At 41.8% G+C, this 288,358-nt stretch overlaps 1 protein-coding gene, 1 non-coding gene and 5 pseudogenes across 6 annotated transcripts; 2 read left to right on the forward strand and 5 right to left on the reverse strand.

Moving 5' to 3' along the window:
• Positions 1-40,893: 40,893 nt before the first annotated feature.
• NKX2-2 (NK2 homeobox 2) lies at positions 40,894-204,705 on the reverse strand. 5 transcript variants are annotated; one of them, XM_071211590.1, is made up of 6 exons: positions 203,697-203,843; positions 195,401-196,115; positions 194,163-194,474; positions 102,235-102,285; positions 98,352-98,439; positions 40,894-44,840 (listed from the first exon to the last, which is right to left on the reverse strand). In XM_071211590.1, the coding sequence occupies exons 2-5, from the start codon at positions 195,657-195,659 to the stop codon at positions 98,357-98,359; spliced, it is 705 nt and encodes a 234-aa protein (XP_071067691.1). In that variant the 5' UTR covers positions 195,660-196,115; positions 203,697-203,843; the 3' UTR covers positions 40,894-44,840; positions 98,352-98,356. The 5 variants fall into 5 exon arrangements, with proteins under 5 accessions (XP_071067691.1, XP_071067690.1, XP_058142757.1 ...); XM_071211589.1 differs by lacking the exon at positions 203,697-203,843 and adding an exon at positions 197,606-197,733; XM_058286774.2 differs by lacking the exons at positions 40,894-44,840; positions 98,352-98,439; positions 102,235-102,285; positions 203,697-203,843 and adding an exon at positions 204,537-204,705 and having other exon boundaries at positions 192,989-194,474.
• Positions 60,664-60,738, forward strand: LOC111764869 (small nucleolar RNA U13; annotated as a pseudogene).
• Positions 82,301-83,859, reverse strand: LOC101429656 (ubiquitin-conjugating enzyme E2 E1-like; annotated as a pseudogene).
• On the reverse strand, positions 126,749-127,530 carry LOC101433907 (protein LZIC pseudogene; annotated as a pseudogene).
• On the forward strand, positions 174,812-188,005 carry LOC101434337 (craniofacial development protein 1 pseudogene; annotated as a pseudogene).
• Positions 204,706-244,715: 40,010 nt separating the features above from the next.
• Positions 244,716-245,111, reverse strand: LOC101430547 (neuromedin-B pseudogene; annotated as a pseudogene).
• A 22,322-nt stretch (positions 245,112-267,433) lies between these two features.
• LOC131275903 (U1 spliceosomal RNA) lies at positions 267,434-267,596 on the reverse strand. The gene has a single exon (XR_009183380.1). It is a non-coding gene; the product is annotated as a U1 spliceosomal RNA (small nuclear RNA).
• Positions 267,597-288,358: the final 20,762 nt, after the last annotated feature.

The raw sequence follows: 288,358 nt of genomic DNA on the forward strand, positions 1-288,358 counted from the left end.
TTGGATTTGGCATCATGAAGGTCACTGGTGACCACGTCATACTTGTTCTAAGACAAAAGCCTCTCAGATTCTGTACCTTGAGCCACACGGGTCCAAGCCAATCTGAGTCCCATGTGCTGGGATCTACTATCCCTTCACCATGTAATATTATTTTTTTAAGGAGGTACCAGGAATTGACCCCAAGACCTCATGCATGGGAAACAGGCACTCAACCACTGAGCTACATCTGCTCCCCAGTATTATGATTTGAAAGAAGGAATTGTGAATCCTTCAACTTTGTTCTTATTTTTCATGGCAGTTTTGACTATTTATGGCCCCTTATAAGTCCACATGAATTTGAAGATCACTTTTTCCATTTCTGTATAAAGATTGTTGGAATGTTTATAAAGATTGCCTTGAATTTGTAAGTTCTAGTAACTTTAGTGTGGATGCTTTGTGAAATTCTATATATAGGATCATGTCATCTGCAAATATGGATAATTTGACTTTTTTCCTTTCCAATTTGAAAGCCTTTTATTTCTTTCTCTTGCCTGATTGCTCTGGTAAAACTTCTAGCACAATTTGAATAACAGTTGTGACAGATGATATCCTTATCTTGTTCCTAATAATCCAATGCAAACTGGATTTCAGTTTGGTGTGCACAAATCCATTTTCTGTCCAAATTATGTACTGCATCTTCAGCATCATGAACATCCTCAAATTGAACATAAGCAAATCCTCTTGGATGGTGAGTATAGAAATCAAGTGGAACATGAACATCAACTATAGGGTCATAACGACCACATTCAAAACATAAATCTTCAGACTTGGTGTCATCAGCCATGTTCCTCATGAACAGAGATGTGTTGGAGAGGCGCAGATAGTGGGACGTGACAGTGGCGTAGATTCTCGGCCATAGGAACTAATGGCCTCAGCAAGCCATCTTCAGATCCTGTGGCAGATCCTCAGACACACAGCCAAAAGCTCCCCAGTCTGTACCTTTTAGTAGGGAAGAGTAATTCATTGGCATTTAAGATAATAACTAAGAAAGAAGGATTTTACTTCTTCCCTTTAGCTATTTGTTCTCTGTGTATCTTGCCTGTTTTGTTCCTTAATTATTCCATTATTGTTTTTTGTATTTGGTTGCTTTTTTTGTACTGTACTATTTGATTTCCTTCTCTTTTTTTCCCTATGTTGTAGTATTTTCTTAATTGATACCTTTATAATTACAATGAACATCTTAAATTAATAATCTAGTTCAACTATTAACAATCTAGTTTCAGTAGAATACAAACTGTCCTCTGCTGTATCTGCATTCCTCCCCCTTTATATTGTTAGCCTAAGATTACATCTTTGTACATCTTATTCCATTAGCTTAGATTTAAATTCTATTTTACACATTTGCCTTAAAGTTACATATGGGGAAAATAGTTACAAATAAAAAGTACAATATTGCAAGATTTTATATTTACCTATATAGTTACCTTTATTAAGGTTCTTTATTTCTTCTTATGGTTTGGGGTTACTATATAGTATCCTTTTATTTCAGCCTGAAGGACTCCCTTTAGCATTTCTTGTAGTGCAGCACTTCTGGTAATGAACTCTTTCAACTTTTATTTATCTGTAAATGTCTTCATTTCTCCTTCATTTTTGAAAGATAATTTTGCTAGATAGAGAATTCCTGGTTGACTGTTTTTTTCTTCAAGGACTTTAATAGGCCATTTCACTATCTTCTGGCTTCCATGGTTTCTGAGGAGAAATCTGCTGCTAACTTTATTGGGGATCCTTTGTATGTGATAATTTGCTACTCTCTTGCTGCTTTCTTATTGTCTTTGACAATTTCATGATAATATATCTTGGTGTAGATTTCTTAGGGGTCTGTACTGCTTGGAGTTCTTTGAGCTTCTTGGATGTGTATATTCATAACTTTCATCAGATTGGAGGAGTATTCAGTCACTTTTTCTTTAATTATTTTTTCTGCCCCTTTCTGTTTCTCTTGTCTTCTGGTACTCCATTTTTCTTTACTATATTTTTTCCCTGCTCCTCACAGTGGATAATTTCAATCTTATATTAAAATTAATTGTTCCTTCTTTTTGCTTGTTCAAATCTGCTGTTGAATATATCTAATGAAATTTTCATTTCAATTACTGAATTTTGGAGCTCTGAAATTTGTTTAGTTCTTTTTTTATAATTACTTTCTCTTTATTTTGTTCAGAGAATTTTTTCCTAATTTTCTTTAGTTTTTTGTATATAGAATTCTTTAGATTATTGGGCATATTTTTGTTGAAAACTGTATATTCTTAGTGTTATGTTGTTATTACTCTGAAAATCTAGTTTTCCCGCCCTTCTGAGATTGCTTTTCCTTTTGAGGGCCAGAGCCATCAATTTGTGACTTTTTAAACTATTTTTGCTCTCAAACGGAATGGAAAGAGAAAAGAATACAAAGAAAGGTATTGCCTCTTTAAAATTCTTCTGCCACTTTTTCCTGAGGGTATTGGAACAATGATTTCTCTCAGTGCTGTTTCCCCCCCCCCCCCCACCGCCAGTGATCTGAAATAGCTGATGAAAAGCAGTGATCAGCTCTCAGACCTCACACTCCCAGACTTTGAAGGACTAGGTATTTTTTTTAAAGATTTATTTATTTATTTATCCCCCCCCCCCCCCCATTGTCTGATCTTTGTGTCCATTCACTGTGAGTTCTTCTGTGTCTGCTTGTTTTCTCCTTAGGCAGCACTAGGAACCAATCCTGGGACCTGCTGGAGTGGGAGAGAGGTGCTCAATGTCTTGTGCCACTTCAGCTCCCTGATCTACTGCATCTCTTATTATCTTTTCTCTTTGTCTCTTTTTGTTGCATAATCTTGCTGTGCCAGCTCTCCACTTGGGCCAGTTCACTGCACTGGCCAGCTTGCTTTCACCAGGATGCCCCAGGAATCGAACCTTGGATGTTCCATATGGTAGATGTGAACCCAATCACTTGAGCCACATCTACTTTCCAGGACTAGGTCTTAAAGCCCATCCTGGCACCAGAAAAGGCATAAGGAGCCCAGGACATAGTACCCTTTGCTGCCTACCATGTGATGGGAGGTTAGGGGATGGTAGCCATTGTACTTAAATGAAATTCACTGATGTTTATTGTTATTGTTATATTGTTATGTTATATTGTTATTATGAAAATAACTATTGAACTCTTCCCTAGATGCTGCACAGTGTCCCACTAGACTATAGAGTTTCCAAGTAGGTGGTTCAGGCAGTTTCTGCCTATTCAATAGTTATTTTCATGGAGGGACTGATTCCTGGATCTTCCTACTCCACCATATTCCCACAAACCTTAGTATAGCTTTCAAATGTTACCTGGCTAAACTTTTTAGATATTATCTCCTTTGCTAGGTAAAACTTTGGTGGATTTTTTTTTTTCAGGTTTGACTATCAGATTGTAAGTGCAGTTTCTGATACAAAGCATCTGTTAGACTTGAAGAATGCTGAAAAGTAATTTGGTCAAAAGTAACTTCCACAGTTTTTAAATCTATTTTGCATATATTACAGAACTGAAAATGAGTAAATGTGTTGAATTTGTTGGGGCAAAGTTGTCACTGTGAAAAAAGGAATCTAAAAATATAAAACAGGAGAAAGTAAGAAAGAATGCTGCAGGAATGAACTGGAATTGGAATTATTGGTATAAACTCATGAATTCTGAAATATGTTTATGTGTATGTGCATGCTTATGTGCATAAGTAAATATATAAATATGTATATATGTGAGTGTGTATGCATATGTTAGAAAGATGCATATATTTTCTAGCTCTTTCTTCTACAAGGATGAGATAGCAAAGACATCTCTGTAGCAGTGAGTACACATAGAGCCCAATCTAAGTTTCTAATACCCCACTAAAAGAAACCAGGGCTCGTAAGAGAAATTACTGATTCCAGAGATAGTGATGAGGAAGTGCAAGATGAGCCTGGAACATCTCATTATGTCAGAGTGTAAGTACTCAAATAAATAATCTGACATGTCACAGGGTCACAGATTTGGATCCATCTGAGACAATTTAAGCACCAAAATAATTAAGTATGGTAATAAATTACAAACCACTGAAAATATAGGGATTCATGAGTCTACTCATAATAAGGTGGATGAATCAATAAGTAGAGAAGAAGGAACTTTTCTTTATTGCAGTTGAATGCTGAGTGCCAACTGGTAAATGTAAAGTGAGTGCTGGAATTGGAAAATCATCATTTTTCAATAACCATGGTAAATATGGAATCAGGCAAGAATCATTAATAGATGCAAAATCTAGGGGATATTTTGATGAGCCACATATACTTTTATGATCTTAAAGTCTCTTATCACAGGCTCTTTATTAGCTGCAAAGAGAAAATATCCAGTAATTATTGAATGGAGAAATTGAGCAACACCTTTCCCGGGTGACCAAAATTAACAGTGCCAGAGAATGTACATTCTTCTCAAATGCACATAGATAATTCTCCAGGATAGACCAAAGTTAGGTTACACAACAAGTATCAATACATTTTTTTTTTAATTTTTTAAAAGATTTACTTATTTGTTTCTCCCCCCCCCCATCCCCATCCCCTGTTGTCTGCTCTCTGTGTCCATTCACTGTGTGTTCTGTGTCTGCTTGTATTCTCATTAGGCTGCTCCAGGAACCAATCTTGGGACCTTCCAGAGTGGGAAAGAAGCGACCATTCTCTTGCGCCACCTCAGCTCCCTGTTCTGCTATGTCTTTTGTCTCTCTTCTGTGTCTCTTGTTGTGTCATCTTGCTGTGCCAGTTCTCCGTGTTGGCCAGCACTCCTGTGTGGGGTGCACTCCGCATGGGCCAGCTCAGCACATGGGCCAGGTTGCCTTCACCAGGAGGCCTTGGGCATCAAACCCTGGACCTCCTATATGGTAAATGGGAGTCCAGCTGCTTGAACCACATCCATTTCCCTCAATTCATTTTAAAAGACTGAAATATATGAAGTATCTTCTCTGACTACGGTGTAATTAGCTAGAAGTCAATACCAGAAGAAACTGGAAAGTGCACAAATATGTGGAAATTAAACAATACACTCTTAAAACACCAATGGGTCAAAAAAGAAAAACCAAGGGAGAATGTATTTAATAGTGTTGATATGTGGCTCTTATTGTGGTTGAAAAGAAAAGTTTAGAGACATGTATGCCACAAGAAGGAAAGCTAGAGAATGAAATATGGGACTGTTTAGTATAGTGAACCCTGTTTTAGATGATGAGTGTGGTCAATAGTACAAGTATAAGCATGTTCTTAGGAAGCTGATGTGGTTCAGCTGATAGAGCATCTTCCTTCCATATGGGAGGTCGAGGGCTCAAACCCAGGGCCTCCTGACCCATGTGGTGAACTGGCCCACACACAGTGCTGATGTGTGCAAGGAGTGCCGTGCCACGCAGGGGTATCCCCTGCGCAGGGGAGTCCCATGTGCAAGGAGTGCGCCCCACGTGGAGAACCGCCCTGTATGAAAAAAAGCACAGCCTTCCCAGGAGTGACACCACACAAGGAGAGCTGATGCCACAATAAAAAGAGACACAGATTCCCGGTGCCACTGACAAGAATGCAAGTGGACACAGAAGAACACACAGCGAATGGACACAGAGAACAGTCGGGGGGGGGGGGGGAGGGGGAACTGAGGGGGGGCGGGGGAAGGAAGGGGAGAGAAATAAATAAATAATCTTTAAAAAAGTGTTCTTACATGAATTAGAACAGATGTACAATAATATCACAAACTGTTGATAATAGGATGGGATGTGGGCAAAAATTCAACTAAAGCAAACTATGAACTGTAGTGAGTAATATATTAATATTTTCCCATCAACTGTAAAACAAAACATTAAGCTAAGTGAAAGAAACCAGACACATAGTACTATGTATTGTTTGACTCCATTTTTATAAAATATAAATACAAATAAATGTACAGGGACAGAAGTAGATTAGCAGTTATGTACAATAGAAGGTTAGAGGGATTGAGAGGTGATGGCTAAGGGGTAGTGGGTTTTTCTTTATGGAGCAATAATGCAAATGTTCTAAAATTGGTTGAGATGATGAATCCACAACCCTGTGACTATAGCAAAAGCCACTGAATTTTATACTTTAGATTGACTGTATGTATGTGACTGTATCTCAATAATATTGCCTAAAAAATATACAAGGGAAATTGGAAAATTCCTAGAGATAAATGAAGATGGAAACAAAACATACCAAAATTTATGGGATGCAGCAAAGGAAGTGGTCAGAGGGAAATTATAGGTATAAATGCCGTCATTTAAAAAGAAGATCTCAAAACAATAACCTAACTTCATACCTTGAGGAATTAGAAAAAGGAGCAAAAACATAATCCAAATTGAGCAGAAGTAAGGAAATAATACCAGAGAGAAATGAACTAGAGAATAGCAAAGCAGTAGGGAGAATCAGTGAAGTCAAAGTTGGTTCCTTGAAAAGAATAATAAAATTGACAAACTTTTAGGTGGACTGACAGAGAGGATGCAAATTGCTAAAATCAGAAATGAAACGAGGACACTACTACCAACCTTACAGGAATAAAAAGGATTATAAGAGCATAATATGAACAATTGTATGCCAACAAACTATATAATCTAGATAAAATGGACAAATTCATACAAACTACTGAAAATATTCAAGAAGAGTTAGAAAACCTCCAACAAGACCAATAACTAGTAAAAAGATTGAATTACTGGAAGTGGATGTGGCTCAAGCAATTGTGCAGGAGTGGCAGCCCATGTGGAGAGCTGGTGCAGCAAGATGACACAACAAAAAGAGACACAGCAGAGAGACAAAAAGAGATGCAGCAGACCAGAGAGCTGAGGTGATGCAAGAGAATAATTGCCTCTCCCTCACTCCAGAAGGTCCCAGAGCCACCTAATGAGAGTACAAGCAGACAAAGAAGAGCACACAGTGAATGGACACGGAGAGCTGACAATGGAGGGAGGGGGTAGAAGTAAATAAATAAATAAATCTTTTTTAAAAATAGATTGAATTACTAATCTAAAACCTCCAACAAAGAAAAGTCCAGGATCAGATGACTTCACTGGTAAATTTTACCAAACATTCAAGTAAGTATTAAAACCAATCCTTCTCAGACTCTTCAAGATAATTGAACAAAGGAAACACTTCCTGATATATATTATGAGGCCAACATTACTATGACACCAAAGTCAAATAAAGATGTCACAGGAAAGAAATTTACAGACCAATATCCTATATGAATATAGATGTGAAAATCCCCAACAAAATACTAGCAAAACCTATTCAAGCACATATTAAAAGGATTATACACCTAGACCATTTCTTCTTTTTTAATGAAGAAATGCAAAAGTGTCTGAACATGATTCACTTCATCCTTTCTTCATAAAAGCTAGGAATGGATGGGAACTTCCTCAACATGGTAATGAGCCTGTATAAAAACCCCCTGCTAACATCATACTCAGCAGTTAAAGATGGAAACCTTTATCCCCTAAAGTTGGAACAAGACAAGGAGCTTGCTTTCACTACTGCAATGCAACATTTTACTGGAAGTTCTAACTATATCAATTAGGCAAGAAAAAGTCATCCAAATTGGAAATGAAGAAGTAAAACTTTCCCCTTTTGCAGAAAACAAAAACTTTACATATATAAAATCCTGAGAAATCCACAACAAAGCTACTAGAACTAATATACAAATTCAGCAAAGTGGCAGCATACAAGATCAAGACTCAAGTATCGGTTTCTATATACCATCAATGAACAAACTAAAAGGGAAATGAAGAAAATTTCATTTATAATATCTAAAAAGAATAAAATACCTAGGAATAAATTTGTTCAAGGATGTCAAAGACCTGTACCCAGGAAACTATAAAATTTTAATGAAGAAATTAAAGAATACCTAAATAATAAATGGGAAATGTTCACAGATTTGCTGACTTAATATTAAGATGTCAATACTACCAAAAGCAGTCTGCAGATTTAACACGATTTGAATCAAATGTCCAGCTGACTTTTGTGCGGAAATGGAAAATTCAACCCTCAAATTCATAGGGAATTATAAGAGGGCCCAAATAGCCAAATCAATTTTGAGAAAAGAACAACAACAACAACAACAAAATTGAAGGACTCACACTTCCCAATTTCAAAACTTACTACAAAGCTACAGTAATCAAACCAGTTTGGTACTGGTATAAGATGGACATAGAGAATAATAACTGAGAGTCCAGAGATAAATCATCACTCCTACAGCCAAATTACTTTTAATAAGGGGATGCCAAGTCCAGTCAGTGGAGAAAAAATAGTCTCTTCAACAATTGGTGCTGAGAAAATTGGATATCCTCATGTAAAAGAATGAAATTGGACCCCTGCTTTATACTACCATACAAAGATTAACTCAAAATGTATAAACAACATAATATTAGAGTCAAAACCATTAAAAAAAACATAGGGGAAAATTTTCAAGACCTTGTATTTGGCAATGGATTCTTAGACATTATCCCAAAAGAACAAGCAACAAAAGAAGAAATAGATAAATGGACTTTATTAAAATTAAAAAATTTTTGCATCAAAAGGCAATATAAAGAAAATAAAAAGATAGGTTTCAGGACAGGAGAAAATATTTTGAAACAGTATATCTGATAATGGTTTAATAACTAGATATATAAAGAACTTCTACAGGTCAACAACAAAAAGACAACCCAATTTAAAAATAGGCAAAGGATTTGAATAGACTTTCTCCTAAAAAGGTATACACTTAGGGAAGCGGATGTGGCTCAAGTGATAGAGCTTCTGCCTACCATGTAGGAGGACCCAGTTTTGATCCCTGGGGCCTCCTGGTAAAAAAAGAAAAAGTGAAAGAGAAAGTGTGGCTGCTCAGTGAGCCAGTGCCTGCACAGTGAGCCAGTGCCCATGCAAGTGAGTCATGCAGCAAGATGATGATGCAACAAAATAGAGAGAGACAAAGGGCAGAGTCAAGGTGAAGCACAGCAGAAACCAGGAACTGAAGTGGCACAGCTGACAGAGAATCTCTCCCCACATCAGGGTCCCCAGGATCAAATCCTAGTGGATTCTAGAGGAGAAAAAAACAAGAAGAGAAGACAAAAAAAGAAGAATATACAGAAGATCACACAGCAAATGGACACAGACAGTAAAAACAGCAGGGTGGGGGGAGGGGTGGAGGAGGGAAAAGGTATACACTTGGCCAATAAGCACATGAAGAAATGTTCGACACCCTTAGTCATTAGGAAAATGTAAACAAAAAGCACAATGAGATGCTACTTGAAACCCCTAGAGTGGATATTATTTTTTTGATAAAGAAAAGAAATTAATAAGTGTTGGCAAGGATGTAGATATATTGTAACCCTTGTACATTGCTGAGGGGAATGTAAAATGGGACAGTCATTGTGGAAAACAATTTGGTGGTTTGTCAAAAAATTAAGCGTAGGGTTACCATATCAACTGGCAATTCCACTCCTAATACATACTCCATCCAACAACTTGAAAGCAGGAACTCAAATAGACACTTACACAGCAATGATGATCACAGCAACATTATTCACAAAAAAACATGGAAGCAACCCATGAGTCCGTTTATAGATGAATGAATAAACAAATTGTGGTTTATACATACAGAGGAATGAAGTTCTCATACATGGATAAACCTTGAAAACATTATGCTAAATGGAATAAGCCATATACAAAAGGACAAAAACTGTCCTTTTGAAGAGTTATTGCTTAATGGGTAGAGATTCTGTTTGAGTGATGAAAAATTTATGGCAAATGGATGTGTGGTAATAGTAGCAAAACATTGTTAATGTAATTACGGAACTGAATTGTAATTTTAAAAATGGTTAAAATGACTACATTTTTTATCGACAATTTAAAAATAGCACCATTGTGGTATGTAGCGATATTATGTAACTCTAAATGTGACACTCTGAAAAGACATGACATTACCTATGCAATATTCTGGCTGAGAATGCTTTGTCTCCCTCTAATCATAAGTAACCATCAGATAAACACAAAATGAGGAAAATTTTATTTAAAAAGCAGAGGAAGGTGCGCTGGGTTCTTTAAAAATGTCAATATCATAGAACACAAAGAAAGGAGTGTAAATGTTCCAGACATGAAGAGACTAAAGAGACATAACAAGTAAATGTAAAACCTGACCCCAGACTAGGTAACCTGTACTGGAGGAAAAAATAAATGCCCTAAAGAACATTATTAGATTAACTAACAGAACTGGAATATAGATGGTAGATTAGATCAAAATATTAGGCTAATGTAAATCTATGATGTTGACAGCTCCCTTGTGGTAATGATGTAAAGGAATATTCCTATTCTTAGGAAATATATACTGCAGTATTTAGAGGTAAAGGGCCCTGATGTATGCTACCCTCCAATGATTCATAAAAAATTATGCTCACACATGGAATGGGTGTAGCTCAGTGGTTGAACACCTGCCTCACATTTATGAATTCCCTGGTTCAATCCCTGGTACCTTCTTAAAAAACAATTATACACAGACTCATGCATGGAAAGAGAGAGAATGAGAACACAAATAATAAAGCAAATGGGTAAAGTGTTAACAGTATGCAAATCTGGGTACAAGTGTGCCTTGCGCTATTTTTATTTTTGTGACTTTTGTAAATTTAAAATATTTTAAAAGGTTGTATTTTTTTAAAGACTTATTTTTATTTATTTCTCTCCCCTTCCCCCTGCCCCAAGTTGTCTGTTCTCTGTGTCCATTTGCTGCATGTTCTTGTTTTTGTCTGCTTCTTTTGTTGTCAGTGGCACCGGAATCTGTGTTTCTTTTTGTTGCATCATCTTGCTGCGTCAACTTTCCATGTGTATGGCGCCATTCCTGGGCAGGCTGCACTCTCTTCTGGGCTGGGCGGCTCTCCTTATGGGATGCACTCCTTGAGCGTGGGGCTCCCCTACGCGGGGACACCCCTGCGTGGCAGGGCACTCGTGTGCATCAGCTCTGCACATGGCCCAGCTGCACATGGGTCAAGGAGGCCCGGGGTTTGAACCGCAGACCTCCCATGTGGTAGACGGACGCCTATCCACTGGGCCAAGTCAGCTTCCCTGTTGTTTTTATTGTCAAGTACCGCCCTTAGAAGCTTCTTGTGACATTTAGAAGTAGCCCCTTTGGGGAAAGACATTATTCTGAAAAGTGGTTGTTGAAATGCACAGGTGTGATTCTGAAAGAGATAATACACATGATCCTTTATCAATCTATATTCATTGTCATTTGGGTACTGAACTTGGAGTAGGGGACCTTCTATAAGTCTATAGAACAGGAGGTGGAATTGGGAATGACGAGAACATGGGAGAAACATTTATGGTAGGAAGAGACTGATACTGTGTTTGGGAATGCACAGAGAGAGGGTATGGTCTGATCAGGATGAGGACATGGGAATAGAAGAGAGGATACAAACTGAAGATTGAGTGCATAGGTTTCATAGTTTTACCTGGGCAGCTCCTACTCTCCCATCTCAGAAGGACTCTTTTTCTTCCATTACTGATACAGCCCTTTTGAGAGCTGATTGAATTCCTCTTTTAGAATCTGCTGATCACAATGGCAACCTTGCCTCTAAGTACAACCCTTCCCATTTTTCCTCATCACCTGAAAATTGAGCTTTGTGTGTGTGTGTGTGTTTCTTTAGGAGGCACCAGGAACTGAACCCAGGATCTCCCATATGGGAGGTGGGTTCTCAACTGCTTGAGCCACATCCGTTTCCTGATAACTGAACTTTTTGACTCTTCCTTATCCTGTTTTCCCAGCTGGTTGGCTTCTGTAGTTACACTTCTTAACTTTTCACAGGTTTTTGGGAGGCTGTGGATGTGCAGTAGACAATATTCATGTATCAAATAAAATAAATGCACATATTAGTAACTAGCTTATGTATGTATTATTCATTTTCAGTGTGATGCTTACTGGATACGGATTTAGGAGGGAGGTTTCATTCATTTATTCATTCACTCATTTAAATGTTGAGCATCTATGTGGTACATCCTCTGTTAGTTGATAAAATCGGACATAGACTTATAGCAGAAACTGTTGGTACCCATTCCATATCTCCTAAGTGCTAGCCATTCCTGTGTATGCTGACCCTATGACTTCTAACCTCCAGCACCTTTGACTTTCTAAAGGTTTTATTTAGCCTCAGGGTGCAAATACTGAGAAATAATGTCTGCCCACACCCCCAGCAACCCTGAAGCTATGCCAGTCTCCCATCCCTCAAGGATACAACTCTAAAACTCCCAGAGTTTCCCAGCAGGACTGAACCTCAGTGGCCTATCATACTGGTAACCTGTTCAATAATGCATCTTTATTGGTTCCCTTCTTTTCTCTCTCACTTCCCCTATTGGTGCTGCCTGGGATCACCTCCCAAATAAATCACTTGTATGCAGATCCCTGCCTTGGGGTCTACTTCTGGAAGATCCCAAACCAAAGCATCTGTATTTAAAGGCACTTACTCTCTCATGAAGGAGACAAATCGTCCCGCTAGTAGGTGTATGATTAAGATCGTTTTAGGCATCACTAAGCTTCTATTTGTAAATATATTACTTTTTTTAGGTCCTGGGCAAAACATTTTCATTTAGAAATGGCTCATGTACTGTTTAGACGATTCTTTTTTTTTTTTAAGAAAGGACTTAGCACATGCCAAAATAAGTAGAAAGAATATTTACATGAGCTTCAGGAAGGTTGTATTTCCGAAATGAAATCATTCCTGCCTGCTTTGATTTTTTGCATTCTAAAAAAGACAGAACACTATGAGGTGCAGAGGTGCCCAAAGATGTACTTACCAAATCCAATGGATGTGTCATGATGATGGGAACGAGTGTTGTTGGGGGGGGGAGAGGGGGGGTGGGGGGGGGGGGTTGAATGGGACCTCACATATATATTTTTAATGTAATATTATTACAAAGTCAATTAAAAAAAATAAATAAATAAAAAATAAAAAATAAAAAAGACAGAACAAATACACACATTAAGGAGGTTTGAATAACATATTTTGTGGATTTCTTTCTAATCACTGCTTTCTGTTTGTTATGCTTTTATGCTCAGAAAACACTTGAAAATGGTAGTTGCTTGTACAATCAGACGCTTGACAATAATCCCAGGAAAATTATCCTTATCTTTCTTTTATAATGAATCCCAGGAACAATCAGGTCAATGGAGAATCTTAGGTGCTGCTGAGAACTACCAATTTTGTGACAATCATTGAAATTGTGCTGCATTACAGCTTCTTTGAGGAAATACAAACAAACCAGGATGTAAATAACCCTCTTTCTTTTTCTCATTTCAGCTTTGTTTTTTTCCCCATGTTAATCAAACCCAATGTTACTGAAGGCAATATGGCATGAAAAAATATATCTGATTTTTCTCCAGGTGATTATTATTTTACAATTATCTGGCAAAATAAAGACCAATATTTAGTCAGTTCCCATATGTAAAACAATGTCCTGAATTATTTACAATACATGAAAACCTACTTAGAACACATGGAGAAATATAATACATTCAGCAATCAAAATTTTGAACATGACTGCCTGGTATTAAATAAGATGAGCTAGGGGTGTGAAATGTGCTTTTATGGGGAGGCTGTTTCATAATCATGAGTGATGATGTATAATGCTTTCTTCACAGAGGCAGCATAAAATGGGAAAAATAGTGGACTCAAAAGGCTCTACCACCTGCCTAGATGTCTGCTTACTTCTCTTAGCTTCAATTTTTATCCTTTGCAACTTGAAAGGTTTCTACTAGATGCTCTTTGAGGTCTTACTAGGTTCTCAGAGTCAATGTCTGTCTGGCTTCCAGGGTTGCATCTGATGTCCAGCACAGCTTGCCTGGCAGGGGCTAGAGAATAGGGCCAAAGAACCGGATAAAACCTTTTGAAGAGGATGGTTGCCCACCCATCTTTCCAAGTCAAGGTATAGCTCCATCTTGTCCTGAAAGTGAGATTCCAGAGAAAAAGGCAGGAAAGAAGATAGAATACCAGGACAGTGCAAGATGCCCGATCGAATTCAGGGTAAGGTGGGGTAGCTGTAAGAACCAAAGCCAAGGCCTTGTGCATAGAATCTAAAATGAACAGTAGAGTCATTGATATGGAGATGGTGGTCATGGGAGTTGCTGAGGGCTGGGAGAGGGAGAAAGAGGTGTGATATGGGGCATTTTCAGGACTTGGAATTGTCCTGAATGATAATTGCAGGGACAGATGCAGGACATTGTATATCTTGCCATAACCCACTGGATGTACTGTTGGCGAGTGTGAACTACAATGTAAACTATGGTCCATGCGTTGTGGCAGTGCTCCAGGGTGTATTCACCAAATGCAATGAATGTGCCTTACTGATAAAAGGGATATTGATGTGGGAGGAGTGGGGTGGGGAGTGGGGAGTGGGGTATATGGGAACCTCTTATGTTTTTTAATGTAACATTTTGTGTGATCTATTTATCTTGAAAAAAAAAAAAAAAAGACAAAAAACAAAAAATAAAATAAAATGAGCAGTAGAGAAAGAAGTGAAGACCTGAACTGGGCTCCCAACAGAGACACTTTGAAATAAGATTAAGCAGGTTAGAAATGTCTCAGAGCAGCCAGAACAACTGCAACATACAGACTTTGAAGTCCATTTAAACATTTGTTGATAGCCTACCATGTGCTTTGGAGTTGCTGGAAATCAAAAAATGAATCATACATAGCCTTGCCTCCCTAGATTTTAAAATGTGGAGAGAGATGTATATATTGTACACTGTTAACAAGGCTATACTTAAGTTTGTAGAGAGCACTGGAACAGGGAATAACAGGGGTATAAGCCAAGTGCTGTAGGAGCACAGAGAATTAAATCTGGTTCATTTTAATTTGATAGGGGATTTAAAAAAAGAATTCAAATGGAAGTAATATTTAAACTGGGCCTTGAAGGGTGAGTACGATCACCAGGTTGAGTGAAGGGAAGGGCAGAGAGAAACCATGTGAAAAGGAGTAAAGAAATGAGGTGGCACAATGTGCCTGGGAATCCAGTGAGAAGCTGAGAGTAACTGGAGCATGGGCAAGGGTTTAGCAAGAAAGTAGACTTCCCTTGCCTTGGAAAGTGCTTTGACTCTCATGCTAAGCAATTTAGGCCAAGATCCAATAACAGGCTGGAAATTGTCACCAATACCAGCCACTCCAGCACATCCCTCGCTAGCCAGACCTGGCCCCTTTTAGAGGCCAAGAGTGAAGGAGAAGATGAGGTGGCCGACTGAGGAAGAAAGGGAAAGAGGAGTTGAAAGCAATCATGCAATTCCAAGCTGGACCAACTGAGTGGTTAGGAATATTAGTGATTGAAATAAAACCTTGGGAATGGCTGAGATGCTCAAGGAGAGAATGCTGACCGGAAAGAAAAGATAGAAAAGATGGATCTTGGGGGTAACCATTTGATGTGGAGTCAGTGAACTATAGCAGGAAAGATGAGCCAAGAGGAGTAACAATAAAAGAGTTGTATTGTAGAACCCACAGGAAGTTAAGAGTTTACAAAGAAGTGGTTGACCAGGAATTTTAAAAAATACTCAAAAAGATCAAGACAGATGAGAAATAAAAAGAGGTAACTGCAAATGAAACTTAGGTGAACAGGAAATGAGGAAGAAGAGTCAGTTTAAAAAAATGAGATTGTGGGAGAAGAAAGAAAGAAGATGTTAGCTTTAGGTGAAGCTAAAGTCAAAAGAAATATTTTGTGACTTTATTTTGATATAATTTCAAATTTATGGAAAATTTATGAAAAATAGTTCAGAACTTCCATATTCCCAGATTCACCTTCCACCATTTGTTAACATTTTGCCACATTGCTTTAACGTTCTTATTCTATGTCCTCTTCCCTCCGCTCCTCTCCCCTCCTTTCCTCTCTTCTCCTCCTCTTTCTCCAGTCATTTGAGTTATAGACAACTTTCTTTTTCATAACCGTATAACATCCTCAGTGAGATCTGGGGCAGCACAAAGTAACCAACCCCAATTAATATTTCTAAAGTGAAATGTGAATATTCACACTGAAAGGGGTAAAAACTTCAAAAAGCCTCATGCTAGTTCAGATTAGGTTAGGCTACCAAAAAGTTTGCATCAAAATTTTCTTAAAATTTGGTCTTAAGAATTTTTACATTTCTGAATTTTAAACTGAAGATTGTGAATCTTTATAAAAAATCCTATGAGAACAAATACTTCTAGCTCAAGGAGTAAAAGAAGACTTTGCAAAGGAGATGGCACTTGAGCGGGTCTGGAAGAAAATATTGGCTTTTTAAAAAAAAGATTTACTTATTTATTTCTCATTTCCACTTGCTGTGTCTGTTTGTTATGTGCTCATCTTCCTTTTAGGAGGCACTGGGACTGAACCTGGGATCTCCTATGTGGGAGGAGGCACCTAATTGCTTGAGCTACCTCTGCTTCCTGCTTTGTTGTATCTCTCATTATGTTTTCCTCCTTGTGTCTCTTGTTGTGTCAGCTCATCTCATTAGCCCATCACTGTCAGCTCACTGTGTTGGTTGTCTTCTTTAACAGGCACTGGAAACCAAACCTGGGACCTCCCATGTGGTAGGCAGGAGCTCAATCACTTGAGCCACATCCACTTCCCAATATTGGCTTTTGATTTGCAGAAAATGGTGTTGGAGGTACAATAAAGCACAGAACATTCCAAAGAGAGGGAAAAATTTGAACAAAGGCACAGAGGCAGGAAAATCCCTGGCTCATCTGGGTAGTTATTGGTAATCTCAAATTACTAGACCATGGAGCTTATCCTAGGAGGGAATGGCAAAAGTTTAAAAGGGATGGCCAGAGGGAAGCGGCTATGGCTCAATCAGTTAGGCTCCTGTTTACCATATGGGAGGCTGGGTTTGCCAGCCAGGACCGAGTTGTGAAAGCAGGCTAGCCCATACACTGCAGAGAGCAGCCTGGCTGGCAAGCCCCACTGAGTGCCACCTGGTGCCCAAATGCCACAAAGCGCCGTCTGGCGTGTAAGCGCCACAAAACGCTGCCTGGTCCACAAGTGCCACAGAAAGCCGACTCAGCAAGGTGATGCAACGACCAACAGAAAAAGGGAGATAAACAAAAACTAAAACACAGAAGAGCACGCAGCAAATGGACATGGAGAGCAGACAGCAAGCAAGCTACAAGGGGGGAGGGGAAATAAAAAATAAATAAATACAGACACAGAAGAACGCACAGCAAATGGACACAAATTGCAGAGAGCACGCAAAAAGTCACAAGGGGGGTGGGGATAAAAAAAAGGGATGGCCAGAGGGAGTGGATGTGGCTGAAGCAGTTGAGCTCCTGCCTCCCACATAAGAGGTGGTGAGTTCGGTTCCCAGTGCATCCCAAAAAAGCAAAAACAAGCAACAAGCAAAACAAACAAACAAAAAAACCAACTCAGAGAAGCTGATGTGGCTCAATGGTTGAGTGCCAGCATGCCACATATGAGGTCCCAGGTTCAATCCCCAGTCCCCAGTACCTCAAAAGAAAAGGGGAGGAATGGCTAGAAAGGTAGTTCGGAACTTCAATATGAGGTGGAACCTCAATACTGAGAACTTCAAATATTATTATCAAGGTTTGAAACTATCCTACCAGTGGTGAATGGTATGAATATATGCCTCAGCTTTTGGAATGTGGAACTGAACTGACTAGGTTCTGTGCCATTGTAACAGATTGATTGGAGTCTGGAGAGCCTGAAACAGGAAGGCAGTTGTAATATTGGAAGAATGGGATGTTTCGGGCTGGTACAATCCCAGCCATGGGAAGAAAGGAAATTTAAGAGCCAAGAATGGTCACATTTGAGAGCGAAGTTAGAATCAATGTGACTTGAGTGAAAGGAGGATGTAGAAGCTGAACTTCTTGGACAGAAAGCAGGACAATGCAGTGAGTGCTGAAGATTGTGATGTACATCCGCTTGGGCTCATTTCCCAGCTATCGCCCACTTACTATCTGGGAGACCTGTAGCAAATAGCTTAACCTTCCTGTGTTTGGGTTTCCTCATTTGCAAATGTGAATATCAATAGCATCCACCTAAACAGATAATTGTGTGGCTTAAATGAGTGAATCTTTATAAATACTTTTCACAGTATACTTCTCTACGTGGCAAACAGGGAATACACAACAAATGTTCGCAAACTTTGTTCATGATTTTGATAACACTGAGTGAGATCCCAAGATGATTTTAAAACAATTTTATCAATACATATTAATAAAGCATACAATTCATCCAAAGTGAACTATCAATGGTATTTGGTATAATCACATAGTTGTGCATTCATCTCTTCAGTCATTATTAGAGCATTTTCATTTTTTCAATAATAATAATAAACAAACAGGCAAACAAACAAGAAAATTCTTCACTTCTCAATCTCTCTCTTTTCCCCTGCTGTACAGCATTGCTATTTCTTCCACAATTATGTATCTGTTTATTAAGCAGTTTTGATATATATTCACGCACCATATGCTCTATCTAAAGTATATAATCAGTGGCTTTTAGTATAATCATAATGTAATGCATTTTTCATCACAAAAATGTTTAGAATTATTTCATTACTCCAAAAAGAAAAATTCCACACCACTTAGCATACCTTCCCTAGCCCTACATAACCACTAATCAAATTACATTTTTATAAATTGATTTATATTTACATTTTATATAAATGGAAACATACAATATGTTACACAATATATTTAGTTCACAGTAACACAATCATACAATATTTGTCCTTTTTTTGTCTGTATTGCTTCACTCAACATAATGTCCTCCAGGTTCGTCCTTGTTGTCATATGCTTTACAACTTCATTTCTTCTTAGAGTTGCATACTATTCATTGCGTGAATACACCACAGTCTGTTTATCCATTCATTGGCTGATGAACACTTGAGTTGTTTCCAACTTTTGGCAATTGTAAATAATACTCCTATGAACATCAGTGTGCAGATGTCTATTCATTTTATTGCTATCAGTTCTTCTGGGTATATAGCAGTGGTGGTATTGCAGAGGCATGTGGCAAATCTATATTCAACTTCTTGAGGAACTGCCAAACAGTTCTCCACAGTGACTATACCATTCTACATTCCCTTACAGTGAATAAGTATTCCTATCTCTCTGCATCCTCTCCAACACCTGTAGTTCTTTCTCTTTTTCTTTAATAGTGACCATTCTGATAGGTGTGAAATGATCTCATTGTAGTTTTGATTTGCATTTTTCTGATCACTAGTGATGTTCATGTTCATGTGTTTTTGTGTTTTTTTGCCATCTGTATTTCTTCTTTGGACAAATTCAAGTCTTTTGCCCCATTTTTAAATTGGTTCATTTGTCTTTTTATTGTTGAATTATAACATCTCTTTATATATCATGGATATTAAACCCTTGCCAGACATGTGATTTCCAAATATTTTTTTCCCATTGAGTCAGCTGCCTTTTCAACTTTTTGGCAAAGTCCTATGAGGTGCAAAAGTGTTTAATTTTGAGAAGGCCCCACTTATCTATCTTTCCTTTTGTTGCATGTACTTTGGGTGTAAGGTCCAAGAAACCACCACTTACCACCAGGTCTTTAAGATGTTTCCCTACAGTTTCTTCCAGTAGTTTTATGTTTCTGGCTTTTATATTTAGGTCTTTGATCCATTTTGAGTTGATTCTTGTATAGGGAGTGAGATATAGGGGTCCTCTTTCATTCTTTTGGTTATAGATATCCAATTCTCCCAGCAACATTTGTTGAAGACACTATTTTGTCCTGTGACATGGACTTAGTAGGTTTGTCAAAAACCAGTTGGATTGCATATATAAAGAACTCCTATATCTTGAAAATAAAAAGATAACCCATTTAAAAAATGGGAAAAAGACTTAAACAGACACTTCTCCAAAGAAGAAATACAAATGGCAAAAAAGCACATGAAAAAATGTTCCAAATCTCTAGCTATCAGGGAAATGCAAATCAAAACCACAATGAGATACCATCTTACACCCATAAGATTGGCAGCTATGAAAAAAACAGAAGAATACAAGTGCTGGAGAGGATGTGAAGAAAGGGGAACACTCATCCACTGCTGGTGGGAATGCAGAAGGATCCAACCATTCTGGAGGACAGTATGGCGGTTTCTCAAAAAACTAGCCATAGATTTGCCATATGACCCAGCAATACCACTGCTGGGTATGCAAACCGATATATGTACACCAATGTTCATAGCAGCATTGTTCACTATCGCCAAAAGTTGGAATCAACCCAAATGCCCATCAACAGATGAGTGGATCAATAAAATGTGGTATATACACACAATGGAATACTACTCGGCTGTAAGAACAAACACACTACAAACACATGTGATAACATGGATGAATCTTGAGAACCTTATGTTGAGTGAAGCAACCCAGACATTAAAGGACAAATACTACATGACCTCAATGATTTGAAATAACCAAGCTGCCCTAGATAGCAAGAGACTGAACGATAGGCTTACAGGAAATCGGAGGGTGGAGGAAGGATGTGAGCCGATGTCTGCAGGGGTGGAATTTAAGACGAGATGGTGGTAAGTATGAACACAAAGAAGAGATAAAAGGGGGGCAGGGGTTGCCTTTGGTTGGGGCTTTGCGGGTTTGAGGGAGGCTGGGGATGGGCGGATGGGTAACATTGCCCAAAAGTGGGGGAAGGGAGGGGTAGCATACGAACACAGGAGAGGGTCAGGTGTTGGTGGAGAGTAAAATGCCGAGAAAATCGTATCAAAATATAATAAAGAGGGTTACCTGTTTAGAATGCTCGGAGGGGAGGGTCTGATGCAGGACGGCCTCCTGGGGAATGTCTAAATGCTCATTCTGCCAGAGTGGGTGACACCATGGGGTAGAAACCCAAGTAGTGAGAGTGGGGGTGGACCCACATCCTGGGGAGGACTAATGCCATCAAATAGAGGGAACTGTATCCCTCAAAAGAAAGGGTGGCTCCCAGGGCATTGGGGCAGTTGAGCAAGTTAGACCCTGAACACTATTCCATCTATATCTGGAAGTGGCTCCTCGGGAAACGGAGGCTGGCTGTCACTGTGGGCACCAAGGTGGAAGGGAAAATGGACGTTAAATGTGTGTAACCAAGGTAAATGGGGGGTAAGAGAGGAGTTTCGTGAGAGTACACAAGGATGGATATAAAACATGTAATATTACACCATAACATATAGGAGATGACAGACTGATAATGTAAACCATAATGTAAAACATAGGATAACTAAGAATGTAAAAAACTGTGTATCCTAAAGTATGCACCACAATGTAAGCACAAATGTCACCTTGTTTGAAAGCTATTGTCTCAGACTCTGTACATTACGTTAAGTAAATATGATGTGAATAGGGTGTAAGAGTATCTCTGTGGAAGGGAAAGGTTTTGTGGTGGATGTATGGGAGTGCTGTATACTATATATATGCATTGCTGTGGTCTAGGGCTCCTGTGAAGAGAAGCTCAATAATTAGGGGGGGGGGGGAAGATAGGATGTAGAATTTTTTCCAAGTCAACACGTATTCTTTATATAACCTTTAAACCCATCGCTATATGCCATTTCCTAGTAAGGAACCCTGACATTATATTGGGCTTCAAATTTCAGGGAGTTCTGGATCACAGAGTGGTTCAACAAAGGCAATGGAGGAATACTGGTATGGGATACCATTGACAGGGGATATATGGCTGACAGGGAGCTGTACAGAACATATGTCCAGGGTGCATGGCAATGTTTGGATATACTCATAGTGGCAACAATTAAAAACCACAGCGGGGGGGGGGGGTACTGGGTTCCTGGCCAGTGGTGCTCTGTCGTGGTCCCTAGGGGAGCAGCGACAGTCTCCCAGGTGCAGCGGCGGGGACCGGGAGGGAGTGAGGGTTCAACAGTGAGCCCATGACGCTAATGACTATGCTTGTGAGCTGATAAGCCTAAAATAAGAACAAGGCCTAGAGCAGCATTGTGCCTGGAAATTTCCTCCTGTCAGCCTTCATGTTACTCAAATGTGGCCAGTCTCGAAGCCAAACTCAGCATGTAAATGCAATGCCTTCCCCCCAGCGTGGGACATGACACCCGGGGATGAGCCTCCCTGGCACCGAGGGACCACTATCAACTACCAACTGATGATGCAACTGGAAAATGACCTCATACGGAAGGTTCAATGCGAATCAGTGGAATATCCCTGTCTACATAAAATGACTTTAAAATGCTGTTTGACCTAATGTAAGGGGGAAATGGAAAGGAGAAATGAGTTTATATGGCTACGAGTCTCTAAAAAAGAGTCTGGAGGCTGGCAGAAGGATTGCCCTTATGCACAACTGAGCAGAGTCTGAGAGACAGATAAAGCAGATACAACCCCCAGATATTGGTTCCTTCGAGGGCTAAAGAGACCCATGGGAGTTATGGTCATGGCCGATGGGGTTAACTACCAGAGCAGATGGCCCCTCTTTGGAACTGGTGTTTATGTGTGATGAATCTGGACTCAGATGGGATCTCTCTTCATAAGACTTTCATGCTAATGTGCTGGAGGTGCAGTTAGTGTCGGGGTTTAAGATATATTTAGGGGATTTGAATCTCTGGACTGACAATGTGATAGCCAGGTCCTGAGCCTCAACAGACTCCAGCACCTACAATCTGACTTATTGGGCTCACCACACTCAGCTAAGATGGAGTTGAAGAAGGACAACCACCACACCATGGAGCCTAGAGTGATTACAACTGAAAGTGGGAGGATTGCATCCAGCATCCATGTGGAATCTGAGCCTCCTCTTGACATAGAGGTGCAATGGACACAACCAATCCAATGTCCACATAGAAAAGGTGGCATTGGATTGAGAAAAGTGGACATGATGGCTGATGGGTATGGGGAAAGGCAGGAAGAGATGAGAGGTGGAGGCGTCTTTGGGACATGGAGCTGCCCTGGATGGTGCTTCAGGGGCAATCACCGGACATTGTAAATCCTCACAGGGCCCACTGGATGGAATGGGGGAGAGTGTGGGCCATGGTGTGGACCGTTGACCATGGGGTGCGGGGGTGCCCAGAGATGTACTTGCCAAATGCAATGGATGTGTCATGATGATGGGAGGGAGTGTTGCTGGGGGGGGGGGGGGGAGAGGTGGGGTGGGGTGGTAGGGCTCAATGGGACCTCATATATATATATTTTTAATGTAATATTATTACAAAGTCAATAAAAAAAAACAGTTGGAAAAAAAAAAAGGAAACAAAATTACAAACAAACAAAAAAACCAGTAGACCATAGAGGTGAAGTTTATTTCTGGACTCTAAATTTTATTCCACTAACTGATGGGTCTATCTTTATGCTAGTACCATGCTGTTTTGACCATTGTAGCTTTGTAATATGTTTCAAGGCTAGGTGGTGAAATCCCTCCCTTGCCATGCTTCCTTTTTAGAATGATTTTGGCTATTTGGGTGCATTTTCCCTTCCAAATAAATTTGCTAATTACCTTTTCTATTTTTGTAAAGTAGGCTTTGGAATTTTGATCAGTATTGCATTGAATCTATAAATCAGCTTGAGTAGGATTGACATCTTCATGGTATTTAGCCTTCCAATCCATGAACACAGAATGTCTTTCCATTTGTTTAGTTCTTCATTGATTTATTTTAACATTGTTTTGTAGTTTTCTGCATATAGGTCCTGTACTTCTTTGGTTAAATTGATCCATAGGTATTTGAGTTTTTTTATTGCTTTTATAAATGGAATTTCCCCCCGATTTCCTCCTCAGAGTGTTCAATACTAGTGTACAAAAACTTTACTGATTTTTGCACTTTGATCTTGTCTCCTTTCACTTTGCTGGACTCATTTATTAGCTCAAGTAGCTTTGTTACAGACATTTTAGAATTTTCTAAATATAAGATCATGTCATCTTCAAATAGTAAGAATTTTACTTCCTCTTTTCCTATTTGGATGCCTTTGTTATTTTTTTCCTTGTCTAATTGCTCTAACTAGAACTTCTAATACAATGCTGAATACCAACGGTGACATTGGGAAACCTTATCTTGTTCCCGATCTTAGAGGGAAGCTTTCAATGTTTCCCCACTGAGTATGATATTGGCTGTGGGTTTTTCATCTATGCCTTTTATCATTTGGGGGAATTTTCCTTCTGTTCTGATCTTTTGACATGTTTTGACATGCTTTTATCAAGAAAGGATGCTTGGGACTTCCAGGAAGAAAAGGGACTAGAAAGACATGGGACTCTTTTCTCCTCCAGAAAAAGAGCTAGAGGACAGGCTGAAAAACCTAAAAAAAAGATATTCTAAGATTTAGGACACCAGGCAAAGGCTGGACACCGCCCAGAGGAGAGCCGGATGAAGGAGGGGAAGCATGACGATGAACTGTGAGTTGAAACCAGCGGCTGCTACTGCCAGCACCATCCCCCACACTAAAGACACTTCAGAATTCTCAGGCCACTGGGCCTGCCATTACAGACAAAGGGGGCTCCAGGGATCTACCACCCCAGGAAAGGAGAGAGAGAGGGACACAGCCTAAGGTTGACTCAGCTTCTGACCCACAAATTTGGTCTGCTCTGTCCATCAGCCCTTCCAGGCTGGGTGGGATCATACTTGGTTTGCTCTGGGAACCAGCACAGGACTGGAGAAATCCAAACCTTGCAAACCCTTGCAATTTTCCTCCCTCCTAGCTGGGACTGATTTTGATAATGCCCCAGGAAAGGGGGGAGATAGGGACACAGCCTAAGGCTGACTTACAAATTTCATCTATAACAATTTATGGGTCCAGTGCCCAGTTTTGAGCAACCAGCAAGGACAATCCTAACAATCAAAGTCAAGCCAAGAATTAAAGAGTAGTGGTAACATACAATCTCTTGCCACTAAATCCCTACAAAAGAGAAAGAAATTGAGCATCTGAGTAAACTGCACCCTAATCAGATGCCTAGACATAAGCAAAAAATTATGAGCCATATTAAGAAAATAGAAGGCATGGCCCAAGAAAAGGAATATAGCAAAGCCCCAGGAGAGACACAGAATTTGAGAGAACTAATCAGCGAGATACATACAAGTTTCCAAAATCAAATTAGTGAGTTGAAAGACAGTATGGTTGAAGATAAATAACATTAAGAAGACATTGAGTACAAAAAAGCATTAGAAATCCTCAATAGAAAAGTAACAAAGCTCATGGGAATGAAAGACACAATAGGTGAGATAAAAAACACATTAGAGGCATACAACAGCGCACTTGAAATGACAGAAGAAAGAATAAGTAATACTGAGAAGGACTGATAAAATTGAATAAATAAAAGAACAGAGTGAAAAGAATGGGAAGAATTGAGCAGGGGCTCAGGAAGTTGAATGACAACATGAAACACAACAACATATATGTCATAGGAGTTTCAGAAGGAGAAGAGAAGGGAAAAGGGGCAAAAAGTATTTGAGGGAATAATAGCTGAAAATTTCCCAACTCTCATGAAAGAAATGAACTTACATATCCAAGAAGCACACCATAACCTAATCAGAATAAATCCGAATAGACAAACTCCAAGACACATACTACTCAGAATGTCAAATGTCAAAGATAAAGAGAAAATTCTCAGAGCAGCAAAGGAGAAGCAAACCATCATGTACAAGGGCGGTCCAGTAAGATTTAGTGCAGATTTCTCTTCAGAAAACGTGGAAGTAATAAAGAACAGTGGTATGATACAGTTAGGATACTGAAAGAGAAAAACTACCAGCCAAGAATTCTTTATCCAACAAAATTGTCCTTCAAACATGAAGGTGAGTATAAAATATTCAAAAACAAACAGAAACTAAGAGAGTTTGCAAAAAAGAATCCACCTTTGCAGCAAATATTAAAGGAAGCCTTAGACCCTGAAAGCAAAAGACAAGAGAGAGGGAACGGACTTGGCCCAGTGGTTAGGGAGTCTGTCTACCACACGGGAGATTTGTGGTTCAAAGCCTGGGCCTGCTTGACCCATGTGGAGCTGGATCACAAGCAGTGCTGATGCGCTCAAGGAGTGCCCTGCCATGCAGGGGTGTCCCCCACGTAGGGGAGCCCCACATGCAAGGAGTGCACCCCGTAAGGAGAGCCGCCCAGCGTGAAAGGAAGTGCAGCCTGCCCAGGAATGGTGCCGCACACATGGAGAGCTGACACAGCAAGATGACGCAACAAAAAGAAACACAGATTCCCATGCCACTGACAACAGAAGTGGACAAAGAAAGACGACGCAGCAAAATAGACACAGAGAACAGACAACCAGGGTGGGGTGGGGGAAGGGGAGAGAAATAAATAAATAAATCTTTAAAAAAATAAAAAGACAGGAGAGAGAGGCTTGGAGGAGAGTATAGAAAAAAGAATAGCAGAAAGGATAACAAAAAGAGTAAAAAGAAAGACAACAATATGATATAAGATATGAAACAAAAGAATAAAATGGTAGAAGTAAATAGTGCATTTACAGTAATATCATTGAATGTGAATGGATTAAGCTCCCCAGTCAAAAGACACAGGTTGGGAAGCAGATGTGTCTCAAGCAGTTGAACTCCAATCTACCATGTGGGAGATCCCGGGTTCGATTCCTGGGGTCTCCTGGTGAAGGCAGGCTGGCCCACATCATGGAGAGCTGATGCCCAGCGCTGCAGAGAGCTGGCATAGCAAGATGACACAACAAAGGGAGACGCAGAGGAGAGGCAGTGAGAGGCGCAGCAGACCACGTAGCTAAGGTAGCTTAAGCAATTGAGTGTTTCTTTCCCACACCAGAGGTTGCAGGATCTCTTCCCAATGCCTCCTAAAGAGAAGACAAGCAGACATAGAAGAACGCACAGCAAATGGACACAAAGAGCAGACAGCTAGCGCAGATGGCAGGAGGTGGGGGAATAAATAAACTAAAATAAATCTAAAAAAAAAAAAAGAGATACAAGCTGACAGAATGGATAAAAAAGAAACATGAGTCATCCATATGCTGCTTACAAGAGACTCATCTTAGACCCAGGGATACAAAACGACTGAAAGTGAAAGGTTGCAAAAAGGTACTCTATGTGAATAGTAACCAAAAAAGAGCAGGGGTAGCTATACTAATATCAGACAAAACAGACTTTAAGTGCAAAAAAGCTATAAGGGATACAGAAGGCCATTATATATTAATAAAAGGGAGAATCCACCAGGAAGCTCTAACAGTGACAAATATCTATGCACACATCTCTACAATAATCATTGGAGACTTTAACACCCCACTCACATCATTAGATAGAACCACTAAACAAGGTAAACAAAGAAACAGAGAACTTGAATAATAGGACAAACGAGGTAGACCTAACAGACATATACAGAACACTGCATCCAAAATCAGCAGGTTATACATTCTTCTCAAGTGCCCATGGATCTTTCTCCAGGGTAGACACATTAGGACACAATGCAGCTCTCAATAAATATAAAAAGATTGAAATTATACAAAGCATCTTCTCAGATCATAATGGAATGAAACTGGAAATCAATAATAGAGGAAAAAAGTAAATTTGCAAATGTGTGGAGGCTAAACAACACACTCCTAAATAATCGGTCAAATAATAAATTGCAAATGAAATCAGTAAATATATTGAGACAAATGAAAATGAGAACACAACTTATCAAAACTTATGGGATAGAGTGAAGGCAGAATTGAGGGGGAAATATATAGCCCTAAATGCCTATATTAAAAAAGAAGAAAAAGCTAAACACCAAGATTTAACAGAACAACTAAAGAAACTAGAAAAAGAACAGCAAACTAATCCCAAAGCAAGCAAAAGGAAAGAAATAATAAAGATTAGAGCAGAAGTAAATGAAATTGAGAACAAAAAGAAACAACAGAGAAAACCAATAAAACCAAAACTGGTTCTTTGAGAAGATCAATGAAATTGACAACCCCCTAGCTAGACTAACAAAAAAAGATGCAAACAAATACAAACAGAAATGAAAGGGGAAAAGTTACTACTGATCCCACAGAAATAAAAAGAATCATAAGAGGATATTATGAGAAACTATATGCCAACAAACTAGACATCTAGACAACCTAGATGAAATGGACAAATTCCTAGAAATGCACAACCAACCTACATTGATGCTACAAGAATTACAAGAACTTAATTAACCAATCACATTTAAAGAGAGTGAATCTGTCATAAAAAAATCTCCCAGCAAAGAAAAGTCCAGGACCAGTTGGCTTCACAGGTGAATTATACCAAGCATTTTGAAAAGAATTAACACCAATCCTGTTTAAACTCTTCAAAAAACTGAAGAGGAGGAAAATTATCCAACACGTTTTATGACACCAACATCACCCTAATACCAAAGCCAGATAAAGATACTGCAAGAAAAGAAAATTACAGATCAATCACTGTAATTAACATAGATGCAAAAATTCTCAACAAAATACTCGCAGATTGAATCCAACAGCATATCAAAAGACTTATACAGCACGGCCAAGTGGGATTTATTCCTGGTACACAAGGCTGATTCAATCATAAGAAAATCAGTCAATATAATACACCACATTAATAAATTGAAGGGAAAAAACCCACATGATAATCTCAATTGACACAGAAAAGGCATTCAACACAATCCAGCATCCTTTTTTGATAAAAACACTTCAAAAGATAGGAAGAGAAGAAAGGTTCTCAATATGATAAAAGGCATATATGAGAAACCCACAGCCAACATCATACTCAATGGGGAAAGGTTGAAAGCTTTCCCTCTAAGATCAAGAACAAGACAAGGATGCCTACTGTCACCATGTTATTCAATATTGTACTAGAATTTCTAGCTAGGGCAATTAGACAAGAAAAACAAAACAAAACAATTAAAGGTATCCAAATAGGAAAGCACGTAGTAAAACTCTCACTGTTTGTGAATGACATGATCCTGTGCTTAGAAAATTCTGAAGTATCCATGACAAAGCTACTTGAGCTAATAAATGAGTTCAGCAAAGTGGCAGGATATAAGATCAACGCACAAAAATTAGTAATGTTTTTAAACACTAGTACTGAGCAATCTGAGGAGGAAATCATGGGGAAATTCCATTTACAATAGCAACAAAAAGACTTACCTAGGAATTAATTTTTTTGTTCATCAAATATTTTATTTTTTAAATGAACTTTTAAAAATATACTTAGATTAAACAAAATGTTACAAAAAAAAATAGGAGATTCCCATATGCCTTGCTCCCCACACCTCCCACCCTTCCTCACATTAACAACTTCTTTTATTAGTGTGGTACATTCATTGTAATTGAGGAACACATTTAGAGCATTGCCACACAGTATGGATTATAGTTTGCACTGTAGTTTACAGTCTATCCCACTCAGTTCTCAATTCTCACTCAATTCCCCCTCAATTCCCACTCAGTTCTGTATCAGTCATTGCAATGTCATTCAGGACAATTCCAAGTCCCCCAAATATTCCCATATTATACCTCTTTTTTCCTCTCCCTGCCTTCAGGAACTCCAATGGCCACTGTCTCCGCATCAATGATATAATTTCTTCCATTGCTAGAATATCAATAAGTCTATAGTAGAATACCAGTAAGTCCACTCTAGTTCTTATTTTATTCCCCAATCCTGAGGATTCTGGGGTGGTGATGCCCACTCTACCTCTAATTGAGAAGAGGCCTCGATCCCATATGAATGATGGATGGGACTCTCTTGCCTGCAGTTGTAGACTCTTTCAGTTTCTTGCTAAGGTGGTTGTCCATCCTCACCTTGTTAGTTTTCCTGGTTGAGTCCAATGAACCTTGAGAGTAGGTGTTGCAACTCTACTGAGGCTCAGGGCCCAGATGGCACATGGACAGTCCAAAGATTCAAGTCTCTTGGACCTACATCTACCAATTCCAGCACCAACTATAGGTTCAAATAGAAGGGACAGAAGAGGTACATGGAAAAAAGGCACATCTGAGCCCAACTCTTCACACTCAGGAATACAATCTCTGAAATAGGGCTCACTGGAGAGGCACCAAACTTCAGAGCTATCTGCCATGACCATAGGACCTGAGTGTCTCCAGAGCCCTCAGGAACCCCACTATTTGGGGTAGTATCCACTTTGGCAGTCTTTGAGATCCTGCTGAGACATGTGTAAGTATTACCTCTGGGATGACCTCCTGACTCACATTGAAGTCTCTTAGTCATTTCAACTCTTTGTCTTTACCTTTCCCCCATTTTATTTAAGGTCTTTTTCCAGTTGCATTATTCATTGGTGTTTGGTAGTAATCATTCAGCGACAGGGAGGCTCATCCCCGGAAGTCATGTCCCATGCTGGGGGGAAGTTAATGCATTTATATGCTGAGTTTGGCTTAGAGAGAGGTCACATTTAAACAACATGGAGGCTCCCAGGTGGTAACTATTAGGCACCCTACAGCACTAGGTTAAGTTGCAATTTCAAGAGCAAAGGCTCATAACCATAATTGTCAATATCAAGGGCCCACCAATAGACCATCCTTCTTCACTAGTTGTTGCCCTGCACTTGAGAGATTGTTACTGTTCCATTAGAAAATGTCGCAGAGCTCCCCAGGATGGGAATTCAATGTTTTTTTCTGTCTATTATATGAGTCTCCACCTACTGTGACAATACCCCATGAACATTTGAACACATTTATGTATGTCCAGGTGAACTTCCTCCCATGATTCCCCCATCACTGACACCGGACACTAGTGATCCTCCCCTGCCACAATTGTAACCCTACTGTGGTCAAAACTTTTTCAAAAATGAAGTCAAGGATATAGCCAAATACAATTAATAGGAAAATGAAATAATAATGATAGGTTCAAACATAGGAAATAAAGTACATAATAATTTAGAAACACTAAAACTAAAATAAAATTTAAAAATTGAGATATTAAAAAAGTAATGAAAAATATTTTAAAAACTTTTTTTGATGTTTTGCCTTTTATCACTGTAATATCTGTTGTCCTGTATATACAGTGATATTTTCTTCCATTTCTTCCCCAGTGTCTTACTTTTTTTCATTTTGTCTTGAAAGAAGTTTTAGGTCACAGTAAAGTCACATACAGAACACAGGGAACTCCCATATAGCAAACATCCTCCCACTTTTCCCATTTCCCATATCAATAACCTTTTTATATGTGGATGATTCATTTGTTAGAGCTGATGTACAAATACTGAAACATAACCACTGAGCATGGTCATTGGTTTTACAAATTTTGATGAAATTCAGCATAGCCTGTATCCACCATTGTAAGATCATACAGAACTCTTCCTTTTCCCCGTAAATACCCCCTCCTCCATCTACTCTATTCCTCCCTCCCTCTCCCCTTGGGGCCCACAGTGATCACCAGTCTTCACTCCTTGAAGGACAAGATTCATAGTTACTTGCAACAACACTGAGGGCTTGACACACTGGTCTGTCCTCCCCTATTAGGAACCATATATGCTCTCGAGAGACACCTACCCCTCTGTTTGAGAACATATATGGCCTCCCCAGTAGGGAAGTTCAACTCGTTCCCACTCATTATGGGGGTCTCCATCCACTGATACAACACTATGACAAAATGATCACTCACACATTCTGTAGAAGGCTCCTCAGGTGCACCCTGTCCCGAATGTACCCCCATCCAACACAGTAATTCAATAACCCTTCCCTGCCATATTGTAAAAAAAGCTTTCCCAACATTGTAGTTTCAAGCACATACCTGCCAATCCCCAGTGTTCACCTATTCCCTCCCCCAACCCTACCCCAGTTCCATGGACCATCCAACCCACCTTCCCACCCTAACCCCCTGTCAAACTTACACCACCCAACCCAATAGTATCACTGCACCCCTGTCATATCCCTTCACTGCACAACTACTCAATTCCATCATATCACAGATTTAGAACGTATGGGCATTGATAGCTAAGAATTATCTTAACCAAAGAAGTATAGGACCTATATGCAGAAACTATAAAATAATGCTAAAAGAAATTTAAAAAGACCTAAACAAATGGAAAGACATTCTGTGTTCATTGGTTGGAAGAATAAATATCATCAAGGTATCAGTCTTACTCAAACTGACTTATAGATTCAATGCAAAATCCCAACAACTTACTTTACAGAATTAGAAATGGCAATTACCAAATTCATTTGGAAGGGAAAATGCATGTGAATAACCAAAAGCATTCTAAAAAAGAAGAGTGACATGGAAGGAATTTCACTGCCAGACCTTGAAACATATTACAAAGCTACAGTAGTGGTCAAAACAGTGTGGTACTAGCATAAAGATAGACACATCAATTAGTGGGATAGAATTGAGAATCCAGAAATAAACCTTCACCTATACAGTCAACTGGTTTTGACAAACCTACCAAGTTGATGTTTTTTAAAATTATTATTTTTTATTTATTTCTCCCCCTTCCCCCCCATTGTCTGCTCTCTGTGTCCATTCACTATGTGTCCTTCTTTGTCCACTTGCATTCTTGTCAGCGGCACGGGGAATCAGTGTCTCTTTTTGTTGTATCATCTTGCTGCATCAGCTCTCCATGTGTGCAGCGCCACTCCTGGGCAGGCTGTGCTTTTTTCATGTGGGGCAGCTGTCCTTGAGGGTCACACGCCTCTGTGTGGGGCTCCCCTACATGGGAGACACCCCTGTGTGGCATGACACTCCCTGTGTGCATCAGCACTGCATGTGGGCCAGCTCACCACATTGGTCAGGAGGCCCTCGGTTTGAACCCTGGACCTCTTATGTGGTAGGCAGACACTCTATCAGTTGAGCCAAATCTGTTTCCCCCAACTTAATGTTAATGTGACAAAACAGTCTCTTTAACAAACGGTGCTGGCACAACCAGAAATTTATAACCAAAATAATGAAAGAGGAGCCCTATCTCATTCCCTATATAAGAATCAACTCAAAATGGATCAAAGACCTAAATATAAAAGCCAGGACCATAAAACTACTAGAAAATGTAGGGAAACATCTTCAAGACCTTGTAGTAGAGGGTGGTTTCTTGGACTTTACACCCAAAGCATATGCAACAAAAGAAAAAATAGATAAATGGGACCTCCTCAAAATTAAAAAATTTTGCACCTCACAGGACTTTGTGAAAAGGTTGAAAAGGCAGTCAACTCAATGGGAGAAAATATTTGGAAATCAAATATCCAATAAGGGCTTAATATCCAGGATATATTAAGAGATGTTACAACCTAACAATAAAAAGATAAATGACCCAATTAAAAAATGGGCAAAAGACTTGAATAGACATTTGTCCAAAGAAGAAATACAAATGGCAAAAAACACATGAAGAAATGCTCAACATCACTAATGATTAGGGAAATGCAAATCAAAACTACAATGAGGGAACCAGACTTGGCCCAGTAGTTAGGGCGTCCATCTACCACATGGGAGGTCCATGGTTCAAACCCCAGGCCTCCTTGACCCGTGTGGAGCTGGCCCATGTGCAGTACTGATGCATGCAAGGAGTGCCCTGCCATGCAGGGGTGTCCCCTGTGTAGAGGAGCCCCACATGCAAGGAGTGCGCCCCATAAGGAGAGCCACCCAGCGTGAAAGAAAGTGCAGCCTGCCCAAGAATGGCGTCACACACACGGAGAGCTGACACAAGATGATGCAACAAAAAGAGACACAGATTCCAGGTGCTGCTGACAACAACAGAAGTGGACAAAGAAGAACACACAGCAAAACAGACACAGAGAACAGACAACTTGGGGGTTGGGGTGAGGAATAAATAAAAATAAATCTTTAAAAAAAACTACAATGAAATATCATTTCACACCTATCAGAATGGCCACTATTAAAAAGACAGAGAATTACAAGTGTTGGAGAGGATGTGGTAAGAGAGGAACACTGATTCACTGTTGGTGGAAATGTAGAATGGTATAGCCATTCTACATTGTTTGGCAGTTCCTAAAGAAGTTGAATATAGATTTGCCACATGACCCTGCAATGCCACTACTGGGTATATATCCAGAAGAACTGAGAGCAGTGATACAAACAGACATCTGCACACTGATGTTCGTAACAGCATTATTCACAATTGCCAAAAGTTGGAAACAATCCAGGTGTTCATCAACCAGTGAATGGATAAACAAACTGTGGTGTATTCACATGATGGGTTATTATGCAGCTCTAAGAAGAAATGAAGTCGTAAAGCAAATGTCAACATGGATGAACATGGAGGACATTATGTTGAGTGAAGCAAGCCAGACACAAAAGGACAAATACTGGTTGATTGCATTACTATGAACCAAATATATTGTGTAACATATTATATGATTAAAAAAAATTTATATGTATCCAATACTTTTAATTGAGAAATATAAGTTTCTGAAAAAAGAAAAAAAGAAGCTGAATTTAGTCGAATGCCTTTTCTGCATCAATTGAAATGATCATGGTTTTTTCCCCCTTCAATTCGTTAATGTGGTCTTTTACATTGATTGATTTTCTTTTGTTGAGCCAGCCTTGCATATCAGGAATAAATCCCACTTAGTTGTGAAGCCTAGTCTTTTCATATGTGGTTGGATTCAATTTGCAAGTATTTTGTTGAGAATTTTTGCATTGATATTTATTAGAGAGACTGGTCTGTAATTTTCTTTTTTTGCAGTATCTTTATCTAGCTTTGGTATTAGGGTGGTGTTGGCATCATAAGATGTGTTGGGTAATTTCCCCTCCTCTTCAATTTTTTGGAAAATTTTAAACAGGATTGGTGTTAATTCTTTTTGAAATGCTTGGTAGAATTCACCTGTGAAGCCATCTGGTCCTGGACTTTTCTTTGCTAGATTTTTGATGATTGATTCAATCTCTTTAAATGTGATTGGATTATTAAGTTCTTGTGTTTCTGTAGCATCAGTATAGGTTGGTTGTGCATTTTTATTTTTTTATTTTTTTTTATTGACTTTGTAATAATATTACATTAAAAAAATATATATATGTGAGGTCCCATTCAACCCCACCCCCCCACCCCCCCTCTCCCCCCCCAACAACACTCGTAAATCCAATGGATGTGTCATGATGATGGGAACGAGTGTGCATTTTTAGGTTGTCTTGTTTGTTGGCATACATTTTCTCATCATAAGCTCTTATGATTCTTTTTATTTCTGTGGGGTCAGTTGTAATTCCCTCCCTTTCATTTCTAATTCTTTTTATTTGAATCTTCTCTCTTTTTTTCTTCTGCTTGCTTTGGAATTGGTTTGCTGTTCTTTTTCTACTTTCTTCAGTTACTCAGTTAAATCTTTGAGTTTTGCTCTTTTTTCCTTTTTCATATAGGCATTTAGGGCTATACATTTCCCTCTCAAGACTGCCTTTGTTGTATCCCATTAGTTTTGATAAGTTGTTTTATTAGTCAGCCAAAAGGGTGCTGATGCAAAATACCAGAATTTGGTTGGTTTTTATAAAGGGTATTTATTTGGGGTAGGAGCTTACAGATACCAGGCCATAAAGCATAAGTTACTTCCCTCACCAAAGTCTATTTTCACATGTTGGAACAAGATGTCTGCCAATGTCTGCCAGGATTCAGGCTTCCTGGGTTTCTCCCTTCCAGAGTCTTGCTTCTCTCTGGGTTCAGGATTCCTCTCTTCCTGGGGCTTGCTTCTCTTTCCTCTGTGTGCTTATTTCCTGGGGCTCCAGCTTAAGGCTTCAGCATCAAACTCAAACATCAAAACCCTCAACTCTGCATTTGCCATGTATTTTATCTGTGAGTCCCCACCCACCAAGGTGTAGAGATTCAATGCCCTAATAACGTGGCCCAACCAAAACCCTAATCATAACTTAATCACACCCAGGTACAGACCAGATTACAAACATTATCCAGTATCTATTTTTGGAATTCATAACCATATCAAACTGCTATAGTTGTGTTCTCATTTTCATTTGTCTCAATATATTTACTGATTTCACTTGCAATTTCTTCTTTGACCCACTGATTCTTTTGAAGTGTTTTGTTTAGCCTCCCCACATTTGCAAATTTACCTTTTTCCAGTCTATATTGATTTCCAGTTTTATTCCATTATGGCATGAGAAGTTATTTTTCATAATTTCAATCTTTATTGAGAGCTGCACTGTGCTTTAACATGTGATCTATTCTGGAAAAAGATCCATGGGCACTTGAGAAAAATGTATAACCTGCTGAGTTTGCATGTAGCATTCTCTATATGTCTGTTAGGTCTAACTTCTTTATCATATTGTTTAAGTTCTCTCTTTCCTTGTTGATTTTCTGTCTAGTTGTTCTATCTTGTGAGTGGTATGCTGAAGTATCCAATAATTATTGTAGAGATATCTATTTCTCTCTTCAGTTTTGCCAGAGTTTGTCTCATGTATTTTGGGAGACCCTCGTTAGGTACACAGATATTTATGACTATTATATCTTCCTGGTGAATTGCCCCTTTTATTAATATATAATGATCTTCTGTATCTCTTATAATTTTTTTGCATTTAAGGTGTGTTTTGTCTGATATTAGTATAGATACTCCTGCTCTTTTTTCTGTTATTATTTTCTTGAAGTTTCTTTTTCCAGCCATTCACTTTCAGTTGGTTTGTATCCTGGGTCTAAGGTGAGTCTCTTGTAAGCAGCATATGGATGGCTTATGTTTTTATCCATTCTGTCAGCCTATATCTTTTGATTGGGCAGTTGAATCCATACACATTCAATAATATTACTGTAAATGCATTATTTACTTTCACCATTTTATTCTTTGGTTTTCATATGTCATATAATATTTTCTATTTTTGTCCATGTTTTTACTCTTTTGATTATCCTTTCTGCTATTCTTTCTTCTATACTCTCCTCCAAGCCTCTTTCTCCTATCTTTTTCTTTCAGGGTCTAAGGCTTCCTTTAATATTTTCTGCAAAATTGGATTTTTTTAAATGAACTCTATTAGTTTCTGTTTATTTCTGAATGTTTTACACTCATCTTCATATTTGAGGGACAATTTTGCTGGATAAAGAATTCTTGGCTGACAGTTTTTCTCTTTCAGTATCTTAACTGCATCAAACCCCTGTCTTCTTGCCTCCATGGTTTCTGATGAGAAATCCATGCTAAGTCTTATTGGACATCCCTTGTATGTGATGGTTTTCTTCTCCCTTACCGCTCTCAGAATTTTTTCTTTATCTTTGACATTTGACATTCTGAGGAGTATGTGTCAGAGTATGTCTATTAGGATTTATTCTGATTGGGGTACTGTGCACTGCTTGGACATATAAGTTCATTTCTTTCATGAGAAAATATTTCCTCAAATATTCTTCCTGCCCCTTTTCCCTTCTCTTCTCCTTCTGGAACTCCCATGACCTGTATGTTGTTGCATTTCATGTTGTCATTCAACTCCCTGAACTCCTGCTTAATTTTTTCCATTCTTTTCTTTTCTCTCTTCAATTTCAGCTGTTCTGTCTTTGGTATCACTTATTCTTTCTTCAGTCATTTCAAATCTACTGTTGTATGCCTCTAATGTGTTTTTTTTTTAACCATCATTTTTTCCCTTCCCTCCACCCTGCTGTTTTTGCTGTCTGTGTCCATTTGCTGTGTGATCTTCTGTGTCTGTTTCTCTTTTTGTCTTCTCTTCTCATTTTTCTCCTCTAGGATTCACCAGGATTTGATCCTGGGAAACTCTGATATGGAGAGAGGTTCCCTGTCACTTGTGTGACCTCAGTTCCTGGTTTCTTCTGTGCTTCACCTTGACTCTCCCCTTTGTATCTCTTTTGTTGTGTCATCATCTTGCTGTGACTCATTTACATGGGCACTGGCTCACTGCATGGGTACTTGGCTCACCTCGCAGGCACTGGCTCACCGCATGTGCACTTATGTGGGCACTCAGCTCACCATGCAGGCACTCAGCTTGCCACAGGGGCACTCATGAAGGCACTGGGCTCACCACACAGGCACTCACATAGGCACTTGGCTTGCTGTGCAGGCACTTGGCTCGCCATGCAGGCACTGGCTCATCATGCAGGCCTGCTTTCTCTTTTTTTTTCTTTTTTACCAGAAGACCCCAGGGATTGAACCCGGGTCCTCCCATATAGTAGGCAGAAGCCCTATCACTTGAGCCACATCTGCTTCCCTCTAATGTGATTCTGATTTCACAAATTGTGTCTTTCATTCCCACGAGCTTTGTTATTTTTCTATTCAGGAGCTCAAATTCTTCTTTGTGTGTGCTCAATGCTTTCTTGATGTCAATATTATCTTTCAACTCATTAATTTAATTTTGGGAATTTGTGTGCATCTCATTAATTAGTTGTCTTAAATCCTGCATCTCTTCTAGGGCTTTGATATATTGCTTTACTTAATATATATCTTCCATTTTATTAGTGTGGCTCATAATTTTTTGTTGATGTCTAGGCATCTGATTAGGTACTCAGATACTCAATTTCTTTCTCTTTCATAGGGATTTAGTGATGGGAGGCTGTGTGTTACTGCTGTTCTTTGATTCTTGGTTCAACCTGTAACATTAGGATTGTCCCTGTTAGTTGCTCAAAACTGGGCTCTGGATCTAGTAATGGATTGCACACCCATTTCCTAGGGCCTTAGTGAGGGAGGCTATAAAAGCTGGAAAAAGCCTCTCTTACTTTTTTTTGGAGTATTTTTAAAAATTTATTGAACTTTATCACTCATACATAAACATATATTAGCAGTAAGTGTACAGTAATAGTTATGAACTTACAAAATAAACATATGTAACATCATAGAGTGCTCACATACCTCACCCTACTACTAATACCTTGCATTGTTGCAAAACATTTTTAACTAATGATTAAAGAGCATCCTCAAAATATTACTACTAGCCAAAGTATTTCCCCCAACCCACCCTATTATTATTATTATATCATTTATACATGAATATACATAAACAGTAAGTGTATAGTAAAAGTTGTGAACTTACAAAGCAAACATGTATAACATCATACAGGGGTCTCATATATCAACCCACCACCTATACATTTCATTATTGTGAGTCATTTTTTACAAATTATGAAAGAATTTAGTCAAAATATTACTACTAACTGTAGTCCTTATCTTTCATTTGATGTATTTCCCCCAACCCACTCTATTATTATTTTTAAAATATATTTTTATGACAGAAGTTGTAAACTTATAAAACAATCATTCATACATGTTGAATTCCCATACAACACCCCTCTATCAACACACCACACTGTGGTGGAACATTTGTTATAGATTATGAGATAATATCATCAGATTATTATCAGGTCCATAGCATACTCCATGCTCCCCCATTATCAACACAATGCATCTTTGACATAGATGCATGAATATTACATTATTACTGTTAACCACATTCAATAGGTCACTCCAGTTGTATTTTTCTCATGTTTCTCCACATTCCCAACACTGTGTAATAGTATGTACATCTGCCCTAGCTCACAAAGGACACTCTTGCATCTGCACCATAACCTGCAATTTTCATCCACCTCTGGGTTTATTATGCTATTCAATCCCTAGATTTTTCTCTAGCTTTCTGTCAATTGGCATTTACATCCCTAGACTACCATTTTTGGCCACATTCCCATTTATAAACCAGCTGTTACTCACTATAATGTGTTACCATCAACTCTGGTATTTCTGCACTTTTACAGTAAAATTAATTAAAACTTCTACATACATTTAACATCAGTAATCCATCTCAGTCCTCCCCTTATCTCCTTTAAGAATCCACCACTTCCACCAGGTCTTGAAGATATTTTCCTACATTTTCTTCTAGAAGCTTTATAATTTTTGCTTTTATATTTAGGTTTCTGATCCATTTTGAGTAAATTTTTTTATAAGATGTGAGATAGGTATCCTCTTTCCTTTTTCTGGCTATGGCTATCCAGATCTCTCAGCATCATTTGTTGAATGGACTGTTCTGCTTGAGCTGAGTGGGTTTGAAAGATCAGTAAAAAAACACTTGACCATTGATGTGAGGGTTTGTTTCTGAACTATCAGTTCAGTTCCCTTGGTGTATGTGTCTGTCTTTATGCCAGGACAATGCTGATTTTTACCTCTATAACTAGGTAATATGATTTAAAGTGGGGAAATGAGAGTTTTCCAACTTCACTTTTACTTTTTATGATATTTCTGGTTATCCAGGACCCCTTATCCTTCCAAATAAATTTGATAATTGTGTTTTCCATTTCTTTAAAAAGTGCTGGTGGAATTTTTATTGGGATTGCATTGACTCTGTATATCAATTTTGAGTAGAATTGACATCTTAATGAGACTTAGTCTTCCAATTCATGAGCACAGAAGGTTGTTCCAATTATTTAGGTCTTTTTAAAATTTCTTTTAACAATGCATTGCAGTTTTCTGAATACAAGTGCTTTGCATTGTTGGTTAAGTTTATTCCTGAACATTCAGGTTTTATCTGTCATATTTTCTTTTCACTACTCTTTTAACACTTTTAGTTATGTTTACTGATATAATCTTCACTTCCAGCCTCTCTTTCAGGCCTCTCTCTCCTGTCTTTTCTTTTCAGGCTTTAGTATTTCCTGAAGAGCCAGTCTCTTGGTTACAAACACTCTCAGTTTCTGTTTATCTGCTAATATTCTAAACTTACCCTCATTTTTGAAAGACAGTCTTCAGCTGGAAGTTTTTCTCTTGAAGTATCTTAAATATATCCTACTACTGTCTTCTTGCTTCCATGGTTTCTGATGAGAAATGGACACTTAATCTTATTGGGTATCCCTTATACGTGATGCATTGTTTTTCTCTTGCTGCTGTCAGAATTCTGTCTTTGTCTTTGGCACTTGACGTTCTGATTAGTATGTGTCTTGGAATTGGTCTATTCAGATTATTCAGTTGTCCTTCTTGGACAGGGATATCTATGTCCTTCAATAGGGTTGGGAAATTTTCTACTGTTATTTCTTCAAATATTCCTTCTGCCCCCTTTCCCTTCTTTTCTCCTCCTGGGACACCCATGACATTTATGTTTGTATGTCTCTTGCTGTTATTTATTTCCCTGAGACCTTGTTCAATTTTTTCCATTCTTTTCTTCATCTGTTCTTTCATATGTTCACTTTCAGAGGTTGTTTCTTCAAGCTCACCAATCCTTTTTTCTGCCTCCTCAAATCTGCTATTATATGATTCCAATGTTTTTAAAATTTCATTGATTGCACCTTTCATTCCCATAAGAGCTGCTATTTTTCTATGTATGCTTTCAAATCCTTCTTTGTGCTTATCCAATGTCTTCTTAATATCTTTAATCTCTTTAGCCATCTCATTGAATTTATTATGGAGATTTGTTTGAACATCTATGATTAGTTGTCTCAACTCTCTTATGTAATCTGGAGGTTTATCTTGTTCCTTTAACTGGGCCATATTTTCCTGTTTCTTGGTGTGGATTGTAATTTTTTGCTGGTGTCTAGGCATCTAGCTTACTAGAGTATTTATTCTGGGTGCAGATTTTCTCTTTAGTTTAGGATTTTCTTGCCCTTTCTCCCTTGCTGGTTGTGTAGTAGAAGCCAAGGATGTAATTGGTGCTGTAAACTGTGGATGCTCAAGCTATCCTCCTTGCCCCAGGGACCAATGAAGCTTCTTCCAACTTTCTTATTTGCCAGGGGTCAGGACAGAGAAACAGCTGTGTGTAATAATCCAAGTCATGCTGGCCTAGACTGTAGTTGGCCAGAGAGACTTATGAGGCTTCATGTCCCCTCCTCCCCTGCCTGGGGTGGGGAAGGAGCTGCAGGTGTGGGCAGCAATCTATGCCATGCAGGTCCAAAACAACTGCAGTTGCCTAGTAGACCTCTGACTATTCAGTCTGTGCCAGTCAAATGTACCTGCAGTTACTCAGAGAGGTTGGTGCAGGGCCCACCAGCTTCCTCCCTGCTAGAGGTGGGGGGAAGCCAAGGCTAGGGCTGCAGATTGATCTGGGTGAAAGAAACCAGTCCTTACAATCACTCTGATTTTCAGTCAGCCTGACTTCACCTCATGCTGGGGGCAGAGTCAAAGTGGGGGCTACCAGCATCTTTCTAACTTGGACAGGTTCAAACTTCAGCTGTTCTTAGGATTATACTGTAGCATGCCAAATTTACTAATCAGTAGCTGAGACTGGTGCCCACCTGTCTCTTCCTCCCCTGTTTTTGGGAAATGGATCTTTCAATTCCAGCCACAGAATATCTCCTGAGGCAGCTTGCACCGCCAACATAGAATGATCACTGGCCTCCATGGCATGGCCTGTAATGTCCCAGAGAGGCTGGCACAGGTCTTCCCAGCTTCCTCCCTGCTAAAGGTGGGACTGGGGTTTAGGCTAGAGCTGCAATCCAATCTGGATGGAAAGAAGCTGGTTCCTACCAGCTCTGTGATTTTCAGTCCACCCTGTTCCCCTCATGCCAGGGGTGGAGTTAAAATGGTGGCTTCTGGCCTCTTTCTGACTTAGACAGGTTCAAACTTTAGCTGTTCTTAGGATTATACTTTAGCACTCTAAATTTACTAATCAGTAGCTGAGGCTGGTGCCCAACCATCTCTTCCTCCCTCATTTTTGGGAAGTGGAGTATCCAATTCCACCTGTGGAATAGCTGCCAAGGCAGCTTGTGCCGCTAGAGGAGGATGGGCACCAGCTTCTGGGGCATGGGATGCTCTTCTCATGAATCTTCTCTGAAGATGGGCAGTCTCCTCCTTCCATTCCTTCAAGGATGTTGCAGGATGCTCTTCTGGTCTCCTGGAGTCCCCAAACAGGTGATTTAGATAGCTCTGGGTGATTACTAACTGCCCTGTAGCAGGAGCTGACTCTAGGAACTCCTTTCTCTGCCACCATCTTTGTCCCTTATTTACTTTTTATATTCTCACATGCATGTTCTTGGTCTGCCAACAGATGGTGCTTTTTGGCAGCCCTCTCAGTTCAATAACTGGTGGCATGTGTTTGCAGCAATGTAGACTGGATCAATGTGATAGAGGTTCCTGCCTGGAGGCTAAGAAGCTTGCAATTTAAACTTTCTTGAGACAGTTCTCCAGCATTCTCTGGCGGCTCCTTCCTTTTTCCCTCATAGGAAATAACTTCACTCCCTTCCTCCTCCTCAACAGTCAGTTCCACTTAGTAGAGAGGGAGATTGGAAGGGTCAGGATCTCTTAGTTTCCAAGCTGAACACTGGCACGGCTGTACCTATCCTGGAAGGGCTCGTGGGACACAGCAGACCAAATTTGTGTGTCAAAAGCTGAGTCAGTCTTAGGCTATGTCCCTCTCTGTCCCCTTTCCTGGGGAAGTGTGTCCTCAACATCAGTCCCAGTCAGAAGAGGGGGAGATAGAGAGAGTCAGATCTCTCCAGTCCTGTGCTGTCTCATAGAGTAAACAACGGCATGGTCCCCCCCTGGCCTGGAAGGGCTTGTGGGACACAGCAAGCCAAATTTGTGGGTCAAACACTGAGTCAGCCTTAGGCTATGTCTCTCTCTATCCCCTTCCCCGGGGCAGTGGATCTCTGGAGCCCCCTTTGTCTGTAGTGGGCTTTGAGAACTAAAAATTCAAAAGTGTCTTTAGCGTGGGACTAGGGAAGGGTGAGGTGCCAATAGTAGCAGCTTCTGGCTTTATCTCACAGTTTTGCCATTGCGATTTCCATCCTTTGTCCCTGTATCAGTGAGCCAAAGGGGTGTTGATGCAAAATACCAGAAATCTGTTGGTTTTTTAAAAGGGTATTTATTTGGGATTGGAGCTTACAGTTACCAGGCCATAAGCCCTAAGTTACTTCCTTCACCAAAGTCTTTTGCCTCCTTTTGGAGCAAGATGGCTGCTGAAGTCTGCCAGGGTTCAGGCTTCCTGGGTTCCTTTCTTCTCAGAGTTTGCTTCTCTTACCTCACAACCAAGCACCTCTGTGTACTTATTTCTTAGTGCTCCAACTCAAGACTCTAGCATCAAAACTCCAAGAGCAAAACTCCAACTCTCTTCTTTTGCCATGTCTTTTATCTCACAGATAAAAGTGGGAGGGGACTCAATGGGGACTCAATGTCCTAATGATGTGGCCCAATCAAAGTTCTAATCATAATTTAATTAAGTAAATGTGAAATTTTAGACAGACCATTTACAAACATATTCCAATATCTATTTTTGGAATTTTTAACTGTATCAAACTGCTACAAACCCTCTCTCTTCTAGGCAATGTTCAACCTTCATGTGGTGTCCTAAACCTTAGAAGATCTTTTTCCAGGCCCTTTTAGCCTGTTCTGTAGCTATTTTTCTGGAAGAAAAGAGAGTCCCGTGTCTTTCTAGTCTGCCATCTTCCTGGAAGTTCTGAAGAAGATGCTTTAATTCTGCAATTGTTTATATATTAACTTGAAGTCATAGGGTCATTACAGGAAAAGTTCTCATGTTTACCTCTTTGAATAATTAATATCTTTAGTTTCTCCTCAAAAATGTAAAAAGGTGAAACAAAAGCTTTTCAACATTCTTCAAGGTCTGATAATAGAGATTTTCTGTATCCTAGTCTTAAAATAATCTCTATACCTGATTCCTGTATGTATAATTTATACTTTTTAAAAAAGCAACCACCCACCAAAATACTGAGAGGAAGTTTACTAGAGAAGGTAGGGGTGGTAGTTTGAAGGTACAATGAAAGATAAAGAAACTGCTCACATGCTCACAGATAGAATTTTGCCAAGGTGAAATTCAGAAAACTAGTCCAGATATTCAAACTGGTATTGGTCAAAATGGCAAATGCTGAAAAGTGATTTGGAATTTCAATCTGGTTGGAGAACTGCTTGTCAATTATACATTCACAAGAAACCCAGTGCAGCGTAGCCTCTTTAAAATTCTTTAAAAGAATTGCTTAATCTCCTGGATGAAAAATATGTTATTGAAATCCTACCCATCAAGCAGTGTCCAGCTCTCCAGTGCTTAGGTCAGATGGCTTAGTACTTAGCCTTCTCTGAAGCTGAGATGTGATCAAGACCTTGTTGAGCATTCTTCAGAAGCATTTGTCACAGGAAATGAGGAGAGTTTATTGGAGATTTTGATCATGGTGTATCTGAAGTGAATGTAAACAAACTGTTTGAAAACTTAAAAAATCACTGGCCACAATCAAGTAGTTAATTATCAGGAAAGAATTGCAATTTGGTGAAACTAGGTAGAAAATTCAGGTGTAGACTGAGAGACACATGGGAAAATATTTCTATGGCAATTAAACTCCCTATATATACCAAGTTATATAAACTTATACACATGTGGGATAGAAAACTAGTATTATCTTTATATCAGTTTCTCTTATGCGCTATGCAGATCATATAATTTTCTACATTTTTATTTAATCATATAGCTTTTCTTCTAAAGGTTTATTTTATTTATTTATTCTATCCCCCCCCCCCATTGTTTGCACTCACTGTCTCCTTTTTTTCTCTTTAGGAGTCACAGGGATCTGAACCTGGGACCTCCCATGTGGGAGATAGGTGATCAATCACTTGAGCCATTCCATCTTCTAAATGTAGCTTTTAAAACAGTATCTCTTTTTTTAAAAAAAACAACACTTGATTTTAAGAAATACAATATTTGCCCATTACTCTTAATTTGATAAAGCTACTTGTTTTATATTTAGTCCTTCACAGTTCCAGGATCAAGATAATTATGGTGGCAAAGCTCGGCTCAGATGATTGATGAAAACTAAGTTTGAATACTTCTTTGTTTAGATCATGTACATTGGTAGAAGCAACTAGAATTATTAGCAAGGAAATCAGCACCCATTTTGGGAAAGTAGCATTTCTACCTTCATTTTAGAGTGGACTTCATTTTGGCTTTTTAAAAACTGAGCTACTGGGCAATTTTGCTCTTATTCAGTAGCTGTAAAAATGTGGAAAGGGAAGTATTCTTTCCAGGACTTCAGAGTTCTCATCCATATCACTGAATTTGTCCCCCAGCCAGCCTTCCTTCGCTTCTTTTTAAATTATTTTCTTTTTAAACTTTTATTGTGGGACCATATATACAACATAAAATTGCTCATTTTAACTACTCTCAAGTATGTAATTAAGTATATTAATTACACTCACAAAGTTGTGCTACCATTACCACCATAGCAAACTTTTCCATTACCCCAAACAGAAACTCAGTATCCATTAAGCAATAACCCACCATTCTCTCCTAGCTGTCATCACTTCACTCCCCTCCTCTGGTAACCTGTAATCATCTTTCTTTCTCTAAGAATTTGCATATTGCAGTTTTTCATATAAGTGAAATCATGCAATATCTGTCCTTTTGTGTCTGGCTTATTTAAGGTTCATCTATGCTATAACATGTATCATAATTTCATTCCTTTTTATGACTGAATAATATTCCATTGTTTGTATATACCACATTTTGTTTATCCATTCATCTGTTGATGAACACTAGGGTTGCTTCCACCTTTTGCCTATTGTGAATAATACTGCTATTAATACTGGTGTTCCAATATGTGCTGGAGTCCCTACTTTCAATTCTTTTAGGTATCTACTTAAAAGTGGGATTGCTGGCTCATATGAATAGTTCTGTGTCTAACTTTTTAAGGAACTGCCAAACTTTTCCGTAGTGGCTGTAATTTTATACTGCCACCAACCAAGTACAAGGGTTCCTATTTCTCTGCATCCTAGCTAGCACTTATTATTTTCCATTTTAAAAATGATAACCATCCTAGTGGGTTTGAAGTGGTATCTCACTGTGCTATTGACTGATGATGTTGAGCATATTTTCATGTCCTTATTGGCTAAGTATATTTCTTCTTTGGAGAAATGTCTATTCCCCTATTCTGTACATTGTCTTTCACTTTCTTCATAATGTCTTTTGATGCACAAAAAATTTTAATTTTGATGAAGTTCAGTTTATCTATTTTTTCTTTTGCTACTTGCGCTTTTACTGTAAAGTCCAAGAATAAAAAAATTCATTGCCAAATATGAGGTCTTGAAGCTTTCCCCTGTGTTTTCTTCTAGAAGTTTATTTCTGTAAGGTTGATATTAACGTCGCTCCTCTTTCATTTCCGATTTTAGTTATTTACCTCTTCTCTCTTTTTCTCTTTGTAAGTAAATTTTATTGATATTTTCAAAGAATCTACTTTGGTTTCATTGATTCTCTCCATTGTGTTTTTATTCTCTATTTCATTTATATCTGGTCTATTATTGATTATTTCCTTCCTTCTGCTCACTTAAGGTTAAGTTTGCTTTTCTTTTTTCCAGGAGTGAGGTTAGGTTATTAATATGAGATTTTTCTTCCTTTTTCACATAAGCTGTTAGAGTTATAAATTTCCCTCTGAGAAATGCCCTTGCCATAGCCTATAAATTTTGATCTGTTGTGTTCTCATTTTCATTCATATCAAGATATTTCCTAATTCCCCTTGTGGTTTCTTCTTTGACCCATTAATTAAGAGTGTGTTGTTTAACATATTTATGGATTTTCCAGCTCTTCCTATTATTGATTTCTAGCTTCATTCCATTGAGTTGGAGAAGATACTTTGTATGAGTTCAATCTTTTAAAATTTGTTAAGACTTGTTTTGAAACATAACATATGGCTTATCCTAGAGAATGATCTGTGTGCACTTGTGAAGAATGTGTATTCTGCCGTTGTTGGATGAAGGGTTCTATAGGTCTAGTTGATTTATAGTATTGTTCAATTCTTCCTTTTCCTTACTGATAGTCTATCTAGATGGTCTTTCCATTATTGAAAGTGGTTTATTGAAGTTTATCATTAATGTAGAACTGAACTGTCTATTTCTCCCTTCAAACCTGGCATGTTTAAGTCATATATTTTAGGGGTGGTTGTTAGGTGCATATATGCTTATAATTGTTATATGTACTTAAATATTAGCCCTTTTCATCAATATGCACTGTATATTGATAAAAAAAATTTTTTACTTAAAGTCTCTTTTATCTGATATTAGTATAGCTACTGTAGCTTTTAAATTCAAGGTATATATTTTTCCATCCTTTTATTTTCAATCTCTTTTCCTTATTTGATGTAAGGTGAATCTCTTGTAAAGAAAAGAGTAACAGGAAGAAAGAGCAGCATTATCAATGGCCTGGCATAAGAAAGGCCTTGCCAATGAAAACACCCAGTGTGGTCATGTTGTAGAATTTAAGAGAAGTTCAATTATTTGAGTATAGAGAGGCCAGGACTCAGGAATGATTTTGAGAAGGAAAAATGGTTTATTGACAGCCGGCCGGACTCGGGAACTTCTGTTTGAATCCCGAGCCCTGAACAAGATTTTCAAACGTCTTTTATACAGAGAGGAAAGGCCAAATGGTCCCTTTGTTTCAGTTCTCAATAGGCTTCAATTAGCATATATCTTCCACATCTTAGGTAAGCTTTTAGCATGGACTCCAGACATTCTAGATAAGCCTTTAGCATATTTGGTTTTTGCATTTCCCCTAAATACTTAAAGTTTATAGCCCTTGCATTGTTAAACATTTCCTGGGACTGGAGCCGCTGCCACTGTCCCTAAGGGCAGGACTGCAGCCTCTTACCGTTCCACACCCACAAGTCAAACAACTTAGTTATCTCTGAAGAGACAAAGAGCCTTCCACCCATAGCCCACATCATTCCCCCCCTTTTGCCAAAGTTTACTTGCTAAGCTTTGGCATAATTATTGTTGGAGCTATGAGGTGGATGGCTGTTTGTTGTCTTGATTGATTATTTATCAGTCTTTAGTACAGCATCCAGGACTGTTTTTAGAAGTTTAGAACTTTTCATTCTGGACAGCAGAATCTTGGGCAGGGGCCTCCTGCAGTTATTCTGCTGCCACTGGCACTCACGTGGATTTCCAGTCAGGTTCCAGATCCATCTATTACTTTTATTTTACTCTTTAGGGGTTTACACCTTTAATTTAAAAGGGGTGCTGAAGGGAGACGATCTCTTTTCTGTAACTGCTTCCTGCTGGCCATGGGCTGTAGTCATTGCCTAATAAGGTGTAAAACTCTTTAATTTATTCTAATTGGAGGAAGATGGATCTGGCATTCTGTACGAAGTTGGATGAAGTTTTCATATGGTTAATAAGATGTTCACTCTGAAAGAAACAAACTTAATTAAAAATTTGGAATACCTGTTTTTAAAAGAGGACACATTGGATTACAGAGGTAGACAAGGTTAGGTGCCTATAAAGATGGCATTCCTTAAAAGCTGGTGGGAACAGCATATATATTCTTTTTTAAGTTATCCATCTTTAGAGAGAAATTGCAACAGACACTTAGCTTTGTCTGAAGACACATTCCAAGCTGTTCAATGATTGACACTCATTCGCTCTGTCAGATGCTCCTGGTGAACTGGCACTCCTTGGGCAACTGGCTTCACTCAGGATTAGAAGACTAATTTGGAAATACTCTTAGTTTTCACCTGTGGGAGTGATCAGAACTACAGAATAAAGATTTTTACACCTTGGTTTTCATTGTACAATTTCTAGCAATTTTGGCTTGTTCAATAGGTGACTCACCATCAGCAAGCAAGCCTCACTTTTGCTACACAGCAGAGTACAGCAGAATATAGAAGTTGACTGAGACTGGCTGAGACTGCCACCTTATTCTATAGACATGTTATTAACTGTTTAGAAAATGATTTTACCAGGAATTTAACATGTCTAATATACTTCTGCACTTGATCCAAAATAGAAAAGATAACATTACAATTATTAGGCATATATTTAGTACAGGATAAAAGTACAGAACTTAATATTAACTAATGTATTACTTAATGCATAAGGATTCAGAGTTGCAATTATTAGTTTTGAGTTTCAGGTTTGTAATACCTTACATGTTATCTCTCCATGAGAGCAGGCCATAATGCCAATTGTGTTTAAGTTTTACTTACAGTATCCTGGTATCATGGCTCCACTTAGCATGTTCTTCAACGCAGTGAGCAAGTTGCAGCATCCTTCATCTTAGAGAGATTTTCCAGTATTCTACTAGCCTGGTGCATAGTGCTCTCTGGCACCATGAAACAGTGCCAGTCTGGAGGCGATATCCATTGTACACTTGGCTGTACCGAGTCATTATTGGCTGCAGGAGCTTGAAACTGCAATATAGTTTCCATCGACTTCAGGAGCAGAACCAGAGACTGATATAGCACATATTTTTAATTGAGGGGTCAGTGACCAGCCTAGCCAATAACTCACATGGAGAGGCCACCTGTAATGTATACAAGGCCTGGTTCGAATGCACAAGAGTTTGATAATGTTAACGTTTATTCCTTGTTTATATATATATTTTAAACAATTTAATGCAACACATCATATATTAAATGACTGTCTACTTACACAATTTTATTATGAAGATAACAGTAGGTACTTTAGTAATAGAGGAAAAATATTATTTTTCATTGTTAAAATGAAAACAGAAGACTTCCAATATAATCAAGATAACTTTTTATTACCATTTACTTAAATGTGTACTTTGCAGTGGCCTTCAGACAGGTTTATTATCATGAAGTTATTTCTGCTACCAATAACCAATCTAAGTTTTAGTTAACAATGACTTTTCTAGAACTAGAACTATTTAAACATTTTCAGTTGGAGGATGTTTTATAAACTCTTTATAATTGACTATAACCACATTGACTAGACACCTCATGTTTAAATAAACTTATTAAATTACAATTACCAAAGAAATTTACTCTTTATTTGAGAGCATATCTACAATCTTTTTCCTTTAGCCTAATTTCACTAATGTGAACTTACAATTTTCATTACTCTAAAGATTTCGTACATAATGTTAATTTAGTTTATAAATTAACTATGGGAGATTACACTCAAGTTAAATAAAATTGAAACCATAATAGTTTATGCAAGGAATGTTCTTTTTCCCTTACAGGAAGCTAAAAACTTCTTTAAGTTATGAAAATTATTAATTTAAAAGCATAACTGACTACCAGGTTTTAAAACACATGCATACTGACTACCAGGTTTTAAAACACATTACACAATTACTTAATTTTTTAAAAATCATAACCCAGGAAAGATTTCTCCATAGTTTTTATGGACTTTCCTTTACTTACTGAAATTTGTTAATAGAGCCACTAATTACCTTTATTTTGTTGGAAAGAAATCTTCTGGAAGAAAATAAGGCTCACCAGATTGTGGAGAAGAAAATAATTTATTCTCAATCTTGCAAGAAGGGGTGCAGAGCCAGATATGGCTGATGCCACGAACAAAGAAAAATGACACAATTTATACCCCTAAGCCTAGCATGCAAGCTCTTCCTGTTTTTCCATAGATTGGATACTTCAGAAGTTACAGCTTATCTGAGATTTATTTAACTTTCCCACGCAAAAGTTTGATTTAACTGCTTCCTCTATCACATTCCAACCATTTTAGTTTTTACCTGCTCCCCCCTTTGTCAAATAAGGAATAGAATTTAGTGCTGAAATGGCACCGACTTAGTTAGCTCCTTCTTGGGCATCCTTCCACTGCCCATAGGACTGGCCTAAACTGGTCTCCTCCACTGCTGTCCAACCCGGGAGTGGGAGACTGAGGCAGCAGGCCGCCAGGTTACATAAACATTTTTCTTATGTGAAAATTAACCTAATCTTTGTTTTTTGTTTTTTTTTTTTTTGCATTTTATGGCTGACAAAGGTTCAAACTGGGAAATTACCAGGCAAACTGATTCTTAATTCCCTAGCCTAGTAGATAGGTTTAATCTGCCAGACCTAGTCTTGCCTTAAAAGCTCTTGCAAAGAGGAGGCCCTTTCCCAATTGTTTCTATAATCAGATTTCTATGACTTTTTCATCCTGCTTAGTTTAATTTGGGCTTTAAGAATATTTATAAATATAACTGCATATTTAATTTTTAACAATTTGAATAGACCTCTTTTAAGAATTTTTATTTGTTAATTTGATATTTATCCTGATGTATGAAGACATACATTGAGCTTTTTTTTAAAATGGGCAGACACAAAGAGTTAGACACAAACACAACTCATTGATATTACTTATAATTTGCATTATTTTATATACTGTTTAGCTTAATTAATTAGGGGTCCAGAAATACATATTACTTATATAACTGCATATTTAACCTCAACAATTTGAGCAAATAGGCAGACATGAATAGTTTGACACAACAACATGACTTTAGTTACTTTAAACTTTTCGAAGACTTTTGAAACTCTTCTTAATTTGCACTATGACCATGCAGTTTACCACAAGAATTTTCTTTCTTACTTAATGGATTGTAATAACCAAAATGTTCTCAATGCCTTAGCACCATTTTGTTTTAGAACTTTATATTTTACTTTGAAATTAGCAGAATTTTGGATAAGCAACAAGATTAATTTTATATATATTTACTGAGGCTATTTGAAGCCTCAGGGAGACAGACTGCTTTCTCTCATGAATTGCCACTCTTAGGAACACTGACCGTCAAGGCAGGAGACTTCTCCCCCTCCACCCCCCTTTTTGGTTTTGGAGATAATAAAACTCCAGTGGTCATTTAACCTTATTCTATCAGGCAGCAATTTATTTAGTTTACACTTGAATTCATGAGAGAAAGGGTTACTAATACCAGGAGAGGAGACAGTGATGTCCCAGCTCTTCTCTGGCCTATAGGGGCAGAAGCTATTATGAAATAACCATAGGCAAAGGCAAGGGGTGAGGTTAGACTTGAAGAAACCATAAACTAAGGAAAGGTAAAGTTTAGAGTTTACACTTAATAATTTCAAGCTAAATTCACCCAGCTATAATTTCAGTTATTACCTTTCCACTGTTTTATAACAAATGCATTTATAAATGATTTTAACTTAGTTACAGTTTTTATTAATTTTTTTAAAAAACCTATTAATTTTAAACACCTTTAAGTACCTTTCTTTTGACTTATAACATATTAAATGAACTTAACCATTACTTTAATTTTTCCTTTAAAGTAAAAGAATAAATCTCTTGCAGTTAGTTTGAAATAAAAAGCTACTTTTCAGGATTTGATTTCTAGAACATAAATGTTCTTTTAAAAGAGGTAAGACTCTTCTTTAAACACTGAGGAAATGATGAGGTTAAAGCACAAGAAGCTATTGATAAAAGATTTTCTTTGTATATTGATCTTATTCAATTTTAATCATAAAAATTTTCCTTCCACAAACCTTCTACACTTTCAGTATTCATTCAGGTTCTGTCCCACACTCTACTCTTTCCAATAATCAATCATTTTATCTTAGGACAAAATCATCTTCTGTTTCCTTAACAATAAAAACACACTCCATATATCCCACATACTAAGTTACCAGGCAAACTTCTTACAACATATAATTGCCATTAATACTAAACAAGTTTGTTAAAATAATGAACTTTTCTTCACTTTAAATACTTAGTAGCATGTAATACCAGAAACAGGTTTTTTGGAAGCAAGTTGGCAGGGGAGATTGGCTGCCGAATAAGTTTGTTATAAAATTGCCTTTTATTATTATTATTATCAATTCAGTTTTGTTAAATAATGACTTTCTGCAATTAGCCACTTAAATACCTTAATTTAAACAATGCTTTGTAAAACTTTTATAATTATTTATACCCTTAAGACAAATTTTACCTTCACAGAACACATTCTCTTACTTAAGGTTACTACAATACCTTCTAAGAACCTGAGCAGAATGCAAACGTATTTTGGCTTTGACACCCTAAGGAGGGAACTTTACTGCATTTATTCTGATTCTGCTTTTCACCCCCATCACTTCCCCCCCCTTCCAGGCAGTCGGGTGCACAAAAAACAGGAATGCGGCTTATGAATAGAAGGGTGGACTCACTGGAAAGGGGCAAGCCGCTCCCTGCTTTCCACCTTTCAGCCAAAATGGGCAAACAGAACCTACTCAAATTTGGCAACTCTCCCAGGAACCCAGCCGCCCTGACTGGGACATTCCCAACAAACTTGGGTGCTTGGCGCGGCACAGATGGCCTCCAAGCCCTGGCAAAGGGCCAGACCAGAGACAAGACAGCAGAGCATGCACAAACATCTAGACTCCGCAAACATCCAGACTCCTCAGCTTTTGCCCCAGAATCATTTCACTCCCTTGCCAATGGCAAGGGATGGCTCCAGCTCAGCTGTAATTCCACTTTACATAAGGACACAACTCCAACACTAGCATTGAGCTGACACAGACAGAAGCACAAAGGTCACTAATCTGACCCACAAGTTATATATTTATTTTCACCATAGCTGCCCCCACAGCCATCACAAACCTCAGAACACTTAACATTTGGTATAAAGCGAATTCATTCACAAATTAGCACCATAACAAAAGATTTCAGCTAGACTTTTCCACTGTTTAAACTTTACACCCAGACCAAGCTCCACCAGAAAAGCCGATCCATTTTCCTGTAACCAAGTTTTGTTTCCCTTAATCTAGACCAATTTCCAGGACATTAGGACTTGAACCTATAAATAGCCCTTCCTATTAAAATCGAGACTCCACTCCTTTAGTGGATATAAGACCAGTACCAGATTCTAACATGCAGTTAGACAAACCCAAAACACCAGGGCTTTTCCCCGGTTTTTCTCCTTTTCCCAAGCCTAGAGAGAACGGCTTCCCCCCAGCCTTCTGGGGCTACTAGGGTTCTCTCGGGAGGTGATCAGCCTCCCCTTCCTAGCAATTAAAGCTAGGGCCTTCCAGACTGTGCTCACCCGGGGAGTCTTACCTTCTTCCATGTTCGGAGTTCTTTTTCGTTCCCAGAATCTTTCTCTTCAGACCTTCCATTGCCCTCGATTTTTGTTGGGAAGATTCTGGTGGAGCCCACATCTTTTCTGGATTAAATTTAATCCAGGGGTGCCCAGATTTGGGGTTCACCCGAGTCCTCCCGGCTTCCTCGGGGATTTGGAAGGGGCAGCAAAATGCTACCGTCTCTGGCCTTCGTTTGTAGTCCCACCAGAGTCGCCAAAAATGTTGTAGAATTTAAGAGAAGTTCAATTATTTGAGTATAGAGAGGCCAGGACTCAGGAATGATTTTGAGAAGGAAAAATGGTTTATTGACAGCCGGCCGGACTCGGGAACTTCTGTTTGAATCCCGAGCCCTGAACAAGATTTTCAAACGTCTTTTATACAGAGAGGAAAGGCCAAATGGTCCCTTTGTTTCAGTTCTCAATAGGCTTCAATTAGCATATATCTTCCACATCTTAGGTAAGCTTTTAGCATGGACTCCAGACATTCTAGATAAGCCTTTAGCATATTTGGTTTTTGCATTTCCCCTAAATACTTAAAGTTTATAGCCCTTGCATTGTTAAACATTTCCTGGGACTGGAGCCGCTGCCACTGTCCCTAAGGGCAGGACTGCAGCCTCTTACCGTTCCACACCCACAAGTCAAACAACTTAGTTATCTCTGAAGAGACAAAGAGCCTTCCACCCATAGCCCACATCAGTCACAGCAGAATGTGGAAGGGTAAGTGAGTTGAAGATGGGTAGGAGAGGTAGCTTGGGGGAGAGATGAGTAAAACTTCAAAAGCTGTGTTATCCAACCTTGAAACATTTGACTAGGCTGTTTATTGGTCAGCTATTGCTACAGTAAATTGACTTAATGAACTGCCCTAAAACTGAGTGACACACAGCACTAAGTATTTAGTCTCAAGGATCTCTGGATCACCTGAGGTGACGGTTAGGCTAATGTGTCAACTCTGCCAGTTATTTGTGCTCAGTTGTTTGCTCAAGCAAGCACTGGGCTAATTGTAATACAAAGACATTTATGGACTTTAATCGCCAATTTATTGCATAGATGGCTGATTACATCAACAATCAACCAAGGAGATTGACTTCAGCAATGAGTAACACAGTTATCTAATCAGTTGAATGCCTTAAAAGGGCATTCAGAGAGAATTTTCAGCATTCAGAGAGAATTTTCCAGCTTGACTTAAGACAGCCAACATCTCCTGGGAACTCATCAAGGACCTTCATGGGAGACCCTGGTTTGCAGTCTGCCTGTGGGATTGACACTTGTGCATCCCCACGGTCACAAGAGAGAAGTTTAAAAAATCTTATACTGTTTACACAGTTCCCTAGAGAACTCTGACTAATACAACTGGGTATTGTGGCTTTTCACAGCATGTCTCTGGATGGCTGGGTGTCTCTTCTCCATATGTCTCTCATTCTCCTGGAATCAGGGGCTAACCAGGGCACACTATTCTTATGGAAATGGTAGAGGCACAAATGGACAAACAGGAATCCACAAAGCTTCTTAAGACTAAATCTCAGAACTTGGCACCTGTCACATCTGTCCCATTCCATTGGCCAAAACAAATTACATGGCCAGTTCCAAAATCAAGGGGTGTAAATGTACATTCTGTCCAAAGTGAGTTTCTGTCAAGGGGCAAAGCATACTGTGGTCATAAATATAGTGTAACATCCCCTGGAATTTTTGCACAAATTGAGGTTATTTTTATCCCTCTTTGTAATATAGTCTAGAGTCTGGGCTCTGAAGGCAAAAGGTGAGAAGGTGAGAACAGTGTGATACAAGCCGTTTTCATTTTCAAGCAATGATGAGTAACCTATGCCTTAAGGATGATAACTGTTCAGAAAAGGAATAAGTTCACAAAAGCAGCATATGAAAAAGGAATCTGGGTTGCCCTTATGCACACCTCAGCAGAGTCCCAGAGACAGATAAAGTAGATACAACCCCAGGTATTGGTTCTTCTGAGGGCTACAGAGATCCACACGTTCTATGGTCATGGCAGATGGAGTTTAGTGCCATGTCAGTTGGCCCTACTTTGGAGTTTGTGTTTCTGTGTGATGGAGCTGGACTCAGATGTGATCTTTGTCCGCAAGCCTCTCCTGTTACTTTTACTGGATCTGTAGTTGGTGCTGGGATTTAGGGTATACCCAGGGGACCTGAATCTCTAGACTGACCATGTGATAGCCAGGTCCTGAGCCTCAACAGACTTGCAACTCATACACTCTGGTTTATTGGACTTACCCCACTCAGCTAACATGGAGGTGAAGAAGGTCAAACACCACACCAGGGAGCCAAGGGTGCCCACAATTGAAAGCAGAATTGCTTACAGCATCCATGTGGAATCTAAGCCCCCTCTTGATATAGATGTGGAGTGGACAAAACCATTCTAAGGTTCACAAGACGGAGGAATAGAGTATGGATTAGAGTGGACTTACTGATATTCTATTCATGAATTATTGTGATTAGTAGTAATCAAAGAAAATGTGGCATCGGTATGGAGAAAACAGCCATGGTGGCTGCTGGGGGTAGGGAGTGGGAGGAAGAGATGTGATATGGGGGCATTTTCGGGGGTTGGAGTTGTCCTGGGTGGTGCTGCAGGGACAGTTACCGGACATTGTATATCCTCCCATGGCCCACTGGGTGGACTGTGGGAGAGTGTGGGCTATGGTGTGGACCATTAACCATGAGGTGCAGCGGTGCTCAGAAATGTATTCACCAAGTGCAATGAATGTCTCATAATGATGGAGCAGGTTGTTGTTATGGGGGGAGGAGTGGGGTGAGGAAGGTGGGGGTTATATGGGGACCTCATATTTTTTTTAATGTAACATTAAAAACATAAATAAAGACAAAAAAGAAAAAAGAAAAAGGAGTCTGTGTGATCAGTAACCTTAGAGAGGATATGTCCCATTTTCTCCACATCAAGTTTTTACAGTACTGTTTTACAAATCTGTCATCAACTTTATCAAAGTGTTCAGCATTTGGAAATTTTAGAATGTAACATATGTCCCTATTCTATAAATAAGCAGTAGTTACACTCACATATTAAATGTTAGCAAATATGTGTGCCTGCAGTTCTCTAAGAATGAGATGAAGAAATTACTTTTGTGAAGTCCAGATCCTAGAGAAAATGAATCACCCTGAAATAAAATCATTTTAGGGAATCATTAATACAATACAATAATGGCAACCATATATGTACAAGGTAATGGTTTCACATGGACTCTAACAATATTCTTCAGTAATTTCCACATCAGAGGTCAGGTTAACTCAGAATACTCCAGCCAGTTCAAATAAGACAAAACCACAAGCTTTTGAAAATATTTTATGTAGGAATCATTACCAGGAATCCAAAAGACATCAGCGTAAACGCTGATGAACATTTAAATTTTCACATTCTGCATAGGTGTGTTGATTATAAACTAAATAGCCATTACAAATTTAAAGTGTTACTTTAATAAGCTGTATCTACTTATGGAAAGTTAAGGTAAGACCTATACCAATGATACAGTGCAAACAAGAAACACTCCACTCTCTTCCTTTTATCAGATATATCCATATAATTTTTCTTTTCATCTTGAATTTCTTTCTCCACTATATTTTGCTTGGATAATAGAACTTAAAAGAGGCACTTACAAGATGACATTATTGAAAGTAATGGAGAAACACACAAATGCATGTCAAATGAGGGAGAAAATCAATGAAACATTTCAAGAGCTTCAAGACTATTCAAATAACATCTAATTTGAAGATAATGCAAGTAAGAGGATTAACACACTTAGGTTTAAAAATAAGCTCTTTGAGAGAGGATTGTGGAAATATGTCAGAATAAGAAGTTCCAGGAATCAGTCTATCAAAGTAATTATTGAACTCATAGGAACTGCTTGAATAAATGATTTTGAAACTCTGAGTCTAGTGGAACAAGAGCTGGAGGAAAAGGCGTGTAAATATCAGTGAATTTCACCTCTGTGTAGTAACTGCCATTCCCTACACCATCCCCAAATGCATGGCAGGCAACAGTAGGAACTACAGCTCGAGCTTCTTATGCAACTTGCTTGTGCCAGGGTGGGTTATAAGTACCTATTCTTCCAAAATACAGAGATTGGTGGTCTGATTGCTGATCACTGCATTTGACCAACTACTTCAGATCATTGGTGAAAGCTCTGAGGGCAGCCATTATTCCAACTCTCCTGAGGCAGAAGTGGCAGAAGAGTCTTAAAGAAGGAACACCTATTTGTTTTTTCTCTTTCCATTCCCCATTTGGAAGCAAAAGTAGTTGATAAAAATCACAAATTAGGGAGTGGTTGTAGCTCAGTGGTTGAGCACCTACTTCCCAAGTATGAGGTCCTGGGTTCAATCCCTGGTACCCTCCCCCCCCAAAAAAAAAGTCACCAATCAATGGCTCCAGCTCTTAACAAGAACAAACACAAAAATAAAACCTAACAATCCCAGAGGAGTGAGAACGAGATTTCCAGAGTTATAAAAACATAATACTAAGAATGCCCAGTTCTCAACAAAGTTACAAAATATAAAAAAGAAACAGCAATGTAAGGACTGTTTGCAGGAAAAAGAATTTTCCAGAAAATCCAAAAACAGAGTGGATTTTGAAATCCATAAGAAAGAAGAGACTTGTCACATTCAAAGGGATCCTAAATATGATTAACAGCAGATTTCTCATCAGAAATCATGGAGGCCAGAAGTCAGCGGAGCGGCTAATTTAAAGTCCTTAAATAAATCCAAAAACTGTCAACCAAGAGTTCTTTATCTGGAAAAATTATCTTTCAAAAGTGAAGGAGACAAACAAAAAGAACAAAAAAAAGAAGAAAATGAAGGAAGAATGAAGACATTTACAGAGAAATAAAAGTTGAAAGAGTTCATTACCAGAAGACCTGCACTACAAGAAATGTTAAAGGGAGTTCTTCAGGCTGAAATAAAAGGATACTAGATAGTAACCTTAAGCCATAAGGATAAATACATAACATGAGTAAAGGTACCTATATAGGTAAATACAAAATCCTGCAGTATGTACTTTTGGTTCATAACTATTTTCCCCACATGTAACTTTAGGGCAAATGTGTAAAATAACATTTAAAATCTATGCTAATGGGCATACAATGTATAAAGATGTAATCTGAAATAATAACAATATAAAGTGGAGGGACAGATAAGTCAGAGTAGTCTGTACACTACAAATCATTCTCAGACAACTGGCAACCCATATGCAAAAGAATGAATGTAGACCCCTACCTCCTCTCTCCATATACAAAAATTAATTCAAAATGGATTAATGACCTAAATATAAGAGCTAATACTGTAAACCTCCTACAAAAAACATAGGGAAATATCTTCAGAGCCTTCTAGTAGGCAATGAATTTTTAGATTTTATACCAAATTACAAGTCACAAGAAAATTTAGATAAAATGGATGTCATCAAAGTTTAAATCCTTTGTACATCAAAGGACATGATCAAGAAAGCAAAAAGACAATTTACAAAATGCAAGAAAATATTTGGAAACCATATATCTGATAAGAGTTTAATATCCAGAATATATAAAGAACACTGTGATAGTTAAGTTCAGATGGACACTTGGCTATGTTATGGGGTCCAGTTGTTTTGCCATGCAAATGCTGGCCTGATTGTTAGTGAGGATATTTTTATAGATTTAAATCATGAGTCAGTTGGTTGCATCTATGGATGACTACATCTACAATAAACTAAGGAGATTGCCTTCAGCAATAAGAGAAGTCTCACCCGATCAGTTGAAAGCTTTAAAGGGAGAACTGATAATTTTAGCAATCAGAAAGGAGAATTTCTGTCTCTACTTCAGCTAGCCAGCAAGTTGATCAAGGGGTACCGCAACATGAAATAGATGAGCAGTCTACTAAATTCTTACTTGAGTTGTATAAGCAGAAGGGTTGTAGAGCAAGTGAGCAAAAGTCTAACTTGAATCACAAAAACAGTCATGGCCCCTCAGTCAATTCCCAGTCTTGAGAGAGTTAACAAATGCTGAACCCCTTGAATGAAAGGAAGGGTTTTGGAAAAGAACCCTGCTACACTGCCAAAAATTTATACTGTTAGTCTTCCTCTCAGCCTTCCCCAAAGGGACCTACAGGACTTTACCAGGGTGATTGTGCACTGAAGAAAAGGAAATATTCAGATATTTCAGGAATTCTTAGACAGTGGCTCAGAACTGACATTAATTCCCAGAGAGATCCTTTTGTGGTTCATAAGCATGATGAATGGGTGTTCACACGCTTGTGTGAGGTGTGCCTCCTGTCTGACGTGAGGAAAAAAAAAATCCCAGAGACCCATAACACCACGGTGGTCCACCAGGCAGAGTAGAGACTTATGGAGGTCAGGTGATTAATGCGGTTTTAGCTCAGGTCTGTCTCACAGTGGGTATTTTATAAATCAAAAGCAATACCATGTATCTGGAGGGATTTCAGAGATTAGTGCCACTATCAAGGACATGAAGGATGCAGGGGTGGTGATTTCCACCACTTCCCCATTCACCTCTCCTTTTTGGCCTTTGCATGGAAAACAGATAGATCTTGGAGGTTGACAGTAGATTATCATAAACTTAACCAGGTAGTAACTTCAACTGCAGCTGCTGTTCCAGATGTGGTACCATTGCTTGATCAATCCAGCACATCTCCTAGTATATGATATGTAGCTATTAATCTGGCAAATGCTTTTTTTTAAGTGTCTGTTAGTTAAAACCACCTGAAACAGTTTGATTTCAGCTGGCAAGACTCCAATATGTATTCACTCTCCTACTTCAGGGGTGTGATGATTAGGCTATTGCATCAACTTGGCCAGGTAATTGTGCCCAGTTGTTTGGTCAAGAAAGCACTGAGCTAGCTATAATACAAGGGGATTTATGGACTTTAGTCACCATTGACTTTACTGTAGTGGTAAATCATAGAGAGCTGGTTATAATTACATCAATCAGGGAGCTTGCCATCAGCAATGAGTGATGCTTTATCCAATCAGTTGAATGCCTTAAAAGGAGAAGTGATTCAGCATTGAGTGAGAATTGCTCGTCTTTGGACGTCTCCCAGAACTCATCAAGAACTTTTATTGGGCTTTCATTGGAGCCCGCGGTCACAGCCTGCCTGCAGAACCTGGACTTGTGCATCCCCATGGCTGCATGAAAGACTTTTATAAAATTGCATACTATTGACAGATATCTCTTGTTGATTCCATTTCCCTAGAGAACCCTGACTAATACAAGGGGCATATCAACTCTCCAGCCCAATATCATAATCTAGTACATAGGAAACTTGATTGTCTTTCCCTTCCACAAAATATCACTCTGGTCCATTATATTGATGGCATTATGTTGATTGGACCTAGTGATCAAGAAATAGCAACTATTATGACTTATTAGTAAGGCATTTGCATGTCAGATGGTGGGAGATAAATCCAAGAAAAATTAAGAGGCCTTTCACATTTAAGTTTTTTTTTTACATTAGCACTTAATTTTAATTAAAATTAACAGTTCAGATGAAGATCAAGACTAGAGTAGAATTGAACATAAACTTCTGAAAAATTACATATATAAGAAACAAAACAGGCTATCAGAAGTAAAAAAAAGGACAGGTTGATTTATTGCACTTGGATGAATTATGCTTATTAAGGTAGCATACTACTCAGTACACAAGACAAGGATGAGGGGATAAACACAGAGGACTAATTTCCAGGTAGTATTTATCTGAATTCCAAACTCTCCTGTGGCCTCAAAAATGTTTAGCATTTTCAAAACATTCAACAAGAACACTTTACAAAAATGATTGCCGTGTCTTCAACATGTTTTAGTTGCTATTTAAATGTGAAATTTCTAGGTACCTAGAAGTGTGGAGCATAATGAGATATACTTTCTAAGGTGAAAAATAAGCTATTGCATCTGGTCCTTCCTGCAACCAAAAATGAGGCACAGCACCTAGTTGACCTCTTTGGATTTTAGAGGCAAGGTATTCCTCATTTGGGTGTGCTTCTCTGGCCTATTTACTAAGGGACCTGAAAAGCTGCTAGTTTTGCATGGGTTATGGAGCAAGAGGAAGCTCTGCAACAGGTCCAGTCTGCCTTGCAAGCTTCTCTGCCACTTGGGCCATCTGATCCAGCAGAATCAATTGTGCTGGAAAGTTTCAAAGGCAAATTGAGATGCCGTTTGGAGCCTTTGGAAGGCCTCTATAGGAGAACCTAGTGCAGACCTTTAGGATTCTAGAGCAAAGTCTTGCCATCCTCTGCAGAGAACTACTCTCCTTTTGAGAAACAGCTTATGACTGGCTATTGGGCCTTAGTAGAGAATTAAAACTTAATCAAGAGTTACCAAGTTACCATGAGACCTGAGTTTCCCATCATGAACTGGATATTTTATGACCCATCAAACCATAATGTTGAGAATGCACATAGCACGCCATCATCAAAAAATGGGTTTGGGATATAAGAGATCAGGCTCAAGCAGGTCCTGAAGTCACTAGTAAGTTACATGGGGTAGTGGCCCAAATGTCCATGGCCCCACTCCTGCCACATTACCTTCTTTCCCATCCTGGAGCTATGACCTCTTCGGGAGTTCCCTATGATCAGCTGACTAAGGAAGAGAAAATTCAGGCCTGATTTACACTGCAGCCCCTTTCTGGGACTTCCCTGAAGGACAGTAGTGAAGCTAAATCCTCCCAGTGAGCAGAATTCTGAGCAGTGCACCTAGTTGTTCATTTTGATTGGAAGGAGAAATGTCCAGAGGTGAGTTTCAATACTGATCTGTGGGCTGTGGCCAATGGTTTGGCCGGATGGTCAGGGAATTGGAAGGAACGTGATTCGAAAATTGGTGACAAAAAGTTCTGGGGGAGAGGTATGTGGTTAGACCTTTCTAATGCGTGAAAAGCATGAAGATATTTGTGTCTCATATGAATGCTTACAAGAGGGTGACTTCAATAGAGAAGGGTTTTAATAATCAAGTAGATAGGATGACCCATTCTATAGATGCCAGCCAACCTGTTTTCTTGGCCACTCCTACCATTGTTCAATGAGCTCATGAACAAAGTGGCCATGGTGGTAAGAATGAAGGTTATGCATGAGCTCAGCAACATGTACTTTCACTCACCAAGACCAATTTGGCTACAAACACTGCTGAATGCCTAATCTGCCAGCAGCAGAGACCAGCACTTAGTCCCTGAGATGGCACCATTCCCTGAAGTGATTAGCCTGCTATCTAGTGGCTAGTTGATCACAGTGGCCCACTTCCATCATGGAAGGAGCAGCATTTTGTTCTTTCTTAAATAGACACATACTCCATGTATGTATTTGCCTTCCATGAATGCAATGCTTCTGCCAAAAGTATTATTTGTGAACTTACAGAATGGTTTACACATCACTGTATTATACAGCATTGCTTCTGTTGAAGGAACCCACTTTACATCAAAAGAAGTGTTGGGGAAAGTGGACATGGCTCAACAGATAAACGTTCACCTACCATATGGAGGGTCTAGGGTTCAATCCCCAGGACCTCCTGACCCGTGTGGTAAGCTGGCTCACACGCAGTGCTGCCGCATGCAAGGAGTGCCGTGCCACTCAGGGGCATCCCCATGTAGCGGTGCCCCACGTACAAGGAGTGTGCCCCACAGGGAGAGCTGCCTTGGGTGAAAAAAGCTCAGCCTGCCCAGGAGTGGTGCTGCACACACGGACTCCTGACACAGCAAGATGATGCAACAAAAAAAAGAGATGCAGTTTCCTGGTGCCACCTGACAATGCAAGCAGACGCAGAAGAACACACAGTGAATGGACACAGAGAGCAGACAACAGGGAGGAAGGGGAGAGAAATAAGTAAAATAAATCTTTTTTTAAAAGAAGTGTAGGAATGGGAAAATGCTTATGAAATTCAATAGTCTTACTGAGTTCTCCATTTTTCTGAAACAGCTGGATTGATAGAATGATGAAAAGGTCTTTTGAAGATTCAATTATGATGCCAACCAGGTGTCAATGCCTTGCAAGGCCAGGGCAATGTTTTCTAGGAGGCTGTTTATGCTCTAAATAAGCATCCACTCTATGGTACTATTTCTGTCATAGCTGGGTTTCATGGGTCCAGGAATCACGGGGGTGGAAATGGGAGTGGCATCTACTAGAAAAGTTTCTACTTCCTGTCTCTGTGACTTATGCTTTGCTGAACTACAGGTCTTGGTTCCAAAAGGAGAAGTGCTTCTGTCAGGAGATGCAGCAATGATTCTATTGAACTGGAAATTAAGATTGCCAACCGGCCTTTTTGGATTCCTCATGCCTCTGAATAAATGGACAATGAAATGAATAATTGCACTGGCTGGGATGATTGACACTGATTATCAAGGGGAAAGAGAACTGCTACTGTACAATGGAGGTAAAGAAGAATTTGCCTGGAATACAGGAATCCCTTAGAGTGTCTCTTAGTACTACCATGCCCTGTGATTAAAGTCAATGGAAAACTGTAGTCCTAATCCACATAGAACTACAGATGGCCACTACTTTTAGGAATGAAAGTTTGGTTCACCCCACCAAGCAAAGAACCAAGAGCAGCTGAGGTGCTTTCTGAAGGTAATGGGAATATGGAATCAGTAGTGGAAGATGATATTATAAATACAAGCTATGTCCTCATGACCAGTTACAGAAACAAGGACTAGAATGATTATTATTACTTCTTTGTTTTGTTATGAATATGTTTGTATATATATATATAAAGCAAATATCTTTGTTTTCTCCCCTATCTTATCCCCTTGTCATATAACATAAGTTATATTAGCTTAATATGATAGTATTAAAGTTATAGGATATCAAATTTAAGTGTTAAGATTATCCAAGGGCTTGCATCCTCTTCCGGGGAAAGGGTTAGTGCATTTCTGGTTGTATGCAGGACAGGTGAATTATGTTCAGTAAAAGTAGGACTATTATTGCTTTTATTTAGAGATTAAGTATTTTTAAGGAGATGGGTGCCAAACTGACAAGGGGTAAACTGTGATGGTTAAGTTCATGTATCAACTTGGATAGACTATGGTGTCCAGTTTGTCCAGTTTGATCAAGTAAGCATTGGCTTTATTGGTACTGTGTGGATAGTAATATATTTAAATTGATTAGTCAGTTCATTGTATCAATGCAAAGGAGATTGCATTCAACAATGACAAAAGTCTCACCCAATCAGTTGAAGGCCTTAAAGGAGAACTGATGATTTCAGCAGTCAAATGAAATTTTATCTCCACTTCAGCCATCCAGCTTCTTCTGTGGAATTCAATGAAAGCTTCATCAGAGTTCCCAACTTGCAGCCTGCCCTATGGAATTTGGACTTGTGTGTGTGTGTATATATATGTGTGTGTATATATATCCTGTTGACTCTTTTGGTCTGGAAATCCTTTCTAATACAAACTCCTACAGCTCAACAATAAAGACAAACAACCCAATTTTTAAAATGAGCTAAGGATTGAAATAGATATTTCTCCAGATATTCAAGTAGCCAATATATGAAACCATGCTCAACATCATTAGCCATTAAAGAAATGTAAATTAAAACTACAATTATATACCATTTCATGTCCACTAGGGTGGATATTATTTTAAAAACTGAAAATAACAAGTGTTATCTAGGATGTGGGGAAATAGGAAGTAATGTAAAATGGTGCAGCCACTGTGGAAAACAGATGACTGTTCCTTAGAATGTTAAACATAGAATTACCATATGACCTGGCAATTCCATTCCTGGGTATATACTGAAAAGAATTGAAAACAGGGACTCAAACAGATATGTGAATAACAATGTTCACCACAGCATTATTCACAGTAGCAAAAAGGTGGAAGCAAACCAAATGCCCATCAACAGATGAATGGATAAACAAAATGTGGTATATATTAAAACATCTGTGGAATATTATTTAGCCATAAAAAGAAGTGAAGAGCTGATGTATGCTACAACATGGATGAACCTTGAAGACATTGAGTGAAATAAGCCACATACAAAAGGACAAATATTGTATGCTTTCTCTTTTTATGAAATACTTTGAATTAGTAAATTCATAAAGAAAGCAGATTAGTGGTCGTAAGGGGGTGCTGGGATTGGGGAATGGAGAGTTATTGCTATATGAGTATGAGTTTTGGTTTGGGATGATGAAAATAGTCTGGAAATAGTGGTGAAAGTTACACAGTATTATCAATGTACTTAATATCACAGAATTGCTCATGTAAAATGGTTAAGATGATTTTTATGTATTTATAATTTGCCAAAATCGCAAATAAGTTAAATTATTTAAAAAAATAATTTAAACTATTTATTGCCAGGACTTCATGTGAAGAAAAAGAAACATAGCTTGTTGGCATAAAAGACACCATGAGTGCTTCTGGAAAAGATGGCTAACTTGTATAATTGGTTCCAGTTCCTCTTAAATTAAATAATTTATTTAAAGGTAATTGTAAAAGTTTGATGTTCTTTTATGAGTCCCCAAAAGAAAAAGATTATGTTTTTTTAACTAATCAATTCCTGTGGGTGTGAGATCCTTTTGATTGGACTACATCAGTAAGGCATGAATCAGGTTGAATCTCTGACCTCTTACTGGAACAGATATAAACAGAGATACACAGAAGAAGGGAGCTGTCATATTATATTAATCCTGCCATGTGAGAGAGAGGACTGCTGGAAAACAGGGAAGCCCTGAGAGGCTCAAGGAGCTGAGGCCCAGGGAGAGATGAGCCATATGCCTTAAAGTTCACAACTGAACTTAGAAAAAAGTGGAGCAGCTTAAGACTGATAGAGGAAGCCCAGAAAGAGACAAGCCCTTATGTCTGTGTGTCCACATCTAATCTCTGGGAGATGGTAGATTCTGGAGGGAAGGCAGAGATTTGAAATCATTTTCACCATGTGGCAGGTCGTTAAGATTAATAGTAGCTGAATTTGGTGAGAAAAACATCTATGATAGTGCCTTGATTTGGACCTCATGGTCTTAGAATTGCAAACTTTCACTCAAATGCATTTCCTGTTATAAAAGTCAACCCATTTCTGATACTTGGCATTGGCAGACCACTGGCAAATTAAGACAGAAATGTAAGGTTTGTTTTTGAAGACATTAAGAGAATAATCCTAGAGTTCATCTGAAAAAAAAAACCCAGCAGTTATCAAGCCAGCAATAAAAGATGCCCTATGAAATGTAAAAATATGCTTTAGAGCTTCACTATTTAGAACAGGATGGTTAAGCATAAGGACAGATCAATGTAGCAGAGCAGATAGCTTGTAAACAGATAGTAATTATACATGGAAACAACAACTGGTAGGAGAAGCACCAAAGATCAATAGGCAAAAGATGGATATTTCAATACATTTTTTTTTTGAGAAAGCTAGCAGGCCATTTGGTGAAAATATAGATTCTCTGCCTCCACCAAGACCCTATATAAATTTCAGGTGAGTTTAGGATTAAGTGTAAAAACATTAAATAATAATATTTGAAAAAATTGATAAATATTTAACTGGTCTCTAGAAGAGGAGAAACTTTCTAAGCACAAAAATTTTGAAAGAAATTATGAAGGAAAAGATAAGCATTTCAAAATTTAAAAATGTTATAACATCTCTATGCTTAAAAAATCATAAAATAAAAATCATTTGAAGAATTGTGGGACAATGGCATTGAATTAAGCAGACAGAGCTCAACTCTCTCACAAAAACAATGGAGAAACAGCTAAAAGCTGTCTGAGGGACCTACTTTGGGTATCAGCAGATGAGGACAGTGCTTCACAACTCACAGGCAGGTGAGGGACAAAGAACTGAAGAACTGGAAGCAAAAAATATGAATTACCACCCCCCACCCCAGTGACCAGAAAGGTCTCCTTTCCCCCACCACCGTGGTATTAAGCTGGAGTAAAACCCCTGGCTCACCGCAACTGACTAAGAGGGGAAGAGACATCTTCCTCCCTGTCAGCTATTATAAGGAAAAAGGGAAGGGCAGTCAGAGGGCTTTTCTTCAATTAATTTGACCAGCAGAGCCCACTTTGAATCTTGGCTGGGGCCAGACCAAAACACAGGAAAATGGAGACTGAAAAATCCCAGTGGAAAGGTATGCCAGTGAGCACCATCTGCTGGCCTGTCTGGAAATTGCATGGACAAAAACTGCTTTTTGTCCTCTGTACTCTAGCTCCTATGTGAAAATCTGCACCCTATTTAGTGAGTCCCTGGCCTGATTTTGATAACCTAAGCTGGGAAATTTTAAAGACTTGTAGTAAGCTGAACCAAATATCAAAGATCTGTGGAAAAAAAAAAAAAAAAGAATAGGCAAGAGGGAGAGAAATTGGCCCTCAGATTAAATTCACCAACATATTCAAATGCTTATACATCAGTTTTAAATTGCAAGCCATAATAGGAAACAGGAAGAGATGGCCCAGCCAAAGGAACAAACCAAATATCCTGAAGAGATACAGGATTTAAGACAATAATCAATGATAATCACGCAACTCTCCTAAGTTAATTTAAATAATTGAAAGAAAATGTTACTAAAGAGATAAAGGATAGTAAAAAGACACTGAGTGAGCATAAAGAACAATTTGAAAGCCTGCAAAGAAAAGTAACAGAACTTATGGTAACGAAAGACAGAATGGATGAGATTAAAAATACATTAGAGGCTCATTAGTGCAGATTTGCATAACTTGAATACAGAATTAGCAATTTCAAAGACAGAACATCTGAACTGGAAAAGACAGGAGAACAGAAAAAGAAGAGAATGGAAAAAATGGAACAGGGTCTCAGGGAATTGAATGACAATGTGAAATGCACAAACATATGCATTACTGGAGTACCAGAAGGAGAAGAGAATGGAAAAGGACAGAAAGAATATTTGAGGAAATAATGACCAAAAAATTCCAAACCCTTATGAAAGACATAAATATAAATATCCAAGAAATACAACACTCCTCAAACAGAATAATTTCTAATAGACATACCCCAAGACACCTACTATTCAGAATGAAAAATATCAGAGATAAAGGGATGATTCTGAAAGCAGCAAAAGAAAAGAAAAGCATCACATACATGAGAACTTGATAAGATTAAGTGCTGCCTTCTCATCAGAACCATGGAGAAGAAAGTGGTATGATGTATTTGAAGTACTGAAAGAAAAACTGCCAGCCAAGAATTTTGTATCCAGCAAAGCTGTCCTTCAAAAATGAGGGTGAGTTCAAAGTCTTCACAGACAAACAAAAGCTGATAGATTATGTTACGAAAAGACCAGAATTACAAGAGATACTAAAGGGAATGCTGCATCCTGAAAGGAATAAAAGAGGATGAGAGACTTGGAGAAGAGTGTAGAAATGAATATTATTAGGAAGGATAAATTAAAGGGTAAAAAGACAGACAATAGTACGATATGACAACAGAAAGCCAAAGGACAAAATGGATGAAGTAATTAATGCCTTTACAGTAATAACATTGAATGTTAATGGCTTGAACTCCCCAATTAAAAGACGTAGAGTGATAGAGTGGATAAAAATATATAAGCCATCTTTATGTTGTCTACAAGAGATTCACCTCAGATGTAAGGACACAACAAGGTTAAAAATGAAAGGTTGGAAAAAGATACCTCATGCAAATAGTAACCAAAAATAGCTGGAGCAGTGATACTAATATCAAACAAAAGTGTTATAAGGGATGAAGAAGGTCATTATATATTATAAAAGGGACAGTTCACTAAGAATAATTAACTATACTAAATATTTATGCACCAAACCTGAGTGCCCCAAGGTGCATGAGGCACATTCTGGCAAACCTGAAGAAAGAAATAGATGTCTCCACAATAATAGTTGGAGACTTCAGTACCTCACTTTACGTATTGGATAGAACATCTGGAAAGAGGATAAATAAAGAAACAGAGCTTGAATAATTTGATAAATGAACTAGACCTAATAGACATCCTTAGAGCATTGTGCCCCAAACAGCAGGATATACATTCTTTTCAAGTGCTCACGGATCCTTCTCCAAGATAGACCATATGTTGAGTCACAAGACAAATCTCAATAAACTTAAAAAGACTGAAAGTATACAAAACACTCTCTCTGATCATAACAGAATGATACTGGAAATCAGTAATGGATAGGAAAAGGAAAATTCATAATTATATGGAGATTAAACAACACATTCTTAAATAATAAGTGGTCAAAGGAGACATTGCAAGAGAATTCAGCAAACATCTTGAGATAAATGAAAATGAGAACACACCATATCAAAACCTATGGGAGGGAACAGAGGTGGCTCAAGCAATTAGGCACCTCCCTCCCACATCAGAGGTTCTGGGTTTGGTTCTGGTGCCTCCCAAAGAAACAAGGAAGATGAACAGACAGCAAATGCAAACAATGAGGGGGTGGGGAGGAATAGATAAATAAAATAAATCTTAAAAAAAAAAAAACACCTATGGGACACCGTAAAGGCAGTGCTGAAAGGAAAATGTATAGCCCTCAATGCTTATATTATGTAAAAAGAAGAAAGAGTTAGAATTGAAGATCTAAATGCACACCTGGAGGAACTAGAAAAAGAACAGCAAACTAATTCCAAACCCAACTGAAGGAAAGAAATTGTAAAGATCAGAGCAGAAGTAAATGAAACCAAGAACAAAAAAAAAACAATGGAGACAATCAACAAAACCAAAAGTTGGTTCTTTGAGAAGATCAATAAAATTTACAAACCTTAGCTAGATTGGCAAAGAAAAAAAGAAAAAGGATGTAAATAAAATCAGAAATGAGAGGGGGAGCATTACCACTGACCCTGAGAAATAAGAGATCATAAGAGGATACTATGAACAACTGTATGCCAAAAAACTAGACAGTGTAGACAAGATGAACAAATTCCTAGAAACACACAAACTACCTACACTGACCACACAAGAAACAGAAGACCTCAACAAACAAATCCAAATGAAGAAATTGAAACAGTAATAAAAAAATCTCCTAAAGATGAAAAGCCCAGGGCCAGATGGCTTCACAGGCGAATTCTACCAATCATTCAAAGACAGTCTAATACTAATCTTGCTCAAGCTCTTCCAAAGAACTGTACAGGAAAGAATGCTACAGGCGGCGGACTTGGTCCAGTGGTTAGGGCATCCGTCTACCACATGGGAGGTCCACAGTTCAAACCCCGGGCCTCCTCGACCCCTGTGCAGCTGGCCCATGTGCAGCGCTGATGCGCGCAAGGAGTGCTGTGCCACACAGGGGTGTCCCCGTGCTAGGGAGCCCCATGCGCAAGGGGTGCACCCTGTAAGGAGAGCCACCCAGTGCGAAAGAAAGTGAAGCCTGCCCAGGAATGGTGCTGCACACACGGAGAGCTGACACAACAAGATGACGCAACCAAAAGAAACACAGATTCCTGTGCTGCTGACAACAACAGAAGCGGACAAAAGAAGACGCAGCAAATAGACACAGAGAACAGACAACCGGGGTGGAGGGGAAGGGGAGAGAAACAAACAAACAAACAAATAAATAAATAAATAAATAAAATAGGTTAAAAAAAAAAAAGAATGCTACAAAACTCATTCTATGAAGCAAATATCACCCTAATACCAAAACCAGATAAAGATACTATGAAAAAAGAAAATTACGGAACAATATCTCTAATGAATATAGATGCAATAATTCTCAACAAAATACTTGCAAACCAAATCCAAAAGCACATTAAAGGAATTATAGGGGGAACAGATGTGGCTCAAGTGGTTGAGCACCTGCCTTCCACATGGGAGGACCTGGGTTCAGTTCCTGATGCCTCTTGAAGAAACAAAAACAAACAACAAGGAAAACAAATTTTAAAAAGACCAGCTCAGAGAAGCCGATGTGGTTCAGTGGTTGAGTGCCAATTTCCCACATACGAGGTCCCAGTTTCAATCCCTGGCCCCCAGTACCTAAAAAAATATGTATATATATATCACAATCAAGTGAGTTTTATCCCAGGTATGCAAGGGTGGTTCAACACAACAAAATCAATTAGTGTAATAAAACATTTTGATAAATTGAAGAAGAAAAATCACATGATCCTCTTGATTGATGCAGAGATATTTGACAAAATACAGCACCACTTCTTGATAAAAACACTCCAAAAGATAGGAATAGAAGGAAGCTTTCTCAATATGGTAAAGTGTAACTACGAAAAATCTACAGCTAACATTGACTCAACAGTGAAAGACTGAAAGCTTTCCCACTTAAAGCAGGAACAAGACAAGGATGCCCACTATCATCATTATTATTCAATAATGTGCTAGAAGTTCTAGTTAGAGCAATTAGGCTAGATAAAGAAATAAAAGGCACCCAAATAGGAAAGGAAGAAGTAAAACTTTCTCTATTTGCTGATGATATAATCCTATATCTAGAAAATCCTGAAAAAGCCACAACAAACCTACTATAATTAATAGATGAATTCAGCAAAGTTGCAGGATATAAGATTAATACACAAAAATCAATAGCGTTTCCATATACTGCTGATGTGCAATCTGAGGAGGAAATCAGAAAGAAAATCCCATTCATAACAGTGACTAAAACAAATATTTAGGAATAAACTTAGCCAAGGACATGAAGGACCTGTATTCAGAAAACTACAATACATTGTTAAAAGAAACTGAAGAAGACTTAAACAAATGAAAGTGCATTCCATGTTAATGGCTTGGAAGATTAAATATCATTAAGAAGTCAATTCTTCTCAAACTGATTTACAGATTCAACCCAATCCCAATATAAATCCCAGGAGCTTTTTTTGCAGAAATTGAAAAGTCAAAATCAAATTTATTTGGAAGGCCCAAAACAGTCAAAAATGTCTTAAAAAAGAACAAAGTTGGGTGACTCTTTCTTTTAAAGCAAATTATATAGCCTGAGTGGTAAAAATGGTACGGTACTGGCATAAAAATAGACAGATTGACCAATGGAACTGAATCGAGAACTCAGAAATAGACCCTCACATCTACAGTCAAGTGATTTTTGACATGGCTGCCAAGCCCTCCCAGCTGGACCAAAACAGTGTATTCAACAAATGGCATTGGAAAACTGGATAGCTTTATCTAAAAGCTTCTACAAAAATTAACTCAAAATGGATCAAGGACCTAAACATAAAAGCAACAACCATAAAATTCCTAGAAGAAAATGTAGGAAAACATCTTCAATATCTTTTTTTTTTTAAGATTTATTTATTTATTTCTCTACCCTTCCCCACCCCCCACCCCGGTTTTCTGTCCTCTGTGTCTATTTGCTCCATCTTCTTTGTCTGCTTCTGTTGTTGTCAGCGGCACGGGAATCTGTGTTTCTTTTTGTTGTGCCATCTTGTTGTGTCAGCTCTCCGTGTGTGCGGTGCCATTCCTGGGCAGGCTGCACTTTCTTTGGCACTGGGCGGCTCTCCTTACAGGGCGCACTTCTTGTGCGTGGGGCTCCCCTACACAGGGACACCCCTGCGTGGCCAGGCACTCCTTGCGCTCACCAGCACTGCGCGCGGGCCAGCTCCACACGGGTCAAGGAGGCCCGGGGTTTGAACCGAGGACCTCCCATGTGGCAGATGGACGCCCTAACCACTGGGCCAAGTCCACCGCAATCTTCAATATCTTGTGGTAAGAGATAGTTTCTTAAATTTTACACCCAAAGCACAAGGAACAAAAGAAAAAAAAATAGATAAATGGAACCTCTTCAAAATTAAACACTTGCACCTCAAAAGACTTTGTCAAAAGGGTGAAAAGGCAGCTGACTCAATGGGAGAAAATATTTGGCAATCATATATTGGATATATCAAATATATAATGATTTCATACAACTCAAAAATAAAAAGGCAAACTATCTGATTAAAAAATGGGCAAGCGGGAAATGGACTTTGGCCCAGTGGTTAGGGCGTCCGTCTACCACATGGGAGGTCCGCAGTTCAAGCCCCGGGCCTCCTTGACCCGTGTGGAGCTGGCCCATGCACAGTGCTGATGCACGCAAGGAGTGCCCTGCTACACAGGGGTGTCCCCCGCGTAGGGGAGCCCCACACGCAAGGAGTGCACCCATAAGGAGAGCCGCCCAGCGCGAAGGAGGGAGCAGCCTGCCGAGGAATGGCGCCGCCCACACTTCCGGCGCCGCCCACACTTCCCGTGCCGCTGATGACAAAAGAAGTGGACAAAGAAACAAGAAACAAGACGCAGCAAAAAGACACAGAAAACAGACAACCGGGGGAGGGGGGAATTAAATAAATAAATAAAAATAAATCTTAAAAAAAAAATGGGCAAGGGACTGAAGACAAGTTTCAAAGAAGAAATACAGATGGTTAAGAAACATGAAAAAATGTTCAGCATCACTAGAAATTAGGGAAATGCAAATCAAAAACACAATGAGGGGAGCGATGGGGTGAGCAGGTGAATATGGGAGATTGTAAGGTACGTGGTTTAAACTGTAATGTTGAGAAACTCGTTAGAAAATATAATAAGGAATAGTTACTTGTTTAAGATGTTTGATGGGAGGCATCTGGCACAGGGTTCACCTGGGACAGGCTTCTAGGGAATGTGTGAGTGCTCATCTTGTCATATTATATCAGTGGTTGGAGACACATACAATGAATGGGAAAGTGTTGTACCCTTATCCCAGGGTGGACTAATGCTATCAGACAGAGGAGAGGGTGTCTCTAGAGAGCATGAATGGCTCCCAATGGAGGAGGATAGACTTGAGTGTCACGCTCTCAGCATTGTTGTATCTATGAATCTTGTCCTTCAAGCACTGAAGCTTGGTTGTACTGTGGGTCCTGAGGAGAGGGGAAGAGAGGAATAGAATAGGTAGAAGTGTGGGTAACTGGGAGGCAATGGAAGTACAACAAGATCATGCAATGATGGATATAAGCCATGTTAAATTTCACTGAAAATTTATAAAAGTGTATAGTCTAAAATGTAAACCATAATGTACACCATAATGTAACCAAAATTTAGAAAAGTTACATTCTAAAATATAAACCATAATGTAAGCCATAATGGAACTATGGTTGGTAGCTATGCTTCAATATGTATACACCAGCTATAGCATATATAACATCCACATGTAGAAAGATCATTGCTGGGGAAGTGGGAAAAGGTTTTAATGTTGGGTATATGGGAGTCCCCTATTATGTATATGTGACTTTACTGTGATATAAAACTTTTTAGAAATAAAATTTTTAAAAAAAGGATGTAGACACTGAGGAAGGAATGGAGGAGATTGCTTTGCTACTGTACATGCAGGGCAACACCTATTACTGTGTGGAAAAGCAAAACATCAAAAACAAAGTTTTATAATTTTTTGGTAAGATTTATTTTTTATTTTTTTATTTATTTCTCTCCCCATTCCCCCTCCACCCCAGTTGTCTGTTCTCTGTGTCCATTTGCTGTGTGTTCTTCTTTGTCCACTTCTGTTGTTGTCAGTGGCATGGGAATCTGTGTCTTTTTTTCTTGCATCATCTTGCTGCATCAGCTCTCCGTGTGTGCGGCACCATTCTTGAACAGGCTGAACTTTCTTTCGCTCTGGGCAGCTCTCCTTAAGAGGCACACTCCTTGTGCATGGGGCTCCCCTGAGTGGCACGGCACTCCTTGCGCACATCAGCACGGCACTCCTTGCGCACATCAGCACTGCACGTGCGTCAGCTCCACATGGGTGAAGGAGGCCTGGGGTTTGAACCAAGGAACTCTCATGTGGTAGACAGACACCCTATCCTTTGGGCCAAGTCTGCTTCCCAATTTTTTTCATTTTTAATACCCCAATTTATTTTTTACTTTATTTTATTTTTTCTAAATTATTATATATTCTATTTCTAATCATTAAACCTGTCAATACTATTTCATTTTCCTACTAATTGAATTTAGCAATATATTAGGCTTCACTTTTGAAGAAGTTTTGGATCACAGAGGGGTCCAGCTATGGCAGGGGAGGAGTACTGATGTGGGGTGTCATTGATGGGGGATGCATGCATGGGGGTAGTTCTCCAGGGCATGCATATAAGGGTATATAGATATGTTTGGATGTTCGTTGTTGGGTATTGACATGGGCAGTAGAGTTTCACATGACAACTGAGGGAGTGCTGAGTTCTCATTCCGGGAAACTCTGTCACACTGTCCAATGAAGCAGCAACAATCCCCCAAGTACAAGGGCAAAGACCAGTGAAGAAGGATGGTCTAATGATGAGCCCTTGATACTGATGATTATGCTTATGAGCCTGTGTGCATCAAATTTGAACTAGGCCTAGAGCTGCAGGGTGCCTAAAAGTTACTTCCTGAGAGCCTCCATTTTGCTCAAATGTGGCCTCTCTGTATGCTGAACTCAGCATGTAAATTTGTTACCTTCCCCCCAGCATGGGATATTACTCCCAGGGATGAGCCTACCTGGCACCAAGGGATTACTACCAAGCACTAGCTGGTGATGCAACTAGAAAAAGACCTTGAATAAAAGGGGGAAATGGTAAAGACAAACAAGTTTACATGGCTAAGAGACTTCAAAATGAGTCACGAGGTCATCAGAGGTGTTGCACTTATGCACGTCTCAGTAGGACCCCAGAAACAGCCAAAGTAGATACAACCCCAGGTACTGGTTCTCCTGAGGGCTATGGAGACACACAGGTTCTATGGTCATGACAGATTGGCTCTGGAGATCAGTGCCTTGCCAGTGGGCCCTACTTTGGAACTTGTGCTCCTGAATGTGATGGAGTTGGACTCAGATGGGACCTCTTTACACATGCCTCTTCTGTGGTTGGTGCTTAAGTTTATGTATGCTCAGGAGACTTGAATTGCTGGACTGGCCATGTGCCGCTTGGCCCTGAGCCTCAGCAGAATTGCAACATCTACTTTCCAGTTCGTTGGACTTACCCAGGTCAACTGATGGGGAAGTGAGAATGGTCAATCACCACACCAGGGAACTGAATGTCTACAACTGCAAGCGGAGAATCACATCCATCAGCCTTGTGGGATCTAAGTCACCTCTTGATTTAGAGGTGGAGTGGACATCGCCATCCCAAAGTTTACAGGATGGAGGGATATAACATGGATTGGATTGGACTTGCTGGTATTCTTCTATAGAACTGTTGCAACTCTAGCAATGGAAGAAATTGTATCATTGATGTGGAGACGGTGGCCATGGGAGTTGCTGAGGGCAGGGAGAAGGAAGGAGAGGGAGGAAGAGGTGTGATATGGGGCATTTTGGGGACTAGGAGTTGTCCTAAATGATATTGCAGGGACAGATGCAGGACATTGTATATCTTGCCATAACCCACTGGATGTACTGGTGGAAAGTGTGAACTACAATGTAAACTATGGTCCATGCGGTGTGGTAGTGCTCCAGGGTGTATTCACCAAATGCAATGAATGTGCCTTACTGATAAAGGGGTAATTGATGTGGGAGAAGAGCAGTGCTGGGGTATATGGGAACCTCTTATATTTTTTAACGCAATGTTTTCTCTGATCTATTTATCTTTTAAAAAAAAAAAAGACAATAACAAAAATAATAAATAAATAAAAAAACAAAGGAAAAAAAATAATAGGGTGTGTTGGGGGAAAAATATACCAAATGTAAGATATGAACTATAATTAGTAGTAAGATTTTGATGATATTCTTTCATAATTTGTAACAAACGTCTCACAACAATTCAAGGTGTTGGTGGTAGTTGATGTATGTAACCCCTGTGTGATGTTATGCTTGTTTGCTTTGTAAGTTCACAACTTTTACTATATACTTACTGTTTATGTATGTTCTTGTATAAATTATATATTAAAAAAACAAACTAATAGGGTGGGTTGGGAGGAAAATACACCAAATGTAAGATACTTTGGTTAGTAGTAATATTTTGAGGATGCTCTCTACTCATTAGTTTAAAAGTGTTTCACAATAATGTAAGATATTTGTGGTAGGGTGAGGTATGAGAACCCTGTATCATGTTTTGTATGTTCATTTTGTAAGCTCAAAAATATTAGTATATACTTATTATTTATGTATGTTTATGTATGAGTGATATAATTCAATAAATTAAAAAATATGGGGCAGCGGACTTGGCCCAGTGGTTAGGGCCTCCATCTACCACATGGGAGGTGGGCGGTTCAAACCCCGGGCCTCCTTGACCCGTGTGGAGCTGGCCCATGTGCAGTGCTGATGCACGCAAGGAGTGCCCTGCCACGCAGGGGTGTCCCCCGCATAAGGGAGCCCCACGCGCAAGGAGTGCGCCCCGTAAGGAGAGCCGCCCAGTGCGAAAGAAAGTGCAGCCTGCCCAGGAATGGCACCGCCCACACAGAGAGCTGACACAACAAGATGACGCAACAAAAAGAAACACAGATTCCCGTGCTGCTGACAACAACAGAAGCGGATAAAGAAACAAGACGCAGCAAATAGACACAGAGAACAGACAGCCGGGGTAGGGGGGGAGGGGAGAGAAATAAATAAATAAATAAATCTTTAAAAAATATGAAAAAAAACTACAGTGAGATATCATTTCACACCTATTACACTGGCCACTATTAAAAAGTCAGAAAACTGTAAATGTTGGAGAGGATGTAGAGGGAGATAGGAATGCTTATTCACTGTTGGTAGGAATGTCAAATGGTACCTCTATGAAGGATGTTTGGTAGTTCCTAAGGAAGATGAATATAGACTTGCACATGATCTGGCAATACCATTGCTAGGTATATGGCCAGACGAACTGAGGACAGTGACACGAAGACATCTGCACACTGATGTTCACAGCTGTGTTATTCACAATTGCCAAGAGTTGGAAACAACCCAGGTGTCCATTAACTGATAAATGGATAAGCAAATTGTTGTGTATATACATGATGGAATATTATGCAGCGGTAAGAAGAAATGAAGTTGTGAAGCAAATGACAACATGGATGAACCTGTAGGGCATTATGCAGAGTGAAGCAAGTCAGACACAAAAGGACAAATACTGTATGAGTGCACTATTATGAGCTAAATATTTAATGTAAAGTCATGAAGTTAATAATAAGAACATAAGTCATCAGAAAACAGAACATGGGTAGAGAATGGAAAGCTGAGAGTTAATCTGTGCAGAATTGGTTAAGAAGATGTTTGTAAATCTTTAGAAATGAATGGAAATGGTGAGAGCACATCAGGCTGTTTGTGATTAGCAGAGCTTTATAGAAGTAAGACAGTGGTGGAAAGGGAAATCATAAGGACATTTATATTACTAGAAGGAAAGCTGAAAAATGTAACATGGACTGTATTACATAGTGAAACCTTGTGTAAAATATGTGCACGGGTGATATTGCATATGTAAGTCTGTTTTTTATAAAATATAAATACAAATAAATTAGAAAGAACGAAACAGAATAGCTGCTATGTACAGAAGGGGAAGCATAGAGAGAGTGGGAAATTATGAGTTTTGTTTGTTTGGTTTTTGTTTATTATTATTATTATTACAGGAATAATGAAAATCCTTTGGGAATGATTGGGGTTATGAATGCACAACTATGTGATTATACCGAATACCATTGATTGTATACTTTGGATATATTTATGCTATATTAATATGTGTCAATAAAATTGATTTGTTAAAAAATCACAAAATACTAAAAAGTAAGCAAAATATCTGAAAAAAATGTGTCTTAAAAGTGTGATCGCTTTACATTGTAAAGAACACACACATGGGAAGCAGGTATGGCTCAAGCGATTGAGCTCTTGCCTTCCTCATGGGAGGTTTGGTCCTGGAGAAGATGAGCAAGACAGTGAGCTGATGTGACATGCAGGTGCAGAGAGCTGAGGCAACAAGGTGACATAACAACAGAGACACAAAGAGGAAAGATAATGAGAGACTAACAAACCAGGGAGCTGAGGTGGCTCAAGCCATTAAGTGCTACTCTCCCACATGGGAGATCTCAGGCTAGGTTACCAGTGGAAGGGAATAAATAAATAAATTAAACTAATATATTTTTAAAATGCCCTCTGGAAAAGACAGCTGGAAGGGCAGTTTAAAAAAAAAAGAAAAAAGAAAAAAGAGCACATACCCACTATCCCTGTACACACATGGTAAGTAACAGGAATAGGTAATTTTTCAAAATAAATATAAAGGACAACTATTAATAATTATGTGAAAAATTTTAGACTCCTATGTAATGAAAGAAATTTCAGTTAAAATAGCAATGAGATGCTATTTTGTTTATGAAATTTGAAAAGCTTAAAATTTGAAGATGCTATTGAAGGTATGTTGAGACTGGACACTTCATAATGGATGGTAGGAGTGTAAGTTTGTACAACCAACCTGGAAAAGGATTTGGCCATGTGTACTAAGATCAGAAAATATTTGTAGCCTTTGACCTGATAATTCTTCTAGGAGTTTATACTGAGCAATAATCAGAAATGCAGGCAGAAATACAGAACTGTGCACCGCAGGATAATAATTTTCTGCAGTCATATTAGCAGTGTCATTATTTTGTCTGTTATAAATACAACACATTATGTTGTGTCTTACCAAATATCAACTATTAAATAATTAAAATTGTAGTAATCTGCAAATTTTGGCATCTTCAAGACTTACCAGGCATATAAAAGCTGAAAACGCCATTGTTTTACAATCTTTCACATTGTGCCAGTTAACATTTAAAAGTTTCCAAGTTATACTACTTCATATTTCTTTGAATTTGATTTGGTAAGAGTATAAAATATGTTTAATTATAGGCTAAAAATAATTCTCCTGACCAAAGACAAAGGCATACTCAGGTATCAGCTTTATTAAATAACAAGTTTTAAAAAATATTAGATGTTACCTAAGGGTATGTAGGATCTCATGATTCATTTTTAAAAAGGGTTGTATTTCCTGTTTTCTCCTTCTTTGGATTTTCTCTTTAAGCAGAGGTAGAGGAGGATGTGATAGGGTGTTATAGATTGAATTGTGCCCCCCTCAAAATATATTCAAGTCCTATGCTCCATCATGTGAATGTGACATTATTTGGAAGTAGGATCTTTGAAAATGTTGTTAGTTAAGATGAGGCCAAACTAGACTAGGATGAGCCCTAATTCAATATTCCTTAAAAAGAGAAAAAATTTGGACAGAGAGAGAGAGAGCACCACATGATAGAGGCAGAAACTGAGTTATGCCACAAGTCATAGGACATCATGGATGGCTAGCAAGCCTTTGCAATAACACTACAGACTTCAGAGGAAGCAAGGCCCAGCTTATATCTTGATTTGGACTCTAGCCTCCACAACTGAGAGACAATGCATTAAAAAAATTTTAATATTGTTTATTAGTACAGTAACACATGCAGGCTTAAATAGTCTACAACATATAACCAAACCACTGAGCAACTCCTATTCCACACCTTACAGTTAACAGCTTAAGGTATTTCACTACAGGTTTTGACAAGTCCTGATTCAAACCTTTAACCTTTTCACAATAAAGTAGATTGGCATATAAAATAGAACACACACTACTCATTTCCTATATGGTGTCTTATAGCCACACATCCATTTTATGTATAAGAAAAAACAGTCTCTAAAAACTCTGTTAAACACTAATGTTCCCTCCCAAGAAGGGAAAACAAATTCCAATTTTTTTGTTTAAACAAAAAACTGTGTAATCTTAGAAAGACTTCACATAAATGGCCATGTGTGTAACCTGTACCAAGTGAAGCTGTTTTAGATTTACATCCTATAAGGGACTGAACTGAAATATACATTATTTTCTGTGCTACATTTCAGCTAATATTATCTTTTTTTTTTTTCAAAAGAGGCTATTACCAATTCTTTCTACTGTAGCAAGATACCTTACGTTACAACAAAATCTTAGGAAATAAGACTGAATAATATCTGTTATAGAAATACCCTTCTCTTTACCAATGCCTACCCTCACCCACTCCTTCAATATCATATGCAGACAAATAATGTAAGAATTGTGAAAACCCAATTTATGTAGCATATATCTCGGTCCACTCTCTGGCCATTCTGTCATGTTCTGCTCTGTTGTCCTATACTGAGGGGCAATACTTTCCACCAAGGGATCGGCAGGATTATAGTCTGTAAGAAGTGACAGAAAGGAGGACTTTAGAAATGGTGAGTACTGGATTCCAATTATCTTTCAATATGTCCAAGCAAATAATTCCTTGACTCTATTTATTTATTTATCTATTTATTTATTTATTAATTTATATCTCTCCCCTTCTCCCCCTGCCCCCCGCCACCCCAGTTGTCTGTTCTCTGTGTCTGTTTGCTCCGTGTTCTTTGTCCGCTTGCTCTGAAATCTGTGTTTCTTTTTGTTGCGTCATCTTGTTGTGTCAGCTCTCCTTACGGGGTGCACTCTTTGCCCGTGGGGCTCCCCTACGCGGGGGACACCCCTGCACAGCACGGCACTCCTTGCGCGCATCAGCACTGCACATGGGCCAGCTCCACACGGGTCAAGGAGGCCCGGGGTTTGAACCACGGACCTCCCGTGTGGTAGACGGACGCCCTAACCACTGGGCCAAGTCCGCTTCCTTCCTTGACTCTTAATATTACAGTGAGAGATTCTTGTCCAAAATGTAAGCTTAGGAGACTTAAAGGGATATTCTGGTGTAAAAGTGATATCAAGGAAGAAAACACCACCTTCAAACAAAGAGCCTGAAGGCCCCAGAATGGCTGATCTCCATTCAAAGATGTTATCGCTTCGATCCCATGTGGCTGATGGATGGGACTTTCTTGTTTGCAGTTGTAGACTCTCTGGGTTCCTTAGTGTGGTGGTTGTCCATCCTTACCTCCTTGTTAGTTGTCCTGGGTTAGTCCAAGCTGAAGTCAGGGAGAGGGAAAAAGAGGTGTGATATGGGGACATTTTCATGACTTTGAATTGTCCTGAATGGCATTGCAATGGCAGATACAGGCCATTATATATCCTTCTATAACCTACAGAATTGAGTGGAAGAGAGTGTAAACTACAATGTAAACTATAATCCACGCTGTGTGGCAATGACCCAAAAATTGCGCATGGGGCTCCCCTACGCAGGGGACACCCCTGCATGGCAGGGCACTCCTTGCGCGCATCAGCACTGCACATGGGCCAGCTCCACACGGGTCAAGGAGGCCCGGGGTTTGTATCACGGACCTCAATTGCAATGAATGTACCACACTAATGAACGAAATTGTTAATGTGGGGAAAAGTGGGAGGTGTGGGGAGCGGGGCATATGGGAATCCCTTACATTTTTTTATGCAACATTTTATGTAATCTAAGTATCTTTTAAAAACAAGTAACTAATATATTTAAAAATAAACAAAGACGTTATCTCCTTCGGGACCAGCACTGCAGTTAGGTAGAGGGTCTAAAGTGATGCCCACCACTTCTGAATCCTCTTGGCATTGGTGGAGAGTAGTCTGGAGTTTTTGCTCACGTTGACTAATCTCATTCTTCTTGGGGGTATTTCTTTCTTTTCTGGTTTGCTGGTTGGATGACGAAGATGAAGAGAAGCTGGCACCGGCCACGGAATCATCATCAGACATAGTGAACCTCCCACCCCACCCCTTCAGTAGCCCCCTTCTTTGTGTCTGGCTCCTCTGTGCTGTGGCTGCAGCTGTGCCTGGACACTTGGGTCTCCCTCTGGCTGGGAGAGAAGTGGAAGTGCAGCAGTAGCAACTATTAAACAGGCAATGGCTTCCCCCAGCCACAGGTTCCAGGGACAATACACTTTCGTTGTTTAAGTCAACTAGTCTGTGATACTTCACTACAGCAGCTCCGGAAAACTAAGTTGGGGGTGTAGATAAAGGCACTTCCTTCTCCTGCTCCCTCATCTCCTATTGCTTCCCAACTGGAAGCCAGAGGGCACAGGAACCCAGATGAGTGGCCCATAGAGGTCAGCTATCCAGGACTTAGAGCAGATCAGTGCAGAGAAGGATGGAAAATGGGTCTGGTGGCAGGGAGGGCACACTGAGAATAACTAGCACAGAGATGAGGGACTGTGCTCATCTGTTCCTTGTGGACAAGCATTATTACTCTCCTTCCTGCTCAGCTGTACAAACTCAAACTTTGCTTCTGATCTTTCAAGTCAGGAAGGCAATCTTTGTTTCAGAGACCTCTCAGTCCCAGGTCTCTCTATTCCTTTCCCCACTTTATCTAGAAGGAAGGATAAAGCCCCAAACAGAAACCAGGTGTTGATGACCACGGAGAGGAAATCTATGTCTGTCACAAAAGGGACCCCACTAATCTTTGAGAAGAAAATGCTAATCTATAGTATGTAAAGGAGTAAGGTCCGAGTCCTAGCCAAGCTCCCCAAACTCTCACCTAATAACTCATTAATGCACCTTAATTATGATTTCTGGCTGCTTAAGAAATTATAATATGAGAAAATTAATAACATAATTCTCATCAATATGTGATCCTGCCTCCCCCTCTCATCTCAAAGGCCCTAGAAATAACTAAAAGTTTTATTTAGTATAAAGTCACAGGAAAAGGATCAGAGGTAATGAGTGGCAAACTGTATTTTCAAAACACGGCCACAAGAGTATCTCCCTTCCCATTTGCTCTTGTTGCAATGTAATCTTGACATTCCTCTATCCAGTGCTGAGGAATATATCTTCTTCCCTTCAACCTGGATGGGCTTTTGTGACTCAACCAATAGAGGACAGTATAAAGGATATCACATGATTTCTGAAACTAGGTCATAAAAATGTCATACACTTCTGCTTTGCTATCTTGGAATCCAACCATCATGTTGTGAGAAAGTCCAAGTGGTCTGTGGAGGTCTACGTGGAAGGAAACCAAAGTCCCTGGCCCACAGTCCCAGTTGAGCTCCTACCTGATAATAAGCACCAAGTTACCATCCCCATGTGAATGAGCCATCTTAAGAGCAGATCCCCAGCCTCCAGTTGCACCTTTCTAGATAATTCCACCTGGAGCAGAGATGACCTGTTCCTATCCAACCCTATACATATTGCAGATTTTTGGCCAAATAAATGATTGTTGCTATTTTAAACCATCAAGTTTGGATTGGTTTGTTATGCAGTAGTAACTGGAATAGTGATGAGTCCTTGAAAGATGAAAGGTAAGTGGAGTTGACCAAAAGAAAAAACAGTAACCCAAGGTATTCCCAGAGGAGGCCTACTGCAGCATGGTTTGTACCTATGACCACCCTGTTTTGAGCAATGAGCTCTGGACAGGATTTCTTGAGTTTCAGAACTGGAAGAAGCCAGGCATCTGCCCACTCCTTTCATGAGGACACAGGCAGCAGAGTAGAAGGAAGGAAATAATGAAAATAATAAATGGAAAAAAGAAAACAAAAACCTAGGAGAGTAGTTCAATAAAACTCAAATCTGTTTCTCTGAAAATAGTAAAAATAGACAAATGGCCAAGAAACAAGGAGAATATCTGTTACAAATGAAAAAAGAGCATATAATTACAGATGCAGAGACCATGAATTCTAAGTGAATACTTCTGGCAATTTTATACCACTAAATAAGAAATGGTGGGTGAAATAAATATTCTATAAGATAGGTATAAAGTTGAATGTATTCCTAAAATGATGAACCTCAGTTTTTACAAGAAATATAAGGAATAGAGAAACAAATTTAAAGAAACCACTAAGGAAATAAATACACAAATGCAGAATGTGACCCAGCAGCAACAACTAATCAATGGCAAGAAAGAGAAAGGGAAGAGGATTGTCCCAGATAAATGAGGCATAGATCTGAGCAACCTAAAGGAAGCCCGATTTGAATAAGCCAACTGTAACATGAAATTTTTGAAACAATAGGGGAAATATGACTATGGACTGAGGATTAGATGATATCAGAAAACAGGGCTGGAACTAGAGTGAGGCACTGAGGTGCCCAGGGTGCAAACTTTAAATAGACCCTCACTCTTGGCTGTCCATTTTGTGTTTGGCATTGCCCTTAGAGGGAGTCCTCCTTAAATTTTGTGCCCTAGGTATCTTGTCTCACCTGAGTCCCGTGCTATCAAATAATGATTTTTTTTTAGGTGTGATAATGGCATTGTGGTTACATAAGAAAGCATACATATATTTTTTAGAACTATATGAGAGGTGAAGTGACATGCTTGGGATTCTCTTTAAAATGGTTCAGCAAGAAAAATTCGTTATTAAAAGGGATAGATGAAGCAGATGTAGCAACATCTTGGTAACTGGAAACTGGAGGGTAGATTTATGGGGGTTCATTGAATTGCTTAAAATTTTTTGTAATAAACTTTCCTTTAGACTGGATAGTAGCACGCCAAAGCAGCATGAATAATAACCTCACCCGAATGAATGTATTTGCTGACCTCCCAAATCTCCCTGCATGCCGGCATCCTTTACACTTGGCCTGTTTACCTCCTTTCCAGGCCCAAAAGCAAACTCTGTGTCCCCTGCTCACTGCCATTGTGCACTGGTAGGAAATTCAGGGCATCCCTATTTCCTGATCTCCCCCTTGAAGCCTGAACAAAGATGGGAGCCTCTGTGGGATATATACTTTACTTGGAACTTTAAAAATAAAGGTGAGTCATTTGAGGGAGCAAATGTGGTTCGCGTGGTTGAGCACCTGCTTCCCACATGGGACGTCCCAGGTTTGGTTCTTTTTTTTTTTTTAATATTTATTTATTATTATTATTTTTAACCTCCTAAAAACAAAAAAAAAAACCAAACAACAAGCAAGCAAATGAAAAACGAAATCAGGGGAAACGATGTGGTTTAGTGGTTGAGCACTGTCTTTCCACATATGAGGTCCTGGGTTCAATCTCTGCCCCTAATATCTCAAAATTTTAAAAATGTCATTTCTTATACGGAAGGTTCAATGCAGATCAGCAGAATATCCATGTCTACATAAAGTAACATGACTTTAAAATGCTGTTTGACCTAAAGTAAGGGAGAAATGGAAAGGAGAAATGAGTTTATATGGCTACGAGTTTCTAAAAAAGAGTCTGGAGGCTGGCAGAAGGATTGCCCTCATGCACAACTGAGCAGAGTCAGAGAGACAGATAAAGCAGATACAACCCCCAGATATTGGTTCCTTTGAGGGCTAAAGAGACCCATGGGAGTTATGGTCATGGCCGATGGGGTTAACTACCAGGGCAGATGGCCCCTCTTTGGAAATGGTGTTTATGTGTGATGAATCTGGACTCAGATGGGATCTCCCTTCATAAGACTTTCATGCTAATGTGCTGGAGGTGCAGTTAATGTTGGGGTTTAAGATATATTTAGGGGATTTGAATCTCTGGACTGACAATGTGATAGCCAGGTCCTGAGCCTCAACAGACTCCAGCACCTACAATCTGATCTATTGGACTTACCACACTCAGCTAAGATGGAGTTGAAGAAGGACAACCACCACACCATGGAGCCTAGAGTGATTACAACTGAAAATGGGAGGATTGCAGATTCCACATGAATGCGGAATCTGAGCCTCCTCTTGACATAGAGGTGCAATGGACACAACCAATCCAATGTCCACATAGAAGAGGTGGCATTGGATTGGGAAAAGTGGACATGGTGGACGATGGGTATGGGGAAAGGCAGGAAGAGATGAGAGGTGGAGGCGTCTTTGGGACATGGAGCTGCCCTGGATGGTGCTTCAGAGGCAATCACCGGACATTGTAAATCCTCACAGGGCCCACTGGATGGAATGGAGGAGAGTATGGGCCATGATGTGGACCATTGTCTATGAGGTGCAGAGGTGCCCAAAGATGTACTTACCAAATCCAATGGATGTGTCATGATGATGGGAACGAGTGTTGTTGGGGGGGGGTGGGGTTGAATGGGACCTCACATATATATTTTTAATGTAATATTATTACAAAGTCAATTAAAAAAAAAAGAAAAGGAAAAAAAAAAATAAACAGGTTTGAATTAAAAAAAAAAAAAAAAAAAAGTCATTTGAGGTCCCATAAAAGAAATTGTAAGAAATGAGGTTGAGAGAAATAGGGTCAGATCCTGGTTCAAATCCCAACTTTGACCTCAGCAAATTACATTACTTTCGTGAGCCTTGATTTCTTCAGCTATAAAAACAGTAATATTAATATTTTCCTAACAGGACTGATATGAGAATGAAATGAAATAATATTTGTGAAAATCTCTAGAAAGGTGGCCTAGAGAAACCTTGAAGTTTGAACAGAATTTAGACAAGAGATAGGAAGAAAGGATAGAAGGCATTTATAAGCTTGATTTCCAACCAGGACCCTGTTAGGTTTTCTTTATACTTTGTAATCTGAAACCTCTGGAAAAGCTATTAGATGGCTCATTTTAGAGTATGCTGAAAAAAAGATAACATTGGAAAGCTCAGACCCTAGTTCATGTGTTCAGAAACATTTCTTTTTTTTAAAAAAAGATTTATTTATTTATTTCTCTCCCCTCCGCCCCCACCCTGGTTATCTGTTCTCTGTATCTATTTGCTGCATCTTCTTTGTCCGCTTCTGTTGTTGTCAGCGGCATGGGAATCTGTGTTCTTCTGGTTGCGTCATCTTGCTGTGTCAGCTCTCTGTGTGTGCGGCGCCATTCCTGGGCAGGCTGCACTTTGTTTCGCGCTGGGCGGCTCTCCTTACAGGGCGCACTCCTTGGGCATGGGGCTCCCCTACGCGGGTGACACCTTGGCATGGCAGGGCACTCCTTGCACGCATCAGCACTGCGCATGGGCCAACTCCACATGAGACAAGGAGGCCCGGGGTTTGAACCGCGGACCTCCCATGTGGTAGATGGACGCCCTAACCACTGGGCCAAGTTCACTGCCCAGAAACATTTCTGAGTGAGTGTGGATATGGCCATAATAGACAGACCTGTGATACTCTGAGCCAGGCTCCTCCATTCTCACCATGCAGATGGTAAACCAAGAGAGAACATAGTTTCTTCCATTAGTAGAACCTGTAGTTTTTTTGTTTTTGTTTTTTAAGATTTAAAAAACTTTTCATTTCTCTCCCCTCCCTCATTGTCTGCTCTTTGTGTCCATTTGCTATGTTTTCTGCTGTGTCTACTTGTATTCTCACTAGGCAGCTCCAGGAACCAATCCTGGGAACTTCCAGAGTGAGAGAGGCAATTACTCTCTTGTGCCATCTCAACTCCCCTGTTCTGCTATATCTTCTTTTTTTCTCTCCTCTGTGTCTCTTGTTGCATCATCTTTCTACACTAGCTCTCCACATTGACCAGCATTCCTGTGCATGGCAGCACTCCTGTGTGGGGTAGTACTCTGCGCAGGCCAGCACTCCATATGGGTCAGCTTGCCTCATGGGTCAGCTTGCCTTCACCAGGAGGCCCTGGGCTTTGAACCCTGGACCTCCTATCTGTAGACAGGAACACAATTGCTTGAGCCACATCCACTTCCCTAGAGGCTGCTGTAGTTTTAATCTTCCTCATCACAATGAGCTAAGACCTTAACTATGCACTTTGATGTGAAGATTTCATTTTTCAGGCCAGAGTATGATGGAGACAGTTGGGTGGGCAGTTGCTGGGGACAAAAGTGGAGGGAGGATATTTGGAGAAGCTCATGTCAGAAGAGGAAACCAAGTTTGAAATTTCACAGAATCTTTAAGGCTGGAGTCACTGAGAGACAGCAGGTGCAGACACCCATTGTGACTTGAAGCACCCTGTCTCCTCTCTGGAGCCTTCTCCTGGGGATTCTGCTATGCCAGCCTTGGCAAGCAGGTGCTCCCACAAGCAGTGGAGTTACCTTCAAAAATCCCAGTGTGGGCCACCCAGACATCTGTAGTTATTAATTCAATGCCAGACAAGATTGAGCATCTCTTCTCCAAATGTTAATATTTTGTTGTTCTGGACCCTGGATGCATATTCAAACAACTTGGGAAGATTTAAAAAATTACCCAACCTTCTAGGACATCCCTAGAGCACCTGATATCATTGGACCCAGACACTGGTATTTTTTTAAAATTCCTAAAGTGATTCTAATGAATAGCAAAGGTGGAGAACCACCATTCTAATTTTTAAAATAACATTATTTCAAATTAAAAATAAATGAACAAAATAACAGAAAAGGGCAGCTCAACAAGTTATGGAATCATTACTCCTAAAATGTTCTTTCCAGACACCTTTATCTCTTATAAGTCCAACTGCTAACTTAGTTGTTCCTCTAGTGTTCAGAAAGATACATAGATGAACAGATTAGTATTAGTTAAATTACATAGTCAAGGTCTCCCTATTAATGGAAAAAATGAAGAGAAAAAAATGCTCAATCCTACTCATATCTCATAAAACCAAACCCCATATTCTTTTTTTTTACCTTTAGCATTAATATATTACCAACTTTGCTTTTGCTACGAAAACATTACTGGCTCATTTTCTATTGCTATTACTGAGGAATAACTTTTTCCAAACTTTCACTTTCAGCCTAATGTGTCCTTGTGTCTAAGGTGAATCTCTTGTAGATAGCAAATAGATGGCTCATATTTTTTTAATTTGTTCTGTCAATCTATGTCTTTTAGTTGGGGAATTCAATCTATTAACATTCATTATTACTAATAGAAAGGCATTACTTACTTCATCCATTTTCTGTTGTCTTATCTTACTACTGTCAGTCTTTTAATCCTTCCAATTTTTCTTACTTATGTTCTTTATTTCTACATTCTTCTCCAGGGCTCTCTCCCTTGTCTTTTCTTTTCAAGCTGTTACACACCCTTTAGTAGCTCTTGTAGATCCTATCTTTTGGTAACATACTCTCTCAGTTTTAGTTTGTCTATGAAGACTTTAAAGTTGCTTTCACTTCTGAAGGATAGTTTTGCCAGATAAAGCATTCTTGGTTGGCAGTTTTTCTCTTTCAGTACCTTAAATATATTGTACCACTGCCTTCTCACCTCCATGGTTTCTTTTGAGAGATTTGTACTTAGACTTATTGAGGCTCTCTTGTAAGTAATACATTGCTTTTCTCTTGCTGCTCTCAAAACCCTCTATCTTTGGCTTTTGACAATCTGAATAATAGATGTCTTGGAGTAAATATATTAAGCTTTATTCTGTTTGGGGTATGTTATCCTTCTTGAATATTGATATTCATTCTTTCATAAGGGTTGGAAAATTTTCAATCAGTATTTCCTCAAATATTCTTTCTACACCTTTTCCATTCTCTTTTCCTTCCAGGGCACTGATAATTCATACATTTGTGCACTTTGCATTGTCATTTAATTACCTGAGACCCTGTTCAATGTTTTGCATTCTTTCATCTGTCTGTTCTCCTATCTTTTCAAGTTCAAATGTTCTGTCTACAAATTCACTTATTCATTTTTCTAACATTTCAAATCTGTTGTTATATTCCTCTAGTGCATTTTTAATCTCACCCATTGTGTCTTTCACTCACATAAGCTCTGTCACTTTTTCTTTGCAGTTTTTCAAACTGTTCTTTACGCTTACAGTGTCATCTTAATAACATAAATGCCCCCAAAATACATGAGACACACACTGGCAAAACTGAAGGGAGTAGATATCTCTACAATAATAGGTGGAGACTTCAGCCTTCAACTCTCAGCATTGGATAGAACACCTGGACAGAGGATAAATAAGGAAACAGAGAGCTGGAATAATATGATAAATGAACTATACCTAACAGACATTTATAGAGCATTAAACTCCAAAACAGCAGGATATACATTCTTCTCAAGTGCTCATGGATCTTTTTCCAGGATAGACCATATGTTGGGGCATAAGTCAGATCTCAGTAAATTTAAAAACATTTAAATCATATGAAACACTTTCTCTGATCATAATGAAATAAATTTGGAAATTAATAATAAGCAGAAAAAGGGAAAAATCACATATATGGAGATTAAACAATACAACTTTAAATAATCAATGAGTTAAAGAAGAAATTACAAGAGAAATCAGACAAATTAAATGAGAATTCAACATGCCAAAACTTACAGAATACAGCAAAGGCAGTGCTGAGAGGGAAATTTATAGCCCTCAATACTTACATTAAAAAAGAAGAAAGAGTTAAAATCAGACGTAACAGCACACTGAGGGGAATTAGAAAAAGAACAAAAAATCAATCCCAAAGCAAGCAGAATGAAAGAAATAATAAAGATTAGAGCAGAAATGAATGAAATGGAGAATAAAAAAATCGATAGAGAGAATCAACAGAACTAAAAGTTGGTTCTTCAAGGCCTAGAGCAACTTTGTGCCTGGGAATTTCCTTCTGTCAGCCTTCATGTTACTCAAATGTGGCCAGTCTCGAAGCCAAACTCAGCATGTAAATGCAATGCCTTCCCCCCAGCGTGGGACATGACACCCGGGGATGAGCCTCCCTGGCAACGAGGGACCACTATCAACTACCAACTGATGATGCAACTGGAAAATGACCTTATACGGAAGGTTCAATGCGGATCAGCAGAATATCCATGTCTACATAAAATACCATGACTTTAAAATGCTGTTTGACCTAAAGTAAGGGGGAAATGGAAAGGAGAAATGAGTTTATATGGCTACGAGTTTCTAAAAAAGAGTCTGGAGGCTGGCAGAAGGTTTGCCCTCATGCACAACTGAGCAGAGTCAGAGAGACAGATAAAGCAGATACAACCCCCAGATATTGGTTCCTTTGAGGGCTAAAGAGACCCATGGGAGTTATGGTCATGGCCGATGGGGTTAACTACCAGGGCAGATGGCCCCTCTTTGGAAATGGTGTTTATGTGTGATGAATCTGGACTCAGATGGGATCTCCCTTCATAAGACTTCCATGCTAATGTGCTGGAGGTGCAGTTAATGTTGGGGTTTAAGATATATTTAGGGGATTTGAATCTCTGGACTGACAATGTGATAGCCAGATCCTGAGCCTCAACAGACTCCAGCACCTACAATCTGATTTATTGGACTTACCACACTTAGCTAAGATGGAGGTGAAGAAGGACAACCACCACACCATGGAGCCTAGAGTGATTACAACTGAAAATGGGAGGATTGCATCCAGCATCCAGGTGGAATCTGAGCCTCCTCTTGACATAAAGGTGCAATGGACACAACCAATCCAGTGTCCACATAGAAGAGGTGGCATTGGATTGGGAAAAGGGGACATAATGGACAAAGGGTATGGGGAAAGGCAGGAAGAGATGAGAGGTGGAGGCATCTTCGGGACATGGAGCTGCCCTGGATGGTGCTTCAGAGGTAATCACCGGACATTGTAAATCCTCACAGGGCCTACTTGATGGAATAGAGGAGAGTATGGGCCATGATGTGAACCAATGTACATGAGGTGCAGAGGTGCCCAAAGACGTACCTACCAAATCCAATGGATATGTCATGATGATGGGAACGAGTGTTGTTGGGGGGGGGGGGAGAGGGGGGGTGGGGGGGTGGGGTTGAATGGGACCTCACATATATATTTTTAATGTAATATTATTACAAAGTCAATAAAAAATAAAAAAATTAAAAAAAAAAAAAGTTGGTTCTTTGAGAAGATTCAACAAATCAATAAACACTTAGCAAGATTTGACAAAGAGAAAAGAGACAATGCAAATAAATAAAATCCAAAATGAGAAGGGTGACATTACCCTTGACCTAACATAAATAAAAGAGAAGATACCATGAACAACCATATGCTAACAAACTAGACAACTTTGATGAAATGGACAATTTCTGGAAACATTTGAACAAACCACATTGACCCAAGAAGAAAAAGAAGACCTCAACAAACCAATCACAAGTAATGAAATTGAAACAATCATCAAAAACCTCCCAAAAATGAAAATTCTAGGAACAAATGACTTCACAGGTGAATTCTACCAATCATTTAAAGAAGATCTAATACCACTCTTGCTCAAACACTTCTGAAAAAAATTGAACAGGAAGGAATGCTACCAAGCTCATTCAATGAAGCTAATATCACCCTAATACCAAAACCAAATAAAGATAGTATGAAAAAAGAAAATTACAGAACAATTTCTTTAATGAACATTGATCCAAAAATCCTCAACAAAATAATTGCTAATCAAATTAAAACACATATAAAAAATTGTACATCATGATCAAGTGAGCATTATATCAGGTGTGCAAGGGTGGTTCAACATATGAAAATCAATCAGTGCAATACTCTGTATTAATAAATTGAAGAAGAAAAATCACATGATCATTTCAATTGATGCAGAGAAGACATTGAGAAAATACAACACCCTTTCTTGATAAAAACACTCTGAAAGATAGAAATAGAAGGAAACTTTCTCAGTATGATGAAGCGTATATATGAAAAACCCACAGCCAACATTGCACTCAATGCAGAAAGACAGAAGGCTTTCCAACTGAGACTGGGAACAAGACAAGAATGCCCACTTTCACCACTGTTATTCAAGATGTTGTTAGAAGCTCTAGATAGAGCAATTAGGCAAGAAAATGATATAAAAGGCACCCAAATAGGAAAGGAAGAAATAAAACCTTCATTATTCACTGATGATATAATCATACACTTAAAAAATGTAAAAAAATCCACAATGAAACTATTAATCTCAGTAAATGGTGGCATACAAGATTAATACTCAAAAATCAATGCATCTCTATATATTTACTGATGAGAAATCTGAGGGGGAAGTCAGAAAAAAATCCATTTATGATAACGACTAAAAGAATAAAATATGTAGGAAAAAATTTAACCAAGGACATAAAGGACCTGATACAAAAAACTATAAAACATTGCTAAAAGAAATCAATGACGATCTAAATAAATGGAAGGATATTCTATGGTCATGGGTTAGAAGACTAAATATCATTAAGATATCAATTCTACCCAAACTGATCTACAATTTTAATGCAATTCTGATAAAAATTGCAGTATACTTCTTTGTAGAATTGGAAAAGCCAATTATCAAATTTATCTGGAAGAGTAAGAGTTCCCAAATAGCCAAAAATAGCTTATAAAGGAAGAAAAAAGGTGGAGGACTCTCACTTCCGACTTAAAACCATATTATCTAGCTACAGTCATGAAAAAACAGAATGGTACTGGCATAAAAATAGAGGGATTGACCAATTGAATCGAATCGAGAATTTGGAAATAGACCCTCATATCTATGGTCAAGTGATTTTTTTTTACAACACTGCTCTTATTTTAAAGACAGCAGTTTAACAAGGCCAGAACCCATTCCCCACCCCCTACCCAAAAGGGAGCAGTAACAGTTCAACAAACCCTCTAAAAAGCAGCCCACTAATCACCTTATCTCTTCTGCTTCAGGAGGGCTCTGGGAAGAGAGATTGGGCCTTTTGGGGAAGGAAATATTCGTAGGGCCAGGTTATTCTATTCCCTGCTTCGAGTGAGCTGGAGTTCTCCCTGCTTCTGGCCATGTAAGGGGAAGGCTTTGATAGGACTCCAATAGAGATGGGAGCAATCAGTTTCCAGCAGGGTGGCTCTCTCACATCAGGAAAACTGGGGGGATGGTGCTGCTGCTAAGTCTTCCCCAAATCTACTCAAGCGCTCCATGAGAGTTGATATAGGGATCCTGCCTCAGAGAGGGCATTGGGACTGGGCACTATCAGCCAGGAGAGAGCAGTGACCACAGAGGGTGAATGAATGGCAGTTACTGCCAGGTCAGGAAAAGGAAACAATCTCCCTTTCCTACATATCCCACCCCATGCACCCCACACCCCCACACTCTATGCAGTCAAGGTCCCTTCTGAGGTCGACATGAAGAATAGGAGGAGTGATAGTTAATAGAACTCTATGGGCTGAAATTAATAACCAAAAGCAATTGGGGTAGTGATGCAATGGACCAGGAATGCTAAGGACTGGAAAAGGGGATCTGATATGATCCAGTTGGAAACAGAGACTGGAGGAGAATAAAACAATTTCAGTCTATAGCCTACTGCAGTAGACGGGTTGATGCACCAGTTACACATGCAGCATGTCCCTCCACAGATTTCAAGGTCCTTCAGGGAAAAAAGTGAGTCTTATGCTCTTGAAGAAATCAGAGGCCATCCTTGTGCTGGGCATAGAGTGGGGCTACATCTACATGAGCTGCTTGAGGAATTCCCCTCCCTGGTCTGGCCCCACAAGTGAGTTATTTTATTATTTTGGAAAGTTATGATTGACTCTCAGGCTGGATGTTTGTCTAAGTTCACAGCAATCTGAGGAGGAAGAGCTCTTTGGTAGCCAGTGGTAAGGCTGAGACCTGTTGACCTCAGGTGGTTTTGTACTGCTCTGGAAATGCAAGTGGCTCTGGAAGTCTTTACTAATCTCTTAAGTCACCCAGCTTCTCTCTGCTTAGGAGACTGAAAATTATTCCAAATGGAAAGATCTTCATTTATTGAGTGTGAAATTACAATGACACACCCTGAAAACATTGTACTGGGGAATTCAGTTAGAGGAGATATTGCAGGACAGTTTATTGCCTCAATTCTCCCAAACCAAACTTTGTTCTGAGAATCTGGAGGTTCCTGGGAATAGGACAGAGGAACTTCTACACTCTTGCCTCCCATAACTCAGGAGGGGAAACAAGTGTGCTGTTTTTAGTTTTGAAGTGGTCCTGATACAAACATTTGCCTGTACATTGATGATGTAAGGAACAGTCTGAAAATATGATGACAGAAGCAGGGTTGATTGCTAGGAATAAGAAGCATATCATAAAGTAGTTAAATATGCAGAAAACTGCTTCTAAGAGAGACTAGCTGGCACTTTCTGAAGACAACAATTATTCTTAAGACAGCACCATACTTCATTTCTACACCCTTCTTTTATTTTAACAAAAAATATTCATCTTTATGGTATTTTTTCCCTATAATCTTTTTCATATTCATAATTTACATGGATATGATGATTGTATAATCATGATGTGTGTACAATTTTCCTTCCTTTTTTCATTTAATACATAGCATAAATGTTTTCACGTTATTACATAGTCTTCATATCAATAATTTTAATGGCTGAAAAATATTTTGTTAAATAATTCACAATAATTTATCAAAATATTACTTAGTATAAGAATTTGGGTTTGCTTTTAATTTTACTATTGTAAAATGTCATTTTTGCTAGTATAAAAAATGTGTTTTTGTGTATGTATCTTTTTTCCTCTTTTAATTTTAAGAATAGAGTCCTGGAAGTGAATGATTTGGACAAAATGCTTGATGTCTTTTTAGTTCTTGTCATAATTGTCAAATGTCATTCCAAAATGGTTACATCAATGTACAATTTCACCATCTACCCTAAAAATGTCCCCAAATAAAACAGAATTTGTGCATATTTGTAAAGGGAAGAAAATGTAGGAAAATATGGAATAGAACAATCACAACTCTGTGTGTGTGTGTGTGGTGGACTGTTGGAGAATTGGGGCTTAATGTACCTCTCAAACAATTAATCTTTTGCCTGGAAAATAGGCTGAGCTGACCAGATGGTGAGTGGGATGAAATTGCTTTCCTACCATTGTGTGCAAGATTTCTAACTCTTTGTAACCCTCTCAGTTCTTCTTAGGCAGTAAAAGTCAATGTGGATGCTTGCTTGCTAACAACGGGAGGCAAAACCCCATCTCTGCCCTAATTTCTCATCACTCGCTCAGTACCTATTCATTTAGACTTTTGTTTTTAATACATGTATTTTCCCTTGGCAATACCATAATGTCTTTTTTGTTTGTTTGTTTGTTTTTGGTCTCTCTCTTCTGTAATCATGATTAACACAAATGTAATGGATGTAGTATTCCTTCATTTGAGTCTCTCTTTTATTCTTTTAATTCTAAACTGCGGCTCTTCCTGAAGGAGGACTGTGTTACAAAAGAATGGAATTTTTCAGACAATGTTTAGTACATAATAGTTTTAAGAGGCTTCATGTTTTTTGCAAGAGACAAATTAAGCAGCCTCCTCTGCTATGTAGACAACATCTGTTACACAGTCACCATTAATGATAACGCCCAGCTCTCTTTTGTGGCTGATTTTCATCCAGCTGCACCTACCCGTAAAAGGCATGGGCAAAAAGGACTACACGTTTGTCTGTCAGTTCAGAATGACTTTGGAAAACAGTGCAAACCCCAAAGCAAATCTTCGCTAACCTTTGAAATCAGAGCCTTCATAAATCACTGGTAAGCACTGCTTATAACCTCCTTACAGCCAACTCACCATCTTTATTTTTTTATAAGATGCTCCAAATCTTGGATTGGTGATACAGAAGAAGGTGCACCAAGAAACCGAGCTTTATGACATCCACCTGTAAGGGTCAATGACAAGCTCTTACTCCAAAGCTTTATTCAGACAAATTCCCATTTGTACCAACAGATCGATAATTAAATAGCAAAATCCCTGTAAGATCTTTGATAGAGCCAATTAGCTAGGGCTAACAGTTCTACCTGATGACATTATTTACTTTGCTATTAAACATTAAGATTCTTAAATGAAAACCAGCTATATAGGAAATACACAGACCAGTAGAGGGGCTCCACTTTCTTTGCAAGACTGAGCGGCATAAAGTCTCTCTCTCATACAATTTGGTTGAATTTTTGGTACATTTTCTCCACTGGTTTTCTCGGTGGATGGATACATTATAGTGTAACATGTCAGTTTATTCACTTAATGCCTCTTTAAGTGCCTGCTGTGCTTCAGGCTGGCTGCTGAATGCCAGAGATACATTGGGGAACAGCACAAAGTCCTTGCCTTCAGGTAGTTTGACCCACTGGAGGGGGAGAGGTAAAACACATGACTGAAATTATAAATAAGAGTGATTGAGGGGTGGCATTTTAAATGGGACATTCAGAGACAGCCTTTCTATGTACAGAATTCTCAATGAAGGGCAGGAGAGAGAAGAGTGAGAGTGCAGGAAAAGAGCATTCCAGGCAGGGGAACAGTAGTTGCAAAGGGTCCAAATTGGGCAGGTGTAAGAAGCAGTGCAGATGCCTGTGTGGCTGGATGCTTATGCTAGAGGAGAGGGAGATGGATGCAAGGTTGAGAAGGTGGGCAGGGGTCAGAATTCTTGGGGGTCTTGATGAAATAGAGATTTTACACTGTGTTGGAGAGCCTTAAAAGGTTTAAAGCAGTGGACTATTGCAGTCTGCTTTACATGCACTTTGATTTAGTATCAAATTCAGCTGAATGTTAAGTGTTACACCAACTGAACCATCTCTTTGAAGCATACAGGAATCACGACGTAACTCAATTTCCCCATCTGTAAAAATGGGAAGCTTGCCTTTGAATGCAGTTTTAACCTTGGCTTATGGGTTTCCAGGGGGCTCACAGACAACCTTCAGAGACAGCTTGTAAAATGTTCTGTGTTTAAGAAGAATCCAGACCCCTAGGGAGGCTGATAATCATTGATCTGAATAATCATTGAATGGAATGATCCTAAATTCAGTTCCAGATGTAATTTTCCACAATCCTCCAACTCCTAAATGTAGCTGGCAATCTTTTATTAGTGATTTTTTTAAAAAGTGAGGGACCAAATTTGTCCATTGTTTCTTATTCCCCCTGATTTCCTTTCTTCATCATTCATCAGGGGTATGTTTTCAAGTCTCTCTGTCCCATCTGGTAGATTGCATCAAATTCTTCATGCTTTCCTGTATCCGTGGCATGTAACTGTGCAACTGTGGGGCACACTTCCACACACCTCTACTCTGGCTGGAGGACTTATTCTGGCCAATTGGGATGTTGCCAGATGAGTCACAAGCAGAAATTTGGAGAGCCCTTGTTAGGTCTCACACTCTTGCTTCTGCTAAGGCCGTGAGAAGTATCTGCCTAGGCTAACCTGCCAGTCCCAGGGAGGGGATGAGAGGTGTGGGCAGCAGAGCCGAGGCACCTAGCCAAGCCACCTAGCCACGCCCAGGCTGGATCAGTCAGTGCCCAGACCTGTAAGCAAGCCCAGCTGAAATCAGCCAAGCCACCCAGCTGACTCACAGATGTGTGTGCTAAATAAATGCATATCGTGCTGCTGAGATTTTTGTGGATATTTACTAGGTAGCAATGGTTACCTGGTATGCCATATTGCTACCATTATTGGAGCCCCCTTTGTGAAAAACACCAAACTGGAGATCCTAAACTTCATGTCCTAGTCTACCCACTTTGGGCCCAGACTCAAAACTGAATCCCCAGTTTCAAAGGTGTCTTAGCCATAACCGTGTTAATCAGCTTTGGTTGTTTACACTCCCTTACTGGCACCCACTCCAACTTTCCCTTCAAGAACTGGCACAGCTGCTCACAAAGACCAAGTACTGGAGGGTTCCACTAGAGCCCTAATCTCATAATGCTGTGACACAGCCTGACAGTGGTATATGCTACAGCCCCCTAGCCTGATACAGGAGTGTCAATGACGGATGCAAATCCTCATTTAAAGCAGGGACGTCTGCTGCAGATACGCACTAAACGACTGTAATTAACGCAAACGGCAGCACACCAGCTGAACCTTGGTATACACTAATTGCCCAGGATGCTTAATCTTCAACCCTACCAGTTGCAGGAGGATTACATGTCTTTGGTGAACTCAGTGGAGAGTAGAAAGTAAATTTGTTTAAACAACAGTAGAATTTAACACAGGCACAATGGAAAATCATAAATAACTTACAACCAAATCTCAGCCTGCTCTTTGTCTAATCAAGGGCTGCCTCCTGGGAGAAAGGAGGGAGAACCGGAGCCTCTGGATTTAGGCTTTTATTAAACTATAGTAAGAGTCATGGGGAGAACAAATGGATTCTATTGAAAATAACAGGTATGACCAAAGCAACATCACCATCATCTCAAAGCCACATTTCCTTGAACAAGCCTTCGAAAGTGGAGGCATGAGAGAGTTTTGTTGATCTTCAACCTACTGTCCCCAAATCCCCCAAATCCCATTTACCCCCAATGTAAATGAAGAAATGCGGCAGTAGATTTCCTTAGCTCTTAAACAGCATACACCTTTTTTTCTTTAAAAATATTTTTTCAAAAGATGATACAGATAGATAGTAAATTTTGTGCAAACAGTGAAATGTAAACCCTTTACCCTTAATCCCTCAGTTTATCTCCCCAGAGAACTAACCACCGTTACCAGTTTCTTATGTGTCCTCAAGTTATTGTCTGTATACAACCCTCACATACACGCTCCCCTATACCCAGCTATATTTTTTACGTGAAAGGTAGCTAGCTGCACACCCTGTTCTATACTTGTTTTTCTTCACTATACCCTGGAGATCACTCCAAATCTGTACTATAGATCTGCCCCATTTCTGCTGATAGCAGCCTGGAGTTCTTTGGGATGATGTATCATAATTTATTTAACCAGTCCCCTTGGGATGGCCATTTAGGCTGTTTCCAGATTGTTGCTACTACAAGCAGTTAAGCAGTGAACACTCTTGTATATGTGCCAGCACATCTGTAGAAAAAATTCCCAGTAATTAAAGGGCATGTACACTTTTAAAAAATGTTGATAAATAATGCCAAATACCCCTCCAAAGATGCTGTAACCATTTACACTGCCACTAACAATATATGAGGCTGCCTGTTTCTCCACACTGATCACATATTTCTGACCATTAAAAGTGATCATTTTAAAAGTTTTTTGTGTAAGTAACTAGTAAGGTTAGCATTAGAAGTATTAAAGATATGCAGCGTTTAGTTATCAGGTGCGCTAGAGCTATGTTATCTAATACTTATAGTATTATAAGCCCTTGAATTGTGGTTAGCATGACTGAGGAATGAAATCTTTAGTTTTATTTAATTCTAATTAATTTAAATTTAAATAGACACAGTTCATCTTTGTAGAAAGTTCCACTGGGCATCACTCGTCCAGAGACTGGGTTCTCATAGTGTCATTCTAAGGCAAACTTGACATCACCTGGTGACTTGTTAAAAATGTAGCATCTCAAATAAGAATTGAAAAAAAAAAAAGAGAAAAAGAAACAACAACAAAAAATGTAGCATCTCAGCTTCCCACAGAACTACTGGCTCAAAATCTGCATGTAAAGAAGACTCCAGGAGATTTCAGTGCAAATTGAAGTCTGCAAAGGACTGGTCTTGATTCTAGTCTCAATTTAGCTCTCACCTGTGTTTGTCATCTTGGGCAAGTTGCTTTTCTGGGTCTCTGTTTCCTCATCTGCAACAAGAGTGAGTTAATATTTCATATTCTCTGATATCTATGGCACTGGGATCCATATGTGATAGACCCTACAATTTTACTAGTGCCAGAAACACTAGTCAATTTTTTTTTTAAAGTTAAATTTTATTTTATTATTTTTTAAAGATACATAGATGACACAGAATGTTACATTAAAAAATATAAGGGAAGTGGATTTGGCTCTATGGATAGAGCATCCATCTACCACATGGGAGGTTCAAGGTTCAAACCCAGGGCCTCCTGACCCGTGTGGTGAAGCCGGCCCACGCACAGTGCTGATGCACGCAAGGAGTGCCCTGTCATACAGGTGTGTCCCCTGTGTCGGGGAACCACACATGCAAGGAGTGCGCCCTGTAAGGAGAGCTGCCCCATGCAACAAAAGTGCAGCCTGCCCAGGAGTGGGGCCTCACACACTGAGAGCTGACGTATCAAGATAATGCAACAAAAAAAGAAATACAGATTCCTGGTGCCGCTGACAAGAATACAAGCGGACACAGAAGAACACACAGCGAATGGACACAGAGAGCAGACAACTGGGGGTGGGGAGGGGAGAGAAATAAATTTTTTTAAAAATCTTTAAAAAAAATAAGAGGTTCTTATATACCCCATTCCCCACACCACCCCCCCACTCCTCCCACATCAAAAACTTCCTTCATTAGTGTGGTACATTCATTTCACTTGATGAGTACAGTTTAGAGCACTGCTACACAGCATGGATTAGAGTTTATGTTGTAGTTTACACTCTTACCCAGACTATTCAGTGGGTTAAGGCAGGATATATAATGTCCTGCATCTGTCCCTGCAATATCATTGAGGACAACTCCAAGTCCTGAAAATGTTCCAGTATCACACCTCTTTTTCCCCTTTCCCTGCCTTCAACAACTCCCATGACCACTGTCTCTACATCAATGATATAATTTCTTCCATTACTAAAGTCACAATATTCTATAGTAGAATACTCAGTAAGTCCACTCTAATACATATTTTATTCCTCCATCCTGAGGGCCCTGGGATGGCCATGTCCACTCCACCTCCAAATAGAGAGAAGGGCTTAGATCCCATATGGCTGATGGATAGAACTCTCCTGCTTGAAGATATAGACTCTCTTGATTTCCTGGTGTGGTGGTTGACCATCCTCACCTCCCTGTTAGGTGACCTGGGTAAGTCCAATGAACCAAGGAGTAGGTGTTGCAACTCTGCTGAGGCTCAGGGCCCAGCTGACACGTAGACAGTCCAGAGATTCAAGTCCCCTGAGCATACACCAACCCCAGCACCAACCACAGGTTCAGTAAAAGTAACAGAAGAGGCATGCGTAGAGAGGTCCCATCTGAGTCCAACTTCATCACACTCAGGAGCACAAATTGCAAAGTAAGGCCCACAGGCAAGGCATTGAACTCCAGAGCCATCTGTCATGACGGTAGGACCTGGGTGTCTCCATAGCCCTCAGGAGCACCCTTACCTGGGGTAGTATCTACTTTGCTGTCTCTGATATCCTGCTGAGATGTGCATAAGCACGACCCCTTTGATGACATCCCAACTCATTTTGAAGTCTCTTAGCCATATAAACTCATTTGTCTTTACTATTTCCCCCTTCTATTCAATGTCTTTTTCTAGTTGGTGATTGGTAGTAATCCCTCAGCACCAGGGAGGCTCATCCCCAGGAGTCATGTCCCACACTGGGGGGGGGGGGGGAGGTGGGGAGGTAATGAATTTATTTATTAATTTTTTTAAAGATTTCTTTTTATTTATTTCTCTCCCCTTCTCCTCCTCTCATTGTCTGCTCTCTGTGTCCATTCACTCTGTGATCTTCTGTGTCTGCTTGCATTCTTGTCAGGTGGTACTGGGAATTTGTGTCTCTTTTTGTTGTGTCATCTTGCTGCATCAGTTCTCCGTGTGTGTGGTGCCACTCCTGGGCGGGCTGTGCTTTTTTTGTGCAGGGTGGCTCTCCTTGTGGGGTGCACTCCGTGCTTGTGGGGCAACTCTATGTGGAGGTCACCTCTGCGTGTCACAGCACTCCTTGTGCATGGCAGCACTGCACATGGGCTATCTCACCATATGGGCCAGGAGGCCCTGGGTGCTGAACCCTGGACCTCCTATATGGTAGGTGGACGCTCTATCAGTTGAGTCACATCTATTTCCTGGTAATGTATTTACATGCTGAGTTTGGCTTAGAGAGAGGCCACATTTGAGCAACATGGAGGCTCTCAGGAGGTACCTCTTAGGCAGCCTGCAACTCTAGGCCTAGTTCAAATTTCAAGCACATAGGCTCATAAGCATAGTCATCAGTATCAAGAGCTCATCATTAGACCATCCTTCTTTGCTGGTCTTTGCCCTTGTACTTGGGGGATTGTTGCTGCTCCATTGGGCAGTGTGACATAGTTTCCTGGAATGGGAACTCAGCACTCCCTCAGTTGTCATGTGAAACTCTACCGCCCATGTCAATACCCAAAAAACATCCAAACATATCTATATACCCTTATATGCATTCCCTGGAGAACTCACCCCCACCCATGCATCCCTCATCAATGACATCCCACATCCCACAATGTTCCTCCCCTGCTATAGCTGAACCCCTCTGTGATCCAAAACTTCTTCAAAAATGGAGTCTAATATATTGCCAAATTCAATTAATAGGAAAATGAAATAGTACTGATAGGTTTAAAGATTAGAAATAGAATACATAATAATTTAGAAAAACTAAAAGTAAAAGATAAATTTGGGCATTAAAAAATCGAAAACTGGATAGTGGGGCAAGATGGTGGCTGAGTGAGCACATCGGATAATCTCTCCTGCAAAGAAGCAGCTGGGCAGCATTGGAAATTCTTCGGGACCAGGCTGTTTTGGGATTTTGCAGGGCAGGAGGTGTCTGGACATCAATTTGGTGGGAAGGTAACAGAGAAAATTTGTGTATAAGATAAAATTGAGGCTCTATTACACAGAGGTGGGGGCTTCACATGGGACGCTCCCTCCTGGGGTGGGCGGAGCCACAGCATCGGCCCCTGCAGAGGCGATTCCTGGAGGCTCTGTGGTACTGGGGAATTCATAAGCCCTGAGCGGGCTATTGGGGGGCTAACAGGGTAGGAGGCCTTCGCAGACCGATTTGGGGAGACAAATGGGAGTTTTATTGTGAGGTGGGGAATTTTTGATTGCAGACACAAATAATAGCGCTTCTGGCTAGAGCCCTGCCCCCCTTAAATTGTTCACAATAAAGAGACGTCACCAGGAGGCTGTTTCAGGGACTGGCAGAGTGGGAGACGTCTGGAAGCCGATTAGGGGACTATTTTGTGAAGCATGGGAATTTTGGTTTTGGACTCTGTTATCAGAGTTTCCGGCTGGAGCCCCACCTCCGGGCCTGGCTACTGATCTGCGTCATTAAATTGGCTGCAGTGTAGAGGCACCCCCAGGTGGCCATTCCGGGGGCTTACAGGGTGGGAGGTGTCCTGAAGTCAAATTGGTGATACAGCCACAGATACACAGATACAGTCTGTGGGGTTCAGACACAAATTTCAGAGTTTGCGGATGTGACCTCTCCCATAGGGCTGGCACCCAGCTGCAGGGATCTCTGAAGGCTGTATTGCACTGCGGTGCTCCCAGGCTCCCTGTTAACTAGATTTGAGGTTGCCAGGTCTGAGTCCCCTAAACCCTAGTGGCCCACACCCCAGAGACTCACACCTCTTGAGTCTTCAATATCACAGACTTTCCATCCCTGAATCCATCATACCCTGAGGTCCATCTGAGGTCCTTGAATATCCTAGACCTCAATGTTTGCGTTTTTTTCTTTTTTGTTTTGTTTTGTTTATTTTATTTTTTATTTTTTGTTGTCCTGATTGCTAACATTACATTATCTCCTAGTCTTTTCTCCCATCGTATCCCCCAAAGTCTTTTTTTTTTTTCAGTTATTTAGGGGTTTTTTTGTTGTTGTTGCTGTTGTGGTTGTTCTATAACTTTTTTTCTTTTCCTTACTTGTTCCCCTCCCTTTACCCACCCCCTTTTTTCTTTCTTCTCTATTTTTTTTTCTCTCTTGTCCCTTTTCTTCTTATTTTATTTTATCTTAATTATACAATAGGTGCTGCAGGGAACACCTCACATTTGCTGGGTTTCCTCATCCTCCGTTGCCTCATTTCTGTGTGAATTGATTTTGGCTACCTATACTATCCCCTTTCCCCTACATCTTGATATCCTCCATCATCTACTGTCTCTCCTATATTCCACCTCCCTTTCTTTGATCCCTGAATTGTCTAACTCTTAATTTCTAATACCTTTGTTTCATTTTCTGTCTTTTATCCACTCTTGAAACTATTGCCTTTCTTTTCTCTTTCCCTCTCTCACGAAAACACTAGCTTTTTAATTCACACCATATTCCTCCCATAGTCAGTCAACTACCTCATTATAGGTACTCTACCTACTGCTATAACTCTACACAACTTACATGAATCTAATATCCATCCTCCCAGATCTCATATTGTTGCTCTGTTAACATTTATCACCAATACTACTTTACACTTTTTCCTTGCTTACACAATTGCCTTTCCCTGGCCCTAATACTTTCCTTCAAAGTGAACTCAGCCAGCAATGAGAAATTAGAATAAGAAGAACAAAGTGATAAAGGGAAGATATAACACTTATGCAAAAACAACAGCTAATTAATCCCCAAGATAGGCAAAGAAGCTAAGGAACTGATTAAACCCATCAAGATAAAATGATGACCAGACAACAATAAAAATCTACAAACCAAACCAGTAATCAGGAAAACATGGTTGAATCCAATGAACAAACTAAAAACCAGGAAGGGGAGCAGAACTTTGCACAAGTAATTAAAGATCTCAGAACATATATCACCAACAAATTTGATGAAGTAAAGGAAGAGGTTAACAATATGAAGACAACAATTAGAGGGGAAATTGCAGACATATGCAAAAAGATAACAGATATGATGGGAATGAACACCACAGTTCAAGAAATCAAAAATACACTCACAGCAAATAACAGCAGATTAGAAAAGGCAGAACAGAGAATTAGTGATGTGGAAGACAGTACATTGGAAATCAAACAGATAGTAGAATTGATTGATAAAAAGAAAAAATCCAGCTAGGACTTAGGAACATGAATGACGATGCAAAACACTCAAACATATGTATTATAGGCATACCAGAAGGAGAAGAGAAGGGAAAGGGGTCAGAAGGAGTGTTGCAGGAAATAATGGCTGAAAACTTCCCAAATCTACTGAAAGAGACAGATGTACATATCCAAGAAGCACAGAGCACCCCAATCGTCATAAACCCCAACAGGCCCACACCAGGACATATACTTGTCAAATTATCCAATGCTCAAGACAAAGAGAAAATTCAAAAAGTGCAAGAGAAAAGAAAACCATCACATACAAGGGAAGCTCCATAAGATTAAGTGCTAATTTCTCATCTGAAACCATGGAGGTAAGAAGGCAGTGGTATGATATAGTCAAGGTACTAAAAGAAAAAAACTTCCAACCAAGAATACTCTATCCAGCTAAACTAGCATTCAAAAATGATGGAGAGTTCAAAATATTCACAGATAAACAGAAACTGAAAGAGTATGCAAACAAGAAACCTCCCCTTCAAGAAATTCTAAAGGGAGTTCTGCAGGAAGAAAGGAAAAAACAGGACAGGCAGAGTTGGAGGAGAGTGTAAGAGCAACAAAAAAGACAAAAAGAGAAGGGAAAAAAAAAAAACCAAACAAACAAAATATGACAAACACAAGTCCAATCAAAATATGGCTAACATAAATAATTCCTTGAAAGTAATAACACTGAATGTCAATGGATTAAACTCACCTATCAAAAGATTCAGACTGGGACATTGGATAAGGAAATATGACCCATCTATATGCTGTCTACAAGAGACACATCTTAGACCCAGAGATTCATGGAGGCTGAAAGTGAATGGTTGGAAAACAATCTTACAAGCAAACAACCAAAAAAAGGCAGGAGTAGCTATATTAATATCAGACAAAATAGACTTTAAATGCAAAACAATTGTGAGAGATAAAGAAGGATACTACATATTAGTGAAAGGGACAATCTGTCAAAAAGAACGAACAATCATAAATATTTATGCTCCTAACAAGGGCGCCTCTAAATACGTGAGCCAAATGCTGGAAAAACTAAGTGAAAGAATAGATGCATCTACAATTATAGTGGGGGATTTTAATACACCACTATCAACTCTGGACAGAACATCTCAAAAGAGAATCACTAAAGAAATGAAATATTTGAACAGTATGTTAGAGTAGCTGGATCTAATAGACATATACAGATCATTACACCCAAACACAGCAGGATACACATTTTTCTCAAGTGCACATGGATCATTCTCCAAGATAGACCATATGCTAGGTCACAAAGAAAGGCTTAATGAATTCAGAAAGATCGAAATCATACAAAATAATATCTCTGACCACAGTGGAGTGAAGCTGGAAATCTGCAAGGGCCAGAGGCCCAGATTTCACACCAAGACATGGAAATTAAACAGCACACTCTTAGAAAAACAGTGGGTCAAAGAGGAAATCTCAAAAGAAATCAATGACTACCTTGAAACAAATGATAATGATAACACAACATACCAAAATTGATGGAATGCAGCAAAAGCAGTACTGAGAGGGAAATTTATAGCCATAAATTCATACATCAAAAAAGAAGAAAGAGCAAAAATTGAAGAACTAACTGCACATTTGGAGGAATTAGAAAAAAAACAACAAAGTAATCCAACAGGAAGAAGGAAGGAAATAACAAAGATAAGAGCAGAACTAAATGAAATAGAAAATAAGAAAGCACTTGAAAAGATAAACAAGACCAAGAGCTGGTTTTTTGAGAAGATCAACAAAATTGACAAACCTTCAGTGAGACTAACAAAGAAAAAAAGAGAGAAGATGCAAATACACAAAATAAAAAATGAGAAAGGAGATATGATCACTGACCCCACAGAAATAAAGACTATCATAAGAGGATACTTTGAAAAACATATTCCAACAAAAATGACAATTCAGAGGAAATGGACAAATTCCTAGAAACAAATAAGCAACCTATATTGATGAAAGAAGAAATTGATGATCTCAACAAACCAATCACAAGAAAAGAGATAGAATCAGTCATTAAAAACCTCCCAACTAAGAAGAGCCCAGGGCCAGACGTCTTCACAGGTGAATTCTACAAAACACTTAGGAAAGAACTAACACCAATCTTGCTGAAACTCTTCCAAAAAATCGAAACAGAAGGAACATTGCCTAAGTCCTTCTATGATGCCAACATTACCCTAGTACCAAAGCCAAACAATGACACCATAAGAAAGGAAAATTACAGACCAATTTCTCTAATGAACCTAGACGCAAAAATACTTAACAAAATACTTACTAATCATATTCAACAACACATTAAATGAATTATACACCACGACCAAGTGGGATTCACTCCAGGTATGCAAGGATGGTTCAACATAAGAAAATCAATCAATGTAATACACCATATAAACAGAAGGGAAAAAATCACATGATTATATCTATAGATGCAGAAAAAGCATTTGACAAAATACAGCACCCTTTCTTGATAAAAACACTCCAAAAGATCGGAGTACAAGGAAATTTTTTTGAATATGATAAAGAGTATATATGAAAAAACCTACAGCCAACATTGTTTACAATGGAAAAATCCTAAAATTCTTCCCTCTAAAGTCAGGAACAAAGCAAGGATGCCCACTCTCTCCCCTTCTATTTAACATTGTCTTAGAAGTACTTGCTTGAGCACTGAGGCAAGAACCAGATATAAAAGGCGTTCAAATTGGAAAGGAAGAAGTCAAAATTTCATTATTTGCAGATGACATGATCCTATACATAGAAAACCCTGAGAGGTCTACAACAAAGTTTCTGGAACTCATAAATGAGTTTAGTAAAGTTGCAGGTTATAAGATCAATGCGCAAAAATCAGTAGCATTTCTGTACACCAATAATGAGCAAGATCAGGAGGAAATCAAGAAACAAATACCATTCACAATAGTAAATTAAAAAATCAAATATTTAGGAATAAATTTAACTAAAGATGTAAAAAATTTACACACTGAGAACTATACAAGACTCTTCAAGGAAATCAAAGAAGACCTAAATAAATGGAAGGATATTCCCTGTTCATGGATAGGAAGACTAAATATTATTAAGATGTCTATCCTACCAAAACTGATCTACACATTCAATGCAATCCCAATAAAAATCAACACAGCCTTCTTTAAGGAACTAGAAAAACTAACTATGAAATTTATTTGGAAAGGAAAGAGGCCCCGAATAGCCAAAGACATATTGAAAAAGAAAAATGAAATTGGAGGAATCACACTACCTGACTTCAAAACATACTACAAAGCTACAGTAGTGAAAACAGCATGGTATTGGCATAAGGGGAGACACACAGACCAATGGAATTGAATTGAAAGTTCTGATATAGAACCTCATATATATAGCCATATAATATTCGATAAAGCCACCAAACCCTCTCAACTGGGAGAGAATGGCCTATTCAACAAATGGTGCCTGGAGAACTGGATATCCATATGTAGAAGAATGAAAGAGGATTACCATCTCACACCTTACACAAAGATCAACTCAAGATGGATCAAAGACCTAACTATAAGAGCCAAGACCATAAAGACCTTGGAAAGCAGTGTAGGGAAACATCTACAAGACCTTGTAATAGGAAATGGCTTCATGAACATCACTCCAAAAGCACAAGCAGCAAAACATCAAATAGGTAAATGGGATTTCCTCAAAATTAAAGCCTTCTGCACCTCAAAGGAGTTTGTCAAGAAAGTAAAAAGGGAACCTACACAATGGGAGAAAATATTTGGCAACCATATATCCGATAAGAGACTTATAACTTGCATATATAAAGAACTCCTATATCTTGAAAATAAAAAGATAAACAACCCATTTTAAAAACGGGAAAAAGATTTAAACAGACACTTCTCCGAAGAAGAAATACAAATGGCTAAAAAGCACATGAAAAAATGCTCCAAATCTTTAGCTATCAGGGAAATGCAAATCAAAACTACAATGAGATACCATCTTACTCCCATAAGATTGGCAGCTATGAAAAAAACAGAATAATACAAATGCTGGAGAGGATGTGAAGAAAGGGGAACACTCATCCACTGCTTGTGGGAATGCAGAAGGACCAACCATTCTGGAGGATAGTTTGGCGGTTTCTCAAAAAACTAACTATAGATTTGTCATATGACCCAGCAATTCCACTGCTGGGTATATACCCAGCAGAACTGAAAACAAGGACACAAACTGATATATGCACACCAATGTTCAGAGCAGCATTGTTCACTATCGCCAAAAGTTGGAATCAACCCAAATGCCCATCAACAGATGAGTGGATCAATAAAATGTGGTATATACATACAATGGAATACTACTCAGCTTTAAGAACAAATACACTACAAACACATGTGATAACATGGATGAATCTTGAGAACCTTATGTTGAGTGAAGCAACCCAGGCATAGAAGGACAAATACTACATGACCTCAATGATATGAAATAAGCAAGCTGCCTCAGAGAGGTAGAGAATGGAAGATAGGCTTACAGGAAATTGGGGGGTAGAGGAAAGATGTAAGCTGACATCTACATGGGTGAAATCTATGATAAGCTGGTAGTTAATATGTGCACAAGGAAGAGATAAAATGGGGGCATAGGGTTACCTTTGGGTGGGGCTTTGCGGGTTTGAGGAGGGCTAGGGATGGGCGGATGGGTAATATTGCCCAAGAAATTGGGGGGAGGGAGGGGCAACATATGAATATAGGAGATTCTCAGGTGTTGGTTGAAAGTAAAATGCTGAGAAAACCTTTTCAAAATATAATTAGGAAAGTTACCTGTTTAAGATACTCAAAGGGGATAATCTGACGCAGGACAGATTCCTAGGGAATATCTGAATGCTCATTTTGCCCGAGTGGGTTATACCATTGGGTAGAGACCCATATAATGAGAGTGAAGGTAGACCTACATCCTGGGGAGGACTAATGCCATCAAATAGAGGGAACTGTATCTCTCAAGAGAAAGGGTGTCTCCCAGGGCATTAGGGCAGTTGAGCAAGTCAAGCCCTCAACACTGTTGCAAGTATCTCTGAACATGGCTCCTCAAGAAATGAAGATTGACAGTCACTGTGGGCCCCAAGGGGAGGGGGAAATAGATATTGAATAGATGGAACCAAAGTAAATGTGAGGGCAAATGAAGTGTTTCACAAGAGTACACAAGGATGGATATAAAACATGTAATATTACACCAAAAACATATAGGGGACAACAGACTAATAATGTAAACCATAATGTAAAACTTAGGATAAGTAAAAAATTTAGAAAACTGTATAGCCTAAAATATAAACCACAATATAAACACAAATGTCACCTTGTTTGAAAGCTATTGTCTCAATATCTGTACATCAGTTTCAGTAAATATGATATGAATAAGTTAAAAGATTATTGCTGTGGAAGGGAAAAGGTTTTATAATGGATATGTGGGAGTACTGTATATTGTATATATGAATTACTGTGATCTAAGGCTCTTGTGAAGAGAAGCTCAATAATTAGGAAAAAAGAAAAGAAAAAGATAGGATGTAGAATTTTTCTAAATCAATATGTATTCTATATCTAAACTTTAAACTCATCACTATATTCCATTTTACTAGTAAGGGAACCTGACATTATATTGGGCTTCACTTTTCAGGAAGTTTTGGATCACAGAGTAGTTCAACAATGGCAGCAGAGGAATACTGGTATTGGATGTTATTGACAGGCGATATATGGTTGACAGGAAGTTATACAGGGCATGTGTCCAGGGTGCATGGAAATGTTTGGATATACTCATAGTGGAAAAATTAAAAACAACAGCTGGGGGGGTACTGGGTTCCTGACCGGGGGGGAGGGGGGCTCTGTCGTGGTCCCTAGGGAAGCAGCAGCAGTCCCCCAGGTGCAACGGTAAGGACCAGGAAGGAATGAGGGTCCAACAGTGAGCCCCTGATACTAATGACTATGCTTGTGAGCCTATACACCTGAAATAAGGACAAGGCCTAGAGCAGCACTGTGCCTAAGAGTTCCCTCCTGACAGCCTCCCTGTTACTCAAATGTGGCCAGTCTTGAAGCTAAACTCAGCATGTAAATGCAATGCCTTCCTCCCAGCGTGGGACATGACACCCAGGGATGAGCCTCCCTGGCACCGAGGGATCACTACCAAGTACCAGCTGATGATGTAACTAGAAAATGACCTTGAATTAAAGGTTCAATGCGGAACAGCAGAATATACCTGTCTACATATAATAACAGGAGTTAAAAATGCTGTTTGATCTAAAGTAAGGGGGAAATTGAAAGGACAAATGAGTTCATATGGCTATGAGTCTCTAAAAAAGAGTCTGGAGGTTGTCAGAAGGATTGCCCTTATGCACACCTGAGCAGAGTCTCAGAGACAGATAAAGTAGATACAACCCCAGATATTGGTCCTTTTGAGGGCTAAAGAGACCCATAGGTTCTATGGTCATGGCAGATGGAGTTCACCGCCTTGCCAGTTGGCCCTTCTTTAGAGCTGGTGTTTCTGCGTGATGGAGCTGGACTCAGATGGGATCTCTTTTCACAAGCTTTTCATGCTACTTTACTGGAATTGTAGTTGGTGCTGGGGTTTAAGATATATATAGGGGATTTGAATCTCTGGACTGACAATATGAAAGCCAGGCCCTGAGCCTCAACAGACTTCAGCTCCTACACTCTGATTTATTGGGACTTACCCCACTCAGCTAACATGGAGTTGAAGAATGTCAACCAGCACACCATGGAGCCAAGAGTGCCTACAACTGAAAGCAGGAGGATTGCATCCAGTATCCATGTGGAATCTAAGCCCCCTCTTGACATAGATGTGGAATGGTCACAACCAAGCCAAGGTCCACAAGAAGGAGGAATACATTAAGGATCAGAGTGGACTTAATGATATCCTATTCATGAACTATTGTGGTTAGTAATCGAGAAAATGTGGCATTGGTGTGGAAAAAGTGGCCATGGTGGCTGCTGGGTGCGGGGAATGGGAGGAAGAGATGAGATGTGGAGGCATTCTCGGGACTTGGAGTTGTCCTGGGTGGTGCTCCAGGGACAATTGCCAGATGTTGTATGTCCTCCCATGGCCCACTGGATGGAACGTGGGAGAGTGTGGGCTATGGTGTGGAACACGGGACATGTGGTGCAGTGATGCCCGGAGATGTAATCACCAGACGCAATGGATGTGTCATGATGATGGGGGAGAGTGTTACTGTGGGGGGAGTGGTGGGGTGGGGGCGGCGTGGGTGAATGGGGACCTCATATTTTTTTAATGTAATCTTTTTAAAAAATGAATACATTGAGTAGAATTTGGAAAAAAAATCGAAAACTTTTATGTGATTGATGTATCTTTTTAAAAAGACAATAAAATATTTTTAATAAACAAAAAAATTGAAAAATACCATAAATTATTTTTGACATTTTGCCTTTCATCACTGTAATAGGTGTTAACCTGTATGTACAGATATTGAAACAAAGCTACTAACCATGGTTCCATTATGGTTTACATTATGGTGTACATTTTAGACTATACACCTATTAAAGCAAAGGGGTGCTGATGCAAAATACCAGAAATCTGCTGGGTGTTATAAAGGGTATTTAGTTAGGGTAGGAGCCTACAGTTACCAGGCCATAAAGCATAAGGTACTTCCCTCACCAAAGTCTATTTCCACATGTTGGAGCAAGATGCCTGCTGACGTCTGTGAAGGTTCAGGCTTTCTGGGTTCCTCTGGCCTCAGCTCCTTTGTTTCGTCCACAAGGTCAGCTGTAGATAATGAGACTCTCTAGGCTTTGCCTCTCTCCACAAGGTCACTGTAGACTATCAGATGAATGGCTCTGTCTCTTTCCGCAGGGCTCCAGCTTAAGACTTCAGCATCAAATTTCTACATCAAAACTCCAATATCAGAAACTCACAACTCTGTCCTTTGCCATGCCTTTTATCTGTAAATACCCACCCACCAAGGGGTGGGGACTCAATGGCCTAATGATGTGGCCCAATTAAAGCCCTAATCATAACTCAATCAGGCCCAGGTACACATCAGATTATAAACATAATTCAATATATATATTTGGAATTCATAACCATATCAAACTGCTACAACACCTTTATAAATTTTTGGTGCTATTTAACATGGCTTGTACTCATCATTGCAGGATCATGCAGAACACTTCCATTGCCTCCCAATTACCCCCTTTTCCAACTATTCTACTCCTCTCTCCCCCTCCCTTCAGGGCCCACAGTGACAACCAAGCTTCATTACTTGAAGGACAAGATTCATAGATACTTGCAACAATGCAGAGGGCTTGACACACTAGTCTGTCCTCCCCTATTGGGAGTCACCATGCTCTCTAGAGATATCCTCCCCTCTGTTTGAGAAGATTAGGCCTCCCCAGGATGGGGTAATAACACCTTCCCACTCCTTGTATGGGTCTCCACCCACTGATATAACAAACTATGACATGATGAGCACTCACACACTCCCTAGAAGCCTGCCCCAGGTGTGCCCTGTGCCAGATGCCCCAGTCGAACACCTTAAACAAGTAACCCTTCCTTATTATATTTTCTAAAGAGTTTTCTCAACATTATAGTTTCAACTACATACCCGACAATCTCCTGTGTTTACTTGTTTCACCCCAACACTCCCCCCAATTCCCTGGACCATCTGATCCCTCCTCCCAACCCTTGCTTGCCTCATGCTTGCAAAGCCCAACCCAATAATATCCCTATGCCCCTGTCCTATCCCTTCACTACACAACTACCTACCTCTACTTTATCGTAGATTTTGTCCATGTGGGCTTGGCTCACAATCTTCCTCTCCCCTCCTATTTCCTGTAAGCCTATCTTCCAGTCTCTAGCTCTCTGAGACAGCTTGATATGCTTAATTCATATCAGAGAGGTCATATAGTATTTGTCCTTCAATGCCTGGCTTGCTTCACTCAGCATAAGGTCCTCAAGATTCTTCCATGTAATACTATGTGTACTATTATATTCCTTCTTATAGCTGAGTAGTATTCCATTGTATGTGTATACAACATTTTGTTTATCCATTCACCTGTTGATGGGCATTTGGTTTGATTCCAACTTTTGGCAATAGTGAATAATGCTGCTATGAATATTGGTGTGCATGTATCACTTGGTGTCCTTGTTTTCACTCCTTCTGGGTATATACCCAGCAGTGGAATTGCTGGGTCATATGGCAAATCTATAGCTAGTTTTTTGAGGAACTGCCAAACTGTCCTCCACAGTGGCTGGATCCTTCTACATTCCCACCAGCAGTGGATAACGGTTTCCATTCCTCCATGTCCTTTCCAACAGTTGTAGTCATCTGTTTTTTTAATAGTCACCAGACTAATGAGTGTAAGATGATATCTCATTGTAGTTTTGATTTGCATTTCCCTGATAGCTAGTGATGTTGAGCATCTTTTCATGTGCTTTTTAGCCATTTGTATTTTTTCTTTGGAGAAGTGTCTGTTCAAATCTCTTGCTCATTTTTAAAATGGGTTGTTTAGGGAAGCGGACTTGGCCCAGTGGTTAGGGCATCCGTCTATCACATGGGAGGTCCGCAGTTCAAACCCTGGGCCTCCTTGACCCATGTGGAACTGGCCCATGTGCAGTGCTGATGCGTGCAAGGAGTGCCGTGCCATGCAGGGGTGTTCCCGCGTCAGGGAGCCCCACGCACAAGGAGTACGCCCCATAAGGAGAGCCGCCCAGCGCGAAAGAAAGAGCAGCCTGCAAAAGAATGGCACCGCACACACGGAGAGCTGACACAACAAGATGACACAACAAAAAGAGACACAGATTCCCGTGCTGCTGACAACAACAGAAGCGGACAAAGAACACACAGCAAATAGACACAGAGAACAGACAACTAGGGTGGGGGTAGGGGAAGGGGCTAGAAATAAATAAATATATAAATCTTAAAAAAGTATAAAATGGGTTGTTTGTCTTTATTTTTGAGATACAGGATTTAATATGCTGGATATTAGGCTCCTATCAGATATATGGTTACCAAATATTTTCTCCCATTGGGTCTTTGCACTTTCTTGATAAACTCCTTTGAGGTGCAAAAGGCTTTAATTTTGAGAAGGTCCATTTATCTAATTTTTTTTTTCATTGCTCATGCTTTGGGTATGAAGTTTGTGAAGTTATTTCCTATTACAAGGTCCTATAGATACTTCCCTACATTGTCTTCCCACGTCTTTATGGTCTTGGCTCTTATATTTAGATCTTTGATCCATCTTGAGTTCATTTTTGTATAAGGTATGAAATGGTAATCCTCTCTCATTCTTTTGCATATGGATGTACAGTTCTTGAAGCACCATTTGTTGAAGAGGCAATTCTCTCCCAGTTGAGTGGGCTTGGTGGCCTTGTCGAATATCAGATGACTGTAAATGCGAGGATCTGTATCAGAACTCTCAATTTGGTTCCATTGGACAGTATGTCTATCCTTATGCCAATACCATGCCATGCCCTTTTGACCTCAATAGCTTTTGTAGTATGTTTTAAAGTCAGGTAGTGTGATTACTCCAATTTCGTTTTTCTTTTTCAATATGTCTTTGGCTTTTCAGGGCCTTTTTCCCTTCCAAATAAATTTCATAGTTAGTTTTTCCACTTCATTAAAAAAGTTGTGTTGTTTTTATCGGGACACTAGTCAATGTTAATGTTTTTTTTCCTTAAACAATGGGAATTTATTGACTCATGGTTTTTTTTTTTTGTTTTTTTTTTGCTTTTATTTTATTTTATTTTTTATTGACTTTGTAATAATATTACATTAAAAATATATATGTGAGGTCCCATTCAACCCCACCCCCCCACCCCCCCTCTCCCCCCCCAACAACACTCGTTCCCATCATCATGACACATCCATTGGATTTGGTAAGTACATCTTTGGGCACCTCTGCACCTCATAGACAATGGTTCACATCATGGCCCATACTCTCCTCCATTCCATCCAGTGGGCCCTGTGAGGATTTACAATGTCCGGTGATTACCTCTGAAGCACCATCCAGGGCAGCTCCATGTCCCAAAGACGCCTCCACCTCTCATCTCTTCCTGCCTTTCCCCATACCCATCAGCCACCATGTCCACTTTTCCCAATCCAATGCCACCTCTTCTATGTGGACATTGGATTGGTTGTGTCCATTGCACCTCTATGTCAAGAGGAGGCTCAGATTCCACATGGATGCTGGATGCAATCCTCCCATTTTCAATTGTAATCACTCTAGGCTCCATGGTGTGGTGGTTGTCCTTCTTCAACTCCATCTTAGCTGAGTGTGGTAAGTCCAATAGATCAGATTGTAGGTGCTGGAGTCTGTTGAGGCTCAGGACCTGGCTATCACATTGTCAGTCCAGAGATTCAAATCCCCTAAATATATCTTAAACCCCAACATTAACTGCACCTCCAGCACATTAGCATGAAAGTCTTATGAAGGGAGGTCCCATTTGAGTCCAGATTCATCACACATAAACACCATTTCCAAAGAGGGGCCATCTGCCCTGGTAGTTAACCCCATCGGCCATGACCATAACTCCCATGGGTCTCTTTAGCCCTCAAAGGAACCAATATCTGGGGGTTGTATCTGCTTTATCTGTCTCTCTGACTCTGCTCAGTTGTGCATGAGGGCAATCCTTCTGCCAGCCTCCAGACTCTTTTTTAGAAACTCGTAGCCATATAAACTCATTTCTCCTTTCCATTTCCCCCTTACTTTAGGTCAAACAGCATTTTAAAGTCATGGTATTTTATGTAGACATGGATATTCTGCTGATCCGCATTGAACCTTCCGTATAAGGTCATTTTCCAGTTGCATCATCAGTTGGTAGTTGATAGTGGTCCCTCGTTGCCAGGGAGGCTCATCCCCGGGTGTCATGTCCCACGCTGGGGGGAAGGCATTGCATTTACATGCTGAGTTTGGCTTCGAGACTGGCCACATTTGAGTAACATGAAGGCTGACAGGAGGAAATCCCCAGGCACAATGTTGCTCTAGGCCTTGTTCTTATTTTAGGTTTATCAACTCACAAGCATAGTCATTAGCATCAGGGGCTCACTGTTGAACCCTCACTCCCTCCCAGTCCCCGCCACTGTACCTGGGAGACTGTCGCTGCTCCCCTAGGGACCACGACAGAGCACCACTGGCCAGGAACCCAGTACCCCCCCTGCTGTGGTTTTTAATTGTTGCCACTATGTGACTCATGGTTTTGAAGACAGGAGAAGTCCAAATTCAAGGTGTCAGCAAGGTGATACTTTCTCCCCAAAGACTTTGAAGTTATAGGGCTGGCTGCTGTGGATCCTTTAGTACTTGGCTTTTATGTCACATAGCAAAGCACATGGCATCCTCTTCTTTCTCTTCTAGGTTCCTTTGGCTTCCAGCTTCTGGCTGCTCCCTATGGCTTCTCTGACTTTCACTCTGCTTATAAAGGACTCCAGGGATCTGGATTGAAGCCCAACCTGATTCAGTAGGGCCACACCTTAATTGAAGTAACATTTTGAAGAGAACTTACTCACAATGAGTCCATACCCACCAGAAAGCAGACCAAGACCAAGTCCAAGAACATATACGAACTGGGGTACATAATTCAATCCACATCATAATTGTATAAGAGATATATGCATAACTGATTTATGTCTATGTTTATGTTTCTATCATTAAATAAAGAATTCCCTTAAAATCATATCCCCTCCAACTAAAGGTTAATGGCACCTTTTCCAGGGCTCAGCTCCCTCCCCTACATTGTGATGGGGTGGAACAAGATGATCCCCATGGTCCCTGGTATTACTAAAAATGTCTCTTCAGGGGTTCAGGGGACTCCAGTATCTTAGGATATTATCACCATAGAGTCTGGGGGAGTCTAAACAAACGACCACAAATTCCTTGAATCTCTTCACATTGAAAAGAGGGACTTGCCATCTTCTCTTCCAGAATTTGAAAGGTCTTATGAATGCATGGACCAATAAAGTATGGCAGAAGTGATGCTAAGTAACTTCTGAGGCTAATTCATAAAAGGCCACACAGCTTCCAGCATGTTCTCTCGAATACATAGTCTCTTTATGAGATGTTGGATTACCCTGGCACCATACAGGGTATGGTTGACAGTCCCTGGATAAACCCATCGTTCCAACAATGCTGCAATCAGCTCACAGTAGGTTGCTCGAAGGGAAGGCAACGCAGAACTTTATGAAATAAAGGGCAGAGAGAGACACAAGAGAGGAGATAAAGATGGGACCAGGGGACTCACAGCTTCTGGAACTGAGAGTCTGCACCTTAGTTTCCACATTGTATTTATTGGAAACTACTGAGCAGCTGTTTGCTATCAGAACTGCAACATCATCTACAATAATAGGTAACAACAGCAACATCTACAATAAGGCAACGTCTACAATAGAACAGGTGTAATATTTATAATAAGGAACAGGTAAGCCAGTTTCCCACAATATTTCCCTCTTTTTGTTTTTGCAAAGTCTACACAAATGACGTTTCACTGAGTCATTCCTGAATGATATTTTCACTTTTAGGTTTGAACAATACTCATTCAATTTTTTCTCAATATATTCAGTCCCAGGATTGTTCAAACTTAAAACAAGAGATTTACATATACATTCAACAAGGTACATTTATGTATCACTTACAGTTCATCAAATCACTTAAATACACAATATGTTTCATTATTAAAGCTCTAGTTAGTATTCAAGCATTTTATACATAATCAATAACTGTAACAACAAACAAAAAGACTTCCAACTAGGAGATATTTAATAAATAGACTTTCATTTCTCATGGGCTTACAATTCCCAACCAACAAGGCTCTATAGATCAGTACTCAATATTAGTGCTGGCCACATCCTGTTCACAGGCTAAGTCATTACAAACTCCATTAACATGAGAAAACATTATATTTATCAATTATAGCAGAGAATATAGTTTTGTCTTACCCAAACATTTAAGAATTTGATTGAGCAGCAGAGACCGTACATCTTGTCCCAATTGTTTATCTATTCCAGGCCCTTAAAATACCATTGTTTCTGATGTTTCTTAGTAGGGTCGCTGCCACAGGTTTCTTCTGTACAGCCAGATTGCCATCAGTCTAGGGCAGAAAGCCTTGAAGAACTGCAAAAGTCCATGGCGGATCTTTACACACAGTTTTTGAACTTTTTGTATTCATTCAGGATTGTTTTACTTTTACAAAACATATCTCACTGAATGCTACCACAGTACTTTTACAACTTGCTATATGCATAGTAGTCCCACATATCTCCATATTAACCATTTTATTTTAGGACAAAATACACCTTATAACATTTCAGCTAGCATTCCCACAAACTTTTTACCTTTTTCAATATTTGCTTAACTTTTATGTATTTCATTTTATCCTTCCTTTCTTTCTTTTTTCTTTCTTTCTTCCTTTTTCTTTTTCTTTCTTCCTTCTTTCCTTTCTCTCTCTTTTTTCCTTCCTCTCTTTTTCTCTTTTCTTCCCTTCTCTTTTTCTTTTTTCCTTTTTCTCTCTCTTTTTCCTTCCTATTTCTCTCTCTTTTCCCTCCCTTTTCTCTTTTTCCTCCCTTTTCTCTCTTCCTTTCTCTTTCTTTTCCCCTTCTTTCCACCTTTCTTTTTTCCTTCCTTTCTCTATTTTCCCCTTCCTTTCTTCCTTTCTCTTTCTTTTTTTAAAAAATTTATTTTATTTCTCTCCCCTCCCCCCCCAGTTGTCTATTCTCTGTGTCATTTGCTGCATGTTCTTGTTTTTTGTCCACTTCTGTTGTTGTCAGTGAATGGGAATCTGTGTTTCTTTTTGTTGCGTCAGCTCTCTGTGTGTGGGGCATCATTCCTGGGCAGGCTGAACTTTCTTTCACACTGGGCGGCTCTCCTTATGGGGCACACTCCTTGCGCGTGGGGCTCCCCTACGTGGGGGACACCCCTGAGTGGCAGGGCACTCCTTTGTGTGCATCAGCACTACGCATGGGCCAGCTCCACATGGGTCAAGGAGGTCCAGGGTTTGAACCTCAGACCTCCCATGTGGTAGAAAGATGCCCTATCCACTGGGCCAAGTCCATTTCCCTCTCTTTCTTTTTTAAACAATCACACACTGAAACAATTACAACAGACACACTAACATTGAACAGACACAAAAGCAGTTCCAAATCTATTAATCTAAAATTTCTTCATTGCTTCCTTTTATAATTTAACATGTCTCTTCCAGTTTTCCTCCTCTCAATTTCCTTCTTAATCTCTTTCTGTCCCCAAGCCATACTTGCTTTATGATGCCATACTTGAACAAGTTTCTGTAGTTTAGATACTTTGATGTAAAGTCATTCTAGTCTTCGGAATGAGACCCAGCTGTGCAGTTTTCAGCATCTGTCTCTCCATCTGAATGACTGGAGGTTCTGGGTTCCACAGGAACTTTTGTTGTCTCTTGGCATTCATGGTATGGCTTTATCCGATGAGCTGGTAGCCATAAAGAACATTCTCTGTCTCCTGGGGAAATACAAGCAAACCCTCGAGGACTTTGAAGGCTTTCCAAACCACTTGGGGCTCTGCACTGTTACACCAACTTTAGTTTCACTTGAGGCAATCCTTCTTCCCTTCAAGTTCCTATTCAGGCACGAGGTACTTCAAGCCTTCTTCCCTTCATGCCCCACGTTGGGCACCAGTTGCTGCGATCAGCTCAGAGATAGGTTGGCTCAAAGGGAAGGCAACACAGAACTTACAGAAATAAAAGACAGAGAAAGACACAAGAGAGGAAATAAAGGTGGGACTGGGGGACTCACAGCTTCTGAAACTGAGAGCCTTGAACTTAGTTTCCACATCGTATTTATTGGAAACTGCAGAGCAGCTGTTTGCTATCAGAACTGCAACATCATCTACAATAATAGGTAACAACTGCAACATCTACAATAGGGCAACATCTACAATAGAATGGGTGTAACATTTACAATAAGGAATAGGTAAGCCAGTTTCCCATAACATAACAAACCCATCAAGATACCAAACATGGGAGTGAAGAAGCCACCTTGGAAATGTATCTTCCTTTCCCAGCTGTTCAAGTCTCTCCCAGCTGAGACCCCAGGCATCATGTAGAAGAGGCAAGACATCCCACTGTGACCTGCATGAATTCCTGCCTTTAGAATCCAAGACCATATAAAAGTACTTGCTGCTTTATGCCACTAAGTTTAGGGGTGGTTTATTATGCAGGATTTATGGAAGTATGTAGCTCTTTATTTGAACACACATTTTCCTCAAGTGCTAGTTACCTGATGTGTCTCCTAATGAACATCCAGTGTCATTAAATTATCATAAAAGGCAAGCAGACTTGGTTCAACTGATAGAGCATCTGCTTACCACATGGGAGGTCCAGGGTTCAAACCCTGAGCCTCCTGACCTGTGTGGTGAGCTGGCCCACACACAGTGCTGATACGTGCAAGGAGTGGCGTGTCATGCAGAAGTGCCCCCATGTAGGGGAGCCCCACGTGCAAGGAGTGTACCCTGTAAGGAGAGCTGCTCTGTGCAAAATAAAGCACAGCCTGCCCAGGAGTGGTGCCACACACATGGAGAGCTGACACAGCAAGATGATGCAACAAAAAGAAACACAGATTCCCAGTGCTGCTGACAAGAATGCAAGCAGACACAGAACACACACCGAATGGACACAGAGAACAGACAATGGGGGGAGAAGAGGAAGGGGAGAAAAATAAATAAAATATAAATCTTAAACAAATTATCATTAAATACTAGCTATTAAGATTGACATTACACACAGGATATGATAAATACAGAACTGCCTTAATATTTGACTGACATTTATGAATAAGTCTGTTTATAAATACGGTACATATACCTGCACATGTGCCTGCTGAACTGGACAGTGAAACTTTGACCTCATATGCTTTCCCCACACCAAAGATATTTCAGGCACTCAGAGCACACGGTAGACACTTTGCACCTCTTTGTTGAGCTACATAAATCATTCTGGTGACACAGAAAGCTGCATGCGGCGGCGGACTTGGCCCAGTGGTTAGGGCATCCATCTACCACATGGGAGGTCCGCAGTTCAAACCCCGGGCCTCCTTGACCCATGTGGAGCTGGCCCATGCCCAGTGCTGATGCGCTCAAGGAGTGCCGTGCCACGCAGGGGTGTCCCCCGCATAGGGGAGCCCCACGTGCAAGGAGTGTGCCCCATAAGGAGAGCCACCCAGCACAAAAGAAAGTGCAGCCTGCCCAGGAATGGTGCCACACACACGGAGAGCTGACACAAGATGAGCAACAAAAAGAAACACAGATTCGGGAAAGGGACTTTGGCCCAGTGGTTAGGGCGACCGTCTACCACATGGGAGATCCACGGTTCAAGCCGCGGGCCTCCTTGACCCGTGTGGAGCTGGCCCGTGCGCAGTGCTGATGCGCGCAAGGAGTGCCGTGCTACACAGGGGTGTCCCCCGCGTAGGGGAGCCCCACGCGCAAGGAGTGCACCCATAAGGAGAGCCGCCCAGCGCGAAAGAGGGAGCAGCCTGCCGAGGAATGGCACCGCCCACACTTCCCGTGCCGCTGACGACAACAGAAGCGGACAAAGAAACAAGACGCAGCAAAAAGACACAGAAAATAGACAACCGGGGGAGGGGAGGGGAATTAAATAAATAAAAATAAATCTTAAAAAAAAAAAAAAAAAAAGAAACACAGATTCCCGTGCGCTGACAACAACAGAAGCGGACAAAGAAGACGCAGCAAATAGACACAGAGAACAGACAGCTGGGGTGGGGTGGGGTGGGGTGGGGTGGGGTGGGATGGGGGCATAGAAATAAATAAATAAATCTTTAAAAAAAAAAAAGAAAGCTGCATGCACATTTCAATGTTATGATCTGGAATATCTCAAAGGGTATGTCAAAAACAAGTAAAAGTGACTGCTTCTGAGGAGAGAAAATGAGGGAGAGATCAGGTAGGAAAAGCCTTACTTTTTCTTGTTTCCTTAAATCCTACCTGTGAGAGACGGAAATACTGGCCCCAATTCTTTGCCCCTTCTGGTATCCGTGCCCTCTCCCATGTGAACTTGCAGTTCATTCCACAAAAGGCATAGAGGACTTCTGAATCCCTTGATGTTGGGCTAAGTCATGTGATTTACTTTGGCCAATGGAATAGTAGCAGACGTGAAGTAAGGAGAGACTTGAAATGTGCTTGTGCAGTTGGGCTTGCTCTCTTGAGCTTCTGCCATTGCCATGAGATGCCCGTGCCCCAGCTAGAGGCATGAGAGACCCGAGGAGTTGAGCTGACCCAGCCAGACTGGAGCTTGAAGCAGAGCTGGACCCACCAACCACAAGCTGTGTGCGAGAAATGGATACTTATTGGTATATGTCTCAGAGGTGGTTGTTTATTATGCCACAATGGTTGACTAATATAAATTCAACTAACTTTATGAATTAAAATTAAGATTAGAAGTAAGTTTTATGACCTGACTTTTACTAAATGATATATAACATGGAATAGGAAGATTGTCCTCTACATTTTTCTATAAACCCACCTAGAAGACAAACCTCATTTATTCAATCTCCCACATGTACAAATCGACGTAATAAATTCCTTTTAAAATTCAGTACCAAGAGGAAAATCAAAATGCCTTTCTTGAAGAATGGGTCAGATAATTCTGATTTCGTAATTCGTGGTGTCTTGGTTCCTTTATTACCAGAAAACCTCAACCCTCAGAGTCAGATTTGCTCTTTACTCACAATGTCTCTATTATCTAGAAAGCTGGGAAATGTGCTCTTTTCTTTCCTACCATTTCACATCTTCTATTTTATTTTTTTTCTTTTCTCTCTCTTTTTTTAAAAAGATTTATTTTATTTATTTCTCTCCCCTTCCTCCTGGTTGTCTGCTCTCTGTGTCCATTTGCTGTGTATTCTTCTGTGTCCACTTGCATTCTTGTCAGTGGCCTGGGAAACTGCGTCTCTTTTTTTTGTTGCGTCATCTTGCTGCATCAGCTCTCCATGTGTGCAACACCACTCCTGGGCAGGCTGTGCTTTTTTCACTTGGGGCTGCTCTCCTTGTGGGGTGCACTCCTTGTGCGTGGGGCATCCCTTCACGGGGGGACACCCCTGTGTGGCACGGCACTCCTTGCGCGTGGCAGCACTGCATGTGAGCCAGCTTACCACAAAGGCCAGGAGGCCCTGGGTATTGAACCCTGGACCCTCCATATGGTAGGCAGACACTCTATCAGTTGAGCCACGTCTGCTTCCCTTTTCTCTCTTTTAAACAGATAAAACAGACAAATTATAATGAATAAGGTCCTATCAATCCTTCCAACCCAACAAGGCTGGGATCACTCAAGCTGGTAGTCCTTCACAAAGCACAATGATGAAGGGAATAAACCGAAGCTGCTATTATGCTTTTATGTCACCTTCTGTTAGGTTATTAATGCACTCTGAGAATCTCTTGATTTCTTTGCAAGGACTTAAAATTCCAGAAGAAAAATGCAATTTACAACAAAATATGATCAATGCCCAAAGATTCCATACCATGTCATTTTTTTTTGTTTTTTCAACCTCAAAACTTGCCAGAGCAAGGGTTTGGTCTCCAGAACCAAGGTCTGTAGAGACTTTCTCAAATTGGTGGAGGTTAGCATCTCTTTGCTGACAAGAGGTCTCATCATCTGCACTCAGCTTCTCTCCAAGTTTCCCGAGAGCTATTATTTCCACTTTCTATTGTGTATAAGTCTCTTTTCAGCTCTCCTACCATCAGATCTCTATCCGTCTCTGCTCAACTTGTCCGAAGTTGACCAGGTTGCTTCTTTGCAAATAATCTGATGACCTCTGGAGTTTTAAAGGCCTGGCTGGCTGATAACTGCCTGAATAGCCAGTTGCATTCCAGTTAGTTCATCCACCAAAGTCATATTTTCAGACATAATTTTTTTTCAATGAATCATTAAATTCCCTTAGCTGCTCCAGAGTTTCTTTTCTGTTTTCTTCATATTCCTCTGTATCAAGTTTCTCCTCTCCATTCCTCCAGATCTTGTAATTGCTGCATTAGTCTATACAATTGTTCTTCTAAATTTTGCTTTAATTTGTTTGTCTCTGTGTTTCCTCTGGAAGCCATTTTAATCTCTGCTTCTTAGTACTCTGAACTCTGCACAAAGCTGAACAGCCTCAAACTGCATAAACCTTCAATTTCTGAAGTTCCCACTGTCATGAACTTGAGAAAAACAAAATTGTTCATCAGGATTATAAGAGGTTCAAAATTCAAACCACCTGGAGGTAGAGTTGGCTGAGGATGCAGGCTTGGTGGACCACCGCCGGAGGCTATGTGTCTTTTAATATAAACTACCTCAAATCCTTTTGGGGAGCAAAACGGATTTAAATTATAAATTGCTAAATGTGTGTGACTTTTTTCCCTAGAAACAGCTTAAGGCAAAAGACACATGAGGCAATGTTGTGTTCCTCTGTCTTGTCCACCTTCATGTCTACCTTCTCACCTTCAGCAGTAGCAAAAGGCACCAAAGAAATACACTTCTTTTTCTGTGTGATGTGTCTGGCCAGTCTAAGTAAGAGTCCATGGTAAGTGCATCACAGTCAAGCTGATGCCCAGGATAGAAGAAACTTTTGGTTCCCAGCAAGTGCCCCAAAAGACTTTTGGATTAACAATTGCCTACATCTCCCCTGCTAATTCACAGAATTATAACTACTGAAAGTTCAGGTGGTATAGTTGTGTGAAAAGACAAAACCAAACCTAACCCTGGATGTGCTTTTCTCTTGCCTTTCCTCCACTGTTGAAATTGCCACCCAAAATAGGAAGTTTCAGTCTGGGCCAATATTCTTACTTGCATGCATCATAGGATGGTTTTCTGAGGTATTGGTTTGTGTTTGTTTTCCTCTAATTGAACCTTTTTCCAAGTAAAGCCATATTTTGCTTCTGTGTTCCCCTGAAGCAAGGAGTTGTATGGCAGGGGGAGAGCGGCCAGCCCTTTAACTTTTTCTGAAGTCCACTTTCATTGAAGAGATTGTTCTACATGTCCCAGAGGAGAAGGAAGAGGGGAGAGTATCTTGGAGGGCAGCCAGAGGGGAGAAAAATAGAATTTCCCTAAGACAGGAAGAAATGGCTGGTAGGGACGTCTCAGGTGTCAGTTCCTCAAAGGAATGGTTAAATGGTTCCTAGTTAAGTGGTCCCCAGTCTCCCCAAAAACTCCCCTGTCACGCATCACTGGCCAGCCTGAAGGGCCTTGGAGGCTGAGGTGATAGGTAGGTATGGACTAACGCCCAGAATGGCTTCCCTGAGAACCACACTGCATGAGACCCCAGCACCTCTGCAGAAGGTGAGCAGCAAGGTGCGATTAATGGGGACATGGAATATGATTTAAAGATGAGTGATGCTCTTTCAGCCCTGAGTGTGAGCCAAAGATTCATGCCCATTACTTGTCAAGTCATGCTGGGTCATCTGTTTCAGAAAAACATGTTGGAATGGGAGAAATAATCAACTTGACTTTTTTTTTTTTTTTTTAGGAACCGGGGGCCAGAGTTTGAACCTGGTACCTTGTATGTGGGAACCCAGCACTCAACCACTGAGCCACATTGGATTCCCTGAGTTGGTTTTATCATTTGTTTTACCTTTTGTTGTTTTTTCAAGAGGCACCAGGAATTGAACCCAGACCTCTCATGTGGGAGGTAGAAATTCAACTGCCTGAGCCACATCTGCTCCCAACTTGACATATTTTTATTTTATTTTATTTATTTATTTTTAAAGATTTATTTTATTTATTTATTTCTCTCCCCTTCGCCCCTACCCCCCTGTCCCGGTTGTCTGTTCTCTGTGTCCGCTTCTGTTGTTGTCAGTGGATCGGGAATCTGTGTTTCTTTTTTTGTTGTGTCATCTTGTTGTGTCATTTCTCCGTGTGGGCAGCACCATTCTTAGGCAGGGTGCACTTCTCTTTCGCACTAGGCGGCTCTCCTTACAGGGCGCACTCCTTCCGCGTGGGGCTCCCCTAAGCGGGGGGCCCCCCTGCATGGCAGGGCACTCCTTGCGTGCATCAGCACTGCGCATGGGCCAGTTCCACACGGGTCAAGGAGGCCTGGGGTTTGAACCATGGACCTCCCATGTGGTAGACGGACGCCCTAACTGCTGGGCCAAGTCTGCTTTCCCAACATATTTTTAAAAAGTGCACACAATGAATACTTTGAGGATTACTGCTGGGATGTTTAACGTTCAAGGAGCTTTTATGTGTGGTAGGAAATACTCCTTACTATTTGTGCTTGGTTAAATGTGTATAGTTTATTAAAAATGCTGGGGGGTAACATACCAGAAACAGCTCTCAATTACAAATGGGGGTTGGTGGATAGATATGCCAACTCCCTTGCCTCTTGGTAGGACAACTCTGAGATGTATTCTACACCGTCTCCCAGAGATCCCCAATGGACTGAGCCCCAGGGAATCTTGACATACACGTCGTATTTTACCTTTCTTCTCCACTCTTTATTGGTGCTTTCTGAGATCAACTCCCTAATAAAATGTTTGTACTCAAATCTTCATCTCAAGATTTGCTTCTGGGGAAACCCAGCCTAAGACACTAAGGATTGGACCCTTGGTTTCATTATCTCTGAACTTATTTCTGTACCACTCAGAAGTTACAACAATCTTAACATATCCAATAGAAAAAGGACCCCAACTCAGCTAAATTTTCAGGTTCTGGGTTATCCATAGATTTCCTTGGGATATGGGTCATTGTTTCACTTAACAAGATGATTTAAACAAACAAACAAAAAATGTTTTTTAGTCTGTGTTCCTTCTTATAGACAAGGTTCACTTACTGTATCAATGGGATTTTCTACGCACACAATTTTCTGGAAACCTGGTGTCCTCGTTTACCATTGTCCGTTGGAGTGTAGTCACTGGCTCTTCCTCTTCAGTCCACTGTTACTAGATCAATAGGGTTGTCTTTAGGTTTCATCTTTTAGAAAACAACAGTCAGTGATTCTTTCCAGTCAGCTCTCCTCCTGGGACACATAACAAATCCACTGTCATGTAACACATAGTAGGACTATCTTTCTTCCTGAATATAATGTGTGAACACCAGTGCTGGTCCATCCTTCCTGTTAACAGCACATTTTCCAGTTTTATTTGTTGTATTCATTGTTTCTTGTATTAATTCTTTCCTACTTAAATATAAAGAAACCTGACATCTACACATTACAAAAAGATGTATTTTAATGAAGAAATGGAACACCCATATTCATCAATACTTTTCTATTTACTAAATTAAATTTAAAATTACATATATGTGTACTTTTATTACACTTATCTTTTGCTACATTCCCTTTCCCATTCCTTTTTCAGTATCTCTGTAGACTCACAGCCTGTCACAAATTCAACTCACTATAATTAACTATAATTCTTTATTTTTTAAAATTGAAATGTGGGTTTACAGAACAATCATGTGTAAAACACAGGGTTCAAATTCTCACATACCAGCCTGTTATTAATACCTTGCCTTAGTGTGAGACATTTGTTACAAATGAAGAAAGCACATTTTAATAATTTTACTATTAACTAGAGTCCATGGTTTAACTTATAATTAACTGTTTTTGTTGTGGAATTCATGGATTTTTAGAAAAAATTTTATTCTAATACCATATATACAACCTAAAATCTCCCCATAACCACATTCAACTACATAATTCAATGCTGTTAAATATAGCAGTTAATTATGCTGTTAATTACAGCTGTTAATTATGTTGTGCTACCGTTACCACTATCATTACCAAAACTTTTCCATAATTCCAAATAGAACCTCTGTACATTTTTAAAAAAAGATTCATTTTTATTTATTTCTCTCCCCCCCACTCATTGTTTGCTCTCTGTGTCCATTCGCTGTGTGTTCTTCTGTGTCTGCTTGCATTCTTGTCAGGTGGCACCGGGAAACTATATCTCTTTTTGTTGCGTCATCTTGCTGCGTCAGCTCTCCATGTGTGTGGTATCACTCCTGGGCAGCCTGCATTTTTTGCGTGGGGCAGCTATCCTTGCAGGGTGCACTCTTTGCACATGGGGCACCCCTACGCAGGGAGCACCTCTGCTTGGTATGGCACCCCTTGCCAGAGGCAGCACTGTGCGTGGGCCAGGTCACCCCATGGGCCAGGAGGCCCTGGGTATCAAACCCTGGACTCCCTATATGGTAGATGGATGCTCTATCAGTTGAGCCATATCTGCTTCCCAAAACTCTGTACATTTTAATCCTTAACTCCCTATTCCCTAACCCCACCCCATCCCCTGGTAATCTATATTCTGGATTCTGACTCTGTGAGTTGCTTATTCTATTTCATATCAGTGAGTCCATACTCTTCTTTTGTATATGACTTATTTCACTCAACATAATGTCCTCAAGGTTCATTCATGTTGTAGCATATACCAGAACTTCAGTTCTTTTTCCTGCTAGGTAATATTCCATTCTGTGTATATACCATATTTTGTTTATCCAATCATTGGTTGATGAACACTTGGGTTGTTTCCATCTTTTGGCAGTTGTGAATAATACCACTATGAATATCAGTGTGCAAATATCTGAATCCCTGCTTTCAATTCTTTTGAAAGAATTAAATCTATAATTCTTTTTTATATTTACCTTCTCATAGCTCGGCTAGTGGAGTCCCAGTTAAGCAGTCTCCTTTGTCCTTCTGGCTCCACTCTAGATATTTTTTAAAGCATACTTACTTTCTGACAAAGAAAAATGTTCTGCATCCATCTTGGTTTTTCTGTACCCGGAGACATAAATTCAGTCACTTTCTAAGGAGCCCAGATACCTTTAATTGAAGAATGGTATTATAGAACAAAAGATGCACTGGGCATATGTGTTAGGTTTGACTTTCCCCCAGTCCTTCACATCCTTTCAAGCTCTTTACCATCCATGTTGAGGTTCTTCCTACATCTCTAGATCTTTCTGCTAGAGATGGAAAGCATTTTCTCACCCCTTGACCTTGGGCTTGGTCATGTGACTTGCTTTGGTCAATGAAATACTGGTAAATGTGATCTGATCAAAGGCTTTAAATACGTTTGTGCCATTTGGCTTGGGTCTCATGCCCCTGGAGTCATCACGAGAAAAACTTGCCTTGGATAGCTGCCCCTTGAGCTGGGCCCAGAATGAACATATACGGAGTAGATCTGAGCTCAAACCTCAGCCTCAAGCCAACGGAGCCAATCTACATCTTGAGGCAGAGCCACCCAGCTGATCTCAGGGTAGATCATTTGAACCGTAGTGGACTGTAGACTCAGGAACATGAGAGTAAACCCTTGTAGTAGAATTTTGGGATTGTTTGTTATGCAGAATTCTATGTTGATAGCTGATAGATTGTTTCTTGAGAGTAATTGCAGCAGTCATAATAACAACCCAATGGCCAGTTTAATGACACAGATAGGAAGCATATTTCTTTTTAAGTTTATTGAATTCACACTAAGATTTCCAATTTAGTTTTTTTTTAGGAGTTCAAACCTTTTTATTTTTTTATTTTTTATTTTTTGGATTCTTTTTTTTTTTATTGACTTTGTAATAATATTACATTAAAAATACATATATGAGGTCCCGTTCAACCCCACCCTCCCACCCCACCTCTCCCCCCCCCAGCAACACTTGTTCCCATCATCATGACACATCCATTGGATTTGGTAAGTACATCTTTGGGCACCTCTGCACCTCATGGTCAATGGTCCACATCATGGCCCATACTCTCCCCCATTCCATCCAGTGGGCCCTGTGAGGATTTACAATGTCCGGTGATTGCCTCTGAAGCACCATCCAGGGCAGCTCCATGTCCCAAAGACGCCTCCACCTCTCATCTCTTCCTGCCTTTCCCCATACCCATCGTCCACCATGTCCACTTTTCCCAATCCAATGCCACCTCTTCTATGTGGACATTGGATTGGTTGTGTCCATTGCACCTCTATGTCAAGAGGAGGCTCAGATTCCACATGGATGCTGGATGCAATCCTCCCACTTTCAGTTGTAATCACTCTAGGCTCCATGGTGTGGTGGTTGTCCTTCTTCAACTCCATCTTAGCTGAGTGTGGTAAGTCCAATAAATCAGATTGTAGTTGCTGGAGTCTGTTGAGGCTCAGGACCTGGCTATCACATTGTCAGTCCAGAGATTCAAATCCCCTAAATATATCTTAAACCCCAACACTAACTGCACCTCCAGCACATTAGCATGAAAGTCTTTGAAGGGAGATCCCATCTGAGTCCAGATTCATCACACATAAACACCATTTCCAAAGAGGGGCCATCTGACCTGGTAGTTAACCCCATCGGCCATGACCATAACTCCCATGGGTCTCTTTAGCCCTCAAAGGAACCAATACCTGGGGGTTGTATCTGCTTTATCTGTCTCTCTGACTCTGCTCAGTTGTGCATAAGGGCAATCCTTCTGCCAGCCTCCAGACTCTTTTTTAGAAACTCGTAGCCATATAAACTCATTTCTCCTTTCCATTTCCCCCTTACTTTAGGTCAAACAGCATTTTAAAGTCATGTTATTTTATGTAGACAGGGATATTCTGCTGGTCCGCATTGAACCTTCCGTATAAGGTCATTTTCCAGTTGCATCATCAGTTGGTAGTTGATAGTGGTCTCTCAGTGCCAGGGAGGCTCATCCCCGGGTGTCATGTCCCACGCTGGGGGGAAGGCATTGCATTTACATGCTGAGTTTGGCTTCGAGACTGGCCACATTTGAGTAACATGAAGGCTAACAGGAGGAAATTCCCAGGCACAATGTTGCTCTAGGCCTTGTTCTTATTTTAGGCTTATCAGCTCACAAGCATAGTCATTAGCGTCAGGGGCTCACTGTTGAACCCTCACTCCCTCCCAGTCCCCGCCGCTGCACCTGGGAGACTGTTGCTGCTCCCCTAGGGACCACGACAGAGCACCACTGGCCAGGAACCCAGTACCCCCCCTGCTGTGGTTTTTAATTGTTGCCACTATGAGTATATCCAAACATTACCATGCACCCTGGACATATGTTCTGTACAGCTCCCTGTCAGCCATATATCACCTGTCAATGGCATCCCATACCAGTATCCCTCCATTGCCATTGTTGAAACACTCTGTGATCCAGAACTCCCCGAAATTTGAAGCCCAATATAATGTCAGGGTCCCTTACTAGGGAATGGCATATAGCGATGGGTTTAAAGGTTAGATAAAGAATACGTGTTAACTTGGAAAAAATTCTACATCCTATCTTTTTCTTTTTTTTTTTTCCCCCCCTAATTATTCAGCTTCTCTTCACAGGAGCCCTAGACCACAGCAATGCATATATATAATATACAGCACTCCCATACATCCACCACAAAACCTTTTCCCTTCCACAGCGATACTCTTACACCCTATTCACATCATATTTACTTAACATGATGTACAGAGTCTGAGACACTAGCTTTCTAACAAGGTGACATCTGTGCTTACATTATGGTGCATCCAATTTAGTTTTAACTGTAGTAAATATGTTCTTAGCTTTCTTAAGATAAAATTTTGAAATTCTGTCTATATCAGGTTTACCGAGATATTATTCCCTTGTCCAAATTCTGTTTGTACCTCCTTTTCATTTACTATCCTTATACATCTCAGGACCACCATTCTATAGTCACTTTATTGATTACCAAAAACCTTCAGCTACTTTCAAAAACTGTTATCCCTTCAAAGTGGGGTGACTTTTTCTTTGTGATACAAATATAATTATCTAAAATTCATTGAATAGTTTAATAATTCTCTACATTACTTATTACTTAGGCTTTAACATTTGTGAGTACTGACGTAAAGACCTAGAAATTATTTCAATACTGTTATCTAATAATTGCTTCAATTATTTGCCTAGCTTCAGCTCTACAGTTTCTGAGCATCTTTCCCAAATATGGACACAGGGTTTAAAAAAATATATCTATTATGGATTGAATTGCTTTCCCTAAAAAGTTATGTTCAAGGGGAGCAGATGTAGCTCAAATGGTTGAGCTCCTACTTCCCACATACAAGGTCCTGGGTTTGATCCCCTGTACATCCTAAAAAAAAAAAAAAAGAAAAGAAAAAACCACTCTCAGTGGGGACGGATTTAGCACAGTGGTTGAGCACCTGCTTCCTATGTACCCTATTTACCCTAAGGTCCTGGGTTCAACCCTGATACCTCCTTAAAAAAAAAAAAGACTTGCTCAATATGCTCAAGTCCTAACACCTAATCTTATGAAAGTGATCCTATTTGGAAACAGGATCTTTGAAGATATTATTAGTTAAGACTAGGCTAACCTGGATTAGGGTGGTCCCTAATCCAGTGTAATTGGTATTCTTATAAAGAAAGGAAATTTGAATACTAACAGTCAAACAGAGAATTTGGCCATATAATGGAAGCAGAGATTGACTTATGCCATTAGCCAAAGAATGCCATGGATTGCTGGCAAGCCACCACCAGAACCCTACAGATTTCAGAAGAAGCGTGGCCCTGCTGACACCTTGATTTAGACATCTAGCTTCCAGAACTGTTAAGACAATAAATTTCTGTGGTTGTAAGCCAACCAGTTTGTGGCAGCTCTAGGAAACTAAGACAATATATTACTCCTCGTTAATAGATGAAACTATGCGTTTTAGAGGAAATGGTTGTAAACTCTTCATATTGGCTTCTGCAGAAGACTTCTGTTTGCCTACCATAGATTTTGTCCCTCATTTCTCCTTTATAATAAAAGCTGTTTTATTTAGGGCAAACATTTGATCAGTTGAAAGGGTTCCTTTCCCAACCTCCCAGCTAGATGTGGCCATGTGACTAGGTTTTGGTCAATGAGTTGAAAGTAAAATTATTGTGTGATATTCCTTCAAGAGCAGTGGCACAACTTTCTTTGTTCCTTCCTTCTTGAGCTGACCTGAACATGGATGTGATGGCTGGTCTTCCAATCACCATCTTGGATGCCACTCTATGGATGCTAGAACAGAGAACTTCTGGGGACCTGGGTTCCTGTTGACTTTGCATAGCTTTCCTCCAGTCCTGGACTGTTTGCCTCCAGATTTATTTTATACGAGAGAAAAATAAATTTATGAGAGAAGTAAATTTTGTAAGAGAAAAGTATTACATTCGGGGTTTGCTGTCATTCTCTGATGAACCTAATCCTTATTTCTATGCTTCCACGTTGCTTCAGAACCTCCTTAGAGCAGCAGCAGCAAATCATCTCATAGCACCTCTTTTAGTCCCCGGCAAATGTGGGCTTGGCATGGTGTAAGAGAGTACTATTACTGCAGAGTCAGGGACTCACACTAGGTGACACTGAGTATGAATTTCAAATGGTGTTACAGAGTAAGTGAATACACCAATTCCTTATTCTTTCTGTTCTGGCTCTCCTGTTAAAATACATATGGGATACTGTAGCTTTTTAACAGCCTTATCAGCCTCCTGTTTTCAAATTAGTCATTTTTTTAACATCTCATTCCTTACTTGTCCAGGTGCTCCATATCCTCACATCCTGAACTCTTCTTGAAATACCTCCAATCCCTGCACTCCCCTTCCCAATTACAAACAAAATATATACACACTTACAAATCACATAAAGACCATGCAGACTGGAGTATGTGTTTAGAATGCAGAGAAATGTGCATTTTTATTTCAAATGATTATTCAAATTATATAGCAAATATTTTTGGTAGTTACTAGCTGAGACACTTCCAGTAGTATAACATCACCATACTGTTCTTTTCTTTCCAGGATTCAACTAACGTTTACCAATTCAGCCTAGCGCCTTCCCTGTCTAATGTACGAGAAAGGCTGGGGGAACTCTGGTCAGTAGATGCAGGGTATGCATACTCCAGTCAGTGCTTCTGCTCCAAACACCATCATGGTTAAATGTAAATACTGGAAACAAAAAGGACATAGCCAAGTCCAAATATTTTTGCACAACATATATAAGAAGATAAAGAGAGAAAGCAACTGTACTTTAAAGTGAACAATTATGTGATTCTAGGTGGTAGGATTATGAGCACTCATTCTGTTGTTCTTTCAACTTTTCTATAAATGTGAAAATTTTCATAGTAAAAGATGGAAAAAGCTAAAGAGACAATTTTTAAAAAAACAATAATAAAACAAGCATAAATAGAACAAGAGTTGGTGAATATGAAAATGTATCAATTGAAAATCAATCTTGAAAATAAAAATATAGCAATAATAAAAAAATTCAAGAGAGGGAAGAAACAACAGTGAATTGGAAGCTATAAGTAAGGAGTTCACCCAGAATGTAGAACAGAGATATGAAGACCTTAAAGTAATTATATGTGTGCAACACATATACACATAAATATACTCATATATATACATATATGAAAACTCAGTTAATATATAGATGATAGATTGAATGACAAAATAGTTATCTAGTAGAAAATACAGAAGAGACTGGAGATCAAGGCAAAGAAAAAACATTTAGAGGGATGACAGCTTAAAATTTTCCAAAGAGTTGCACATCCTTAAATCAAAAGGGCATTCAAAGTAACAGCCTAAATAAAAATAAATCCACATTTAGACCCATCATAGTGAGAATGCTGAATAGCCAGGGAAAAGCAACAATCTTAAACAATGCATTGAGGGTCTAGACTCTAGGGTGATAAAGATATTCTAGATCTTAACTGGGGAGGTGGCTATACAGATGTAGACATTTACCAAAACCTATTCAGTAGAATACTTAATAGCTACACATTTCATTGTATGTAATTTTACCTCACTTTAAAAAAACATTTGAGAGTAGGTTGAGGAAATCCCTTGATTACCACTGAGGGTAATGGCTAGACTGACAGCAGAGTTCCCATAGGTACAATAAATGTCAAGAGACTATAGATCATGGAGCAGGTGTAGCTCAGTGGTTGAGCACCTGATTTGCATGTACAAGGTTCAGGGTTCAATCCCCTCTACCACCTTAAAAAAAAAAACAGAGAGGGAAACAACAGAGCAGTAGCTTCAAAGTACTGAGAGGAAATAACTATTAACTTACTATATCTCTCAAGAGTGAGAGCAACATAAAAATATTTTTAGCTATACAAACATTATTTTCAGATATTCTCAAACATGATTTTTAAAATATATACTTGAATAATAAAAATTGAAACCAGAGGGAGATCACGGGCTATAAAAACAGCAGAGAGGATTTACTATCAAGCAGTAAAATATATAGAGAAAATAATGATCTATTGACCATAAATTTTTAATAACCACTTAGGTGTGTTAGAAAAGTAAAACTCAAGTTATAAACAACAATTACAATAAAAGGAAGGGACTTTTTAAAAGCAATTTTATTGAGACATTGTTTACATACCATACAATTCATCTGAAGCACACATTCAGTGATTTTTTATATAATCACAGAGTTGAGCATTCATCACCACAGTGAATACTAGAGCATTTTCATTACTCCAAAAAGAAAAATCCCCTACCCCTTAGCAGTCACCTCTCAATCTCACTGTCCTTCCGCTGCCATAACTATCCACTAGTCTAATTCCATCTCTATGAATATATTCATATTTACAATTTATATAAATGGAGTCAAACAATATGCTGTACTTTGTGTCTGGTTTCTTTCACTTAGCATAGTTTTCTTTTTTTCATAATTTATGAAAAAGATATTAATATATTACTATTCACTACAGTCCATAGTTTGCTATAAGCATATTTTTACCCAAATACCACCCTACTATTAATGTCTTGTAATTTTAACATTTGTTCTGATTTATGGGGAAAAAAACCTTATGTTTGTACTCTTAATCAGACCCATGTCCGTAACAGCATTCACTATGCTATCTAGTCCCATGTTTCATCCTTTAGCTTTTCTTCTAGTGACAAACATGATCCTAAATTTTCCCCTTCAACCATAATCATACCCACATATTGACACTACTAATTACATTTGCTCTCATGTGCTGTCATCACCTCTATCCAATTCCAAACATTTATAATCAACTTTATTATAAATTCTGCACAAATTAAAGCTCAGCTCAGGAAAGGAGTTCTGAGTATTATTCATGGGTTAAATATGATAAGATCATTACTGTGGTGTCCATAAGGTGAGAAATAATGAATAACTATTAGAAAATACACAGATGTATAATATAAGTAATATCTGAAAGGCTAACATTAAGAGAATGAACAGAGGATCAAACAAGAGAATATATAAAATTTTATCAATACAATAGAAGACAGAAAAGAAGAAAAAAAAGAAGCAAAGGAAAAAGAGGATAACATAAAATACAAGGTGGTAGATATCAGTCTAAATATTATAGCAATCACAATACATAAATTGGGATGAAGACGGAAAAAGGCTTACGAATTCAATATTAACCAAAAGAAAGCTGATGTAGCAATAATGTCAAAAAACAAAATTTAAAGTAAGCATAAATAGGGATGATAATAAAAGTAATAATCTACAATAAAGATATGAAAATCAGGAACCACATGCTCCTAACAACATAGCCTAGAAAGAGATAGGGCAAAACCCTATAGAATTACAAAGAGAAACTGACAACCAGACAATTTAGCCAGAAGCATCTGGTTTTCATGTTGTGCCTAGAAAGATCTTCCTCTCTGCACAATTATAAAAAGATATGGGTGAGTGGGTGTGGCTCAAGTGGTTTAGTGTCTGCTTCCCACATTGGAAGTCCAAAGTTCGATTCCCAGCGCCTTCTTAACAACACAAAAATGAAAACAAATAGCAAGCAAAAAAATGAAAAAAACAATTAAGGGGAGCTAATGTGGCTAAGTGGTTGAGCACAGACTTCCCACATATGAGGTCCCAGGTTCAATTCCCAGGCCCCTGGTACCTGAAAAAAAAAAAAAATTATATATATATAGCAGAGCAGGTGTAGTGCAGTGGTTGAGTACCTGCTTCAAATTCACAAGTACCAGGTCCCTGTTTCAATCCCTGGTACCTCCACAGAAAATACACACACACACACATATATATAAGATACGCCCATGCTTTCTTTGAAGATCCTTCGGCTGAAGCCTGGCCAGCACTGACATCACCATAGATTTCTCAAAGATTCCTTGGAGGAAGGAAAGTGCTTCATTCTCACCCTGGACCTGCAGTTGTTCTTGCTTTTTGGTGTTAGTGCTTTGCCACATGGTCTCCAGCTTGTGTCTGAATGGAATTGAGCAGCATGCATGAGTCATCTATCTCTTGTGTCTCCTGAATGGCCTTTTCCACTAGCTTATTTTTTTACTTCCTTCAGAACATCCTGCAATGAATTATACTATTTATCCCACCACCATGTCCATCCAACCAACTGCTACCCCAGATCCACTTTCGTAGATCAAAGCTTTCATTGCATACACATTTTATAGTTAATCCTTGTCCCTCTCTTCTCAAATGTTTAATGTCAAATTTACTTATATTTGATCCAGGGTGCTGTCAATGATTTTGTAAAAATGTTGAAGAATTTGTTGTAACCAGGATGCTTAAATCCATGGGGGATGGTCAGACTAACTGATTTTTTCAAAGTGGGCAGTGATGGGGAAGATGTGTGTGTGCGCGCGTGTGTGTGTGTGAATGTGCATGCATGGATGTGGTCTAACTTTCTCTTCTAATATGCTTTGGCTATGGAGAGACATTACCCTGTGCTTTGAATATGGCAAATACACAAGCAGCAAACTCCCTAGATGGTAATTACTTACATGAAAAGTAACCTTATTTGAAAAATTGTGTATTTTATTTAATAGGAAGTATCACTTACTTCATAAATCAAAGAAAGCAAATGACTATTAGTGAACATTCTCCCCTCCTACCACTTCGTCTAGTTTTCAAGCTCTCCTCCCCACAGACAATCACTATATCAGGATATCATGTGGATATTTTATATATTAATAAATTCAAATATATATGAATATATATTCCTTATATTATGGCATGCTGGAGTACTTAAACTTTCATTTTTATACTTCTTCATATATCCTGGAGATCTTTCCCTAGTAGTTCAAAGGGATCCTTATCATGGTTTTTATAAAAGCAGTATAATATTCCATTTAGGGATTTGCCACTGTTCACATAATCAGTGTCCTGGCCTCTGTGGTTGCTCTTACCAACAGTTCTGTGAGAAAAACCTCACACACGTTTCACATACTAAGCAAGTAGGTAATGATTTCTTCAGAATGACTGTCTAGAATTGAGTGGAACTGTGGGATCCAAGACAAGGGCATTTGTAATTTGATAACTATTCTATGTAAAACATTAGGTTCTCTGTCTTGAGTAGACCAGGGACTTTTTTGCATGCAGAATACTTTGCAGAACACACGTTTTTTAAATTGTTGCATTAAAATTTTCAATGGACTTACCAGGCAAGAACCTAATAGCTGTTTTATGGTTCAGGTGGCTCAGCCAGTGTGTCCCCCTCCCCTTCTCTGCATGGAGCTAATGCTAATGAGGTGGTTCCTACAGGATACATGTGGACTTCAAGTTCATCCTGCCTGACTTCTCCATCCCACTGAGGCTGGTGATGAGTATACTGTGGTTCTGGTCTAACTTGGCCTGAAACTGGAAACAACTTAAACATCTAATAGTTAGGATGAATTAAACTTGGTGGAGCTATTAGAAGAAATTGGTATAAAAAGTTGGAGAAATATTTACAATATAGTAGGTGATGGAAAAGAGCAGATTGTAAAATTGCACTTACTTCATAGGGAAAAGGTAGAAAAATATGCAAAATTAAGATAGTCCCGTTAGAGTAAAGAGTTATGGGTATTAAAATATTTATTATTACTTTTTTACTTAATACTTATGTTTTGAAATAATTTAAGTTTCCCAAGAAGCAAAAAATAGTCTAGAAAATACCTTTCACTAAGCCTAATAAAATCCTACATAATTACAGTATACTGTCAAACCAGGAAATTGACTTTGATACAAACCTATTAACATAAATATAGACCTATTACTGTATTATTTAATAATAAAATATTATTGTTGACTGTGTGATCATTTATTTGGCATAAATATAAACTACCTCATAATAACTATACAGTACATATAATAGAGTGTTCCTCCACCCCTAAGTAATTGGGAGTGAAAATGCACATAAAGTAAGCAAGCAATACAGAATTAAATTTTTTTTAAAAGCTTTATTTTTATTTATTTCTCTCCCCTTTCCCCTCCCAGTTGTCTGTTCTCTGTGTCCATTTTTGCTGCACATTCTTCTTTATCTGCTTCTGTTGTCGTCAGCGGCACAGGAATCTGTGTCTCTTTTTGTTGCATCATCTTATTGTGTCAGCTCTCCGTGTGTGCGGCACCATTCTGGGCAAGCTGAACTTCCTTTTGCACTGGGCAGCTCTCCCTATGGGGTGCACTCTTTGTGCATGGGGCTCCCCTATGTGGGGGACACCCCTGCGTGGCCTGGCACTCCTTGTGCACATCAGCACTGTGCATGGGCCAGCTCCACACGGGTCAAGGAGGCTCGGGGTTTGAACTGTGGACCTCCCATGTGGTAGATGGATGCCCAATCCACTGGGCCAAGTCCGCTTCCCCAGAATTAAATTTTAATCCATCATTTAAAGATAGTGTTTGCTTTAGTTCTTTGGAAAAAAGAGGGTAAAAAGATTATCTATGTTTGAGGATGATTGTTAAGTTTTTATTGGCATGTAATAAAAATATACTTCCTCCTTTACTCTAGGACTTTTATTTTGAATAAGTAATTTTGGATCTTATTGCATCTGTGACTTATTTTTGTTTTAATCAGTCAGTAATTCCTTTGAAAATAGGTTTGTTTTTTTTTTTTTTTAGAAAAAAGCAATCCAACAATTCCACTCCTAGGTAAACCCATATACCTTAAGTATAAGTATTTGTTCACCCAAAATACATAAGTAATATGTCCATAAAAACAATATTTATAATAGCTCCAAGCTGGAATCTTCCAAAATGCCCATCTATGGTACAATGAGTAAGTAAATTCTGCTATATTCACACAATGGATGCAGCAAGAGAATGTATGAACCACAACTATATGCAACTATACAAGTGAATCTAGTACTATAATCTCAAGTGAAAGTAGCCAGACACAAGAAAATACATAGTATAATTCCATTTATATAAAATACAAGAACACGCAAGGCTAATCTGTGCTGTTTGTAAATTTGAAGTTCTTTTGTGAATCCCAGAAAAGATTATGTTTTTATCTATTTAATCTATTCCTGTGGGTGTGGGGCCCTTTGATTGCATCAAACTCAGTTAAGGGACCTTGATTAGATTGCTTTTGATTGGACTACATCAGTGAGGCATGACTCAGGTGGGGTCTCCACCCTCTTGCTGGGTCTTATATAAACTGAGAACACCCAGAGAGACACAGAAAAGGGAGTTCTGCCATTTCGATCCAGTCATGTGAGAGAGAAGACTCCAGGCTTGCCAAAAGCTACAGAGGGATAGAGAAGCCCTGAGAAGTTCAAGGAGATGAGGCTGAGGGAGAGATACCTGATTGCCCACAGCTGAGCTCCAGGAGAAAGTAGAGAGACTGGCAGACCCACCATCTTGCCTCACCATTTGGCAAGACTCCAGGATCTGCTAACAGCTGACCTTTGGTGAGAAATCATCTCTGATCATGCTTTGCCTTGGACATTTTTCAGCCTCAGAACTGTAAGTTTTTACCCCAAATAACCCCCCTTTCTAAAAGGCATCCCATTTCTGGTATTTGTGCACTGGCAGCTTTTGGCAAACAAAGACACTATTAGAGGTCAGAATAGTAGTTACCTTTGGGTGGGTGGTGACTAAGAGGGATAACAAGGAGAACTTCTAGGGTGCTGGGAGAGTTTTCTTTGTTCATTTGGATACTGGTTTTGGATAATGGGTGTGTTCACTTTGTGAAAACTCATCAAGATTTTCATATGTGGCCTTTTCTGTGTAAATATCAAACTTTCAAGGTTGTGAAAATTCTGGTGTGGGGTGTTATTGATGGGGGGGGGTGGCACATGGTTGGCAGGTAGTTCTCCAGGGCATGTATATAGGGGACATAAAAATGTTCTGATATATGTTGTATATTGTCGTAGTAGTTATAGTTACAAACAACAACTGAGGAAATGCTGAGTTCCTACTCAGGGGAGCTCTGTCACATTCCCCAATGGAACAGCAACAATCCTCCAAGTGCAATGGCAAAGACCAACAAGGAAGGATGGTCCAATAATGAGCCCTTGGTACTGATGACTATGTTTATAAGTCTGTGTGCCTGAAATGTGAGCTAGGCTTAGGGCTGCAGGGTGCCTAAGAGTTAACTCCTGAGAGCCTCCATGTTGCTCAAATGTGGCCACTCTCTAAGCCAAACTCAGCATGTAAATGCATTACCTTCCCCCCAGTGTGGGACATGACTCCCAGGAATGAGCCTCCCTGGTGCCAAGGGATTACTTCCAATCACTAACTGATGATGCAACTAGAAAGAGACCTTGAATGAAAGGGTCAACTGAGACCAGCAGAATATCTCAGCCTACATGTATGATCATGTGTTAAAAACTACTTTTTGACCTTGAATAAAATGGGGAAATGGCAAAGGCAAATGAGTTCATATGGCTAAGAGTCTTCAAAAAAGAGTTGGGAGGTCATCAGAGGGATCGTGCTTATGCATGCCTCAGCAGGACCCCAGAAACAGCCAAAGTAGATTCAACCCTAGGTACTGGTTCTCCTGAAGCTATGGAGACCTACAGGGTATATGGTCATGGCAGATGGATTTGGAGTTCTGTGCCATGTCAGTGGGCCCTACTTTGGAATTTGTGCCCCTGAGAGTGATGGAGCTGGACTCAGATGTGACCTTTTTACACTTGCTTCTTCTGTCACTTTTACTGAACCTGTGGTTGATGCTTGGGATGGTGTATACTCAGGGGCTTGAATCTCTGGACTACCCATATGCCAACTGGGTCCTGAGCTTCAGCAGAGTTGCAAATCCTACTCTCTGGTTCGTTGGACTTACCCAGGTCAACTAACAGGGAAGTGAAGATGATCAACCACGCCAGGGAACCAAGAGTGCCTGTAACTGCAAGCAGAAGAATTGCATTCACCATCCTCCTCTTGATATAGAGGTGGAGAGGACATCACCATCCCAGGATCCACAGAATGGAGGAATAAAATATGGATTAGAGTGGACTTACTGATATCTACTATAAAACTATTGTGACTAGTAATAGAAGAACTTGAAGCATTGATGTGGAGAAAGTGGCCACAGAAGTTGCTGAGAGCAGGGAGAGGGAAGAAGAGATGTGATGTGGGGGTATTTTTGGGACTTGGAGTTGTCCTAAATGATACTGCAGGGTCAGATGCTGGACATTATATATCTTTCCATAACCCACTGACTGTACTGGGGGAGAGTGTGAACTACAGGGTAAACTATTATCCATGTGGTGCAGCAGTGCTCCAAAATGTGTTTGCCAAGTGTGATGAGTGTGCCACAATGATGGGAGAGGTTGTTGGTATGGGAGAAGTAGGGTGGGGGTTGTCGTGGGGGTGTATGGGAACCTCTTATGTTTCTTTAATAGAACATTTTTTGTGATGCATATATCTTTAAAAATTACAATTTACAAAACTGATGGGGTGGGGGGTGGGGAGTGGGTTATATGGGAACCTCTTATTTTTTTTAATGTAATGTTCTAGTGTGATCTATTAACTTTAATTTTTAAAAGAGTTAAAGTTGTGAAAATGAACAAATAAACAAGCACTTGTTTATTTTTTTTTTGTCTGCATCCTTCAAAGGCCTTACTCCTCTTTAATACTGAAACACAGTGTCAAAGATCCCATCTACAAAGTCTGTTCAAAGTCCTTGTCTTTCCCTAATTCCTTTTTCTTTGAATTCCTAGGAATTCCAGGGAATGTTGTCAAGTTCTACAAACTCATTCTAGTGGCCACTTGGTCCTGCTTGTAAGGGGTTTCAATATCCATCTCTTCTGGCTGTCCCATTGTTATTTCTCCATCATGCAGCCGTTCTGCCAGGTGTGCTTTGTCCTAAATGGTGGACCCAAAGAAATGCATTTCTTCCCCAAAGAAACAGAAAATAAGCCTAACACAACTAATTCAAAATCTTCCAAACTTCCCTGAAGAAGAGATGGGACTACAATACAGAAAAAGAAGGATATAAAAGCATATATTAAGGGTTGTGGGAAGATGGTGGAATAGGAAGCTTCAGGAATCAGTTCCTCTACAAAAACAACTATTGAACTGGCAGGAACTCTCTAAATCAGCTATTTTGAAGCTTCAAGGTCTACTGGAACACTTTGCAGCATCTAGGGAGGAGCAGGAGGAAGAGGCTGGTAAACTGTAATAAATACCAGTAAATTTCACCCTCCCTACAGTGGCTACCATGCCCCTTCATTTCAGTTATTATGGACATCAATTCCAGTAGTTCTGTTTTTACCTTTTAAAAATTTTCTCTTTGTTGGGATGCTCATTCCCAGATAAACAAAAGCTGGAGAAGTTCATCACCCCTAGATCCATCCTACAAGCAATGCTAAAGGGAGTTCTTTAGACTGAAAGGAAAGGACACTAGGCAGTGGTTCAAAGTGTCATAAAATAATAAAGACTTTCAGTAAAGGTAACCATTTGGGTAATTATAAATGTTATACTATTGTATTTTTTGGTATGTAACTCTACATCTTACTTTCTGCAAGTGCTAAAATGCAAATCCATAAAAAGTAATGATAAACCTATGGTTTTGGACATACAGTGTACAAAGATACAATTTGTAACTAGTACAAAAAAGGCGAGGGGAAGAAGGGGTATAGGAAAAGTGCACGTGTATGCTATTGAAGACAAGCTGGTATCAAATCAAATATGACTTTGTAGATTTAGGATGTTAAATTTTAATCCCATGGTAATGACCAGGAAAACATATGGAAAATATATTCAGAAATAAATAAATATGGTGTGTATTAGTCAGCCAAAGGGGTGTTGATACAAACTACCAGAAATTGGTTGGTTTTTATAAAGGGTATTTATTTGGGGTAGGAGCTTACAGATACCAGGCCATAAAGCATAAGTTACTTCCCTCACCAAAGACTATTTTCACATATTGGAGCAAGATGGCTGTGGATGTCTGCGAAGGTTTGGGCTTCCTGGGTTCCTCCCTTCCTGGGGCTTGTTTCTATTTCCTCTGTGTTCTTATTTCCTGGGGTTCCAGTTTAACGCTTCAGCATCAGACTTCAGCATCAAAACTCCAAATCAAAAACCCTCAACTCTATCCTTTGCCATGTCTTTTATCTGAAAGTCCCCAATCACCAAGGAGCGTGTACTCAACACCCTACTGACAGAAAAGGTTTACTTGATTAAGTAATCAAGCAAACCTCTGAATCCAACATAGTCTCATATGCTCAGAGGAAAAGATCAGTTTATAAACATAATCCAGTATTTCTTTCTGGAATTCATCAATAATATCAAGCTGCTACCTGGTACAGTATTAAAAAAAAAATCAAATGAAAATGAGCATTAGCAGAAGAATTGAGGGACTAAAAAGGTATGACTTACAAAGACCACATAGCAAAATGGCAGAAGAAAGTCCTGTATTATCGGTAGTGACTTTTAATGTAAATGGATTAAACTCTGCAGTTAAAAGGCAGAGATTGATAGAATGGAGATAAACGCATGACCCAATTATATGCTGTTTACAAGAGACTCGCCTTAAATTCAAAGACATAAATAGGATGAAAGTGAAAGGGAGGAAAAAATATACCTTGTAAGTAGTAACCAAAGGAGAGCTGGGATAGCTATACTAATATCAGATAAAAAAAGATAAATAATTTTAAGTAAAAAACATTTGTGAAGGACAAAGCCATTATATACTGATAAAAAGGTAAACTTATTCAACAGGAAGATATAACAATTATAAATTATAAATTTATATGCACCTAACCACAGAGCACCAAAATATATGAAGCAAACACTGATGGATTTGACAAAATAAATGGATGACTCTACATTTATAGAAGGAGACTTCAATACACCACCTTCAATAATGGATAAAGCACCTAGACAGAAGACCAATAAAGAAATAGAAGACTTGAACAATACTCTAAACCAAAGGGGCTAACAAACATATATAAAACACTTCATCCAACAACAGAATATACGTTCTTCTCAGATCATTCTCCAGGACAGACTATATGATAGATCACAAGCCATGTCTCAAATAATTCAAGTATATGGAAACCATGCAAAGTATCTTCTCTAACCACTATGGAATGAAGCTAGAAATCAATAACAGATGGAGAACTGGAAAATTCACAAATATATGGAAATTAAGCAATGTACTCTTAAATAACCAATGGGATAAAAAGCAAACTACACAAAAAATTAGGAACTATCTTGAGGTTAATGTAAATGAAAATACAACATATCTAAACTTAGGGGTTGCAGCAAAGGCAGTGCTTAGAGGGAAACATATATCTAAATGCTTACATTAAAAAAGAAGAAAGATCTCAAATCAGAAACTTAACCTCAAAACTGGAAGATCTAGTAAAGAAGAGCAAACTGAACCCAAAAGTGAGAAGGAAGGGAATAACAAATATAAGAGTAAAGATAAATGAAATAGAGAATGAAAACAATAGAGGGAATTAACAAAACAAAGTTCATTCTTTGGAAATTCTCAAAAAAATTGACAAACGTTTAGCTAGACTGACAAAAAGAAAGGGCATAAAGAAAATCATAACTGAAAAGGGAGGCATTACTACTGATCCCACTGAAATAAAAAAGACTATAGGATGATACTATGAAAAGCTGTATTCCAACAAATTAGATAACCTAAATGAAATGGACAAATTCCTAGAAACACACAAACTACCTACACTGACTCAAGAAGAAATAGGTCTCAATAAACCAATACCTAATAAGGAGATTGACTCAATAATCAAAAACGTCCCAAAAAAGAAAGGCCCAAGGCCAGATGGCTTCACAAGGGAATTTTACCAAACATTCCAACAAGAATTAATACCAATCCTGCTTAAACTATTCAAAAAAATTGAAGAGATTGGAACACTCCTTAACTCATTCTATGAGGTCACTATCACCCTAAATAACAAAGCCTGATAAAGAAACTACAAGAAAAGAAAATTACAGGGAAACGGACTTTGGCCCAGTGGTTAGGGCGTCCGTCTACCATATGGGAGGTCCCGGGTTCAAACCCCGGGCCTCCTTGACCCGTGTGGAGCTGGCCATGCGCAGTGCTGATGCGCGCAAGGAGTGCCGTGCCACGCAAGGGTGTCCCCCGCGTGGGGGAGCCCCACGCGCAAGGAGTGCGCCTGTGAGGAAAGCCGCCCAGCGTGAAAAGAAAGAGCAGCCTGCCCAGGAATGGCGCCGCCCACACTTCCCGTGCCGCTGACGACAACAGAAGCGGACAAAGAAACAAGACACAGCAAATAGACACCAAGAACAGACAACCAGGGGAGGGGGGGGAAATTAAATAAATAAATAAATCTTTAAAAAAAAAAAAAGAAAAGAAAATTACAGAACAATTTCCCTAATGAATATAGAGGTTCATATTACCCTCATACCAAAGCCAGATAAAGATACCACAAGAAAAGAAGGCTATAGACCAATATTCCTTATGAACATAGATGTAAAAATCTTCAATAAAATACTAGCAAACCAAATCCAACAGTACATCAGAAGAACTATTTATCATGATTAAGATGAATTTATTTGTGCTACGTTCATGTGGTTCAACATAAGAAAACCAAATAATGCAATACACCACATTAACAGAATGAAGGAGAAAAACTACATGATCATCTCAATTGACAAAGGAAAAGCATTTGAAAAACTTTGAAACCACTTTTTGATAAAAGCATTTAGAGAACAAGGAATAGAAGGAAGCATCCTTAACACAATAAAAGGCATATGTGAAAAATCCATAGCTAACATCATACTCAATGATCAAAGACTGACAGCTTTCTCTCTAAGATCAGGAACAAGACAAGGATGTCCACTGACACCATGTTATTCAACATTGTACTGGAAGTTCTTGCCAGAGCAATTAGGCGAGAAAAAGAAACAAAAGGCCTCCAAATTAGAAAGGAAGAGGTAAATCTTTCCCTACTTGATTGGCATGATCCTATATACAGACATGATTCTATATATAGAAAATCCTGAAAAATCCGCAACAAAGCTACTAGAACTAACAAACACGTTCAACAGAGTGGTGAGGTATGAGATCAACGTTCAAAAATCAGTAGTGTTTCTATACAGTAGTAATGAACAGTTGAAAGAAGAAATCAAGGAAGAATATATCTCCTCCATCATCATGAGACATTCATTGCATTTGGTGAATACATCTCTGAGCACCGCTGCACCTCATGGTCAATGGAGGAGATTTTTGCTATGGGGAGAGGAGTGGGGTGAGGAGGATGGGGGGTATATGGGGACATCATATTTTCCGAATGTAATATTAAAAAAATAAAGACAAAAAAAGGAAGAATATATCTACAATAGCAACTAAAAGAGTCAAATTTCTAGGAATAAATCAAACAACGTAAAGGACTTGTACCACAGAAAACAACAAAACACTGAAAAAAGAAATAAAAGAAGACCTAAATAAATGGAAGGATATTCTGTGTTCATGGACTGGAAAAGTAAATATTGTTAGGATGTCAATTCTACCCAAAGTAATTTATAGATTCAATGCAATCCCGATCAAAATTCCTACAACTTTTCTTTGGTTCAAGCAGTAGAACTCCCGCTTCCCACATGGCAAGTCCCAGTTTTGGTTCCCAGTACCTCCTGAAGAAACAAAATGAACAACAAGTAAAACCAACTCAGGGAAGCTGATGTGGCTCATAGTTGAGTACCAGCTTTCAACATATGAGATCCCAGGTTCAATCCCTGGCCCCCAGTATCTCAAAAAAAATTTTTTATTACAAAACTACAGTAGTCAAAACAGCATGGTACTGGCACAAGGCCACACATATAAACCAATAGAATCAAATAGAAAGTTCTGAAATCAGCCCTCACATTGATGGCCAACTGACTTTTTACAAGGGTGCTAAGAGAAGAATAATCTCTTCAACAAATGGTGCTGGGAAAACTGGATGTCCATATGTAAAAAAATGAAGGTGGACCCCTACCTCATACCATATACAAAAATCAAATCCAAATGAATCAAAAACCTTAATATAATAGCCAGAACTATCCAAGTCTTAGAATAAAATGTAGAGAAGCATCTTCAAGACCTTGTGTTAGGCAATGACTGCTTATACCTTACACAGATAGCAAAAGCCACAAAAGAAAAAATTAGAAAAATGGAACCTCAACAACAACAACAAAAAAAAACCTTTGGTCCTCAAAAGACTTTACCATGAAAGTAAAACAACAACCTACATAAAGGGTGACAATATTAGGAAACCACATAGCTGATAAATGATTACTATCTAGACTATATATAGAAATCCTTCAACTCAACAACAAGGAGATAAAATACCCAATTTTTAAAAATGGGCAAAAGATTTGACCAGAATTTCTTCAAAAGAGATACAAATGGCTGTAAAAAGATACTTAACATCATTAGCTATTAGGGAAATGCATATCAAAACCACAATGAGGGGACTTCTTGGAAGATGGTGGATTAGAGAGACATAGGAATTCACTTCTCTTCCAGAAAAACAGGTAGGTCGGGCAGAAATGGCCTGGAAAAAAAATGTTATAGGGTTTAGGATACTAGGGCAAGGCTAAACACCACACAAAAGAGAGAGGAACACAGGGGGGACACCTGGATTTAAAACTGTTGAGTAGAAGTTGAAGCTGCACCTGCTGGCAGCTTTCTCCCCACCCACAGCGTAGACAGCTTTGAATTCTCTGGCCTTAGGTTGGTAGCTGTGGTCAGACAGGGCCCCAGAGATCCACCTCCCAGGAAATGGTAAAGAGAGGGACACAACCTAAGGCTGATTCAGCATTGGTCTGTTGTGTCCCACGAACACCACTGTTTGCCTTGGGATCCAGCATGGGACTAAAGAGATCTGACCCTCTCAATTACCTTCCCTACTGACCAGGACTGGTTGTTGAGAACATAAAAGGGAATGGAATTATTTCCTACCAGGGAAAAGGGAGGGGGTTGCAGCAAAGGTTAGAGAACAGCCTCCAAGAAAGTTTGAATTGCAAGGCAGGTTCCTCTGTCACACAGTTGCTGTCCATTTGCAGCACACTCCTGCCAGGCTTTGAAATGAGAGGGTTGTCAAAGCATGCCATCTGCTGGCAGACCAAGGAAGTGCATGTGAGGAAATTAAAAATACATATGTAAAAAAGACTTTTCCCAGCCTTTACAGCCTCCTTCCCCAGGCCCTTGGAAGTGGATCTGCAATCCATTACAAGGTCCATGGCCTAGATTTAAGCAACTAATAGGACAATACTAAAGATCTAGAACAGGTTGAACCATGAATCAAAATCGGCTGTAACACACAGCCCCTGTCACTAAATCCCTATGTAAGAGAAAAAAATCAAGCATCAGAGCAAACACACCATCATAATTAGTACAGCTTGTAATCTTAAAAAATTACAAGGCATACTAAGAAAAGAGAAGAAATGGCCCAAGCAAAGGAGCATATCAAAGCCCCAGATGAGACACTGGATTTGAGACAACTAATCAATGAGATTCATACAAATTTCCAATATCAAATTAATGAGTTGAAAGACAATATGGCTTGGGAAACAGACTTGGCCCAGTGGTTAGGGCATCCATCTACCACATGGGAAGTCCGCAGTTCAAACCCCGGGGCTCCTTGACCCCTGTGGAGCTGGCCCATGCGCAGTGCTGATGCGCACAAGGAGTGCCCTGCCACGCAGGGGTGTCCCCCACGTAGGGGAGCCCCACACGCAAGGAGTGCACCTGTAAGGAGAGCCACCCAGTGCGAAAGAAAGTGCAGTCTGCCCAGGAATGGCGCCGCCCACACTTCCCGTGCCGCTGACGACAACAGAAGCAGACAAAGAAACAAGACGCAGCAAATAGACACAGAGAACAGACAACCGGGTGGGTGGGTGGGGGGGAATTATATAAATAAATAAATCTTTAAAAAAAAAAAAAGGTTAATTTCAAAAAAAAACAAAACAATATGGCTAAAGAGATAAAGGACATAAGGAAGACATTGAGTGAGCACAAAGAAAAATTTGAAAACCTGAAGAGAAAAATAACAGACCTCATGGGAATGAAAGACAGGAGAGGTGAGATTAAAAAAACACAGTAGAGGCATACAACAGCAGACTTGATATGAGAAAGAATGAAAGATACAGAAGACAGAATAGATGAAATTGAAGACAGAGAAGAATAGAGAGAAAAGAATGGGAAAAACTGAGCAAGGGCTCAGGGAGTTGAATGATAACATGAAGTGCAACAACACACATGTCATGGGAGTTCCAGAAGGAGAGGAGTAGGGAAAAGAGCAGAAAAAGTATCTGAGGAAATAATAGCTGAAAATTTCCCACCTCTCATAAAAGAAATGAATTTATATGTCTAAGAAGCACAGTGTACCCCAATCGGAATAAATGTGAACAGACCTACTGCAAGACACATACTACTCAGACGTCAAACGTCAAAGATAAAGAGAAAATTCTGAGAGCAGTAAGGAAGAAGCAAACCATCACATACAAGGGATGCCCAGTAAGACTTTGTGTAGATTTCTCATTAGAAATTATGGAGGCAAGAAGACAGTGGTGTGATATAATTAGGATCCTAAAAGAGAAAAATTACCAGCTGAGAATTCTTTATCCTACAAAATTGTCCTTTAAATATGAATTTTAACTACATACAAATAAACAGAAACTAAGAAAGTTTGTAAAAAAGAATACAACTTTGCAGGAAGTCTTAAAGAGAGCTTTATAGACCAAAAGAGAAAAGGAGAGAGAGGCTTGGAGAGTGTAGAAGGTGAGAATAGCAGAAAGGATAACCAAAAGAGTAAAAAGACAGACAAAAATAAGATGTGACATATGAAAACAAAAGAACAAAAATGAAGGAAGTAAATTGTGCATCTACAGTAATATCATTGAATGTTAATGAATTAAACTACCCAATCAAAAGATATAGGATGACAGAATGGATTTTAAAAATGAGCCACCATATGTGGCTTACAAGAGACTTGTCATAAACCCAGGAATAAAAAATGGCTGAAAGTGAAAGGTTGGAAAAGTTACTGTATGCAAACTGTATCCAAAAAAGAGCAGGGGTAGTTATACTAATATCGGCCAAAACAGACTTTCAATGCAAAAAAGTTATAAGAGATGCAGAAGACCATTATATATTAATTAAAGGGGGAAGCAGATGTGGCTCAAGCAATTGAACTCCTGCCTACCACATGTGAGGTCGTTCCATTCCCAGTGCCTCCTAAAGAAGACAGGGAGCTGGTGTGATGGGTAAGAATGGCAAGCTGATGCAACAAGAGACACAAGAAGAAAAACATAATGAGAGACACAACAAAGTGGGAGCAAGGGTTCTTGGTGCCTCCCAAAGAAGATGAGCAAGACAGCAAACTGACACAATGGGCAGGTGTGGCAAGCTGATGCAACAGGATGATGCAACAAGAGACAAAATAAGAAAAACATAATGAGAGACACAACAAAGCAGGGAATGGAGGTGGCTCAAACGATTGAGCACCTCCCTTCCACATCATAGGTCCTGTGTTCAGTTCCCGGTGCCTCCTAAAGAAACGAGGTAGACAAATAGACACAGCAAGTGCAAACAACGATGGAGTGGAGAGAAGTAAATAAATAAAATTAATCTTTAAAAAAAATAAAAGGGAAAATCCACCAGGAAGAAATTAAGAGTCAGAAATGACTATGCAGGGTGCCCCAAAATAAATGAGGCAAACTCTGGCAAGGCTGAAGGGAATAGTAGATATCTCTACAATAATAGTTGGAGACTTCAATATACCACTCACATCATTAGATAGTACAATCAGACAGAAAAGAAAAAAGGAACCAGAATTTTAACAAAATGATAAATGAACTAGATCTAACACATGTATGAAATATTGCATCGCAAATCAGTGAGTTATACATTCTTCTCAACTGCTCATGGATCTTTCTCTGGATTAGACCATATATTAGGTCATAATGCAGCTGTCGATAACTATAAAAAGACTGAAATTATTCAAAGCACCTTTTCGGATCCAAATGGAATGAGGCTGGAAATCAATAATAGATGAGAAATGGAAAAATTGAAAAATTTATGGAGGCTAAACAACATACTCCTAAACCATCAGTGAGGCAAAGAAGAAATTGTAAATGAAATTAATAAATATATTGAGAGAAAGGAAAACAAGACCACAACTTATCAACACTTATGGAATACAGTGAAGGCAGTGCGGAAAGGGAAATTTATAGCCCAAAACTCATATATTAAAAGAGAAGGAAGAGCTGAAATCGAAGATCTAACTGAACAAATGGAAGAAACTAGAAAAAGAACAATAAACCATTCCCAAAGCAAGCAGAAGGAAAGAAATAATAAAGTTAAGAGCAGAAATAAATTAAATTGAGAACAAAATAAACAATAGAGAAAATCAGCAAAATCAAAAGCTGGTTCTTTGAGAAGATCAATAAAATTGACAAATCTTTAACTAGATTAACAAAGAAAAAAGAGAGAGGATACAATAAAGAAAATCAGAAATGAAAGGGGGGAAGTTACGACTGACCCAACAGAAATAAAAAGGATCATGAGAGGATAGTATAAGAAACTGTATGCCAACAAACTGGACAACCTAAATGAAATGGACAAATTCCTAGAAACACACAAACAACCTACATTGACTCTACAAGACCTACAAGAACTGAACAAACCAATCACATTTTAAAAGATTGATTCAGTCATCAAAAATCTCCCAACAAAGAAAAGCCTGGGACCAGATAGCTTCACAGGTGAATTCCACCAAGCATTTCAAAAAGAATTAACGCCAATCCTGTTTAAACTCTTCCAAAAAAAAAAAAAAAAATTGAAGAAGGAAAATTACCCAACATGTCTTATGAAGCCAACATCACCCTAACACCAAACCCAGAGAAAGACACTACAAGAAAAGAAAATTACAGACCAATCTCTCTAATGAACATAGATGCAAAAATTCTCCACAAAATATTTGCAAATAGAATCAACAGCATATCAAAGGAATATACCACAATCAAGTGGATTTTATTCCCGGTATGCAAGGAAGATTCAACATAAGAAAATCAATTAACATAACATACCACATTAAAAAATGGAAGGGGGAAAAAAAACACAAGATCATCTCAGTTGATGCAGAGAAGGCATTGGACAAAACCCAGCATTGTTTCTTGATAAAAACAACTCAAAAGATAGGGATAAAAGGAAAATTCTTCAATATGATAAAGGGCACATATGAGAAACCCATTGCAATACCAATCAAAATTCCAACAACCTACTTTACACAAATAGAAAAGGCAAATACCAAATTTATTTGGAAGGGAACATATACCCAAATAGCCAAAAGCATTCTAAATAAGAAGAGCAATGTGGGAGGAATTTCACTGCCTGAACTGGAAACATATTACAAAGCTACAGTGTCAAAACAGAATGGTACTGGCATAAAGGTAGACACAAGGATCAGTGAAATAGAATTGAGAGTCCAGAAATAAACCTTTACCTCTATGGTCAACTGGTTTTTGACAAAACTACCAAGTCCATGTTAACGGGACAAAACAGTCTCTTCAACAAATGGTGCTGGGAGAACTGGATATCTATAACCCAAAAAATGAAAGAGGATACCTATCTCACTCCTTATATAAGAGTCAACTCAAAATGGATCAAAGACCTAAATATAAAAGTCAGGACCATAAAACAATTAGAAGAAAATATAGGGAAACATCTTAAAATCCTTGTGGTAAGTGGTGGTTTCTTGGACCTTAGACCCAAAGCATGTGCAACAAAAGAAAAAATAGATAAATGGGACCTCCTCAAAATCAAACACTTTTGCATCTCACAGGACTTTGTCAAAAGGGTGAAAAGACAGCTGACTCAATGGGAGAAAATATTTGGAAATCACATGTCTGATAAGGCTTTAATATCCAAGATATATAAAGATTTGCTACAGGGAAGTGTATGTGGCTCAACCAATTGGGCTACTGTCTACCATATAGGTGGTCCAGGGTTCCATACGCGGGGTCTCCTGGTGAAGGTAAGCTGGCCTGTGTGGTGAGCTGGCTCATGTGGAGTGCTGCCTGTGCAGGAGTGCTGCCCTCAGTTGATCATCAACAGGCTAGCCCACATGGAGAGCTGACACAGCAAGATGAGGCAACAAAAAAAGACACAGAGGAGAAATAATAAGAGACACAGCAGATCAGGGAGCAGAGGTGGCACAAGATCATGATCTCTCCCACTCTGGAAGGTCCCAGGATCAGTTCATGGAGTTGCCTAATGAGAATACAAGCAGACACAGAAGAACACATAGCGAATGGACACAGAGAGCAGACAATGATGGGAGGGAGGAGAAATAAATAAATAAATCTTTTTAAAAAACCAGATGCTACAACTAAACAATAAAAAGACAAAATATCCAATTTAAAAATGGACAAAAGACTTGAATAAACATTTATCAGAAGAAGAAATACAAATGGCAAGAAAACGTGAAAAAATGTTCATCACTAATGATTAGGGAAATGAAAATGAAAACTACAATGTGATATCATTTCACACCTAATCAGCATGGCCACTCTTAAGACAGGGAACTGTAAGTGTTGGTGAGGATTTGAAGAGATAGGAACACTTATTCACTGTTGGTAGGAATGCAGAATGGTACAGCCACTGTGGAGGATTGTTTGGCAGTTCCTAAAGAAGTTGGATATAGATTTTCCATGTTACCCTCAACACCACTACTGGGTATATACCCAGAAGAACTTAGAGCAGTGACATGAATAGACATCTGCACACCAATGTTCATAGTGGCATTATTCACGATTGCCAAAAGTTGGAAACAACCCAGGTGTCCATCAAGTGATGAATGGATAAACACACTATGGTGTATTCACATAATGGAATAATATGCAGCTCTAAGAAGAAATGGAGTCGTAAAGCATATAACAACTTGAATGAACTTGGAGGTCAGTATGTTGAGTGAAGCAAGCCAGACACAAACGCACAAATACTGTATGATGGCATTACTATGAACCAAATATATTGTATAACATATTGTAGGATTCCATTTACATAAAATGTAAATATAAATCAATTTGTAAAGATGAAATTTGATTAGTGGTTATATAGGGTTGGGGAAAGCATGCTAAGAGGTGTGGAATTTTTCTTTCAGAAGTAATGACATAATTCTAAATTTTTTAATGATGATGAATGCACTACATTGTGATTATACTAAAAACCATTGATTGTACACTTTAGATAGATCATATAGTATGTGTATATACCTCAATAAAACTGCTAAACAAATAAACAAATAAAGTGTGCAAGAATAGCCAGAAATAGCAGCACTGTATAGCAGGGGAAAGAGAAAGAGATTGAAAGGTGGAGAATTTTCTTGTTTGTCTGCTTTTTATTATTACTGTTATTATTGAAATAATGAAAATTCTCTAATAATGATGAAGTGATGAATGCATAACTATGTGATGACACCAAATACCATTGATTGTACACTTTGGGTGAACCGTATGCTTTATTAAATGTATCAATAAAATTGATGTTTTAAAAAAAGAATCAACTCAAAATGGATCAAAGACCTAAATATAAAAGCCAGGAGCATAAAACTACTATAAGAAAGCATAGAGAAACATTTTCAAGATTTTGTGGTAGGTGGTGGTTTTATGGATATTTCATCCAAAGCATGCACAACAAAAGAAAAAATAGATAAATGGGACCTCTTTAAAATCAAACACCTTTGCACCTCACAGGACTTTGTCAAAAGGGTGAAAAGGCAGTCAACTCAATGGGAGAAAATATTTGGAAATCACATGTCTGGTAAGGGTTTAATATCCATGATATATAGAGAACTACTACAACTCAACAGTAAAAAGACAAAAGGCCCAATTAAAAAGTGGGCAAAAGACTTGAATAGACATTTGTCTAAAGAAGAAATACAAATGGCATAAAAAAGTACATTAAAAAATGTTGAACATCACTAGTGATTAGGGAAATACAAATCAAAGTTACAACGAGGGAAACGGATGTGGCTCAACTGATAGAGCATCCACCTACCATAAGGAGGGTCCAGGGTTCAATACCCAGGGCCACCTGACCTATGTGGTCGGCTGGCCCACGTGCAGTGCTGCCGCGAGTGCTGTGCCATGCAGAGGTGCCCTTGTAGGGGAGCCCCACGTGCAAGGAGTATGCCCCCCAAGGAGAGCCACCCCATGTGGAAAAAAAAAAAAAGCACAGCCCGAGGAGTGGCGTCGCACACATGGAGAGCTGACACAGCAAGATGACGCAACAAAAAAGAGACATAGTTTCCCAGTGCTGCTGACAATGCAAGCGGACCCAGAAGAACACACAACAAATGGACACAGAAAGCAGACAGTGGGGGGGAAGAGGAAAGAAATAAATAAAATCTTTTAAAAAAAAGTTACAATGAGATATCATTTCACACCTATGATGCAGCCACTATTTAAAAAATCAGAAACCATTAAGTGTTGGAGAGGATGAGGAGAGATAAGAACACATATTCACTGTTGTTGGGAATCCAGAATGGTACAGTTACTGTGGAAAACTGTTTGGCAGTTCCTAAAGAAGCTGAATATAGATTTGCCACATTACCTGGCAATACCACTACTGGTTATATATCCAGAAGAACTAAGAGCACTGACATGAACAGACATCTGCACATTGATGTTCATAGAAGCATTATTCATGATTTTCGAAAGTTGGAAACAACCCAGGTGTCCATCAACCAATGAATGGATAAACAAACCGTGGTGTATACACACAATGAAAATTATGCAGCTGTAAGAAGAAATGAAGTCGTGAGGCATATGACAACATGGATGTCCTCCAGGAGGACATTATGTTGAGTGAAGCAAACCAGACACAAAAGGACAAATACTATATGATTGTGCTATTATGAACCAAATATATTGGGTAAACCTACTAAGGAAATAACTAGACTATAGGTCACCTGAAAATAAAATGAGGTTACAAAATGGAAAGCTGAAGGTGAATCTGTGCAGAATTGTTGAAAAAGTTGTTTGTTAATCTTTGGAAATGAATAGAAAATGTGAAAGCACATCATAGTATGTGTAACTACAGTGCTATTACATAGGTATGACAGTGGTTGAAAGGGAAAGTCTAAGGTCATGCATATTACTAGAAGAAAAGTTAAAAAATGAAACATGGGACTATATAGCATAATGAAATCTCATGTGCAATATGGAATATGGGTAATATTGCATATATAAGACTGTTTTTCTTTGAAACAACAAATGAATGTTAATTTTACAAGATGTTAATATCAGGCAAAAAAAAAAAACAAAAAACCTCACCAAACAATATTATGCTAAGTGAAAGAAACCATACAAAGTACTACATATTGTATGATTCCATTTATATAAAATGTAAACATAAATCAATTTATAAAGATGGAAGTAGATTAGTGGTTGTAGCAGTTTGATATTATTGATGAATTACGAAAAGAAATATTGGATTATGTTTGTAAACTGAACTTCTCCTCTGGGTATATTAGATTATATTGGATTCATAGGTTTACTTGATTAAGGAATTATGTAAACCTCTTTTGCCAGTAGGGCGTTGAGTCCCCACCCTTTGGTGGGTGGGACTCACAGATAAAAGGCATGGCAAAAGACAGAGTTGAGGGTCTTTGATGATGGAGTTTTGATGTTGGAGTTTGATGCTAAAGCCTTAAGCCAGATCCCTGCGAAGTAAGTTCACAGAGGAAAGAGAAGCAAACCCCAGGAAGGAAGGAACCCAGGAAGCCTGAACCCTGGCAGACATGGCAGCCATCTTGCTTGACATGTGAAAACAGACTTTGGTGACGGAAGTAACTTATGCCTTTTGGCCTGGTATCTGTAAGCTCCTACCCCAAATAAATACCCTTTATAAAAACCAACCAATTTCTGGTATTTTGCATCAGCACCCCTTTGGCTGACTAATACAGTGGTTATGTAGGTCTGGGGAAGGATAGAAGGAGTGAGAGGTGACTGCTAAGGGGTATGGAGTTTTTCTTTTGGGAGTAATAAAACTTTTTGTGGTGACGAATACATAACACTGTGATTATACTAAAAGCCGTAGATTGTACATTTTGAATGGATTCTTTGATATGTGGCTATAGTTCAATAAAACTGCTTTTAACAAAACCACACTGAGATACCATTTCACATCCTCTAGAATGACCAATATGGGGAAAAAAACCCAGAAAATTACAACTGCTGGAGAGGATGTGCAGAAAGAGGAACACACATTTATTGTGGGAATGTAAAATGGTATAGTTTCTGTGGAAGACAGATTGGTGTTTCCTCAGAAAGTTAAGTATAAAATTACCATATGACCTGACAATTCCACTTCTTAGTATATACACAAAAGAATATACAGACACAAAAGAACTAATATTGTATGATCTTGCTGCTATGAAATAATTAGGATAAGCAATTTCATAGAGTCAGAACTAGAGTATAGGTTATCAGAGGCTGGGTGGGGTAGGGTTTGGGAAGTTAACGCTTAGATTGTATTCAAGTTGATGGAAAGGTTTGGTAATGGTGATGGAAGTACAATATTGTAAATGTAATTAACAGCACTGAATTATATGTTTGAATGAGGTTAAAGGTGGAAAATTTAGGCTGTATACGTTACTAGAAAAGAAATTAATATTAAAAAATGGAACCGTGTAACATAAACATTGAACCTTAAGATAAACAATTGACTATCATTAATAGTACATTTGAAAATGTTCTTTCATGAATTGTAAAAAATATGCCACATTAACCTAATAGGGTAGTGTATGGGAACTCTGTATTTTATGCATGATTTATTTCCCTTGAAAATACAACTTCTTGGGAAGCAGCTGTGGCTCAATAGAATGGGCTCCCATCCACCATATGGGAGGCCCTGGGTTTGCATCCCAGGGCCTCCTTGGGAAGGCAAGCTGGCCCATCCCACAGAGAGCTGGTGCAGCAAGATGATGCAACAAGGGGAGACAAGCACATGTGCCAGCTGGGCCCTGAGCTTCAGCAGAGTTGCAACTCCTACTCTCTGGTTCACTGGACTTATGCAAGTGAGTTAACAGGGAGATGAAGATGGTCAATCACCACACCAGGAAAAATGAGAATACCTACAACTTGAAGCAGGAGAATTGCATCCATCATCCATATGGAATCTAAGCCCCTTCTCAACATAGTGGTGGAGTGGACATCACTATCCCAGGGCCCACAGAATGGAGGAATAAAATACGGATTAGAGTGGGAAAAAACCCAGAAAACATTTTATGGTAGTTCAGATTTTTTTCTATGCATATTTATACATATGCAGATTTATAAAATTGAATTTTACTATATATTATAATCTAATTGTTTTAATAACTATATTGTTGAACGTAATTCCCTGTTTATATTTCTATGTCATATTTTTAAGTGGCTAGCAAATGTATGGATGTTTATTTAAGATCTGATTTATTTTGAGCACTAAGGTTGTGTTCAATTTTTTCACATTTTTAAACATTTTTACTATGAAAAAAAACACAAAAAACAAAGGGAGACAAGCAGATATGGAAGAAGGCACAGAGAATGGACACAGAGAGCAGACAGAAAGCAAGCCACAAGGGGGAAGGATAAATAAAAATAAAAATAAATCCTTAAAAAAATAAGAAAAAAAAAAGAAAATACAACTTCTCTAATTAAAAAACAAACAGAAAAAAAGAATATATTAATATTTGAAACCACCAGTAGACACTACTCATATTAAGGTCCACTGAACCACAGGATTCCCTCCAGGTGATACACGCATTTCATTCTCTGGAATTTGTGTCTCTCCTCTTTATCCTAAGACCCAGAAAGCAAAAGCCTGGATTCAATTTTCATAATTTCAGCAGAAATGTTTTCTGTCTCCAATAAAGACAACAGTTTTCAGCATTAAACAGGATATGGCATTTCAATCTGAAAGGCTCCCCTATTAAGGCAGTAAGTTTTTTCCTACCTCACATAAAACTTGATAAGAAAGTGCTTACCAAAATGACCCCTCTTAGAATAAGACCCTCCCCCAGAATAAACGTTACGTCCTATTTTTGAGTTCAAGAGCTGTTTATATCTGCCCCCCCATACACACACACAAAGGACAGTTCTATTTCAACTACGCACACATATATGCTGTATTATTCAGCTTCTCTGTGATAATGTGGCTTAACAAATTAACCCAAATTTCAGTGGCTTACAACAACAAATATTTAATTCTTAGGCCAGGTCTGTGAGTCAGCTACAGTGGTTCTGTTCCTGGTTATGCGTCTAAACCATATTTTGTGTGTCTTTCATTCTGAGATCTGGGGTGAAGGAGCCATAATGGCTGCTTTAATCATGCTCTTCTTATGGTAAAGAGTAGGAGTTGAAAAGTGCAGGCAGAATCCCAGGGTCCTCAGGATGGAGGAATAAAATATGGATTAGAGTGGACTTACAGGTATTCTACTATAAAATTATTGTGACTCTAGCAATGGATAAAATTATATCATTGATGTGGAGACAGTGGCCATGGGAGTAGCTGAAGGCAGGGAGAGGGGAAAAAGAGGTGTGATATGGGGGCATTTTCAGGGCTTGGAGTTGTCCTGAATGGTATTGCAAGGACAGATGCAGGACATAATATATCTTGCCATAACTCACTGAATGGACTGGAAGAGAATGTAAACTACAACATAAACTATAATCCATGCTGTGTAGCAATGCTCCAAAATGTACTCATCAAATGCAATGACTGTGCCACAATGATGAAAGAAGTTGCCTATGTGGGAAGAGTGGGGGTATGTGGGGAGTTTGGTATATGGGAGCCTCTTATATTTTTTTAATGTAACATTTTGTGTGATCTATGTATCTTTTTAAAAAAGATGAAAAAATTTTTAAAAAAAGAGAAGTACTAGCGGAAATTCCAATATCTTTTTAAAATCCCTGCTTGGGGCTGGGACCCTGTCATGTCTGCCTACATCCATCCCATTGGCCAAAGCAAGTCACATGGCCAATGGAGAGGGGAAAAGATGTCTCCCATGGGGAAGGACAGAAGAGTGAATATTTTCAGAAAAATAATTCAGTAAAACACACACACACACACACACACACACACACACACACACACACCCTAAATGGTATTCACAGTATTACCCAATGTGTGAACCAGAGAGAAAGTATCTTAAGAATCACATCCACTGTGGATAGTGTGGTAGACTAAACTCTCTGAGGGACCCTTCTACTGTGGAACAATCAGATATTACATGAAATGCAGTATTTATTACTTTATTGGGCTTGAAGAATGTAAGAAGTAGGAAAATATTAGTCAGCTCAAACCAAAGTGGAGAATAATAAGTCAGGCACATACATAAGAAAGGATATATTTCCCTGAGTTCAAAAACATTTCCAGAGATTAAAGCATGTGTATGTGTGGGGCAGAGGTAGGGGAGGAGGAAAGTTGGGGATATGGGAAGCCGACCTTGAGACTCCATGATTAAGATGGATACCTCCAAAGGGAACTAAAGTGGTCTCAGATCAGTTGTACCCTTGGACTTTTGCAGAATCTGTTATAAATCCACTCTGGAGGAAAGCACTTTAAATTTACACTCTCATGCTTTCTTCACACTAAATAGCCAAATATGAGCTCAAAATCAAAGATTATTATACCCACAAGGAAAAAATTCCCCATGAATGAGAATCAATAGAAATAAACAAACGACATACTTACACACCCAAGAATTTTACAAAACTGAGTAGTCAAGAAGAGACCAAAACTGGCAAGGTAGATTTGAAAAAGAACCAATTAGAATTATTAGAAATAAAAAATATAATTATTGAAATATAAAGAAGCTTATTCGATGAAGTAAATGGAAGATCATACATAACTGAAAATTTGTAAACCATAAGATAGAACTGAGGAAATTTCCCAAAATGCAGCACAGAGACAAAATGATAAAAAATATAAACAAGAGATAAAGAAACATGAAGATAAAATAAGCAGTTCTAACAGATATCACATCAGAATTCTATAAGATCCTAGAGAGAATGAGAGAAAATATTTGAAGAGGTAGTGGCTGAGAATTTTTTAGAACCGATGAAAGCTATCAATCCACAGGTACAGAATATGCAACACTTATTTACCAAGACAAAAGAGAAAAGACATGTAAACACATTATAGTAGAACTGAAGAACCCAAAGATCAAGAGAACACCTTACAAGTAGCCAAAGAGAAAAGTTAGATCACCTACAAAGTAATGGAAATGAGTGTTAGAGCAGATTTCACAATCACTTAACAAGAGAACCCAGAATAAAGTTCCAACTTAGAATGCTATACCTAGCAAAAATATCCTTCAAGAATTTTAGTGAAATAAATACTCATTCACACAAAACAAAACCAGAGAGCTGGCGAACAAAAAACTTCTAAAGAAAATTATTTAAGATGGAGGAAAATGATTCTAGAAAATCAGAGCAAGGCGGAATGATGAACAAAGAAAATAGTAAGGAAGCCAATACAAGCTGCATCTCAGTGAGCAAGTAGAGTAACTGCTGGACAACTGGAACTTGATCCTGCTGGGGATCTTCTCAAAGTCTGTGTTTACCTCACCATTGGGTGAGGAAACTGGGATATTTATCAAACAACTTCCATCCCTCACCAGTTGAGGACTGCTCTTTGTTGTCAACTCTTTGGGCCTGCTGTGGCTGGAGCATGCTCCTGCAACAAGTGAAACCCTCAGAAAAGGCATTCAGATGCTCGAGGTAGGAAGCCATCAGTGCGTGTAAGTACTGTCCACCGAAGCTTCAAGTGGCTTCCAGGATGGACAAGGAAGATATGGCAGGGGACTAACAGTGTCTGTGATAGGATTGAAGCTCAAAATATATAGCACTAAAATATTCAACAACAATGACATTTAAGTAGCAAAGTGGGTAATTAGTTAAATATTCTCACATATTATTTCAGGGGGAATGTTAAGATTGCTGGGGAGCAGATGTAGGCAATTGGGTGCTCACCTACCACATGGGAGGTCCCAAGTTTGGTTCCCAGTGCCTCCTAAAGAAGAAAGCAAGATAGTGAATTGACATGACAGGCTGGCATGATAAGCTGATGCCACAAGCTGACACAATGAGATGATGCGATAAGATGATGCAATGAGGAGACACAATGAGAGACACAATAAGCAGGGAGCAGATGTGGTTCAAGCAATTGGGTGCCTCCCTCCTACATGGGAGGTCCTGGGTTTGGTTTCCAGTGCCTCCTAAAAAGAAGATGAGGAGACACAGAGAGCATACAATGAACAGACACAGAGAACAAACAGCAAGAGCAAACAAGGGGTTAGAAATAAATCTTTAAAAAAAGATAGCATTGGGCTTTATTAAGGTAAATGTCCAAGGTAAAATTTCAACATTTCCACTAAAAGAATGGAAATAAGTTATATAATTCCAAAATCATTTAAGAAGGGGGAAAGATATGAGAAGAAAATAATAACTAATAATAAAACAGAAGTATGAAAATGACAAGGGTGCAGATTATGGGTGATAAGTAAACCTGTAAACTAGAACCTCAGGGTGGAACCTGGGTGTATTTTTTTTCACAAACTCCCCCAATGGAATCTTACATGCCACACAGTTTAAGGATCACTCAATTATAACCAGAGTAATAGTCTAATGGCTTTCTGGAAAACTTTCATGAGAAATAAACATGTGGCAGAAGCACTCTCTGGTTATAAAAAAAAGCAACGCCCCATTGTTCACGAATCCTTTGACACTCCTTCCATCAAGAGTTGGGACCCATAATCTCTCCCTTTGAATCTGGGTACGCTCTGCGACTGCTTTACCAACAAGGCATGGCAGAAATAATACTATATGACTTACAAGGTTGGTCTTAAAAAGTCAAAAACTTCTGCCTTTCCTAAAGGGAACATTTGCTAATTGAATTCCATGTGGCCATGACATTCAAGTACTGAGAACACCATGCTGGAGAGTACATTTGTAGGCCTTCTGGGCAACTGTCCCCACACAGCCCACCCTTCAGCCATCCCAGTCCAGGACCCAGACAAGGGAGTGAAGAAGCCATCTTGGAGGTGGATCCTCCAGCACCAGTGGTTCCAGTGATCAATTCACACTACCAGATGCTCCAGACATTGAGTAGCCAAGAGGAGCTGTTCCAACTGTGTCCTTTTTGGATTCCTGACCCAAAGAATCTGTGAGCATAATAAAATAGTTTCATACCACAAAGTTTGGGGAAAGATTGTTATGCAGTAATTGACAACCAGAGTACCTGACTTAGAAGTTGGTCGTACATATAGAGAATGCCATTGTGCTGCTCTGCCCCACCCCTCCAATCCCAAACCCAAAAACTACTGGTGTCCTTATGTGCATGAGAAGATATCTGAGTTAATGATAAGTTTGAAATAAAAACAGTAATAGCTATAGGTATGGAGCTTGAACCTGGGGGCAGATTCCTGCACAGAGCTGATGTCTCTCTGGTAGCTCCTCATTACTGTCTATACATCTTATACATGTTCTTCACTTAAGATCCTTACCAGAAGCCAATTAAATAGAGACCCTTCATTCTCCTTCTGAAATGCAAAGATCTTTAGGAGATTGAGTCCAGTCATTTACAATTCAGTATAAATTAATACAATTATATGCTTTCCTTCTAACACCTCGGAGAGCTGCTACTCTGGGGAAAAAAATTTTCAGAGAAACAGGAATAGAAATCTAGGTGCTATTTGGATGAAACCATTTGAAGAGTAAGGCAGAGCAACTCTACCATCTCTCCCATTCCCTTTCTCTCTCTTCTAACTGCTGCTCTTTAATCCCCTTCCTCCCTCTCATCGCCTCCCTTAGGAAACTTGCCTCTTCTTAGAAGGAGAGGATTCCCAGATTGCAATTCCTCTTCTCTTATAAACTCTAGTACCTCTTCTTTAGTAGGGTGTTAGTGGGATTTGCCTGCCCAGGGCTCCATTACTCCAGAGGGTGAGAACAACTCAGGAGGTGGGCTCATAGGCAGTGGAAATGCTGGAGGTACTTCCCTTACCATTTAGACTCTGTGACAGCCAGGCTGCAGCACATTTCCCCTTGAGTTTACTCTAAAGAAAACGTATCTAGCCAAAGCCAGGTGCTATGAATTTTCTTCCAAAGATTCTTGTCTCACATAAAGAAAACATGCTACTTCTAGCAGCATTAATTTGACCTACTCTTTTATATTATATATATATATATATATGGGCCCAGGTAGGATTACACTAAAAGAATTTTATCTACTTTGGGTTTTCATTAAAAGAGCCTTCCTGGTAGCCTAGATCAGCTTTGTCTGACTCAGCCAGGACCTATAGTGCTGATAGCAAATGGATCCTTTCTGGTCCCCACATCTCTCTTTTTGGAAGGCACATAGAAAGTGTGCAGGGTCTCAGGGAAGCCTGCACTCAGGTGTGAAGATGCACTTTTGCTTCACATCTTCAATTTGACCTGGAGGAGCTGCAAACCCATGATAGCCATGCATGAGGGCTACTGTATGGAATCATACAATATCTGTAGATGGGTAGACAGCATCTGATAGAAATTTTTCTAAGCATCCTCACTGACATTGCATGTTGCAAATAGCAGCCTTACCTTTTATTAGATACTTCCTGGTGAGCCATTAATCTCATAGCCAGTAGAACATGGAGGTTAAGGTACCTGCTCTGACTCTAGAAAGCATGAGTTTGAACCCCAGGCTGGCTAAGTCATGTGTAAATTCAGGCAAGTAAACTTTCCATGATGTGTTTTTCCCATCTAAAAAAATGGGTGCACTCTGTCACACTTGGGAGCACAAACTCCAAAGTAGGGCCTACTGGCAAGGCACCAAACTCTGGAGTGATCTGCCATGACCATAGGACCTGGGTGCCTCCATAGTCCTCAGGAGCCCCATGATTTGGGGTAGTATCTACTTTGGCTGTCTATGAGATCCTGCTGAGATGTGCAAATGCATTACTACTCTGATGACCTCCCTACGCATTTTGAAGTCTCTTAGCCATATAAACTCATTTGTCTTTACCATTTCCCCATTTTATTCAAGGTCTTTTTCCAGTTGCAACACTAGCTGGTGCTTAGAGCAATCTCTTGATGTCAGGGAGGCTCATCCCTGGGAGTCATGTCCCATGCTAGGCAGAAGGTAATGCATTTATATGCTGAGTTTGGCTTAGAGAGTGGCCATTCTATGTTTCTCTATGAAAAACACAGAGAATCTCAGGAGGTAACTCTTAGGCACCCTACAACACTAGGCTAAGTTACAATTTCAAGAGCAAAAGGCTCATAAACATAGTTGTCAATATCAAGGGCCCATCAATGGACTATCCTTCTTCACTGGTCACTACCCCTGTACTTGGGGGATTGTTGCTGTTCCATTAGAAAATATGGCAGAGCTCACCAGGATGGGAATTCAGTACTCTTTCAGTTGTATGAATCTCTATCCACTGTGGCAAAACCCCATGAACATTTGAACATATTTATATACCTTATATATATGCCCAAGTGAACCTTCTCTCATGTATTATCCATTACTGACATTCCACACCAATGTTCCTCCCTTTCCATAGTTGAACCCTTCTGTGATCCAAAACCTTTTAAAAAATGGAGCCAAGTATATTATCAAATTCAATGAATAGGAAAATGAGTGTAATGATAAGAAATAAAATACATAATAATTTAGAAAAAGTAAAAGTAAAAAAATGGGGTATCAAAAATGAAAAATGAAAAAAATTTTTTTTTACATTTAGCCTTTCATTGCTGTAATAACTATTGTCCTGTATGTAGTGACTTCTCTACACATGCCTCTTCTGTCCCTTTTATTGAACTTATTGTTGGCACTGGAGTTGGTAGATGTATGACCAAGAGACTAGAATCTTTGGGCAGTCCATGTGCCAGATGGGCCTAGAGCCTCAGTGGAGTTTCAACACCTACTCTCCAGTTCATTGAACTCACCCAGGACAATTAACAAGGAAGTAAGGATGGACAACCACCACACCAAGGAACTGAGAGAATGTACAACTGCAAGCAAGAGAGTCCCATCTATCAGCCATATGGGATCGAAGCCCCCTCTCAATTAGAGGTGGAGTGGGCATCACCATTCCAGAATTCTCAGGATTAGGGAACAAAATATGGACTAGAGTAGACTTACTGGTATTCTATTATAGAGTTATTGGTATTCTAGCAATGGAAGAAATTATATCATTGATGTAGAGATAGTGACCACTGGAGTTGCTGAAAGCAGGGAGAGGGAAAAAGAGGTGTAATATGGGGGCATTTTTGGGACTTGGAATTGTCCTGAGTAACATTGCAAAGACAGATACAGGACATTATATATCCTGCCATAATCTACCGAATAGCGTGGGAGAGAGTGTAAACTACAGTGCAAACTATAATCCATGCTGTGTGGAAATGCTCCAAAATGTGTTCATCAATTGCAATGAATGTACCACATTAATGAAAGAAGTTGTTAATGTGGGAAAAGTGGGAGGTGTGGGGAGTGGGGCATATGGGAATCCCCTGTATTTTAATCTATGTGTTTTTAAAAGTAAAGAAAAAACATTTTTTAAAAATGGGTGCACTAAGCAGTACCAACCTCATAGGGACGTTGTGAGGATTAAATGAATGAATACATATAAAGCACTTAGGCCAGCTCCTGGAAATAGTACATACTCAACAAATATGATTACTAAAATTCCTTTTCTTTTGAAGGAGTGGTGAGCAGTTGTCATCTAACATTAACTTCTTGTGACCTCACCAGGTCACAGGTTATTATAAAGATTATAAAGACAATGCCAGAAGTTAAATCAGCACCTATATCAGTTCCCTTCTTCAGGACCAAGAACTCTCCCAGTCAGGTAAAGACAACTGACAGCAAGGGGATTGCATCAGAATCAAGACTTTGTATTTCAATGGGGCTGGGTAGATCTTTGTGGGTTTTTTAAACTTTTTTATTTTGAAATAATTTCAAGTGTATAGGGCAATTGCAAAATATAATGCAAGACCCATACAGAGAACATCATCATCCCCTCCACCCAGATAATATACCCACATCCACCAACTTTTAAAATTTTGCCACATTGCCACATCTCATTCTTCCTTCTTCCCTTCCTCCCTCTCTCCCTCTTCCTTCCTTCCTCCTTCCTCCCTCCTCCTACCCTTTCTCCCTCCCTTCCTTTCTTTTCTCTTTCCCTCTCTCTCTTTTCTTCCTCTCTTTTTTTTCTTTCATCTTTCTATTTATTTTTTAAACATTTGTAGACATCTTGCTCCTTGAACATTTAGTACTTCCATATACATTTCTTATCAAGGATATTCGCTAATGTAACCGCCTTAAGGATAGTTATCAGGTTCAAGAAATTTAACATTGATATAAAGCTTGTACAGTCTATACTCTACTTTTTTCATATTTTCCAGTAATGGATGTCCTTTTGGGCCTTTTCTCCACCATTGTTAGATCCAGTCCAGGATCATGTATTGCATTTTAGTTGTCATTATCTCTTTAATTGCTCTTGTTTCCTTTTAACTGTGGATGCAGATATATAACTCAACTAGTCCCAAGTGTACAATTCAGGGAGATTCATCATATTCACAATATTGTGCTATTCTCAACCACCATCATTATCAGAACCTTCCCCTTACCCCAAAAGGAAACCTTAAACCCATTGTGCATTAATTTCCAATCCTCCCTCATAATCTCTTCTCTACTTTTACTTTCTATGAATTTACATATTCTAGCTATTTTGTGTAAGTGGACTCATATAGTATCTGTCCTTGCATTTGACTTATTTCACTCAAAATGATGTTTTCAAGGTTCATCCATGTTGCAACATGTATCAGAATTTCTTTCCTTTTTAAGGCTGAGCTGTATTACACTGGATGTATCTAAGACATTTTGTTTATCATTCATCTGCTGATCGATATTTGTGTTGCTTCCACCTTTTGGCTATTGTGAATAATACTGCTATGAACATTGGGTGTAAAAATATCTGTCCCAAAAGTGGGGGCTGTGGGGAGTAGGACATATGGGAATCCCCTGTATATTTTTAATGTAATATTTTGTGTAATCTATGTCTTTTTAAAATAAATTAAAATATATACTTTAAAAAATCTGTCCCAGTCTCTGCTTTCATTTCTTTTGGATATATTTCTAGGAATGAGGTTGCTGGATCATATAGCAGTTCTATGCTTAACTTTTTTGAGGAACAGCCAAATTGTGTTTCACAGTGGCTGTACCATTTTACATTCTTACCAACAATATACTAAGGTTCCTATTTCTCCACATCCTTGCCAGTACTTGTTGTTTTCCAGTTTTAATAATAGCCATTCTAGTGGCTATGAGGTGTCTCATTACCTTTCCTTAATGACTAATAGTGTTGAGCTTCTTTACATGTGCTTATTGACCATTTGTATATCTTATTGAAAAAGTACCTATTCAAGTGCTTTGCCCATTTTAAACTGGGTTTTGTTGTTGAGTTGCAGGAGTTTTATTTATCTATTCTGGATATTAAACCATTATCAGATATACAGTTTCAAAATATTTTCTCCCATTCTGTTGGTTGTCTTTGCAGATGATGTTTTGAACGCTTTTTTTCAATCCCTTTGTGTCCCAATGTCTTCTCATGGAAATCAAAGCTGCCTCCAGTTTCTGAGAACCTCATGGTTCTTAGGTAGCCTCAACACTTTCACAACAAGTTCTTCCTCTAAGTCTTGTATATTTTAGGGTGGAAGACTGCTGAATCCCCCACCTCCCGGGCAAACAACACTCACCCCTTAACCATACTGGTTTTTTTTCCCTCTGGGAAACCATCCAAAGAATTCAGTGCTCATAGTGAACATGGATATTCAGAGCCATCCTGGCATGTTCTTCGTTGCTTTTTTCTTTTTAATATTAACTTCTTGACTCATCAATGTTATGAGTCATGTGATACACTTTTTTTTTTTTAAGATTTATTTCTCTCCCCTTCCCGCCCCCCCCCCCACCCCGGTTGTCTGTTCTCTGTGTCTATTTTGCTGCATCTTCTTTGTCCACTTCTGTTGTTGTCAGCAGCACGGGAATCTGTGTTTCTTTTTGTTGCATCATGTTGTTGTTTCAGCTCTCCGTGTGTGCGGCACCATTCCTGGGCAGGCTACACTTTCTTTTGTGCTGGGCGGCTCTCCTTACAGGGTGCACTCCTTGAGCATGGGGCTCCCTACATGGGAGACACTCCTGCATGGCAGGGCACTCCTTGCACGCATCAGCACTGCGCATGGGCCAGTTCCACATGGGTCAAGGAGGCCCTGGGTTTGAACTGCGGACCTCCCATGTGGCAGACGGACACCCTAAACTGGGCCAAGTCCACCACCTGTTCTTCGTTGCTTTGAGGACAGCTGCTATCTCCTTTGGAAGATTCCAGTTAATGAACACTAAAATAAACACCCACAAGTAGAGCTACAAACAGCACATTTCAAATGTATCTCATTTTAAAAGTTGTGCCTACTTCCAGAAAGCACATAAAACCTGGGATGGTTGCTCAGTATCAACACTTCCTCTTCTTTCTACCCCCCTCACTGTTCATGATGTCATTTGTGTAACTCTTCATCTTTGAGGTTTCCTCTAATATCTGATTTAACAAGACCAAATTTCAACTGTGAGCAATCATTGTGGCAGGGAGGGGAGTAGATACCAGAGATGACCCCAGGGATAACTCTTAAGGTAAAGATCTTTAGATATTGCCATAAAGAAGAAATACCCAAGTACACAAACCCTATTTTGAAATGCCTGCAGGTCTATTCAAAAGTGTCCTTCTGAATGGGAGAAATACAGAATCACCATTAGGCCAACATCATAGTAATAACTGCTGTAGGCATGATCTGTCAATGGATGTTAAAATCAGTGGGCAAAAGTTTGAAGAGAAATACAATATTTACATAGTCTAAGTATCTTCCCCAGATATTTATTAATTACAATTAGAACAGCAGTAACTTCACAGTGGACCATCCCTTAACCCAGTGACCAAGTTTAACATCAGTAGTAGTATATTAGTCAGCCAAAGGGATGCTGATGCAAAATACCAGAAATTGGTTGGTTTTTATAATGGGTATTTGGGGTAGGTGCTTACAGATACCAGGACATAAAGCATAAGTTACTTCCCTCACCAAAGTCTATTTGGAGCAAGATGGCTGCTGACCTCTATGAGGGTTCAGGCTTCCTGGGTTCCTACACTCCTGGGGCTTGCTTTTCTCTGGATTCAAGGTTCCTTTCTTCCTGGGGCTGGTTTCTCTTTCTTCTGTGAGCTTACTTTCTGGGGCTCCAGCTTAAGTCTTCAGCATCAAACTCCAAAATCAAAACTCCAACATCAAAAACACTCAACTCTGTTCTTTGCCATGCCTTTTATCATAACTCAATCATGGCAGGTACAGATCAGATTACAAGCATAATTCAGTATTTCTTTTTGGAATTCATCAATGATATTAAACTGCCATAACTAGTCATAAGACATCTACACCAAGTACCCCTGAATATCATGTACTTAGAACCCAACATTATTTCTATAGAATTTCCTGCCCCAAATGCACAATTTTTATCTCAATCATGAGACAGTATCAGACAAACTCAGAGTGAATGACATTTTATAAACTAACCAACCAGTACTCTTTAAAAGGGTCAAGGTCATGAAAGACAAGGAAAGACTGAGGAACTGTCACATGTTGAAGCAGATTAAAGAAACATGACAACTAAATGGAAAGTGGGATCTGGGACCAGAAAAAGGATCTCATGAAATCCAATTAAGGTCTTTAGTTAGTATTGTACCAAGATTAGTTTCCTGGTTTTGATCATCATGCTATGGTTAGGTAAGGTGTTAACATTAGAGAAGTCTGTATGAAGGGTAGACAGGAACTCTCTGAATCATTTTTGCCACTTTCATGAAGTCTAAAATAATTTCAAAGTGCAACGTTTAAAAAAAACAGCAGTAAAACTGCCGATGCCTCTCTAGGCTCTGCCGCCACAGCTCTATGGTTTCTCCCTAAGCTTTGCCTTTGGGGCCAGTGCTGCAGTCCTGTGGGTTGGGTGGCAGCTATACGGAGGAATTCAGCTCGGAAGACTTCCCCACCTCAGAGGAGGAGGAGAACTACGTGCCCTCAGATGGAGAGTATAGTGCAGACAATGTAAATGAATTAGTGAAGGAAGATGAAGTGGATGGTAAAGAGTGGACACAGAAAACCAAAGGCATTAAAAAAAAAAAGTTTCAGCGCATTCCATCCAGGAAGAGAAAAGAAGGTGGTCTCTCATAGAAGGTGAGGAAGAGGAGGATGCCAGTGTGGAATCTGGAGGAAGTAGCAGGGAGGAAGAAGACTCAGCTGCAGAGCAAGATAAAGGCTTTGGGTCAGAAGATTCAAGAAAAAAAGGAAGGATGAACTCTGGACCAGCTTCCTCAATAATGTGGAACCAAAATCGAAAGTGCCTCTGAGTACACAAGTTAAGAGAGGAGAAGAGACTGAAGAGATGAGTTCAAGTAAATTGTTGGTCAGAGCAAAAGAGCTAGAGAAACCTAACGAAATAGAAAAGGTTAAAATCACCAAGGTGTTTGATCTTGCTGATAATGAAGTCATGGTAACTAAAGAAGTGGATGCCGCCTTCAGAGACCAAATCCTTTTCAAGAAAAATGAGAAGCTAATGTTTCTTCAGCACTACCATCACCCCTGCAGGGTCAGAGTTAAAAAGATCAAGTAGCATGAGCAGCCTTTTGGGGAAAATTGGAGCCAAGAAGCAGAAAATGAGTACCTTAGAGAAGCTCAAGTTGGGCCAAGAGACCTTCCAGGAAGAAGAGGGGTGTGGCAGTTTGGTATTGTTTATGAAGTCCAAAAATAGATATTGGATTGTGTTCATAATTGGTCTGTTCCTCTGGGCATATTTGATTGTATTAGATTCAGAGGTTTCACTTTTACTTTATTAAATCAAGATTAGGACTTTTATTTGACTACGTCATTAGGGCATCTCAGTTTGAGTTCCTGCCACCCCCACATTTGTGGGCCATGTAAACAGATGCTCGTTCAAAGCCGGGGAAGTAAATACATGGAGAAGGAGAACACAGAGAGTTTAGTTTTGAATGCTGGAGCCCTGGGGAGAGAGCAAAGCCGATTATCTGATAGTTTGCAGCTGAAGAGACCACAGCCCTCAATAGCTGAGAAAGCCTGGAAAGAAACAAGCCCTGAGGACAGAGACAAGTCTTATGCTAGCCTACAGCTGAGATCAGAAGAAGCCGGGACCATGGAGCCTTTGGAGGAAGAAGGAAGGCTGAACCCTTGCAGAGACTGGCAGCCATCTTGCTCCAATGTGGCAACAGACTTTGGTGAGGGAAGTAACTTACTCTTTATGGCCTTGTGATGGTAAGCTTATATCCCAAATAAATACCCTTTATAAAAGCTAACAGATTTCTGGTATTTTGCATCAGCACCCCTTTAGCTGACTAATACAAGGGGATTGGTGAATAACTGGCCATCCATAATTGAGGGAAAAAAAGAGGCTGACAAGAGCAAAGTCATTATCACTGAGGGAAAGGGAACACAGAATACCAAGTAGTGTGCCCCCCAAACACACGTGATCTCCATGGAACTTAAGAAGGGGGAAGGTCACGTCTCTCAGAAGAACTCCTAAGAGCAATGACTGCTCACTTCCCAGTTTATTATAGGACTGTGACCTTATACAAGCACCATGTTTAAACTGATCTCATATACCAGAATTTAGGGCATAGATGACTGATAAAAGAATTCTGCTCAGCAGCCCTGATGAAAATAATATTGGATTGCAATTAAAATATTATGATTATGTTTTTTATGCTTTCTTAGTAATTCCAGTTCAGCAAGGTGCTATCATCATGCCTTTCCCCTTATAAACAATTTGAATAGCTTTGAGGCTAAATTGGTCAGTATATGGTTATTCTTTTTAAAAATTTTTTAAGATTTATTTATCCCCACCCCCCCTCATTGTTTTGTGCTTGCTGTCTGCTTTCTGTGTCCATTCACTTGTTCATTCTTCTGTGTTTGCTTGTCTTCCCTTTAGGCAGCCCCAGGAACTGATCCTGGGACCTTCTGGAGTGGGAGAAAGGCGCTCAGTCTCTTGTGCCACCTCAGCTCCCTGGTCTGCTGCATCTCTAATTGTCTCTCCTCTGTGTCTTTTTGTTACATCTTCTTGTTGCACCAGTTCTCTGTGCGGACCAGCACTCCCGCGCAGGCCAGCACTCCTGCATGAGCCAGCACTCTTGCGCTGGCCAGCATGCCATGCAGGTCAGCATTCTGCATGGACCAGCACTCTGCATGAGCCAGCTTACTACATGAGCCAGCTTGCCTTCACCAAGAGGCCCCAGGAATCAAACCCTGGACCTCCTATATGGTAGATGGGAGCCCAATCACTTTAGTCACATCCACTTGCCAGTGTAAGGTTATTCTTGTACAAATTTTTTTAAAAATTAAGAACTTTATTTCAAATTCACAAAAATAAATGTTCAGAAAAAGTTCCCCCCCCCCCCCCCCAAAAAAGATAAAAAAAGAGTCCTTCTCATTTGGAAGTCTTCTAATATAGATAGTTGCTTTGGCAGGCTTCACTGGCCTGGCAAATGTAAAGTCACAAAACTACAGGATTCGTGTTTTGAAAAAAGAACTATTTTTTAAAATACAGAACTATTCAAAACAGGTTCTACCCACCTTATAGGACCAACTGAAATACCAAAAAAGTAAACCTTGCCCAAGTGACAAAATGTATCATTATTTAATTCAGTGAAAATAAAGATATGCTTACATATTGCAAGATGTTATAGCCATGTGGAAAAGAACTTTATATTTGTCCAACTTGACAACTTCTTACATACTATCCCAAATCCTGAGTTTTGAAGCATAGTAGGAAACCTAATGGTGTTTTCACCTGTTAAGAGGTTTTAAGATTCACTCAGGTGTTGATATTGGAGAAGACTGGAAAATGGGTGAATTTTTATTATTTGAAAAACAAACTCCTTTGCTTTTTACAAAGTTGGTCCAGGGCTTTTAAAAGAATACACTTTTTTCCCTAGTGGGTTCTCCAGGAGAGCAGAGCATAGCCTTCATTTGTCTTCATGTTAAATGAGAGCAAATTCACAGGCCAAACATTTAAGATTCATTAGGTGACAAATGTCAGGGAGAAAGATGGATTCACTGTTGATGCACTCCAGAGTTCTTTTATCATGGTGATGACTAATGATCTATGTAAAGGTGACACTTTAATTAACACCTTCAATTTCTACCATGCTTTGTGGGTATTATAGCATTTTCCCATTTATTTTGGCAACAACTGCAAACACTAATGGAGAACCTACCAGAAAAGGGATTTAGACCCAGCCCTGAAGTCACTGCCAGCCTACCCAACGAGTGGGATGATTGCAAAGGACCAAACCCACCATTAAAAAAAAATCTAAGAGCATAGACACCAGGAAAGGAAAGAGGTGTTGAATTTTAGAATAGATAAAAAATATTTTGGGCTAGGGTAGAAGGGAAATAGTGGGAGGAAAGGATGGAAAATTCATGAACATCCTAGTGGGAAGTTCTCCCTGGCCACAACAAAAAATGCCATATTTTATTGTTTTAAAGAAAGAACAAATAAAACTGTATTAGGAAAGATATAGTTCAAGCAATGTGTAGAGACAGTCAGAACTGGGAAAAACTGAAGACAAGAAAACCTACTGGTAGCTGTTGCTAATAAAAGCAGTTAACTATTAAGAATTTATTTATCCTGGGCCCATGCTCAAAGCTTTATATGAATAATTCCATTTAATCCACACAGTGTTCCTAAATTATTATCATCTCCATTTTACAGATCAAAAAAGGGAGAGTCCGAGATTTTGAATCAGGTGGTCTCGCCAAGGTCAGAAAAGCAAACGGATTAATTGATCACAGACCTAGGACTTCTAACCAGTACTCAACATTCAAATAAGAAGGACAGTAGTGACTATAATGATGACAAGAGAAATGACCATATATTAAACAGCCCTGACAGACAGCTGCAGTTCTGGGGGCCTTGCACATACCTGGTACTGGGACTGGGATCTTCTCTTCAAGAAGGCAGACTGCCATGATAAAGGCCTAGACTACTGGGGGAGAATTGAACTGAGCACTATGAATATGGGAAGGTGTGGTAGTCAGCCAAAGGGGTGCTGATGCAAAGTACCAGGAATCTGTTGGCTTTTATAAGGGGTATTTATTTGGGGTAGAGGCTTACAGTCATAAGGCCCTAAAGAGTCCAACTCAAGGTACCATAAGAAGTACTTTCTCACCCAAAGTCATTTGCCACATTTTGAAGCAAGTCGGCAGGTGATGTCTGTGAGGGTTCAGCCTTCCTCTTCCTCTTAAGGCTCCATGGTCCAGCTTCTTCTGATCTCAGCTGTAGGCTGGCATAAGGCTCATCTCTCCCCCCAGGGTTCCTTTCTTTCCAGGTTCTGCTTCTCTGGTCTCTTCACAAGGTCAGCTGCAGACTATCAGGCTCATCTCTCTTCCCTGGGCCTCAGGATCCTCTGTGCATCTTCTCTGTGTGTCTACTTCCATGTGAGAGTCTGTTTTATCAGCCCACCAAGGGGGCTGGGACTCAACACTGAGTTGCACTCTAATTACATGGTTGAATCAAAGTCCTAATCTTAACATAATTTAATCAGACATCTCAGGTAAATCTAAAACAATCAAGTTATATCATGCCCAGAAGAACCGACCAGTTTACAAACATAAAATCTTTTTGGAATTCATAAACAATATCAAACTGCCACAGAAGGGAAGGACGAGGAGTAAAATTTAAGGTCTGGCTCGTGTGCCCGAAGAGAATGGTGCAAATGGTGCGTGGCTGAAGGAATCAGGGGAATCACAAGGGGCAATTAGAGGAGAGGGAGATTGGGGCACTGTTTTCCTTTCAGGAAGTTAAGAATCACTTCCTGGTTTTCCAAACAAACAAAAAAGATGGTACCTACCCATGAAATGAAGCAAGGGGCGAGTCTCCTTAAGTTTTAGCAACAGTGTTAGAAATTTTGGAGGCTGTGGTAGGTTGAGTTGTGTACCCCAATGAAAGGCATGCTCTTAATCTTAATCCATGTTCCTGTGGGTATAAACTCATTGTCCAAAGGACCTTTCCAAGATGTTATTTTTAGTGAAGGCGTGGCCAACTGAATCAGGGAATCAGGGGGGGTCTTAATCTCTATTACTGGAGACCTATAAAGATAAGAAACTGGAAGTCAGAAGTTAGAGAAAGCCAAAGAGAGGAGCCAGAAGTCAGAAAAAACCAGAAGAGCGGGGGGGGGGGGGGGGGGGGGGGGGGGGCGGAGAGCAAGAGAGCAAGAGAGGAGAGAGCGAGAGAAGGAGAGAGGGAGAGAGAGCGAGAGCCATGTGACCAGAACACAGAGGTGCAAGCCACGGAGCCTCAAGGATTGTGGCAAGCCAGCACCAGAATGCTACAGGCGATGGGAAGAAAGCAAGGCTTTCCTGATGCCTTGACTTTGGACTTCTGGCCTTCTAAACCAGGAGTCAATAAATTCTTGTTGTTTAAGGCCACCCATTGTATGGAATTTGTCAAAGCAGCCTGGCAAACTAAGACAGGGGTATATTAAATTATAGGATAGTCTTCAGTGAGTTTGAAATGGTTAATAATAAATCACCCAGTTTTCAAAGGGTAGGTTTTACTCAGTAATGCCCTTAATTTTCTCAAGTCTGATAAAAAAAAAAGTGGGGGGGGGGGCAGGAATTTTCACTTATGTAAAAATCATTTGATATAGTTTGAGAATTTTACATCTCAGCTTGTTCCCTTTTATCTTCTGCTCAACAGTTTATTTGAAAGGACAAACTTTCAAGTATTATTAGTATTTATTATCATTAGGAATTTCATTATTACACATGTAGAAATAAACATTCAAATAATATAGAAAGTACCAAAAGAAAAGTTAGAGTTTCCTCATCCTACTCAGAGATGCTGTATTTGGTCATTTCTGTTTTAGTTCTGGTGGTTATTTACCTTGAATTTAAATTACCCAGAAAGGGCACATATTTTGAATGCTTATCAAAACCTTAAATTTCATACAAAATAATACAGCTTAGTGTTTACTTTTACTAGGAGGAATCAGTCCATGGTACCCTTTAGAAGCAGTATGGGTATTTTCAGCTAAGAGCTCTAAAACGTAAATATTTAAAGTAAAAGTATGTTTTTAGTATACGACAACTATGAACAGCTTCATTCCAACCGTTACTAAATGTACATTAAAATATGCATGTAAATTCTAGTTGAATAACTTTTGTACCTTGTAAAATCTGAAGAACCTTTTATTATAAATTGATGTGGTGTAGAATATTTAAAGAATAAATTTGCTTTTAAAACTAGCTTAATCAGAATCCATGAAGCTTCTATTGTGGCATAAAACGCACATATTATAAATGCTGGTGTAACAGAAAGAAAAACAACGAACTAAGGATGGACACATTCCTGTTGGATCTGATATTACAGTTTATTATTCTGGGGTGATTATTAACACATCTGTTAGCACTGTCTTCTCTTCCTTTCAACCACCAAGTTGAACTCGATCAAAGCAGGATCCTCCAAGTTTACAGAATTAAAAGTAAGGACTCAGGTAAGAATGGGTTGCCTTATTTCACACCTTCTGTATTGGAACCCTCTGGGTTACTGCTGCAAAATGGACTTTTTATCCTGTTGCCTCATTTGATGAACTAACCCAGCTGCAGCAATTGTTTCCAGCTCCCCTTCCCCCACCCCTCCACCCACTCCTCGCTTCCTGCACAGGCTGCCTCTCCAGCCTTGTGACCAAGTCCCCATGAGAGGCCTTTCATTTCAGCCAGCCTGCCTGGGGAGGGTGCCTGACAGCAGTGCTCATAATTGCTTTGTCTAATTGCATAGGATCAGGGTGGGAAACTTTAAAAGGGTGTCTGCATCAAGAGTGGTATTTCAATTTTCCTCATTCAATTATTTTCTCCTGTGGCTGATATCATGCCTAATTTTATGAAATGTCATTCTGCCCAGAGGAAGAAGTGGGGAAGGGTTAACATGGGAGCAAATGCTGCCGCCCACCTTTTAGCCGCCCACCTTTTAGCCCCTCACCAGGGCCCACAGGCCCATTGAGAGCAAAATTCTACTCCGAGGCATTGTTTGTTGCGATGCTGTCCCCTCCATTGTCTCACCATGACGCAGTCCAGGGGTGACTTCAGAGTCTGCAGTCGCTGCTCCCCAAGGGGTAGAATTATATTGCAATCTAATTTCCGTACCACTAAATTCATTCTTCTGAAACGGGTTTCTCAGGATTCTCCAGCCTGCCAAAGGGGTCCTTGGTACACAAAAGGTTAACCGCTGGAAGATGGCGCCCTTCCTCCCTCCAGCTGAACCGCAATCAGCCTTTCTGAGAGCTCCCCAACCTGAACCAGGTATATCCCAGGTATATAGTCAGGAACCAACCCAGACTCACTCATTTCAGAGCAAACTGAAGGCTTCCTAAGAGCAGTTGAAGAGCTGTGAATTTGGTCAATTGCACTGATACCAATTAGCCTTTCACAGGGAGATGAGAAGGATTGATCCACACTTTTCCTTCTACAACTCCAAACCAAAGTGGGTGTCTTAGACCTGTGCTGTGCTGTACAGCAGCCACTGGCCCCACGTGATTATTTCCATTTAAATGAATTTTTAATTAATAAAAATTAAATAAAAATAAAAACTCAGTTCTTTGGTCACACTAGCCACATTTCAAGTGCCCAACAGCCACATATGGCTGGCGACTGCCATATTGGAGAGCACAGATATGGAACACTGCCATCACCACAGAACTCCTTCTAGTTCTTTCCCTTGATTTACCCACACATTTCAGAGCCTTGCCTGGGCCTGTCCCTCTGGTTCCTCCTTTTCTTCCCAGTGTCCTTCACTTCCCCAACCCCACCATTATCAGTCATTCTCTGAATGTTTGACTCCCCACCTCCCTTGCCTCACTGAAATCCTTCATCATGATTAGGTGTGGGTGACAGCATTCTCACTGTGAGTTCAACCAGTTTTGAATGGTTCAGCACATCTGAATTCATGATGGGAGATATATCTTTTATTATTATTATGTGTTTAGGTCAGTGGGGAAACAGAGGCTCAGAGAGCTTAAGTAACCAACTTGTCCAAGGTTGCACGTGGGTGCAAGCCAACTTCTGGTTTCTGGTACAGGCTTTTTCTTGTGGTATGCATTTTAAAATGTTTATTACAGTTATGTGGTCTTAATTTTTAAAATAGGTAAGTTCAAGATTTGCAGAGTGTTGGAATAGGAGAAGGAAGACGTGGCTGGCTGTGCCATCTGGGGCAAAATCTTTCCCTCTCCAGGCCTGAGGTTCCTCATCTGGAGAATTCGGGGAGGCAGCTGTGGCATAAGAATGCTAAGATTTCTTCTGGCTCTAACAGTCAACATCGAGTTCAGATTATTTCTACTCAAGGGGCTCTCAATTTGTTTATTTCCAGAATGATTCAAGGACCACTAAAAAAAAAGCTTCCCTGCACTAGTTTTGGGGGTGGCAGTCATTCTAGCAGGTGTCTTTTTGTTCATTTAAGAAAAGGTCAACTCTGGTATGGCATTTGAGGTTGTCCCATAGGCCCTCACTACCCACCGCATGGTCCCAGACCAGTGGCTTATTTGAAATACAATATTTCAGGCCTGCTGAATAAAAATCTGCATTTTTTTCAAAATTCCAGGTTTTATCATTTGCACCTAAAAGTTTAAGAAACTCTCACCCAGCCCCTGGGGAGATAAGAATAAAGCAACTCACCTGCACATAAATCTGCTGTCAGGGAACCAAAAAGCCCAGGAGCCCTGCCCAGCACTCAAGCCCTCTGTGCCAAGCTGGCTGTGGCTGCTCCCTTCAGCGTTTTTCCACCTTGAGCTCCTCTCTTCAGTGGAGTTTCCCCTGTGCAGAAGATTCTCAAGGAACATGGGGAGGAGGAAGCAGCTGTGGCTAAAGCAGTTGGGTGCCCGCCTACCACACTGGAGGCCCCAGGTTTCATTCCCAGTGCCTCCTAAAAAGAAGACAAGCACACAACAAATGGACATAGAGAGCAGACAATGAGCACAGACAAGTAGAGTGGGATAAATAAAATAAATCTTAAAAAAAAAAACAAAACATGGGGAGGATTCGTGGACCACACTTGGTTCTGGAGTCCACCAACTTAGGAGCTCATCGTTTGCTCCAATGGCTCACAAAAGTGAAGCCTAGACTCTCTGACCCAGAGCACTGACCGCCTCCAGCTACAGGAGAGGACAAGGATGTGGTGGCATTCAGGAGACAAAAACCTAAGAGCAAACTTCAGCATGGAAAATGTTTAGGTTACAAGGCTCCCAGCGCATCCAGCTCCCCAGGCTCTTTAGGCGAGTGAGAGCAGCTCTTTGTGGATGCAGCCATCACAGCCTGGGTCTGCCCCGAGGGTCCCTGGGTCCTGCATGCCGAGCCTAAAGCACCCCTGTAGCCTGGACCGTAGGGAGGCCAATGCCCTTCAGTGGTGTGGATCCAGAGCCTGACCAAGGGGCCTTCTCCAGCCTGGAGGCGCCTCCTTGACCCAATCAGACTCTCCATCTGCAGAGGCTTTGGGGGTGGGACCCTAAGGCCCTAGAGCTTTTGTTCCGAACCACATGAGGCCAACTGTGATCCCAGGGGACGTGAGGGGTCAGAGCGACCCGCCAGCTGCTGGTTGTCTTCGTGTCACTTGAACACAGTCACCTGGGATCACCGCTTCCTTGAAACTCTAGCTCGTACAGAAAGATGTACCAATGGAGATTCCCAAGGCATACGTGGGTGACCTCGGAGAGACCAACGCCAGGCCCAGGATGAAGGCAGAAGTGAGCTCTCAGGTATCTCAAGTTTGGGCTCCCCTGGCAGCAAACCCTGAGACTAGAATTTAAGTGCAAGTTGTTATAGGAAGATGATTCCAGAATGCACCAACAAGGAAGTGGGGAGGTGAGCGAGGAGAGGGGAGGAAGTTGGTGAGCAGAATGCTGCTAAGGGCAACTGGGGCTCAGTCCCACTGGGGCATAGAACATGCCTCAGAAATGCCCGGCTGAGGGCAAGGAAGCTGGGCTGTTTAGCCACCAACCTCCACCTGAAGTTGGTTGAGGGCCATTGACCTCCCAGCATTCCCCAACCGTCCCAGAGTCCTCAGCCGGAGGCGGGCAGGCACGGGTGCGGACGGCGGTGGCACATCTGGGGACAGGGTATGCTGGCGGGGCACGGGCACCACGCAGAGGGCGCCGCTGCGGCCAGCGACCAAGACTTCTCGCCCTCCAGAGAGTCACCGCGGCAGAAACTCGGCTGCCGTCTGCGCACGCCCAGGGGAGATGCCTGCGCTAATTGGTTGAGGACTGCAGATTTCTGAAAAGCGCCTTCGTGTTGGGGCTGTCAAGAATCCCATCCTTCACCACAGACCAACCCGCCAGCATCTCAGAAAGGGTGACTTAGTTTTATCTTGGTTTTTCATCTTACCTAGACCTCCCCCCTCAAAGATCTAATTCCTCTGGCTTAAACTAATCTACTCCCCTCCCCGCCCCCCCTTTTTAAACATCCATTTTAGCCTCTTCTACTATTTTGTAGCCAGCAGAGCTAAGGAAATGTGAAGTCGGAAATGAAATATTTACTTAAAAGTTTATTAACTTTGGTAATCACTTGTAAATCAGTCACATTAGGGAGACCAGCACTATACCCTAAAGAACGTGGTAAACTATTTGCCCTTTCCCTCACATCAGGTAATCATCGAAGGGTGTAAGATCATCAGTGGGAAACCTATTTTTCCTGTACCCTTTATCATTCGAGGGGAAGGGGGAGTTGCTTACAGGACCAAACACTGGGCGAAGGGAGGCCAGAAGCAGGGCTCAAAGAGCGCCCGCTGCTGGGCCCCTGGGCCCCTGCTCACGGGAACGCTTGCTAGCCCAGGGTGGCCACATGGTACCCAGTGCGCACGCTGGGCGCAGGGCTGGCTGGTGTGCAGAGCTTCGTGGAAGACGGCGAGGGGGTGGCATGCCCCGCCCAGCCCCGCTGGACCTGGGTGCGTCTCTGCTGGGCTCCGTGGAGAAGCCTGCCACCCAGCTGCCTTCCACAGAACAGGAGGGAGTCTTTGTCCCCTGATACCCTCACCCAGAGAAACAGGACACCCTGGTAAAACGCACCACCACCACCCCGCACACACTCCCAGGACTTTTTTTTTTCTTTGTGAAAACACTGCCTTGTTCGTAAGTGCAGAGTGCTCAACTTCTTTGAGACTCAGTTTCCTCATGTGTAAAAGGACAGGCTGGGCATGATGCTCAGTTTCCTCATGTGTAAAAGGACAGGCTGGGCATGATGCTCAGATAAGGGGACGTAGGAGAAGCCCCTAGCAGGTGCCCCCGAGGTTGTCATTGTCCTTCAGCCTTGGGAGCTGGCACAGAGAAGCATGGCTTTCTTTGTACCGTTCTATGAAGGAAGAGGAAATACCACAGCTGAAAACAAGCAGCTTCCTTAGGGGTGGGGTTTTTCATCTAAGGCTCTCGACTGATTCCTATAAGTAATAGGCTATTCATTTATTACAGCAAAACAGGAGGGACCATTTACAGCATCAGCGGGTGAAGACGAGAGATAAGGGGGGCTGGGTTGGATACCTTTAGCGTCGTCCATCATACTCCAGGCTCCAAGTTTAAGGTCAGAGAATTTTAATTCCTGGGGGATTAAGATTTAGCGAACTTTCCTTCCTTCTCCAAAAAAGGACACCCCCCCCCCCCCCCCCCCCCCCCGCACACACACACCTCTAAACAAAGGAGGATTTTCAGTTCGGGTGTAAGGGACACCTCACGGAGACGTCTCCAATCCTGCGCTTGGTGACCTAGGACAGCCGCCCACCGGGAAGTCTTTTCTTAGCCAATCGCGCCACCGCGCGGACATTTTGGGCACTGCGGATTCCCCGACATGCCTGGTGGTGGTGAGATCCAGGCCTCGGAATGTACATCAAGGTTTGGAGCCTTTGATGGGAGGCAGTTCCACTTCGCGCATCCACAGGACAGCCAAAGAAACAAGCTGGAAGTGCGGGACCAATTTTTATTTTTATTTTTTAATTTTGGCGGACGTCGAGGTCTGAGGGAAACCAAGATTTCACCTGTGCCTGAAAACGTCGGGCGGCGCTGGTAACGCTCAAATTCCGGAATTTTATCCCTCTCGGCCCCTTCTCCGCGGCCCCAGACCCCGCCTGACCCAGCCTCTTGGTAAGACACCAGGGCTGGGGCGGAGGTAGGAGACGTCTACACTCGCGTGCTCTTTTCACGCTCCTTCACCCCTGCGCTGCAGTCAAGGCTTCAGCACAGGGTCGAGGTCACAGGGGCAGCTCTCGACTGGGCTGGGAGGTTCTGGCCTCCTCCGTCCAGACCCCCCACGGCTGGCCTCGACGCGGCGTCTCCCCCTGGTGGCCAGGCGGCGCCACCGCATCGGCCGCCCCCGGTCTGGGGAAGGCGCCCGCGTACCCGCAGCGCTGCTGCACGCGCTTTCCTCCGCTCAGCGGCACCGGCGCTTGTTTGGGACTGGGAGGAGCAGGAGTGACTGAAGCTCTGGCTCGAGGGTGAGCGGGGTAAGGCTCTGACCTCCCTGCTACTCTCCGCTCCCCAAACCTGGACCCAAATCAAAATTCCTCCTCGGCATCATCCTGCGCTTCCTGGACCACTCCGTGGCACATCGCCTGGGCACCCGCTCACCGCACCCTGCTCGCCCGGCTTTCACCCGCAGGGGCAGACACCGTGTCCTACGTGCGAGGACATGCTCAGGACCGGGGACCGCGCCCTGGTGGCCCCGTGGAGCCCTCCCAGGGCCAGCGCGCACCTGGACCATAGGAGCTGTTTGCTATGGTTTTCTGCCCAAGTATGAGACGCGATGTGGAGCAAGGAGGCTGGGGGTTCTTTTTCCATCGAGGCGAAGGTGTGTCTGCAAGTGCAGGAGGTGCCGCCAGCAAGCCGAGGGTGGAGCGGGTGCTCGGGCTCCGGCTCACACCTGACCCTGCGGTTTCGGGGCCGCTGACTCCTCTCGGCCCCCTCGCTCAGCTCGGACCCGCGGCCGCCGTCCCATGGAAATGCAGCTTGGGACGTCGGGAACTGCTTCCCGGTGCTCTCCGCATCCCAGGCCCCGCGCGCGCGGCGACGCGTCTGGTGCGCGGAGCTCCGGCGCCTCCTGGCGGCGGCTGCGCGCGGGACTCGCCAGTTTCTCGAGTCCGGAGCGGGGCGTTTGGGGCACACGGATTCCGCCCGCAGGCCGCTGGCCCGCATTCCCTCAGCTGCTCAGATGGCGGCGCCGAGGCCTATTCGCCTCTTTATTAATAACGACGCCCCGGGAGGAGGAAAAATAGAGCCTTTAAATACCAGACAGGGTGGGAGAGGGGAAGGGGTGTGGATGAGTTGGGCGGGGGGGGGGGGGGGGGGGGCGGTTTGGTGAAAGTAATAAAACTCAGATCGTTTCCTTGGCGAGATAGCGCGGCTATAATGCGCCGGAGGGGGGGGATCAGCGGTTTATTTGCAGATCCTGGATAAAAGATGATATATCGACACGGTTTAGAGTATCACGCGCATGGCCTCTCAGGAAGCCACAAGTACATATTTCCTGAAATACCGCCCAACACAATATCTAATCCACACACCACTTAAGCAGGTTCTCCCAAGTCCGCGCAGGGGCTTCACAGTTCTCGGGGAGCGGGGGACCCCCCCCCGAGGGGGATTTTGTGCGCTCGACGCCCCCCTCTTCGCCTTTGTCTTTGGTCCAAGTAATTCACTTAGTGATGGGCCTTAATAAATACGTCTGAGAACTGTCCTTATGCTCGGTAAATATTGGATTAGCTTTTCAATGACCAGGCTCTTGAAAAGCCTCGAGAAATCCACACCAGGTCTCAACTAAGCCCAACAGTCAATAGGTAAGGAAAATAAGTTATTTCCCTGGCGAGGGTGGGTGGAAGGAGCTGAGAAGGGGGCTCCCGCTCTTATCAAGTTATCTGACTCTACTGAATAGGGCAGTAGCGCTAAAGGAGAAAAGTGGGGTGGGGGGAGCCCAAAGCTTCCTATTAGTTGGAATATTCACCAATTCGGTAGTGCTCCTTAAGAATGGAGCGCCTGTGTCCAAGGGGGCACACGTCCTGGTTCTGCTTTTACTTCCACAGCGCCAGGCGGGAACTCTGGCACGCACTGATTGTTGGGGGCAGCTTATGGGAGTTTTTACCCGATTATTGGGGGGCATGAGCATGACCCAAATGATCTTCCATTGCCCCGAGCTAACACGAACCGCTTAGATGAGGAAAAACGGACACATTTTTTGGGAAGCCCTGATGTGATTTCCCCCTTACTGAAATTTGCAAACAAAGTGATGCAGGAGACACTGAAGGATTAAAAAGGAAGTTCCTCCTTCCTCCAACGTGGGGAGAAGAAGACAGTGGGAGGAAGTTGCTGAACCGGTTTCCCGTGGTTCTGAGACTCCAGTGGGATTCCGCGCGTAATTCGAACGAAAGGGGGCGCCCCTTAGCTGCTTGGGGTTGGTAAACGAGTGGCCCGGCGGGGCGGAAGTGGCCTCCGAACCCCCTGCTACCGAAGTCGAGTTGGGCCCAGGCCTCTGGGTCCCTCTCGAGCTCTCACAGCCTTTCCTGCTGTGCGTGAAGGGGTGACTCCGCGCGCGGGGGCATCGGGGCAGAAATCAGTGGACTGGATTTTCATCTAATCTGGAACCCCGAAGCTGAGCTGGGGAACCGAGCATCCGCCAGGCCCGGGGCACCGGGGACAATCTCCCGAGCCCGGGCACGCAGTCCAAGGGCAGCGAAGCCGAGTTCCCCGGCGGGAGAAGCCTGTCTACAGGCGCGGATGCCCCGGGGCGCATAAAGTGAGCGCAGTGAATCAAACCCTGCAGGCGGCCGGTTCGCAGACCCGCGCCCAAGCGTAACAGCCAGTATTTGGTAGAAGAGACAGAGAGAGACAGAGAGGCAGAGAGATCCAGCTCGCAGCGTGTCACGGGGCCCAGGAGGGGCAAGCGCCCTCTGAAGCCATCAAAGACAGGGGTGGCTTTTTTCCCCTCTTCCAGCCTCCTCCCCCCCAATAGATATAGCACGAATTTTTAATGCGTCTTCCTTTCACAGACAACAATACAGGGTTTGAAAGCCGGACACAATTTGGGTTTTGTGCGGGTCCCTCCTCGCGCTCCCTCGGCCCAGCTGGCCATATGGAATCCAGCATGGAGCCCGCAGATGACAAAGGGACCCAGTGACAGGCCCAACAAAACCCCAAGGAGACTTCTGCCTGACTCCGGGATTCACTGCCCGCGATAAGCGCACTGAATGGTGCGGGCGGTGGGGGGGCTTCTCCCTCTTCCCCTCTCTCTGTCCCCTGCAAGCTTTTCTCTCCCTTTTTAATATGCACGCCTCTAACATTCCCAGCTCCCAGCTCTCCCATTGTGCCGTTTTGTACGGCCCGCTGTAGATTGGGCGAAGATAGACTGCCGAAGCGGCCTCCGCGCCGGGTGCTCTCCCAGGGCGCTGGGGTTAGGGCCACACAGGGCTCCGCGGGCGCTTTTATTGACTCCCCGGGGACCTGAGGATAGAGAGAGGCGGGCGCCAGGCCCACCTCCCCGGCACCCGGCTGCGCGAGCGCACAGCCAGACCACAGGCCTGGCCACCAACCCCCCAAGGGCTCTGAACTCGCACTCGGCGGAAACCTGGAGACTGGGGCTCTCCTGGCCCCGGAGGCCTGGGGGCGCTCTTGTGATCATTCTGGGCCCTCAGAAGCTCCTGGGCCTGGAACAGGCAAACTCAACTCCCCCCAAGCTGAACTCCCAGTCCTGGTGACGATCCCACTGCAAGAGACTCAACTCCCTTCCCAGAGGATTGCGGGGTTACAGGAAGTCGGGAGTGGGACGTCGAGTGGTTAGTACCAGGGCAAGTTGCGCATTTGATTTCTGCCCAGCCCACGACTTGAGGGGAACCCACTGACCTCTGAAAAATAGGAAGGACAAAACCTCAAACGTTTCCCAGCTAGTATGAAGAACAAAGGGAGAATTTTCAGCATTTAGGAAAACCGCTATCCGCCACCCCCACCCCCCACCCCCGTCCCCTCCAGCTGAACCTGAAGACGAGAGAAGACATTTAGGGGGTTATTAGGCAGACTCCCGCGCCCTCGATTACCCAAGGGCGCGCGCGCAACGCGGGAATGACGTGAGTCACGTCCCTGGGCATGCTGCGCTGAGTGCTGTTGACGTGCAGATTTGGTCACACAGATAATCATGTTTGCTCTAGATATTGAATTAAATCTGATTATCAACTGAGAAAGAGCGAGAAAATCAGCTGGGACGGCTCCCTTTGCCCGCGCCCCTCCCCAGCCACGATGGTGGAGCTCCGGAGAGGAGGAGAGAGGCAATTTCTGAACAGGCCGGCTTATCCCGAAGCGTCTCAGAGCGCCTTCTGGGCTCTGAGCCGCACAGCCCCGGGTGTCTTCCGGAATCCGCGCGACGGGGGAAAAAGGCGCACCCCCCAGGCGACCCGGACCCCTCCCCCCAGAGACTCTCCCCCGCGCGGCCAAGTGTGCGCCGGGCACTGGTGGAGATGTGCTCCCAGCGACGGGATGGAGTGGATCAGCTCCTACTGGGGAGGGACCGTGGCGTCCTCGCAGGAGTGAGGGGCGGGGAGCGGTTTGCTCACTCCCCCCACAGCTCAGGAAGACTGGGCGCTGCCCCCGCCCCAACCCCCAAATCCCAACCTTCGAGCAATTCAGCGAGCCAGGCCTGGGGGACCGCGCGCCTCCAAACCCAGAGAGGGGACGAGGCGCAGGATCCAGCCCAGAGAGAGAGCGCGCTGGAAACCCGGACCGGACGCGAGGCAGGGAGGGGGAGAGGCTGTGTGTGCAGTGAATGCCACCGACTCCCGCTGCCCTCCCGGGCTCAACCCGCCAGAGCGCCTAGGGGAGGACGCAGCCCTCGCTCCCCGCCCCCACGTCCAGGTGCCCCCATCCCCACTCAAAGCCAAGGCCTCGCGAGCGCCTCAGCCCTCCATCCCCAGGCCTAGCGTCTCCCAATTTTGAAAAGGGGGGTGGGGAGTAGAGAGAAAAAGCCGACCAGCCCCGACCTCACCCCCCTCCCCTTCTGAGCGCGAGGTAAATCAAACGCAACAAAGTGAAAGTCATCGAGTGTAGTGGCTTCAACAGCTTCTCAGACTGAAGGAGCCACTCATAGATTTGGGCGAGCGAGGGGGGCTTTCCCTCCCCGCCTGGGCGGTTCCCAAAGTCACTTTGCCTTCCCAGGCCGGGACGCTGCCGCCCGGGGTTCCGACAGCGCGCGAGGCCGGGAGAGAGCCCCCGGGAGAAGGCGGCCACCCTGCGCAGGGGGCCGACAGCTCGCAGGCCAGAGCCCGAGCGCGCCAGCCGGAGCCCGGCCCTCTCGGCAAGGCCTGCCCGGGGAGCACCTCGACCGCCTCCGCCGGCGCCCCAGGCCCCCCGCCTGCGCGACCAGAGCGGCCTACGGTCTGGCCCCGCTCACGCCTAAGGCTTCCAGCCCCGGGGCAGGGCGACAAAGTCAGACAAACAGGCAGGCCGCGCTTTGTTGTTGTTGTTGCTGTTTGTTTTTAAACACAGGATTTTTATTAAAATTCTTATTTAAAAAATCGAAAGCTTCCAGCGCCCGGCGCTCTTGGGGAACCGCACAGAACCGCTGAGTTCCGAGACTTAGGACCCCGGAGGATGCGGCAGGGGGCTTCTCGCCTACACAATTTTTCTTTTTTCCATATTTGAGAAATGCTTGCACTGAACAAAATTAAAGAAAAAAAAAGAAAAGAAAAAGAACAGGAAAGTGGGAATAACCCAAACGTAACCAAAGCAAAACAAACCACAAAGGAAGGAGTTGAGCTCCGAAGGCGCACAGGCCCGTCCAGAAGGTCATTTTGGCAACAATCACCACCGATATTTACAACGAAAAGCGAAATCTGCCGCCAGTTGTCCTAACGTTTACGTGGCCATAAATAGTTAGCGTTTTCTTATATAAAAAAGGGGGGAGGGGAGGAAAAAAATCCTCTATTCTCTTTAAAGTGTTCTCCATTTGCTTTAGAAGAAGACGACCGACAATATCGCTACTCACACAAACATACTTTACAAAATTCACGAAAGCGAGGGGACGGGTGTTGGTCTTTTTCTCATTTTCAAGTGATGACGGGAACGCTGCGACGGTTGGATTCCCCCCCCGGGGAGAAGCAAAGAATCGAAGCTGCGCAAACATTCTGTAAACACGGCTTGGAGTTCAGCCTTCTCCAAAGGTTCAAAAGGAGAGCGGATAGGGGCAGAGCCGGGTGGATGGAATCTGCCTCTCCAGAGAGGTCCAGGCAGACCTCCCGGCGCCTCCCCAGCCGCACCAAGAGTCAACTCGACTCCTTCGTCATAATCATAAGAAGAAGAACCGATATAAGGACCGAGTTCTCCTCGCCGCCGCTGCCGCGCCCGGGGTGGGGCCTGGGCTTGGGCCGCGCGTCTCACCAAGTCCACTGCTGGGCCTGCACCAGGGGGTGTGCTGTCGGGTACTGGGGGGTGCCGGCCGAGCTGTACTGGGCGTTGTACTGCATGTGCTGCAGCGACTGCGCGCTGTAGGCCGAAAAGGGGAGGCCCGCCTGGAAGGTGGCGGCTGCCAGGTCCTGGGCTTTGAGCGCGTGGCACGGCTTGCCGTCCCTGACCAAGACCGGCACGGCCACCCGGCGGGGCGAGGGCAGGGGCGTCACCTCCATACCTTTCTCGGCCCGGGCGCGCTTCATCTTGTAGCGGTGGTTCTGGAACCAGATCTTGACCTGCGTGGGCGTGAGGCGGATGAGGCTGGCCAGGTGCTCGCGCTCCGGCGCCGACAGGTACCGCTGCTGCCGGAAGCGCCGCTCCAGCTCGTAGGTCTGCGCCTTGGAGAAGAGCACCCGCCGCTTCCGCTTCTTGCCCGCGTCCCCCCCGCCGCCCGGGGTCTCCTTGTCATTGTCCGGCGACTCGTCGGCCGAGGGCTCCGGGGACTTGGAGCTCGAGTCCTGGGGAGCCGCGCCGGCCGCCAGCCCGTGCACTGCGGGAGAAAGAAGCGCGTCAGGCGCCCGGAGGCCGCTCGCCGCCCGGGCCCGAGCCTGAGCGCCCCAGCTCCTCCGCCGTGCGCCACCCCCGGCCCTTCGCGCCCCGGGAGCCGTCCGGAGCACCGGCCTTCGCCGTCCTCGCCGTGACCCCCGCCCTGCTCCACACCTGCGGAAGCCGTCCGGGTCCCTCCCTCCCACCCCAGGGGAAAGAAGAGGGGAGACGGGAGTGGGGCTCCGGGGTCGCGTTATCTAGGGGTTCTGCGCAGCGTGGGTACAGATTTAGGGGGAGTGGTGCAGCGAAGATGCTCACGGGTTAAGGGCTCCGGCCCCCTTAAGCGGTTTCCTCTCCGGAGAGACGTGGGCAGATTTTTAAAAAGAAAAAACCCACAATCCCGGCATTGATCGGCTGGGCATTTTAAGGCAGGTTTTTGGGGGGTTTCGTTTTGGCTTTCGGGCGCTGTGGACAACCCCCGCACCGCACAAAGCGTCCTCTATGACCACGCGGGGGGCAGGGTAAGCTATTTATACCCGGGCCACCGGGAGCCTCTCCCACCCTTTGCCCGTGCCGCATGGGGAGCTAGCTGGCTCACTCCAGGGCTCCGGGCCAGTCCCTCCGTGCGCTTGGAGCCGGGAGAGGGGGGGTTCCCAAGCATAACGGCCCTTGGGAGGCATTTCCCCTCCCCCCCCAAGTGTTCTAATTCTTCGCATTGAAATGATATCCGAGACCAAGTATTTTTTCCGGGACAAGGGCGCCTGGACAAGGAGGAAAGAGTTCGGGCCTCCTAAAAAGTGTCACAATCTCTCCAGGCACCCGGGGTGTGGGGGATCCAGGCCTCCGGGGCTCCTTCCCCCCTTCTCCCCCGGCGGCCTGCCCCGGGCGAGGCCTCAGGAATGGAAGCGGCGGCCAAGTTTCGCTACTTACGGGAGTACTGGAGGCCCTCGGCGCTGGCCAGCCAGCGCGTGTACGGGTTGTCGCTGCTGTCGTAGAAGGGGTTCTTCAGGGGCAGGCTCGGCATCGCGTCCAGGGCGCCCTGCCCCAGCGGCCCGGCCCTCTTGGCGGGCTCGGGCCCCTCGCTCTCCTCCTCCGGCCCTTCGGCCACCGAGCCCTCCTCATCGTTGGTGTCCGGCAGGTCCAAGATGTCCTTGACCGAAAACCCCGTCTTTGTGTTGGTCAGCGACATGGTTCGGGCCCCCCGCAATTTATGCCGCAAAGTTGTAGCTTCACTTGGTCAGTTCGAGGCGCTCCCCAGCCCCGGCGGGCGGGAGCGGGAAGGGGGGGGGGAGATGGGGAGAGGATGGATGGGGGAGGGGGCCGGGCTTTAATTATCGTGATAATTATTATTTAAAGAGAAAGAGAGAGAGACAAGCCAAACAGTGAGGAAGGGGAGGGAAAAAGGCCGCCCAGCCCCGAGCCTCTGTCTTCTCGGAAACAACGCGGAAATGGACGGAGGAGCCCCGCGCCCTGCGCGCCGAGCGCCGCCGGCCGGGCGGTAGTTTGTAACTCCAGGAGGGGGGTCCCGGCGGCCTTAGTTGGGGCTCCGGCGGCCGCTAGGCGCGCGGTGGCGGCTGGTGGCGAGGAAAAAATGGGCCATTGCCCGAGCGATCAGTCCATATAAGGCTGGGCGCCACTCATGAACCTGGGGAGAGAGGGGGGAGAGGGGGAGAAAGCGAGGGAGGGAGGGAAGGAGAGAGGGAGGGAGGGGGGAGCAAGAGAAGGGTGGAAAAAAAGGGGGGGAGAGAGACATTAAAACGCAAAGGTTGGCCACGTGTGGGCGGGTCTTGGGAGTCAAGTGGATGAAGACAGTATTTGCAGATGTGAAATTGTGGGTTTTGGGGAGCTCCGCGCTCCCAGCCAACGGCCCTCAAGAGCAAGATGAGAGGTATAACGTGTCAATTAATTGCAAAGACGGGGCGAGCCTTTTTTTTTTTTTTCCTACCCAGTATTTACATACAAAGGACCACCGCGTCGCTCGCGAGTCCGCACACTTGAAAGGGCCGTTTTAACAAATTGCATCTTTAAAAGGGGTGGGGGTGGGGAGGAACAAAACAGAAACCTGGAGGAGGGGGGCAATCCGCTTTACCGTTCACCGGTTCCTACCTCTCGGGCCCCCGCGCACCCGCCCCCAGCCAGCCAGGAAATGGGCGATTTGTGGCGTCTTTGGCAAAGGGGGGGAGGGGGCGCAGGCTGAGCCGCGGAAATCTCTCTTTCCATCGCTCGTGGTTCCCTAAACAAGATCCGGTTCAAATGGCAAGGGCCCAACTTCTGTAAGCCTCCTAGGTCAATATTTTGGTTGAGGCTTAAGGATGAGTACTAGAAATGACAAGGCAAGTAATTGATTCTAGTTAACGCCGAGAGAGCCCAAAACCCGGGAGAGGGCTAGGCTTGGGGCCGGCCCGAGCCTACCCTCAGCGCCCTCCCGCCCCACCCCCCCTTTATTTGCTAAAGACTCATTTATTTCGCCCATTCGGCCTCTCCCCCAGCCCCCCAGCCCCATCGCTTCGCGGCCGAGAAGGCGCAGTTCACTTTCAGCTTTGCGGGCGGCCCAGGGATGGGCGGGGTGGGCGGCGTGGGCGGCGGCCTCTAACTTGGCCGGGGGTTCGGAGCCCAGCCCCTCCGCCTCTGGGCTCGGCGGGCCACTTTCTCCGGGGTGGGGGTGGGGTGGCTCCGGGCTGCCGGGAGGGAGGGCAGACCACCCCGCGCCCTTCCTGCCCTCTATCACGCTCCCGCCCGGGCCCCCTCCCTCTCCAGCCTCAGAACGGGCCCAGGAGCCGCGGGAAGGGGAAGGGGAGGAGTTGGGGGGGCGGAGGCTGTGAGTCTCCAGCCGGGGTGAGGACCCTTGAAGCCGCGGGGGAGGAGGGCTCGCAGGGAGGGCGGAAGGTGCAGCGTCTTCCCCAGAGTTTTCCTCTCCCAGGCGAGGTCTTTTATTTCGTCCCCTTTTGGGCGCCCCGGGGGCGCGTTCCGGAAAGGTGCTCCAGGTTTGGGTGACGTCCCCAGCCTCTCACCCATCTGAAAAAACTGAACTTTCTCGGGACAGAACCTCCTTCTCGGCACTGGGGAGAAATCCATGGCGCACGAACCCCGCCCCCCCAACTTATTCCAGTTTTTAGTGGACGGGGGGCTTGCTACCTGATGCTCGTTCACCCCAAAGGAGCGTCAGGAAGGTGCCTGGCGTGGGGGCGGAAGGGGCAGAGAAGGCCGCCTGTGGGGGTCCGGCCTCGTCCCCCCCATCACCCCGGCCGCCTCTGCGCGAGCCTAGCCGAGCACAACGTCCTCCTCGGACGCAGCTGTGGCCACTGCCGCGCCCCCGCCGCCCCCGGGTTGCCACTGCCCGGCGAGGGCGCCACTCCCCGAGCCGCTCGGCGGCTTTCTGCAGCCCTCGCTTGCTCGCCCCCAGTATGTGACGTGGGTGACAATGGCCCAGGTTAGAGCGAGCCCCTCGGCGGCGCGTCCTGGGTGGTCGGACCCGGGCAAACACAAATACAAACCGATTGCTAAGCTGCGGACAATGAGCGAAATGTAGACAAATGTCCCGCTCCCGTTGGAAGCCTTTGTCCCGGCTCGGTTTTTGCATTTATTTCAGTGGCGAAATAATACATGATTGACGCTCTCTTTCAATGTGTCCTAACTGTTTGGAATAAATCTAAGGTTGTTCCTAGTTGTCATGGCATTCAACCCTTTTCAATGGACTATCTCTTCATTCATTTCTGAATCCGTCCACAATATTAAGGAAACCCCTTCATGTCGACGCTCCCCGATTCCTCTTTCTGCTCCTACTTTTTCTTTTCTTTTTTTCCCTCCCCCTCCTTCCCCTTTTCCCTGCAAGAATTAGAAACGGGTTTGAATCGTGTTCCTCGAACCCATTACTTTTCGTGCTTTTTTTTTTCCTGCCTTCTTTTGCTCTCTTTCCAGTCTCTGTCTTTCTCAGCCTCCCTCCCCCGAGTTGCTCCCTCCCCTTTTCACGTGGGAGCTCCCGCCCTGCCCTGTCCGAGGAGGGAAGTTGCTTCTCCAGGAGTCGGGGAGGCGCAGCGTTTGGACGTGGGGAGGGGGCAGGGGGAACCTGTTAGGCCCATTGTTACTCAGCTGCTAAATAAATAACTGGTGAGAAAAAGTTCCTCAAACTAAGCACTGCAGCAAAACCCCTCCCTTTGTCCCTTCTCTTATCCCTCTGTGTGTGTGTGTGTGGGGGGCGCAGTGGTTCTTGGGGACAGGGGTCGGGATCGAGGCCAGAATGGAGCCTCTTTGGACCAGGCCGATTCTTGGGTTAGATGGAAAGGGAGGGGGGGGTCCTCTGGCAAGAAGTAAGCCTTTTCCCTTATTCCAGAGTCATCTTTGGGGGAGGGGGCTGCCCCCTAGATGCCTTCCACAGGCCTGCTCTTTTCCTAGCTTGGAATCATCTAGTTTCGTTTAGTCCCAACTTCTCCCTCCTCCCTTCTCCTAGCGGGGCCTTTCTTCTCAGGGTCTATAATCAGCACTGTGGCTGTTGATCAGCTCCCCTCCCCTCGCGCCTGGGAGGCTGCAAGGTGCACGGAGCACCTGAGGGGCAACTGTTTTCCTACGGGAACCCAGGCTCCTGGGAATTTATCATGGAGTGGGGCGGGGGTGGGGTGGATGCTGACAAAGGCGCATTGAGGAGGAGGCCCACAGCCCAGTCCACAGAGGCCGAGCTAACCTCAGCACCTGCCCCTCGGCCTCAACCGGCCGAAGCCCTTCCCGTTCCAGGAGCACCTGCTGGAGCCACGCTTCCGCAGGCCGCTGCCTGGATCTCCGTCCCCCTTCTTCACCCTTATCAGCGTCTGTGCTCACGTTTTTCCTCCCGCCAGCTTTGGGGTGGCCAGGCGGGGAGGGAAGGAGCTTGAGAGGGCCTAGGCCTGGCCTGCGGCCGCCGCGCTCTGCGCTCTGCGCTCTGCGCCCTGCGCGGCGGATCCACCGCGCTCGAAGTCTCTCTCCGGGGACCTCGTGAGTCCATTTTCCCCTTCGCTTCGTCGTCCCTGAGGTTCCAGCGTTCGCTTCCAAGGCGCTGACATTTGCAATTGAAAAGGCTCTGGGAGACCGCTGGGAGTTCGGTAATTGAAGGGGAGAAACTGGGCTTGTTAGAGGAAGATCATAAAATGCAAGTCCCCCAGGAGCGTCCTGCGGACGCCTGGGAGGCCGCGCGGGCCCAGCTGGCGGTCAGGAAGGGAGAAGCCCGGCGACCAGTGCTCGCTCCAGCGTCTCCCGGCTTGCATGCACCCGGCTTGCGGCCAGAAGGGCCTAGGGAGCCAGGCGCCAAACGCACCTTTTTCGCCCAAATTAAACAAGTGACTGCACCCCGGACTGCCCAAGAGGCCTGGCTCAGCGCGCTAGAGCCTGGCCTTTTCCAGTCGGGGACTCGTTCGGCGCGCTCCTGCACACTCGACAGGCAGAGAAGGCCAAGGCCCGCTGCCTTGCCCTCTCCCAAGGGTCCTCTCCCAATGCCCCCCCCCCCATTCCCACCCTGTCAGGTCGGAAAACCTCGGGGTCGGCCTGCACCAGTTTCAGCTCAACCTGGAGGTCTCTAGGCCCCCTCCCGCTCCGACTCGGGATTCTTTCCTAAATCTTTGCAGATTCCTTCTGCAGCCTGGAAGAGCTAAAGGCCCCACTTGGCTCGCTGGGTCCCGTGGGGATTGGGGCTCAGTTGCGGGTCGGCGGGCTCCTGTACGTTCTCCCCTGAGCCTTCTCGTTCGCTACAAACTTGGGCAACGAAATTGCTGCCAGGGCTGGAAGTTCTGCGCCTAGCGTGCTCCGGGTCAGAGATCGGTTTGATGACTCAAAACCCCAAGCACCCCTGCTAGGTCACCCGAGCAGCCGGCGCCCCCTGCCCTTGCTCTTTATTCTCAGCCTTCGGGGCTCCGGGTCTCTTATAAATGGCTTTAACTCTGTTCTCCGTCTTAGGTTCAGCTACAGGGACAGGCGCAAAGAAGCTGCAGGCCCCAAGGGAGATGGGGGAAGGGAGGAAGGGACTTGCTCCTGGTGCTGTCTCTGGGATCCCCGACGCGTAGACAGAAGCTCGGGCGCCGGCGGCCTGAGGGAGGGGCGAGGGGCGGGGAGGGAGCTGAACAATCGCCGCGAGGCTCAGTAGGCGAAGTGAATGTACACAGGCTAAGTGGCCCCACTCCAGGACAAGTGGCCCTCCAAGGCGGCCCAGTGTTTACCTGTTTACTTTCCCAGGTAGCTCAAACACGAGCGCCTTTTCTGCGCTCTGGGGGCAGCCCCGGTGCGCCCTGCGTTCCCAGCTTCTCTCTTCCCCACACCCCGGCTTTACGCCCCCTGTCGGAAGAGGACAGCTCTAAACAGTAGCAAGTAAGTCCCAAGAAAGGAAGATACTTCTGGAAAATGAGGAGAGGACTCCGTCACTCGCTTAGTGTGTCCCTGCGGATAAGGTGGGCATCGTCCCACGGCATCCTCCCCGTCCCCCCCATCTCTACTCTGGATTCTGGGCTTGGAGGGCCTCTTGGGCCGTGCTCTGCTTGCATCCTTCCCCTCTTAGACCAGCCTAAGCTTACTGGGCAGGTGATCTCTTCAGGAGAATTTAGGTCAGAAACAGTTCTGGAAAGGGGGGGGGGGGTGAGCTTTGGGGGCCGGCTGTGAAGGTGGGGGTGGCCTTGAGGAATGCAAAGCTTAGGCAGCTCCAGGCCGCGCCCGCCTCCCGCCTCCCCACCCACCAAAGCGCCTGCAATCATTAAAAAGACAAGGTCTTTTCCCTTTATTTGGAAACACTAATTTGTTTGACTTCATTTCTTTTTTCTTTCTTTTTTCTTTTTTGGAATGAAGAGTGGCTGAAAAGAAACCCCTTCCCCAGTACAGGACTGGGGCTGAGCTCCATCTCAGATAACAACCTTCGAGTGGATTAGTTTATTGTCTGGTTAGCGCCAAGGTGCAGGCGTTCATCTTCATTCACTCTCGAAACAAAGCGCGTTGTACCTTCCTGCTCCTCGAGGATTAGCGGCACCGACACAAAGGTTTCGTCGGAGGGGAAGGTTTATTTTATCTCGGATTGGAGACTCCAAGCGTGGCATGCACTCGAAATCAATGGAGAAGGAAAATGTCGCCCATTCTGGGCTCTGAGCGCGACGATGAAGACGCTCACTTTAGAGACGCGCATCTCCAAACCCGCCGTGATGGCGGCTTCGATTGAAGGTGCGGGAGCAGGGACTGTCGCGAGCAAGGGTGTCGGCTCTGGCACCCCGAGTGGAGGAAGTCGGGGAACTCAGTCCGGGTGTACTACCGCCCGCGGGGACCTGTCCTAACCAGAAAAACCAAAGACCTGCTTGTCTCGGGGCGGTCCACGCGCCTACAAGCGTTGCCTTCTGCCCCCAGGGAGGAAGGGGCTGTGGGGTCACTGGAGGTCCCTGCTGACCGCTGGCCTAAAGTCGTGTCAGTCTGCAACTTTTGTGGAGGCCAAGCCATGAGAAGGGCACAATTCTGTTAGGAGAGACCCACAGCCATTGGACAGTTGGGTCAGAAAGTAAGGGCTGGTGTGAAGGATCCAAAGCCTAAGGGTTTTTGTTTTTTCCATTTTGGTCAATATTATGGCTTTCGTTCTTAAAATTGCCCCAGGAGGGTAAGAATGAGTGGGTGCCTCCCAGACAGGCAATCCACCCAAGTCACCAAGAATATCTTTAGGCAATAAGTAGTTTTCCAGGCCAAAGACTGTTCTGTTTGTGTTTTGGGAACAGTTACTTCTTTTCAGAGGCAGGAACCCTTAGAAGCCACAAAGACAACTGAGGTAGGCTGTGAGAGCCTGAAGCCCCCTCCAGTTAACTGTGGGTGCAAGGACCCACGCATCTGCCACCCCCCCCCCATTCCTTTCCGAGGCGAAATATACATCACTTTCCCAATTATCTTCCTTAAAAAAAATAGAAGCAAATATCTCCCAAGGACCTAAACTGTAACAGAAATTACGATTTCTCTTTCTATTAATCAGCTTCATTGTGCAGGGCGTTAGACCCCGCGGGCATATGTTAGTACTTTGATAAATGCACTTTAATGAGATCTTTGAAAATGCATCCAATAAAATAAAAGGCGAGAAAAGCCGTTTAACTTTCATGGATGTTAAATTGAACACGAAATGCGGCTCGGGGCGCGCGACAAAATGGAACCGGCCTCCCTCCAATATTTTCTTGAAAAAAAAAACCACGCAGCTTTAAGCTCCCCTCGGGCTGGACAAGCCTGTCCCAGCCAATCCATTATCACCGGTTTATTGGGGGAACCAAACGCCACGTCCTTCCCCCGGGCTAACCTCTTTGCTTTATTCGTTCGCGCTGCTCTAATGATTAAATATGTTACAATGAGATTAAGCGCCGTCAGTCTTGCCTTCAGGAACGTTCCTCCAGCCTAGCCCGACCTTCCCCCAGATAAGGGCGATTTCCATGCGGGAGATTTGGGTTTCTTTAGGAAGCCGGGCAAGCACTTTCTTATCTGAATTTACTTCTTAGCACGTGACCAACCTTTACCACACCACTTCCAAAAACCGGGGGCTTCCCCTAACGGGGTTGCATCCAGCACTTAAAGCTGGGCCAGGCGCGCTGAGGTGAAAATAAAGTCTTCGCAGGCTCGGGTAGCCCGGGCTGGGGCCTGGTACCAGGAACGGGCCCGCCAGGCCCTCGGGCATCGAGGGTGGAGGTCTTGGGGTGTCATCCCCGTACCTCTCATAACTGGGGACCAGACGTGGGGACCCCAAACAACTTGCCCCCAGGATTCCAAAGGCACACGGCCCCTTTCCATCTCCCAAAGCCTTGCAAGTCGGGAAGGTGCGGGAGAGGCGTGTCCAAGGGCCTCAGTTGGGGATTGAGGGTAGGGGTGGAGCGGAACGGGCGCCCCCGCGCCCCTCGGGGGCCGGGACCTCAGCAGGCCTCGCCGCTGTTCATTTCTGATCCTCTGGCGGTCTCTACTGACGCAAACGAGAACTGTCCGGCGCCGGGCGCGGCCCGTGAGCCACTCACTCCCCAAACTCCCGGCTCCCCTCGTCTCCGCAGAGCCCCCGACGATGGTTCGCTCCCCAGCCGGGTCCCGCGCGCCTGCGATTCCCGCCACTTGCCTTCCCCCCTCATATGTTCCAGCTCCGCTGGAGGAAACCGCACCCCCCCCCCCCCCCCCCGCCTTTCTCCACTAGGAGCCGTCTCCTAATTATCTCCGGGACTTGGGCCTCGACTCCCCGCCCCCGTCATCGGCCCTCCCAAGGCGCACAGGGACGACTTACGGGTTGAGGTGGGTGCAGAGGCGGCCCTTCCTCTCGGCGGCACCGGCGGTCAGGGAGCCTTCGGCTCCAGGCAGTGGGGAGGGAGCTGGCTAGGCGCTCGGCGCGCCCGCTCCGCCTCCCGCTCCCCGGCGCCGCAGCTCCAGCCCCGCCGCATTTCGAGGCGCGTCTTTATCTAGTCCTCCCCGGGCCCGGACCCCCCTCTGCCGCGCCCCTCCCCCGCCGTGCGCCCTCCGGGCGGGGCTTGCCCAGCCACCGCGCTCCCGGCTCGCGCGCGGGCGGGAGAGGCGGGACGCCGGCCCCTCCCTCCTGCTGGGCTCCCCCCCACCCCCGCTGCACCTGCGCAACCCCGGGCGGTCCCCCTCTCCTGGGCCGCCGCAGAGAGTAGAGTGGCGGCCGGAGCACCTGGCCTTGGCCGCAGGTAAAAACTTTTCCCTGCCGCGGGAGCGCCGGGCTGAGTGACCCTCCTCGGTCCCGCCCCCGCCTCGGCCGCAGCCCCCGGGGACCGGCGTCGTCGGGGAAGACTTTAGATGCCCGGCGCTTGACCACCTGCTGCTTCCGGACGTGCGGCCCCGGGATGGAGGGGAGTGGAAGGCACGAGAGGGCGGGGCGTGGGGAGCAGTCCGGACCCGCGCCGGAGGAGCAGGCCTGGAGCGCTGGCGCGGGACTCAGGGCGCGGGGACGTGCCCGGAGCGCCTTTGCGTCCTGGCGGGGACCAGAGGAGGGCGCCGGGCCCAGCCCTCCCCGCTCAGAGCACGGTGGCGCCTCCCAGGCTGAGCCCCGGCTCCTTGTGTTCCCCCCCCCCCCCAAGTGTCCCCATGCGCGCCGGGGCGGGAGGCTCACCTGGAGCAGGGACGTGCCGCAGGACGCTGGGTCTCCGCGGGCGCGCAGCAATCCGGCCGCCCTTTATCCTGAACCTCGCGGGCGGGCTGCGGGGTGGCGGGCGCCGGCCTGGGGCTCTGACGCGGCGCGGGCCGGAGCGCTCCCCTCCCGGCTCCCGGCCGGCGGCCCCACCCGCCCGCTCCCGCCTGCTCCCGGTGCAGCCCCAGCGGAGGGGGCCGCTCCCCCGCGCCGCGCGCGCTCTGTTTGTTTTCCTTGCCCGACTGACGTGAGTCAAAATATTGGCCATATGTTCAGCGGTAATAAATTGGGTATGAGCGCAAACACTTGGGCTTCGATGGTTCTTTCAGCTGCCACATGGCCGGCCGGCTGGGGGGGGGGGCGGTGTCCACCCTGCCTCTGTCCCTTCCCCCCAAAATGGGCGGACACGTCTCCCCTTCCCCCAAAGCGCCCCTCTGAGGTGGAGATCTGGGCTCCAGACTCTCCTCTCTCTCACCCCTTCTCCGTCCCCAGCGCCCCGGGTGCTGGTTAACAAGGTCACCGTCTATAAATTGCTCGGTCGCTAAGACGCCATAAAACCAAAGGGCCAGATGTGGCACGTTATTTATGTGTGAAACCGCGTTTACACTTGATACGCGATCCAAGGCCGATAGCATGACTTCGCTGGAGGTCACAGCGCTCCCGCCCTGCGCCCCAGGCTCCTCCTCCCGCACACTCTTCCGCTCCAGATTGAGGGGTGTTGGTCCTTCTGGGAAAGGGATTCAACCCTCTGCAGCCCGGAAAGCAATTTTAGTGTGCCCTGCACTGGTGCCAAGGTGCCACCTGTCCGGAATCAAGCAGCGTCTGGGGTTTATTTCTGTAGCCTTTCGGTTTCCTTGCTCTTGCCACCTTCTTTCCCTGGACCTGCCCTGGAGGCTGTTTGATTTTCCAGGCCCTTTTTACCTTCCGTGGGGCTTTCTTTCGTCTGACTCAGGAAAGGGGACATTTAAAAGTCCAGGATGCCCAACCTGAGGTGGGTGGGATTGGAGGATGGCGTCCCTGATCCCTGAGGGAGGAATTTGGAAGGGGAGAGGGGAGGAAGTGGAGATGATTCCTAATTCACACCTGCCCTGGTGGACTCCCTTGGTCACATGTCACTGTCCTTATTTAAATGAAATTAAAGTCAGGGCACTGAGGACAGAGGCAGTGCTGGCATGGCTCCTGTGAAAATGAGCAGCCCTGTGTGCTTCAGGAGAGGGAGGTAAATGCTGTATAGTAATAAGAAACAATTGTTTCTTTTTTCCCCCTCCTCCCAAAGGTAGCTTTGGGAAAGAAGAGAAGGCCACATGTCTCCAAACCAGTCATCTCACACTTTACTCACACTAACTCATTAAGAGTCATTGTCTCTCCCGTGCCATTATTTTACTATTTCTTGAAGTGAACCGCATTCTCTCTGTGGTTAATAACCACTGAGCCAGGCCCCCTACCTTCCTTTTCATCTTCAAAACACCTGGGGTTCCCTGAATGACATCTTCTGTCCAGCCAGGGAAAATGAGAGATGAAAAATGTTGCCCTACTGCAGGGAAAAACATAAGCATTTGACTTTACTATTACAAGTTACCCTGGGTCTGTGTTCACTGGATGACTGTCCTTAGGTGGCTTTTAAGGGTGGAAAAATGATGCTGTTGGAAGAGGGTGGGAGGGAAGGGAAAATGAACATAAGATGGGGGTGGGGAGGGGGGACCCATTCAACAGGTACAAAAAAGAACTATACAATGTAACTCTTAATCTTAAGTGCTGAGTACACATGATGCTTCTTCAGGTTTGCTTGGTTGGGTCTTGCAGCGAGCTCCAAGAAATCTTTAATTACAGCAGAAGTGACCCTTAGGCTCAGCGGAGTTGTTGATCTGGAATAATCACTACTGTCTCAGACTTTTTCTTGGATTTTAAGTCTTTATCCATGGGTAAAAAGGAAATTTAGAGTATATTGTTGGGCTTACATGGCTCAAAGGGTGCATAAAGGGGAAGGCGATCACTGAGAATTGCTTCTTTTCCTGAAAATATTGCTTCAGGTGTTAAATTAGACCAGGGAATTTGAAGGCAAATTTCACTTTTTCAGTTCTCATGGGAATGGGTTTGTTTAACAAGTGCCCTGTGGAGAGGCTCAGGGTTTTCCCTCTACTCATATCCCTGCTACCTGCTACCAGCTGAACTGGGCACAGGTAAAGAGCTGAGAAAGTTAGTTTGTGGTGGTCCTCAGGGTAGAAAACTGAGAGACACGAGGCAGAGAGTGTATCAAGTCAGCCTTCATATCATTTTAAAATAGCAAACATTTCAACTAGTTCATTCATCATCAAAATCCATGACAAAGGAGATGCAGTGGGGAGCAAGATTTAAATGAAATATAATCACTTAGACACAACTCACATACCCTGTCCTTGGGGCTTCTTTAGCAATCACTTGCTAAACTTGATACACGTTAGCACCCTCAGACCTAAACAGATTTTATACTGTGTCTTTTCTTAGTTCCATAGTCTTTTATGCTATTATGATGTCAGAGACATTCCTATCCTACCCCTGGACTGAAATTCACAGAGTTTTCACACTGGAAAACCTCCCTCCCCAGAAGTCCCCAAAGATATCATCAGTGATAAGGGGCCTGTGTTGTTTCTCGTTGGGAAGGAGAGGTTCTCAGGTCTTTTGGAGTATGGCTGACACATGTTCCAACCTGGGTGGAGCAGCCTCCAGTTCCCCTGAAAAGCTGCCTTTGACTGACCTGCTTGCACTTCTTAATGGGAATAGCACTTATCAGTAAAAAATCAAGCAGTCAAATTAAAACTTTAGACTGTTTTGAATAATTGAATTCTCTCTAAAAGAGTTAAACAATGGTTCCCTCATAGAGGTACAAGGAAACCGTTCTCTACTTTCTCTCAAGGACAATAAAGTAAGACATCTTTGGGGAAAGCTACGAAGACAGTAGGTAGCCAAACTCCCAGGGAGGTTTCTTGACTCAGGTAAATGCCAGTGCAGAATATTTCCAACTGTACCTCGTTATCGCCATATCCAGAATTCAACAATTGCCAGTCTTGGATAGTACCTTTCCACTTTTACTTTCCAGAAACCATTTTTGAGAACTACCTACTCATTTCCCCTTAGATGGCATGAGGGATTTAAAGCCTGAACTTGGTCCACACTGGTGGATAGGAATTATTTGCTTGCAAAGGCTGAAGTAGGCTTTTTGTGGCAAGCCTCTTGTCCTCTTGCTCTAAGCCTTAATCATGCTGTAGAAAACTAACAATACTTCCATAATATTGTCTGATATTCATTCCTTATTTAAATTTCCCAAATTTTAGCCAAGACAAAATACGTTTTTTAAAGGTAATTTATTTTTTTCCAAATCTGGAACCTGATCAAGTCTCATACATTATATTTGATTTGTAAAAAATGATTTTTATGTCCTTAATTTAAAACAGTGCTCCCTGTCTTTCTTCCTCCTTCCCTCCTCTCTTCTTCCCCCCCCCCATTCCTTCCTCCTTTTCTCCCCCCTTCACTTTCTTTCTTTCTGGCATTGACTTTTTTATTTATTTATTTATTTATTTATTTATTTTTTTAAAGATTTATTTATTTATTTAATTCCCCCCCTCCCCTGGTTGTCTGTTCTTGGTGTCTATTTGCTGCGTCTTGTTTCTTTGTCCGCTTCTGTTGTCGTCAGCGGCACGGGAAGTGTGGGCGGTGCCATTCCTGGGCAGGCTGCACTTTCTTTTCACGCTGGGCGGCTCTCCTCACGGGCGCACTCCTTGCGCGTGGGGCTCCCCCACGCGGGGGACACCCTTGCGTGGCACGGCACTCCTTGCGTGCATCAGCGCTGCGCATGGCCAGCTCCACACGGGTCAAGGAGGCCCGGGGTTTGAACCGCGGACCTCCCATATGGTAGACGGACGCCCTAACCACTGGGCCAAAGTCCGTTTTCCTGGCATTGACTTTTTGAAGAACCCAGGACATCTATTGAGTACCCCACATTCTGGATTTTCCAGACTCTCCTCTCTTGGTGTCATTTTCCTAGCTCCTCTACCATAAACTGGACATTAGATTGAGGCTTGATTGGATTTATGCTTCACTTCTTTGATAAGAATGTCACATGGCACCTCATTAGGAGGCAAATCATGTCCTCTATTTGTGAGGCCTACTTTGACCATTTGGTTAAGGTGGTGAACCCCAGGTAGCCCCATTGTGAGTTAGGGATTATTAAGATATCTCTGGGGTGATCATTGGCATTGTCTCAATATTCTTTGGAACCATGTGAATATCATGTTCCCCAAGAACTTTTCATCCAGTGGTTTTAGCAACCATTGCCTGAATCCCACTGTTCTTTCTACATATTCTTGCTGGCATTTGTCTGGAAAGGAGAGCTTCCTTTCTCTCAGCCCTCACCGTGGACTCATGTAATAAAAATTTTTTAATATGTAATTCCAACTGCTAACTCAGTTGTTCCTCTAGTGTTCAGGAAGATACACAAAAGGACACATATAAGTTAAGTAATATAGTTAAGGTCTCATTATTAATGATAAATAAGAAGAGAAAAAGTGCTTAATCATATTCATATCTCATAAAGCCAAACTGCATATTCTTTTTTTTAATTAGATGAGATAAAAAGGGTCTGAAAAATTACTTTTTAGGAGTAATGTTTCCATAACTTGTTGAACTGCCTGTTTCTGTTCTTTTGTTTTTTTGTGAATTTGAAATAAAGTTAATAAAAAATAAAAAATTAATATGCTATAATTAATTAGCACCATTCTTTTGATGCTCAAATTGTCCAAAGTTTGATCTTAGGGAAACTCTTCAATCTGACTCCCACTTTCTTTTGAATGACCCCATTCGTCTCTGAGTGTTTCCTTGCTTTCTAGCCAGGTGGATGCTCCGTGTTACCCCTGAGCCAGCCATTTCTCCAGGAGCTCTCGTTTTGGTGCAGAATGGTAGTTAGAAGCCAATGTATTGAGAGTTTGATGCTGGCACAAAATGGACACCCTCTGCCCCTACAACAGTTCCATTCCTTTACATGGCAAAAATGGCTTATCCCCTTCAGATTTATGGTTATGTTCTGTCTTCTCTATTTGATTAGCAGTTCTTCAGACCTAACAGTTCTAGTCTCAGTTCAGTTGTGATACCACAAACACCACAATGCGTTGGAAAGTGCTGAGAGAAAAGTCAGATGTAGAAAATAATTAGAAAGCTGTCAGAGCTATGCACTTGAAGAATTCGTGGTTCTCAGTAATGCAGGTTGTCACTGAAGACTTCTGTCCACATTTCATTCAAATGATGAATAGCTCATCACCCTCACCAAAAAGCTCTTATTCCATAGGCCCAGAAAGTCAAATGTGGTACAGATTTAAAACAGTTCAAATACTGAATAAATCTTAAGTTTTACACCATTAAAATAAGGCAAGACAAGCAAACAAACAAACCCAGGAATAAATTTGTCACATTAGGTTGGCCCACTAAATGCTGTAGTTGAGGCTGCACCATTTTGGGTTTTGCTGGCTCACCATGTTGCTCTGATGGTTCTTCTCAGAATCCTCCTGGTGCCTGCTTTTGGAAATTCTGCCCCAGGAGTCAGGGGTGTTTGTGTATATAGCAGCTACAGGTACACAATGCTGTGTCCCCCACTTCAAATCTTGCCCTACCTGTTTTATAAGCATTGGCCTAGACTCTTATGGACATTCCCAGTAAATAGTCTTTATTAAAATCTAGACTTTTGGATTGGATGTTGGGTCCACTTCCTACAGGACAAATGCACTTGGTGACGATAAAACCATTCACGAAGACCTTGCTTTGGGATTGAAAAATGCCTTATTATCCTAACTGCTGAAGAAGATAACATGCGGTGAGTTGGTTTAAACAACAGAGATTTATTGGATCACAGTTTTGAGGTTAGGGGAAGTCCAAAATCAAGGTTATCATCAAGATGGTGCTTTCTCCCAAAAAGACTCTGGTGTTTTGGGGCTGGCTGTCCATGATCCTTGGTCCTTGGCTTTTCTGTTATATCGCGGTGCACATGGTGGCATCTTCTTTCAGGTTCCACTGACTTCTGGCTTCTGGTTGTTCCCTCCACCTTCTGTCTTTGTGACCTTTTATGTAAGGTGTTCAGTAATCCTGACTTGAGTTGGACCACACCTTAATTGAAGTAACCTCATCCAAAGGTCTTACATACAATGGGTTCACACGCACAGGAATGGATTAGTTTAAGAACATGCTTTCCTGGGGTGCATAGGTCCACATCACCACAGAAGGCCAAGTGAGCCCAGTTGAGGCTGAATGCACTAGATATGTAATCATCCTAAAGCAAATCTAGGCGTTCAGTATGCCTTGTGACAGTGAACTACTGCTCCTGTTTTTCTATGTCTTGATTCTCTAAATGGATTAAGAAGCTGGCCAACATTTTTTAAGACCATATGACTTCCTTCTTTCCAAATAAGGGTATTGGATTTCAAGAACTTTGCAAATCTTTCTATCAGGATAATGTAAGAGAATGAGGAGAACTATGAAATATGAATCAACTATAATAGGTTCCTCTTAACTTCCAGCTGGTATAAGGGACTGGATACTGATAACATATGTTTCGTAGGACGTTGATTATGTCCTGGGCTGCGTTAAGGGCTTTTATGCATATTGTTTCAGTTAATGCCTACAATAATCCTATGAGGTAGGGAATGCCAACTGTAATCTTTGTTTTAATGGTAAGGAATAGAATGTTTAAGGAGGTTACACTCAGATTCTGGAGTCACCAGAATCTCACCTCCTCTGCATGAACTTGGGCAAGTAATTTAACCTCTTTGAACCTCATTTTTCTCCTGTGGAAAATGGAACTTTAAATAGAACCTATTCTTGGGGCTGTTGGGAGGATTAATCACAGAGGCTGCCAGTGCTTGGCAGGTGGCGACTACTCCATAGTAGTCATTTAGCTCTCATCACTCTCACTGGTATCAGCTCTGGTGACAGCAGAGCTGGGATTCCAGTCCAGGTCTACCTGACCCCAGGATGCATGCTCTCAGCCTTCAGAGCCGATTATCCCACATGATCTTTCTTCTTTTAGAATTAAACTTGGAGAAAAGAAGCACTGCAGTAATGAAGAAACTGAAATGGTGCCATGAATTTGTCACCAAGCAGCAGCTGGAATAACTTCAGGGAGTTTCCTCATGCCGAAGAGTACTTTCTTGGTTTTCCTCCTCCATTCCCTTTTCTTTTCATTCTGTCTTCACCTGCTGGTGTTTTCTTTATCCTTGATTGATGGCCCATTCCAGTGGTGGCAAGGAGGGACACTGTTTTGGCTGCTGGCTCTCAAAATTAAATAAATGATAATTCATGGGTTGTTTTACTGCTTTCTGGAAAAAGGACACAGCAGAAGACTTGGGAAGTTTGAAGTGGAAAGATCAGTTACTTTTCAGTAACATTTGGCTTAGGGAAGTATTGCCCTTTTTTATTTTTTATTTTATTTATTTTTTTGAGATATTGGGGGCAAGGGTATGAACCTGGGACCTCATATATGGGCAGCTGTCATTCAACCACAAAGCCTCATATTGACTCCCCTGAGTTGGTTTTTTCATGTTTTGTTTGTTTTTTGTTTTTTTTGAGGGGAGGCACCGGGAACCTAACCCAGGGCTTTCCATGTGGGAAGCAGGCACTCAATTGTTTGAGCCATGTCTGCTCCCCAAGTATTGCCTTTTAAATGTTAGGCGGTCTGGTCTCTCATGATGATGTATTTCTCTTATGGACAGGAAGCTTCTAGACTGGGATAGTACCGGGTTGAGTTGAATCCTGTGATTAGGTTCTGCCCAGACTCAAGATAGTCCAGTGGGTGGAGTGGTTGGCTCTTATCACAGTTCCCTGCAGGTTAATTTCTTATCTTCTCCATTGCATGGATGTTAGCCAATACCTCACTCTTTTGGGGTTTATAATTTCCCCACTAAGGAAAGGAAATGCCAGGAGATGGTATATTTCTTAGACTTACCCAAAATGGAGAAAAAACAACTAGCTAGGTTTTCCTAAAAGGCATCTGACTTAACTGCAGTAAAGGAAGTAAAACACTCAAAAGACACGGAGAGTGAGTGAAGTGGCCTTTCCTCTAATTATTCTGAATTCGTGGTCACTGACTCCCTGACGTGTTAACACGTTAGGAATAGAAGAATGAGGACAGAAGATTCCCTACCCTGATCAGCTTTCCATAGGCAAGGGGCAATCCATTGGCCAAGTTACAAGTTCGCTTTTGAGCCCTCCAGGGTTTCCTTGGAGAAGTTAATCTTTATTTGACCCTGGTGAGTTTAGCTCTTTGAATGATCTTTTGGGGTAAAAAGGTATCATGACTGATATAACAAAAAGTAAATGATAAGACCTGGGCAATTACAGCAGCAGAGGAAGAACAAATTACATTCAAACCCAATCACAGAATTGTCATCTAGATTAGAGTTGTCAAATTTTAACCGATGCTGATGTTGCTTTTGGGTAAAGAAACACCTCACCATAAATCTCAGCGACTCTTTGACAGTTTTCAATTTCAATGGGAAATATCGTGGAAGTGAATTTGATAAAGAACTTGACAATGAAGAAAATGTTTCCCTTTTTTTCTCTTGTCAATTTAAAGATCGTCTTTCAAATAATTTATACATCTTGTTGGTTTTAAGGTTTAAAGTTGTTTGCACAGGAACTTTCTCCATGGTGAGGATTTCACATCTGAGGAAATTACCTTTTACAGAGGAAAGGGAACAAGTCTAGTCTTATTTCCTCTAAACGTATGCAATCAATCCATGAAAAATCCCACTTTAAAAAATTACTTAGACTGTATGTTTACATAGAATGAGTTTAAGAAGGGAGTGATGAAGATCTTGGAAAAACCAAGCTATCCTTTGGTGATGCCAAAGTTTGGTCCTATTCTGCTTTAGTTTCAGGTGGCATTTAAGGAATATGACTTTTAAGGGGGATGTAAATAATAATTCTTTAGATATCCCATTAGGAAAATGGACATATATATATGCCAAAGCTTAGGAAAGTCAGAAGAGCTACCTAGGACTGTTTTGCTGGCAATCACACTACTCAGAGCTTTGTATGTTTACGCTCTGCCTTACATCTTTTCTCCCCAACCCCTTTTCTTCTTGATATTGCAGCATCTAACTGGATGTCTCTAGCAGACACTTAATTCTTACTGAATTAATGGGAGATTTCAGGCTTTCATGATAACTTCTAGTGAATAACACCTCAGTCTCTACATGACTCATGACTTTTAGGAGCTCACGTCATGCCACACATTTCTTCATTGCTGTAATCCTCTTAACAGGAATCACTGCTTCCGTTTTGGGAGAGGAAAACTTAAGCCTCAGAGTAAGAATGTCTGTTGTCTAATGCCACAAAGAGGACCAGAAACGGCCACACTGTCCCTTCATCTTATCCTTTATTCTGGAGAGTCCTCTATTTAGCTAGAATGTCTTCCAAAGCAATCCTTCTTCTCTATTTTAGTATCCCCTGTTGCTGTTTGTGTATGCTGACTGGTGTCTGGGGCAGGAGCAGTTCTGAATGAATTGAGAAGAAAAACAACAAAACTTCTATTATAATGCACTGTTTATTATTGGATCAATATGATCGATGACCACCTGTCAGATTTGTAACATTATCTGGGAACCAGCAGATGGAGCTGTTCCAGATAGCATTCACAGGTTTGTTTGTTCTCCCCAGCACGTGTTTCCATCCTGGGGAAATACCACCTCATTGTTGGTGGTGGACTCGTGGGTAGCCAGATGTAGAACTCGCCTTTCTCTTGGCCCAAGTCTGCAAACCTGGGAGGTCATGTAAGCGGAGGGCTCTGATTTTCCCATAGAAAGGTATGATGCTTGGTTTTTCTCTGCTCCCAGCCTCCTTGTGGTGAGAACAGTTGATTTCTACGTTGGAGGAGAAAATTAGATTTGCTACCTTCTGGAAACCCCACACTTAGAATCACAGAAGTGTTTACATATGGCAACCTAGAGGGGAAAAGATAGACTCTGTTGATGATGACTCACTCCGTAAACTCCGCATCAGTATTGATAGATTCCAGAGGGATGCATATGCAGGAAGTTCTTGGGATTTGCAGGGACCATTTGTCCAGGCGAACATACAGTACTATTCATTGGAACCCGACGTGGCATTCGCTTTGTTACTTGTGTTGTGAAGGGCTGGGGTGGATTATTTGTTCTATCTGGTACCTTTGAGGATACTCAGAGAACTTAAAATGTGACCATGATTCCTTTGATAGGGGAGGCATTTCTTTTCTGGGGGAGGAAAGGAGATTTTGAACAGTTTTCAAGTATTATGTAAAAGACCATCGTCAGGGAGAGAGTGTGACTCCTGTCGTTCACCCCTGGTGAGGTCAGAATTAAAAGGAATTTGTTTTGGGGAAGCATGAGGGATGTGGAGGAGAGCAAGGTGTTTCAATGGTGAAGGCTGCTACATATTGAAGTGAACTCCCGTGGCCTTTTCCTGTAGGGTGGTTAGTAAATACTGATTTGGAAAATGAAGTTGAAGAATCTCAGCTGGCATAAATGTGGCACAGGAAGGGAGGGGGAGGGGATAAAAAGAGAATGCCCTGCTTGATTGTAAATTATGAGTCTGTAAAACCTGCTCATTATTTCTCTGAAGGGAAGATGCTGTTAAGTTAACCAACCCCAACCACTTTACAAAATGTTCACAGCTTTGAAAACATTTTCTTTATTTTATCAATAGTGTGTCTAATAAGTAGGATTTGAGAACACATACTCATGTAGCCTACATCATGTCAAGAGTAAAATTTTACATGACAATAAATGCTTGAGGAATGGGGCCTTTATGGTTGATACCACTTAAAGTTTAACTTAGGGCTAATTTTTGGTTTTAATCAGTCATTGGAAGTATTTCTAGAGTGTATTGCCTCCATTCTTCCAAAATGATGATAGTATATTAAAGATAATTGAGCTTTTTAAAAAAGTATTTTAAGAGCTTGTAATTTCTGGAATTAGCATACAGTGTAGAAGAAGAAAAGACTGGGTGATAACCTGGATGATGTGAGCCCGCACCCATCCTACTGATCCCCCCCACCCATCCTACTGATGGACTTTCGCCTTTCTCCTAGAGGTGGTGAGTCAAAAATGAATTGGGGATCTGGTTAGTTCAGTTCCAGTTCATTAAAGTTGTGATTTAGGACATCATATCCTAAATGGTCTTAGAAGGAAAATGCATTATTCTGTTTAGTTTTTTTAGATTTGTTTATTTATTATGATATTTTTCAACAATGGAACTAAAGCACTTTGAAGGGTGACTTTTCTAGTTTGCATAAAACCTCATATGGGGAGCACAGGGCCTATACTGATGCACATATAATGTTCATATGTTTACAAACATTACGTGTATAATATATATAATAATAGGATATACAATATGCATTGTTCTGTGTCTTTGCATGTCAAGGCATATAACTCTGTCCTTCATTCTTTTTTTTATTACCCCCCCACCCCTGCCCCATTGTCTGCTCTCTGTGTCCATTCACTGTGCGTTCTTCTGTGTCTGCTTGTCTTTTCTTTAGGCAGCACTAGGAACCGATCCTGAGACCTTCTGGAGTGAGAGAAGTGCTCAGTCTCTTGGGCCACCTCAGCTTCCTGGTCTGCTGCATCTCTTATTGTCTCTCCTCTGTGTCTCTTTTTGTTTCGCCATCTAGCTGTTCTAGCTTTCCACTCAGGTCAGCTTGCCTTCACCAGAAGGCCCCAGAAATCGAACTCCGGACCGCTGATATGATAGGCAGGAGCCCAATCACTTGAGCCACATCTGCTTCCCTTCATTCTTAATGGCTAATAATATTTTATAATATCAATGCCCCACCATTTATTTAACTTATCTCCTAATGATGGACATTAACTTGATTCCAAATTTTCACAGTTATAAGCACTGCATCAAAATATCCTTGGGGAAGTGGCTGTGGCTCAATCAGTTGGGATCCTCTCTACCATATGGGAGGCTCTGGGTTCACAACCCGGGACCTCCTTGTGAAGCCAGGCTCACCCACAAGTGCCGCTGAGAGCCCACTCAGCAAGGGGATGCAACAAAAAAAAAAGGGAGACAAGCAAAAAAACCCACACACACAGAAGAACGTCCAGTGAATGGACACAGAGAGCAGACAGCAAGCAAACTGCAAGGGGGGAGGGGAAATAAAATAAATAAATACAGACATAGAAGAACACACAGCAAACGGACACAGAGAGCAGACAACACACGCCAAAAGCCACAAAGGGGAGGTGATAAAAAAAAAATCCTTGAATGTACAAATATCTGAACCCGAAAAGGAGTATAATATTTACTTAGAATGGTTTCCTAGAAGAAGAATTTCCAGGTTAAAAGGCTTAATTTAACATTTCTATATGTACTGCTAATTTAATGCATTTGTTTGTGCTTCCACCTGCCAGTCAATAATGTAGCACCTGGAGAAAGTGGATCTTAACCGAGATGAATAATTAAGCTGTCAAGGACTCTAAACATCTCTTCTTAGCATTTGAAAAGAGCTCCCTCTCCTTCCCATAATCACAGTCTGTCCCTATTCCACTCTCTTCATTCATTCTTAAACCAGCTTTGATAAACCACAGGCAATGTGCTGGGTTAATTCAGAGTCAGAAACTAGAATATAAGTTACCAGGGGAAAGGGTGGGTATAGGGAATGGGGAATTAATGGTTAAAATGTACAGAGTTTCTATTTGGGGTGATGGAATCGTTTTGGTAATGGATGGTGGTGATGGTAGCACAACGGCTCTGATTTATATATTTGAATATGGGTAAAGGGGGAAATTTTAGTTTGTGTATATATATTGCCAGAATAAAAAAAAAAAAACCCACCATAGGACTGTATAACACAAACAGTGACCCTGAATATAAACCATGGACTATAGTTACTAGTATAATTATACTAATATTCTTTCATCATTTATAACAAATATAGCAGATTAATGCCAGGTCTTCATAGTGGGAGGTGCAGAATAAGGGAACTCTGTATTTTCTATATGACTTTCTGGTGAACCTACAACTTCCTTAATAAAAAAAAAGTTAAAACTGTACTGAAGATGGGAAGCAGATTTGGCTCAATTGATAGAGTGTCTGCCTACCATATGGGAGGTCCAGTGTTCAAACCCAGGGTCTTTCGACCTGTGTGGTGAGCTGGCCCACGCACAGTGCTGATGCACTCAAGGAGTGCCATGCCGCGTAGGGGTGTCCCCCGCATAGGAGAGCACCACATGCAAGGAGTGTGCCCTATAAGGAGAGCTGCCCCTCATGAAAAAAGTGCAGCCTGCCCAGGAGTGGTGTCGCACACAGAGAGAGCTGATGCAGCAAGATGACACAACAAAAAGAGACACAGATTCCCAGTGCTGCTGACAAGAATACAAGCGGACACAGGAGAACACACAGCACATGGACACAGAGAACAGACAATGAGGGAGGGGGAGGAGGGAGGAGTAAATTAAAAACATAACTCTTTAAAAATTTTTTTTAATTAAAAAATAACTGTACAGGTGACGAATCCACTTTTTATACCTCCTCGTATTGGCCCAGCGAAGCCAATCTTACCTTATTTTTATCAGTTCGATAAGAGGTGGTGAGAACCTCCCCTGCCTTTCAAGGTCATTTAAGTTCCCCTGAAAGGGGATGGGGAGGTGGGCAGAGATCCTATCTCATTTGAGCTCAGGTGAGGAGAGGGGTTTTCCAGGCTTGGGATTCTTGGGACACGAGAAAATGGGAATAGTGGTGACAATGGGGAATGGAGCTGAAAGTATAGGGCACAGAAAGAGAACCTGAGAAGGTGGGGCCCAGTCTCTTGGTTTTGATGTGTGAAACAGTGAAGAACCAGAGGGAGGGGGGGATTATTTGAAACCAGGGAATATAATGCAGGAGGTTTATTTGGAATCAGTCTGGATAGGAGGCACCAGGGGAAAAAAATGCCAAGAGATAAAGGAAGTGACAATACCAGGGGACAAGATGATGACAACTCTGTAATTAGGTCTCACCTAAGATCAATATGGTCTGTTTGGTCTGGAGTTCACTTATCCTTAAGGCAAATGCTACTCTGGTGTCATTTATTGCCCTGCTTTCCAATTGAGGACAGATATTGCTTGTGGGTTTGTACAGTGTTTGTGTGTGTGTGTGTGTGTGTGTAAAATAACCTGGAGGGTTATTTCACTTTGAGATTTGTGAATAAGTCTGGACTCTGAAGATAATGCCGATGCCAAAACAGAGAAGAGAAATTGCCTGACTGCAAATTCTGTTGTGCAGTACCAGCTCTCTCCAAAGTCCAGAGACTGACATAAACACAGGTAATAAATATCTTGCCAGTTAAACAACAAAACAGGTAAGGGACACCCCTCTTACCCCTTATGTTATTTCTTTTTTTTTTTGAGTATGAAAACTATAGATTGATTGTGGAGTAGTGGGCAAGATTCTGCTAATTTTTTTGATAAAACCTGAGCTATCAAGGAAAGTTTGAAACTGCTGACTGGTTGCCTCAAACTGCACTGGCTAAATAAACCAAAACATTTATTTTTGTGTCCTTTCTGTCATCTTCTCAATCTGGAAAGTTAGGTGGGGCACCTAGACTGCATTTCTTTAATAACTATGTAATCAGTGAAATGCCATTTTAAAATGAGGATCCATGCCTGTTTTATGGAGTCCACACTTTCCCACTGCAAGCATTTGCTGGCTGAGACATGTTTCTTTTTTCTTTAATTTTTAATTTTTAAAAAAGATATTTAGATTACATAATTGTTACATAAAAAATATAGGGGATTCCCATATGCTCTGCTCCCCACACTACCCACATTTGCCCCCATTAATAAGATCCTTCATTAGTGTGGTACATTTATTGCAATTGAGGAACACATTCTGGAGCATTGCCACTAAGCATGGATTATAGTTTGCATTGCAGTTTACACTCTCTCCCACACAATTCTGTAGGTTATAGCAAGATATATAATGGCCTGTATCTGTCATTGCAGTGTCATTCAGGACAATTCCAAGTCCCAAAAATGCTCCCATATTACACCTGTTTTCCATCTCTCTAACCTCAGAACCTCCAGTGGCTACAGCCTCCACATCAATGATTTAAGTTCTTCCATTGCTAGACTAGCAATAAGTCTACTGTAGAAGAACAGTAAGTCCACTCTGGTCCATAGTTCATTTCCCAATCCTGAGGATTCTGGGATGGTGATACCCACTCCACCTCTAATTGAGAGATGGCTTCAGTCCCATATGGCTGATGGATGGGACTCTCTTGTTTGAAGTTGTAGGCTCTCATGGTTCCTTGGGATGGTTGTTGTCCATCATCACCTCCTTGTTAGTTGTCCTGGGTGAGCCCAATGGACTGGAGAGTAGGTGTTGCAACTCCATTGAGGCTCAGGGCCCAGCTGGCACATGGACAATCCAAAGATTCAAGTCTCTTGGACATACCCATACCAACTCTAGTACTAATTATAGGTTCAAATAGAAGGACAGAAGAGCCATGTGTAGGGAAAACATAACTGAGTCCAACTCTGTCACACTGGGGAGCACAAACCTCAAAGTAGGGCCCACTGTCAAAGCACCAAACTCATGAGCTGTCTACCCTGACCATAATGCCTGGGTGTGAGACATGTTTCTTTAAAGAAAGTCAGAAGGAGACTAGCCAGGCTGAGAAGCTTGGACACCTGTGGGCTTTTTGTATTGTTTCTAAAATTGGCCAGACATCTACTCTCATTCCTGTCTGACACTTAGATGTGACTCTCTATGAAGAGCTGCCCACATACAATGGAGAGGTTTTGTTTGACAAGCCTCCTGACTTCTTGGGCATAGAGGTGCTTTCCCCAGGAGCAGACTCAGCCCTCTGCCACCTCTTAACACACCTGTATGAAGTACTTTTGCGTGAAAACACTGTTTGTCCTAGGAACAAACACACTGAGGCAGCTTGCCATATTCCAGAATGGAATATAATGACACAAGAGTACTGGGCCGAAAACCTGCTCACCAGCCATGAAGAAGGCTCTTTGGACTATGGAAACCAAACAGAAGCTGAAGTCCTAACCTCCCTGTCTTTCCCAGCGAGCTGAGCAGAGCTGAGCAGAGCTGCAAAGCACACACACCTGGGGGAAACAGATGGTGCCCTGGAGCTATTGTTGTTTTACAATCTGGCTGATCAAAAACTGGTCTCTCAGAACAGCATGTGGACTATAACAGTCAAACAGGGGATTGTGTCTCTCAGGAAAGGATCCCACCATTTTGGTGGACTCAGGTAGAGCTCCTCTTCACGAAGGAACTGAGGACAGCTGATCGTTTTCTGAAGAAATGACTTACAGAATGACACTGAAAAATTCCCAGGCCACTGTCTTCAGCATTGTATCACTTGAGCTTTCTGCCATGTCTGGACCTTGAGTTTCTATTGCTTCTACAGCTAGAGTTGCTATCTGCACCTGTGAAGACCATGGTTTTTGTTTTCTTTTTTTAGTTGATATTTCCAAAATATGATTATTCTGCAAAATTATTTGGATTAAATCTGTCTGATTGACAAGCATGCAACTGGTGTAAGTGAACTTTGGAAACAAGTTGACAAGGAACTCCTGGCTGGCTGTATAATTTTTTTTAAAAGCAGTTTTATTGAGATATATTCACATACCATACAATCTGTCTGGTTGTATTAATTCTTAACATGCAAAGACAGTACATTTTAGAAGCTAATACTCTAGCAAGGCTGAACTATCTTATTATTTCAGAGTATTAGCATTGTTTGATGTAGAATAACTTAACCGTAATGACACATTGAGAAATCATTATGACACAAGAGCCTGTGTGCATTTTCTTAAAGATGAACTGGCTGATGGCTTTAGCAGTGTTTTAACAGGAGAAATAAGCAAATTTGAAAGCAAATGAATCAGAAACTGATAAGCAAGTAATGCATTTGTAGTACATAAATGATTTTGGTTTAGCTTGAGATTATCACCATATTGTTTTAGAGATATATATTATGGTCTTTTATTTTGTGTTCAAATTATTCCACATGTCCTGTAGTTACAAATATTTTATATACTTCAAGGATATTGTCATTCATCAGTATGAAACTCAAATTTTCTTTTCCTAAAAGACCCTCAATTTAGTGTTGTTTGACAAGGTGGTATGAAAAGTTGAAGATGGAGAGAAAAAGTTTGGATTGTAATTTTGGTGATCAAAAGATAAAATAATATATTCTCCTAAGATTCCCTCAAATGGAACTAGCTTGCTTTTTTGTTGCTAATTATAAGAAAATTAAATGCTTATTGATGTAATTTAAATAATACAAGAGTATAAAATAAAAGGTACCCCTGTAATCTCACCCACAGAGATAGCTATTAAGTTTGATACATATTTTTCTCAATTTTTAATGAACAGATGTGTGTGTGTGTGTACACACACACACATATATGGCCTCATATATAATACCATGTGTCTCAGACACTTTTAGTGTCAGTAAATATAGGTCTGGAATTAGAAAAGATACTCCCCAATTTATCTAACTGGTTCTCTATTAACAGATACTTAGTTGATTTCCAGTTTTCCACTGTTATAACTAATGTTGAAGGCATTGTTTTGTACGTGCATTAGGGCATGTTTTTCAACTGTATTGTGAGGATAAATGACTATTGATGGGGGTTTTATAAGAATTTTAAACAAAATATCTAGCTTTGAGAGTATAAGCCACTCTCAATTACCCACGTGGTAGATTATCCAGGGTGAGACCATTTTCCTGAAAGAATTTCCCCCATCACCGGAGGTTTGGTGGGCAGAATCTCCGAGATTGCTGCCCGTGGTGGACACACCCTGTGCAGTCCCCTTCCCTTGAGTGTGAATGGGCTGGGGGTTAACCATCAGTTGACTCTGAATGAGTCACAGGGAGATTGGCCAGGGTGGGCCTGACCCAATCAGAGGTGTGAAGCATCCGAGAGATGCACTCCTGCAGGTCAGGCAGAAAGCAAACAGCCATGTTGTGATGTGCCCATTGGGGCCACATGGCAGGGGACCGAGAGCCCCTACTAGGGCTGAGAGTGGTCCTTGGCCAGAGACCTCAGTTGTACCACCACAAGGATGTGAGCTGGGAACAGGACCTTGAACCTACAATGAGAATCCCAGCCCTGGCTGACACCTTGATTTAAGCCTGGTGAGAGCCTGAGCAGAGGAGTCCACCAACCCACACTTGGGTTAAAGTTATCTGTTTAAGCTGCTGCATTTGTGATTATTTAAGACACAGTGAGAGAAAACTAATCTGGCAGCGAACAGAGGCAGGGCACTGCCAGTATGTTCTGGGTTTTGTTTGGAGTGGTCGTACTTAGGGGAGTCAGCTCATCTTGTAGGGTGAGCTAGGCCAGCTCTGGCTTGCAGTGTGAGCCCCGGGCCCTGGGCCATAGTCTTTTCCCTGGACACCATGAATCAGGGGCCTCCTTCCCAAGCCCTGCCCTTCAGAAGGCCCTGACGAAGAACTCAGCTTTGCTTCTGAGTTGTTGGGCCTTAGGCCAGCCAGCTAAAGAGCTTGTCTTAGAGATTTGCGTTGCCCTAGCAGTTTTAAGTGGTTTAAATGACTTTGCCTTTTCCCAAGATATAATTAATGAATTAATTAACATCAGCCCGGGCTCCTGGATTCTTATTTTATTCAAAGGATCATGGGAAGTGGATTTGGCTCAACTGATAGAGCGTCTGCTTACCACATGGGAGGTCCAGGCCTCAAACCCAGGGCCTCCTGACCTGTGTGGACCTGGCCCACTTGCAATGCTGATGTGTGCAAGGAGTGTCATGCCACGCAGGGGTGTCCCCTGCTGGGGAGCCCCATGTGCAAGGAGTGCACCCCGTAAGGAGAGCCGCCCTGCGTGAAAAAAGTACAACCTGCCCAGGAGTGGCGCTGCATACACAGAGAGCTGATGCAGCAAGATGATGCGACAAAAAGAGACAAAGATTCCCGGTGCTGCTAAGAATACATGCGGACACAGAAGAATACACAGCAAATGGGCACAGAGAGAGGACATCCGGGGGGGAGGGAGGGAGAGAAATACATAAAAATAAATAAACCTTTAAAAAAAAAAGGATCATACTCTGTTACTTTAATTATCCTTTTGAGGCTCGGACAGTCTTTGAGTGGCCCTTCAGGCTGGCCTCTGTGGCTCTTTGGGACCTATCTCATCCATTTTCTTTTTAGTACTTTTGATGTTTTGGTGTAAGAAGTCATCTTGTATTTTTGGTATTTTCCCTGGAATCAGTTCCACAGGGAGACCTGTTTCCTTTACATTGGGAATGGTAAGTACCATTGGTAAGTTTCTCGGTGTCGGCAGGGCCACACTCCACCTGGAACCCACCAGGGAGAATCCTTCCTTGCCTCCTCTGACTTCTGGGGTTTCTGGTGGTCCCTGAGGTCCTTGGTTTGTAACTGCATCACTGCCATCTCTGCCTCCTCCATCTTCACTTACCCTTCTCCCTGATGCCAGCCCCTGTCTGTACCCATAGAGTTCACTCGGGTCCCCTTTTACCATAATCCTAGCCCTATTTTCCAATAGAGGGAAACTTGGCTCCATTATTTACTCATTTGCCTCATCTTACATTATTCTGGAAATAGCCTCCATATTGAAAACACATACTACTGAGATAAACACACCTTCTTGTTAGAAGTGTATACTTGCTCAGAGTTCTTTTTGGGTTTAAACTGAGGCTAAGTGGTCAGAATACTGTACTCAGAGGTGCTGGGGTTAATGCTTTCTTTCATAATTTACAATTTTTTTCTGATTATGTTATTCATTTGAAATGTGATCAGGTTCATTTATTTATTTCTGTTAAATGTATGCTAGTTTAGTTTGTTTTTTTTTATCCTTTGCAGTGGGGAGCAAGAAATATCTGAATAAGAGTTTATCCCCATGCCCTACCTCAGGGAATCTTCCAGAAACTGAGTTCTAGATTTATGGGTTCCCTTGATGCCAATGGGATCCCCTAGGGGACGTGAGATGGTCTCCCAGTTTGTCTAGGACAGGCTCCCCAAAACTGTGTCTCACCAGGTGACCCAGGAGAAGTCAAATGTGGAATTGGCCTCATCTCCAAGATGGGCCCCATGGCAGAGGGGTGCGCCCCCTGTTGGATGGCTTCTCATTACAGAAACAGCATTCTCCCCGTGCTAATATATTGATGTAGCATCAAATTATAGAGATCCAGGTCTGCAAAAAATACAAGGGAAAATGCACTCAACACAATGATAAGGGTGGCTCTCTCAAAGCTTGCTCAATCTTGACAGTTTAAGGAGAACAAAAAATAAGTAAGTGTCCTGGATTGGATTCTGGATTGAAACAACTATTGCTCTAAAGAACAGTATTGGGTCAAGTGGGAAAAGGTGAATAAAGATAAAATTAGACATATTAGATATTCTATACTAGTTTTGCATCAATATTAAATCCAGAATTTAATATTTGCAATGTGGTTATGTAAGACAGGGTTCTTATTCTTTGGTGACACATGTTGAAGAATCCAGGGGAAAAGGGTCATGTTATCTGCAGCTTACTCTCAAATGGTTTGCAAAAAAAAAAAAAAAAAAAAGCAAAATGGCAAACGTTAGTAGTTTGTGATGAGTATATAGAATTCATCTTATACTATTCCTGCAATTTTTCTGTAGTTTCAAATTTTTTCAACATAAAAAATAAAAATATTGCTAATTTATAAGATAGATCTGTTTTACATATGATAGATCAACCATATGATATGCATATATCAAACCTTTACACTTTTATTCCGACACTTATATAACAATCACAAAAAAAGGACCACATTTTAAGTCACAAGGAAAACCTCCATTAATTCAAAAAAGCAGAAAATAAACACTCTCATTATTAAACAAGAAAGAATGAAAAGAAACAAATTGAGTATTCTAGTCAAGAAGTTAAAAACAGAGCACCAAAACCTCTAAATAAAGCAAAAGGGTGGAATAAAAGAAGGTAAAATCAGAAATGAATGAGTCAGAAAACTGACCGTAGTGAAAAATAAACCCAGATCCCCTGCTTTCTTGAAACAAACAACGACATAGATAAACTATCACTAGTTTCATTTAAAACTAAAAAGTTACGGGACAAGTCCACTTACGGAGAGTGAGGCAAAAAATGTAGTTTGCCATATTAATAAAGCAATGAAGGAAAACTATACTAAAGTCTCAAGAGTTAATCAGAAGTCACATAATAAATTTTAATACCCTGTGTAAATGAGGGGTCTTCAGTCTTAAATTTCATTAACCACAGGCAGAATCCGCCTAAACCCACCTCTAGCTTCCTAGGAAGGAGTTTCAAGGGGCCACTTTAGAGAGAGATGCATTTGCTTGAGCTGAGAGAACTACAGGAGAAAGAGATGGGAACCTCCAAGTGATGGGAATCTCCAAAGAACCCAAGGAAGTCCAATTTAACGTTTGCCAAATGGAGGAAAGAAACCTCCAGCCTAGTAAGAAATGTTGCCTCGCCTTGCTTCTTCCCCATAAACCCAACTACACCACACAGCTGGGTTGGAGGGTGGGTCCAAAATAGCAACTGGTGAGTGGAGGAGGGGGCCAGAGTAGGGTGAGAAAGACAGGCCACCCACTCCCCTCCCTGAAGGCAGGCACATGGAAGCAGGAGAAAGCAAGCTTGGTTGACTGGGTTCTCTACTGTGAGTGTTATTAAAACAAAATGAGAAACAGTTTAGCTATGCCTTGTGCCTGTGAGTAGAACCATCATCAATCCAATCTGGGTCACATATGTTAGCAGGTTGGAGAAGGCTCATTTGTCATATTAAAAAAATTAGATACTTTAAATGTATTATTTTGGTTATCGATTGTGTGACAGACGACCCCTAGAACTTAGTGGCTAAAGAGCAACAACCATTTTATGTGTCAGGTATTTTATTTACTAGGGATTCAGGCCGGGCAATTCTTCTGCTTTCCGTGGCACAGGCTGGGGGCACTGGGTGCTGCTCAGCTGGTGGCTGCTCTGGTCTGGAGGGTCCCAGATGTCATCACTCGCATGCTGGTGACCTGAAGGGGATGGCTGCAATATTGGGCTCAACTCTAGGTTGACTCAGGGTGTCTCTTCATGGTCTCTCCAACAAAGTGGCTGGACTTCCTACATGGTGGCTCCCAGTTCCAAGAGTGAGTGCCCCAAGAGACAGGAAGTAGAAGCTCACAGTCTTTTGAGGTTCAGCCCGGACACTGGCTCAGGATTGTTTCTACCATATTTTATTGGTCAGTTCGGTCACAGAGCGTGCTCAGCTTCAAGGGGAGGGGACAGAGACCACTTCTCTGTGGAAGGCTATCAAAGAATGTGTGGCCCTCTATAATATGTCCTAAAATTTCAACTGCCTAATAGTATTCATTTGCCAATTATTAATGGAATATCTACCCTGCTGGACACAAGGAATACAAAAACGTGTAAGATATGATGACAGCCCTGGAGGTACTATTATTTCTGCATTACTCAGAATATGATATTCAAACCTCGGATAACTGCAGAGGGTTCAGAATGCAGCATTTTCACGGGTGAATCCCCGAGGATAAGAACTGGTGAGTGAAGGACTCAGATGACAACATATGGACAAGGTATAAAGGAACTGAAGAGGTTTGACCTGGTGAAGAAAAAAGGGAGGACACTTGCTAGCATTTTATTTATTTTTTGTCATCAATAAGAAATTACTTGTTTAAAAAAATGCTGGCATTGTCCAGAAAAAGTTAACAGATTTATTTATAATTGTTAAAATTGTTAAAAGTTAAACTGTAGAAACTTGTTCACTGCATCATTTTAACTTCATTAGTGCTTTATATCCCTGAATTTATATTAAAAATTCACGCACAAATGAAAATTTAAAAAAAATTATAGTATCTGATTTCTGTCCCTTATTTTTCATTCATGATCATATACTTAGATACCTTTTCGCCACATATGGAAAGAATATCTAGCATTCAGAACTACAGAAAACAGGACAATGAGGAAAAAAATTTTTTTTGGAGAATGAAATGTTTTTCCCATCACAGTGGTTTCTTAGGCACGTTTTCCACATGTGCAGTGTGCTAACTGGATGTCTTTTGGCATAATTGTTACACCTTTGGCATGGATAGCACACAGGTTGTCATCTTCAAAAAGGCTAACCGATATGCCTCATTGCTTCCTGCAGAGCACCAGTAGCTGCACCCTGGAAGTGCAGAACTGCTTTGACATCCTGAGCAATTTCTCACACCAGTCGCTGGAAAGGAAGTTTGTGAATCAGAAGTTCAGTGGACTTCTGATAACATCTAATTTCACGGAGTGCCAGTACCAGCCTCTGACAATGAGATTTCTTCACCCCTCCACTGGAGGGCACAGTCTTGAGAGGGTCTTTTGTAGCCAGTTGCTTTCTGGATGCTTTATCGCCTGCTAATTTGCAGCAATCTCCTTTGCATGAGCTGTGGTATAGAAATCTCCTGACTTACCCCCTTCTCCTGCTGGAGCAGGGTGAGCTAGAGATGGTGCAAAGGCAACACAGCGGTGACTAAAAACACAATTGCCCTTCCTACCCTTCTTTTTCGGAGGTACGGGGGATTGAACTTGGGACCTTGTACTTGGGAAGCAGGCGCTCAAACCACTGAACTACACCCACTCTCCTTGCTATCATTTTTAATATTAAAAAACCACACTGTCCAATGTGAAAGCTCCTAGCCACATGAGACTATGAAATTAAAATTAAATATTAAAAGTTGAATTCCTTAGTTGAACATTCCGATTATCAGTAGCCATGTGTGTTTGTGGCACCCATTTTGGGCAGCACAGATCTAGAACTTTTCCATCTTCATAGGAAGTTCTATTAGACATCGCTCCCAAGCTCTGTGCTTTCCCTATGCCATCACATTCATCATTTTAATAGTTCTGTAAAGGTAATACGTGCACAGATAGAATTTCGTGCATACATAGAGAACCAACTAACTATTGCTGTGCAACAGACCACCCCTAAACATAGTAACTTAAAATGATGGTTTATTATTTCTCACAGTTCTGTGGGGTGGCTGGATGGTTCCTCTCCTGGTGTTTCCTGGGCTTCCTCATACAATTGTGTTCACCTGGAGGCTAGCTGGGTCTAAAGGTCCAAGGTGGCTCCACTCGTATGGCTGCCAGTTGGTGCTGACTGCGTGGGCTGGGGCGCCGTCCCCCACTGTGACTCTCATCCTCCAGGAGGCCACACCTGCTTCCTTGTATAGTGCTTCAGGGCAGCATTCTTAGAGGGCAAAAGCGAGAGCTGGAGACCTTATCTCTAGAACATACTATACCATCACTTCTACCTCCTCCTGTTGATCAAAGTCAGCTAGGACTCAAGGAATGGGGAAATAGACTTCACCTCTTGATGGGAGGAGCCACAAGATTTTTTGATCATGATTTTAAATCTACCACCTATAGCAAAGTATCCATTTAACCTCATGGAACAAGGGTAGAAAATAGCCTGTGGGTTAATTGTCTCAAATACTATCTCCAAATGTTGGATTAATTTCCTTATGGTTGGGGGGTGATTTATTTAGAATGCTCAGAGCTGTTATTCACGATGTTGGAACTTCTGCATAGGTCTCATTATAGGCCTGAGATGGCTAAAATATAATCCCCGAACACACCTGAACATAGCTGAATGTAAAGGCATTTTACTTTTGACTGATTATGTCTCAGGGAAATAACAGATGGAAACCACCAGTTCTCCTTAAAGTGAAGGACCTTTGAATGTTATTTTCAGGAATGGTTCTTGTTAGTTTGAAAGGTAAAAAAATTAGAAACTTGAAAGAGGAAAAAAAAATTTAGTATGATGGATTTAGGCCCTTATTAAAAGAGCAGATCACAGCCATGGTTTTCTTCTTTGCCTTATACTTAGAAAATCTTTCTTCTTAGTGAGAGCAGAATCAGTAGACACTTTGAAAGAGGAATATGAGCAAAATCCAAAGAACGTGTTCCCATTTTAGGAAAGCTCAAATGCAATGTGTACAGGTTGGTTGTAACAGTTCAGTTAGTTGGCAGTTCTGTGTTTACCAGGGGCTTGCTTTATTTTATTTTATATTTTTTCCTCTTTTTTTTTTTTTGGTCTTTATTTATTTTTTTAATGTTACATTAAAAAAATATGAGGTCCCATATATCCCCCAACCCCCTCACTCCACTCCTCCCCCCATAACAACAACCTCCTCCATCATCATGAGACATTCATTGCACTTGGTGAATACATCTCTGAGCATCGCTGCACCTCATGGTCAATGGTCCACACCATAGCCCACACTCTCCCACAGTCTACCCAGTGGGCCATGGGAGGACATACAATGTCCGGTAACTGTCCCTGCAGCACCACCCAGGACAACTCCAACCCCCCCAAAATTCCCCCACATCACATCTCTTCCTCCCACTCCCTACCCCCAGCAGCCACCATGGCCACTTTCTCCACATCAATGCCACATTTTCTTCAATTATGAATCCCAATAGTTCATGAATAGAGTATCAGTAAGTCTTCTCTAATCCGTACTCCATTCCTCCATCCTGTGGACCTTAGAATGGTTGTGTGCACTCCACATCTATATCAAGAGGAGGCTAGATTCCACATGGATGCTGGATGCAATTCTCCTGCTTTCAGTTGTAGGCACTCTTGGCTCCCTGGTGTGGTGGCCGACTCTCTTCACCTCCATGTTAGCTGAGTGGGGTAAGTCCAATAAACCAGAGTGTAGGCGCTGAAGTCTGTTGGGGCTCAGGGCCTGGCTATCACATGGTCAGTCCAGAGATTCAGGGGGCTTGCTTTAAACCATCTGATTCAACCATTTTAAAGTATAGCTGCCTCAGAAACTTAGATGCCACCTGCTGGTCATGAAATCAGAATCTTATAGTTGAAAACAATTTCATCAGTTTTTGCCTTGAGAATGCAAATCTTCTTTCCATAACTGAAGGAACAGACAAATTTTCTTGTCAAGGTCACCTCAAGATTAAGACAATGGAAATTCCTTTCAAGGGTTCCTTCCTTCTTCTATGTCTATTGGTTGCACAACTTAAGTAGGTGGGTATTTCCATTAGGAATGAGTTTAGCATCAAATAAAAGGATACTTGATAGCTAGGGCAAGAACAAATAGTTTTTTCTTTTCTTTTCTTTTTTTTCCACCTAACAAGAAGTATAGAGTAGCTTGTGGAAGTTGGAGTCAGGCCTCTTTTAGGTTTTATTTATTTATTTATTTATTTATTTTTAAGATTTTATTTATTTATTTAATTCCCCCCCCTCCCCCAGTTGTCTGTTCTCTGTGTCTATTTGCTGCGTCTTGTTTCTTTGTCCGCTTCTGTTGTCGTCAGTGGTACTGGAAGTGTGGGCGGCGCCATTCCTGGGCAGGCTGCACTTTCTTTCACGCTGGGCGGCTCTCCTTACAGGGCGCATTCCTTGCGCGTGGGCCTCCCCTACGTGGGGGACACCCCTATGCGGGGGACACCCCTGTGTGGGGGACACCCCTGCGTGGGGCGTGGCACTCCTTGCGCGCACCAGCACTGCGCATGGGCCAGCTCCACACCGGTCAAGGAGGTCCGGGGTTTGAACCACGGACCTCCCATATGGTAGAGGGACGTCCTAACCACTGGGCCAAGTCCGTTTCCCTAGGTTTTATTTATATTATCCTTGGGATTTTGGTTTATGAACTGTGGCAGTTTGATATTATTTATGAATCCCCAAAAAAGAGAAAGATTATGTTTGTTAACTGATCTGTTCCTCTGGGTGTGATACTCTTTGATTATATTAAATTCAATGGTTTTAAGTTTACTTAATAAAATCAATTCAGGGCTTTGATTCAACCACATCTGTACGTTGTGACTCAGGTTGAGTCCCTGCCCCCTTGTGGACTGATGTAAATGGACACTCGCTCAAGAGGACACACAGGAAGAGAGAGAGGCCCATAGACACAGAAAGAGAGGGAGCTCCACAGACAAGGAAGAGGAGGGAACTTTGTCAGTTTTGATCCTGGAGTCCCAGGTAAAAATGAGCCATTCACCTGATAGTTCGCATCTGAAGAGAGCAGAGCAGCTGAGCAGCTGAGCTGGAGAGAAATGAGCTCTAGGTCAGAGACTCATATAGGAAGCCCTGAGAGACCAGGCAGAAGTCGCCCACCTCTTGCTTCAACATGTGGCAACTGACTTTGGTGAGAAAGCAACCTTGATTTGGCCTCTTTAGGGCCCTGTAACTGTAAGCTTTTACTCAAATAAATACCCTTTGTAAGAGCTGACAGATTTCTGGTACTTTGCATCAGCACCCCTTTGGCTGACTAATACATGAACCCATTCATATTGCATTGTGGTTGCTAAGTGGCCCTCACATTTGCTTTCTTTTTATTTATTTATTTATTTTTATTTTTTAAATTTTTGTCTTTATTTATTTTTTTAATATTACATTAAAAAATACATGAGGTCCCCATATACTCCCCACCCCCCTCACGCCACTCCTCCCCCCATAACAACAATCTCCTCCATCATCATGAGACATTCATTGCATTCGGTTTTGAGGCAGGGACAAACTGGGATGCCCTAAGGGACAAAGAAAGTACTAGCTGAGTCTGTGTTTTAATCAGGAATGTAAAATTTGTTCTGGAAGCCCGCGGAGCAGACATCTCCTTGGCCAGAACCAGAACCATGTCAGATGACCACCACTAGCTGGAAAGTGGCCAAGGAGAAATGGGTATTTGGTTTGGGAAGTCTCAGCCAAACAACAAGGCCATGGCAGCAGGTCATAAAAACCTTTCTTAAAGGCGCACACATCCAGTTATATCCACCCTACACACACTGCTGTTTCTGGGACAGTAATGGGAATGGAAATGGAGTCTGCCCTGATGACAGAGAAAGCTCCTGATGCCCCTTAAACTGATAGGGGCCTCTACCATCCACTTCCCAGTGCCTGCTCCCGAAAATTTCCTTTACAACCACAAGTATCTTAAAAGACAGGGGACATTTTACATCTCTTTATATACCATCCGGTGTAGCATGGCCTTGCAGTTGATTGGTGCTTGACCTATATTTGTTGAGTTTTTGATATATTTAGATTTCTTTCCTCTCTTGTCTTAAGATAATTTCAGACTCTTTGTGGGTTGGTAATTGGGAATAGAAAATAGGAGCGCTTCTGCTGGGACCTAGAAATGCTTGAATTGTCTTCAAGATGGCAGAGAAAGTAACACCAGCTTCACCTGATTTCCTTCTGTGGCTTAATGCTTTGTTGTCACACCTCTCTCTCCAGCTCTTGCTGAGTCCTTATTGTTCAGTTCACCCAGAGAGACTCAGAAGCTAACTTGGTAATCAGAAGAATGAAACAACACAACCTCCAGCTTCTACAGCAGGGGTTATATGTTTTAACCCCTTTTCTCCCTTATTCAGCTTAATCATTGTCAGGAGGATTGTAGACTTGTCTGTATGTTGACAAAGGTCTAGAGTAACGAATTTAGGGTTAAACCTCTAACCAGGGTTGCCAGAAGGGACTGTGACTTCCCAGGATGGTCCTTTTGTTCTCGGAGCCTAATGAGTCCTCTTAAGCGCACACACCTGCTTGACACAGGCGACCCCCCCTACCCCACCGGGCTGCTTTGCCTCGGTGATTTTGCTTAAGGCTCTAGGAGCTGATTTGTATGTTTTCATTGTAACAATTTCTGAAACCTCAATTTCTGAGGTCCTCCATGGCACACTATAATTTCAGGATTGACAATGATGCTGGCAAGAGTGAAAAGAAAACATATTTAGGGTAACAGGAATTTCTCTCAACCTTTATTTTGACATTCAGCAGTAGAGGATGGATGTTTTAAATTACTCTTGATAAGAAGCTATCAGTAGGAGCTATTTTGTTTCACAGATACCTGGCAGGTCAAAAACATACTCAAATTGAACAAATATTCTCAAATTAAGTACAGGGAATAGTAAGGCCCAGCAACTCGTGCTGGGGGAAAGAAGGGAATTCAGGAGAACAGAGGCACATCCACTGTTATATTTCACAAGGAGGCCAAACTCCTACAGCATGTGATCCTCTACAGCATTTGTTCCATGAGAAACAAACTCGGATTTGAAGAGACAATTATAAAGGTCAAAATAGACATCAAGGCTCACTGGTTTAATCCAGAGAGCTCCAGCCAACTGATGGAAGAGATGGAGAAGACCCACAATTTAGGCTCCTGGGAGAGTTGGGTAGCTTGGGCAGAATGGGCAAGTCATTTAAGGACTCTTCAATTTCTAATGTATTTCACAAGTCACTTTAAATATCTGAGGCATTGGGTTCCCTATCTGTAACATGGGGATGAAAATATCTGCCTTGCTTTCCTTACATTGTGACTGTGAGGGGTAAAAGAGGGGATGACATGAAAATGCTTCATAAACTGTGGTGTGTTGTGTAGCTACTTTTCTTCGGATAAATAATATCTGCTCTGACAACAGTAAATGTGCCTCCTTTGCAAACCATTTTCAATGTATGATGCAGCTGTGTGGAGAATGCCATAACACACATTGCACAAGCATTTATTAAGCACCTACTACGTCACAGGGGCTGTGCTTGGTGCTGGAGACAGAAAACAACAGAGACCAAGCCCAAAACTTCCTTTGATTTTTATTTATTTATTTGTTTATTTTACTTTATTTACTCCTCCTCCCCCCACCCCGGTCGTCTTTTGCTCTCACTGTTTGCTCTCAGCTTTCTGCGGTGGTGTGGGCCTGCTTGCTTTCACCAGGAGGCCCTGGGAATCGAACCCAGGGCCTCCCATAGGGTAGACAGGAGCCCAGCCACTTGAGCCAAACCCAGCTCCCCCAAAACTTACTTTGCATTAACATCAGGAACCAGCCTGCCTGTAAATGTTCATAAATAGTGCTGAGAATTGATGGAGTAGGAAAAAAAAATAATTTATTTTGCGGTTGTTTTAGTTTCCCATCTGCTATGACAAATGCCACACAGTGGGTTGGCTTAAACAATGAAAATTACTGGCTCACAGTTTCAGTATCTTGCTTCCTTTTTGGGTTGGTAGCTTCTGCCTGGCAATCCTTGAGGTTCCTTGGCTTTCTTGTCACATGGCGATGTCTTCTCCTCCCTCTTCTAGGCTCCAGCTGACTTCTGGCTTCTACTCTTCCATGTGGTTTTCTCTTAATAAAGTCTCTAGTAATAGGATTAAAGGCCAACCTCATTCCATTCCAACCTCATCCATTCCTTAACTAAAAATAACATCTTCAACAAGTCCTCTTTACAATGTATCCACAACCACAGGAATGGATAAGATGAAGAATATGTTTTTACACTTTGGGGTACAAAATTCGACCTACCACAATGATTATATTTTAAAGTAAAAATACAAGGCATTTATTGTAAAATTAATTCTCTAAGTAATATATGCACAGAGAACTAAAAGTTCAAAACAGGACAGGAAGCTACAAGTATCTTTATATGAATTCACAAGGCCATTATCCTCAGCATTGTCCCAGAAGCAGACCTCCGGGCTAGGATTTGAGTGTAAGAGGTTCATTCTGGAGGATGAGTGTGTAGAAACATGAAAATAATATAGAATGTGTGTGTGCAAGTGTGTGTATGTTTTTCAGATATATAGGGAATGAGAACTCTGCAGACAAGCAGATGGGGGCCAGGCACCAAAGAGACAAAGTTTTCCAGTTAAATGGACCATATTTGTACCTACCTGCTGGTAGAAAGCTGAAAGACTCCAGGTGTGCCTGGTCCACTAAAATGTAAGTGCAAAAATATTGGATGGATCTTGGGACTAAAAGAGAGTTCCTAAATAATTTGTTTGTTTTCAGTAGCAATAGCCAACATTGGTAGACATTCCTAGTTGCTTGCCCAGCAGCCATCCCCACCTCAGAATGGCAAGGTACAATATTATTCAGGTGCTTCTTCCTCCCCAACTAGGTCATGGGTAAACCCTGATTACATAAGCTGAACACCTGTGCCAGGGGCCAGAGCGTGAGTTAGAGATGATCCTGTGACCACACTCCAGCTGATGAGCTGTGCAGGCAGGCTTGGTGGGTGACTGGAAGAAACTGTCCCTTTCTCGTAATGAATTTGCAAAAATTAGACCTGATCTACCTTTTGTCATGTGAGGTCATACACTTTCTCTGTTGTGTGAATCATTTTGAGTTGGATTTTCTGTGACTTGAATTTGGAAGGATCTGGGCTGACAGCACCAACGTCTTTTGAGCCTCTACAATGGCCAACTTGTGTAACAAGCACTTTTGATGCTTTATTTCATTTAAGTTTGACTCCAGAGGCAAATACTGCTACCATACCTCCCTCCCTTTAGTGGTGAGGAAATTGAAGCCCGTGGAAGGGAAGTAATTTGTCAAAAGCCACAGAAAATTACAGAGCTAAGGTTTGAGCTCAGGTTATCCAACCACAGAGTTTGAGCTCTATAATCTCACTAAACTCCTTTCTGAATATTCAAAGTAGGACATATTTTCTTATTACAGAAAATATAAAGAAAAGGATTGATACATAAATAGCCATTATTTACTAAATTAAAAAGTAATTGGGGAGAACCAGCAAGATGGTGGCAGAGTAAGGAGCTCCTAGAATCAGCTCCTGCTACAGGGCAGTTAGCAAACACCCAGAGCTCTCTGGAGCTAGCTGAAGCACCTGTTTGGGGGCTCCAGGAGACCAAAAGAGCATCCTGCAACATACTTGAAGGAATGGAAGGAGAGAGCCAATGTGCAGAGAAGACTTGTAAGTAGAGCGCTCCATCCCCGGAGACTGGGACCCATCCTCCACTGGAGGCACAAGCCGCCTTGGGAGTTGTTCTGCAGCTGAAATTGAAAGCTCCACTTCCTCAAAACAGGGGAGGAAGAGATGGTTGGGCATGAACTTCAGCTACTGATGAGTAAACTCAGCGGGTTAAAGTAAAATTCTGAGAATAGCTAAAGTTTGAGCCTGTCCAAGCCAGAAAGAGGGCAGTGGCCGCCATCTTAACTCTGTGCCTGGCACAAAGGCCCACGGGGCAGGCTGAGAATTCCAGTGCTGGGGGACTGGCTTCTTTCCATCCAGGTCAAATTGCAAGTCTAGCCTAGGCCCCAGTGCTACCTCTCCAGCAGGGAGGAAGCTGCAGGGAAATTATTGGCCAAGCTGTGGAGGCTGGTGATTATCCTACATGGACAGCACGAGCTGCCCCAGCAGCTGTTCTGTGGCTGGAATTTGAAGCTCCATTTCCCCAAAACAGTGGAGGAGGAGACAGTTGGCCACCAATTTCCGCTACTGATTGGTGGATTTGGCTGGTTAGAGTATAACCCTAAGTACAGCTAAAGTTTGAACTTGCCCAGGTCAGAAAGAAGCTGGTGGCCCCCATTTTGACTCTACCCCCAGCATGAGGGGAAACTGGGCTGACCAAACATCACAGTGATGGTAGGACCCAGTTTCTTTCACTCAGCTCAGCCTGCAGTCCCAGCCTAGGCATCAGCCCTACTTCTGGCAGGGAGGAGGCTGGCGGGCCCTGCACTAACCTCTCCAGGTAACTGCAGGTAGATTTGGCTGCCACATAACCATGGTCATCTTGGACCCACACTGCATAGACGGCTGCCCACATCAGCAGCTCCATCCCTGCCCCAGGCAGGGGAGAGAGGGGTGTGAAGCTTCATCAGTCTCTCTGGGCAAGTAGAGTCTAGGCCTGCACGACTTGGATTATTCCACACAGCTGTGACTCTGTCCCTGCCCCTGGCAAAGGAGAAAGTTGGGAGAAGCTTCATTGGTCCTGGGGCAATGAGGACAGCTTGAGTCTCCAAAGCTTATAGCACCAACTACATCCTTGGTTCCTACTGCACAACCAGCAAAGGAGAAAGGGCAGGAAGCCCTAAACTAAAGAGAAAAACTGCACCCAGAATAAATAGGAAGCCAGGTGCCAAGACACCAACCAAAAGTTACAATCCACACCAAGAAACAGGAAGATATGGCCCAGTTAAAGGAACAAGATAAGCCTCCAGATGACATAAAGGAGTTGAGACAACTAATCATAGATGTTCAAACAAATTTCCTTAATAAATTCAATGAGATGGCTAAAGAGATTAAGGATATAAAGAAGACATTGGGGGAAACGGACTTGGCCCAATGGATAGGGTATCTGCCTACCACATGGGAGGTCCGTGGTTCAAACCCCGGGCCTACTTGACCCATGTGGAGCTGGCCTATATGCAGTGCTGATGTGCACAAAGAGTGCCGTGCCACGCAGGGGTGTCCCCTGTGTAGGGGAGCCCCACGTGCAAGGAGTGCACCCCGTAAGGAGAGCCACCCAGTGTGAAAGAAAGTGTAGCCTGCCCAAGAATGACACCATACACACGGAGAGCTGACACAACAAGATGATGCAACAAAAAGAAACACAGATTCCCAGTGCCACTGATAAGGATAGAAGCAGTCACAGAAGAACACACAGTGAATGGACACAGAGAGCAGACAACTAGGGGGCAGCGGAGAAGGGGAGAGAAATAAATAAAAAAAATAAAAACTAAGAAAATAAGACATTGGATGAGCATAAAGAAGAATTTGAAAGCATACATAGAAAAATAACAGATCTTATGGGAATGAAAGGTGCAATAAATGAAATTTAAAAAACACATTGAAATCATATAATAGTGGATTTGAAGAGGCAGAAGAAAGGATTGGTGAGCTTGAAGAAATGGCCTCTGAAAGTGAACATACAAAAGAACAGATGAAGAAAAGAGTGGAAAAAATTGAACAAGGTCTCAGGGAACTACATGACAGCAAAAGATGTGCAAACATACATGTCTCAGGTGTCCTAGAAGGAGAAGAAAAGGAGCAGAAGGAATATTTGAAGATATAATGGTAGAAAATTTCCCAACCCTATTGAAGGACATAGATATCGCTGTCCAAGAAGCAGAATGTACAAAAGCAATGTATAACATAGAAGGGATACCCAGTAAGATTAAGTGCTGATTTCTCACCAGAAACCATGAATGCAAGAAGACAGTGGTGTGATATATTTAAGATACTACAAGAGAAAAACTTCCAGCCAAGAATCTTATATCCAGCAAGATTGTCTTTCAAAAATCAAGGCGAGTTTAGAATATTCACAAATGAACAGAAACTGAGAGAATTTCTAACCAAGAGACCAGATTTTGAGGAAATTCTAAAGGGTGTGCTAGAGCCTGAAAAGAAAAGAAAGGAGAGAGAGGCCTAGAAGAGAGTCTAGAAATGAAGATTATATCAATAAAAGTAACTAAATGTGTCAAAAGAGTGGTGAAAATAAAATATGGCAAATAAAACTCAAAAAGTCAGGAATAAATTTAATCAATGATGTTAAGTACATGTATTCAGAAAACTGCAACTCAAAGTTAAAAGAAATTTTAAAAAGGCCTAAATAACTGGAAGAACATTCCATGCTCATAGATTGGAAGACTAAATGTCACTAAGATGTCAATTCTACTCAAATCGATATACAGATTCAATGCAATCCCAATACAAATCCACCAGCATTAAAAAAAAAAAAGAATTGAAAGCACGATTCTCAAATTTATTTGGAAGGGTAAGGGGTCCCAAATAGTCATACACATCTTAAAAAGGAAATGTGCACTCTCCTCTCTAGACTTTAAATTATATTACCTAGCTATTGTGGTAAAAACAGCATGGTACTGGCATAAAGGCAGACACAATGGAACCAGTGTGATTGTTCAGAAACAGACCCTCAAATGGTCAACTGATTTTTGATTAGCCTGTCAAACACACACAGCTTGGGCAGAACTGTCCATTCAACAAATGGTGCTGAAAGAACTGGATATCCATACCCAAAAGAAGGAAAGAGGACCCCTATCTCACACCTTATCCAAAAATTAACTCAAAAACCTAAACATAAAAGCAATAACCATAAATCTTCTAGAAGAAATTATAGGAAAATAGCTTCAAGACCTGGTGGTAGGTGGTGGATTCTTAAAGGCGATAAGAGGAGGACTGAGATGGACTACTGATGTTTAAGGTATGTAGCAGTTCTGATTAGCTTTACTGTAAAAGTATGGAAATGTATAGAGTGGATAGTAACAGCTAGTTTATAAATGGGGATGTGACTGAAAATGGTAGTCTAGGTATGTAAATGCCAGTTAACAGAATGCTAGAGAATATTCTATGAACAGAATAGCACAGTAAAACAAGAGATGGATGAGAATTGAGGTTGATGGTACAGATGCAAGAGTGTCCTTTGTTAGCTACAGCAAATGTACATCACTATTGGAGGGTGGTGGGAATGTGGAGAAGCATGGGAAAGACACAACTGGAGTGACCTACGGACTGTGGTTAGCAGAAATATAATATTCTTGCATCTATGCCAGAGATGTGCTGTGTTGATGAGGGGCAGTCTGGAGAATGTGTGCCAAATGTACACTATGGATGTGGTAAAAATCAGATTAAAAAAGAAAAAGTAATTGGCCATCTGAGTAAAATATTTGTAAAACATAAATATCTGAATATATGATAGACAAAAGGTTAAAAGCCTTAACATGTAAAAACACCTTAAAATAAAAAGATTTGTAAGAATTTTAAATATAAAAGAGAAAATTGAAAATTTTTCATATTTCCAATAGAAAAATGGCAAATAACATTAATTTGCAATTCACAAAATGAGATGTGATTGGTCAATAAACAAATAAGTAACCATAATCAAAGATATAAAATTAAGAAACAAATATGCTTATAAAATTAGTAAAAGTATGCTTTATTAATATATCAATAAAATTGGCATTTGTTTAAAAAATTGGTAATGGTGAATGAAAAATGCGTAAATAGCTAACATTGGCAAGGATGCAGAGAAATCAACATTCTCAGCAACTGCTGTGTATATAAATCGGTAACTTGACACTTGTCTTAAAACTTTTACTATTCTTCATTCAGTGAGTTTGACTTTTAGGAATTTATCTTAATCAGAGATGCATGCAGTGATTTTTGTTCAAATATGTGTGAGTGTTAAATTCAATATCAAAATTGGATATGATCTAACTAAGTATTCAACAATGGAAGAATACCAAAATAAATTTTGGTTTGGTAGGATGGGCTAGCATGCCATCTTAAATTATCGTTTTCCACAGGGAGGCAGTCCGAGCTGAAACAAAGGTTCCGCAGTACCATCTGCTTTCTGCCATCATTAGAATGCTTCTTTTGTCCCCACATTGCTGCCTCATGGGGGCAAGATGGCTGCACCCCTTCCAGCTGCACATCCTTTCACCACAGGCTAGAGAAATGGACAGTGCTTGCATTAGTGAAGACTTATTTTCATTGGCCAGAACTATGGCTTAGAACTATTTTAGCTAGTTTCAACACCTTCTTTAAGCACACAGCAAATTCTTGTATTTAAGTACACGTTCTGAGTTCTAGTCTGCCTTATTGATCTATTTATCTGTTCCTGCTCCAGCACCACGTTGTTTTAATTGCAGTAGCTTTATAGTATGTTTTTTCTTAAGCTTTTTATTTTGAAATGATTTCAAACTTGAAGGACAGTTACAAAAACAATACAAACCCCTTGCAGAGTACTCCAAAATACATTTCCTTCTCCCAGCTTCCCAAATGGACCAATTTTAGCATTTTGCCATATTTGCTGTATCATTCTATTGAAGTATCCATTTATCTGTCTATTACTTTGCAATTTATTCCGGCAGGATAGATGTTCTTTAAACAATTTTTTTGGTCTCCTCTTACACATTAAGTGTTTCAGATAATTTTTAAAGTTCTCCTTTTAGAGTTTGATTCTAATGGTATTAAGTTAATGGTTATTTGGCAAGTATTACAGGACCTAGTAGTTTCAAAGTAGTTCCAGGAAGCGGATGTGGCTCAAGTGGTTGAGCTCCTGCTTCCCACATGGGAGGTCTCAGATTCAGTTCCTGGTGCCTCCTAAAATAAAAACAATCAACAAAGCAAAACAAATGAAAAAACCAACTCAGGGGAAGTAAATGTGGCTCAAGTGATTGGGCTCCCATCTACTATATGGGAGGTCCAGCGTTCGATTTCTGGGGCCTCCTGGTGAAGGCAAGCTGCTGTGCGGTGAGCTTGCCTGAGCAGAAAGCTGGCCCATGCAGAGTGCTGGACCATGCAGCAAGCTGGTCTGAGCTGAGAGCTGGTGCAGCAAGATGATGCAACGAAAAGAGACACAGAGGAGAAACAACAAGAGATGCAGCAGACCAGGGAACTGAGGTGGTGCAAGAGATTGAGCACCTCTCTCCCACTTTGGAAGGTCCCAGAATTGGTTCCTGGTGCCACCTAAAGAGAAAACAAGCAAACACAGAAGAATGCACAGTGAATGGACACAGAGAGCAGGTGGTGTGGGGGTGGGGGTGAATAAACAAACAAACAAATAAATAAATCTTTAAAAAAATAAAAACAAGCCAACTCAGGGGAGCCTATGTGGCTCAGTGGTTAAATGCTGGCTTCCACATACAAGGTCCTGGGTTTAATCCCAGGCCCTGGATACCTTAAAGAAAAAATAGTTCCACATACATATTACAATTTAGTTAGCTAACCACTATTTTGGGTCTTCAAACTGTTCCTGTTTTTCTCATTATAAATAAGCACTTTAAAGAACACCCTTGCATGTAAATCTTGCAAAAATCTCTGATAATTTTCTTACTATAAATTCTTAGATGTTATCCCTATACAATTATTGGGTCAAAGTATGTGCTGCTTCTTAAGAATTTTTATGTATATGCATATTTTATTAGTGATATGATTGGATACTTAAAAACTTAAAAATTTTTATTGTGGTGACATGTATACAACATAAAAATTCCCATTTTATCTATTTTTAAGTGTACAATTCAGTATCACTAAGTATGGTCACAATGTTGTGCTACCATCGCCACGGTATATTATTATCAGAACTTTTTCTTCATCTTGGACACTTTGTATCCATTAAAAAATAACTATCCATTCCTCTTCCCTCTGGTCTCTGAAAACTTCTTAATTAATTTCTGCCTGTCTAAATTTGCCACTTCTAGATATTTCATACAAGTGGAATCATATGCTTTTTTGCTGTGGGTGGGTCTGGCTTATTTCACTCTCCATGATGTCTTCAGGGTTCATCCATGTTATCACACGTATCAGATCTTCATTACTCTTGATGGCTGAATAATGTTCATTGCATGGATATATCACATTTTGTTTATCCACTCAACTGTTCATGGACAATTGTTTTTTTTCCACCTTTTAGCTATTGTGAATAATGTTGCTATGAACATTGGAGTGCAAGTATCTCTTTTGAGTCCCTGTTTTCAATTCTTCTGGGTATGTACCTAGTGGTTAAATTATCGGGTCATTTAATAATCCTGTTTCACTTTTTGCAAAACTGCCAAAATGCCTTCCACAGTGGCTGCACCACTTTACATTTTCACTAATAATGTATGAGGGTTCCAGTTTCTCCATATCCTTGCCAATATTTATTATTTTTCATTTTTAAATTAATATTCAGCATAGTAGGTATGAAGCGATATCTTATTGTGGTTTTTTTTTTAATTTTATTTTTTAATATTTATTTATTATTATTATTATTTTTTAATTACATTAAAAAAAATATATGAGGTCCCATTCAACCCCACCGCCCCCGCCCCCCACTCCCCCCACAGCAACACTCTCTCCCATCATCGTGATACATCCATTGCACCTGGTAAGTTCATCTCTGAACATCACTGCACCCCATAGTCAATGGTCCACATCATAGCCCAGACTCTCTCATGTTCCATCCAGTGGGCCCTGGGGGGATCTACAGTGTCCCGTAATTGTCCGTGAAGCACTATCCAGGACAACTCCACGTCCCGAAAACGCCTCCACATCTCATCTCTTCCTCCCGTTCCCCACACCCAGCAGCCCCCATGGCTACCGTTCCCACACCCATTCCACATTTTCTCTGTGGACATTGGATTGGTTGTGTCCATTGCACACCTATGTCAAGTGAGGGCTTAGATTGCACATGGGTACTGGATGCACTCTTCCCGCTTCTAGTTGTAGACACTCTAGGCTCCATGTTGTGGTGGTTGACCTTCTTCAACTCCATGTTAGCTGAGTGGAGTAAGTCCAATAAGTCAAAGTGTAGGAGCTGAAGTCTGTTGAGGCTCTGGGCCTGGGTGTCATATTATCAGTCCAGAGATTCAAATCCCCTACATATATCTTAAACCCAGCACCAACTACAATTCCAATAAAGTAGCATGCAAGTCTTGTGAAAAGAGATCCCCTCTGAGTCCATTTCCATCACGCAGAAACACCAGCTCCAAAGAATTTCCCTAATAACCAATGATGTTGAGCATCTTCATGCACTTACTGACCATTTGTATATCTTCTTTGGAGAAATGTCTCATTTTTGCAATGAGTTGTCTTTCTGTTGTTGAGTTGTAGGAATTCTTTATATTTATATTCTGAATATTAAGCCCTTATCAGATACATGATTTGCAACTGTTTTCTCCCATTCTGTAGGTTGTCTTTTCACTTTCTTTTTAAAAAATTTTAAATTTATTTCTCTCCCATTCCTGCTCCACGCGCTGCCCCCCAGCCCCAGTTGTCTGTTCTATGTGTCCACTCACTGTTAGTGGCACTGGGAATCTTTGTCTCTTTCTGTTGCATCATCTTGCTACGTCAGTTCTCCGTGTGTGCGGCGCCACTCCTGGACAGGCTGCACTTTCTTTCACGTGGGGCGGCTCTCCCTACGGATGCACTCCTTGCGTGCGGGGGTCCCCTATGCGGGGGACACCCCTGTGTGGTACAGCGCTCCTTGCGCACTTCAGCACTGCACGAGACACTAGTCAGGAGGCCCTGAGTTTGAACCCTGGACCTCCCATGTGGTAAGCGGATGCTCTGTCCATTGAGCCAAGTCTGCTTCCCTCACTTTCTTTTTTTTTTTTTTTTTTTTTTTATGGAGTGCATGGTTTTATTCACAACTTCAACAGGGAAAGCAAGGAATTACAGCAAGAACATTATTTGTGTCTGTACTGGTGCTATTTCCAGAAATCACAATAATGGAGTTACAGAGCTTTGAGCCCATGATTTATATCCAGATGGGGCAATTACCATGGTCCCATATAGCACTTGCCCTAAGTGGGCACGATCTCAGCCACGTCGTCGGGTCTGTCCCATTACTTGTGTCACTACTGTAGTATCTGCACCAGCGGCCTCCTGTACTGAAGCGAAACACAGGAATTGATCTGAGGAAAGGGAGCAAATGACAGGGGCATCCTGCCATTCCTAAGAGGTGGCATCTGCAGAGGTGGACAGAGGCAGACTCAGCTGGGCTTGGTTCTCTCTGAAGACCTGGGTGTGGGCTGCTGGGCCATCGAGGCTGATGCCCAGGGCTTTCCTTAGCAAGAGTATCCTGAGCAGATTATGACTCGGCTGCAATCTCTGGTCCCTCAGGGAGATATGAGGAGCTGTGCCCAACTGGGACAGACTGGGGAGCTCCAGGCTCTTCTTGCCCATGAAGTGACCAGTGGCCCAGAGGTTGCCCCGCGGGTGCACGCGGACCTTGCTGGCGAGGCTGCGGGGCTGCGGGGGCTCCCGGGTGAGCGGGGCGCTGCCGGCGGCGAGCAGGACCAAGAGCAGGAGGCGGCCGAGCAGCCGCGAGCCGCCCGCCCGCCGGGCCATGCTGTCCCCCGCCTCCGCTCCGCCCGGGCGCGCTCCCCCGCTGCCAGCGGCCGGCGGCTCCTCGCCTCACTTTCTTAATATTGTACTTTGATACACAATGGTTTTTAAATTTTTATGAAGTCCAATTTGTTTATCTATTTTTTCTTTCGTTGCTTGTGTTTTTAGTGTCATATCTAAGAATCCATCACCAAATCCAAAGTCATAAAAATTTGTTCTTCTGTTTTCTTTTAAGAGTGTTATGGTTTTAATTCTTATATTAAGGTTGTTGATTTTTTTTTTGAGTTAATTTTTTCTGTGTGGTATGAGGGTTCGACTTTTTTTTTTTGCATATGGAAGTTTTCCTAGCACTGTTTACTCTTTGTTAAAGAGACAGCTCTTTCCCCATTGAACGGACTTGGCACCCTGGTGAAAATCAATTGCCCATACATGTGTGGGTTTACTTCTGGACTCACATTTCAATTCCATTGTTCTATATGTCTATCCTTATGCTGGTACCACACTCTTTGGGTTGTTGCAGCTTGTTTTGAAATCAGGAAGTGTGAGACCTCCACCTTTGTTCTTCCTTTTAAGGTTGTTTTTGGCTATTTGGGGTCTCTTCCAATTCCATATGTATTTGAGGATCAGTTCTTCCATTTCTGCAACAAAAAACTGCTGTAATTTTGAAAGGCAATTGGATTTTTAAAATGATGCTTAATGTATTTTACTATTAGAATTATATAAATTTAGTTTTTAAAAAAAATTTCTGTAGCAGAACAAAATCAAAAGATATTGTCTCATCTTTTTTCTCTATTTGATGGATAATGATTCCAGCCTGCTGAGTCTGTAACAGAGAAACCTGTGGGGGGAAAGTCAAGGGTGGAAAGTCTCCAGTGCTTTGTGGCAGAGGTACCAGAGCTACCGCTGTGGACTGGGACCAAAGAGCCAGAACAGGGCGCCAGAGAAGGCTGTGAGAGGGAGAGTGTGGTTGGGTAACTACAGAGTGGGGGCACAATGGTATTTGTTGGGCTCGGGACTGCATTTAAAAGGTCAGGAGGCTGGAACTGTGACCCATCCCAAAGGAACACATTATCAGGTTTGAAATTCAGATGCGAGGATAAGCGATGGTGAAAATGCTTTTTGGTGTCTGACTACCACCCCCATTAGAACTTATGAAGCTTTCCAAATTCATGGCTTAGATGTTGGGGAAAAGCCTTTTTGGCTGGGTCCAGGAGGCTCTCCTATTGTGCTGGAAACTCAACCAGGACAGACTAGGCCCTGGAGAGTCTCACAGAACTGAGCTTGTCTTGCCTTTGGCACAGATGGGATTGTGCTCTCTTTAGACTGGGGCTTCCTGGGCCTCCTGGAGCCCAAGGAGATAGGAGTCTGCTCTCAGTTAAACAGTGAAGAGCTTGGTGGCCTTAAAGTATCTCTGTGCTTCTCTAAGCTTTATCCATAGCCAAACCTATACTGCTTCCCTGCATAATGCGAGTGATGGTTAGGCTCATGGTCAACTTGGCCAGGTAATGGTCCCGGTTGTTTGGTCAAGCAAATGCTGGTCTAATTGAAACTGTGAGGACATTGCATGGACTCAAATCATCAGTGAGTTGATTGTATCTGTGGCTGATGACATCTACAATCAACTGAGGAGATTGCCTTCAGCAATGAGAGACATCTCATCCGATCAGTTGAAGGTGTTAAAAGGAAAAGTGAACCAATCCAATGTCCACATAGAAGAGGTGGCATTGGAATGAGAAAAGTGGACATAGTGGCTGATGGGTATGGGGAAAGGCAGGAAGAGATGAGAGGTGGAGGCGTCTTTGGGACATGGAGCTGCCCTGGATGATGCTTCAGGGGCAATCACCGGACATTGTATATCCTCACAGGGCCCACTGGATGGAATGGGGGAGAGTATGGGCTATGATGTGAACCAATGTATATGAGGTGCAGAGGTGCCCAAAGATGTACTTACCAAATCCAATGGATGTGCCATGATGATGGGAACGAGTGTTGTTGGGGGGGGAGAGGGGGGGTGGGGGGATGGGGTTGAATGGGACCTCACATATATTTTTTTAATGTAATATTATTACAAAGTCAATAAAAAATAAAAAAATTAAAAAAAAAAAAAAAAAGGAAAAGTGATAGTTCCATAGTAGAATATCAGTAAGTTCCACTCTAATCCACTCTAATCCATATTTTATTCCTCCATCCTGTGGACCCTGGGATGATGATGTCCACTCCACCTCTGTATCGAGAGGGGGGTTAGATTCCACATGGATGATGGATGCAATTCTCCTACTTGCAGTTATAGGCACTCTCAGGTCCCTGGTGTGATGGTTTACCATCTTCACCTCCCTTTTAGCTGACCTGGGTAAGTCCAATGAACCAGAGGGTAGGAGCTGCAATTCTGCTGAGGCTCAGGGTCCAGCTAGCACATGGTCAGTCCAGAGATCAAGTCTCCTGAGTATATACCAACCCTAGCACCAACCACAGGTTCAGTAAAAGTGACAGAAGAGTCTTGTGTAGAAAGGTCACATCTGAGTCCAACTCCATCACACTCAGGAACACAAATTCCAAAGTAGGGCCAACTGACGTGGCATTGAATTCCAGAGCCATCTGCTGTGACCATATAGAACTATTGTGACTAGTAATGGAAGAAATTGTAGCATTGATGTGGGGAAAGTGGCCACGGTAGTTGCTGAGGGCAGGGAGAGGGAAGAAGAGATGTGATGTGGGGACATTTTTGGGACTTGAGTTGTCCTAAGTAATATTGCAGGGACAGATGCTGGACATTATACATTCTGCCATAACCCACTGAATGTACTCTACAATGTAATCTACAATGTAAACTATAGCCCATATGGTGCAGCAGTGCTTCAAAATGTATTCACCAAATCCAATGGATATGTCACAATGATGAAAGAGGTTGTTGATGTGGGAGGAGTGGGGTGAGGGGGGTGGAGGGATATATGGGAACCTCTTATATTTTTTGAATGTAACATTAAAAAAAAAGAACCATATTAATTTTGGGAAAAATGAAGAGGAGAAGTGATGATTTCAGCAGTTAGAAGAGAGACTCTCATCTCTACTTCCGACAGCCAGCTTCTCCTGGGGAATTCATCGAGGATGTTCCTCGGAGTCCCTGGCTTGAGCCTGCTCTTTGAAACTTGGACTTGCTCACACGTGAGACAATTTTATAAAATCTCGCAGTATTTACAAATATCTCCTGGTGGTTTTGTTTCCCTAGATGGGTTTTCCCTCTTTCTTTCACTTTTTATTTGGTGGTGGTGGTGGGGTTTGTTACAGTATCAAAATAACAAAAATAGGTAATAAGGGTAACCAGGAAACTATTATGTAGTGAAAATTGGTTTTTTAAAAATTGTGGCATTTGAGCAGTTCTTTCTTTCTTCTATTTTTCTTTCTCCTAGATCATACCATCTTCTTTGGGAAAGCAGTCCACAAAAATGAAATGTCCATTCTGTTGCAAATTCTAGTCCTGAACGGGGTTTGGAAAAATAAGAGTAGTTTTGCTTCCTCCTCCTCCTCCCGGGAAGCTGAAATTGTTTATTTATATGGCTCTCACCTTACGTGTGAACTTTAAATTAAACACTTAAAGTGTTATCAATTAATGTAAGAGAAACCCATCCAGTGAGGGGAACGAGGCGCCGCACGGCCAGGCGGAATTGAATGCATAAAAAAGGGGTTCAACAATGTGCTCTGCGTGTCCTGGACTCCTGGGATGTTTTCCTTGAACTGCTTCACGTTATTCGAAAGCCTTACATTCTTTTCTGAAGGACAGTTGAGATAATTTTAATCATAATAGAGACTATATGCCGTGAAAGTCTTTAAAAAGAATAAACCGAGAGAGTTAGCACGGAGCAGGATATATATAGCACGCCAGCTTCAGAGCTCGCATTAGCATGCGCCGCCTCTTGTCTGGAAGCGCTGTCTACGCTCCCCAAGACTCACGGTAACTCCGAAAAGTAAAGCAAGGGTCTAAGAGAGGCCAGCGGTGTTAAGCATGTTAACATTTCCATTACGTCTAAAAGCAGAAAATGGAAGAAATAAAGCAGGTTGGGTTCCCCCCCTCACTATAATGTATGCCAGAATGTCACAAGAATTCATTGTCTGCAATGAATGAAAAAATATGGGCAATTCAGGCTGAACAATGAAAACGTAGGTGATTTCATAAAAGCTTCCCACTTGCATTAAGTTCATCTGGCTTGGTTTTTACCGTTGGTTTTTTTTTTTTTTCCCTAACAATAAGGCTGTTTCTTGAATAATATGATCTTTTAAGCTGCATCTAGAATTGCTGCTTCTTTCCCTTATGGCTGGCTTTCCCTGTTTATCAAAGGCAAGAAACACAGAATAAAATAAAATGGAAGAATCATGTTGGTTTTCCCTCCCTCTTCGCTCCACTTTGCTCAGGCCAAATGCTGTTGATTTTGATGTATGCATCTTAATAATTCTCATAGGAAGTCCATGCCCGGATCTTCGCAGTTTATATGCTCAGTGGTGCTTATAGGAGATTTTACTTCAAAGGAGAACTTGTGCAGATGCTTTGGCACTTGCTGGGTGCCCAGAGCAGGTGGTCCAGGAGGTTGGACTGGGCATTGAAGAGGAGGCTGGGTGGTCTTTGCTGTCTCCCTGCTCTTGGATGATGGATTTTTTGGGACTGAGTCCTTTAGGACTCAGAAGTGGTTTTGAGCTTGAACTGTCATTTTCAGAGTGAACAAGCTATTGAAAGATGACCCTTTAGGAGGTTTGCTTTTCCTCATGCTGACATGATTCAGAAGACTGAGAGAGTAAAGAAGAGAACATCTGTATCATCGTGACCCTTGATCAAGGTACTTTTTGCCTCTTATTTGAAATGACCTTGCCAATCTAGAGTGGAAACAAATGGTGAAAACAATTCCCACCTCTGGCCCTTGGAGACCAAAGCTGGCATGAATCTGGATGGCATCTAATATTGGGCACAGTACATCAAGCACAAAATGGTCATCTGCTTCAAAGGATCAGAATATTTGGGTAGATCTATACACATATCTACACAAAATAGCATGTTTTCAACTCAAGAAGAAAAATGGCGTTCTGCATTCACTGGGGTTTTGTTCGACTCTCCCCGCCCCATATTTCTTTTCTAATTTGCTGGTCCTTCTTACTCTTGATTCATTAAATATGGCAACATTCAAGATTGCCCTTAATTCTCCTTTCTTTCTTTTCCCCTTTTCTCTATTCTCTCTCTGTTTTCTCCCCAGAGAATCCCTCCATTGAGTCGTTGGAGTTCAATGATTCCCCCAAATCTTTCTCAAATACCAAGCATGAGTGCCCCTCCAGCTGCTTGCTGCCATTTTCTTTGTAGGTGCTCATCCACCTCAATTCGTAAAGTCCAAACTCCAACTCCTCATCCAACTTGCCCTTCCCCCAAGGCCATTTCCAGCTTCCCCTTTTTCTGTTAATGGCATTTTCCATTTTTTTTAAAGAAGAATTTCCTCATGGCTCTGTGTTGGCTTCTGTCTATCCTTCACCCCCCAGCCCAAATCCAATCTGGTTTTCACACCCTTTCTCTTCTGTTATTACTTTCTTCATCCCCTTTCCATCCCCTTAACCCCTTCCTTCTCTCTCAGTTGACTTTGAAAGTTTCTGAACTGATCTGGCCTCTAGACTTTCCCAGCCTTCAAGTCCTTTACAAACACACAAGAACTACCCAGAATATTTTCTAAAAGCCTGGCGTTATTGAGCTACTCTCTTTCCGGAGTCCTTCCTGGCTCTCCATTGTCAGTGAGAAGCAGAACATGATAGAAGTTCCTCATTTCAACAACTATCTGTACCTAAGTCCTTATCTCTACCAGTGCTTTAGTGGGACCCAAACTAAGAAAGCAAGTTCCTATCCACCTAATATCTGAACTTTTATCCTGTTCTGGCCAACTGTCACCAGGCAGGAAGGTGCACACAGAAATACCAGAATTTTTCTTGTTGGTATTTTTGAGGTATAATTTACCTCTAGTATAGCTCACTCTTCTTAATGTGCAGTCCTATGAGGTTTGACTTTTTTTTTCTTTATTACAGAAATTGTGGGTTTACAGAATAATCATGCATAAAATATAGGAATCCCATTCACCACCTCACCATTAGTGTGGAACATTTGAAACAATTGATGATAGCACATTTTATTTTATTTTTTTAAAGATTTATTTATTTTATTTATTTCTCCCCCCGCCCCCCGCCCCCCCCCCCCCCCCATCTCGTCTCTGTGTCTATTTGCTGTGTATCTTCTTTGTCCGCTTCTGTTGTCAGCGGCATGGGAATCTGTGTCTCTTTTTGTTGTGTCATCTTGCTGTGTCAGCTCTCCTTGTGTGCCGTGCCATTCCTGGGCAGGCTGCACTTTCTTTCGCGCTGGGTGGCTCTCCTTACCAGGCACACTCCTTGTGTGTGGGGCTCTCCGACGTGGGGGACACCCCTGCGTGGTACAGCACTCCTTGCGTGCATCAGCACTGCACATGGGCCAGCTCCACACGGGTCAAGGAGGCCTGGGGTTTGAACCTGGACCTCCCATGTGGTAGACAGATGTCCTAACCACTGGACCAAGTCCGCTTCCCGATTGCACATTTTATAATTGTCCATGTTTTAACTTAGGGTTCATTGCTTGCACAGTGTAGGTCCATGGGTTTTTAAAAAAATTATATTCTGTTACCATATATACAATCTAACACTTCCCCTTTTAAAAAATATTCAGATACATATTCCAGTGCTGTTAACTGCATTCACAATGTTGTGCTACCTTCACCACCCTCCATTAACAGAACATTTCCATCATTCCAAATAGAAACTCTGTACATTTTAAATCTTCCCATTCCCTATCCCCACCTGTAGCAGTTTGATTATTGATGAATTCCAAAAAGAAATATTGGATTATTTGAGTAAACTAGTCTTTTCCTTTGGGCATATGAGATTATATTGGATTCAGAGGTTTACTTGATTACTTGTGTCAGAACGGCATTGATTATCTGCCCTTTGGTGGGTAGGGATTCGCAGATAAAAGGCCTGGCAAAGGACGGAGTTGAGGGTTCTTAATATTGGAGTTTTGATGTTGGAGTTTGCTGCTGGTCTTAAGCTGGAGCCCTGGGGAGAGAGACAGAGCCATTCCCACGATAGCCTACAGCTGACCTTGTGGAGAGGGACAAAGCCTAGAGAGCCTCACAGCCTACAGCTGACCCTGTGGAGAAAACAGAGGCGCTGAGCCCAGAGGAACCCAGGAAGCCTGAACCCTCACAGACGTCAACAGCCATCTTGCTCCAACATGTGAAAATAGACTTTGGTGAGGGAAGTAACTTATGCTTTATGGCCTGGCATCTGTAAGTTCCTACCCCAAATAAACACCCTTTATAAAAACCAACCAATTTCTGGTATTTTGCATCCGCACCCCTTTGACTGACTAACATAGCACCCCATCCCATCCTTTGCTAACCTACAGTCTAGATTCTGATTCTATGAGTTTGGTTATTTTAGGATATTTTAATTTTTTCAAATCAGCGAGATCATACAATATTTGTCCTTCCTATGAGGTTGTGTTTTTTTTAGGAAGTACTGGAGATTGAACCCAGGAAGGACCTCATACATGGAAAACAGGTCCTCAAACACTTGAGCTGCATCTGCTCCCGTCCTATGAGGTTTTGAAAAATGCCTATAGTTGTATAAACACCACCAAAATCTAGCTCCAGAATGATTCTGTTGCCCCTCCCCCAATTCCTTCAGACTCATTTCAGGCGAAGCCCTTCCCTCACAACCACTGAATTTCAGGTTAGCCTTTTTCTAGCATGTCATATAAAAGGGATTATGCAATATGCAGTCTTTTAGTTTGACTGCTTTTACTCAACAGGAAGCATTTGTGATTCATCCATGTTGTGATGTCTATTAATAATTCATTCCATTTATTTATTTATAATTAGAGACATTGTGGCTATACGGAACAAACCATGCATAAACCACAGGATTCCCATATACCACCCTATTATTAACACCTTGCATATGTGTGCTACATTTGTTACAATTGAGGAAAGCACATTTGTATAATTGTATTAACAATAGCCCATGGTTTAACAGTTCATCCCTTTTCACTGTTGAGTAGTCTTTCATGAGAATGTATATACCACAGTTTGTTTATCCATTTACGCATTGAAGGACAATTTGAATTGTTTCGTTTTTGACGATGATGAATACAGCTGCTATAAACATCTGTGTACAGGTTTTTTTTTTTTTGATGCAGAGATGGCATTTTTAAAAATTTTATTTATTTTTATTGACTTTGTAATAATATTACATTAAAAATATATATATGAGGTCCCATTCAACCCCACCCCCCCACCCCACCTCTCCCCCCCCCCCCAGCAACACTCGTTCCCATCATCATGACACATCCATTGCATTTGGTAAGTACATCTTTGGGCACCTTTGCACCTCATGGTCAATGGTCCACATCATGGCCCATACTCTCCTCCATTCCATCCAGTGAGCCCTGTGAGGATTTACAATGTCCGATGATTGCCCCTGAAGCACCATCCAGGGAAGCTCCATGTCCCAAAGACGCCTTCACCTCTCATTTCTTCCTGCCTTTCCCCATACCCATCAGCCACTATGTCCACTTTTCTCATTCCAATGCCACCTCTTCTATGTGGATATTGGATTGGTTGTGTCCATTGCACCTCTATGTCAAGAGGAGGCTCAGATTCCACATGGATGCTGGATGCAATCCTCCCACTTTCAGTTGTAATCACTCTAGGCTCCATGGTGTGGTGGTTGTCCTTCTTCAACTCCATCTTAGCTGAGTGTGGTGAGTCCAATAAATCAGATTGTAGGTGCTGGAGTCTGTTGAGGCTCAGGACCTGGCTATCACATTGTCAGTCCAGAGATTCAAATCCCCTAAATATATGTGTACAGGTTTTTGTGTGAACAAATTTTTCATTTCTCAATGGCCAGTAGAGGGAAATCTGAATCATACGGTAAACACAGGCTCAACTTTATAAGCTGTTTTCCAGAGTAGCTGCACCATGTTATATTCACCAGCAAAGTATAAGAGTTCCAGTTGCTCTGCATCTTTACCAGCACTTGACATTGTCAGCTTTATTAACTTTAGCTATTCTACCAGGTGGACAACGGTATCTCAAAAAAATACATATATGTCTGCCTAAAGACTATTGAGCTTCAGCACCTTTTGGGGACCTTGCTAGCTATTTGTGTATCTTCGTTGGTAAAACATCTGTTCAAATCTTTTCCTCATTTGAAAAAATTGGGGGAGTGGATGTAGCTCAGTGCTTGAGCATCTGCTTTCCATGTATGAGGTCCCAGGTTTGATCCTACAAAAAAAATTAGTGTGTGTTTGTTTTGATGCCATCTCTTTTGAATCTTTCAAGAGAATCCAGAAAATTGGATTTTTACATGGATTCTTCTGATTTTTAAAAAAATAGGACCTGGTTTAAATAAACAAACAAGGATCATAGTGTGGAACAGAAAACCCCCATCTGTGGCCTTGGTGTATGATTTTTTTGCTCCAGAACTCACTTGCTGAGTGGGTCAGACATTTTCACTGCCATCAGGATTAATCCATTGAGTCATGTAAATGTCACAATCAGAAATAGAATACAGAACAACAAAAAAAGCCAAACATGTCATTGTTTCACAGCAATTATGCAATACCTGAACTGTCTTCCAATCAAACAAGTCCATCACTGTGTCTTCACTGCCAATGATGGAAGAACTCCCTCTGGGACAGTTCTTATGGATTTTACCTGCCTTCATTGGTGTCGAAAGTTTCCTTACAACTTTTTATGCCTGAGTAACATTTTGCATTTGGAACCAAGGGTGCCTACAGAGATGTGACATATTATAATTGAATGTCAGAGAATTCCAGATAGACATGGTTTTAAATACATATATACGGACCCTTAAGGAGAGGGGGGTCTCAACAAAGCTCTCTGCCCACTTTTCAGGGGGAAGGTTGGTCCACTGGTGGCAACAATGATTTTCAGTGGTGGGGTTCAAGGCTATTTTGAGAGGTTGCACCAGACTCCCGGGGGACCATGGCCAAGGGTATGGCTGGAGGTAATCGTTCTGAAGGCCCCCACTGAAATCTACTTTCCCGTTATCAAGGAAACCATGTGTGACCCTGGTGGTCCTTAAGAATCTGCGTTCAAGGTCGTTATGGATGCTGTGTGAGCGTGAAGGCCTTTCAGGCCCCCCTTTGCAGTGGCAGCCTGGGTCTCCTGTGCTCCAGGAAGTGCTGCTACCTCAGCTGGATTTGCAGAACCAGCGGTGACTATTCTTCACTGGGAAATGTCCACATCGTTGGGGCCCAAACCTGTTTCTTTCTCTATAATCAGTCCAAGAGAAATATCCTAAAAGAGGGGGTCTTTCTGTTTTATAGTTGTCCAAATAGCTAGGGCCAAGCGGCCACACCGCTTGGCCATACCCCACAAAAACAAAAACATAAATGCCCCCTGCTGGCATCAGGGTCCTCTGGCAATATTTGGGGGTGGATTATTCTCTGGAGTTGGACTAGGCTTTGCTATTTAGAACTCCTAAAGACTTCTGTGCTTCAGGATGTCACTTCCCAAAATTCAATAATTCCTGTGTGATTTTCTCAATTTTTGCCATATTCACAAATATTTACTTCACGTTTTTCATTGGATTTTAATTTTTTTTTTTTGTTTAGCCATACCAGTGTTCTCAAACTTTAGTGTGCATCAGAACCATCTAGAGCATTTTCTAAAATACAGATTTCTGGGCCCTAACTCCAGAGGTTTAGTAGGTCTACAGTGGGGCCAAGAATTTGCATTTCTATCAGTTTTCCAGAGGATGCTAAGGATGCATTTTAAAAAAATTTTTTATTTGAAAAGTTGTAAGTTAACAAAAAAGTCATGCATACCATGCGGAATTCCCATATATCACTGCACTGCTAACACCTTATATATTTGTGATACATTAGTACAAATGGTGAAAGAACATCATAATATTACTACTGTCTATAGTTCATAGCTTATATCTGGTGTGTTTTCCCACAAGCCATCCTATTATTAGCACCATATATTAATATTGTATATTTGTTATAGTTCATGAGAGAATGTTCTCATATTTGTACTGTTAACCACAGTCCATCATTCACCATGGCGTTCACTATGTTATATGGTCCCTTACCTTGCTCAGTCCATCCAAAGTATACACTCAGTGGCTCTCAGTTTCATCACAGAGTTGTGCTGTAATCAGTTCAATTCATTTCAGAACATATTCATTAATTCAAAAGGAAAAATTGGGGACCATATTTTGACAAGCATTATTCTAAGTGGTAATATCCCAGAAATTATGGATTTGGTTAGATGGTTTCATGGCTTTTCTAGTACATGTTAAAATAAGTGTAAAGATGCCAAAAAAAAAAAAGAAAGAAAGAAAGAAAGAAAGAAAGAAAGAAAGAAAGAAAGAAAGAAAGAAAGAAAGAAAGAAAGAAAGAAAGAAAGAAAGAAAGAAAGAAAGAACAGAAAGAAGTTCTGGGCACCATCTAGAATTATCTTGAGTGCCATTGAGTCAAACTGGGGCAGTGGGAAGAATTGAATTTGAATTCAGAGGGCTTGGAATTGAAATCAAGTAAATATTTGGTTACCTTGGTGAAGCCACTTAATCTCGTTAAGCCTTGGCTTCCTTATCTGTCTAATGGGAAATATCTCAGATTTAAAAATTTTAAAATATGAGATCCTTAAATTTCAAAGAGTCCTGGCTACAGAGGTAACTGTGAATGGAGTAGAGGTAGTCATTAATAAGCAAACTCATAGAGTCAGAATCTAGAACATAGATTACCTGGGACTGGGTTGGGGGTAGAGAATGGGAAATTAAGGTTTAAAATGTACAAGGCTCCTGCTGGGAATGATGGAAAAGTTTTGGTAATGAATGGTGGCAATGCTAGTACAACATTGTGAATGTAATTAACAGCACTGAATTATTTATTTGAATGTCCTTCAGAGGGGAAGGAAGGAAGAAAAGATTAAGGAGACCTCTCAGAGCAAGCATTTTATGCTGGGAGTGGTGGAAGACAAACATTTCTTGGTCGTCTGGTAGGGGTGGGGTGGGAGGCAATGCTGATGGTAAAGAAGAAGCAGGAATGTGGTGCCCTGGGGGTACCTGAGGCCAAGGGCCTCCTGGAAAGTTGCCATGGTCTAGTTCAGATGCGAAAGAGACCCTGATGTGGAAATGTCAGATGCAACCTTTCCCAACCTGTCTTCCTTGCAACACTTGTCTGCACAATAGCTCTGAATAAAAAGGGTGGGCGCTGGTGATCGCATTTATAAAATGCTGCATACAGGGAAGCAGATGTGGCTCAAGTGATAGAGCTTCCGCCTACCATATGGGAGGACCTGGGTTTGATCCTTGAGACCTCCTGGTGAAAAAGAAGAGAAAGCATGCCTGTGTGGTGAGCCAGCACCCGCTCAATGAGCCAAGTGCCTGCGCTGTGAGCCAAGTACCCATGTAGTGCGCTGAGAACCTGCACGGTGAGCCAAGTGCCTGCATGAGTGCCTGTGTGGTGAGCCAAGTGTCTGTGTGGCGAGCCAGTGCCCATGTGGTGAGCCAGGGCCCACATGGTGAGCCAGTGCCTGCACGGTGAGCCAGTGCCTGCACGGTGAGCCGAGTACCCACACAGTGAACGAGTGCCTGCGCAAGTGAGTCACACAACAAGATGATGATGCAACAAAAGAGAGATGAAGGAGAGAGTCAGGGTGAAGTGCAGCAGAAACCAGGAACTGAGGTGGCACAACTGACAGGGAATCTCTCTGCACATCAGAGGTCCTCAGGATCAAATCCCGGTGAATCCTAGAAGAGAAAAAATGAGAAGAGAAGACAAAAAGAGAAATAGCTACCGAAGATCACACAGTGAATGGACACAGACTGCAAAAACAGCAGGGTAGGGGGAGGGGCAGGGGAAGGGGGGAAATAGATAAATAAATAAATTTTTTCAAAAAATGCTGCATATAGTGATGTTCCCTGTTCCTTGGGAGAAGTTCTGCTGTCAAAGGAATTTGTAGATAATGTCCAGTCAAACACCTTATGAGTGCCTTGAAGGACCAGTGTTCCAAGGGAACAGTGTCGGAAACACAGGATCGGGGGATCAAGTAGAAAGAAGAAATCCTTTCTCAAGACCCATAGCTCAGGTTCATGATGATGCCTTCATCCTGACTATTCCCCAAAGTAAAGATTCGGATGATGATGGAGGAAGTTGTGGTTATGGGAGGAGTGGGGTGAGGGGGTGGGGGGTATATGGGAACCTCATATATTTTTAATGTAACATTAAAAATTAATTAATTTTTAAAAAACCTAAAAAAAAAAAAAAGATTTGGAGGATAGGAAAAGGAGTGACTGTCTCTACAATGCTACGATGTGGGCCAGCACTTTTCCAGAAGTTCAAAGAGAAATTCAGCCCAAAGGAGTGCCTGGTTGGTGTCTCCAGATCTGATCCAGTGTTTGTTTTAGTAACGTGGAGTCACAGAAAGAGATGAAATGATACTGTTTCAAACAGCTGCCCCTCCTACTGTGAAACTTTCTGGAGCAACTGTTGTGTATCAGGCACTCACTGACTGCACAAAGATGCATAAAATATTGCTTTGGTTTGGGAATACATGGACACAGAACCCGGAGACAAGGATGCAAGCACTAGTGGTTCATTAGGAGCCCATTCTGGGACGTGGCATTGGGAGAGTGGGGAACTGAGCCTGAGAAGGGAAGGCTCCAATACAGGGTGCCCTACTGAGCTGGTCGCTGCTGTGAGTAACTGGAGGTCAATTCTGCCAGGAATCTTGGGAGACAGTATAGAATATGCATTTTTGTGCCATTCTCCCTGAGGGACCAGGGGCTGAGGCAGCTAACCAGCCCATCTCTCTTCTGGGCCATCAGCGCTCATGGCTGCCCCATTTGCTGTGTGGGCAGGCTCACAGCCAGAGCGAACAGTCCTTGGGGCAGAGAGGCTCACTGTTGCCAGTGATAACCTTGGTGTGTGGAAGTGAATGCCCAAAGCGCATGGACAGGGCACGGACACAGTCCCTGGTTCGATGTTTGGAAAGGCGGAGGCTCTGCCCACTAGGAGGTTCACTCAAATGGAGTCTTTCCATGGGCTCGGGGCCAGAAGAGAGCCAGGCTCCCTGCCCAGGTTTCCAGTTGACTACACTTCACCAGGCGTCCTGTTGGACTCTGACCTCCTGTCATCACCGAGGCATTTTAGCCATGGTCAGTGTTTATCTAAGTTACTTCCTCTTGAGTTCCCTGGAGCAAAACACTGTCCCTGAAGGCGAGCACTGCCCGACCTGAAGGGGAGCACTGCCCGAGCCTGTGGGGACCTGGAAGCCCACCTCCAGGGCTAAGCAAGCCACACGTCCAGGTGTGGGCCCAGGGGCATTTTGGGAGACCATGGCCAGCTCCCTGCCCACGGGAGGCAGTGGAGTGTCCTCGTTCAGGCTTGGACCGTGTTATGCCCACCCTCTCCCCTCCCCCCACTGCCCAGCACAATGTCAAGAGTACTGAGAGTATTTCAGGAGGTATTTGATATATCAGATTACTTTTAGTAATCACCAGATAAGAGCCAGAACTAGCCTTTACCTTCTTGATTTGTTCCTTAGTTTTACAACAAACATTTAAAACCTAAGAAGAAATTTCAATTTTAAAGATGTTATTCAAATCCAGGACAATTTTTTGTATATGAACTCAATTTGTACTCTGCGAACTAAAATATGTCATCTTGGAGTATGCCTTCTGTTTCCGTGTCTTCGGTTCTTAAACACAAATAAATGCTCTAAGTGCTCACACAGAGTGACGGAACTGAAGTAGCTCCACTTTTGCCAGCTCCATGCTCTCATTGTTTACATGGAATCCACTGTCAAAGTAGGAAGATGTGGCACCCCAGGGGTTGGCGACATGGCTTGCACTCGCAGCAAAGTTGAGTGCAGACAATTCTGAATGGCCATGGACTCATTATTGGAACAGCCATGGACCTGAGTCCCCATGTGACAGCCCAACTTTGTAACTGGGAATTCTTTCAATGAACTTCTGGCTAGAATGCAATATTTGTTAAAGGATAACTGAAGAAACTGTGCTCATTTGAAGCTTTCAAAAACTCACTAGTAATCATAGTAATTGTTAAGAACTTTAATCAATAAAAGAATGCTTTTTCTTTTCAGAGAGAAATATTTTATCCCTGACGTTGTTTAGAATTTCTGAACACAGTGATAATAAAAAGCAGAGGACTTTTAATCAGTGTGAGTATTGTTTTAAAGTTTTCTACAGACAATTAAATTTTCTGCAAACAAAGATCTTCTGGGCTTACCTTTGCATATCACTGACCCCAAGGGTTGTTGTGAGAATTAAATGAACAAAAACCCATAAAGCACTTAAAGGATTGAAGTTAGCTATTTATTCATCTTTCTACAAGACATGTAAATTAGAAGATTCTAGAAGACTCTCCATGATCCCACTTCTAAAAGACTCCAGAAATATTTCAACAAGGACTGCCCATAAGCCACAAAATCCGTATATTAAGAAGGTAGAAATAGTCAAGATGCTCCTAAAGAAGAGTAGTATTAGGGGTTTTGACATACTAGAAAGCAAAAATTATCATAAAACTATAGTAATTGATAAGTGTGACATTAGCACAAGGATAAGCAAATAGACCAACGAACAGAACAGAGTACAGAAACAGACCCCCCAAGATATAGAAACTTGATATATGACAGATCCCTAGGAAAAGCTTGGATTATTTAATACATGGTGCTAGGAAACTGCTTACTCATATAGAAAGAAAAATGAAATTAGATCCCAATCTCACAACCAACTTGAATTCAGTTCTAGATGGATTAGATAAAAATGAGAACACCTGTCAAAGAAATGATAGGGGTAGGGAAGGTTGTCGTATATAACACAAAAATAAGGCCAACCAGATGAGAAAAGAGTGAATAAATAAAAGGGAAATAAATACAAGAGAAGATTTTCCATGTCATTTGCAGTCATAAAAATGTAAATTTAGATGACAATGAGATGCTTTATACTCCTTAGAATGGCAAAAATCAGAGCATCTGATATGAAGTGTGGGTGAAGAGGTGATTTGCTGAGAATGATCAAATGCGGGTGGAGCGTAAATTGGTACAACTTTGGCACCATCTTGGAAGTTTGAGTTCTGCACATCCTATGGTCCAGCAAGTCCACACCAAGTATATACGTTAAATAAATTCTTGAACATTATACCAGAAGACATGCACATAATATCCATACTTACGTTGTTCTGTCTTAAAAAAAGTTTCTAGTGTCTTAAAAAAAGTTACAGAACAGGGATACTTCTATGTAATCACTACTAAGTAAAGAAATAGAACATTGTCAATCCCCAGAAGAAAACCACACCTACCCTCCTGATCCCAAATCTCTCCCTGTCTCCCTCCCCAAATAACCCCTCTCCTGACTCTTATTGTCACCATTTCTTTGCTTTTATTCATAGTTTTATCAACTAAGTATGATTTCCTAAACAACAGTTTCCTTTTGCCTGTTTCTGAGCTTTCTATAAATGGAATCATATATTACATATTGTTTTACATCTGGTTTCTTTTACCTAACACTATGTTTTTGAGATTCACCCATGTTATTGTGTTGTAGCTTTGGTTCATTCATTTTTATTGTTTGCATTGTATTCTGTGTATGATTGTATTATAGTTCAAGGGAATTTGGGTTATTTTATTAAATTGCATTTCCTTGATGAGTAGTGGGGTTGGATATCTTTCATATGCCTCTTGGCTATTTGAATTTCTTTTTGTGAAGTGCCTATTCAAGGTTTTTTTGGCCCATTTTTAAGTGGGATTTTCTGTTTTTCCTATTGATTTGTAGGCATTCTTTATGTAGTTTAGATATGAGCTCTTTGTCCATTTTATGTGCCTTAAATATTTTCTCCCACTTTGGGGCTTGCCTTTCCATTTCCTTAATCATGTCTTTTGATGAACAGAATTCTTCTTTTTAATATAGTCAAATTTATCAGTTTTTCCTATGGAGAGCATTTATCAGTTTTTTCCTACGGAGAGTATTTTTTGCATCTTGCTTGACAAATCTTTCCTTATGCCAAGGTCAAGAGGATAGTTTCATACAATACCTTTAAGAAGCTTTACTCTTTGTCTGTCATTTTGCCTTTCACCTATAACTCATTTGATATTGAATTTTGTGTATGATGTCAGATAGGTGTTCGATTTCATATTTTCCATGTGGATACTCAATTGTCCCAGCCACATATAACTTAAAGCCTGTCCTTTTCCCATTGCTCTTAAAATATTTATATCAATTAATGTATCAATTTAGAGTAGGGTTGGTATTTTTGTGCTATTGAATTTTATGACCTATGAACCCTGTGTTGTTGCCCATTTATCTAGGACTTCCTTAATTTCTCTCAGTAACATTTTACAATTTTCTGCCTAAAGACCTTGTCCTGGCTTGTCTTTTGTGGGCCTCAGAAAATTATGTTCTTAAACTAACCCCTTCCTGTGCCTGTAACCACAGTATAGATGGGGCCTTTTGAGTAGATTCAGTTAAGGGACCTTGAATAGATCGCTTGATTGGATCACTTTTGATTGGACTACATTAGTAAGGTGTGACACAGGTTGGGTCTCCACTTTCTTGCTGGGTCTTACATAAACTGAGAACACACAGAGAGAAACACACAGGAAAAAGGAAGCCACTCTTTTGACCCTGCCATATGAGAGAGGATTCGATAATCACTATCAGCTAAAATGGAAACTGAAGCTGAAGCACAGAGCTCCCAAGAGGCTGGCCACTGAACAGCTCAAGGCTGAAGAGATGAGCCATATGCCTGATTACCCACAAATGAGCCCAGGAGATGGTGAACCTTGAGGGGAAGGCAGGGACGTAGGCAGAGATCGGCGGCCATCTTGCCTTGCCATATGGCAGGACGTCAGGATCACCAGCAGCTGACTTTGGTGAGAAAGCATCTCTGATGGTACCTTGATTTGGGTATTTCACAACTTCAGAGCTTTTACCCTAATAAATTTCCCATTATAAAAGCTAACCTAGGCATTGGTGTGGAGAACGTGGCCATGGTGACTGCTGAGGGTAAGGAGTGGGAGGAAGAGATGTGATGTGGGGGCATTTTTGGGGGTTGGAGTTGTCCTGGGTGGTGCTGCAGGGATAGTTACTGGACATTGTATGTCCTCCCATGGCCCACTGGGTGGACTGTGGGAGTGTGGGCTCTGGTGTGGACCATTGACCATGAGTGCAGCGGTGCTCAGAGATGTATTCACCAAGTGCAATGAATGTCTCATGATGATGGAGGAGGATGTTGTTATGGGGGGAGGAGTGGGGTGAGGGGGGTGGGGGGTATATGGGGACCTCATATTTTCTGAATGTAACATTAAAAAAATAAATAAAGACATACACACAAAAAAGCTAACCTAGAGGGTGGATGTGGCTTAAGTGATTGGGCTCCCATCTACTATATGGGAGGCCAGGATTCATTCCTGGAGCCTCCTCATAAAGGCAAGCTGGCCCACCCGGAGTGCTGGCCTGCACAGAGTGCTGGTCTGCGTGGAGTATGCGCAGGAGTGCTGCCCCGTGCAGGAGGGCTGGCCCACGTGGCAAGCTGGACAGAGCAGAGAGCTGGCACAGCAAGATGATGCATCAAAAAGAGACACAGAGAAGAGAAGATAAGAGACACAGCAGGCGGCAGACTTGGCCCAGTGGTTAGGGCATCCGTCTACCACATTGGAGGTCCAAGGTTCAAACCCCAGGCCTCTTTGACCCGTGTGGAGCTGGCCCATGCGCAGTGCTGATGCGCGCAAGGAATGCTGTGCCACACAGGGGTGTCCCCACGTAGGGGAGCCCCATGCGCAAGGAGTGCGCCCCATAAGGAGAGCCGCCCAGCGTGAAAGAAAGTGCAGCCTGCCCAGGAATGGTGCTGCACACACGGAAAACTGACACAACAAGATGACGCAACAAAAAGAAACACAGATTCCCAGACCGCTGACAACAACAGAAGCGGACAAAGAAGACGCAGCAAATAGACACAGAGAACAGACAACCGGGGGGAGGGGGGAAGGGGAGAGAAATAAATAAATAAATCTTAAAAAAAAAAAAAAAAAAAGAGACACAACAGACCAGGCACCTGAGGTGGCACAAGAGATTGAGTGCCTCTCTCCCATTCTGGAAAGTTCCAGGACTGGTTCCTGTTGCTGCCTAAAGAGAAGACAAGGAGGCACAGAAGAATGCAGAGTGAATGAACACAGAGAGCAGACAACGAGGGGGGTGGGAAGAGAAGTAAACAAATAAATAAATCCTAAAAAAAAAAAGCCAACGTATTTCTGGTACTTTGTATTGGCAGCCCTGTGACAAACCAATACAGGTCCTGAAATCTTTTGTTAGATTTTTTCCTAAGTACTTGATATTTAAAAATGCAAATGCAAATGGTAACTTTTTCTTTTAATTTCATATTCTAGCTGTTAACTATTGGTACATTATGCAATTGATGTTTGCATAATGATTTTGCACTGAGCAACTCTGTGAAACTCTCTTATTACTTCTAATTTCTTACAGGTTCTTCTGGCTTTCTATGTATGCGTTCATACTTTCCGCAAGATAACGAAAGTTTTGCTCCTTCTTTTTAAATCCCTATGCCTTTCATATAGTTTCCCTGCTTGACAGTACTGGTCGTAACCTTTAATACCAGTGTTGAAGGAAAGTGGTTATTGTGGGCATCTTTGTCCCCTTCTGACTTCAAAGGGAAAGTATTTAATATTTCACTATTGAGTTTGGTGTTAGCCAAATATTTATTGTAGATGCCCTTTATCACATTAATAAATCCCCTTCTTTTCCTAGTTTGTTGACAGTGTTTATTTTAAATAATAAACAGATGTTGCCCTTGACCAATAGCTGTTTTTTGCAGCTATGATTTTTTTGCTTTTATTCTCTGAATGTGATGAATTACATTTTTCTAATATTAAGCCAACTTTACATTCTTGAGATAAGCTATGTTTAGTAATGAGACGTCCTCTTTTATACCACTGGATTCAGATTGCTAATTTTTTTGGTTAGGACTTTTGTATTTACATTCCTACTTGACATTCATCTATAATTTTCCTTCTTTCTACTATGAATTTTGGTATCAAGTCTATGTTCATCTCATAATATGAGTTGAAGAATATATCCTCTACTATTTCCTGGAAGCAATTCTAAAAGATTGGGATTACTTCTCAGTGAAATATTTTGTAGAATTTACATATATGCAAACTCATTACATAAAAAAGACCACCCACAAAATCATTTTAAAATTTACAAAACGGGAAACGGACTTTTGCCCAGTGGTTAGGGCGTCCGTCTACCACATGGGAGGTCCGCGGTTCAAACCCCGGGCCTCCTTGACCTGTGTGGAGCTGGCCCATGCGCAGTGCTGATGCGCGCAAGGAGTGCCGTGCCACGCAAGGGTGTCCCCCGCGTGGGGGAGCCCCACGCGCAAGGAGTGCGCCCATGAGGAAAGCCGCCCAGCGTGAAAAGAAAGAGCAGCCTGCCCAGGAATGGCGCCGCCCACACTTCCCGTGCCGCTGACAACAACAGAAGCGACAAAGAAACAAGACGCAGCAAATAGACACCAAGAACAGACAACCAGGGGAGGGGGGGAATTAAATAAATAAATAAATCTTAAAAAAAAAAAAAAATTTACAAAACTACATAAAGCTTAAATTTTACAGAATTTTAATTATACAACATCACAATTACATACTTTTGAAAACTTACAATTTACAAAATTGCAATGAGATAAACATCACATGAAAACCACAATTTTACAAAGAGTATGCAATGCATCACACATTACATAAAAAACCTTCCCCCAAACAGACTTGGAGCCAGGCTGTCTCCAAAATGAATACCAGCTCTCCTGAAAGGCTGTGCAGTCCTGTGCTATCTCATACCTCTCTGAGCTCCAAGTTTCTTATCTACCAAGTGGGCCTACTGAGGGTGGGTCCCTCGACATCCTGGAATCATCAGGAGGAGCTGGTGTAATAACGGTAGGTAAAGTAATTAGCTCCAAGCTGGGTATATGGAACGTGCTCAATAAATGGCAACATTGATTACACTCATAGCTTAATAATCCATTTACTCACTCAACAAGTATTTATTGAACACCTATTGTGTACCCCACACGGGGGCTACAATAGGAGGTAAAATCAAATGTGTTCTCTACTGTATCCAGAGGAAGAATTCAGAGGTTATTCCCACAGACTGATGACTGGCTTCCATGATTTTTAATGGAGCCCAATGTATATGGTGCCACCTCTTTTTACTGGACTTTATCACTGATGGGTAAGAGTAGATGGAAGCAGCTATTTTGCTAGGGTGGGGCATTAGGGGTCAATTAGAACCTAATCTTGAACTATTTGGAAACCAGCTCTAGGAGGTAACATTCCTTTAGAAAATGAATGAAGACATCTTGCTTGCCCTAACCCGGCTCCCCAGTTGCATTTCTTTACAAGGGCCAAAGTTGTCCTGTGAAGATCTGTTTCTCTTTCCCCAAATCTCCTCCAAATGCCACCAGCTTCTGTGCTGCAGGTGGTTTACTGGGAAACAGGTGCACAGAAGCGAAAGGACTCATGCAAGACCTCGGCAAACTGGAAATTGAATCCAGGTGTTCCAAGGTCAGGTCCTTCCCTCCTCCAGGTAATCTCTCCCACTCGCCTCTGAGTCTATGCAATCAGTAATTCTTAGGTGCCTCATCTCCCCTCCAGTACCCCTGGAAAACTTTCACCAATCCCTCAATTTCTGGCCTCAGAGTGGCTTTGATTCCCGGGTACATATTTCTCAGATGGTTTTATGAGGCCTCAGGGACAGCACCTCCTTCATAGCTCTGTTGTTAGGATTGAATAAGATGTGTTAGGAATGTAGTGATGTCTGCAAGCAGCCAGCAAATAGCTTTCATTTATTTGGCTAGTTGTTGGCTTGGGTGGGCTACAGTCTGTCTTTCTATAGATATATAGATCTACAGGCATGTAGACAGGGACCTATAACTATAGATAGATAGATGGAAACACATGTATACACTATGCCCACTTCTGTGTATTAATTCAATACTTCAAATAATTAAGCACCTACTTTGTACAATTCACTATACTCATCAATATACACCTAAATATGGGTGTTTCTCTTGTTAATTCTGTTGGCAAAATCCTAGAAATTGAGCTATGATGGTTCAACAGGATTTTGGGGAGGTGGTTGTGTAATTGAGGATTAAGAATTAACAAAAAAATATAATTACTAAATCACGCTATAGAGGCCCTTTTTCCCCTCAGGGGAGAGTGCAAACACAGCCCCCACTGCCACAAATTACAAAACTGAGTTTCCCACATTTGGGGAAATCACAGGGGTCAGCACATCTGGAGTGCAATGGATGAGCCTTACCCTGGGAAAACCACTTTCATAATCATGGTATCTCCCCTGCCAGGTAACTATGGATGCCTTTTTACTTCCAGTAAATTATAATACAGCCAAAGGTTGAAATTTGAAATTACTGAAACTGGCTAGACTGACCTCACCCTTTGCATATGGCCATTCCCAGTGAAAACTCTGCCATTGTGATGGTTTTCTCAGCTGGATCTTACCTTTGTATACAAACAGTTCTATTGAAAAAATAACCACTCCATTTCCTCTGTTTAATATCCATGTGAAAAACCTTGTAACTGACTGACCATTGTTCTGTATCCCTCTCCCCCAGGAGCCTTTATATCTGATACTGGTTGCAACTTTGTGACTCACCCTGGTTTGGTACCAGCCCCCCCCATCCTGTTTAGCCCCTCAATGTTTATCAATGAAGGAGCCTGTGCCAGCTCCACCCCTAATTATTCACTAGTATCCTGACATTATAAAATAAAAATTCATACAGTTCCAGGAGACAGTTTTTGGGGCATGTAAGGCGACTGTCCTCCTTTGCTTGTGCAAACAAATAACACTTTCTCTCTTTGAAACCCCGGTGTCTCAGAAATTGGACTTTAACATGCATCAGGAAAAGGAACCCACATTTGTTTGGTATCAGATGTTCACAAGTTACCTGCTAGGAGTTATTCTCAGTGCAAGGACAGAGGGAGGTGGTCATGTCTGGGTACAATCCAGACAGGATTGACCGTCTGTCTCCCTTTCCAGCCACACTTTGTTACCTTCCTGTAATGCTGATGGGAGGAACAGGTGTAGAGGAAGTTGCCAGGGTCAGGGATGAATGGCCGTCGCTGAGGCTGTGCCAAAAGGCGGCGCCTCCCTGGGTCGGGGTGGGTTGTTGTTGATGGCAGTGGTCAAGAATAACTTCGGCTGGAGCTTGGCCAAGTTCAGGGCCATTGCTCTCATCCAGAAAGATTCAGCAGGTAGCATAGAGACCCAGGGGCTTTCTTTTAGAGAACATTAATGATACATAAAAGCAGTGTAAGGTATTGTTGTTTTTTGTTTCTTACATATTTTATGATAAGGTTTATTTTTCATTTTTTTAATTAACTTTCTTTTTTTTAATTTTAGAGATACATGGATCTTGACTGTGGGATTTCTTTGGAGATAATTTCCTCCACTGAAGAGTGGGGAGAATCTTGCAAGTTCTGGTTCCTTAAAAATGTACTTGTTTGGTAAGTGAATGAAAAGAAGTGGCTGGAGGACAAATCTTCAACTGGCAAGACTTCTCTGGTAAGTTAAAAAAAATGCAGGCTGCAATTCGGATGATTCGTATTCATGAAAGTGTCAGCTGCAGTGATTCTCAAACTTTAACATGCAAGAGAGTGTCACATGGAGGGTATTTTAAAATGCAGATACCTGGGCCCCACCTTCAGAGGTTCTGATTCGGCAGGTCTGGTGTGGGATCGCATCCGGGGTGGGGTCCCTGGATCCTGGGTTCTGAATTTCTAACAAGATCCCAGGGGATGTTAATTTTACTTATAGAGAAGGATTTTCTATAATTACATAGAGAAGGATTCTCAAATTTGGCTGCATTAGAATCATCTGGGGAGCTTCTTAAAAATCCCATTACACTTGATGCTTCTGAAACCAATTGCATCAGGATTTCTGGCAGTAGGACCCAGGCACCCATATTTTTATTTATTTGTTTTAATTGTCTTTTTTTTTTAAGATTTATTTTTTAATTTATTCCCCTGCCCCACTCCCAGTTATCTGCCCTCTGTGTCCATTCGCTGTGTGTTCTTCTGTGATCGCTTCTATCCTTATCAGCGGCACCGGGAATCTGTGTTTCTTTTTGTTGCGTCATCTTGTTGCATCAGTTCTCCATGTGTGCAGCACCATTCTGGGGCAGGCTGTACTTTCTTTCACGCTGGGCAGCTCTCCTTACGGGGTGCACTCCTTGCATGTGGGTCTCCCCTATGTGGGGGACACCCCAGTGTGGCATGGCACTCTTTGTGTGCATCAGCGCTGCACATGGGCCAGCTCCACACTGGTCAAGGAGGCCCGGGGTTTGAACCATGGACCTCCCATGTGGTAGGTGGATGCCCTATCCATTGGGCCAAGTCCGCTTCCCTAATTGTCTTTTTTTTAAAGACACATAGATAACAAAAAATTTAACATTAAAAAATATGAGGTTCCCATATACCTCATTCCCCCCCGCAGCCCCGCCCCACTCCTCCCACATCAACAAACTCCTTCATCATTGTGGCACATTAGTCGCATTTGGTGAATACCTTTTGGAGCACTGCTGCACCTCATGGATTATAGTTTACATTGTAGTTCACACTCTCCCCCAGTACATTCAATGGGTTATGGCAGGATATACAATGTCCAGCATCTGTCCCTGCAATATCATTTAGGACAGCTGCAAGTCCAAAAATGCCTCCTCTTCCCAGGTGGTTCAATGGGAAGCCAAGGCAGAACCACTGCTCTGAGAAGAAAGCATTGGGCAGTGGCAAACAAAAGTTCTCAGTCATTTCCGTGCATCAGAATCACCTTGGGGAGCTATCTCAGTTTTGCCAGGATAAGACAAATAGCACATAACGGGTTGGCTTCATAACAGGAATTTATTGACTCATGGTTTCAGAGTTTAGCAGGCTTGCTTCCCCCTGGGGTTGGTATCTTCCAGCAGCCTTTGGGTTCCTTGGCTTTTCCATCCTGTGGCATGCACATGGCGACATCTTCTCCTTTCTCTTCCAAGTTGTGTTGACTTCCAGCTTCTGGCTGCTCCCTGTGCCTTCTCTCTCCATCTGACTTTCACTTTCTTTATATAGGACTCCAATAATCTGGATTAAAGCCCAACCCGATTCAGTTAGGCCATACCTTAACCGAAGTCATTTCCTCAAGAGACCCTCTTCACAATGGGCTCACACCCACAGGACCAGGCGTTGGGACCTGAACCTGCCTTTTGTAGGGAACATGATTCAGTCCCCCACAGCTTGCTTCCTCCTGGGGTTGGTAGCATTCTGGCTGCCGGAAGTCCTTGTGTTCCTTGGCTTTTATGTCCTATGACAATGCACAGGGCAGGACTTTCTCCTTCCTCTTCTGAGTTCCATTGACTTCTGGCTCTTCCCATGACTTTCTCTCTAGACATGAATTTATTCTGTATATAAAGGACTCCAGTAATCCGGATTAAGACCCACTCTCCTTCAGTTGGGCCACCCCTTAAATAGAAACATCTTCAAGTGATTTCATGTGCAGTAGGTTCACATACACAGGAATGTGGATTAAAATGAAGAACGTGTCTAAATTGGGGTACATAATTCAATTTACCATAGGAACTTAAAAAAAAAAAAACACTGATACCCTGGTACCACCCTGGGAAAGTCTGATTCAGTTGGTCTGGAATGGGACTGTGGCATTAATGTCATTTTTTTTTAAAAAAAAAGCTCCCCAGGTGATTCTAACATGAATTGGAATTGGAGACCATAAATATTTTATAATGCTTCCTTTACTATCCTACAATGAAATTCATAGATAGTAAAACCTACTTCAATCATTAAAAAAAAGCTAAACCAATGTTTTTTCTTTAATATAAAGGAGAAATAAAAGGAAGGTGAAAAAAGTAACTTTTGGTAAATATATAATTCAATAAGTGCATGCTTGGGCACAAGGTCTCTAAAAGACATAATGAAGTAACCAGGTGTTGGTCTGATGAAGAGGTGACTATGACTGCCCCAAACCCAGACCAACCCTGGGTGTGTCTTGGGGACTCAGAGCTCCCTGGCTCGTGGTCACCCGTGCTGTGATTTTCTGAACTGGAGAAAAATTTTTACTGGAGTTCTGGACTAAACAAAGCATGGACTTCTCTTAATTTGCCCAGTGGCTGCATTTTTGAACAATTCAGTGCTGATTAAACCAGGCAAGGGTACTTCACAGGGAAGGGAAGGTTAGGGTCTATGCTTGGGTAATTATAAGGTGGTTCACTGACCTGCATTTCAGGCTGATGTTTGGGAATTTCAGAAACTCTTGCATCCTTCCCCCTCTTCCAAATGCCAGGAGTCCTCTGCACTATCATTGAGCAACCACAAGTGCCCCCACAGATTCTTCAGCCCCGCCCCCCTGCCTTGAACAGGGACACAGAAGGAAGGAATGGAGACGAGCTCTTTGAGATTTACTCTGATGCCAGTTCCTTTTTCCTCACCAGAGCAGCATCATACAGAACGGGTGGACAAATGACTACCACCCCCAAAACATCCAGAGACAACCCATAAAGGAAGAGGAGGGATTGAGAAAAGTTGCAGGCTTCTGGCCAAGTCCAATTCTCCTGAAAGTTCAGGTTCAGTTTCCCACTCCTAGAACAGCAAAGGGTCTTCTAAAGAAAGGGCCACTGCCTGGTGCCCCCCTCCCTCCAGAAGCTTGGATAATATTTAACGATCTCTAGTGCCCTCTAGTGACAAATTATTTGTCATGCTAGGCACCAAGAGATTTCTTCAATTTAGTTTTTATTCTTCAAAAGCTTGCACAAGTATAATTTCAGCTTGTACAGAAGGTTTATAGAGCAAAAATCTCATGCTTCGGTCCTGCATGGCCCTACCTCTTTCTTAGCTTGCTACATCCCCAGAGGACATTTCCACACTTCTATGCATTTCAAATTAAATATATAAAATAATCATATATTTTAAAATTATGTATATTAAATAGGTAGATAGATAGATAGATAGATAGATAGATAGATAGATAGATAGATAGATAGATAGATAGATAGATAGATAGATATAGATATTTAGGTACCAGGGGCTGGGGCTTGAACCTGGGACCTTGTATGTGGGGAACTGGTGCTCAACCACTGAGCCACATTGGCTCTCCTGAATTGGTTTTGTAGTTTGTTTTGCTTGTTTTTTGTTTTTTTTCAGGAGGCACGGGGGACTGAACCCGGGACCTCCCATGTTAGAAGCAGGTGCTCAACACTTGAGCTATATCCACTCCCCTATATTATATTTACATATTTGTTTCTATATGTGCACATAGAAATATAGACATATAGAAATATATAATTTATATGTATCAAAAATAGATAATTTACCTGTGTATATATGTGTATGTATCTATGTATGCATGTATATACATATAAATTATTAAAACTTAAAAGGGACCTAAATGGATATTTATTCTGAAGTTAGCTTATTTTCCTTAATAATATGCCTTAGAGACCTTCCACATCAGAACCTATAGATCTATCTCATTATTATTTACTGCTGCATAGTATTCTGCAGTATGAATATAACCTGATTTATTAGTCTTTCCCCCCTACTGGTAGACATTAAGAAAGTTTTCATTTATCTTCCACTACAATGCTGCCGTGGGACACCTTGTATATGTAACTCTGTGCACCTTTGTCAGTTTTCTGTATGGCAGTTACTGAAATGCAAAAGCGTGTGGAAGAGAGAAGTGTTAGAATTCAGCTAATTGAAGGAGTGAGGGAGGAGAAGTTTAATAAACTCTGAGTGGAAGGAAAATACTGAACGAGGTTCAGGGTTGGGTCATGGGGGATTGCTTTTACCTATAGCTCATTCCTGGCCTTGGACTTTTTTTGTTTTTAAAAATTTACACAGATAAAACCAGTTCAAAAAATAGTACTGGTTCACAAAATCTGGTTCAAAATGCAAAAAATACAAAAGGCTGTATCGTGGCAAGTCTACCTTCTTTCTCTTCCAGCACATAGATCTGTTCCATGGAGTCAACCAATGGTTTCTCGTGTATCCTTCTCGAGTTAGTTTTTGCATAAGAAAGAGATAATAATATTTGTACATCATAACCTAGTTCTGCATCTTTTTTTCCCATTAAATAATGGGACATTAGGTCATTATAAAGAAATGTAGATTTCTTCATTCACTTTTCATGGCATTCCATTATGTGGCTGCATGTAATTTATTGACTCTGTCCCCACTGATGCACACACAGCTTTGTTCCAATCTTCCACTATTGCCTACCCTACCAGGAACAGCCTTGTACAATGATCGTTGTGCCATGAATGAGAGCACATAAGTGATAAATTCCAAGTAGCGCAAACGGTGGGTGTATTTTGAAAAAAAACCTCTGTGGAGGTTTTGCCAATTTATACCCTCATGTAATTTGTGACTGTGTATGTCTGACTTTCAGTGACACGGGGGTGTTGTCTTATTTGCTAATCAGATAAGTGAGAAACAGTACCTCAATGTGTTTCCACAAGGTGTTTCTATTTTTTAGTCTGAGTAAGGCCAGAGGGACCTTGGTGTTTTCTTCCCCTTCTTTGGAGGAATCTACAGTGTTGACCTATAGCCTCGATCTGCAGCTGCTTCATTGGGCACCATGCACCTTAGGGAATTGCATGGAGTTTTGGAGAAGACCCATCCCTTCTCTTCCACCTGATCGTCCTGCTCTCCTCACTTTGGACATGGGTTCTGAGAGTTGCCATTTTCCCATTTCCCCTTGCTTCTCTCTCTCATTCCCTGCCATGTCATCCCCACCCCTGGCCCTACAAATAGCCACAAGCACATGACAGGTGAGAGTCACAGTTCCAGAGGAATTGCTGAATGAGCATGTTTGGAGGCAGGAGGTCTGTACTCCTCCATGCAAAGGCTCCAGCTCTCTGTCTCCCAGGCCTCGGCCACATGGTTATTCTCTACTGTCACGTGGGCACTGGTGATTTGCTCACAGCTAAAATGAGCTTCCTGCAGCACACTGTCCACGTTCCACCTTCCCTGCCTCTCTGTCCTTGCTCAGGCATCTCTCCTGCCCCTGTAACGTCCTCCTCCAGTGCACCCGCAAGGCTGGCCCCTTCTCCAGCAGAGCCCAGTTCTCAGTCCTGGGAGATTTCCCTGCACCTACTCTGGACCCCTCTTGGGGCACCTGCCATGTTCCTCTCCCACAGTTGTGCAAAGGATAGAATCCCTGTCTGGGTTGTCTTTGTAACTTCAGCACAGTGCCTGACATAGCATAAATATGTGTGGTATGAATGGATAAGTGAATGAGTCCAGAGGCAGTAAAACAAGGAAACAGAGCTGAAAAAAGGGATCCTCCACCTGCAGGTGTGGAGTTTACTGAAGACCACTGACCCCAAGGACACCAGGGGGAGAAAGAACCCACCATCAACAAGGCCCCCATGCTGGCTACTGTGCAGAGATAAAGGCCATCCTGGGAGCCAGTGGCCACACCAGGAAACATTTCCCAACCCCTCATTTCCCTTGAAACTTGCATCACCATAGGAGTGCAATATGGTAGAGCCACTTTGGAAGACAGCCTGGCAGTTTCTTACAAAGCTAAACATAAGTTTACTATGTCATCTAGCAATGGTGCTCCTAGGTATTTACCCAAAGTAGTTGAAAACCTATGTCCACACAAAAACCAATATATGAATGCATATAGCAACTTTATTCATAATTGCCAAAAAATGGAAGCAACCAAAATACCCTTCCAGAGGTGAATTGTGGCACATTCATACTGTTTTAGCTTCCTTGGCTACTGAAGCAAATAACATGCAATGCGCTGATTTTAACAATGTAATTTACCACAGGTGGTAATGGTTGGACCTGATGGTAACACATTATGATAAATGTAACAAACACTGTTGATTTATGGATGTGATTGTGGCTGAAAGGAATAGTCTATGAAGAAGAACTTTAGTTGGAGGACAGCTGGAGGATAATATTGGGAATGTATAACAATGATTTTGGAAGTAAATGAGGACTGTGGTTAATAATATAAATACAGGAATGTTCTATCACAGGGTGTTAAGAGTGGTGATACTTGGGAAAAAGATAACTAATATAATTTATGGGCTATAGTTAACAACATTGTAATGTTTTTGTAGCAAAAGCAAAGTTGGTACTTCATTAATTCTAAAGGTGAAAAAAAAGAATTTGGGTTTTGATTTTGTGAGATATGAATATGATGAAGTATTTTTTCTTCTTTTTCATTAATAAGAGACCTTGACTATGTCATTTAATTAATCTATGTTCTCTGTGTATCTTTCTGAACACTAGAGGAAAAACAGAGTTAGCAGTTGGAATTAGATGAGATAAAAGTGCCTGGAAAGAACGTTTTAGGAGTAATGTTTCCATAACGTGTTGAGCTGCCCTTCTCTTTTCTTTTTGTGAATTTGAAATAAAGTTCTTTTTTAAAAAAAGAGATTTATTTATTTATTTCTCTCCCCTTCCCCCTCCCCCTACCCTGTTGTCTGTTCTCTGTGTCTATTTGCTATGTCTTCTTTGTCCGCTTCTGTTGTTGTCAGCAGCACGGGAATCTGTGTTTCTTTTTGCTGCGTCATCTGTTGTGTCAGCTCTCCGTGTGTGTGGCGCCATTCCTGGGCAGGCTGCACTTTCTTTCGCGCTGGGTGGCTCTCCTTACGGGGCACACTCCTTGTTCGTGGGGCTCCCCTATGCGGGGGACACCCCTGCGTGGCACGGCACTCCTTGCGTGCATCAGCACTGTGCATGGGTCAGCTCCACACGGGTCAAGGAGGCCCAGAGTTTGAACCGAAGACCTCCCATGTGGTAGATGGACGCCCTAACCACTGGGCCAAGTCTGCCGCCTGAAATAAAGTTCTTAATTATAATATGGAATTTTTTAGCTCACGATTTTGAGGCTAAAATAAAGTCCAAATCAAGACATCATCAAGGCTATGCTTTCTTCCAGAAAACTGGATTTCTAGGGCTGGCTGCTGCTGGTCCTTTGTCATGGGCGTCTTTGTCACATGGCAACGCACATGACCGCCTCTCTCTTCTCTCCTGGGTTCTGTTGAATTTTAGCTTCTTGCTTCCATGGCTTTCTGCCTATCTGTCTGGAATTTCATTCTGCTTATAAAGGAATCTAGTGACAGGATAAAGTCCTATCCTGACTGACCTGGCCACACCTTAACTGAAGTAACCTTATCTAAAGGTCCTACTTAACAATGGGTTCACACTCACAGGCATAGGTTAAGTTTAAGAATGTGTTTTTCTGGGGTGTGTACAGCTCCAACCACCACACATACAATGAAATATTATTCAGTGATAAATGAGTTATCAAGCCATGAAAAGTCATGGAAGAATCTTAAATGCATATCGCTAGGTGAAAGAAGCCAGTCTGAAAAGACTACATGCTTTATAATTCCATCTATATGACATTCCAGAAAAGACTAAGTGAAGATCAGTGGTTGCCATTGGTTAGTGGGACGGAGTGGGGGGAAAGAAGGGCTGAACAGGGAGTCCAGGACATTTTGGGGGCAGTAAAGCTGTTCTGTGTGATACCATAGTGGTATCACATTACATATTTATCAAAACCCACAAACAGTGAACCCTACTGTAAATGACGGACTTTACTTACTAATAATATATCAGTATTGGTTCACCAATTTTAACATCTGTGCCACTCTAAAACAAGATGTTAATAATAGGTATTTTCTGTGCAATATTTTTTAAAAACCTAAAACTTCTAAAAATACAGTTTATAAAAAATCATATTATCAAATCTCAGCAGACATTATATGATTAAGAAGAAAATTGAAATGGAAGCAGATTCCTGTTACAAGAGATGCCAAGCTTTTTTCTTTTTTTAAAAACCACCTTCACCTTTTATTACCATCCTATTCCTGCTCCAATATCTCCTCCACTGGCCCCAATGAAAAATAGTTTTGAAGGAAAATAAAAGAATGAAATTGAGGACCTAGTGGATGCCCTTGCTTGGTCGGTAAAACACCAGGTGGCTCAGGGTTTTGTGTTTTTCGTTGTTAAAAAAGATAGAAATGGCTGCTGGAGTTGCTGAAGGCAGGGACAGGGAGAAAGAGTTGTGATATTGGGGCATTTTGGGGACTTGGTATTGATATTGCAGGGACAAAGGCAGGACATTATATATCCTGTCATAACTCACTGAGTGGACTGGAAGAGAGTGTAAACTACAACATAAACTATAATCCATGCTGTGTAGCAGTGCTCCAAAATGTACTCATCAAATGCAATGACTGTACCACACTAATGAAAGAAGCTGTCGATGTGGGAGGAGTGGGGGTGTGGGGAGTGGGGTATATGGGAGCCTCATTTTTTTTTTATTGTAACATTTTGTGTGATTTGTGTATCTTTAAAAAAAGATAATAAAAATAATTTTTTAAAAAAGGTAGAAATGAGTAAAGAGTGTCTGAGTGGGAAACTGGCTCTCAGCAGGTTTTCTGCTACCTGGAAGGGGTGTGTGAGCAGGCCGTATCTTTGTGCATTAGCAGTTTTCTTAGCCTATAGGGTAACTGAAGGCACAGTTATTACAGATGGAGAACCTTCCACAGTGACCCCATGAAATAGCATGATGGTTTCTTTCTTCCACTTCCTCTGAAATAGGCGTGAGCACCCTCTTTCACTGATGGGAGAACAAACTAGGAGATGTCCATGGTGGGACTTGAATTTGGCTGTAGGGCTGAGGTACACCACGCTGTCCTGGTTCCATCTGGCTTTGTCAATCAGAAGGACACCACATTGGCTCCCTAGGGCTGCGAAACAAAGTGCCACAAGCTGGATGGCTTGAACGAACAGAAATTTATTGTCTCCAAAGTTAAGTTGATTAGCTTGTGACCAATAGGATGTGACAGAAGCAATGTTGCTTGATTTCCGGTGCAAAGACAGAACTAGCCCTGAACTTTCCACTGGCAATTCTTGGAGCACTTGGGATGCTCTTTCTTGGAGCCCAGCCTCACTGCTGGGGGAAGCCCATGCTGTATGGAGTCTGGTGTAGGTGATCCACAAAACCTCTTAGCTCTAGCTCAGGAGTCATTCCACTCCATATGTCAGACATGGAGTAGAAACTATGAGAAGACTCCAGTCCCCAAGTGCCCAGTTACACAGTTGAGGCCCTGGCAGTGACAAGCCATCCTCCTAAACCCTGTCTGAATTCCTGCCCCACAGATTTCATAAGACAACATTACAGGAAATGCTTGTTGTTTCTTGCCTCTAAGTTAGGGGTGGTTTGTCTTGCAGCAATAGATAACCAGAACAGATGAAAAGCAGATGTGGAAGGGGGTGAATTGTAAGTTGTATGAATTGTGGGATAAACACTGCCATTCCTACACTCAAGGTGACTACACTTTGGCTAAAATCAGTAACACCTTCTACCCCTTGTCTTGAATGATTTGAGGTTTGAATTATGGGAAGAATTTGAGGAGTATCCATCTAATGATAGTCCTGTTTTGGGTAAATTTTCACTTAGTATCTCACTGCATCCTTCCCTCCTCTCTCTCTCTTTCTCCCTTTTTTCTTTTCTCTTTTTCTTTCTTCCTTCCTCCCTTTCCTTTCCCTCCCTCCCTCCCTTCCTTCTTTCCTAATCAGGCACTGAGAAGTCAGTTTGGATAGCTACAGGGAGATCAAACGGGATCCTGCATGACACTATTTTAGGAAGCAAATGGTGTCTGAGGCACTTTCAGGGCAGCAGTGTGGCTGGTGAGAGAACTACTTAAATGAGATTTTGTGTCTAGCTGCTGGACTGCTCTGGGAGAACTCTGACTGTTGCTTAGAAATGAGCAAAAGCAGCAGCATGTCCCCAAAGCACTGAAGTTAAGGCAATGACTTGGAGATAATAAGTCCTTCTGGAGGAAAGGGAAAACTTTCCACTTCATTATCTACAAAACCTGGTAGCCAGTGAAATTGCTTTTTAACTTGGGTGGGGAAGGAGTCCCTTGGCTCCAGGTTCCCAAAGGAGAACACTATGCCATACAGTTTTAGGTTCAAAATATGACCCACTCTGGCTGGGCTGCTCAGGTTGGATAGCACCCCTGGAGCTGTGCAGTGCTCAGACTGAACAACCACCTGCTGCAGCCTGGAATATGTTGCCTTATTCAATGAAGAGTCTTGGCTACCAGTCCTAAGGAATTGTGGGGATTAATTTTCAGAGTTGGTGTCTTTTAAAAGGAGAAAGGTTTTAAAAAGCCTGATGAAATACAAACCGATCTGTTCACCCCCACATCTTTCCCTCCCACAGGAAGTCCATTGAGGACTTCCACTGGTTGGAGTCTCCCAGCAGTTCTGATCTAGGACCTCTTTGTTAATAATGGCAAAGACTTGGTTCTTCAGACTCCAGCTGTGGGATGGAGGGGACATAGGTCAAGGGGAAGGGTCTTTGTATGGAACTCCCAAAGTGCCAACCTGGGGTACCACACAGGGCAAGACTGAGAAAAAGGGGGCCTCCATTCAAAGGGCAATGCAGCCTCAAAGTGGATTCTGAAGGCTGGGATGGGGGGGAGGGTGGGTTGGAATGTCTCCCCTCCTGGATTGCCACAAGTGCAGCCAGGGACTTCCTTGAAAGCTGGGGTTCCATACCAAGATTTTATATTTATTTGGGTGGCTTGGGGACAATGCTGTTGAAGATAATGGTGAGCTAGGACTCCCCAAGTCATCCCAAAGTGGAACTCCATTTTGGCAGAGATTTTTAAAATCTGAACATCTGGATTTTAAAATATAGGCAGTTAACTAACATATTAAAAAAAAAAAACAACTAAAATCATTGTGCAAGCCAAATAAATAATCTGGACATGAGTTGGCTGTATTCCTAGGTACTAATTCCCAAGAATATAGGTGAAGGGTGGATGACAGGCTCAGCTAATTTACCTGTCCATTTACCTGTCCATTCAGGTTTATTGTTGTCACAGCTCTTGCACAAATCCATTAACATTATTAATGGCCAAACATATCTGCTTTAAGAAGGGACTGATTTTTGGGATGGGGGTGAATTTGTTTCTACATTGAGGCAGAATTGAGTGGTTCTAGTTTAAAAGCTCTACCTTCAAAAACAAAACAAAACAAAACAAAAACAAAACAAAACAATAAAAGTTCTACCTTCAGTGGAATATCATAAGGGTCTACAAATATTGAATGAACAGTAACAACGTTTTTACACCTGGGATGACATAAACTTATCTGATCATACTAAAAGACCAGTATTATACCAATACTGAGGAAAATATTACTGCTACACAGAGGGTGAAAATTTCCCCAGCATTTTCAAGTATAACTAGGATCCCTCCAATAGGTTTTTTTTGTTCATTTTGTTTTGTTTTTAGTCTCGTTCTTCGAGGTTATGTCCCTGGAAACAAATGCCTTTTTCTTTTTTCCTAATAAAAGCAGAGTAATGAAAGATAAGGGCCAGGTACACCATTGCTACAGTGGCTGTCAACAAGCTTTTTGAGGATTTCTTTTTCTGTTGAAATCAGTTAATGAATTGGAGTTTTCCACTGAGATCAGAAGAAGGTGGCTTTTCAGATCTGGGAGCTGGAAATCAGAGAGACTCCTCTTCCCCGTGGAATGTCTAGGGGCTTCGTTTGGTCTTGTGGCTACGCAAACCCAGTCTAGTCCAGGACCAATCTTGCTAATCATCCCAGGAGACACTTTGACCCCAGGAAGGAAAGAAGGCTGTGCCGTCTGACAGCCGCTTGGGTAATAATGATTCTCGAAAGGGCTTTTATGTGGACAAGCAACATGACCTAAGACATCAGGGACACCGGAAAGGACACTTTTTATGCATCTTGAGATGTGAGCAGAGAGCAAAAGAGATGTGCAAATACGAACTCCGCTGCTTTTTTGACCACATGCCCTCTGAATTGAAACAGTGCATATGTGGGCATGGATTGTGCTTAAACTGCATTTTCAAAAAATAACACCCTGTGTTTTGCACTCAGTATAGACCAGGTGTAGACTCACACGTTTTAAATACTCAAGACATCCCTCATTTAACCCTCTTGGTAGTCCTGAGAAGAAGGAGGGATTCTTGTCACTACTTGACGCTGGTGGAGACCGAGTCGAGGTTTGTTGATGCCAAAGCTGATCCTCCTTGAGGATCCAGAGATGATGGTGCCAGCAGCGGCCCTTACGTCACTTCCTGTTTGGGCTGGAAGAGGAGCCAGGCGGAGGGAGCAAGTGAGGGGAAGTTCAAAGTGCTTTAGCCTGCTTAGCCATATGTAATCACCTTGTAGCAGTCCCTTTCAATCACGTCGATTTCAGCACACGCATTGCGGATGTGAGGAAAAGCCAGTTCTTCCCCAAGGCCGAGTGTTAATGGGCCATTATACTTGGATTCGTAGTGTTTAGTTTTAGTATGGAGATTTATTTTCCTTTTCTTTTTCCTTTTGTTTCTATAAACCTCTGCATCCTAATATCAGAGTCCAATGCCTTCACCAACCCCATCTTCTCACACCTCCTTGGGAAACTTACTGCATCAGTTTCCATTGTGCTTCTGTACACCCTTCCTCTCTCAACTGTATTCCACCAATGTTAAATCCTAAAAATTTTCAAGCATACACAAAAGTTTAAATGTTGCCCAGACAACACCTGTCTATTCACCATCTAGATTCTACAATTACCTTTTTGCTCTATATGCTTTATCACATACCTATCCTTCCATCGATCCCTGTGTCCATCTATTAACCCCCTTTTCTAAAAAAATCCATTTCAAAGAAAGTTGCAGAAATCATACATTTCTTCCCTAAACACTTCAGTAATGTGTGCCATTAACTAGATTCAATCGTTTTTTGTTTTTTTGCTTGTTTCTTTTCTGTTGGGTAAAACTTGATATAGTGAAATGCACAACTTTTACATTTACCTTTCAGCAAGCTTTTCCCATGAGCTTTTGTCCATACTCAAATCTCTTTCTTTAAAAAAAAAAGAAACGAAAACTTCGTTAGCCTCACAAAATCCCTTTCAGCTACTGCCCCGCATCTCTCCTCCTTTCTAAGAAGACTTCTTGGAAGCATTGTTTCCTTTCCCCTCCCTGAACCCATCTGGCTCCTTCCTTTCCCTCCTCCATCTTACCCAAGGTTGCCAACAACCCCTGTGTCACCAAATATAAAGCACATTTCCCAGTTGTCACCTTTCTAAAACCCTCCATAGCCTTCAACCTTGACCTCTCCTTCTGTCTCGACACATTCATTTCCTTTACTTTAAGGATGCAACCCCGCTGACTTTCTTCCCAGTCCTCTGGCTGCCCCTTCTTTCTCTCATTTGAAGTCTTATTTACCATCTTCTCCTCCAGAATTAAACATTGGAGTTGTTAGGGGCCTTCTTTTCTTCTCATCCTATACTTTCTCCAGAGATGATTTCATCTACTTCTGTGGTTTCAATTTCATCCTACATATGAGTGACTCTCAAATTCAGGTTTCCGGTTGACAGCTCTCCTCGAGCTCTAGACCCCAATAGCCAGCTCAGCATTTCCTCCCAGGTGTCTCAGAAGAACTCAGGGTCTTTATGTCCTCACATTGGTGAGTGAGTAGTATCACCTTTAGCCCAGGAATCACTGCTGATCTTGCCTCCATCAGATCTATTACCAAGCCTTATTGATTTTGCCTTCAATAATTATCTCTCTTTTATTACTAGAGAAGTTGTAAGTTTATAAAACAATCATGCATACCAAACAAGACTCTCATGCATCGCCCACCACCAACACCTTGCATTGTTGTGGAACATTTGTTACAAATGATGGAAGACCATCATCATCTGTGTTTACCGCTTTAAAAAAATCAATTTTATTGATACATATTCATAAAGCATACAATCCATCCAAAGTGCACAGTCAATGGTATTTGGTACAAACACAGAATTGTGCACTCATCATTTCAATAAATATTAAAGAATTTGCTTTACTGCAATAGTAATAATAATAAATAGACAAACAAAGAAACTCTCTATCCTTCCCCCTGCCATCCATATATAATTGCTATTCTGTTTCCTTCTCTCTAATTTATTTATGTTTATAGTTTGTGTAGATGGGGTCAAACAATATGTACTATCTTTTGTCTATTTTCTTTCACTTAGTATAGCTCTCTCTTTTTTTTTCACCCCTAATGGAAGATAATTTTAGTTTGCTTTGGTTGCATTTTTGCCTGATAGTAATATCTTGAAACATAACATACATTTGTTCTGTTTTAAAGAAAAAGTCTTATATATGCAACAATTATCTCTTGATACCACTATCTGCTTCCTTCCACTGCCATGGTCAGGGTTCATACCCAACTGAGCTCCCCCATTCTCTCCTGATGCCCCTCTCCATCTGTTCTCCACCAAAAAGCCAGAGGACTCTCTCAAAACACTAGTCTGGTCCTGCTGCTCCCCTGCCCCACACCCTCTAATGGCTTTCCACTGCTTTCCATCATTATAGGACTTCAAGGATCTGCTGGAACTGACCCCTGCCCACCTCTCCAGCCCACCTCACACCCCTGTCCCCACCACTCTCTGTACTCCAACAACATTGGCTGTGGAGCATTGAACTATGTACCCCAATTTAGACATGTTCTTGGTCTTGATCTGCATTCCCGTGAACTCATTGTAAATACGATGTCATTTTATTTTATGTTTTATTAAAATCCCCCCTTGTTGTTGTTTGTTTGCGCTCAGTGTCTGCTCTCTTTGTCTACTTGCTGTGTGCTCTTTTCATGTCTGCTTGTCTTTTCTTCTTGTCTTTCTCTTTAGGAGGCCCCGGGAACCGATCCTGTGACCTCCAGTGTGGGAGAGAGGCACTCAATTGCCTGAGCCACCTCAGCTCCCTGGTCTGCTGCATCTCTTGCTGTCTCTCCTCTGTGTCTTCCTTTGTTGTGCCATCTTGTTGTGCCAGCTCTCTGTGGCACGGGCTGCCAGCTCTCCATGGTTCAGGCCAGCTTGTTTTCACTAGGAGGCCCTGGGAATTGAACCTGGGGTCTCCCATATGGTGGACAGGAGACCAATTGCTTGAGCCACATCCACTTCTCCAGATGTCATTTTAATCACAGTGAGGCCCAATAGAAGGAGGTTGTGCCTTAGTCTGGATTACCAGAGTCCTTGATAAACAGAGTAACTTTAGACAGATGAAGAGAGAGCCACAGAGAGGAGCTGGAAGCCAGAAGTCAGCAGGAATCTGAGAGCCTGAATGAGAAAGGAGAGGCCATCACATGGGATGTGGAAAACAAAGGAACCCTAGGTTTGCTGGCCAGTCTGAATGCGACTGACCCAGGAGAAAGCAAGCTTCTGGCTAACACCTTGATTTGGACTTCTGGCATCTGGTAAACCCTGAGTCAATGTATTACTGTCTTGTAAGCCAACCTGTTGTGTAGTGTTTGTCATGGCAGCTGGAAAAACTAGGGCACTGGCCATCTTCTGGTTACCCAGTCATGCCTTGGTCCTTTTGCCCACGCTGTTCCTTCTGCCTGCAATCCTTCAACCTCCTCTTTGCCCACTCCCCCATCCCCAAATTTTGCCCACGTAACTCCTCCATGACGTCACACATCCAATAATCCCACCCACCTCTCCTTTCATATCCTTAGCGCAGTCACAGTTTAACATTTCACTGTGAGATTCTTTGCTAAAGTCCTCTTCCCAATGTCAACTTCATGACTGTATCCTCTTTTCTTTTGCTTTTGTTTTATCCCCACACCCAGTGCAACGTCTGATATGTACTAGACACACAACAAGTATTTATTTACTGAATATGTGAAATTTCATTCTTTTGCATTGTTCATCATTTTTTTACATGGAATGCATGTCAGAAGACACAGAGCCTTGTGTCAGCTCTGAATACCTCGGTGGCATTAGAAAGTGCAATAACCTCCACACCATGCTCTGTTTTTCTCATTTGCAGAATAGGACAGTATTATGTCCCCTGGGATCTCCAGGACCTGTGACAATGATGCAATATTTGTGCATCTCTGATAAACACTGAAATCACATTAAAGTGCTGGGAAAGTGTCAATGATTTCAGAGATCAGTATTCCACCTGTTTCTCCTGTTGTGTCTTACAAGAGGCAAGCATGGCTCTTTGCGCATGGCAGGGGCCTCTGCTGTGTTGGTTCCTCCTGCTTTGGAGACCTGAGAACTGGGCTGAATCATAGTGCTCCTCTCGCCCAGCAAAAGGGTGGCTTTGGTCTCTGCTCCCTTGGGGGCAGGCAGCTCCAAAGAATTTCTGAAGCACAAGAAGCTGGTAGCCCAGGGGACGGATTCGCCTGCAAGCTGCTAACCCAAGAATTTCTGCCACCGTTTTTCTTTTCTCCTTGTTGTAGAAACCTCATCAGCTGTTTTGTGGGGGAGGTTAATTAGTGCAATTAATAAGAAACACCTTAATTGCTGATGTTTAGAAGGACACTTTATTATCATGGTTAATATTGTTTTGGGTGCAACTCTCTGCACACTTGAATGTCTCCTTAAGGCAAATAAAGCCATAATTAGGGGCAGTTTGATTCAAACAGTAGTGGCAGCCTGGAGCAGAAAGGCATAATGCAGGATGCTGGAGAACAAGAGGAATTCTCCACAAATATTTTGTGGTCTGCCCAGTAACCATTTGCATGCCAGAGCACTGTGGACTGCTTCAGGAAGGGTCTTATCTACTCTCCCTTGTGCCTGGCTGGAGAAAGGAGACAGGGCTGGAGGAGAGAGACCCTGGGGAGCCCCAACTTAGCTGGTGGCCACCTCGGGGAACCAGGCCAGGAACAAGCTGGAAGATGAGGCTGAAACTAAAAGAACTGCACCCATGCATGTGGGTCAGGAGAGTGTGCATTCCAGAAGGCTTTGGTGAGAACAGGGGAATTACACCGAAGCTGGGTGTTGAGAGAAGAGCAAAATGAGGCAGTTTATGGCACTCCATTTGTGGTTTTGCAGATTTAGAGTGAGGGACCAGAGACAGGAATGAGCATTTCAAGGGGAAACAGTCCACAGCATGCATTCAGGGGCCATGACTAAGACTCAAGGCCTTGACTGTGACCGTGGAGTCTTCAGTCGTGTTTCCCAATAGGACAGACGGCTTATAATGTGAAGCCGGGTTCATCGATATGCTAATGACCGCCTCTTTAAGTGAAATTAATGCCCGAATTGTGTGAGTAGAACAGCCTTTCATTATTCCTTGTGATATGAAGATGTGTCGGAGATTCTTCCCAGCCTCTCTGTGACACTCTTCATACAAAATTTATCTCTTTTATGGGTTTGAAGCTCTTTCAGATACATATCAAAGACCTTTCCATGCCTCGACCATGCATAATATATTCTGCAACAGCTTATAATAAATCATCTGCCTTCTCCGACTCGTTAGCAGGGAGCAAAATGGCTATTGCTAGCGCCAAAAGGATGCAGGATCCTCATATTTAATACTTGGCCTCCTGGGTTCCTCCTCTCTGTTTCCCCATCTTTTCCAGGGAGCCCCACAAAATCAGCAAGGAGCGGGGATCACCCCAATCACTGTTCTGAGGTCTGAGTCATTGTCTGTACGATGATATGAACTTGCTGTGCTGTTCTTGCACATTGAAAGGATCTTTTCCACGCTTTGTTTCACTTCCTGCTTTCACAAATGGACAGGGCACACGTACACTGCATTTCCAAAGGACTTCAGTTGGGAAAGGTGGGACTCTGTGGTGGTCGTGTCTGAGCACAGAAGGGCTTTGTCACATTGGGTTGAGGAAAGGTGTCCAAAAGGGCAGCTGTGAAGGGCACCACTGCTGTTTGGGACCAGCCTGGGGGCCAACATGTGGAGAACCTCCCTCACAGTGATTACCCACGTGGACTTGAAGAGGGGAGGCACCAGTGCAGGTGGTGGAGCTGAAGGATAGGTTTTTTTGTGTGTGTGTTTTTTTTTTAATGTAAAGAAACAGAGTTTTGTTTTTCATAATGCTTTTTCCAAAGGCCAATATATGTTCAAGGAAATGTGTCCTGTTAGATCCCTCCCCCCTCACTCCATCTGCTTCCTCTTTTTCCATAGGAACAAAACCCAAATTTATAGCTGGACAAATGATTGCACATACTAAAGATGCCACTTCCCATGCTCTCTTGCAGCTAAGTGTGGCCATGGGATTCAATTTTGGCATTTATGAGATGTAAAAGTAGAAGTATCTTACGGTAGCTCCAAGAAACTCCCTCAGATGAGAGCTAGTGTGTGCTCTTTGCTTATTTCTTTCTTTGCCTCTTTAGCTTTCCTTATGGCTGAGATGAGGGACATACTGGCTGGAGTTGCAGCAGTTATCTTGGACCATGAGGTGGTATTGAAAATGGAGATCATACATGGTCAAGCTTACTAAAGAGAAGAAACACAGGTCCCTGAGGGCTTCGTCAGGTAGAGGTCTGGATTGCCTACACATGGACACCAATGTGTGAGAGAAATAAACGCCAATCCTGGAGAAACCAGTATTATTTTAAATTTTACTGTTTCTTACAGTTAAGATAAAGATGCAAATGTAAACTGGGATGTTGGGGAAAGAGAGAAGTTCTCTCTTTTCCCCCTTTCCATGAGGCAAAATAAAAGAATAGTGGTGGAAATGGAGGAATGGGGAATACATCTCCTTGGCTTACATTTCCTCCTGAGGCTGAACAGTGAGGAGCTCACTTGGCACTCATGCTTAGGGACCATTGGGAGGTAGCGATGGAAGCTAAAATAGTATACATGATCTCACTTAATCCTCAAAGTGACATTATAAATTATTACCTCCAAGGAACACCAAGGAAGACTGAATGACCAGAGAATATGTCAGCCACCATATGAGCCATCTCTTGTGCCTTAAGATTGTCTTTGTAGCCCTGGTGATTCACCAAAGTGTGTCCCTAGCTATTTAAGCAGTGGCAGTTGACAGAGGAACCTGTAGAAGTTCACACATGCACCCAAGAAGCACTCTTTGCTTTATTCTTTACCTTCAGGAACAAGAATAGTTATGTATGGAAGTCGGAAGCTTTGGGGGAGATACTGGGGTTGCCCAACCAATCCATCAAAGTTGGGAAACCTCCAAAGAATCCTACCTTGCCTTTTTTCCCCAGCCTGAGTTTTTTTATTTATCCATCTATCCATCCATCCATCCATCCATCCATCCATCCATCCATCCATCCATCCAAGCACATTTTTTTTTCATCCACCCACAT

Source organism: Dasypus novemcinctus, chromosome 24 (assembly GCF_030445035.2).
Source record: "Dasypus novemcinctus isolate mDasNov1 chromosome 24, mDasNov1.1.hap2, whole genome shotgun sequence".
In the NCBI taxonomy this organism is placed as follows: Eukaryota; Metazoa; Chordata; class Mammalia; order Cingulata; family Dasypodidae; genus Dasypus; species Dasypus novemcinctus.

Excerpts from the sequence above, each read along its gene's own strand:
- NKX2-2 (XM_058286774.2), bottom strand. The coding sequence starts at position 195,659 with ATGTCGCTGACCAACACAAAGACGGGGTTTTCGGTCAAGGACATCTTG. Across the intron at positions 194,475-195,400 it reads CGAGGGCCTCCAGTACTCCC|TGCACGGGCTGGCGGCCGGC; the intron begins GTAAGTAGCGAA and ends TTTCTCCCGCAG.